Source organism: Anser anser (assembly GCF_964211835.1).
Source record: "Anser anser genome assembly, chromosome: 5".
Taxonomy (NCBI): Eukaryota; Metazoa; Chordata; class Aves; order Anseriformes; family Anatidae; genus Anser; species Anser anser.
Window position 1 is genome coordinate 23,097,126 of NC_139725.1, and position 254,354 is coordinate 23,351,479.

General features: G+C 36.1%; 1 protein-coding gene across 6 annotated transcripts; it reads left to right on the top strand.

Annotated features, from left to right (window-relative positions):
• Positions 1-110,092: 110,092 nt before the first annotated feature.
• PRKD1 (protein kinase D1) lies at positions 110,093-241,659 on the top strand. Of its 6 annotated transcripts, XM_083837128.1 has the most exons (23): positions 110,700-110,809; positions 123,156-123,201; positions 123,778-123,869; positions 125,582-125,629; positions 126,273-126,360; positions 179,349-179,487; positions 199,995-200,126; positions 201,242-201,402; positions 204,266-204,289; positions 213,511-213,721; positions 215,401-215,478; positions 218,942-219,146; positions 221,327-221,450; positions 222,249-222,326; positions 223,298-223,577; positions 226,154-226,206; positions 226,787-226,859; positions 227,838-227,944; positions 228,370-228,531; positions 229,887-229,985; positions 231,123-231,390; positions 237,815-237,900; positions 240,679-241,659. In XM_083837128.1, the coding sequence occupies exons 5-23, from the start codon at positions 126,325-126,327 to the stop codon at positions 240,895-240,897; spliced, it is 2,535 nt and encodes an 844-aa protein (XP_083693254.1). In that variant the 5' UTR covers positions 110,700-110,809; positions 123,156-123,201; positions 123,778-123,869; positions 125,582-125,629; positions 126,273-126,324; the 3' UTR covers positions 240,898-241,659. The 6 variants fall into 6 exon arrangements, with proteins under 6 accessions (XP_083693253.1, XP_083693252.1, XP_083693254.1 ...); XM_083837129.1 differs by lacking the exon at positions 123,778-123,869; XM_083837130.1 differs by lacking the exons at positions 123,778-123,869; positions 125,582-125,629.
• The last annotated feature ends 12,695 nt before the right edge of the window (positions 241,660-254,354 follow it).

Genomic DNA, 254,354 nt, shown 5'->3' on the forward strand with positions numbered 1-254,354 from the left:
CCCAACATGTCATCTTGTGTGACTATGGCTTATGAAGACAGAAAATAATTAGGTTTTTACCAGAGTTCCTAAGTATTTCATCTTGCTAATATCTGGATTTCCTGGTCTTGTGCCTTGTGTTCAGTGACAGTGCTGCAGATGGTCTTGTAACCTCACAGACAAGCTTGTAACTAAGATCTTATTCTGATTCTTCAGATTCTTTCCAAAGATGCACAATAATTGTTGTGGTTATTTATTTATTTATTTATTTATTTATTTATTTATTTATTTATTTATTTATTTATTTGTTATGAGTGTGTTTCAGTATTTCCCTGATGAAAGACAACATCACACATCAGGTTGATTGCAATAAAATACAAAATGGAGACTCATTTTACTTATTGTTTTAGTTACACTTTTTTAAGCTACAGTCCAGGAGAATTGAGGCAGAGCCACAAATGTGAAAATAAAATTGACTGAAGTGTGCTTAATCAGTCAGGAATATATTCTGAACCTGTGGCAATTCTTTTCTAGATATGTACTTAAATAACATGGCTTTGAGGTAACGTGGCCTAAATTGCTTCAGCACATTTATGTTGGAGGAAGTGGTTCATCAGTTCCAAGGAGAACCTCAAAAGCTTTTCCTTCTTTTTTCCACTCCCTGGATATTTTTTCACATGCTCCGCAGAATGAGCATGTAAAATACAAAGCATACCTCAAGGAGTCTTATAGTATCCAGCCACAGAACTCTCACTGACAAAGTTTTAGGAATGTCAACACCATCCATAAAGTTATTGTCATCCTCCTCCAAGTCAAAAAAGAATTTATATGAGAATACCACTATGTAAATCACCTCATTAGTAACATACTGGTTCTAATGACTATCCCCAAACTATACATAAATACTACATACTAAAATGAAACCTTAACTTTTCTTGGGTAATTCAGAGTCTCAGCTTGGATATCCTGTCAGTCTGACATCTACCATCAAACACAGCAGCTTTTTCTCCAACTGCGAACATATTTTGGCTTTTGTCTGCCAACCTAGCCCCACAATGTAATATTTTTATAGCCCCCTATTGAAGAACAGATTTTAAACAATGTTATCGGTGAGCCTATGCTGTACAGATGACATATCTGTCATGTGGAATGGAAACCTAGATTCCCTCAGCAACATCCTTAAAAATTCCAAATATCATTGCTTTTACCCTCGTTTCTTAGGTAAACGCACACTTGTTTTGATAGTTTTTAGGATACTTCAGCAATCTAAAATATATTCCTCAAGGGAAAAAGAACATTTCAAGAACTTATATGGAAGAAAAACCCAACTGCTGTCAAGTATCCTAGAAAATCACTAAAATCATTAAATTTGTCTTGGAAGAAGATTAAGCTTAAAAATCTTTAAAAAATCCACTCTTTCCTGTTAATAGTCAATAGAGCTCCCATGTTCCAACCTCCTATGATTAGATCTGTACTTTACCTGAGAAGTAAATGTAAAACTGGTCATCACATCAGAATTACTACAATAAATACTCTGTACAAAAGAAGCAATGAAAGAATTGGATTCTATTCTTGAGATTCCTTCCTTCATCAAATGCCCAAAATTCCCTCTGGATGATAAGTGGAAGCACACTATATTCCATAAAGAAATCACAAAGATAATCAAAGGAGAAATATTCCCAGATGCCAATGGGGGAACACTTCTTAGAAAAGTTACATGCCTTCTGTTGCCCCTCAGTTCTGATCCTCAGCAGGATCCTACAGGATCATTTCCAGGCTTGAGTTTGAAAACACAAAAACAAACAAACAAACAAACAAAAACAAAATGCCATAGACTCAACAGAAAGTATTTACTCATCAATGTACCACTGCAGTTCTCATTTTCAGCTCACTCAAGAAGCTACCTAGCTACCTGCCTAGATTTCACAGAATAAGTTACCTTTCTCTTCTAAACTATAGATATCAATCATTTCATCATTTCTCTTCCTAGCAACACCTCTGCCACACATACCAAACATATTTTTTGTATTCAACCTGTATTCACCTTAGAAACTTCAGTTTTCAAACCTGAAGAAGACCTTCTGTTTGAAAACATGTTTATATGCAAGTCTATTTCTTTCAAGAATGCTAATCTTTTCAAATAAAAGACATTTTAAAGAACATTTTATTAAAATAAATCACCTCCACATGCAGATTCTATCTTGTCTATGTAATATGTGCACTGCCACACTTCAGGTACCTGAAGTTACCTAAACTAGGTAGCCAGTCTCCATCAATCCCCTTGCGTAGTGAATGGAGAGAGCTTGGCCAGTTTTGAGAATAACAAACAGTAGGGTATTCTCTGCATAGAAATTCTTCAGTCTGGGTTATCCTCTGAAATAATCTCTCTCTACGCTCTCTATGCACAGAACATAAGGAAACTGTCCTAAAGCAGGAAGTGTGAGTGTTGTTTTTGTCATCAGATTGTATAGCCTACTTGTCCTCTTCCAGCTAAGTAAATCCCATAGCAGTATGTTGTGGAGAAATCGGGCAGTGACAATTTCTACTAATTGGCTTTTTGTCACTCTTATCTGCGACTTTATCTTGGAAAGGTGTGTTTGTCTCACAGTTACATTTCACTGAGAGGCATAGATGGAAGAATACTGCTACTATAATTGTTCTTCACGGGCTTCTTACCTCCCTGTACAAGGAAAAGCAACCTCGAGCCCAATTTGTGACCTATGCCAGACTAGCATTATCTAGACTTGAGGCTGAGGGTCTGTTTCAGAGAAAGGTTAATTTTCTATGTGATCCCTTCACATAGAAGGGATCCCTTCAGATCCTATGTTCACTGGGCTAAATAATTAGTACTTATATATCAAAATGCAGCTGTATTTGAAGATCTAGGAAACCAAGGCAAGAACTCTTCATTCTTCTGCTTTCTTTGTTAAGGTTTGAAAATTCATTCAGTATGACCTAAATTACTGTCTGGGTCAAGTTATTTTGCACAGAAGCTCTCTAGCTGTATATGGTTAATCCTTTTCAAATACAGCTGCTTTTGAAACTATTGAATCTCAATCGACTATGGCTTTGAATATGTTCCTTTTCCAAGTTACACATTCCTAATGCTTCATTTTTATTTAGAAAAGGAAATTGGTGACAATTATAGCAATAAAAGGAATTAATGGAAATTTGGACTAAAAATATCTATAACCTGGAAGAGATGCAGCCATTTTGAAATTAAGGCGAACATGAGACCTGACAAGATAATGGGGACAGATGATTCTCACCGCCTACACTACTGGAGACAGGAAAGGTGCGGTTGATAACAATACTGAAGTATGTTTTGTAGCATATTTTCTTCCCTTTCTAAGTTTGCAAAATCTCCGCCACAGAAATAGCAGAGTACTTAATTTATGAGTGGGAAAGCAGGGCAGGAGGATGACAATACTACAAATTAATAACCGGGTTCATGCTGCCCTATATGGGTCCAAAGTAGCATTAACTAACTGGTTAGGACTTTGTTTGTTTGGCCTGTATTTATCCACTGTATTAGATGATTATTATATTAATATATCAGACTACTTTGAAGGGCTGTAAAGGAGAAGCAGAAAGCAAAAAAACTTGGGAGTCTCTTGGATGACATTTGGTGGGGGGCATTGTGCAGAGACTCACAGCTGTTCAGGAAGAAAGTTACACTTTGGAAAAAATGATTTAATTAGCTTGTAGTTTGACTCATCTGAGAACTTTCCACCTAACTTGTAAAAAGCTGATTGCCTTGCCCACCTACCTACAAAAAGGACGTTAATACTTCTATTAGGGATTGGGAACCGTTCATTCAATTAACTGACACGAAGATTCCCTCTTATTCAGTCTTTTCCACTGGGAAAGCCTTCCTATGTTCCTTTTCCAGTACTGCCAACAAACCAGCTCATTTCTGCTAGTCCAGACCTGAGCAAGGTGAGTGGGTTACTGGGAGAAGCCTGTACACTCTCCTCAATTATTCAAGAACAAGCAGCACGTATCAGTTTCATTTCTGGCAGCTTCTTAAAAGGTAACTCCTTCACACTCCCAGCCTGCAGCATTAACAAGTGCACAGGGAGAAATAAGCTCAATGGAGCTTTTTTTCCTTCTTAATTTGGTGGAGGAGCACCAAACTCTGACAGTTCTGAGGAACTGTCATTAGCTCATCCCCATGGCTGCTGATCTGTAATGCTGGGACTGTACTCAATATTCTGGAACAAACATCCTCACCCCACCCCTTCTAATCTCTCAGGGTGAACAGTGTGCATCAGAAGAGATAATGGTGGACTTTAATTATCTGCAGGATATCTGTATCAAGATAGGGTAAAATAAAGTATTACCAAATAAGTAATGCCACTGGCTGATAGTAAAGTCTCAGAAATACTATTCCATACAACTGACACAAAAATATTGTTGCAGAAAATCCCCCAAACATGGAGAACTCTAGAAATCATCTCTTAGATTTAGGTAAGACCTTGATGGCAAGGATTATATACACACCAGTAAAGCCACTTTGACTAAACATTTCTGACTAGAAAATGAACCTTAGTGTTCTTCCTGCAATAACATACATTCATTTTCTTTTCCTCTTTGCTCTTTCATATCTAGAGTTTGTTCTTGGAATATTTTTCTTTCCAAATGCAACTAATATTTTGTAAAATAGATCCCCAGTTTTCTATGTATTCTGATTTTGGGATGAAGTCAGACACGTTACATTATAAACGTCAATGCTTTGACAAGAAGATGAAATCATGGTCAAATAGTTATGCCTAAATTCACACACACACACACACATATATATACATAATATTTACTACAGTACATAAACAAATTCACTTACACACTTTGAATCTGGACCTGAAGTGCAATGCAAGCAATAGATTAAAATTCCCCAGGAAAATATATAATGGAGGGTGAAAAAATGAGCACAGCCTAAAAAAAATCCTGCTACTTTAATTATTATATAAGATATAAATTAGGATTTAGATTATGCTCTACACATTGATGCATGATAATCTGAACCTAAAGTTTGTAAGATTTAATTTTCTGTTGCTATTAATGAATATTACAACAGCAGCTGCCCCCTGTGGCTTGGTATAAAAAGCAGTGTATATACCTAGCACAACATTTGCAGACCTCCTCAGTTTTGTGTTTTTAATGTGATGAAAAATTGTACGAGTAACAAAGGAAAAATGTCATGGTAACTAAAACATTTCCTATACATGTATTTTAGAGGGAAGCTAAATCAAAGGTCTTCAAAGAATTACTAGGGTTCTTTCTAGGAGGTTATTGACAAATATGTAGTTTGTCTTCTGAGTTTGTGCCTCTTTCACAGATTGGTGTATTTGTGATCCCACAGGCAGGAATAAGTGTCTGTAATTCATTTCTCCTTGTTAACTAGTGTGCTTTTGTGTGTAGGATGATTGACAGCAAACTCGGCTTAGTCCCAACGGATGAGCTTGTTAGCAAAACCCTAGCATCCTATCTCTAATAAAGCATATCAGCAGTACATTTTGTCCTATCTATTAGCCTCTCTGTTTCTTTTTTGTGAAAAGCTGAGTGTCCCTTTGAAGCAATGACAAATAAACCCCTGAACTGAAGTGCTAGGCTGCCTTATGGACAGCTGGATAGTAAATGTCACACCGTGTATAGAATGCCTATTATCAGAGTGAGCCATTTGTTCCATTCCTTTCAGTATCTTAATGTAATACAAAATTGCTAAATCAAGCCCCATGTCTGTGACAGAACATAATTAATGAGAAAGCAGGAGCCAATTCAACACTCTTTATTGGGACCTAATTGGCTCAGGCAACAGAGTTGTCACTCAACAAGAGACTTCCTTTAAAGCAATTTTGTTCTTGGTTGTATTACAGAGCCTATTAAATTGTCCCCTCCTTGATCACACAAAGAAGTATCTGCATGCAATAATTAGCTTTTCCAAGGGGATTTTTTTTAACTCTTTCAATAATAGCACATTTTCAAGCACTGCTGGAGGAAACAGACAGCACAGGGAGATGTGCAGCCTCTGGGCTGAATAATTGTAATACATGCATTTTGAGAAAGCCTATGAGGAGCATATCAAAGCTACAGCTAGTGCATAATGTAGTGGCCTGACTTCAGGGAAGGAAGGTCAAGCTGGGCATCTAATATTTGCACTCTGTGCAAATTGTTCAGTTAAAGGAGCACGGGAAAGTGTAGAGGTATGGATTGTTTACCAGAGCGCTTCCTTCCTGACATAGTATCAAGGACCATCACAAAGGATGAGAGGTCCTGCTTCCCAGTGCCAATAGCTGGAACTTTTGATACCAAGCTTAGCAGCAATGCATTTTCAGTAGGAATCAAAACCTAGCAACCCTTTTCCTGTAGATATCCATCAGAGTTTCATGGACTGTGTGTTCTTCTTAATCAGCAGATTTTTATTGCAGGGTAAACTCTGTAAACATTAAGGAAGATTTTTTTTTTTGCTGTCCAAAGAACAAATTCCCTATTTTGGAGTTAACAGTACTTAAATCATACATGAGCAAGACAGAAGTCTAGAACCTGCCTCTGTGACCTCCAAAAGCATAAATCTCTACCAGTAGGTAAAAGAAAGTTGATCAAAACCAAAACACATCACCTTCTCCCTGAAGGCCAGTAATTTAGCCACCATCAAAAAGGTTCAGATGTGTTCACATATGTCTGCAGCATAATGCACATATATAATATTAAACTTATTTTTCCAACAAATTTAAGCCTCAGCTACTAAGCCTTTTAAGAACTAACTTGTCTGAAAGCCAGGCAATGAAAATGAGAGGTTCATGAGGCAGTTGAATATCTCCATATTTAGAAAGGCTTTTCATAAGTGATCTTTACATCTTCTGTTCTGTTCTTTAGAATTAAAACCAGTCTTGTAATGGAGGACTCTTGGTGAATGGCAAATGTTTTTCTCAAAAAAAAAAAAAGTGACAAATCACTCTGTTACCATTTTATGATATTTGTGTAAGACTCACAACTCCAAGCACCTGTTGAAAATAGTTTCAGAAACACGATAGAAAACTACATTTTATTTGCTATTCTTTTTTTTAATAAATAGATGTTTAATATTGCTCTATTAGTCATTACTTTCTGAGAATCCTAAGTGAAAGAAAACAATATATTTTTTGTTCAATAATCAGTAGATTTTAGTACTTCCCTTTTATCTCTCCCAAAGACTAGAATAATGTGACCAATCATATGGGCAATAGTGTGTTATAACTTCTATTATTATTTTCTTCATGGTAGAAATTCCAGGGATTTCAAAGGGAGCAACAAAAGCACAATTACAAGAACATAGAATGCTGTGTTTTTTCAAAGAAAAACATGTTTAAGGGGTCTTGGCATATGCTATGTCTGCAGTTATATTGAGTGATTGTGATGAGCACATTTTGCTTTGTACATTTGACATAGTTTTTTTAGTGGTACCAGTTCATTGACATCTGCACTAATATGCATGCAAAATTTAGCATTTCTAACATCCACCCCTTTAAAGACTGAACTAGAACAGAATACATATTGCACATACTTTTTTTTTTTTGAGATTTAATAAAGTGCAAGACAATAACCTAAATGAAAATGTTAACCAACAATGTCCTTTCCTGGGTGACTCATGAACACTACAAAAGAGCATATACTCTCAACACAGTATTATTAGGTTATTCTAGTAACAAAAGATAATGATTACAAAACTGCCATCATCTAATTTTAATTAATCATTTGCAATCAATATTCTAGAACTAAAACTGTACGCTATGATTAACTCTATATAGGCTAGAATACTAAAAAATGCTGAAGAACTCCAGAGAATACACTGTATGCATCTACTGAGAAGGTTTTTTACAAGTCAAATTAGAACATTAAGAAAATAAACATTTAAACTGAAATATTCCACAGACTTTTACCAAATATTATGTGGAAAAATAGCCATGGAAAAGATATTTTGGGAGTATATTCAACACAGCACTCAATTTAAATGTTTTATCAGATAAAACAGTTCTCTGATATTTAATTTTCATCCAAAAAGTACTTGAGTTCCTAAGGGAATTGCCAAGCTTCTGTAGTTTTGGCCATCATAACTGTATAACATGAGCTAGATGCCATGCTGTTTGAATATAACACAAGACCAAAAGGCTGTTTCTAATGCTTCAGAAAACCTTGGACTCCATATATTATTAACAGCCATCTGACAACACATAGAAGTTACATATCCCCATACTTGAAAGGTCACTGTCACTGATGACATAAAGGTGGGGTCTAATGAAGAGCGAAATATGACATCATTTGGTTGTATGTTGCAAACAGAACTAAAATGTGTTATTCCAGGACTAGTGGTTATTAATACTTCAGTAACTGTAAAAAAGACAATCTGTATTAGTTATGGACTTTATCTGTATTTAATGTATAAGAATAATGTCTTGTCTCTACCTTAGCTGATAGCGGCTAGCGATAAGACAGGAATTAGACACCTGCCTTTGTGTACTATGCAAACAGTATTATGATGATGTACAAGGAATATTGTTTAGGTCTGTAAGTTTTTCTTTCTTACACATGCAAGGACATCACAACAGATGTCTCGGTAAGGACTGGTTTATGTAATGAATTGTTTCATTGTTTTGATAAACAAATAATGGTTAAGATTAGTAAAACTGGCAAAAAAAAAAAGTTAGGACAGAGAAACTTCCATCATTTTTCTAATAAAATCCTGTAACACCCCACAATTTTACTCTATGGAAATGATGACAAACTTTTTAGCCCTCTTTTTTCCAGAATTTTATGAAAATGTCATCTTTGTCATGTGAGTACTGCCTGCTTTTTTCATCTCATATACAAATGTAATAATACGTGCCCTAGTAGCTTGGTCCCCAGTGGCATAGTTTTACACAGGTCATTATACTGCAGAAACAAAAATATTGAATACTCTCAGCAGTCTTGGATTTCTAGGCACTAGCTCTGAGGGAGTCTGCAACCTCTGAATCTGTCATGTAACCAGACTTTTCTTCAGCACAAAGTATGATTAAAAGTAATAACACATGTCATACCACTGTGGCAATGCCAACACAGAGGATGCGTTTCTACAGAACAGATGGTACTTGCAATGCTAAGAAGTCTATTCTCTTCATTTTACCTCATTGTTGCTTGGCTTCTGTGCCTTCTCACACACGTCACACATTTGAAAGTGTGCACAATGTCCTCTTTCTAAAGGGCTTGAGCATATGAACTCATATAAACAAGATCAGAATGCAGATTAATTTATCTAGAGCATAATTCAAAATAACATTAAAAACAAACGATATCTTAGCAGAAGAATCCCACAGCTATTATTTTAGAAACTAAGGAATCTATCCTTTTGAAAAGCTGGGTAAGGTAGCATTCATATAACACATAACAGAGATCAGTTCACCTGCTAGTTACAGATACTGGTGTGAAATAGAGCAGTTTCAAGAAGTGCTGAGTAAACTACACAATAATTTTAGACCGACCAAACATTATGAAGAATAATTTAAAATACAAAAGAAGTGTGAGGCAAGCAAAATTCCAGCTGACCTTTATACAAACTTGAAGCTCTTGTAAAAAAAGTCATGGGACATTTAATTACCGTAATTTTTTGAAGTATCATTCACAAGTTGGCATGTCTAGTATTTCAGTAACTGACAGTAAGATACGAAAGCAAGAAGCTACATCTATAAAAAGCCAGAGAAAAAAGTACGATACATTATATAATCAACACAATATATTGGAGGTCTTGATTTTTTTTTTTTTTTTACAGATCTGAAAATAAATTTAAGTTTATGCAGATTCAGCAAATCACAAACTAGGGAAGAAAGGCTTCGGTATGTACAGAAGGAAGAAAAGTTCTCAGTGTTACTGTTCTGGACTATGACTCAGTAGGTTCAGGTCCTGCTTTAAGAGATACTGTTCTGCATGTTTATTTCTCAACTGCACAAGAAGCGAGGTTACGTTCATAAGCATAATACTCTCAGCTACAGTACCAAGCAAAAGGGAGAGTTACAACCACTTCAGTACACAAGCAGGAATGATCTGCTGTGAACACACCAAAATTAGTCTATCAAGGAATGAGTCCATGTATAACATAATAATAAAATTTGGTTTCTTTCATTATCGGGACAAGGATGAATAATGGCACTGCAAGCCATTTTACAGATGCCTTTGGCAGCCTGAATATGACACATACAGAATCGGCCAAAATTATCTGCCACAGACTATCCATCCATGTGTTATCTGAGAAATTCTGACAGCCTGCTCAATCCTCTTCTATGGCTGCCTGTGGGGTCCCCTATACTAAGAGAGATGCAATATTCAGCAGGAATAAAGATTTGTAAAATGCTAGCATATGTGGCGTTTATATTTTAATGTCATTTGCAACATTCTCTGTAATTTTTTCTGCAATCAGTCTTTTCTGCAATCAGTCTAGTATAAAAAGACCTGTTACAATAAATTGGTCAGCCTGTTACATCTGCCTGTCTTGGTGGCTAGACAGAGAAGATTGTTAATTGCATGATATGTGATACGGTTTGCACAATGGCTGGTACCGCATAGTGACTCCCAAATGATACAAATAATTTCCTCCATCTTTATTTCTGCTTATTAACTCTGTTTTCCTTCTACCTGATTCTTATTCTCAGGAAGAAAACTTTTTGCTAATCACTGGTCTTTTCTGGATTATGACTGAAATTGAGTTAGAACAGAGAGCGAATGGAAAATAAATGGTATGCCCTTTGTTAACACTTGTGAACTTCGCTGCCCTAGACAAGAGATACTGACAGGAAATGTAGAGATTTGTATGAATATTTCCGAGAAGAATAATAATTTTTCCTTGTTAACCAATAATTAATTCTTCAATGCTCAAGGCCTTGGAATCATTCAAAGTTTTTGTTAAAGCATCAGAAATTCTTCCGACTAACTGCAGTCTCAGCGTTGAAACTCCACATTACAAATGATGATCTAAATAGAAGGCACTTTGTTATGTCCGCTCTCCATTGTCTTTCTTACTGTGACATTTTAAACAGACTCTGATGTAACCTATAGGCAAATATAACGACTTACTGGTGAGCCCCTTTTTGTGAGAATCTTTCTGCCAGACCAGGGAACAAAAAATGATTAGGAGGACCACGAATACAACTCCTTCCAAAGCTGATACAGGCCTTGACTATGGGTTAAAATTCTTCACACGGCTCATCAATGAAGGGAGAAAAATGACTTAAGTACTGTACTTCTTTCAGACCTTAGCGTACACATTTCATTTTGGCTAGAAATTCCATGTGAAATGTACTTTATAGTCTCAGCGCAGTTTCTAAAATAACTGTGTAAACAGTTCTTCCCCAGACAACACATAAGGCTTTATTTTGGGGAGAGAATTAGTATGATAAACCTGACAGTCACTCTTTATTCGGGATACATGTAGCAAGCTGTTACTATTTCTTTTTGAACAAGAAACATGAAAAAAGTGAAAATGCTTGGAAACTGAAGAGCGAGGAACTTGTTTGGTGCTAGTAAGTGGATGTGAGTGTATCTGTGTATAATCACCTAGGAAATGGAAAATAAAGTTGGAGAAACACAATAAAAATTCCAAAGAGACATAAAAGTGTCCTCAAGGCAAAAGAAAGGGTGAAAATGTCTCTGATCAGAGGAATCCTGAGAAAAGGCTGAGAAACGTATGCAAATAAATTGTCTCCAGTTACTTGATTCCTGTATGTTCATACAAAGTATACTTTGTAAACTCTTTCTAAATGGACAAGCTCTATCAGATAATTTCTCTTCCCTAATAGAAACGGTTCAAAACATTCTGACTGCTTATGACTTAAAATCAAAATGAGGCAATTTCTGTTAGATTTTGTACCGCTATTCCAAAAAACCCAAACATGAATCTGTATAGTGGAAACAGCTTGGGGACAGAGCCTCAGCTGGGGCTAATCATGCTTACTTAAGTATTTAAAAATTTACATGATAAGACTCTGATAATTTCGAGTCCCACTATATGATATTTGTTCATGCAGATTTAATAAAGTGTATGCAAAATCCCAGGCACTAAACCAAAATAGTAACTAGGCTTCAAGGATTTAGGAGCCATTATGACAATGCTGCAAAGGAATGTTTTAGAAAAGAGTATTTCCTGTGGTTTCTGATTAGTTATGAGAAAAGTTTTCTGGTGGTATATTTTTACATAGTTTTGTCTGCCTTAGAATTTACATTGTCTTCTCACTTCTTGAGTAAAGAGAAAGCCTAAGAAGAAGATTCTTGTGTAAAAAAACAACCAAAAAAATCTTCAGTCACACTGATAATTTGCTTTATATGGAAATGTGGTGCTCCAGCCACCATTTTATATATAGGCATAAATTTCATTATTTTAAGTGCGTGATCACTGGGATTTATTGAGGTGATATATTTTTATGTTATATTTGATTTCTTTTAATAAATTATACTTTTTGACTAAAGTAAACTAGATCTACTGTGCTACTAAATATGAAAGATAATATCACGTAGCAGGACTATTTTAGTTTCATCTGATGCAGTTAATATGTAATATAACTGTGACATGGAAAAAATAGCAAGGATGAATCTTATGTTTGTAACATGATCCTGTCCACCAACCTGCAGCCCCACTGTCTATGTTGGCTGTTGTGGAAAGAAAAATATGTTCAATGTTTTGCAAAATTTAGGCTTTTTACTAAATCCTATTTAAATTATCTTTCAATTCACTTGCTTTTGAAGACTGGAAATTCCTAAACTCAAGGGACTTAACCAGAGAGGAGAACTGGAGAAACTTAGTCTAGAACTTGACAATGCTGTAACAACATATTTTAGGAATGTTTTCATCTAGAATCCAACAGGCTGTTTTGTTCGTTAGAAAGGGATTGAGAGATGTTCATAGTTTAGATAAAAAAGGACAATATAACTAGTAGAACAGTGAATCTAATGTAGATGTGGTGAGCATATTATCAATATTGAATATATGTAGTCTTACATACAATTAAGTAATTTTAGTAGCATACTTCCCAGATGCAAAGTTAAATCATTTCTAAGTATTCAAGTATTCAAGTGGCAGCAGCCAAAATGATTCTCTCTGTCTTTTTCTCTCTCTCATATTTTGTCCTCCCCATTTTTTCTACCCTAGCATTCATGATAACTGGAGTGGAAACCTGCAGATTTCTTAGTTCTTCAGAGTGTCATTATCAACACACATGACTGTGTGGTGATTAAGAAAAATTACTGTTTGCTCAGGCAAAAGAACTGTTCTAAAAGAGACATTCATATTTTAATGTTTTAAACGATACTAGATGGGCAATTCTCAAATTTCTCAACATAAATCAGGCTATTAAAGTATTTCTATAGTTTTGATATGCAGTTATACAAACAACTATTATTTAAAAGGCATTAGAAATAAAGAATTGAGAAAATAAACAAGGAATGCAAAGTATATCTATAATATATTGATGATTAAGAAAACCACAAAGCAAACAACTAAGTTTTTCACTCATTTCCGTAAACTCTGTTGCCCTCAAATACCGTGTCTCTGTTTTATATTGACCACTCCTTATACATTCCACAGTTTGTCTTTATCTTCAATTGAAGTTAAATTAATAAGTTCACAAATTTCGTTGATATGTACAACTATTAGAAAGATACTTTCAAGTCACATTCAGGGACCCTAACAGCAAACACCATTGCCCAAATTCCTATCAATGTAGCATTATAGTATTTGCCATTCCAAGCTGAATCAAGGCACATAAGCAGTCTTCCGTCTTTCTTAGTATGCAACTAGGAAGACTTAAAGTTTGCTAGTGTTCATATATATATTTATAGACCTTAACATTAAAATTTTAAAAGTATTAATTTTTGTGTCCTTCTACCTCACTTTACTGCATTGCTTTCACCGCTGTTTGAAAAAAGACAGCATCCTTTTCCAACTATTTATGCCAAATCCAGTATATGGCCACATAATTTTCAAATGAGTCTCGGGAAGACTATTTGTCAATGGCAGTTCCTGAGGCATTAGTTTACTCTTCTCCATACCATTAATTTACTCAGTCAGTATGACCTGAGACATGCAAATAATCAGCCAAAAACTAATAGAGATTAGCTGCTGAGATCACAAATAATCTCTTGAAATGACTTTTTTGGCTTAATTTTGGTTTTAGCCTCTAAAGAGACAAGATGCATTTTTTTTTTTCAAATTTCTTATAATAGTCCAAATTTTTTACTTACTGGGCACAGATAACTAAAAAAATTGTAGTTTATCCCTCATAGTCTCAGTGCACTGTGATTGGTACACTGAAGGAAGCCACAAGTTATTCTATCCTGCTCTAAGGAACCTGCTTTGGCAGGGAGGTTGGATCCGATGATCTTTAGAGGTCCCTTCCAACTCCTGCAATTCTGTGATTTTGTGATTCTACCTCTTCCTTTCTCCACTTCTGTCAGGGCTACATCCTACCCTACTGGGAGCTAGTGTTTACTGTCCTGTTTTTCCCTACTGTCCAACTTGTTTCATTTCTAAATATTTCCTATTATGTAACGTGATGGCATTTTGAAATTTTTCTAAAATAAGAATGAAATAGGAAGTCCTGCCTTTCAATTTTTACATCAGGAGCTAAATAGGCAAAATGCAAACCAAAAAGTCTTCAAATTTAAGTACCTGAAATATCCAGTTTTAGGTCATAATTTCTAAAAATCTTTCAAACATATCAATTAAAAATCTACAGTTTATGACCAGCAATACACAAATACTGAACAATTGTCACAAACAAAAATACAAATAACACTTTGATGTGAATATGTCAGTATTTAGGCTGCAATAAATCTCATCAATTATCTGTCATAATAACACAATATGGGAAGTACTTTCATTACTATTTTCACAGTGAAAGACTGAGTATCCTTGAAACACTATCTTTTCTTTGGTGCAGCGCCTTATGGGAAAACAGACTCAAAAGTGTAATATCCATGTTACGTGAACTTTGAGAAAAGTATTTAATGCATTTCTGCTAGTCTGTAATAGCACTATCACTTTCTAGATAGCCTGCTACACTGAGCTACTGGGTTGAAAATGTGCTGTTTCTTACTTGGTTCCAGTCATCAGTGTAGTCTTACATAATCACCAATTAAGAGTATTATCTTTACTTCCAAAGATCTTTTCTACAGTTAAAGCCTATGCATGTTCTGAATCTAATTCATCTTTGAATCAGTCCAGTTTCTTATTCATGTTGATTTCAAACTTTGCAAAACTGCCTTATCAAACAGAGTTTAAAGAAATGGTCTTTATTGTTTAGTGGGAAAAATGAAAGATTTAACACAATTTTATCTCAAGGATTTTTTAATTTAATGCAAAAAGAGAAAGCAGAGATTTTGAACTGGAATAATTATGTCAGGATCTTGCTCTTACAGTATTAGCATCATATTTTGTGACCACATCTTACCATTGGATGTGCAGAAATTACTGCAGTTAAAGTGAGGAAATAGTTACATAACTGCCCAAGCAGCTGTGACACCTGGATCATGTAATTTTCATGTATTTGAGAACAATGCTGTGTACATATGGGTAAAATGACATCAACAAAGTCTTTTCTAAAGTACATTGTATTTAAAGTATGAACGGAAATAAAGCTAATGTTAGTGGAAGAAGAAATCAGCAAAGAATCAGAATATTCAGAATAAAAATAAAAAGCATAGTCCATTGACTATTGCATCTACAGATACATGTATTATGAAAGTTCCATTTGAATGACTATAAGGCATGACAGATTAGATTAACCTTTGAATAAGAAACTTTCTTATAGTAGAGAGTAAGTGGAGGTAAAAGATTTTACCTTATTTCTTCCTACTGACTGGCCTAGAATGGATGCAATTAACCATCTTCTATTTATCACAATGATATTGGTGAAAAAATCAGGACATTGACTGTGTGGCATTGCTGTGGAGAAAAGAAAACATTATCATACAGGTGAGTGGGAAAAAAAAATCTGAAAAAATACTTTAATCAACAATCAGTACTTTAATCAACTTATCCTTCTGTGTGTTATCTGGAAGTAGCTGAAGAAAAAAATGTCCATGAAGTAAACTCTACTGACTGGCTACCACTTGGCAAAAACTTTTTCCACTTCTAATGGTGTGGCTTAATCAAAATTACAAGAATAAATTGGCATGCATAAACATACGGTAAGCAATTATTTATGCATATGATAAACAATTATTTTGTAATATGAAAAATGATAACTCATACTAATTTTCTAAACACAACTCTCAGCGTTATTAAACAGTTAGAATTACTGAACACTCCCAGAACTGGATGCCAACTTTCATGGAAAAAGTTTCAAATTGGTTGATATTTATTCCTTTTTTTCCTTAATATGGTGCTTTTACAGACCATGAAATTATTTTTGAACGGTTTCTTTAGATACATGATTAAAGGCTTTTTTCTCCCTTGAGAGAAAGAAGCATTACCAGAATTATCAATGAATTCTGGAACAGTCTTGTAACAACAAATTTACTGAATCTACATGATGAAGAATAATAATATACTACAGAAAATGTCAGACTTTTTACAGACTTCTACTAACTGGACAAAAACATTACAATTACTGCAACTTTCATATACTCTCAGCTATTTCAGCAAATAAAGATTAAGAAAAAGGAGTCTAGCTGCTTTGTATGACATTTCTACCACAACCCCACCTGAAAGATGCTGCACTGAAATATACAAAAAATAAATGAAATCAGAAGATGATTTACTATTATACATAGCAAAAGAGTTCTTGTCACAGTTCCCACCCCTGGGACAGGGACCTGTCATGCTTCATAATTTGGCACTTTGGCTTAAAGTTAGTCCTTCTGAAAGTTGATCAGTAGAAAGCACTGGCATACTACCTGAGCTGAAAAACTTTTTCAACAACATAAACTGGAGACTGCTTAATTAAGTGAGCTATATTTTCAAAACATGCATTTTTTTGTTGTTGTTGAAAAGATTTCATTCTATGAAGACGGAAAAGAAGGTTGAAATCAAAGTATTGCAAATTAGAAAGAGACTGCTATGGTGCAGAAGCAGACACATCTTTTTCTGCCAGGGAAATGTATCAGCTTTCACAGAGCTTCCCTATATGAAAAGTTTTACAGATACAGGTTCAAATCCTGACCTAAATTTTGATAAAACTGCAGTGAACTTCACTGTGGAGTTAATCTAGATATCTAGCTATCCCGAAGAATAATACTTGTCTACTGTATACAATATACAACCGGACTCTATGTTCTCAGAAAATGTGAATTTATAATCTGAGGCTGTTGGAAAATGAGTCATATTCCTCAAAAAAACATAGAATCCATGGTTGCAGTTTGAGAGGATGACATTAACAGCTCCTCTTGAATTTGAATGCTGTTAGGACAAAACCATAAGCAATTTTTAAAGAAAACAACAAAAAAAAATCCTTTGTACACTTTATAAATTTTTGTTTAAAATTCAAACTGTCACTTAGTTACCTTAAAATAGAATTCAGAAATGTAGGTGTCTTATAGGGAAGTGTTAGCTAAAAAGAAATAAATGGTCCAGTATAATAGAGCTGGTTTTGCTCCTACCCAACGGTAAAATGTTATCCTTATGATAACCAGTCATATACACTTATATTGTGAAGACATCTTGCTGGAAATATTAAAACAACTCTTCATTTACACAAACAGAATAAGCAGAGAACATCTCAGCCCATTTTAAAACAATTAGGCTTATACATTTTTGTTTTTCTATTAGATATATTTTCTGTGAATACATAAGTATTTAGGATTCACTAGACAAATCTTCCTTGGCAATGACTGTATCCAAACGGCAGCTCATCACAAAGTCACTAACTGAGCAATTACACAAGAAGGAAATCAGAAAAAAAATAGATCTCATCAGATTACAAGATTATAAAATCTTAAACTCAGTCAGAAGATAGGAAAAAAAAGACTGAAAATTAGGTGCACAGTAACGTAGACTTGACACAGTAATCGTAAACTAAGCGGATAATATTTCCGCTTTATAAAGTTTTTAAGTATCACCCAAATTCTGAACATGTAGATAGAATTTTAGAATTAGAAAATTACAACTAAAAATTTTATGTAAGTTTTTATTCCGTATAGACAGATTCTTATGAGACTGTTTTGCCAGAAGATGACTCCTTCTATAGGAATCATGCATGCTCTGAATTATAAGACAATTCTGGTTGGAAATGATCTCTGGAGGTCATATATCCCAATTCTCTGCTCAAAGTAGGGTCTACTTTGAAGTCAGGTCCAAAATCTAAGTTGCATATACAGCCAAATTTTTGGGCAAATCCAAGCATGGACATGCCAAAACCTCTCTGACAAACTTCCACCCATGTTCCCGTAATTCTGATGTGTGTAGACTTAATTTTTCTTATAAGTTGTTATTATTTTAGAACCCATAAGTCTATCCTAATATAGGATACAAATAAAACAGTTTCGGAAAACACAAAATAGAAGTTTTAAAGTTTTAAGATTAAAAAGAGCTATGGATTCTGCAACTTCTAAGCCACATCATGTCAAGAATATATGTCCTTTACATACGTCCTATGCCCTAAGTGTCTGTGTGGGGAATTTGAAATGAAATTACAGACACTGAAAAACACAGATTTTATTAGTTCAAAACTTGTCTTTTTTCTTTTCCTTTCTCTTCTTTTCCTTTCTCTTCTTTTTATGACTTATTATGTGAAAATCAGCATCATATCAACATCAAAAAAGCCCTTTGTCTCTTAACTATCCCATCTGTAAAAAAAACAGTATGAGCTTATCCCTCTGGATAAGACCCATCAAAAACATGTGCTACTATAACAAAAAGTTCTTCTCATGGCTTGTCCAAAAATCAAAAATTATTCAATACAAACACTTTGAAAAAGTCTACATTAAACTACATTTAAATTTTTTGCCTAAGCATTTGACATACTACAGCATCTCTTCACAATCACTTTAAAGAAAATATAGAGTAATCTGATATTGCGTTGTGCTAGTAGTGTGAATGAGGTACATGATCTTTGGTTTCAATTTAAAAAATGTTGGTGATAGACCCCGAGTCATTTCTGTATCATCACTAGAGGTAAAGCTGAAGGGAGTGAAGCAGAGTCATGAACATAAAATTCAGCAAGAGTTATAAAGAAATGGGAACTACTCTTACATATACAGCAATATTGGAATGTAAAATATCTTATTATAGCACAGGTAATTGAGTCAGAATAAACTGTGTGTTTATAACTATGGTCAAAACTTAGAATGAGATGAAAATAACTCAAAGATTGAATATGTGATTACCACTGGAGTCCAAAGGAGTAACAGAGTCCAATATCCTCCAGAGCATAACTTCTAAAGTAATAAAATTATAAAAAAGCAATTTGAAATTAATGTTTAGAGGAAAAGAAGGAAAAAGAAGGTTCTCATTACTAAAACATTCCTTAATATAAAACTGGGATTTTTTTTCTCTAAACATAGTTTTTTGAAATATGCAAACAAGATTAATCCAGAGCAAGTCTAACACATGAACAGAACTATTTACCTCCAAAACATCTCTGTAAATTTGGCCTAGATTGGTCACAGTTCAATCGAGGATGAATAAAAATTAGAACCTTCATCAAACAGCAGCTCAAAACCCAACTGTGTTCTTATTTTTATTTATTTTTCCAATAAGTGCTTGTAAAGAACTTGTAAATTTTAGAGGAAAAAAGACAAAATGTGACATATAGTTCTTCACAGTAAATAAAAAATTAAATTTGTTGATTTAATAAATACCCTATTTATATGTCATCATGATCACACTTGTTATTCTAAGGACGGGATTTTAAAATTACTAAAATATATCTCACCACTTCAAAAGAATAAAGGTGAAAAATGCTATTTTAGATTTCTGGTGGTCATCTCAGTAATCCTCTTGTTACATTTCTCCCCCAAAAGATAGGACAAAGAAACAAGCATTTTCAATTCACTTAAATATGGTGTAGCATTTGAAAATCAACAGAGTACAACTCATCCTGAATTGTGGTGATTCAGAATCAAGGCAATATACTGCTGTAGGTGGTAAGCCAAAATATGAAGCTACAGAATTATGGAAATATAGCTTCCTCAGATTCTGTTAACCATTGATAAACAGTATCTTAGTACAGTACCTGCATGATACTGTACTGAAGACCAAGACTGCATATATTTTATATAAGCCAAGAGATGGAAAAAGTATTAAAGACCATCAAGCCATCAGAATGATTCCACCTAGTGGCTGTTAGGAAGGCACAACTCAAAAAAAGGTATGCTAGGAGAGAAGCCATCTTCAAAGAGAAAAAGCTAATCAGGGTTAAGAACACAAAGCCGTGGAGAAACAGAAATCTAATACAGTAACAGAAGAGCTTAAGTGGTCATGTTTGTCATGATATTGTTGAAGGATATTAATTCAACAAAAGGAGTAGGACATTAAGCAGGTTGGACTGAGAAGCCAGGTTCCAAATACCTAGCTTTCTGGAGTGATGCCAAAGAAATGCATTTTCCATAACAACCACCAGGCTTGTCCTAGAAAAGTTTATTAGAAGGTCATGCCTGAGTGTGTGGTGATAAATGAGATTTTGCAAGGATGCAGGGGGCACTGATTCCAAAATGAGTAACGTTACCAAAGAAATAATATTAGCTGTTCTTTCTACTGACAAGTATCAGGGCTAAGGAATGCAATTGGTCTTCAGGAATGATGCCAGTTCAGTATTGAATACAATTCATTGGATCAAGGAATGCAATTAGGTTTCAGTAATGCCCTTGCTTCTAATTTCAGACGAAAGAATATCTACTAAGATATTTTCATCTTCTGTCATCTGCACTACTATTAAAACATTTCTGGCAAAGTAAAGAATTTAATTTAGCTTTCATGACTCTGGGATTAACATGCTTATGATGAATTTATACTAATAAGAATGATACTTGGAATAATGAAGGTTATGGTAGAAGACCCGAACATTATTACACAAAAGGGGAACAAGAGACAATGATGTTAAGTACCAGCTTTTCATTTTTGAAACTTAATTCAAACTCTTTCTAAGGTGAAAATGATCTCGTACTAATTTCCAACTGTTCTTATCACAAAACCACTACTCAGCTGGCATGACTTCTTGTTGACAAACCCAGGACTGACTAACAGGGATAGCACAACTAGCATTGAGATGTATTGGCAGGCTTGAGAAAGCCTGCCTGTAACTGGCTTGAGACAGTGCTTTTCTTCAGTTTAATATCACAAAATCTAGTGTGATTATCTAACCTAAAGGAAATCCCATGTATCTTTGTATTAGCACAACCCAACTGAAATGAATAAAACTGAAAATATGCCAATCTACTATTAATTACTGCCAGGCCTGAATAATTACCATTGTTAATGAAGTTTTCTCAGATTGTTTTGGGAAGGAGACAGCATGTCACCAAACTTCTTGGTAAAGCTAGTTTACAAGCTAAGCTAAATGGAAGGCTTGTTCTGTGGAAGCAATACATAATACTGTCATTATAAAAGCTTCACGTTTGGCAGAACAATCATTTTCCCCCTTGATCTTTCATTCTGGGATCTATAAGACCCTGCAATTTTCAGATAGCAATGGCACAAGATCAAGGTTATTACTATTTTTTTAAGATAGCACTTTTTAACAAAAGGAGAGAAGCACAGAAACAGCCAGGCAGCAGTTGCACATGTGGCATTCATGTTTTGTAATAATTTCAGTCTGAATCCTGCCAATATCACTTCATCTCAAGCCACTTGCTGGGACGCTGAGCACATCCATCCTCTCCTGTAGGCTTTATTTCTACCCAACAAAGAGACTATGCTTGGCTCCAGAGACTGTTAGTCTTCAGTTTCACAGGCACAAAAACAACTCGAAATCTAGTATGAATAGTGAATAGGAAAAACAAAACCCTGAGCAGTCAGTAGCAGGCACAGCATCATGGAGGGCCTCTCCATTAGTAGAGAGCAGCCTTGTAAAAATAATCCTTGGCAGAAACAAAACTTGCAGCACATTTGAGAAAGGCAACTTTCTAGAAAGATTTCATGATTTTCCATAGTTTATTCCAAGATTTTTTTGGACTAATCTCCAATCTTTTTTAAACACTTAGCATACCCTCAGGTATCATTTATACCTTACAAAATTCTGTAAGCTGTCTACCAGCAGCTTTGGTAATATAATAGTAATAGTCATTAAACATTAAGAAAATACAAGATAGCATTGTTGAATAGGAAAAGGCACTGCTTCAGATTAAAAGCACAGCTGCTCTAAAAAAAGCCAGAATATGTAAAGACATACAGATTTTTAAAAATGTGACAAAGTTATGACAAAAAAGGTATAAAAATAAAATATTTTGAAAGACATTTTAAATATACTTTTTACTTTATATGTTGTATAGCACAGAGTTCATGCCTAACACTGCTGTGACTGGTATTTCTGCATAGGACATCCAAATGTTCAGTCGTACTGATTATATCACATTTCCTTTTTCCTAAGGTCATATTAATTTGAGGGTTGTTTTCACGCTATCCTAAAGGCAGATCTCTTAATTCTTAGTGTACATAAAGACCAGCATGTGACCTGGCCCCTTCTGAACAATCACCCAGTGTAGAATAGAAAAGAAGCCTTCCTGAGCACCCTGAAGGCCAAAAAAGGCTACTTGGTACCTCCACCCACACCTTCTGCCCATGGGCTCCATTTTAAACTCAGGCCTGTGCCTTCACTACTTGCCTGACCTGTGTTGTAGGCATACAGGGCTGGGCCTGGGCCTGGGCCTCAGCTTGGGCTTGGGCCTGGGCCTGGGCCTGGGCTTGGGCTTGGGCCTGGGCTTGGGTTTGCTGAGACATTGTTGTGCTATGTCAGTTTACCTCATGATCTGGACTTGAGCCGCCCTCTTTGTTTCTGCACTGCCTGCCCTGCTTAGGTGCTGTGGGGTTTGATGCAAGCTGTTGAGGAGCCTGCCCTATATTACTGTGCTTGGCTGCCTGTTCCTGAGGGAGCAGCAGCAGCCCTTGCTGTTCCTTGATGGCCTCTGTTACGGTTGTATGTTAGAAAAATCTATGAAGACACAGCACTTAATTTTCCTCTTTGGATACTTCAGCTCTTTTTTCCTATTATTACCAGTAAAAAGACTGAAGATACAATAGCACACTTGGGGTGACAAAGAAAACTATTCCACACAGCACCTGTGACAAAAGAGAATGAAAAATAAGATGTCCTGGTCTATTCCTTTGGGGGTAACTTCTACAATGTAAGACTATCCCTAGAAGATAGCAAAGAAGCCCTTTTTTTTTTTTTTTTTTTCATTATAATGCTAAAAAGTGCAGCTTCATCATGTTGGGGATTCTTTGTTTTTAGGAACCATCACTTGCTCTTCTAATAAGCACAATGTGTTGGTCAATCCTCTGAAAGACAAAAACCTAATTTGTCTGATCTGAAACTTTAATATAAGTTCTTATGAAAGATTTCTCTTTCTCCAAATAGGAGCTTGGAGTAGGAAGTTCAGGAGAAGGCATTCTTTAGTGATAATAGAAGCTCGTGTTCAGTTTAGTTGCACTTAGACTTCCATTGTATTCCCAGAAAGAGCACCTGGAAGAAAAATATCTTAGAAGGAGTAATGTTGTGGCATGTCTAGATGATGCCTATAGTATACGGTGTGCCTCAGTTTAGGGTCAGACTGTGGTTTGAGACATTCAGAAAAACAATTGTGTCATGCCTTAACACTGCATCTTGCTTGCGCTCACCATTTCATAAGTTGAGAGTGACAAACTGGGCATCCTATCAACTACTACAACAACAGCTATCCCAAGTATGGTGCTGTCAATACCATCTACTACAAAGGACTAGGATAACTTCCATCCAAACTTTCCTTCCAAAAAGGAAAAGGTTGCACACTTACTTAAATTCACTCTCAGGTTCACCAGTAATGTATTATCAGCATACACTCCATCAATACACATTTATAGATATAGATATAGATATAGATGATATAGATATAGATAAGAAATCCTTGGAGGGACATTTTGACAACATGCCTCTTGCTGAAAGATTACTGTCAAAAACCTGATACTACTTTTATGCTCAGTGATACAGTGCCGTATGCTCAATACAGTAATGGAACATTTTCTCTTATTTTCCAAGATGCTTTGAAATGCAGATAGAAGCTTACAGCTCATTACAGCAGTTGCTATATGTAAAACAAAACAATGCTGCCTCTAGAAGAAGGTAGATTTCTCTTTAGCTTTGTATGCTTATTTATCACTCTTAAATGTGAAACACTTTTCTTTTAAACTAACGTTAGTGACATGATTGACTGATTATACTTAAGTTTCCACCAATGAAAGTGTGCATATCTTGTATGCATGTACAATGATCATGCATCCTAGTTAAATTACATTTACTCTTAGTTTTTAAGTTTCCTCCATGCTCCTCATTATTCAAGTTACTGAAAGTGAGCTGAGCTGTTTTAACAGTAATGGAGTTCTATACTTCTAGATAAAACTAGTGAAGAGAGCATATTTTAAAACAAGAGGATCTTTGAAGGAAAAGATTAATGATGAATGCATGTTAAATCCCAAATCACTCAGTGAATAGTCTTGTCGAGTACTGTTTGTTTTGGGCATTTATGGTGTTTAGTCAATTCCTTTTTGTGTGCAAAACAGGAAATCAGAATGACATGCATACATACAATATTATGTAGCTTATGAAGATCTGGCTTTTCACAGCCTGCAGAAAGTGTTTTTTTTTTTTTTTTTTTTTTTTTTTCCCGTTACTGGCATAATCATTAAGAGGCATTCTTACTCCATTTTTGTAAGAGATTACAGAGATTAGAAGGTGTAGTTATCAGATGAAGGTTACATAAAAAGACCCCGATACATTAGGTCTCCTTCTCAGTTGGCATAAGCCACTCTTGTGACTTCAGCTGGTATACAGAACGCATAAATTATAGGGAAGAAGACATATATAGCCAATCGTAGCTGTAAATACTGCATTTGATTCCTCTGTTTAGAATTCCTGAGTCACTCAAGCAGTCATATTTGATAGCAATGTGATCTAATTGTTTTGCTGCTAAACCTGAAACAGTTGCTATTAGGAGCAAATTAGCAAGAGACCTTTGGATAATTCTACCACTCAAATCAAAGTCTCAGTCAATTAGTCATCTTAATAAATAACAGTTCCCTAAAAAGAGACAGGAAAAATTGACTAAAGAAGTGTCCAAAAAAAACCCAGTAAGGTGAAAAATTTGACAATTTGCCAAAGGTTAGGAAGGAAGCCATGATGTAAATGAGATGAAAGGTGTGTTTTTTCTACTCTTTTGCTTTTGAGGCATATTAGAAAAAAAAATAGTTGTAACATGATTTTTTCATTGTGGTCAGTGGCTATATCTGTGCAAAGGATAGTCTGCAGGGTAGCGTAGAGCAAAAAGTTTGGTCAGAAGCAATTACCATGTAACCAGAGGCTTTTGGCTTTTTGCAGTCCTTTAGCTGTCTTGACAATGTCATGCATGTAAGGAGGCTCTGTGCAGTGATGGTTGACTTCTTCAAGGCATTAGTGCTTTCTTAAGCAGAGAATGCACATTACTCTATCACCTACATGCACAGGCAGTTGACCTATCTGTCCTCTGCTTTTATTTTGCCTAAGTTGTTCTGGCCATCTACTTTGTATATGTTGATACAGGTCTTGAATCCATCCCAACTGACAAGGTGGTAACAGGGCAGCAAACTCACTATACAATTTCCATTGCTCTGGACCATGTCTGTGTTCTAAACATGTCTTTTGGGAGGTGTGATAGTGTATGTATAAACTTGTATTAACTTTGTAGGAAAAGGTAAATAGAATAAATAACTTGAAGTAACACACCAGCCAATCTAGTACAGTTAAAAAAATAAAATGCAATTAGAGGTAAGCAAAAATATGCTTTGAAGTTATGTTACAGTGAAGGAGTTGACAGTACAGGATCTTATGATCTTAACTGAATCCATAGATAGCTCTGTCATAGACAGAGGAGAAACAAAGCTTAGCTTAGCGTTCCTCTGCTGTGATGAATAATGTTTTGTTGTTGCATTGTAAAAATCTACATTTAAAATACTGACCTGGCTGACAAAAAGTTCCCAGTGCAGAGTGGTACCTTTCTGCAAAAGAGAGCCTTCTAAATACAGGCTCAAGGGGGAAATCATGTCATAAATCACTGCAAATACGGTTGCTGGCTCTGGCAATATATAGGCATGGACTTCACCTGATGACCTAGTTCTTCTGTTAAAGACAACAGCAAAACTCTTACTGCCTAATGTAGAAATGAAATCTGAGGAATTGATAGCATTGTGCTAGACAAATTATAATACTGCATCTATTTCTTCTTAGCTGATCATAAGTCACACTTTAACACTGTGATTAAATAAATGAAAATAAATCCAAATATTTTCAACAAAATAATTTCTGACTTAGAATGGTCTTTGAATCTGAATATATAATTGTTTACTCTTGTTTATCAGACATTAAGTGCCCAGTCTTTGGTCATAACACTTCTGCACATGTAGGATATTATTAATAATGTATGTTTCATTCACACTACTATATAAACAAGATGTATCAAAATATTTTAAATTCTTTTAAAGTTTCAGTTAGTTTTATATATCTTTATTGCAGCTGGCTTAAATCTATAACGAGGTACTTATTAAAAAGTCTTGAATAGATTGCATGAAAAGAAGTTCAATTTATGATGTTTAGTATTACACATTATACAGTTTCTTTATTTTTTTTGCTCACTTGATCATACTGTGAAAAATTCATGAATATTTAGCTATTAAATGAAATGCAAAATTTTCATTACCATTTTATTGAAAACTTGACATCTTAAAATACCATACATACCATTAGTATTCTAGTGCATTGTCACCTTATTGAAAAATGCTGCTAAAAAACAATACCACCATTCAGAGAAAAAAAAATTGTCCGCCCAAGGCTATTAACTATAGTTCTACACATACATTAGTGACAAATAAGTGAAGCAGCCAATGCTCACAAAAGATGTCACTAAAATGCTAGGAAACAACTGTAACCATAGAAACCATCTCACACTGCAATCTGAACATCTTTTGTCAGTGTTTGACTAGAAATGAGATGCTTAAAATCATTAGGCTATCAAAAAATCTGAAGTCTCTTCATTGAAATTTACATATTTAAATATTTTGAAACCTGCAAAAACTTCAACATGATACTTTCATAAAATATTGTTTCAGCTCCTAGCCCTCAACTATCACTTTAGATACAATAACAAGGATTATACAGATGATTATTCCCTCCCCCAAAGTCTCCCCCTCCCGACCCTATCTTTAGTGTACATATACCAGAAGAAGAACCTAGGCATTAAAAAAAAGCATCGAAACCTGAGGTGAAACTGAGTAAAATGTACCCAACTCTTCTTAATCTGAAATATTCACAGATATGATATTCACCATCTCTGCTTACTGCTTTGGTTTTTGTTTGTTTGTTTTGTTTTGTTTTGTTTTTCTTTTCATTTAAATATCTTCGGGTTTAGCGATATTGTAAACCTTCATGATGTTAGGTACAAAATTGTCCACAGACAATAAGATACCTGAATACAAAATTTTCTCAACTGGCTTAAAAAAATATTTGAGAACTTCTGAGGATTATCTCTCCAACCTCTGATAATGGTTTATGGCTACCTAATAAAAATGGCCTATTAAACTTCTGGCCTATAGAATAACAGCACATCCCAGCCTTCCTACAGAGTGACGCATTTCATTCTGTAGGACTGGAGAAATATGTGGGAACACAGCCTGAGTTCTTTTTGTAGTAGGACTCTGTGTTAGAGTAAATCTGTGTCAGTCTGAGACTCTACTGTAGAAAGGCAAACCAAGAGGGTAAATGATGGAGATTAATCCTTTATACAACACATTTCAGTGCTACAGAGGATAGCTAGATGTGCTGTTGAAATTTTGGAGATACAGATCAAAGACTTTTTTAAAAGCCAAGGACTGAAATAACCTAGTTTCCTTCCATCATCTTTTCCACAGGTTCTGAACTTTTAGGTGTGTATGGGCAGTGCCACTTAAGCAAGACTCTGTTATGCTAAATTTCTCTATTTTCCGTATCTTTAAGCAACATTCAGTAGTCCTATAAGCAACAGACTGCCCAAGAATCAAAGGCTGTGAGCTTGTCCTTTAAAGCATTGTTTGTCAATGTATTGTAATATAACACTTGCAAGGGAATGTGGAGATGGTGGAAGAAGACATATTTCCATGCCATCAGTCTGAAGGTTTCATAATACTGTAATTGGTAAGAAAATCTTTCTTATGATTGACAAATCACACTTACTGTTTTTATCAACAAACTAGAATGCAAGTGAAAAAAGGCACAAGAAGCAGACATGAATATTTTTGTATTATGCAGTTTTACCAATAAGCTTCACAGAACTAAGCAGAAGAGAACTGACATATTTGAAATACCATCAAACTCATTCTGTAATTACTAATTGGCTAATTTAATATAGACTTCAATAAGGCTTTGTTTACATAAAGATCATACTGCAGAGTTAAGAAAAAATCACAGGGGCAGAAAATGCAAGATTGTTAGACTATGCATTGGAGTATAAGAAACACAAGCACAAAGGTTAAAAAATCTTTTTTTTCTTCCTTTTTTTTTTTTTTACTTTCCCTGTAATAATGGATGACTGCACAAAAATTTAAAGATGATAAATATTCTATGCAAGTACCAATCATTTCTGTCTTGTCATAGAGAATTTTAATTTCCAAATCCAGCTTTTTCCTACATTATAGCCACATGCATTTACAGTATAAGTTAATACTTATTGGTTGTGTGTAGTTCACTGGCTTCCTATTGCACAAGTTTGTTGTTGAGTAAGTTTAATCTCATACAGAAGGCAAAGCAATGTCTACAGGATAATGAACTAAGATCATAACTTTTCTTATCATTTACTGTTCTGGTAGTCTTTACTGTATTTTGTATTTTGATGCTGAAACAGCAGGTATTTGCATCGCCAAATCAGTTGTGCAAAATTGCTGCACAGACACCAAACTAATTCACTGAACACAGATTATGAAAATAGGAATGATTTCTTTGTCCTCATTAAAAAGTTTTTTATTTTAGTATTATTTATATAACTATATAGTACACACTGTAATACAGTTACATATCATTATATAAATATATAGATAATGTAAATTTATATAATTAACAAACGTAAGAACTTATTTAATGCTGACGAAAACAGGACAACTTCCCACCTTCAATTCAATAAGGATACCAGATCTTTCCAAAATACAAATGTCTATTACAAAAGAGAATTAAGTAAATAATGGTCTGTTTTCACAGACAAAGATCCCTAAACAAATCCTAATGAAAACAGGAAGGGATGTACTCTCCAGCAACCCCTAGAACAACTTCTAAAACAACTGTGGATGCTGGGGAGCCAGAAGAGGGTGGACTGTAGGACATGGCCAGGCTTACATGCTTTCAATACATATCATCTCCAGTAGCTGTCATTGGAGACAGAATAACATTCTGGATGGCCAAATTCACACGTCCGACCCCAGCAGGGCATATCTTGTGCGTGTATCTAAATGAATTGGACTCCTATCTTGGCTTATAAGGTCCACTACAAAGTCCATTTATTTATTTATTTATTTATTTATTTATTTCAGAGAGATTGAATATTAGCAAGAATTTCACAGGATTATTGGATTCTGTTATGCATTTGTAATACATTATTGACCTTGTTTCTTTGTTACTTGAATATTCAGTAAATGAAATGATAATTCGGTTCATTCAACAAACAGACCAATGATATCTTCTCATAGAGGTAAATTCTATATACCTGTAACTCTCAATGACTATATGGATTTCTGTTCAGATAAATATTTTATGTTCCAAAAATCTCCAGCAAAATTTAACAATATTTTTCTAATAAAATTGTCATAATAAATAATATATAAAATAAATATATAATATTTTAATATGGAAGAGTATTGTTTGGAGGTCATACATTCTTAAATTTCTTTTGTAGCTTTGATTTGAAAAAAAGATTTAGATTGTATTATCTCAATACTTTTGTGCTTATATTTGCAATGAGTTGATATTTCACATATTTCTTTCAGTATGAATTATATAATGAAACACTTCAAGTAAAGATTAATGCTATCTTGGCAGAGTATGTACACAGTAGAATTTCAGATATTTTGTGTAGACTCATAACTGATGCTTTGGACTTCAAACTTCATATGCCCTTGTATCATTAAAAGACAACGTTATCATACATCTGACAGCTAGGCTGACTTGAAACAATATTTTGTAACCTTTGTTGGTGGGCATGTCTTCACATTCAGAATCATGAACCACATTTGTAGACATAGTTGTTAGGAAACCAGAAGTATACACACACACATCATTTTCTGTGATAGGGAGCTCGTAGGAGCACTTTCTGGTGTATGATAAAGGTTGTTGCAATTTCTCTGCATGTCAATCTTCTTAATTGCTGTTACTGCTCTGCTCTATTCTACCAGTCACACCTTAAAAAACTTTTTTTTTTTTCTTGATTAGGACAGAGTGTCATTATCCAGACACATTTCAGACATATACTGTTACCTCCTAAAATAGAGAGAGAGGTCTTTGGGAAAAATCTCAGTCCAGTTGAGATTATTATAAAAATACCACATTCATGTTCAGCAGATTCACATCTGCCCATATCAAACTGCTTTACATCTATATTTCCTGATCACAGACATTTGAGTGATTAACTGTATATCCACCTCATACTTTGTTTTGGTTTTCATAAAATGCTTAAGCTAGAAAAAATAGTTTAAAACAATTGAATGGCTGATATTTTATCTATAACCAAACTCTAAAAGGATGCATATGACAAAGATGTAAAATGCCACCTAAGAGTTCTTTGCAATATCTGTTCATACAGAATTTTACCATCAGTCTAAGTTATTATGCAATATGTTTTGTTCAGTAAGTTAAGGACCACCACACCTTAAAAAAAAAAAAGTCAGGGGAAGTAAATATTCCCACAGTGAGTAGGTGATGCTCCTTTTTATGCAGAACAACATTGTTACTGCTAAGTCAATCCTGAAGATGTATAGGGCTCTAATTTTTGCATCCACAAATGTGAAGTACTACACCTAAATGAATTATTAACATTAGACAAAGTTCAGCATAATGTCTCTACCAATACAAAATGATCTTTAGAAAATGAAAACCAACAGAAGTGAAAACACAATGGTGAAGGCAGAAAGTGGACTGATTGTAGGTATGGACCAGGGAGCTTCATTACCCAGCTTTCAAGCCTTCTCACGTTTAATATTTTTATTGAACACCCAACCTCCCACAGCTGAGTTAAGAAAGCACAGAAATCATACTCTTACCCTTCATTTACAGAACAGATCTAGTAATTATGGTGAAAGAAGATACTGAAATGAAAGATTTACACTTTTTGCAAGCTTTTATATGTCACCATTACTGCAGTAACTCCACTAACATAGATTTTGTTTTGTTTTTAAAAAGGTCGTGCTTATTAATTTCATGTAACCAAAAATATATCCTGAGCATCTTAATAGTGGCAATATCTGATTTGACACCCAAAGTGTTTTAAATATCCATTATTTATGTCTTCGCAGTCTACTAAATAACTTTACACGCAGCTTTTGTACTCCTCAAGTAAAAGTACTGGTGTTAATGTTAAATAGGTTAAAATATTTGCATGATAATTCAGTATTAAAAATCCTTTGTCAAACCAATTGTATCAGCAGAATTCTGATACTTTTAAAAAGGCTGAACTTTCACAGGGAATGACCAGACTGTCTGCCAGGTCATCTGAGTTGCTAACATCAACAGAATCAAACTAGAGCACACAACGATGACATTCTACATCTCAGCAACAGAATGTGTTCATTATATATGGAAAATATTCATCATTTTATTCTTAATGACACGGGATTGCCTTCTGATATTAAAATTACATTCAGTATACCACTCTGTAGGCAAAGATATTTGATAGCATTTATAAATATTAATCTTGTTATTTCAGTCTCAGCTGTTGTTTACTGTCAAGCTCACAATAATGGATTCAAAGCTTGCCTACAAATATAAGCAAAAATACTGAAAAACTAATTTTTTCACTCAAAATTATTTTCACTGAATTTTTTGATCACATACAATGAGATCAAATGATTCAATGAAGAATGATTTTGATTCACAGCAGCAGATTACAATTTCTTCCTAATATCATAAAAAGCAACGTGTTCTACAATAATTATCAATATGCTTTCACTTCTGTAGTAAATCAGGAGTACTCCTACCTATAACCTCTTACATAAATGATAGCTAAATCTATACTAATTAACTAAACATTTAATGGCTTGGGTTCTGGCACTGTCATGTGATCACCCCCATCGTTCAGTATGTTTTTGGCCTAGATCAGCTAGCAACCTTTGAGACTGTGATCAGACTTATGAACAGCAAAGTGATAATTCTTTTCTCTCATGTCACAGGTCTAATACAGTTAATAGCTTTGTGAAAGTTCCGGAAAAGAGAGGGAAGGACAGAGGACACATAGAAAATGGTATTATTTCTGAGACTGTAATATCTTCTAGATCTGTGATTGCCATCATTTCCATTGTCCATGAGTGCTTCGGGGACAAATTCATACTTAAATGGAAATGACCCTTCTCATGGGTGAGGGGGTAGTCTTTAGTTTTTACTTCAGCCTTACAGTCTTATAAACACATAAACCAGAGGCATTTATAAAATATAGGTCAGAATCGTTTAAATTTGATTTTCAGTGTTTTATAGATTTTGCAGTGATGTACTTCAGAGCTTCTCATTTAGTACCATACAGTCACTTTTTTCTATGAGCCATTTTCTCTCCCTCTCTCTCTCTTTCTCTCTTAATTATTAAAGATGACTCTGTAGAAGGTAGATTTGTGTTGAAATTCTCTCCTAAATAGGGAGAGGTGAAATTAGATTCTCAATTTCTCACACATTTGGTGAAGGCTGTAACCAGTGGCCTGCTAGAAAAAAAGAACACTCTTTCCTGCTGTCTTTCATGTGCTGTGCTCTGAGTAGCTAAAAAAAAAAAAAGCCAAAAAAGCCTCATGTCCCCAAACAAAACAAAAATTCCTGATTGGTTAATCTATTTGTGAAGGTTTAGGTGTTATACTGATTGATAACCTCAAGATTTAAATGACTTCATGTATGTTCAGCAGAATTTATGAAATTTAGATTCAAGAAAGGAGGATGAAGCCATGAGTAGAGCTTCTGGGGATTTTCAGCTTAAATGTTGGACCTGCTGTTTAAGTATATTTGGGAATCCCACCCTAAATGTTTTTACTATTCACATAACTCAGATAACCTCACAGCTGGATGCCACAAAGTTCTCAAAATGGCATTTTCAAAAAGAATAAGGCATAATGACAAACAGAGCACTGCAAATATAGTCTCAGAGTCTGAGAGAGACCTTCAAATGACACTAAAAACTGTTCTTAAAATATGCTTAAATTCATTATTTTGCTATCAGTGCTCTGAATCCAACCCTAATGCCACTGGCTTAAAAAGTTTCTGAAAGTGAGATCTAATTCCATCATTAGGGGACAGATTGTTCTAAGAAGCTGGATTAGAGCAGCATCAGCATGAATTTCAAAAACTTGCATGGAGCTATAAATATAATGTGCAATATTTTGCAATATCTAATGTGTTTTGGTCTAATGTTGAACATGCCCCATTGTTAAAACCAGCTGTGTTCTTTCACTTTTCATTTCTATAAAGCTATGATAAAGGCTGTCAAAGCAAACCCTGCAGCACCAGCCTTTCTTGATAAAAGTTCTGTGTACACAGTACATAGTAATCTCAAGATGGAACTTTGTTTCAAACCAGAACAAAATCTTCAGCTAATTATAAGTGAACTATATTAAGCACAAAAGGCAATTTCAATTTATACTGAACAAAGTTGCATTTTACTCTTTCATTTCAAAATGCATTTGTCGTGGTTTCTGAAACTAATTGAAAATTCATTTTGCTTAATTTTCTAAGGTTATTTCTTTTATTGCTTTTAAGTAGTCTGTGTAATACTGTAACATCTAAATCCCCCCAAAAGAAGATTAGAGGGGCTTTTTTTTGGTGTTAATTTGTATTTAAAGCTTTAGAATAAGAAATGAATCATTCTTTTCATTCCTTACATCACATTAGTGCAGCAATCACTAAACTAACGCTCTTATTATGAACACATTCAAAGCACTTGGAGGAAAATTGCCAACAGAAGTGCTACATAAAAATAGGTCTGCTGTTGAAACAGAAGAGGATTAAAAATAAAATTGTAGTTTATAGGTGACCAGTTAAAGGGAAAAAATTGTACATTTTTATTTGTTTTGACTTTTCTGCATATGATATAAAGAAAACCGGAGGAGCATTTTTTTCTTTCTTTCTTGTTCCCCTAGTTACTTTTTCAGCTATATTTTATGGAAAAGCTGCGGGGTTGTCTCTTCTCTTTTTCCTGAAAGCTTTATGACCAGTGCATAATTTACACCTTCCTTTATAGTTAATCACAGTATTTGACTGGACCCATGTGAAGACATAAAGGTTAAAAATGTTCCAGTTGTATATTACCTTGGCTCTACATCTCTGAAAAACTTTGAGTGGCCATTTTTTGTGTCGAACAAGACAACGGTAAGTTTTATCAGCCAGAATTCAGACCAGATTTGGATCTAGTAGGAATGATCATATCAACAAGAAGACAGGTAGCAGCACAAGATATGTAAATAAGTGGGAGGCCACCATATAGGAAAGGTACTTTGTTGACTCAACACAGCAGCTGGGGTAGAAGCTGGACCCCACTATGAAGCCTGGGAATGAATCAGATGACATGCTGAAAGAGCTAGTTAATTCCTTAGAGAAGCTGCAGGGTTGGCATGGGACTTTCTCCTGGGATGCAGAAACTCACTGGTCACTTTAGCTTGAGCGTTGCTTGATGTGGCCCCAACTCCAGATGTGACTGGAGTTTTCTTCTAGACTCTTGAGACTAGGACTGGTTATTCCCCCCCCCCCCTTTTTTTTTTTTTTTTTTTTTTTTACTGTGGGTAGCAGTGTCTGCAATCCAACAGTAATTCTTCTGCAGCCCAGGTATTGGTGGCAGTGCTGGTGGGCAGTTTGAAGTTCCAGACATTTCCTTTTGGCTCTTGGGTCAAAGAAAAATTTGAGAAGAAACATTTTGAACCCAAATTAGGAAAGATGTGAACAGGCTGGAGGAGCAAAGGAAGATTATTTCAAATGAATCACATCATCATTGCAATTTCATCTTCCTTCCTACTCTGGAGTCTGTAACACTTCTGGAAAAAAAGGCTTACTGTAGTGGGGACTTGGTGAACAGAATTCAGAGAGGTTGGCAGAAGTGACTCAGAGGCTGCTCGAGACTTCTCAGCAGCGTTAACTGATTTTAGTTCCCTATTGCTAAAGATAAATCTATACATCTGAGGCTATGAGAAAGGATGAGAGACATATAGAGTAGTGATTTCTCTTTCTACCATTAAAGGACTAGAAGAGATATTTGGTTTTGATGGTTACTCAACTTCAGGGGCTGCAGGAACAGCCAATTGCCATTATCTGGATGTGCAGGCAGGACACAGAGGTTAATAAGCCATTTTGCTACTTTTGCCAAAAGAGCAGACTCTGAAACCTGTTATTTGAGCCACTCTGGTGTTCTAGGCAAATCTTAAATACCTAAACCTAGGTACATTGTTAAAAGGAAGTGTAACAATCGTGTGAAAGAATAAAGGAAACAAGTAAAAGTCATGTAGAACCCAGGACATGTAAGGTAATCTTCCACCCAGAAAAGGTAATCAGTCATTCATTTAATCATTATTGGTCTTTTTTTATTCATGATTTATATAGTTAGAAAACAGACAAAATGATGTAATCTTTATCAAGGTATCTTGGTAGCAGACTCTAGGTCTGAGATGCATGGATTTCAGACGCAGAAAGAAAATTAAACACATGAAACTGACATTAACCTTCTTACAGTCTACTGTGCACTTGCTAATAGGTAGTGTTTGTGTGCCCAGCAGGCTGTGTAAGAAGTAACATCGTACCAGATAGGACCTTCAGCTCGCACTTACAGTGCAGTAAGGTGTTAGGACCCTTAACACGCTCTCCTCCTTTGTAGAAAGTTAGCTGGCTTCAGGAATTTAGCTGGCTAAGTTCAAGGTCAGCTTGCTCTTTGATAAAAGCTGTTGTGAAGAAAGCTAGAAAAAGCTTCAGTGAAGGCCTGCTTGTCCCTCACTTAGGAGCTGCTTTAAGATGAAACTCTCCTTCTTGGTCCCCACCTGAGCAACACTGTAGCATTTTTGCAGCCATGCCAGTACTTGGTCAGGTACCACATTGATCCATACCCTGGCCCATGGATGAATTCTGAGCTTGACCTCAGATTGGCCTCACCATTAAGAACCTTCCTGGCAGTTGCTGCACTGTGTCTGGCCCTGGCTGATGTCTCTGGACCTGACTGTGACCATGAATTGCTGACTTGACTTCCCAGCTCGACCTTGGAGCAACTTTATCACTATGGATATGTCTGATGGTCTGGACTTTCAGCGGGACCTGATTACCATTACTGGACCTGTTCTGCTTGCCTTGCTCATGTGCTATGGGAGTGGGCCCTAGACAGTGAAGCCAGCTCCTTGGCCCTTGGCTCCTTTTCCCTTGGGATTAGCCAGGCCTTGGTGCTCCCTGACAGAAAGTGTTCTGCAACCTGTTGCTAAATTCAGGTGCTACTGGGCTTAGGACTCATTAGGCAGAAAGCTAAGAGGAGGTCATAATAAGAGAAGAACACCGAGCAAGCCAAAAAGAAATAGTCTGCTAAGGTATCTGGAAACAAAACCACTGTGGACTACATAAGCTGGAGAATCCTTCTAAGGAATGAATCAGTAAAAACAGATTTGTCATCCTCTCCTCTCCTCTCCTCTCCTCTCCTCTCCTCTCCTCTCCTCTCCTCTCCTCTCCTCTCCTCTCCTCTCCTCTCCTCTCCTCTCCTCTCCTCTCCTCTCCTCTCCTCTCCTCTCCTCTCCTCTCCTCTCCTCTCCTCTCCTCTCCTCTCCTCTCCTCTCCTCTCCTCTCCTCTCCTCTCCTCTCCTCTCCTCTCCTCTCCTCTCCTCTCCTCTCCCTCCCCTCCCCTCCCCTCCCCTCCCCTCCCCTCCCCTACCCTACCCTCCCCTACCCTCCCCTACCCTCCCCTACCCTACCCTACCCTACCCTACCCTCCCCTACCCTACCCTACCCTACCCTACCCTACCCTACCCTCCCTTTCCTTTCCTTTCCTTTCCTTTCCTTTCCTTTCCTTTCCTTTCCTTTCCTTTCCTTTCCTTTCCTTTCCTTTCCTTTCCTTTCCTTTCCTTTCCTTTCCTTTCCTTTCCTTTCCTTTCCTTTCCTTTCCTTTCCTTTCCTTTCCTTTCCTTTCCTTTCCTTTCCTTTCCTTTCCTTTCCTTTCCTTTCCTTTCCTTTCCTTTCCTTTCCTTTCCTTTCCTTTCCTTTCCTTTCCTTTCCTTTCCTTTCCCTTGTTTACTTTTAAGTATTTCTCAAATATTACATATTTAGCATACATATCATGTACTTATATATCATGTTACAACTGGAAGCCTGGAAACAACAAGTAGATTGGGTAGCAACCAAAAAGTGAGGACCACAGGATGGTTCTTGGTGTGTCCAGAAGTTACCAACCCAAGGTTCATGAGTCTTTTCAGAAAGAGATTGGTTTGATGTCTAAAAAGGGCCAGATAAATGTAGGCTGGTTTATCATTTTTGTTCCCCCACTGATTTGTTATTTGGCAAATGATACAATGCACAGCTCTGATACATCATTTGTTTGATTTGCTCATGACCAAGACCTGGGATGTGTGGCATATTACGTCCTGTTCCTGCCAGCTCATTCCTTCAATTTCAATGCGTTAGGTTAGAGGTTTATGGGTCAATGCTTTTCTGATTAGGTTATCCTTTTCCATTTTCATTTCACCATTTCAGTGACATAGTACAATGCTGAAAGAGGCTGAGTCTGGCAAGCTGGGAGCCACAGACAATTCATGATCTTGACAATTACCTGTTCTCAGGCAAGCTTGAGACTAGCGAGTGTGGTAGTTTCCAGCTGTATTTCTGGCCATCAGAGGTGCATTAGGAAAAGGAGTGGTTTTCTTCTTCTTCAAGAAGGAAAAAATTAAAAGCCAACTATCTAAAACTGTGTATTTCAAATTGGAGACTAGCTTGGGTGAATCCTGCCTCTGATAGAATCATATGTATTCTTAGAGCCATGACCTTGGGAGCAGAAATGACCAAGATGACCAAGTATGCATGGACATTACCGAGTAGGAAAATTTACTGAGAGGCAGATTCAATTTTCTGTTGTCCTTTGACCAACAAGAAGTTTCATGGTTCATTGTCCAATCTTACACATACTGTTTTTGGGTAGTATGACAGCACAGCAGGAGCTCTGTGCCACTTTGAGGATGACATTCTGTAGATTCTCCCACAGGCAATAAAGACTCTACCTGGGGAGGTCAGAGCTAACGAATGGAGATCAACATTTGTGACAAAGATATTGAAATTTCAAAATGTGGTATAGATAGATATCTTCACTCTTAGGGAGAGCATGCCATGTCACACATCTCAGGGGAATGGCTGTGTTCACCTCTTTGAGCTGGTTAGACCCCCCTAACTTTTAGTTGGGATTAACATGCATTTAGGACAGGTACCAGGACGGTAGTGCAAAAATTGACGGTTGAAACTGTCAAACTGAGTAGAGGAATGTACAGGTAGGCAGTTTAAAGACCCACACTGTTTAATTCAACTCTGTCAACATTCATTAAACTTCTGACAAACAGTTGAAATAAAAAACTTAATTTGTTGCATTCTTCACTTTCCGTGCTTCTGAAAGAAGGGGTGACACTTTGGTTCTATTGAGAGATGCTATAGTCTCTCCCTTAGTCAGAGAAATAATTTATTTTAAACAAAAAGTAGCCCTGCTGGTGTCAATGTTACTACTTACAAACTTAATTTTATGCAGGTGAAAATGCTTACTGGGTTCAAGTTTGCAGCAGCAAGAAACCCAACTCCACAGTCTTTGAAACCCAACTCTGTCACCACATTCATCCGACAGATAATACCTTCCTTAAAAATCAACAGAAAACTTCCTATTCATCAAGTAAAAAAGCAAGAATGATATTTAAAAAACCAAAACAGGCATGATAAGCATGTCAGGCCTTCCTAACACAGATAAGTCTTTTGGCCTTACGTTCTTTGCTTTTCATTCTTGACAAATCACAGGCAAAGCCCATAAATAGAAGACATAGCTTTGTGCATTTGTATTTTGAAGACACTTTCCAGAGTTTGCTCTCATTAAAAAGAAGGTGAAGGCAATTAATTTCTGAACTCTACTTGCATTTGTTTTTGATTTCTTTGAGAGTAGGACACCTTAATGTGTGTAATGCAAGGCTGATATGTGCTCCCTCAATCACTGTGTGCAATACATGAGACAGGCAAGAAAAATTCTGTGCACCAATCTGATAACATATTTATACAGTCATCATATATTTGTTAGTGGTACACTTTGTGATTGACTCATTTTATGCCTCTTAATTATTTTTTTTTTTGATTGCTTATTTTTAAAAGTTAGCTCAACTGAGTAGGATGTTCCTGCCCTATTATTTTGAAAGGAAAAGCGTACAGATAATTTAACGAAAAGATATCATGCAAGACTTCTGAAATCTATGGATGCCATTTATCTTTCCATAGGTACTGAAAAGCGAGTCTATCTCCCTGCAACTGTGCCAAACTAAACAATTGTAACACTATTACAGAACCTTAACAGTAAGGAGAGAGAAAACACACACACACACACACACACACACATACACATGAAATTACTATTGTGATGTTCTTGACTATACGCTAAGATCAATGATGTAGAAGTATATACTTAATTTTAAATACATGAATTGTTTAACTGATTATAATAGTATTACTCAGATGTTTATTATAAGCATTTTGCTAGATTGGCAAAGTTAATATATTGAACTATATATGTGAGATAAATGTTCCTTTGCAAATTTCCTTTTTTCTGCCTTGAATCCCCTAAGAAGTTGGGGAGCTATTTGCTTCAAGTCTTTCCAAATCTCTGGGTTTGAAAAACTGTGAGTAAAACTCTTCTAAAATAAACCTGTTCATTCTGTATAAAACCCTCATTGAAATTTATACAGGTATTTGTTTTATCTTGACAGTGGTTCTCATAACAAGTGTTATTGGTGTCCCTCAGGGGTCTGTCTTGGGACCAGTGCTTTTCAATATCTTCATAGATGACATAGATGATGGGATTGAGTGCACCCTCAGCAAGTTTGCAGATGACACCAAGCTGAGTGGCGTGGTTGATAACAAAGAAGGAAGAGATGCCATCCAAAAGGACCGGGACAGGCTGGAGAAGTAGGCCCATGTGAACAGCATTAGCATCAACGCGTCCAGGTGCAAGGCGCTGCATCTGGTTTGGGACAATCCCAGACAGGAGTACAGACTGGGAGAAGAACTCATTGAGAACAACCCTGCAGAGAAGGACTTAGGGGTTCTGATGGATGAAAGGCTCAACATGAACCAGCAGTGTGTGCTTGCAGCCCAGAAGGCCAACTGCATCCTGGGCTGCATCAACAGAGGAGTGGCCAGCAGGTCAAGGGAGGTGATTGCTCCCCTCTACACTGCCCTTGTGAGGTCCCACCTGGAGTAGAGCATTCAGGTTTGGGGCCCCCAGCACTAGAAAGATGTGGATCTCTTAGAGCAAGTCCAGAGGAGGGCTACAAAGATGATTAGAGGGCTGGAGCACCTCTCCTGTGAGGAAAGGCTGAGAGAGCTGAGGATGTTCAGACTGGAGAGAAGGCTCCAGGGAGACCTCATTGCAGCCTTTCAGTACTTAAAGGGAACTTAGAAAAATGGTGGACAAGGACTCTTTACTCGGATAGATAATGATAGGAAAAGGGGGAATGGTCTTAAACTAAAAGAGGATAGATTTAGACTAGACATTGAGAAGAAATTCTTCACTGAAAGGGTAGTGAGTCACAGGAACAGGCTGCCCAGAGAAGCTGTGGATGCCCCATCCCTGGAGGTGTTCAAGGCCAGGCTGGATGGGGCCTTGGCCAACCTGATCTAGTGGGCGGCATTATGATCTAGTGGGTTGGAGTTAGATGATCTTTAAAGTCCCTTTCAACCTGAGCCATTCAATGATTCTGTGATGATTCTATGACTCAGAAGTTCTGATGTACAAGCCATATTTATACCTTCATTTTATTTTCAATTACTTAGAGTTAACTGAATAACAGTCATTAGCTAAATTAATGTTAACATTACTTAAATTTTCTATGTAGAAGACTTAAGTCTGAACAATCAAGTCAACCTTAAATTTTCATGTACTACTCTACAGATAGTTAATGTAACTCCTGTAATTTGATATATTAAAAAGATATGTAAAAAATGCTTTTTCTTGTGCTCTGTTTTATGAGTGCTTATTTAATCCCCATTCTGTTTTGAATATATTCACCAGAAGCAAAATATTATTTTCCATTTGCAGTTATAGATTTGCTCCATGAAAACACCCTGTGATATTTACTGTGTGTGATTAGTTGTGGAAAATCAGGTAGAAGGAAACATTGATTTTTGGCATATGCTTGACTACAACAAAAACTGTTCTCCTCCTTACTTTGTGTTGTAGATAGAGGATTGGCTATTTTTCCAGTTGTATCCTAAAAAAGGTAAACATGACTATTTTCAATCACAGTTGACTGAAAATTAAGCCTTTTATGAGTAGAAACACTATAAATATCTTTCTTTTTCACTTTCGTAGCCAAATTCACAGGTAAAAAAAGAGTAACTTCACATTCCAGTGAAAAACAGAAAAAAAAAACAGAAAAAAAAAGTTCAAAAGGAGTGTTTTATTTTACTTTTTCTAGAAATTAAATATAGTCTCAAAATGTTCCAAACCAAAGTATTAACATGTTTCTTATGGTTCTTAAGTATACTGAAGTTGGGATTTTCTGTTCCAGGTTCTTTACATACTTTATGAAATTTGATTATGATGAATGTTTTCACAGCTTTCTAAGGAAATTCTATATATGAGATTGAAAATATATTCCTTTCTAACAGGAAAGATGTTCCATCTTTAACTCTGGAGGCACTAATATTGCTATATGATAGATAGACAGATGGATATATGGAAATTTCATATATTCCTGCACTTGAGAGAAAATACGCATTTCATTTTCCTCTCCAGCTGTTTCACTTCTGTTCATGTCTTCTTGGGATATATAAGGAAAATATCATAACTGTAGCTTCCCATTATATGTAATCTAATTTGAGCCTGATGACACATTTTATTAAGACTTCTAAATGATTCCTTAAATCTTAAAAGACATTTATATTTTTGTTTAATCTGTAGAAGTCATAAATGCTAATCGTCAATAATTCATATGCTGCATCTTTAGCCTTGCTGTGTAAAAAAAAAAAAAAAAAGGCTTCTTTTATATAAAACATTTCATCTTTCCAAATAGTTGTAAAAGGGATGGTAAAGCTAATATATTTTATCTAAAGTGTATTTAAACCACCTGGGGCATTTGTATGACTTCTAAATATAAAAGGTATCACATCACTGTAGGAGACAAAGCAAGATAAATAACTACTAGTAAAGTAGTTATGGTTCATGATTCAGTAACATGCAGCTTAAACCTGGAGATGAAATTGTCCATCCAGGTGAGAGATATGTTAAGAGTCACTTCACAGAACTAATACGCACAGATGAATCTTTGACAAGAAAAGAAGCACACAAAACCAATCTGGTTCACGAAGAATAGACACAACAGAAGGAAGAAAATCAGCCAGTCGTACCAATTATGGCAATAGACTTCTGCTATTAATATTTTGTTTTACCAGTTTAGATGGTGATCTATGGGATTTCCATACATATGATGAAGGGCCAGTACAAATAGGCCGAAAAGTCATACTGTGAGTTGAATATATCCTGAATAGATCAGGTCTACACCACATGCACAATAAGTGTAACTATGTGCGGATTTCTTTCCAGGATGGCTGAAACAGTAATTTTGCATATGTGCAAAACATACTTGCTTCTAGGAGTAATATTCTTGGATCCACTAATTTTGGAGAACAGATTAATAGTTTGAGCAGTCTGGTACCACAACCCTGAGTAGGAGCACAACATTGCCAGCTAGAAGTAACCCGGGTATACCCCAATTCTTCACTGCTTTCTGGTGCACCACTGAACTCCCGCACAAAAGTGAGATTCCCTCTGTCCTTTATCCTCTTTGATCTCTGTCAGTTCTAATACTTTATACATTGAGAGTATGCCTTTGGCCTCTGGCCTCTGGGACTTCCTGTGATGCCATGACACGAACACAAGCAGTGCTGGAACTTCACTGTAGGTTTAGGCTCTGTATGCCTGATGTAGCTTCTCCCAGACATTACATTCACAATATGGAAATCTGAAGAGAGTTTGTAGCACCATACAGCAGCAAAACCAAATATGTGGAAAGCAATATTTTTCCAGTTTCATCCTAGACCTTTCAGACAGTTTTCTGTTAAGCAGGTGGGGCAGGTGCACCTTCTTATAAACCAGGGTATTGCACTCTGCTACTGAGGAACACAAAAATTAAGAAGTTTTTACTTCTACAAAGTTCTAACTAGCGTAAGTACAAGATACGAAGGGCTCTTCTGACTCTTAACCCTCTTGTGAGCTAACACATGCAGGGCGTTTAGTCAGTGGAAATCTATAAACTTGAACAACTGTAGTATGCAGTCCGCAATACTGGTAGCCAAGTGTTACAAAAGGTAACTAAAGGTAGCTAGAATCAATCAGACAAAGGAAGAGAGGAAATATTTAAGCTGATTGTAAGAAAAGTCTCCTGACAAAATGATACATTATCGAGTGGAGTGATTTCCTGAGGGAAATGATGGAAATACCATCAAAAGAGAGCTAAACTGAACTTGACAAATAGAAATGTGCTTCAGGAAAAGTTCTGTATGTATCTTATGTCAAAGAAATGTGCTGAATACGTGTCTATTTCTTAGATTTCTTTGGTTCTGCATCTGTATATGCTATGTATTAGAAAACCAAATACTTACAGAAGCTGAATGTGCAAACCTGAACAAAATTGTTTTCATCATTCCTAGCTAATCTTTCTAGATCCTCCCTGGTGGCAGGAAAGAATTAAGGAATCGGTTCAAATTTCTGACAAATGTTTTCTAGGGGGTTTACCGTAGTGGTAAGATGCAGTATGTACTTGATCCTTAAATTAATCTGGTTTTCTATTCTCTTCCAAATTAGAGTTCATTATTCCTGGCTTCCTTGCTTGATTTTACATTTCTAATGGCAAAAACCCTTTCATTTCATGCACATCATTATTACATTATTACATCCAAAATCTATTCTAAATAATAACAATAACTTCGTGTAAAGTTCCTTTTCTCAGATAATATTCGGAGCCAAATGCAAGGTAGATCAAAGATATTACAGGACATGTGGCCCCCTACAGAGAGTGAATTTTCTGTGGTTTCAAATTGTGTTGAAATACCTCACCACAGAGAAGCAGAACCCAAACTGTCCTATGTGGTTGTCTTGCTCCTCTTTGCTCTTTTCCGTATATTTTCTTGTTAATTTGTGATTTAAAAATAATCTGTTTTGTCATGGAATTAAAATCCTCATTTAATTTTCAGAATTATGATGTAGGTAGTTTGGGTGGTAGTTCCCGTGGTTTTGAAATGGTGAATACTGAGAAAGGTTAATAGATTACTGTGTAGACTACTGTGCAGGTATGTTATTAATCCCTGCTTGACCAGTCCTGCTGCAGTTTCAACTGAATGTCTGTCACTGAAAAATACCTGTTCACAGAACTGTTCGTAAAAATTAAAACCTTTTCATTCTGCAACACTATTACAGAAGCAAAAAGGCAGTTTCTTTGTATTTAATAAACACGCAGCAAGTATGCTGAATAACAAACAAATCTCGAGAGCCAAGTGCAAGACTCGGGAATACATTTGAAAGAGGGCTGAGATATATATTTTTAGAAAATTGCTACACAGCTAACTAGCTAAAATAGTTTTTACAGATGCAATGATGCCTGACACTAACGGGCTTTCTTTTGTTAAGCAAAGGCAAGACTTATGTGTTCGTGTTCGTATGAGCCTGTTCTGCATTACAGTAGTTTGTGTGTTTTAAAGAGATTTTCTCCAAGGAATTGTTTTACTGTGTTAGCAGTAGAGAGAGGGTGTAAGGAAAATGGAGCAAAATAAAGGTTCTTCCCCACATGAATAATCTGTTTAGTGTGACGTGGAATTGCGTTTATCTTGCTGGATTTTAAAAGCTTTTTCATTTTTCATTTTCTGCTGTATGATAGCAAAGTATGGCATCTAAATCCAGAGTCATTCTTTGTGATTGGAGTATCAAACACAGCTGAACTCATTTGGGCTACTGGTTAACAATAAAAATGACTTAAACCTGATTTAATTAATTTAGATTGCAATTTGATTTTACATTTACTGAGTTAGAATTAAGCTTTGTCTATTTCTAAAATAAAGGTGACATATAAATAAATGAGAGAAAATATTTTTTATTGTTAAAGATGACAATAACCATGTTTTACTCCTAAGAATTATTTTTAGATATAGTATTAAGAAGACATGGGATGTGACTCAGGAGAGAAACCTCTCAGAAAAGAGGTGGGTGGCCATCTGTCTGTTAACTCTGGCCTAAATAACCTTTTTGATATTTTTCTTTGGTGACACCTCAAGGATAATAAGTCTAAACTTCATCCACTGACATGGCTGCCTAAGATAAAAATTTTGGAGAATATGTATAAAATCCTCTTCTCTTTTTATTTTTTATTTATTTTTTATTACGTTTTAAGAGAAAATATTCCACATATTTTCTGGTGTTCACAGCATCATCATTTTAAAATCAAGGCTGCAATCACGTAAAACGGTAAGTATTGAGATTTCAAGCTCCCACTAGATGTCACTACAGGACATCAGTTGGATTCAGCATCTCGGCAGGCCTCTGGAATTCTGACAGCTAGAAATGATACCTGTGGTTTTGTGTATAAAACTACTGTAACTGTTTGCACATTTAGAAAAAAATGTAACAATAAATTAAACTTAAAGAATAAGGTTCTTAGCAAATACAGTGTCAGTCTGCTTTCTGAATACCAGGTGAGAAGAATGTACACTCAGACTCGCTACTAGCCTCCCCCTCTCCCTCCCCCCCCCCCAAAAAGCAACATCAACAAAAAGCAGGAACCCAAGATTTACAATATTTTTATCGCTATTCAGGGATACTGAATAACTAAGGTTGTCTTGGGTTAATTAATATGGAATTTGTGTATCTTTCAGAGAATCAGCACTAGCACCACAATATTTATTACAGAATTAGCATCTAAGTGTCTTTTTATTTAGAATTAGCTAATTAAGACTTTGCGAACACTAAATATGATAAAAGTTCATATAAATTGTTAGTCAAAATAGTGGCAGGTAAAGGAAATATGGATCTATGTATATGGAATTTTTTGCTCTATGAAGCAGTCTCAATTTTTAAGATTAATTTTATCAGGAATAACTAAATGGAGGACTATGAATATTCATGAGTGCTTTATTTTGCATATGGTATTCAAGATTCCAAACTGGGCATTCAAATGGCACAATTTGTCTCAGTGGTCTGCAAATATGATCAAAATAGTTTTGCATTCATCAGTTGTTGCTGAATATATACATTCATTATTTAACCAGCTGTAATGTTCTTTCAGAAGTTATTTAAATAATTATTTGAGTAACACTCTGCACTTTTATTATAAATACAACATTACTGAATAGTGTTTCAATAAAAACAGTCAAATTTGGAAGTTTTCATGTTCACATAATTATTTCTGTTGTATTCTTTCACCAAGCTATGATACATTTATGTATGTGTGGGAAAGAGATGAACAAGGAATAAAAAAACACAAGCACTCCATATACATATAGAAAAGAATCAAACTGAAGCCAGCAGTATTGCATGGGATGGAGGTAAAAATTTTTTTTCCTCTGAACATCTCAGGAACAGCTAAACCTTATTTACACATCTGTGTGTCCAAATACCCAGCTGGGGTAAAAGTAACCAGTAATTCTGCAGGGCATATGTACCCATTAGGGCAGAGGGGAATACTGAAAATGTACTAGCAGCATGACAACAAATGTGTGTATATGAAAGGATATGGTAGAGTAAGGGAAAGAGCAAGATATTGAATATTGTTGTATGTGCACCTGAACAAGAGTAGCTGAGACAAGAATATCTTGGAAGACAAATATAAAGGACTGAAGTTTAGACTGAATTTAGTTCTTTATAAGGTGAAAAAGAAACACAAAGGAATTACAGTTCATAACAGGGTGAGCTATATACATTTAAGAATTAAGTAGTTCAAAAATCAGGTTTCTACAAATCTTCATTTATATAAATGAAAAACAGAAAGAGATCTTTTAAATGATGGCCTCCTAGAGACATTAAATTATGTAGAAATTCAGGTAGATAGTTTAATAGTCTTCTGTAAGGAAACCAGGCAGATACTCAGAAAATTTCTTATGGTTTCTGGCACTGTCCTGCTGTGTGATCTTGGGCATCACATGTCTGTGTGTACCTCAACTTTTCATGTCTGAAATGCTATCTTTTGGTTGAGTTCCTTGACTAAAAACATCAAGATCTGGTACAATTAACAGATTTCTGTGTTAGAACTTAACAGAAACTGTAGTAAGTGGATCTCCTATTGTTACACAAAATAATAGTAAATCAAAAAAAAAAAGCAACACACACTATTGACTCAAATTACTACTGTATCAGCATGATCATAGTACTTAGGTTTATATCACAGTAATATGAATCTTTCATTCTCAACAGAGAGTGATTTCCTTAATGTGACTTTTCCTAGGTATTTATTTTAATGGAAATGTATAAAATTTAATGAAATTTAAGTATGATCCGGTTGGACTTATTTGGAAGATAAGTAGTGGATGTTTGGTATAAGACATATCACATTTCATTCACAGGTAATTGTCATCACTTTGTCCCCTCCCCCATTATATTAATTTATACTAGAAATAGTTTTAGATTTATAAAACAATGCTAGTCTAAATAACATAAAATGACTGTCTGAAAGAAACCAGAGTTATGTGTCCATGTGTGTAAATGCAAGCAAAGATAAGGAATGCTAATGGAGGTATTAGGAGTGTTGTTAAACAATATCAGTTGTCTAATATTCTATTGATGACAACTGCACATGGCACTCTTTACAACAAATAGGAGCTGCATGTGCATACTGAAGAGAAAAAAGTAACTAGTTTTTAGAGCATTTAACTTGGCTTCTTACAGGAATTCTCTTAAGCATGAGAAAAACTTGTGTATACACTGTGGGACTAGTAGATTATATTATCACCTACAGTGGAAAGTTACCAGACTGTATTTTAGATTTAAATTACTTTTTAAATTAACTACCTCAAACTAAAGGAGTAATTTTAGTTGTCTTTACTGAGGTTTTCTAGCATCTGGGACAGTACTTCATGGTTGAATGCAGTGATGCTAAAGCATCATGTACTGAAAATACTGATAAGAGTGAGCCCTGGAGCAGACATAGACATGTCTCAAGTACCTCTAAAAAGTATGTATGCTTACTTTTAGCAACAACAAGATATGCTATGTGATGCAAAGTTTTGATTGGAACCTCCCAAAATGTGTGGTGTTCTCCATCTAAAGGATAGTGAACAAGCATTTAAAGCCAAAACATCATGGGAACTTCTACAAGTCAGTCAGTTGCTTGGCATCCAAGCTTTCTTTTTTAAGAAGCCTTCAGATGAAAGAGTTGTGAAGGAAATTGAGAAAGTGTGCTTCTATATAGAACAATGCCTTTCTGAATTACCAGAGAGGTGGAGTGATAGTTGTGAAATGTGAGTTGCCTATTTTCATTTAGTAAAGAAAATAAGCCCTGGAATTACGATAAATGACACTGACTCTCAGAAATGAGTTGCTATTCAGATTCCTGCAGCTGTCCCAGCTGATAGTTTCCAATTAGAATGAAATTATTTATAACCAAAATGTGGTCCAAAGTAAACAAAAGTTCCAGTATTATGAGAAAAAAGAGTAAAGGAAATAGACATATGGAGTCACCCTGTAGGCTACACTCAATTAACTAACTTTAAGTTCCTTACTGCTGTTATAAGAAAGAAAAGGAAGATTAACACTACATCTGACTACAGACCATATATGCCAATTTAGTAATTCCAACCCTATCCATGCTATAATGTTATGATTCTATGAAATGGCACCTTACAAGATTACAAGAAATAATGCTAAATGTAGTGTCTGCTTACTAACAGTATGCTAGGGAGGCTAGAATTTGAGATATCTCTGGATTCTGTTGAATTCCACTCATTTTAAAAAGCACAAATATTCCCAGGGTTAAGTCCAGTTAAAAACAGCATGAGCAACATTCCCTGAGAGACTTTTCCAACATGTTGTTACCATAACCGATGGCTTAAATCCATGTGAAACCGACAACATTACCATTTTGCATAGGTATGACAGAATTTTCTCCTCCTTTAGGAAAGGCCTATTAATGTTAAAATTTGCAATATAAGTTGCTGTGACTTAAAATTTTATTTCTCCTCTCAGATATCAAAACAACCTAATAACAGGGGAGAATTTTGAAGTTAACTTCAAGAATTTAAGTGCATACTTCCTACCTCTTAGTAGAGAGGATAGAAGCATCTTTAAAAACTGAGAAAAAAAAAAAAGGTACAGAGCACACTTAGAAAAAAAGCTGTTTAATCAAACACAAGAGAAACTTCCTTTGGCATCTTGTTTGTTCTCTAGAAGATGCTCTCAAGCAACTGCTGAATTTAATAATACTTGATACCAGGTATCTGACAAAATCTGCCTTATATAATATCTGTGGTGATATTATTTGAAAAAGGAGTATGTGATGCTCACATGCTCTATTTTTTGCAATGTAGGTGCAGCACCTTTGCTAGCAGAGCCTAACAAGAGACAAAACATGAGTATTCCACAACTGCTATGTGGAGATGAGAAATTCCAAAAGGTAAAAATTATTCTTTGGCAAAGGATATAGACTGCCCTTTTTATCATTGTGCTTCACCTTCTGTCTACCTAAGAAAAAGAGGAAGGAGGGAATCTATAAAATTGTTTGAGTTTGAGTCAGTAGATGTGAGCAGTCAAGGTTTTGAAAAACAGAACTTATATATGCTGTATTGATTTAAGCAGTAATACATCATCTGTTCTCCTGGCTTTACTGTAGCAAGATGTTATTTACATTTGTGATGTTGTTCTAACGAAAGCCTCCCAGAAGGCAAGTGTAATGTAAACCATAATAATAAGGAACCAAGCAAAACATTATCAAACTTATCAGTAAGCAAATAAAGCAGATTTATTTTTGCTGTTAAGAAAAAGAATCTCATCTAGTAAGTTGACTGACTGATTTTCTCTATCAACACTTCTTCCATGGTTTAGTTGATGTATGCAACACACAAGTTTCAACAGAACCTATGTATTGAATAGTCTATAAGCTTGGGCATGACATTATGCTATGTTATATACCAAAGCTATAATTCTTATTTTCTTTGGCAGCAGAACAATGTCAGTATAAGTTTCCTTCCTCACTGACAGGACACTGTGTCCATGGTACATCTTTTATCAAGTGTTGATGACCTTAAGCATGTTAACTTCCAGGAGATATGTGTCTGACTGGGTGCAATCAATATGGAAAGATACTTTCTATTATAACTTGACATGAGCTACACTTAAGCTAATTGATATACATATTTATACACACATATATATAATTCTATTGGCTCAATGAAGCAATTGTTCAAATAAGTATGGATCCACTGTCTCATAAATCCTTGGTTAGCATAAGAATGTTAACAGAAATGACAGTGACATTTCAGGAGAAACACTGTAGAAAGTGTTCTCATCCATTTTGCATTGTGATTATTTCCTACCTTACACCATTAAACTTTTGCTGTCTTTCAGAGAAATCAGCAAATATCCATGTTGACCATCTGCAGAGAGCACTTACTGAATCCATTTCTTCTGACAGTTTTACCTCCTTGGGAAACCGATTTTTGTACTCAAATAGTGTAGTCTACAGTCTCTTCTGACTGGATTTATGTCATTTCAGTGAAGAAGGATCCATTACCAGATAGACTTACAGTTAGTTGCAGACAAACTGTTCTAAAATTTAACTGCTGAAGAATTTAAGTGTAACCAGTTTCCCAGACAGCTTTCTCTAGGTTGCCTGTTTATTCCTTACTTGGTCCTACATAAATTTGCTTGAGCATCTCAGGATATTTAGCATGGACTGTAGCCTTTGCAGGTAAGTAAATAGTAGTTTACCAAGACTTTCTCACAGTCTACACAATGAATTCTTACTACTGACAGGTGGTGGTGGCACATTAAAACAAACTTAAACTGTATAAAGCTTAAACTGAGACTTGAGAAACGTTGGGTGTATTTTCATAGTTGCAGTAATTCAGGTGTAATTTGATGTGATTTTTCTTAAAAACAACAGATGCATCCAAAGTATCAATGCATTCTATCATTTACTATTCCAAGGCAAATACTTTAGGAAGAAGTAATTCCACCTGGAAAATGAAAATTCTTCCTGTTTCTGGGTGTTTGTGCAAAATCACGTGAGAAAACCACCTCTGAGGGAACATTCTAAACAGAGGTAATTAATAACAGTCAGTGATTAGAGAAAAAAATAATTCCATTATGTCCACATTGTCATATCTTGCTGTGTGTTGTCTGATAATTCACTAAGTTTACATTACTTATGAAATCCTTGTGTTCTAACACCTAATAACAGCCTTAAAAGTATGACATAACATAACCTTGTTGATTATAGTGAACCATACCAATTGAGTTGTGGGTTTATTGAACTATTCACATATGAAAAGAGTACCAGTAACATCAAAAGCTTACTAATAATATGATATTCATGTCAGATTACTTGATTTTGTTACCTTGATTTACATAGCTGAAAGGTGAGTACAACTATATAGTACAATTTTTACACAATGCAATAAAATCAGGCACCATGTATATATAATTTTCCCATGTCACGCCAAATGGTAACATAGTTTTCACTCTAGTGCAAGAAAAATTGATGCTGCATCTGCCTTATCTTTCCAGTACATCACAGAAAGAATGTATTTCATTATAGATTTACATATTTTCTAGTATATTGATTTCCAATATGAGTGTATCCAGGAAGAAACCAATCTGAATTTTATTAAGAGTGTCTACAATGACACACCTAGGATGGATAAAAATATTAAGACAATATTCATATCATTTCACAGACATCTACAAACAAAAACACATCTTACTGCTGCATGGCATCCCTTCTCTCCAGAGTGGCACCGAGTTTGGTGTCATTGGTAAACTTTCTGAGGGGGCACTCGTTCCCACTGTCCATGTCAGTGACAAAGATGTTAAACAGTGCTGGTCCCAATACCAACACCCGAGGAACACCACTCGTTACTGATCTCCACCTGGACATTAAAAACCATTGACCGCAACTCTTTGAGTGAGACCATCCAGCCAAATCCTTAAGCACTAAATGGTCCATCCATCAAATCCACATAACTCTGATTTAGAGACAAGGATATAATTGGGGACATCAATGCTTTGCATGAGATCTGAGACTGACTGGCCTGAACATGGGTGTTTAAAAATTAACTCTTGCTGCTTCTCCTATTTGTCACATTTGGAACATTTTTCTGCACTCAGGAAATAAGAATTCTTATCACATTTCATGCTTCCAGTCCCTGATGGAATTGTTACCCATAAATTTGCACAGCATACACAAAATAATGAGCCATCAACATCAGACACACATGAGAAGAGTATAACATAACAGTAGAGAAGAACACTTGTTCATAGATGAATGAGGCAAGTGATAAAATCTCCCTAAAACTTAAAAGACAGTTCTGCTAATATGGCATATTGAATTCTTGTGCTATTATACATACATTTAGACTTCCATTATATAGAGAGAGTTACTGGAATTAAGGGAAGGGCAAATTCTGAATAATGCCAATTTTTCCATTGTTATCAAAGTAGAAACAGGGTTTTTTCTCCATAACAAAACAGAAAACAGATCAGGCAGTACAAGTGCTTACATGCAAGCAGCATAATTTCAACACAAACCATATCCTGAAACTGAAGACCAAAGTCAGCTAATGTCTAATATATTAGTTGTCTTTCCTCCCTCCCTCCCTCCCTCCCTCCCTCCCTCCCTCCCTCCCTTCCTTCCTTCCTTCCTTCCTTCCTTCCTTCCTTCCTTCCTTCCTTCCTTCCTTCCTTCCTCAGATTACTTCAGAAACAATGCTACAAGCTAAATTAATCAGAGAGCAATGTCCATGTGATACGTATTTCTATGATATCTCACTAAAATTGCCATTCTAAACCTGAAGTTCTTTTCTGCTACTTCAGAGTCTTACTGCCCCAGAAGCAGTGACAATTTTAACAATGATTTCTATGGTAAGATGAATATATTTTAAATAAAGCAGTAAAAAACAACACCCAGGAGGCACATCCAGTGCATGGGACTACACAATAAGACTGGTGGTCCAAACTGGATTATTCAGCAAACCTGGCAATCCTTTTGACAAGTCATGAGATACAACAAAGGAGTTATGCTTTTGATTAGGATCCATCTCCTGCTCTCCGAAGCTCTGAGATTAAATAAATGACCATATTATTTTTCGAGAAAAATGGTAAGGACACATAGATCTGAATTTTGGCAGTGGTAAAGCATCCACTCAAAAATTTGAATTCAGTGAAATTGATCTGGCTTGCAAATTTTTTTGCATTCTATTTTGCACAAATTTCTATATATTTTTGATTGACATGGAAAAAGTTTTTTGTACTTAGTGCTTATGTCTTAAATTTGTTAATGTTCATGTTGTTCCTTATGTTATTTGTCTCCTGCCACTTAGATGTTGATGCATTTCAATGTTTCTGCTCCTGTACAGCTTGCAAACATTTTGACGAAAGCAATCCTGACGAGAGAAGCTACACACTAGTAAATGTCAAGTATTTATAAAGAACAGCTCAGTATCTCTGCTCTCTGACTTTAATTATGGTTCAGAATCAGATGCTGTTTTATAAGGACTCTGAAAAAAGCAGAATATGCCAATCTCTGTATCTGACAGAATGCTACTATTCCCACTTCCAGTGGCAGAATCCATTATCCTCTGGGCTGTATGCTTTAAACTAACTGGTTTTTGTTCATTATGCTGTTTAGAAAGATCTTAAATCTTCATGTTTTAACAGTAAAGGTATCTTCTTTTCTCTTATTTGATTTCTGTAACCTGGATAAACACACTTTTAGGCTTTGACATGAGGGTTGGTTAGCAAGGACAGCTCAGTCACATGTGGACAACTTGGTGACGTGTTGGTCCATAGCTTCAGCATTGTGATGTTCAATAGTGAGCACTCTTCCATATGCAACTTAATTATGCATCAGGAAACATATTTTCAAAAATTCCTTGAAAATCTGTACTCTGCCTTGTCATTTTTTGCAATGAAACCCTTACCTAACTAGTTATGCTGACTTAGCATGATGTTAGCAGCTCAAGGGGGATTCTTTCCACAGAATGAAAAAACATCCTTGCTAGAAATGAATACGTAAGGGATGTCTCTGAGACACAAGTGTCCCTAAACATACCCATTTGTTCTCTTTTCACTGGCACACTTTGGGATACTGGTTTTGTGCCATAGAAGTAGTTTTGAGTGGTAGTCAACCTCGTATTCTAGCAACTTTTTGCAGACCACAGAGACTGAGAGTCTCTGAATTTCATTTTTGGTTTTGGTCAGTCAGAAAATGAACATTTGGTGTCACTCAGGAGTTTCCTTGTTCGTGATATGCCTGATTTTTTAGCTTTACAGGACAGAAGACAGTATTCAGCTCATTTGAATCATCTATCTAAACTGACTTACCTGTATTTCATGTGGGCAGAAATATCTAATTTTCTCAACTAATCAACATTTTTTTCCATTTCTCAATATTATTACCACTAGAAAGTGGCATTGTTATTCTGTATTGTGCTTATTTGTTTCAGAAGATCAAGAGTAGAAATTATGTATATATATGTATATACAATATATAGCAAATATAGTATTTTGACAGTACAATTCACAAAAATTTTCTGTTGGAAGTTAATTTAAGTGCAAGTGCCTGTTTCCCATCTCTCTCAGAACTCACAATGACTCATACCATTTAGTTTAGGAGATGCTTCCTTTCTGCACTAACTGTATTTATCACTTCCACTTGAAAAATATAAAATCTTGTATTCTATTCAAAGCAGTATCATCCACATATACAAATTTAGAAATCCAGTGATCTGATAATCATTGTAAGCAATTTGGAGACAGCACTTTCATATGTGTGGGAGAAATCCAGAACATTCCCCTTCTTAGGGAATTGATCAGATAGCATAATTTCTAGGTGGAGATCGAGACACAGCCAACTTGGAATACTTCTGTAATGACACTTATGATTTCCAGGAGGACTTTCTCAATCCCCTTCTCAGGGAAAATCATGAGGTGACTAGATTGATGGGCAAGGGGAGAGCAGTCGATGTTGTTTACCTCAACTTTAGTAAAGCCTATGAAACTGTCTCCCATAGCATCATCATAGATAAGCAGACAAAATAAAGGTTAGATAAGAGGACCATGAGATTGGAAACTGGCACAACAGCAAGGCCCAGAAAGTTGTGATCAGTGACACAAAGTCCAGCTGGAAGCAATTCAGTAGTGCTGTATCTCAAGTGTTACTACTGGGTCCAGTACTGTTTAATACCTATCTTTATTAATGACCTTGATGGTCAGATCTCTGAAAAGGTTGAAGTCTGCTCTCCTAAAATCCAGCGCTGTTGTCTACATTTGCACTCCTTCCTCCTTTTAGGATCCCAAATTCCATCATTACATTGTCACTGCAGCGAAGGCTGTCTTCAGCTTTCACATCAGCTGCTCTCTCATGCCTTCACAGCCTGTCTTTCCATCCATCCATCACACCACTCGTCATATGAAGCCAACTCACCATGTCTTCATGATCACAATGAGATAATAGCCCTGTAATGGCTCCTCCTATTTGTTCCTCATGATGTGTGAATTAGTGTAGAGGCATTTCAAAAAGGTACCCAAGTGTGCTGATTCCCCAACACAGGTTTGAGAGCTTTGCTCATAAAGCTGTTCTGCAGGCACTTTTTTTCTGTGATTGTGCTCAAATGGATTCATATTTGTCCACCTAATTGCCATGTCCCTTCTGTTTCCATCACTCCATGCCTTTCGGTTGTCAATCCTGACCCCAGTTTCCTTACTTGACTGTTGAATCACTCTCCCTGCCCCATCGTTTCTAGTTTAAAGGTCTGTGAACCAAGTTGGCCAGTCTGGTTGGCAAAGATACTTTTTCATTCAGGCAAATGGATCTTGTCTGTTTCAAGCAGTTGTACACAGTCATTTCTGCATTGTGTATGTCCCCTTTCCTTTCTCCTCTCCTTCCTTCTCTCTGTATATACTATAATTTAATACATTAAGTGCAACTAGATAACAGAGCTACTTTTAAAAAACTTCTGTTATGCAAAACCTTTCCTTCTTTAGGTCTACTGCTGTCTCTCACTTCCTTAAAAGAAGGATTTTGGCAGAAGCAATGTCATAAAACTATAGAAAATATCTTGCTTGTGTTTGAAATTAATTTAAAAATGCATTTTAAATATGTTTTTACAAAGAAAATGTTATAGAAACTTAAGATTTTAAAGATGATCATTAAAATTTTTAAAATCAAAATGTTACTCTGAAAATGTTACTCTGAAAATGCCTTACAGTCATTTCTCTTCTAGAGGACTTGTTTCACAGCTGAATATCATCAAGAAGTTATTCTCTATACTCTTTTAAAAGGAAGTTACTTGTTTTCAAGCTTTGTATGGAGATATTTCCCTCCACAGATTTCAAAAAGAAACCAGAGGTAGCATTTTCACATGGAAAGCAGTCCCAATTTATGTTATTCTTTCTTCCTTAGTAGAGCATTTAAAAGTATAAATATCCTATCAGGATGAAAAACTAATTGGTCCTATCTCAACTAATCAGTCCTGTCAGGACTAAAATATCCTATTAGGACTAAAAATGTAGATAATGAATTTGCTTCCTTTATAAAATCTTTGTAGAAGCAGTTCCCAAAATATGGTACTTAACACATGAGCCACTTTTCCCAAAACAGAATGAAGAAGTGATCATGGCCAGGGATATTAATGACTACAACTACTAACGATGCCTCCTGTACATACACACACACACACAGGTACATGCCCACAGAATACCCTTCACAAACTTTGATTTTGTAAAGCAACACCTGTGAACTTGGGTAGTATCAATTTCTTTTATATGACAAACCAGTCAAGGGAAGGAAAGTAGGTCATTCATATTCAGATCTCTTATCACATGCTCATAGATTTTCTTAATCCTTAACTCAACCAGTGGAAATTTTGCATTTCTATTACCAGATCAATGGTTACTCATCTACCTTTGGAAATTGTACTGTCATGTGGTTATACCCAGGTGTAGTTATCATCTGCTTACTAGGAAATATCTTCATGAATTTACGAAGTGACTACTTGTAAGGCAGAATTCTCCTTGCCTCACATAAATATTCCAATAAGATGTAATATGTAAATACTATTTTACACAACCAAGTAACTATGAATATGTTAATCACACTACTTGATTACTTGAGTTCAAGACTCATGATAACCAGTCATAATTACAACTTTGTAGGGAAATATACAGGACTGACCTCTAAACATGCCTAAAATGGAATTTCAGTTGTTACTGAGCCCCGATGAAACCCTTGAACTTCTTCTAAAATGATTTAAGTTCTGTAAGTTAAAATTTAGAGATGTGTCCCATTTCAGAAATGTAGGCAATGAGAATTCGATGTGAGCATATACTTAGATTGACTATTCATACCAAGAATACACATGATAAACGGATTCTAAGCCCAACTCATGAATACATCTAACCAATAAAAGTGATAGGAGATGACAGTTCAAATCTAACCAAGACTCCTTTGGTAAAACTACAGAAAGGTTACTTGAGCACTGCATCACTAGGTTTTGAGCAATTGTTCCTGTAAAATAGAAATACACGACAAGTATCTGGAAATGTATAAGAAACTTTAGTGATCTATTTTTGGTCTAAGAAACTGCCCTTCTGAAATATTTCCATTCACCTGATTCACTTGAAGACAGGACAGGATCAGGGAGATCCAAGAGACCATTTTCCTAACAAAGACTGGCAAAATAAGCATAGAATACCATCTTCATGGGAAAAATAACTTACTGTTATATCTATCTCTGTTTCTTATAGAGAAACCTGTTTTGTTCTCACCGCTGAGAATAATCATTTAAATTGTTTGAACACCCTTTCATTTCCTTCTAGATAGTGGGAACCATTTGTGATTTACAGCAATTAGAAATAGCTTCTCTTGTCCTGGGTGATTGTATTTTTGATGATGCTTGCCTCCACTAGAAGGGAATAAAAAGAAAAAAAAAGAAAAAAAAAAGAAGAGAAGCAAAACCAAGAGCTTATAAATAGCTTCTTAAATTAATCTTGAGTTTCAGCAGATTTTCCTTCTTGTCCTTGGGTCTTGAGAAGGTCATGGAAAAAAATGTGGTTGACAGAACTAGAAGAACGAGTGTCATTAAATGAGTATAGACACATATGCGGGCAAAAACAATGGGCTGATTTTTTGGTAGAACGCTGAAGCGGTTTAATATTAGATGAGTACTTCAGAAAACATACAAATAGAACACGCCAGCCCCATACTGTTAGTGTCTCTGACGACCTCTGCAAAATGACAAGTGGAGTCAAAGACACTAGCAGTATTCCATGCCTGAAATGGAAAGAGGAAAAAAAGACCACATACATTTAATCCAAATGACTAAGTCTAGCTACTGCATGAGCAAATCAAGATGACAAGGTAATGTCATTTCATTATACAAAGTCATTGTTTTGGCATGTTTAATTCAACCAACAGTAATTTGATTGTCCTTCAGAGTGTAGAAAACCTGAAGCTGACTTGATTTCATCTGTTTTGGCACTTAAACTGTGTATTAATTAATGATGTGACCTCTAAACACATAAGGCAATTTTCATCATATGTTAACAACCAGCCTTATAGTGTCACCTCATCAACACTAGCTCCATTTTGTACTCCTATAACCCTCCCAAGTGTTTTGCAATGACACCCTTCATTCTTAACCCTTTTCCAACTGATTTTTTTTCACTCTCAGAGCTGTAATGAAAAAGTAATGAATAACTGGCTTTTGTTATTGTTGAAAAATTCTTAGAATTTATAATTGTATAGTAGTGTAAATCCATTTGGTTTCAAAATCAATACCATTTTTAGGAATGTAAAAGTCACACAAGTCCATTGTCTCAAAGTCCTAATGTACTAAATTTATAATGGACTTTTATTGTGGTTTACTTCAGCTTCTTTTTTTCTCATTTCCATATTGTATTGTAACTGCAAAGTTCCTCTCTGTCCTCTAACTCTGGACATGAGCACAGCTGTGAGAATGGAACTGACTTCTAACAGGGTTCTTGTTGCTGTGGCATATTGACGTGTTCAGGCCATTGAATCCACATAGGCAGGCTATCCTTCCTTCATAATTTCACATTTGTGTAAGCAGCTACATAAAAAGGTTTCAGAGTGCTCATCTTTACAACTGAAAATATAAAAACTTTTTTTTTTTTTTTCATAGAAATACTAAGGTTTCACTTGCACTTACTTAACTGGTGGAGAATACAGAGTGATATGGGAAATTAATGTCTCTTGAAGCAGGTTTGTCCAGGTTATACCCAAGAAATCTTTTCATAGTGTTTAATCTTACAATACCTGCATTCCACAGAGCTGCCAATGACAGTGTTGACAGTTGCGCCATGACAGTGAGCATGTTTTGGTAATAAATTTGCAATTCCAATTATTTTTAAAAAATATGACAAAATAGCCATCTCCTCTAGAGTCTTTAAGCCAGATGCAAAATGCATTCCTCTACATCACTCTTTTGTTTTTGAAAAGCATGGATGTGTGTGGTTAAAATCTTCCTGGATTCTTTTGCAGGGACAGTCTCCAAGCTCCTGATGTGGTCTGTGGATCCTGTGTGCTTCTAAGAACAGTGAGCCTGAGCAGCATTCAGGAGACCAAATTTGTGTACGTCTTATCAAATGCTGCCACAACTACAAAACCAATACTAGTGCAGAAACAGGCAATGTAGGCCCCGAGACTTACAAGTCTGGGAGATTACATATACTCTCTCACAGAATCTCTACATTGCAGTACTCTATGTTATTATACATTTTTATGGTTGGTGAAGTGGTTAGCTTCACACAGATAACAAATGAGCAATACAAAGCTACAGAAAAATATGAAACAATTAATTTTTTTTTTCAGTCCTCATGGAAACCTCAGGTCTCCTGTTTCCCAAAGAGTCAAGGATTCTTTTGCATATCCTCTTCTGCCACGCGCATGCCTTCAGGAGCAGGTTATCTATGCCACAGAGACATTTTAGAATCCTTCTCTCTTTACTTGTCCTACTCTTTCCAGTTTAGTTTTTGATTCGTCTGTTAACACTTTCCTGTAAAGTTCTTTGTCTGATACTGTGGATTAGCAAGACCTTGCCTTGTGGTTTCTAATAACAGTGGGGCAATGCTATTGCTCTAGATGTAGTTCCAAATGCCTTTTCAGTGTAGAAATGGGAACCCAACAGATGTATCCTCTCCCTTATAAGAGGTGAAATATATATAAGAAGGATGATCCAATGATTCAATAAAATATTTAAAGATATACTCACTCAAATACTTTTTAAAAAGGAAAGAGAAGTTTTTTTCCAAACTAATCCTAAGACTCACTGACAAAAAGAATATGTATGAATGGATGAGCAGTTAAGCAAAACAAACCAAACCAATGATTCTTTAGTCTATAGATGCCTTAAAACGTTATTCAAGGGATAGTGGTACTATATTGTTTCCTGGAATTACATAACTGAATGAGCTTAATCTGTATAAATCATTTATGGAGATGATTGAGCATTTTCAGAGAAAAAAAATGAAGGAAAAAGACATAATTTCTAGGTTACTTTCATGTCTTTGCACTCTCTTTTTAGAAGTTCTCTGAAATGAAGCAAAGTCTACCTCAGAGGATCCAAATCAGATTCATCTAGTGAAGCTATATCCTAAGGAATGATGTAGGCATGAGACAATGTATTGGAGCTTTCAGTAAATATAGAAGAAGCATATGGAATCAAAATACATTTTTTCCAGATTTCCAGTGTTTGGGGTACCAGGCATTTTCATTAGAAATTTCTAAAGGAGGCTGACAGACTGTATTTTATTTATTTTGTCGTCTTTGAAAACTGACTCAAACCTTTTTGTAAGGGAATTAGAAACTTTCAGAAATGTCAAGACTAAAACAACAGGATGCCGTCTGTATTCCCTTGACCTAGGCCACATTAGCATCAGTGATTATTTTACTGAAGAAAAGCAATGAGAAAGATCAGCCAGCTTAACATCTTTAAATAAAAATAAAGATAATACACACATCCCCAGACCAAAACTTCTTTTATTCTGATTTCTTTTTTGCTCCTTACATGAAGGACTTATTTTAGAAAAAAAAAAAATCTTTATTTCTGTGTATTATGAAGTTTCTCAAGTTATACTTTTTGTTCCATTTTTCAGATAAGACAGATAAAACACCAAGGTTTCACCAGAACAATTTTTTTTGCAGCCAAGATATAACCATCTCTTTTAAGAAGGAACTGAAGTGTTTCCATCTGCACTGAGTGCTGCACCTGAAGTCTGTGTTGGAGGTTTTATCTTGCCAACATTTATATGCTGATTACTCCTATAAAACTTGAGAGTCATTTCCCCAGCAGCACCTGGAATAATTGCAGAGTGACTGGCAAATGAATCATGAAGGTACTTTTAAGAGTGCCAGTCACTGTGTAGCTAATAATTCTCCAGAATCAACATGAAACGTCAGTGTATGACCTTTTGCTTTTCTGCAGCCCTGTTTTTGCAACCTTCTTCCTTAGAATTGTTTGTTGCTGTGTGCAATAACAACAGCAGAAGGGGGGACCATTCACATTAGATATTTTTCCAATAAAATTGGGCTTTAACAATGAGTGTAAAGGCTGTTAAATTCAAAGAGCTTGTTACAGAAATGATGGCTACTTATTAGCTGAAATTATCCTTTTTACTTAGATATGTCCTAGCTGTGATTTATTTATTTTTTTTCTGCTGAACAGCAGTTAGTTAAAAGCATAAATACACTTCTAAAAAACAGGTCAAAATACCTCATTCTATAATACAGAAATCCTAAGTTCTCAAAGAATGACAGATGTATGATGCATTCGCCATGGCTGATTTTCTGATTAACTTTTTTTTAAAGAAAAAAAAATCAACTTGAACACTACATTGCTTCTGGTTTTGTTTATTTTTCATCTAAGAAGGTTAATTTTTTCAAAGCTATCTTTATATCCGTGCAAGCCAACAAATCTCTCTTAAAAGAAAAATCAAGCTACTTGATTCAGTTTAGGATGCTAGTGTTAGTTTGTGGTATTTTGCTACTTATTTTGGGGTAATAATGTGTAATGTCCACAGTAATCACCTGATATGATGAAGTCCTAACCAAAACTGCTTTGTAATACTTTGACAAGGTGTTTCTCTACAGAAAACTGTGATCTACTGATAACAAAACTTCTAACTGAAAAACATAATCTTCAATAAAATATACATTAATTCATGATATGAAGTTCATTCAGAGAGCAAAGAATTCTGTTCCTAATGGGACTCCATGGCTTCAGAATTTGTACAATATACACTTCTATTGAAAGCACAGGATAATCATATTAGGAAAATATAAATCATGTAGAACATTTTTTTTCCTACTTTGCTAATCCTCAGTTAAAACAATGTTTAAAAGTAGTGCAGTTATCACAAACATTAATAAGTGATTTTCCTTTGGTGATAACTGCTAAAACATAAAGAAGACAATAAATGTTCTAATAAATTGGGAATCCTGGAAACTTCAATACTCATTTCCATCAGCTAATTTCAAGATGTTTTTCCAGACGACCATGTTCTGATCCTCTTCTTGTTTCCTTTTCATTCACTACTGGGTCCTTTGGAACAATCCTGTCTCATGCCACACCTGAAGTGTTCCTGATGCCTGTCATCCCCTCCTGAGCAGCAGCCACAGGAGAGCACCCACTGCTAGGCAGTCCCTAATTTCCAGATAGGGAAAGCTATCACTGATCATGCACTATAAAGGCACATCAGGAAAGCACACTACAATTCCTGGAGCTAGTTTTAAAAATATATAACTGCAATTACCCAGTTACTTATGACAGTCTCTGCTTTATTGTGCTAATGCTCCCAGCTTCCTAATCCTTGGCCCAACAGAATTAAACACATTATTAATAAGCTATGGTAATTTATGTGTGCAGACTGAGTTGAATTAATGGTGCTTGTGCTGTTTGAAGTTGCATAAAGCAATTTTCACATACTAACGGACGGATACTTTCACAATCTCATACACAGAAAAACAACTTGGGATTTTTAGCTACTGCTACTTGGGTTATGTAAATAATCAAGTTAAAAAAGTTAATGAAGTATGTTATAGTTTTGGAATTGCTTCTCTGAGACATGCTTTTTCAACTTTTTGAGAGACAAGCCATATCTTTAAGATCAATATTTATTTCCTCTTTGAATGTTTCATCGCAGGAAGAGTTGCATGTGAGAAAAGGTTCTAATTATGTATGGTGGCAAAACTTTCCTAAGCAACAAAGGCATTAAAATGAGCAAAATCTGAACTGCACTGATAAAAAAAAAAAAAAAAAAAAAAAAGAGAGAGAGAGAGAGAACAAATGGGTGGACTTTTGACAAATTTAATAAGCAGACTCCATATAAATTCTACAGTAAGGTACTTCAAAATTTCATAAATGAGAGCAAGTTAGAAAACAGAGGAGAACGTACATCCAAGAGGTGAAAGAGGTGGCAAGCATTTACAGCTCAGTAAATGTGTAAGAGTGGAGGAAAGGAAAGTGAAGATAATAACCCTCACTTTCAGCTCCTGTTCCTCTGAGTCTAAAGCACACCTCCCTGTCTGAAAACTCATTTGCAGGATGTTTGGATAGGACATGTAGGCTGTATTTGGCACATTGGTCATTGCTTGAAGAACCTTACTCTAGATGGCACTGGTGGGAATGCGACATTAAATTCATATTTTCTCCTATACTAATGCAGTATATATACTACTAACAATACTTATGTGACTAATTTACTAAACTGCTTATGAATACTACCAAATCCATAATGCTTCCATTCATAATTACATATTTAAATCTAGGACTTAACTAAAGTTTATTATTAGAAGAAATTATGATGAATAGCAAGGTGAGCATTCTCTTTCCTAGTTCATTAAGTACAATATTTATGTAGTCATGTATTCATGTAGTTGTCTGGTTTAAGAGGTTGTCATATATAAGGTAAATATGTTTGTGACAGCCGGTCATTCATAGAAGTTTTAGAAGCTCCTCCATCTTCCTAGAACAATCTCCCAATTACCTGCTTCAACATGATTATGAAATTCCTAACATGATAATCCCAAGAAGCACAACATTTGGTGAAGATATTTTGATATGAACAGAGCTGGTAGCAGTAATACAGCAATAATTGCTGGCTCATTTACGGACTATTTAGCTCGTGCAGTGAACCAGATGAGAACAGCTAATGAGCACAGCTTCTTACTGTAATTAGTAGAACAGTAGTGGCTCACAGATGATTTACAGTTTGCAAAAGTCAGTGTATTTACTGCAAAGGTTGTGTTCTCTGTGAAGTTGTATCCATACAGTGACCTCAGCATACCATGCTTTACTTACTAATAAGTCTTAAGACTGATTTATAACAACTTCAGAATTTATCTAAAAAAAACCCACCAAAACACTGAAGATTTGCATGTGCTCTTTACCTTCATCCTAGCCTATCAGAACCTATTTTTCTAGTCAACATATGTTCTTTAATTTCTAATGCTGCAGAAATACATTTGAAAAAAAAAACAACAACAAAACCTACAATATACTTCTAGCCCTATTGGCAGAATAAAGACAGTTCTTTGACAGCACTGGTAAGGACACTTTTGGCGTACTGTGTCCAGGAGACCCTGCTTGAGCAGTGGGGTTGGATCAGATGACCTCCGGTGGTCCCTTTCAACCTACACTGTCCTGTGATTCTGTGGTTATATAGGGTGTTTTATTTTTTTAAATTTTGTTGGAAACCAAGAATAATTATTTATTTATAGAGCTCTGACATTATTTTATTTTTCAACTGGTCATACAAGACAAGGCACAAAATAGTCTGAGAAAAAATAGGTAGTGTAGTCTGAGAAAAATTAGGTAGTCTAGAATTCTAAACAGTAAAAAAAAATGTTCTTCATACTTCAAACTTCTTTCTGTCTTCCACTAATTCATTTGTGTTTTCATTGAATTATATGCTGAAGGGGAATTCTGAAGCATGATATATTTTTTTAAAAATATTTCACCAGCAACTCTTCAGCAAAATGATAAGTAGGAAGTAATGACATCCAAAAGGTTCCCTCAGAGTAGGGAGGCATTATCAGTGCCCATGTATGCTGTTACAAATCTGCTCCAAACTGTTAGTACTTGCCCATTTTTAGCTGGAAAGTGTTTTCAGCAAATTTAGTAACTATTTAATGCAGAGAAGATGAATAGTTTGGCCAGTGTAAAGAAACAACTATCCATAGGAAAAGAGAGAATATTCCTGATTTTAAATTTTTTTTTTTGATTTTTCACTGGCTTCATTTTCTTTCCTATAGCCCCTTATCACCATAGTTTCTCTATCATTTTTGTGACTTTTAAAATAAGGAATGGCATATTTGTCTTTGCACAACTATTTCCCATTTCCATTTGGAAAGCTGGGTCCCTTTGTGACAAGTTGTATAATGAAAAAAGCTGTCACAGTCAAAACTCAAAAATCTCACTTTTAGCTGCTGGAAACTTCCATGTCAGTCCCAAACACTTCTGAAAATTTTGGCTACAGAGCGTGACTAGCCTTTGATGTCTAACCTAGTGTACCCAGATGCATTGATTATGTGCTTAAAGGTAAACAAGGGAGAACAGTAATTTTGTATGAAAGCTGCACAAAGGCAGATAGCTTCCTGTTTACTAGCAAAAAAATGGATCTTTTCTGGGTTTGTTTTATGGCTAGGAAAGAGATAAAGTATCAAGTAAAGTAAATCAAGATTGGAATTGTTCTGTGCCCCATTTAATTTAGAGCTAGGGCCTACCTGCTTTAACAACATATACTTTTTTTTTGGGGGGGGGGAGGGACACGGAGATGGGAAGGGTTGGCAGGGAGGGTCTCTTGCACAAGTTATTGTAAATCTCTTGGTCTCTACATTGCATATCATTGAAAGTGTCTTAGAGATAGGCACATATAGGTTCTTAACCTAATTGCCCCGTTTCTTGGAAGGAAAAACAAAGTGTAGAATTCAAAGTCAAATATAATTTCACATAAAAACAGGGTATGTGACAGTATGACATACTCCTAGTGAAGGACCACAGTTCTTGAAGGACCACAGTTCTTTAGTTATAACATGAACATAAGATAGCGCCCCAACTACAAAGATCAGTTTTTTCCTCTTGTAAACTTTCCCTAAATATCAGGAAATGCTCCACAACAGCAGGAGTTTGCCCAAGAAAGAAAGGACTGAGCAAAAACCCTTCCCACGAAGTTTTTGGTATCTTCATGTTTTCATTAGGTGAAAGTACTGCAGGTGATTTATATTTATCGGATCACTGATTATGAGTTATGGATCAAGAGCTAACACTGGAAAGAAATCTTTGAATACTGGAAGAATACTTGGAATACTCAGGCTGGCTATCAGAAAAAGGTTTTTCACCAAGAGGGTGGTCAGGCACTGGAACAGGCTCCCCAGGGAAGCGGTCATGGCACTGAGCCTGCCAGAGTTCAAGAAGCATTTGGACAATGCTCTCAGATACATGGTCTGATTTTTTATTTTTATTTTTGAATTCTATGATTTATTTCTAATTTATTTTAGAAATTATTTAGAAATGAATTTTAGAAATGAATTTTGAATTCTATTATTTATTTATATTTATTTTGTATTTTATTTCAAGAATTCTATAATTCTGTGAATATTGAACAAGAGTATTCTAGAGCGTTCCACTAGATAAATCTTAGATTGTGTCTGTGTAAATCTACACCTGCTGTAGAAGTTGATGTTGATTTAATAAATATTACAAATGTTATGGAAAAAAATATAATTCAAATTGAAAATTGATACGTTCTTTCTGAACTTCCTTAGATCACTATCATTTGGACAATACTGATATTAAGACCTTGCAGTTGGGTCTTTTTCATAAGAGAAATATAGGAGTGAATGATTATTTTTTTTTTAAATCTGTTTCCTAAGATGTGTCAAAAGATGCACTCGTTCAGATGGATATATTTTCCTCCTATAAATGTGCATGTTAAGTCCTGAATTTAAGATCTAGACAGAGACATCCAGATCTGAAATTGAGTGGCTTTGGTATTTGTTACTTGAGTTGGAAAGAAAAGCTAAGAAAGAAACTGGCAGAACTTTAAGAAGCAGCTTTCATGCCTGGAGTTGCAGAATAATGTGCATAATGATTTCACAAGCTTTGCACAGTATGCATCTGGGAGTATACATGAGTACATTCAACTTAAAGTCACATATGCACAACAAAACAAATAACGAATAATGAGATGCTGAAACTGAACTGTCACTGAGGTAGCAATTCTGTGTGTCTCATTTTTGCTTCAGTGACTCTTTCCTTTTAGCCTGAGACACAAACAGAACAAACAATTAGTGCAGTAATTGATGAGCTGTGCCTTCAAAGCTTGTGGTGACCATGGCTATGCTTTACAAGTCTAATAGTGTAAACACCTCTTCCTTGCGATTAACATGCTGCCTGTTCACTGGTTGTGCTTGGGACATATATTTTGGCAGATTTTGATCTGCCATTTTAGGTTAGTGAACCTCTAATAAACTGACCTTTCTGGTTTTAGATTCCAGTTGCACTTGTTTATGGAGCTAGTGAAATACTTACGTACTTTATTTTCAGGGAACTTAGCTTTGCCTTTTGATGGGGTTGAGTTGTAGTCGATTGTGATATGCAAAATAATGCTGTAGGTATGAAAAAACTCTCTAATTTTGTATGTCTGTTTTTGCTTTCCTTGAACTAATCAAACATGGATGTTTTTTGAGTCAGATTTTATCCAAAACTAGTCTTTTGAACTTGTGATTGAAAAAGCCCAAGCTTTTTAAATAGCCTGCAAGAATCAAAGAATTTTATTGTTCTTTTTGTAGTCACAGGATGCAGCTATCACCAGTAAGTTCTACGGTAGGATAAAACAAAGTTATACTGTGTAAAAGAAGGAGAATTAAGCTGATAAGCAGCATGCCATTTTAGAAGCTGAGCAAGAGGTTATCTTTCATAGATTCAAACAGATATTATGTCTGGATGAAGTTTTATGATGAACTGAAACAATTTCAAAATTAAACAGAAATGTAACATATTACATGCAGGGGACTATTCTCAAGTAATTTCAAACCTCTCTAGCATGTGTGCCCTTCGATAAGCTTGCTTATCAATACTTCCTATTGTTGTTTTTATATTTCAGCTAGAAGGTAAAATAAACCTTAAATATTTTCTATGTTGTCAAATAAGAAAATAAGACTTCCTTTTTTATCTTATTACCATCTTCTGGAATCTATAAAATAACAAAGCATCATATTCACATGAACCTGTTTCACATGGATAAACTTTGATTTTTTTGTGTATGAGTACTCTAAGACAAGAAACCAAGAAAAAATTTTTTACCCTTTTTTAATAATAATGGAATCTTCCCACTGAGCTCATGCAAATGTTTAAAAAATTATTTATTTATTCACATGTATTTAATTTTTCATAGTTCTGTATATTTATAAAGACAGCAGGAAACCTGAAAGAAAAAGGTTGAGATTCTGTAGTATCCCATTGTCAGACCTGCAAGATTTCATTCTAATATAAAGTGTCACAGCTTTAAAATATCCTATGTTAAGAGTGCTAACAGAGACTATTCAGACATTTAGAGCTCTCTTAGCACTTGCGTCAAAACACAGCACACAATGTTAACGAAGTCACTGGATACAAACGCTGAATAAAGTTATCTGCTGTAGGCATGGTGACTTCAGACCTGTGACTGCTGGATAAAAAGGGATGCTCACTAGAGGTTTCTTTTATTCCTTCTGTCTTCTACAGCTGAGAATGTCATCATCCTTTATCTACACGCATACCATAAATTCCATTTCTTACCACATTTGGTATGCTCGTTCAGCATCAATTAAAATATTGTTCGAAAGGTGTGTCCCTATTTGGAGGAACTAAAAGCTCATCCTAAAAATCATCCAATTACTTATCCATGAAACAACAGCTAAGATGAGATAAGATTTATAGCCATGTAATGCCAGCTCTGCCAAGAAATCCACCCACATGAATGCAGATCTGTCATGCATGGGGAACACAGCATAAAAACAGAGGATTGTTTAGAGTTACAGATACCATGGTTTTGATGTTTTTTTCTAGTGATAGGTGAAATCTTCTGTATAGGCTTAAAATACAGGCAGAAGTTGAAGTGAGGTGAAGTTTGGGAAACAATAAATTAGATATCTGTCCACCAGACTAAGTCTGAAATTACCTTTCAAATATTGTTTTTAGTGTTTGTTTTTTTTTTTTCTTTTCATCATTTATGCATGAAACAAGATTATACAAGAAAATATTTTCACTGCAATCTCTGGCACAGAACCCAAGCTTTTCCTGAGTGTTTACAGTTGCTTTAGAACTCAGTTAAGCACTTCCAATTTTATTCCTTTTATTCTTTGTATTGCCTTTACTGTGGATTAATCTATTGCCAACTTTGCAACATTTTGTCTTGTTTTGTTGTTTTCACATTACTAAACGTCTTTGTGTGCAAGTCTTTTTTCAATATTTACCCTCCTTTATAGAAGGAATATTTTAGGAAATCTTAGGAAGAATAGAAAGTATTATTTTTAAATGAAATTAGTATTTTGCAAGCATATATATATTCAAAATATGCTATTGACTCTGCCAAAACAAAACCCCTTCATTATTAATTAAAACTTACGGAAAGACTGTCCACAACTTGAAACTCTTGTAGAAAGTGAACAGGCGCAAAAAAACAGCTGCAGCGACTGGAAGGTATAATGAGGTAGACCGAGGCTTCATGTTCTGCCAAGAATCGAGTAAATTCTGAGGATTAAAAGAAAAAAAAGGTATATTTTTCCCAAATAAATGGATGCTGAAAAATTTCCATTGCTCATTTTACACAGAAAAGCAGATTATTTATGCTTTGATGCATTTCCACTCCAAACCCAGTTGTGCTCTCTCTCTCTCTCTCTCTCTCTCTTTCTCTCTCTCTCTCTTTTAATCTGCCTTTCAGTACTGTTAAAAAGAATTCTTTGTGATTCAGATCTGGAAGTTAAGTTTAAGTAGATTGAACCCAGCCAAAATCTCTAAAGATGTTCAGCTATAGATGGTGACTCAAATAAGCTATTCTCATAAATTCACCCTGAAAACACACACACACAAATTATTATTTAATCTACTAAAGATTCAAAAAAGTTTGTTCAGGATTCAAATGCAAATATGGCATATTACTGCACACCATTATGTATAATCATAGAAGGATCATATTGATTGTGATATACAGGACAGTTGGTAAAACAAAAGCTTAACAAATGTGTCAGCTTCATGGACAATGTGATGGTCAGAGGTCCTGCTTTTATCCATGACTGATAACAGTAGCAGACATGAAAAACTGACTCTAGGTGTATAGCTTCAGAGAATTCACAGTGCTTTTTCATAACAGCATACACTCATTATCAGGCTTCCAATGTGTTCAGTTTGGTCTTAAAGGTTTTGCTTTGATGGATGCACTTTGGTCTCATAATTTTCAAATCCTAGCTTGACTTTTCTGATGCTCGAACTATTCTTCCCATTGTGTATGCCTTGCACAAGAGAAAAGATAGATGTCAGGATGTGACATTTTTGAATGCAAAGAACTTTATTGAGTATAAAACTTTGAAGTTTGAAACTTCCTAATGCTTCTTCAAGGGCAAAGTGAGATTCATACTTTGCCATTGACAGGCTGAAAGTATCCCTGAAACCTATCAAAGCTAAAGCCTCTTACACTGATTGAATTTGAACCTACACTATTAACCTTTGACAAGAGCAAATATTCAGTTGAATAGAAGTAATTTTATTGTGTTTGGTGCATGGTACAGCAGAGCACTCAAAAAAATAAAAATAAAAAGAAATACCCACTAGCAAACTCCAACTGCAGTATAATAACTTTTTGCCACAAAAATTCTAACTTGCAAAGATTTTCTCATTTTTCTTAACTTTAAGAATACAATATACCAGAAGTATATTTTTTACTGCTTTGTGGAGATTTATATATATATATATATTTTCCCAGCTAAAGCAAGCACAAAATAAAAACCTGTAGAAGTTGGTTGCAGAGTGAACATAATTTACCAGACTGTGAATCTTCTGATTCACAGACACATCACATACTTATAGCACAAATCAGAACACTGCAGTTATGTAGCAAGACTTTGAACCCCTCTTTGGATGTGTACTGGGATGGAGGTAACTTTCCCTGCAGCGGCTCATATAGTGCTGAGCTCTGCACTTGTAGCTAGAACAGCATCAGTATCACACCAATGTTTTGTCTGTTGCTGAGCAATGTTGGCACAGCATCAAGACTCCCTCCAAACCTGCCAGAACCAGTAGGCTGGGAGTCGGCAAGAACTGGGGAGGGGACATCTAAACCAACCAAAGGGATATTCCATACCATATGATGTCACACTCAACAGTAAAAGGTGGGGAAGGAGAGAGGCTCTTTCGTTATGAAGACATCTCGCCTCCCAAACAATCGCTATGTGGACCAACTTCCCAGGATGTGGCCGAACATCACTCTTTGATGGGCAGTAGAGAATTAATATTTTTCCCTCTTTGCTTCCACATGACCATTGCTTCTTTTTTCCCTCTTTCTTTTCTCTTTAATTAAATTATCCTTATCTTAACCCACGAACCTTTTTCTTTCCATCATACTTTCTTCTCCCCCTCTTCTTCTGAGGGGGAGTGAGAGAGTGGTTGTGGTGGAGTTCAGATGCCCAGAAGGGTAAAACCACCTTAGGACCCTTTTCTGAAAATGTAACTCTTCTGTAATGCATGTGAAACTCTAAAAGACAACAGGTGGATGGTGTGGTGTCATCTGTTCAGCATAATGGCTAAAAGTTACAAAGCCATATGATACTGCTTGCTTACATCCCTCTAAATGACTTCATGAGTCAGCAGCTCTATTTAATGTTCCCGTCCAGTGAAACTGGAATAGGGAAAGAAGTCAAATTAGACAGAGGGACTTGAACTTTATTAATCTTCATTCTGCAGGAAAAAAAAAAAAGGAAAAAAAAAAAAAGGTAAAAAAAAAAGTACTAATGAGAACATTACTTGCAATTTTCATCCTGCAAGCTAGTAGATCTCCCTGTTAACACCAGTCTGAGAAAGGATTTTATTTGCTGTCTTCTTATTATATTGTTCTCTGCTGTGACAGTCAAGTCTTTACTAAAGTTCTTTGCTAAACTTGCAATTGCTCTGCTCTCCAGGAGAGCCTCTTTCCTGAAGGCAAGAATCAATGAACCACACAGATCTAGTCTTTGTTAGATGGAAAAAACTCACGCTCCTACCCAATAAACTTGGGGATCAGCATCTACAGACACACAAGGGTAAGCAGGGCTTTGCATAAAAGTATGTTGGTGCTTAGGGACATGGTTTAGTGGGTGATATTGGTGGTCGGGAGATAGTTGTACCAGATGATCTTGGAGGTCTTTTTCAACCTTTATGATTCTATGTAAAAAAATAAATAAATAAATAAATACAAAGTTTTAAATTAGAGCAAGTTTTGAGAAAACTAACCAGTTACGTTCACAGAGGAGGAAACTACGCAAATAGTTAGTACTGGTGCCAAAAAGGAAAAACGTATTTCATCTATTACTATTATTTACTGAAATCTGAAAGAGGTCTAAGTCACATTTAAAAATTTCTCTTTTGAAAAACAAATTAAACCAACATCATCAACAACAAAAAACAGTTACTGAACTGGGCAATCCAAAACTCACCAAGACCAAGGAAGAGCTATACCTGATTTAACAAGTTCTGAATTGGCAATTATATGCAGATGTGAGGGCTGCTGGTGTTGAAAATTTGGCAGCTACTGCTCTTCTCTTTTTAAGAAAGCCAACCGCACATTTTACTAGCTAACCCACTGTGGTTGTTACTAATTCTTAATGGTGGAATACCTTTGATTTTTACATTTCAGATTGATTTGGCAGCAGCAGATAACCTGGCTCATTTCATACTGCTCTTCTGCCAAGAACCCAAGAAATCTGTGTTTTAGATTTGTGTGTGTGTGTGTATGGTTTGTGTGATTTTGTGTTTTTTGTTGTTGTTTTTTCAGATCCCACCCAGCATGTGTCTTCTCTATTTCAAAAGCTAGTTCTAATGATCTAACAAAATGTAGTTTTACTAGACACAAATATGAACATCCTATATGCTCAATTAATGTGCTAAAGGGCTTCAGGTAAATGGATGACCAGAGTCTGTTGTCCTGTCGCAAGCTGTATGGTTGAAACTGTAAAGGTAGTATCCTCTGAAGTAAATGATTAATAAATACATAATGAATAGATAAGTTTTCATTTAAATAAAGAATAAGAAACTGTTCAGAGAACATTTGACTTATATCTACAGTTGCATGATTTAAATGTACTTTTCAAGCAGTAGATATCTATATGCTTATACATATTTTTATATATAAATTTTGGTTTAGCAAGTTCCAGGACATCTTATCAGGGAAGTGGACGGAAAGAAGAAGGGGAGACAAATGAGAAAAGGGGTCATGACATTGTCCAAATTTTTCCTTTCTGCAATAATCATTAGTATAACAATGTCTCATTTCAAGCTTATTAGTTGTTAAAGTGCACAGGCACTAGAAGCAACAGCAGAATTGAGAGATTTAGTTTGGTGTGGAACATATCTAGTAGGTCTTTACATATGCCATTTGAACTACGTTACTTGTTTATTTTTAATTTGAAAACTCATTGATACAAGTTATTTAAAATAGCTTTCAATTACGTAAAGCTAAACCAGTTTAGTGAGAAGGTGTTAGAAACAGATAAGTAATTTATCTGATTGTGCACTCTTGTTCCTGCCGTGATCCGGGGGGGGTGGCATCTTCAAAACGGCAATGATTCTAATTCATTAGAGCTTGGAAACAAGTAATGTTCAAACTGAAATTTGAAGTAAAGACTCAGATTTCTTGGTCACACCTTTATCATAATTCTGCCTCTTCAAATTTTATTTTCCTGTTTTATAAAGAGAATCTATAATGCTACTCAATAAACATAAAACCACACCAAACAGAAAAAAAGATCCCCCCCCCCACTTTTATGAAACTTTGCCCAATAAAAAAAGTACAATGAAAATTGATCATTTTACCACTGTGTTATTGAACCATGGTCTATACGCATGGTTGCCCTTAAAGCTAATACCTTGAAAATTTATTTTTGATTAGAGGACATATATATTTATATTCTTATTGGGATAAATGAACATAGTTTATTCATTTCAGAGCTATTCGCAAGGCTGGATTTAAGATTTTCAGCAGTTATTTACAGAGAGAATAGAGAATGTCTTGGGGGGAAAAAAGAACAGAAAAAATAAAAATAAAATAAAAATAAATAAAAATAAAAATAAAATAAAAATAAAAATAAAAATAAAAATAAAAATAAAAAGGAGGCAATCCCCCCTGGCTTTTTAAGCTTTCGTTAGTGCTGTTTAAAAGAAGATACATAATGTGACTGCAGGTTTCTCTAGAATATCCACTCAAGTGAGAGGAATTCCAAGATGTGACAGGTCTGTCCAGATGCACATGATAAAAGCATTTGATAAATACATCTGCCGCATCTTTCAGCATGGAAGCAATTAATAGCGTTAGTACTTAAGTAATCATAATTAGAGTTCAAAGAACACCACACTAAGATGTATGGGTGAAGCATAAGACTTCTTGCAGTGCTATTGTTTCAGACTAGGACAAGAATGTTAAACTTTTTCTAAGAGGATAGTGAGTTTCCTGTCAGCTGGGGATGAATTCAGGTTTGCTCTCAATTCTTTGTGAAAGGCTTTCTAATATCAAGGGGTGACAGACTAGTGATTAAGTAAGTTTTCAAACTCTGAGGTTTTTTGTCTTCTTTTGTTTTGTTACCTTCTTTCACTGCCTTTATGACATATTCAAGATCCATGAGAGAAAAGAGTTCATTTTACAAGTTCCAGTTTTCTCTATTTTTCTTTTCCTTCCATTATCTTTTTTTTCCCTATTGTTTCATGTTTGTTTCTGTCCTAATTCAGTCCTTCCTTCTATATTTTATTCAATGAAAAAGTCTTAATAACTTCCAACAGTTTCACTTCTTTCTGCAGTATATACACTAAAATAATTATTCCTAAGACAGTGAATATGGTTGCTAACAAAACATATCAGGCTTTAGAGCTAAATATCAAAATAAGATTAAGGACAGATGGGAAATGCTGATACACTGCATGGCTTCAGTCTGTCTGCAAACACAGTCTGCATTACTTTATGCTTTATTTTGAAGTAAACTTTCAAAATATGAACACTGGGTTTCTTTTTAAGGTTAGTGTTTCGGCCTGTGAAATCTGAATATACCACAGTGGTATATTCAGCAACAATGAATATATAATTAAGCAGGTGTGTTTCTCATCTTTCTTAGCTGGCTGCTTTAGCCAGAGACAAAGTATTTTTTTTACATTCAACAATGGCCCAAATTCCTTGGTTTACCACATTCATCTCAGATAAATAACACTCCTTTTTTTCAAAAACTCTGGCATTTTTCATTAGAGAAAGGAAGACAGACCCTCACATATGCCTGTGGCACTGTTGTACTCAAAGCCATCCGTACGGCTTGCCTGCTGTATTCTCCACACCTTGCATCAGGTCTCAAGAAAGATTTCATACCATGTGTGGACACAGAACCACACAGCGTCCCAGAACACCTTTGCATAGGTCACTTACTTTTGCATGCTCTGCAGACTGTCTCTTTGCACCCTTCTCTGCTGCCTCAGCCCATCCTAGCTTGGGTGAGGCCCTTAATCTTTGCTCTGTCTTCAGGTCTTATAATGGCAGCCAATAACACAAAATCTTATAATTTACAGTAGAATTTAGTCTTAAAACAGTCAGATATCATGTCTTTCCATTATCAGAAAATGGATTTAAAACAAGTCTGCCAAATCTTGGTAGTGTTTGGTGACACATGCTATGCCTGCTAACACATGGTAACTGCACTGCAGTTCAAAAAGCAATGTGTGGGACATGCAGCTGATGTCCCACACCCAACACCCTGAGTAAACTTCACAAATTTATAATTGACTGCCTAGGCCCCTCTTCCTTTGCAGCCTTTGAGAAGAATTACTAAAGATGTCCAAGATGACACAGTTCCTGGCAAGTGTACACAGACTTAAATTATGAGGCAGAGCCTTGAGCTCAGTGATGAGTTTTTAAAGGTAGGGTTTCTGTAGAGTTTTTCTGGACTTCAGGAGAAGAGAGTTCTAGCAAGTGGTGGTGAGATGAGGAGGGAAAGAAAGAGACAGCCTGTCTCCTAGAGAAAGCTGCTTGAAGTTCTTCCTTGCTGGGGCTGCCAGAGTTTTATTGTTATAACATCATACAGGGAATGGGTATATAGGTTTGATACTGATAAGAAGATCATAAGATCTCTACAAGAGAAGACGTGCTTTAAGGGTAGCTAGCATGTCTTGCATCCTCGCTGCATATTGGCGGGTTAAGAAACCAGCATACTCTGCCCTTTATGTCTACAGAGATCGCATGTGTAAGATTCCCCCTCAAGAGAAATATTTTGTTCCTCCCAGAATGGAGCTTGTGTGCATATTAACATCTATGTAGCATGAACAATAGTGGATTTGGACCCTGGCATTAAACAGGGAGTGTGCCAATGTGATAGTATAAACATATCTTTTGAGTCTGCAACGTTCAGTAACATTCCACAATTTCTCTTTTCCATCTTGTCCAAACGAGCTTCTCTTGGCTTGAAGCCATTTTTCCATGATAATGTCAATGGCTTTAGCAATGCTAAACAGGCTGTGCCTGTTATCTTCACATCTTTTTTTTTCAGTTTTTCATTGTTACAGCTGCTCAGCCAAACCGTCAACAATTTATTTCCCACAAACTAAATTGAGCCAATAACATTGTAATCCAGTATAAATAGAGATGCAATTGATTCCAATTAGGCAAAAGTTTCAGTGTTTCCAGGCTTGCAGCCAGTTTGTGGTTTATGAAATTTAACTAAGTTACAGCTTAATCAGCTTGCCACTAGAAAACAAATTCTAGCCAAAAATATCCTGATGATAAAGGAGGAGTGTGAAGAATGGGTAAGATCTCAGTGATGATTTCTTTTTACAACAGCCATATCCAGCTGTTGACAGGAGGGAATCACACATGCACAGAGAAGAGCTCTGTCATTCTTTAGGTGACCAGCAGGTTCATCAGCAGGTATAAAAAGTCACAAAGAGGTCTGCCTTGTTCTTTGATTCACAGTTACATTGACACAGAAAACAGCAAGACATACAAGTATGCTAAAAGGCTTGTCTTGCAGATAAGAGAATCAATAAATTATTGAAAACTATGGCAAATAACTGAAATCCTGAAAAAAAGGATGTTAGTATATTGGTGCTGGAAACCTGAGACAAGTGAAAGAATCATAGTGTGTTACAATTAACAGAATAGAAATATTTAAATATAAGTTTAGTGTTTATGAATTTAGGGAAAACTGAATGATTCTTGATGATACACTTGAAGAAACATATTGTGTACGCCAATATTCACACTATTAGGGAATACCAACAATGCTTTTCAGATTATAATACGGACTGCACTGCTGGTGTAACAGCTGGATGACAATTGAAAAGTATGGGGATTATACTCATAGAAACTTAATCATGATAACTGATAGACAGAAATTCAAATTAGGGTACTCTTCTTTTATAGCTATTTCCCCACATGGTAGTCTTGAAAATTATTTAAAAGAGCTGCTGTGAGCACAGCACTGTATCTAAGCAGCCTGCTCTGATTTCTGTTATTTCATGTCCATCAACAACACATGCACACAGATTATAAGGCATTCTGGGTAAAACTTTGGTTCAATAGCTTTATAACCATTGGATGAAAGAGAGAAAATCAGAAAGTTAAGTCTATGATCTAGTGAAGCGTTCACAGTGCCATGGAAATTCAAGTGTGAATGTACGTCTGTATAAAGGAAAACAGAGAAAAAGGGAATGACTGAGAGCTCCATCTAAGAATGCCCAGGAGCCTGACAATCTATATCCTAGCAATCATATTCAAGCTATTCCTCCAAATCAGGCTGACTGGAGATTTAAAAATAACTTGCCTACTCCTTCGTACCTTATTGCTATCACTTAACAGATGCAGTTTGTGTTTTCTCCTTAAAAAAAAAAGATTGGTCAAGTCTAATCACCTTAGACCTGACCAGAGACAAATATTTGATTTGTCTGCACATAGCAATCTCAGGAAGAATTTATAATACATCTTGGTGAGCATTTGTAGTGAATGGCTTATCTGAAAAATATAATTTTGATTGTCATAAAACTAATAATAAATTTAACAAACAGATCAGCCACAATAAAATTTCACTTGAGACACACGAGACTGATGGGGTGATGACATACTTATTTTGTTTATCAGCCTGATACAAAGGGACAAAATTCTTTGCACCTCTGAGCAGAGGATTCATGCTTGTGCTGGATGTAAGAAGGACACCATCAGTACTCTCCTTTTAGTATCAAATACCTTCTCATACCTTCACCTAGAGGAGGTGAGGCTGAAAAGCACCACCACGGTTGGGTAAGGTTATCCCCTGTTTGGACAGGAATAGCACAACCTGCAACTCCTAGATTAACACTTAAGGGATAACAAACCTTAGGTCTAATAGTTACAGATGGTAAACTCAGTTCCTCATTTAATAAGCATACAATGAGAAATGGAAAAATGAAGTAATGTCATTTTTAAGCAAGGTTAATTCTTGGAGGAGCAGCTCCAAATTGCTCTCAGCTGGCCTTGATGCAGGAAACCTTTTGACACCAAGGAAAAACAATAAACTGGGTTTTAGTCATTCAATAGACTGGGTTTTAGTCATTCCGCCATGACATTTACCTTTTCTTTTTGTTTAGTGCATGGTAAAACTTGTGGAGAACTCATAATTCCTCTCCAACATGATCTTGTTTCACCTGTATTGAACTTATTCTATTGAAGTAGTGAAGTAGTAACAGAAGAATATCATGCATGAGAGATTCAGACTTCTTTTATTCTACCTACATCAGCACATTCAATGGGAAAGAACAGGGAGTAAAAGAGACTAAATCTCTAGGCAATGCTGGGATGAATTATTATTACTTCCATCATATTCAGAGTGCCTGTTGAGGAAAGTACTGTAAAACTGACACATTCAGTGAGAAGCTGTACAGAAATCTCTGTCAACTACTGTAACATAAAATCTTATTTATCTAACTCAAACTCTGTGCCTAAGATAAGGCTTGATTAATTAAGGGCTCTCTGATTTTTCCATAAAAAACACACTATAAAAGTAAAATGGTACTAGGAGAAAGCTCGTATCTGTACTTTAAAATTTGTGTCTCTCTAATGGCTTCAACTGTGCATCAGCAATTTTGTAAATGTAATTTAAGTAAATGCTATAAACCTAGAAAGAGCAGCTGTTAAATCTCTTTACAACATCTGTAACACTTCTTTTTAACATTATCAAACCTGTTTTCTCTCATGATTAAATTTACTTCTTGTTGGGCAATATTATATAAGAAGGATACACCAACTGTTGGGGAAATTTTTGTTTTTTAGCAGTTATTTCCTTTCCACTTTAATTGAAAAGATATTTTTTGGTTTTGTGTGGCCATAACCTTAGTAGAGACAGCAGTAGCACACATTTTTCTTTCCCAGAGAAGTTAAAAGCATGCTTTAAATATATGATTAGCCTTATTTGACATTACATGTAATCATAATTATTTTACACATTCAAAAAAGATCTGGGGAACCAGTGAAAATATGTCAATAATACACAGGATGATACCAGTACATTAATATTACTTCTAGTAACACTTTAGATAAAATTACTGTTTATTTCCAAACAAAAAATTGTGTACCATAGAAAACAGAAAATCAGAGTTCTTTTTGGCACAGTAAGTCAACACCAGAGTCAATAGCTTTGTTCTTCATTTATCAAGATCTTTCTCTCAACAGTGAATCATGAGACAATATAATAACTCTGCATCAATCTATCTTTACTTTTATACAAACTGAGTTTTACTGTGTCAGTCTTGTCAACACTGCTGAATATTAATGTGAATAAAGTTAATTGCTGGGTGGATAAAGGTCTGATGCAGTCAAAGTGAAAGGAAGCACCTAACAGAAATCTGTCATTTATGACAAGCTGTAATTTATTTCCACTTCATGATATGTACTGACAGGTTTCAAACCTTACTCTAGTCTTTACCATAAATTGCAATTATTATAATTCACAGCGACATTTGACCTGGAGGTTGTGACCTAGTTCAACACATATAAAGGACTTTACATCTTGGGGAATTCATTTGCAAACTCCAGCATGGATTTCTCATTTTAAATCCAATTGTTTGCACTCAACAGTGAATATGCACGGTAAATTTTGTGACTTGCACTGCTTAAAAAAGAAATAGCACATTTCTCTAACTGAAACATGAAGTGTTTATGACAAAATATTTACAAGTTATTAAAGACTAAGAATAAATCTCTGTATGATTGTACAATTATTAGTAAGCTTTACAATACTAGGCACAGGTGACACATTAGCCTGATGAATTTTGGTGAGTACTTTTATAATGTATCATCAATTGTTTTACTAGATGTTGTTACTGGCCTCACAAACAACAGATTAAGTTAACTGAGTTTAGTTCCTGAAGTTTTGCTCATCTGTTACTTGATACAGTTTATAAGAAAATTATCAATGAGTATTCAGTTTTTGGAGCCGTGCAAAATTCCCATTCTGACTCACTTTACGGTGAAAGTCTCTAGATCTATAAATTCAATGTTGAAGTCTGAGCTTATAAAACTTGTCATTTCTGAAGCCTTATAAGTGTAACATACAGGTATAAAAATCTCTCTTTAAAATGATATCAATATAGAAAAACCACAAAGATTTTACAGAGTATCAGATGATACAGATAATAAGAAATGTGTTACCTGCAAAACATCAGACTTTTCAAGAGATTTAAAATTTTTCAGAAGCCTCTGTAATAACCACAGTAATTCTGTTGCTAAATGTAATTTTATTTTATATTAAATTAGGACCCTACCAAATTAAAAAGTTTTGTATTTAGTTTTTAAAGCTATTGATCTTTTACAGAATTTTGAAAAGCAAAGTACAAAAATAAGTGTTTACTACAGATATCTATCAGAAACATGATACTTCACTTTATTATTATTATTTATTTATTTATTTTATTTTTTCCTCCTTTTTTCTCCTTCTCCTGTTAGGAGAAGGGACTGGAGCATTCACTTGTACATGTTATGCACCGTTCACATATCAAATAAAGGAAAAGCAGTTAAGAGGTGTTTATTGTCTATCTCCCTGGTTTATTTTTTCCCTTGTATTTGATTTCTTTTACCTGATTTCTGATACAGGTAGTAGTACCTGTAACAGTCAGACTGTGATTTATGATTGCTGAGTACACTTTTAATTAACTACTCAGCTTTATTTATCTTGACTATACCTTTAGCATCTCAGGCCCTTAGTTTGTCACTAAGCAACCATCAATGTTCTCCCCTCTATTAGACCACCTTGTTTTTGCTAAGCAAAATAATCTGCATTTCTGCAAAATCTCCCAGTTCCCTGTCTTCACCAAGATCTGAGTTAATGTTCTATTCCCACTTTACATAACTGAGATAACAGTTATAGAGCCAACATTTAGAAAACTAGAAACACAGAAAAAAAAATGCCCTGATAGCATTGCTTAGAATCACAGAGATATCTGCTTCTCTCAACAGAGCACTTCTTCAGTTGCTTCTGAATGAACAACCTGCTTTTCTGAGAAATCAGTAGACTTCTGCAGCATCACACCAGGGAAATCATCCATGGAGCGCTATGTTCCGTTGAGATATTACATGGTTTCTGTCAGCAAGTCTTTGAGCTTTCTGGAGGTTCCTATCACTGTGGAGCACAGACTTGTAAACTGAAACTATTACCAACAGAGAGCATAAATTGGTGATGAATGAAGAGTACTGGTGTATGAGGAGGGTAGAGTAACAATGTCATTTTCCGAACAATGTAGACTAAATACACAGAAGTTTTGGATTAGTAGTGAGAGAGAGAAATACAGAACAGTTTACACTGCTTTAGATATAACTTCCTGATATGATAAGAATTATTCAATAATAGGGCAAAAAACCCTAGAATTATTAATGGCCTTAAACTAAAAGAAGGGAGATTTAGATTAGAGGTTAGGAGGAAATTCTTCACTCAGAGGGTGGTGAGGCGCTGGAACAGGTTGCCCAGAGAAGCTGTGGATGCCCCATCTCTGGAGGTGTTCAAGACCACATTGGAAAAGGCCCTGGGCAACCTGATCTAGTGAGTGGCGTCCCTGCCCACAGCAGGGGGGTTGCAACTAGATGATTCTGGGATGGGGAGCAGAATAACCCCCCCCATGATTCAGGTGGAAATAGTTAGAGACCTGATACTCCACCTGGACTGTCACAAGTCCATGGGGCCAGATGGGATCCACCCGAGGGTGCTGAGAAAGGTCGCAGACGTGAATTGCTGAGACACTTTCCACCATTTGTCAGTGGTCCTGGTCAACCAGAAAGGTCCCAGATGACTGGAGACTTGCTAATATGATGCCCAACTATAAGAAGGGTCATAAGAAGGATCTGGTGAACTATAGGCCTGTCAGCATGACCTCAGTGCTGGGGAATGATATGGAATAGATTATCTTGAATGCAATCCCACAACGTGTGTGGGACAACCTGGGAATCAGGCCCAGTCAGCATGGGTTCATGAAAGGTAAGTTCTGCCTAACCAACCTCATCTCCTTCAATGGCCAGGTGACCTGCCTGGTGGATGAGGGAAAGGCTGTTGACGTGTTCTACCTAGACTTGAGCAAAGCCTTTGACAGGATCTCCCACAGCATTCTCCTGGAGAAGCAGGCAGCCCATGGCTTAGACAGGTACACACTTTGCTAGGTTAAAAACTGGCTAGACAGCCAGACCCAGAGAGTGGTGGTGAATGGAGTGAAATCCAGCTGGCAACTGGTCAAGAGTGATGTTCCCCAGGGGTTGGTATTGAAGCCCACCCTCTTTACTATCTTTATTGATGATTTGGATGAGAGAACTGAGTGCACCCTCAGTAAGTTTTCAGATAACACCAAGCTGAGGGGAAGTGTTGATCTGCTGGAGGGTAGGAAGGCCCTACAGAGGGACCTGGACAGGATGTGTCAATGGGAAGAGGCCAATGGGATGAGGTTCAACATGGCTAAGTGCCAGGTCCTGCACTTTGGCCACAACCACCCCGTGCAGTGCTACAGGCTTGGGGCAGATTGGCTGGAAAGCTGTGCAGAGGAAAAGGATCTGGGGGTGTTGGTCGATGCTTGCCTGAACACGAGCCGGCAGTGTGCCCAGGTGGCCAAGAAGGCCAACGGCATCCTGGCTTGTATTAGAAATAGTGTAACCAGCAGGACCACGGAGGTGGTCATCTCCCTGTACTCTGCTCTGGTGAGGCTGCACCTTGAGTACAGTGTTCAGCTTTGGGCCCCTCACTACAAGAAAGACATCAAGGCCCTGGAATGTGTCCAGGGAAGGGCTACGAAGCTGGCGAAGGGCCTGGAACACAAGTCCTGTGAGGAGCGGCTGTGGGCACTGGGGTTGTTTAGTCTGGGGAAGAGGAGGCTCAGGGGAGACCTTATTGCTCTCTACAACTACCTGAAAGGAAGCTGTGGGGAGCTGGGGGTCAGCCTCTTCTCGCAGATAACCAGCGACAGGACTAGAAGGAATGGTCTCAAGTTGCATCAGGGAAGGTTCAGGTTGGCAATTAGGACAAACTTCTTCTCAGAAAGAGTAGTCAGGCATTGGAATGGGTTGCCCAGGGAAGTGGTGGTGTCACCATCCCTGGGGGTGTTTAAGAATAGGTTGGACATGGTTTAGTGGGCAATATTAGTGGTCGTGGGATGGTTGGACCAGATGATCTTGGAGGTCTTTTTCAACCTTAACAATGCTATGATTCTATGATCCTTAAGGTCCGTTCCAACCCAAGCCATTCTATGGTTATGATTATAAATCTAGTTATGAATCCCAGTCTTAAAAAATGATTGTTAGCCAGCACTCTTTGTCATCCATTCTTCATGTAGCTCCTTATTGATGAAAAAAAACTGAAAAAGAAATACTTTAAATGTTTAAATATATATATATATTTTTAATGTGTACAGGAGCAGGGGTTTGATTTGTTTTCTCCAGTTGCATGATAAAGAATAGTACCTTTTGACAAAGAGGTAATGGAATAACATTCTGGTGAAATTATTTTGCCTTAGTGACCATCTCTATTGTGCATTTCTCCATGAATTTGAAACACTGAAACTGTCTTGCAACAAAAGGCATGTGAATGCTTTTTCCACACATTCTTTTCCTAAGTGGTGCTAGAACTAATAAGATTGAAAAATTGCATATTGAAGATGTTCAAGGTTTACACCATTATTTGTAGATATATAGAGAACAATAAGAGGGAAGAAATACTGTAACAAAAACAGCAGGAGAAAATCCATATCTGAAAACTCAGATTCAAATATGACCTATTTAAAATAATTAGGTATTCCAGGGAGGATTCTGACTTTCATTTTAAACACCCCTATTATCTGCAGTACTACAAACCATCTACAAGTTTACCAAACGAAAAAAAAAAAAAAAAAAGTAGTGACAGGAAACAATGTGAGGACAGTAATATCTAAAAGCATTTTTTCTTTGGTCTTCACAGAATAAAAAGTAATCTACAAAACAGTCTCTGATTTCCTGAAAAATACTAAACCAGCAATTTAGAACTATATTAAACCTTCAGTGGAAGATACATTATATCCTTTTTAACATGTCATTCAAGTATCCTTTGTCACAAGCAAAAATTTAACCATGTGACTGAGCCTATATTTCCACAACCTTTACAAAGATGCTAGTATTACAGTTCCCTATGGCACACAACCAAATGCAGTACCTCACAGCATTAATACATTTCACATGCTCTCCCTTTTTGAATTACTTCACTTAAACACGCATGTACTTTCTGATATCCCAATCATGTATACTTAGAATATATGCCCCTGAAGTATTGTTCTTAGCTAAAGCTATCTGGAAAAAAAAAAAGTTTACTGTTGATTCTGGTTTAATTAGTATGACCTGAAAACATTTTGGCAGAGACTTGTTATTAAATCTCTGCATATAACAAACTTAGCTATAAGACGCACATGTATGGAATTCATCATCTTATTCCATTACCTGCAGAGCACATGGCTGAATAAAAAATGGTTATAAAATATATGTTAGTTAGAGCAAAAGTATGTCAAAGTTTGGACAGATGCAGAGTGTAACTCATCTTTTCCTTATTGTTTGGCACTTTCAACTGTTGTTATGAAATATGTTTATTATAAAAAGGTACAAGCATCACCTTTGGTCCTGAAAAGGGTAATTACTGCGAATAAATCCTATTATCAAGAACATCTTAAAATCAGAATTTTTAAACAGTTATGAAATTAAGCATAAAGCCTTCAGCACTTGTCCATGGAATCAACTCTACTATACGCAAACACCTTATAAATCTGCCAAAAGACATAAATCTGAACAGCAAGACTTGTTTTTTTTCTAGACATATGCTATGCTTTTAATAAGGACCTGGCTCGTTTTCAGGCTTATCTTTTCGTTAAGGCAGAACTGAAAGCAAAAGCCTTGAAAGTAGTTAGAAAAACAGTGTAATCACAAAGATACCATTATCCTGTCTCTTGTAGCTTTTATATTTGAGCTTCTCAAAGCTATGGACAGCAAATTACTCATTTGATACCCGAGCTGCATAAAGAAGATTGAAATCTGGGCTATTAATGATCTTTTCACTCTGTTTGGGATATTCTCGGTAAGAGCTCATGTGTAGTACAGATGCTAGCTGTCTACATTATTTCTAGGCCCCCAACAAAATACAGAGGTAGAAAGTGTCATTTATCCTGGATACACTAATGCTGAAAGAAATCTTATTACTGTATGAAAGCTGCTTGAAAGTAGGAAATGGTTTTCTAGGAGATCAGATGCAACTTGGAGAAAAATATTAGGTTTCTTTTTGATAATTTCTATAGTAAGTAACCCACATTGCTAGATGAATGCATCTTAAGTGAATAAATAAAACAAAATTAAATTAAAAATTTGAGTACCAATTAAGGTGGTGATTAATTAGAGAATAGACAAATAAAAGGTTCATTCAAAACAATATTATCCAGTCAGTATTTTTATTCCTACTCTTTTCAAAATGGTTTATACTTACACTAAATCTGTATGACAAAAGAGCACTAATTCTCATTTGGCTAAAGCCTCGAAGCAATTGTTTAATTTGCTTTGCCATTCCTACATAGAACTTACCACAAAGTTCCCCAGGAATGCCTGGGAGTCAGGAAAAATACCACCATCATGAATGGCAAAGAACTGGGGCATAAGAAATATAAAATGCCATGTTCAAAGTCACACACACAAGCATGGGAAATCTAGAAATTCAGTTTTGGTACACAGGCTTCATGCTGTAATCAAAACACAACCAGTCTTCCTTCTTCCTGCTTCTCTCCTTAAGCCCTTTTGTTAACCAGGTAAATGCAGCTGTTCCAGCATGTCATTGCTAGTTCCAAAAATAGCTTAGTGTTTCATTCATTTTCTTACATCCTTTATCATCAACTCAAGCTGGTGAAACGTGTACATGGAATTAATATTTTTTTCCCTTTTTATCATCTTACAGATTTCTTTCACATACCAGAAAACATGCAAGCCCCAGCACTAGATTGGGTGGCCTCAAAAAGGAAAAGAATGGTATATTCATTAAAGAAAAGTCTGATCATGCCCCATTGGTCCCCTCAGGAAGAAATCTTTACTTCTGGAGTCAGTCCAGAATGCTTGTTCTATAGACATAACTAACAGGCCAAAGTTTGATTTAAGATAACAATTACTTTGATCTATTTCTCACTTCTGTTGTATGCAAACTTCTCACCAATTTATGACTTTCTGACCTAATTCTTTAGGGAATACTTAAAAATCAGCATTTCCATAGTTAATTTTTCTTTTATTTTTTTAATCAAGTAAGCAGTCTTAGGTCTTCAGCTCTTCAGTCAAGGATGAGGAAACAGGTCATGCAGTGCAGGTAGCCAAGACATCAGCAGTTTGCTCTTAAGGTTCTTTCAAGCATCTCAGATTACAAAAATTGTGAGATCTTACATTCCAGCAAATGCATAGTTCCTTCTAGTAGGAAAGCTGGATGAATAAACCACACTTCTCTGAGTCCTCACAAAGATTTAATGTACATAACCCATGAAAAATACAAAACAAACAAACAAAACCAAAAACAACCACCAAAAACCAACAACAGAAGTGCATTATCACTAATTGAAATGATTAAGGGAAAGTCCTGTTTCCCTGTCCAAAATTCATTCACTTTAAGTATTCATAACATTGATTCATTAATTAGTTGCTGTTAGACAACTACCAAAATTAAAAAGAAATCTAAAAAAAAAATTCCCTCCATGATAAAAGCAACCTCAAGAAATTGTGCTTTTATTTAAAGTCAGCAACTTAGCAAATCTCATTTATACAATTACAATGTGAAAGGGAGGCAGCATACAAACAGAACGCTGATTTCTTACCGTGCATTTTTTTAATCTCTTTTATTTTTTCTAGAATCTAAATCCAAACTTACTGAAGAAGAGAACCTGAGAAAAGGAGGGAAAGGAAAGGAAAGGAAAGGAAAGGAAAGGAAAGGAAAGGAAAGGAAAGGAAAGGAAAGGAAAGGAAAGGAAAGGAAAGGAAAGGAAAGGAAAGGAAAGGAAAGGAAAGGAAAGGAAAGGAAAGGAAAGGAAAGGAAAGGAAAGGAAAGGAAAGGAAAGGAAAGGAAAGGAAAGGAAAGGAAAGGAAAGGAAAGGAAAGGAAAGGAAAGGAAAGGAAAGGAAAGGAAAGGAAAGGAAAGGGAGAGGAAGAAACTATTCACTAAATGAAATCAGACTTACATAGTTTAAGTTAGTTTAAGTTGGGAGAAATAAATCTTGCTGCTTTAAGGTAATGGATTCTCATTTTGTTTTGCATCTCTTCTGTTTTAATAAAATCTAACTGTTTAGACCCTTGTCTGCTTAGGAACATCTCACATAGTAGATTAGATGAAATCCGTGCAGAAAAAGCAACTTCAGAGGGCATAGAGATTAAAGTAACATTTGGGAAGAATCGATTAGGTAGAAAGTGGTGAGATTTTTTTCTGTCAGGTGGCAGCAGATGAACATCTGTGGAGAAGCCAATAGCACCACAGAAGACGCAGAAGTTTATCTGACGTAAAGTAAAAGAGCAATTCTGATGGGGAAATATAGAATGAGCATATGTCTGCTCCACATGGATACTAAACTTTGGATGACATTTTTCTTAAAAAAAAAAAAATCCTTTAATATTTCTTCTTTTGCTGTGGACTATCTGCTATGCTGTTTGTAATAATTTGAGAATCATCCTTCAGGCACCACTTAACCTATCTAAATGCAAAAAAAAAAAAAAAAAAAAGAATCTGGAATACTATCAAAGCACATATCAAATAAAAAGAGCCATTCTGCTTCAGCAACAACATAAGAGACCTGGTTTTTATTATGCATGTGAAGTGTTTAATTTAAACTGTTAATGGTTAACCATGTCTGGCCTAGAGCAATGCAGATCTGGGAAAAAAATCCATAAATACCCCCTTCCTCCCCCCCATCTCTTTAATTCTTTATTCTCTACAGTCAAAGAGAGAGAGAAAAAAAAAAAAGGAAAACATGTAGATTGTTTATGTGAAATATCTTTTACCAGAATGTGCAGAGAAAGAAAGTAAAAAGCTTTCAGCTCATACCAAAAGCCTAGTAGTCTACAGTCTACCTGTATTAAAATGCTTGGAAACCGGAGATACCTCACAGTGAGCTAGAGGTTGTCAGGGAAGCATGCACAAAGCATTTCTGAAAAAGGTATCTTAGATGTATAGAGTTTTTAAGATGTCTAGGTGTATATGGTTAGCTGTACACAAAGGAATCCTAACCAAAGCATGGTGCCAATTCCATCTATCATGTTAAGTGAACTTGCCATTATTCAAAAGTGTTTTTACTAAGTATTTTATTTAAAAGTACTTTATTAATAAGTGGCAGTAATAGAATCTACTTGTCATTCATAATGAATAAGTTTTTGCTTAGCAAATAACTGTTCCTATATTTAAAGTTTTCAATAAAATCTCTTGGTGAAAAGGAGTTCTTCCTCTCTCCCTTTTTTACTTTTATTTTTTATTTTTATCCTGCTTTAAAAAGTTTCCAGAAATGTTCTTGTTGACTTGACATTTGATCAGCTAGAAAGATGGGAAAATGCCAGCATAATATACCTACCATAGTAAATCAATTTTAAATTAAACTTTATAGAATCCAGACATTCTGTACCCTTCCATAATCAAACTAGCTTATATATAGTTCAAATAGAAGGCAAAAGTTCAACAGCTTCTTTGCCTAAAGCATTTATATTTTCCACAGAAAGCAACTCTTGTCCAAGGTTGTCTGTTTTTGACATACAGATTTCAAATGATTCCTATCCCAGTCTGAGAAACAAGAAATTTTGAAAAGTGAAAACAAATTTCAGTGCCGAATCACTTTTCCTCTAGTGAAGTGATAAAATGTCTTAATAGATGTTAACAAACTAATAGAAAACAGAGAAAAAAAATTGTAATGTCTTGCTTAGCAACAGTTCTAGAAGATACAGCAGTTTTAGTCATACTTTACTCAGAACATAATACTCTGAGAGTGTCTAATAATGGACACTAAAAATGATGCCAAGTGGTATCTAATAGTAAAAGGTATCCAAAATTACAATCTTGTAATTGAACTTTCCCAGGGCTGAAAAGGTTTATTTCCACAATAGTCTCCTAGGAATCCAGCAATACTTCCCTGATGACAACTGCCGACTTCCTTTGTTTTTCTTTTAGCCCTGCCTTGATTTGGTTAGCTCTAGCTTTTAAAAGGTAAATATGCATTTCTCTCTCTTCCTCTACACAGTTTGCTGTGATGAAATCTAGTTTATCAAATAATCTACATTAGCCTTTGCTGTTAATATGTCGGGAAAATACAGTTTCTCATACCAAAGTGGATTCAATTGCATTGAATGCAAACTTAGGCATTCACATCACGTACCAGCCATAACTAATCATTAATTTCTTTTCTCTCTGTTGCCAAGGACTTTTGGATTACTAAACAAAATCAAATAATACTTAAGTCAGACTGTCCCAAATCAAGTAGCAGCATAATAATGGACTTAATCTGTTTTATATCACTTTGTCTGTTTTTTAATCAGCCCAAGTTACCACGCTGCAATGAAATTACTGTGGTTTATGGGACCAGAACCAGAAGTCAATAAGAGATGAAAGTGGACCTAACACAATTTACCTGTCCCTTAAAAATGTGCCCCATTCTAAAAACAAAACAAAACAAAACTTACTTATGTAAGTTGTCTTTTTAAAAATACCATATCTGTTCTTTTTAAAGGAAGTCTATAAATTAGTTTCTGGAAACCTCTTTGTTCATATAGATTTCACACGCCACTCCAACTACAAGTTGTACAGATCCAAAAAATGTGGAATGGGGTAGACGACAAGGCAAATGTATTTCTTACACTGGATTCTTAGTACTGGTTTGAGTTTTTCTATGAAAGCTGAAGAGTTGAAAAGTTGTTGAGTTAAATTGTAAGATTTTCACTTTTAATAAAGCTATAAACGAAATAATACAGGTTAAAGTTCATTACTTTTTTTTTTTTTAATAGGAAAAAGTTAAGTAATAAAGTAGTAGGATGTTATACTAGGATGTTATACCAGGCTGAACAGTTAACACAATTTAAGTGCACTGTCCTTGTACTTCCAGTAGATGGCAGGTACAGTACTTAAAACTTTTTAAAACTCAACAAAACTCAATTTTCTTAATTTCTTTTCTTTTCTTAAAAACAATAAGATGCTATTATCTGGGAAATTTTGTTTATAATAATGTGTTATTTCGATACACATGCATTTTTACACTTAACAAATTTAAAGAAAACATACAAAGATGAAAAGAATGTTTAAGAGAAACATATTAAAAGCTAAAAGCAAATTATAAAGTAATAAGAAAAGAAAGAACACACTGAACAACACTCCCAGAGAACTGGAATGATCAGGAAAAATGTTCAAAATAAAATAGAAATCACAGATGATAAAAATAAAATACAAATTTAAAATAAGAAACTTTTTTTTTTTCCATAAATCTGGCTTTTTTCTAAGGCAAGCAATATATATTTCTTTTTCCATAAAGAAACTCAATTTTCTGTTACATTTCACTGAAAAATTAAGAACCATGTTATGACAGCTAATCATTTACAAATCCAGAGATTACAGCAGTAAAGCTATTCATGAAACTGAGCTCAAATCCCTGGGCATATTCAAGAAATTATGAACTTGTTCAGAATAGAAAATATATATATAAATTTTCATTTCAGTCATGGGTGAAAGTTTAATACAAAAACCAACAATTTCACATAGTGACAGTATCTGAGACAGATGTTTTGAAGGAAATCATTAACATCACACAGGAACTGCCATGTAAAATCACCATGTAAATACAATGATTCGGGCAGTTTTCCAGTCATCTTCTTGAAACCATGTCTTCTGTGCTTTCCATTCCATGCCTTATGCCAGCTTCTGCACAAAACAAAATAGTACCTGCTTTCTAGTTGGTGTCCCTAGACATGCACTATACAGTTGTACAGTATTGAATTAAGTAGGTACAGTCATCCCACAGGCATGTTCACTGTTCTTGTTTTTTCTACTCAAACTCACGATACGAATGCTAATTATTCCACTCATTTCCTGGCTTGCAGCTCATATCCCCCCAACGACCTCTCATTAAATTCCAGATGGTTTATCTTTGTCCTTAGGTAACATCTATGTCCTTTAACCAGTATTGGTGTTCATCAGTTTTCCTTTTTTGTTTTCTTTCGTTCCAATCTTCTCCCTGGCTTCTCATGTCAATCTACCTGGCAGACTATTTTGCTTCTTGCTCCACATTCCAGGTCAGGTCAAATCTTTCTCTGTAGCTCCTGGGCATGTACAATAGTGGAGGGTCACTGACTTTCCCTGCAAACTTGTATCCTGTTCCAATCTTCTTATGCATTCAGTTTTGTTTGTTTGTTTGTTTGTTTTACCAGCAATTCATTGTCCATCTTCAACAGCTCAGTTTAGACACCTGACTCCTTCTACCTTCATTATTTCTCCTAGGCTTGGGTGCTATGATCATAGAATCATAGAATCATAGAATCATAGAATATCCTGAGTTGGAAGGGACCCTTAAGGATCATCAAGTCCAACTCTTGATACCGCACAGGTCTACCCAAAAGTTCAGACCATGTGACTAAGTGCACAGTCCAATCTCTTCTTAAATTCAGACAGGCTCGGTGCAGTGACCACTTCCCTGGGGAGCCTGTTCCAGTGTGCAACCACCCTCTCTGTGAAGAACCCCCTCCTGATGTCGAGCCTAAATTTCCCCTGCCTCAGCTTAACCCCGTTCCCGCGGGTCCTGTCACTGGTGTTAATGGAGAAAAGGTCTCCTGCCTCTCGACACCCCCTTACGAGGAAGTTGTAGACTGTGATGAGGTCTCCCCTCAGCCTCCTCTTCTCCAGGCTGAACAGGCCCAGTGACCTCAGCCGTTCCTCGTACGTCTTCCCCTCCAGGCCTTTCACCATCTTCGTAGCCCTCCTCTGTACACTCTCCAACAGTTTCATGTCCTTTTTATACTGTGGTGCCCAGAACTGCACACAGTACTCGAGGTGAGGCCGCACCAGCGCAGAGTAGAGTGGGACAATCACCTCCCTTGACCTACTAGCGATGCCGTGCTTGATGCACCCCAGGACACGGTTGGCCCTCCTGGCCGCCAGGGCACACTGCTGGCTCATATTCAACTTGCTGTCTACCACGACCCCCAGATCCCTCTCTTCTAGGCTGCTCTCCAGCGTCTCATCGCCCAGTCTGTATGTGCAGCCAGGGTTTCCCCGTCCCAGGTGCAGGACCCGGCACTTGCTCTTATTGAACTTCATGCGGTTGGTGATCGCCCAGCTCTCCAACCTATCCAGATCCCTCTGCAAGGCCTTTCCACCCTCATTCGAGTCCACAACTCCTCCAAGTTTGGTGTCGTCAGCAAACTTGCTCAAAATACCTTCTATTCCTATGAATGATCAGTCATTCCCCAGTTCTTCACCCCCAGTTCTAAGACGCTGGCCTTGAATGAGATACTTTCCCTTTTTATGTTGTCCAGAAACCACAAAACAAAGTATTACATAACATCACAAAAAAAAAAAGACTGACAAATGATTATGAATACGTTTTACTTTTCAGTCTAGTGCCTAATATTGGCTCTCTCTCAATGGAGAAGCTCCTGTGAGGAAGCCTCACTTTTGTCACATACTCTACAGTTTGCCTGCTGTGTCCCACTGTGAAGATGGCAAAAGAGTAAACTTCTCTGAAATAAGAGGTATGAGAGATGCAAACACTGATGGAATCAACACTGAAAATTATGAAGCACCTACTGAGCATGTACAAACTGCTTTCTGAAAGTCTGTTACTTGAACAAATTTTGGCATTTTAAGGAAATGGGAAGACTTCCATATGAAAGAAAAAAGCTGCCAAACCTAATCTGTAAATATGTGATTTGTAGTTTTTTGAGGAAAACAGCAAGAAAGTTTTTTACATTATATTTCCCTCAGTTTCATTCTTAGAAGTTATAGAATTAGTTTTGGCTAAATTAAAAAATAAAAGTAAAAAATTCTCACGCAAGTGCCAAACATGAAGGATTTCAAACAAATGGATAAATTAAATAAAATAGTAAACAATAGAAAATAGAAAAATAACCTGAAAAAAAAAAACCAGGAAATTTTAATAAGAGGTAGTGATACCAGCTCTGCACTTTGATGTGTTGATACAAAGCACATGTGGTAACAATAGCCATACAGAAAAAAATGTTTTTCATACCTTTTCCAGTGTTTTGCCTGCACTCTGCCCATTTCCATTGTTAGCACATGTGATATTACCTTGCTTTGGCCACTGCACTCAGTACAGTTCGGATCATGAGAGTTGCTTTGGTCTGAGTAGGAAGAGGAATTTCTTGTGAGGCCAACTATTTCTTTAATACACTCTTATTTATTTATCAAAAGAGTAAAAAATCTCTTTTCAAACAGAGGAGGAAAATAATAGGAGATATTATCTTTGCATATGTTGCCATGCCTCAGTTAGCAACCAGAACAAAAAGCTGCTCGCAAGATTTATTTATTTATTTATTTACTTTATTTATTTACTTTATTTATTTATTCCTTGGGGATCATGTTCCCAGTGTTTTTTTTTTGTTTTGAATTCTGCAGCATTTCATTCTTTGTAGTATTTTTTGCTGTTTTCCTCTCAAACACTTGCAATACAATCTCTTAATTCACCCACCTTAAGACACATTTTTATTAAAAATGTTGAGAGGTTTCCTACAGTTATAAACCTCCTATAAAAAAACAGAGACACTAATTATAGGTAACCTGAACTATTTAAAGTCTTTTGCCTGTAGACAATTTCACTGTAGAAATAAGGACGGTGTCACTAATATTTAGGGATTTTTAACTGTGGAACTTCTTTGGACTAAAAAGTTGAGTTTGCATACGTTACATGCATGTTATGCAAGACAGGCAAATAGCACCATAAAAATGTGAAAAGGATGATTATCTTTCAGGATAATAAAGAATGGTTAATGCTGATGAATACTCATCTTTCATTACCACTGAGTAGCACTATTAACCTCAGCCATCTTCCGTATTTTTGGTCACTTCTTTTCACATGGGAAAAATAATCTTTCCCTGAGAATACAGAAAAAAGGTAAGCTATGAAAGACTAAAAGAATTCAGGAAGTAGGCCAAAATAAACAATATTCGCTACTTAGCGTTATTGCAAGACTTTGTCAGCCTGATTCAGTCCAGAGTCCTGAATCTATTCCCTGTGAATATATTCCTGTTAAAAAAAGACAGGGAAGAGAGAATGGAGTTGTAACATGGCACTCTGTAGTCAGTTTATTTCACAAGTGTTGAAGGCTGGTTGAGAAAGTTGAAAATTTTTGAAGCTCTTGTCACATGCTCCAAATATGTCAAACCGATCTAGAACTAAAACTCTGAATGTGTATTTAGGGACAACGCTACACGACAATAACTTTTTTTACACCTTTCCTGCAGCACGGTAGCAGTGACTGTATCACGAATATTCTGCCTTTATTTGCTACATTCTACTGGGGAACATTCTTGAGGAATTAATTTCCATAGCAGATTTTTATTTAGTTTTACATTGCCACTCAGCAGGACCACTACAAGAAAAAAAATTCTAGAAAGCAAATCCTAAAAATATGCCACCGATATATAAAGCAGCAAGGCTCAAAAAGGATTCATAGTAACATATGACAAAGATTAATGCAAAAGAGATGAACAGGGATATCTGAATTCAAGTAAGTTTATTGAATATCCTGTGTACTTTGTGTTCAGTGTAAATATCTTGTTATGCGGAATAATCAGTAAAAAAAAAAATCAGATGAAATTATTTGAATATCATTATACTAATACAAAGTTCCTGAAAACCAGAAAAAAAAAAAAAAAACACAAATAGAAAAGATGTTTCTTGTGTACGTTCTCAGACTGCACTGGAAAATTGTCCTGTATTATAAACAGCCTAGGCAGAAAAACAACAACAACAACAACAAAACAGATCCAAACCTCAAATCTCCGCAAATCATGGTTGTCAGGGTTTTGACTCAGTTTACTTAGAAGCTGTACAAACAGATATACTGCCTTCTTGCCTCTGGCATACTCAGTTCATTCTTGTTTCATCACCTGTTCTGTCAGCAGAGAATAGTAACTATTATCTTTTTCCTCCAGACAAGACCGGCTTTAACTGAAACGCTACGAGCTGCGGCACACGTGCATGGGGAGCGAGGCCTGGCCTGCTCAGCTTTCCTCCTCGCTCAACGACAAACACAGGCAGGGAACGCTCCCACCTCTGGGGCTCTTGAGTGGCCCAGACCTTCTTGTTTACTTGTACATGTCAGAAGCAAGTTTCCGGCTCTCTAGAGGCTTAGGCCAAAAATCTAATCACCAACACATGCATGGAAGTGGGAGCCATTAGTCTTAGGAAATTAAGTCACTGAACTATGAGGGGAAAAAAGCTTGAAGTAGAAGTTTACTGGAATTTTCAGAATCGTTTGAAATACGGCAGCTCTCTCTCACTAAACTTGAGAGTGTGGCTGGACTAGCACAATCGTTTTGAAAATACTATCAAAACTTTTTAAAAGCCTGACTACTGGCACAAATTCCTACAATAATTAAAGTTGAATATGGAACTGGAGAACTTATTTATTTCAGAGTCCCTGCATAGACAATGGAGAGAGACAAGCGGCTCCAGAGGGTGATTCAGATCATACAGCAACACAGGTGCATATCCCTCACCACTGAGTGCTTGAGGAACCTCAAATAATTCATTTACAGGAGACTCTGCTCATATAAATACTTTAGGCTTTAAGACACGTGGAACACATCTGGACCTAAAGGACAAGAGGACCTCTAGTTGCACATACACAAAAATTCAGGGAGTAGGATACAGTCCTTAAGCATTCATGTGTTCCACATAAAGGATTTTTGATGACTTTTCTATAGCCCTGCAACAGAGAAGGAACACTAAAACGAAACAAAACAAAACAAAAGACAAACTACCTTAATGTGCAAGGATATAGATACCAGGGATTTTATTAACCCAATTGTTCCTTAAGTTACTATTAATCTTTCTTACAACATAGAAAATTCTAAAAAGAAGATTAAATTTTAAATTAATTGCTTGTAAAATAAAGGAAAAAAGAGAATTTCTCTTGTTACAACCTTATTGTCTAATAGGTTGTATGTAGGTCATAGTGCTCTGACATAAACCTGGAATTCAGGTTTTGCAAATACACGTATCTATTAATTTTCCTTCACCTCATTGTGACTTATTTAATTCACATTTTTTCCAGGATAGTTATGTCCAGTTTCCATGTCTTGCTTTAAATTAAGCTAATTCTTGAAATAAAGCATTCTATCAAATTTTACTCTTTCTATTAGACTCTTGGCTGTGAGAGGCAGGCTGAGCTGTGACATAGTCAAATATTTCTAATACTATATGTGAATCAATATTTTAATGCTGATGTTTTAATTAGCTGCCAGAACTGGGCCAGATCACAGTTCATATCCTGTTTTGGTCAGGTCATATACAGAAAGAATAAAAAAGTCCCCACTCTGCTAATTAATAAAGAGCGATAAAGAACTAAGTGTGCCAATGACCTGTCCTCAAACAGATGACTGACTGGCCTTCATTATCATGTCTTCTTATTCCTAAACACCACTACTTTCCCCAAGACAAAACTATACCAGCATTATGCAGATTTTTGATGTAATGCAACCTATATATCAGACTTTAATCAGGAATCATGGTGGATCTTCCTGTTTTCCTATATCTCTAACTCACTACAAATTAAGCAGTGAATCTAAAGGAGGATAAATTGCCAGATAAATGCTACCCTGAGTAGCTTGATCTTTGCAATATATCTGAGATTGAAAAAAGATCAATTGCAACCAGAAAAAAATGTTTTAGAAGTTTTTTAGTATCAAAAGTAAAACTGTACAATGTTCATAAGTACCAGAAATTCATTAAAGAATCATCATGTTGATATAAAACCTGCCATTTTCAAATGTTAAATATTTACAAGACCTCAAAGCCCTTATTTCTTATTCATTCAGAAGGATAAACTGAAATTTATGAAATTACTTTTTGCTTTGCGGAAAGCTTTCTGTCAGTGGAAATGTCTTTAAGCAGATGACAGCTGACTCCAATCCATTCTTTAGCCAAGATCACCCAGTGATTCAAGTACTTGTTTTTACTTTTTTGTTTTTACTTGTTTTAAATGATTGCTTATCATTAACAGATACTAAAATTTGCTATCTAAACCTCTTGCTTAAGTGTTATAATTGACATAAGTCCTAATTGGATTAATTTATTGTAATTTATATTACATGAACTTCAACTGTGATTGTTGAAGTTTATTGATTTCCTGTGAAAATTTTTGTAATTAAAATACAGAGCACCGAGGGAAAAATCGGAATGTGTAAGCATTGAGTGAAAATTTATTCATTTAAAGTTTAAAGTATATTTTAGAAATATTTTTGAAATGCCTTTCAAATATTTAGGTAGAGCTTTCAAAGTTATAATACAATGAAGGCAGACTTAAAAACAGTCACCAAATGCAAAAACAAAATAATTTTGTAGACCCAGGAAGTGCTTTGAAAATACGTTTTCAAAATGTTATAAATCCCTGTCTCCCTTCTGCAAATAGCAATCTGTAGGATAATGTTCATGAATGTCCTGGGATTCCTATCCCTACAAGTACGTGTTATCGTATTCCTGAAAGGAATAAGGGAAGTAGTCTCAGACAAGGAAAGTGGGTGCAGACCTTTGCCAGGAAACACTGCAGTTACAACAGCTGAACTTTCTCCCAGGCAGAATAAACTTTTGACAAAGAGTTCTGGAGGAAATGTTGAACATCTATCTTCATGAATGGTATACAGGAGAAAAGATGTAAGTGATCTTATTTCAGGAAGCACTGTGCGAGTGTTAACTACAGAATTCAGAGCTTAATCCAGCTTCTTACCATATATTCAACATAAAGATTTAATTTAATCTAGTGTTAAGGATGAAAATTCAAATATGCCAGAGTCAGGAAATTCAAAATGCAGGTTCTCACAGTGGCTGGCATTCAGCCCCTTTTTAGAGATGTAAAATTGTATTAGAACAATGCTGTGAGAATATGCCACTGTGATTACAATGCAGTTAAGTGACAGCTGCTGTGAAAAACACAAAATTCAATTTCCCGACTTCTGCACACTGTCCACATCTCTTGATTTAACATAAATATTTGCAATGAATATAATATTTGGCATTCCATTCTGAACTGTTTTGGCTTTTGGAAAAACAGATGATTCTTCATTGGAAAGCATGTATGTAATCTAGTAACTACTGATACAGTTTAATGAAGTGCTGTATTTTAAATCTACTTCAAATCTTTAAATATACTGATAGTTGATATTTTCAGTTCATCATTTGTACGTTTTGTCTATTGCAAAATATCTAAAAAGGTAACATGCTCAAAACTTTACTTGATATCCCCTGGGGAGGAGGCATCAGTTGAAATCAGAAAAAAAGCATTTTCTGACCATTTGTTCCCCTCTTTTCCCTCCACAGTCTCTGACGTGCATCTAGTATAGTTTTCTATCAGTAAGATTTTCATTTGTTCACTTTAAGACACCGTATTTCTGGTTGAAGAATCATGTCAAAGTTATGAAACTTAACTGAAGGTATTTGACTATCCAGCCAATACCGAGAAGGAAGAATATGATGAGGACCAGCTGCAAGGATCTACAAAGTACAAAGATCGATCACCCTAATATTAAAGATGTGAGTCACTGGAGTGCTGATAAATGCAATTAACTATTTCCTAGACCACATCACCTGAGATTAGGTCAAACTAATACAGACCGGCTGTTCCATGATCCCCTGACCCCAACTGTCATTGCTGTAATTTGTATAGACCAGCCACACAAGACCACCTAGGATTTTAATAAGTCAAGCTTTACATAAATGCCTGATCTTTTCTGTATCTGTAAGGACTTTCACTTCTCAGTGTCTTAAAAGGAGAATATATCAAATTTCATAAAACTATTATTTCATCAAGTTTCTTCCAACAAATCAGATTTAGGAAAGACTTGGAACACAACTATCTGGATGTCTATAAAGAGCTCTCCATCATGACGTGTTTAAGTCTGATCTGAAAGAAGCGGCTGGATTTTTCCACCAACATTTGTGTGCACATGCACACACAGAGACATGCACAGTTTCATCCTTAGAGAAGAGCATACCTATTCTTTCTTGGCAGGAGGCAAGTGGGGGGCAAGTGGTTACTGAGCTAACTTGGTACCAGGGACACCTTAATTCAATTCCCTGCTCTATTCAATGTGTTGTGTAATTTATGAGAAACTGTCTCAACTGCAAAGCACGATGTGCTGGTATGAAACTAAACTTTAAATAAATTAATTTGTCTGTGTAGCAGGCTAACTGTGAAGTATAAAGATTATATTTGTACTATTTTAAAGCTAGGCCGCACATCTTTGTTTTCACAAAATATCGTGAATTACAATTGTGCTGCATTCTGTGACCTTTAATAGTTCTGCTCTGTTTTGCAAAGCTGTCAAAAAAAAAAAACCACTTAGAAAACAGGGAGGCATTTTCTTCATCTCTAACATCTTCTTACATAGATGTGATGAAACTATCAAGGTTTAGTGACATTAGTTATAGCCCAAAGACCATATTTTCTGACTGTCCATAGACATTCACACACCAAGTTCTAGCTCCTACAACCTGTGGAAAGGTGACTGCCTAATTCAGGGTGATACCCTCTAAAAGTAAGAATAGAGCAGCCTGGATCAGGAGCTAAAGCTTTGTCATTGCTCTTTCTGTATATAATTGCCCCGGTATCCCACAGATTCTCACTTTCTTTGCCTGATTGGATGAACCTCTAGGTGAAGATTGAAGTTGTTTCATTAACTGTTACATGAAGAACATGGAGCAAATTTGCCTTTGAGGATAGACTGCCTACTCAAAATGGTACTTTTGTCTTGATTCACTTGGCAATGTCATCTCTGTAGCTTGGAGTAAATTTTATATCCTAGCAATGGCCAGTCTTATTCTGCTTTTCTGTCTCTGTGGTGCAGAGGCCGTGGATACCCTATCAACACTGGTGCAAATATTAGGAAAAAGTGAAGGAAAGGAATGTAGGGGACTGAATACCGCATACAGCTGGAGTTGGTCACTGATGAACAACAGAGGTTTGAGGGATGTGATGGCATCAGGTACATGGCTGCGCATGACATTTTTCATCAATGCATGTTACAGCTGGTGAGTGTCACTTTAGGATTTCTCTTTCTTGAAAACATGTAGGCATCTTAAAATACTTCTTGAAATGTGGGTGATAAATGATTTAGGTGACCCTTAAAATGCACCTTTTGGAATCATAGGTTCAGATTAAGCTTTTTACTCTGTCTCAGTTTAAGATTACATTGAAAAATCTCTTTTCTCTGAGGACTCCTTTTTTGCTTCCTTCTCTCAGAGTTGTGATCCTCAAAGCATTGTCAACCCATACGATATTGTGCTATTTGTGCTCACAAAGAATCCAGTGAAACTCTTTGCTAGTCTTGCTACCCATACAAAACAAATTAGAGGACTGGGCTCAACACTTGGAATATTAAAATATATATATACACATAGTATTTAAGAAACAAAATAGGCTATGGGTGGCTAGAAATATAGACATTTCCAATACTTTGATGCAAACAAGACAATTTAAAATTGTCTATTTTTCTCTCCAAGTTAGAGGACTTCAGAAGTTAGTAGAAAATGGTTGATAAGATATAATTAAGAAATGAGAAACAAATCTGCCTTACAGACCTGTAGAAGAGAGATTTCAGAAAGAAGTATATTATCATATCTTTACAACATAGACCCAGAATGTTACCTGATACTTGTGTGCTGAACCTAATACTGTAATGCAAACGTACATCTTTGAGAAAGCCATCCACCCGAGGTTGGAAGATAGTCACATATGAAGTACTGAACTTTCTTTGAGACATTCCAAGAGACAAGATGAAAAAATGTACCTCATTTCTCTGTTTGATTTCAAGTTTCAGTTTTTTGTCATTTTGTTTTCCTAAAAATCATTTACTCTTGACATGATCAAGAGCATGTTCAAGAGCAGATTACTTATAATTATGTTCTCCTGTTTGTCTATGTGTTTTTGCCTAATCTCACATTTTTATACTCTCTTATATCCCTGAAAAACATTATTCTAATGAAGTTATTTTTAAGATTCTCTTTGCATGCTTCATTGTATCAAGATCCATTAAATGTAAGTAGAATCAAACACAGTTAATCTCTTTAAAATGTCTTCCTACTCTGTCTTACAATTTCCTTGTTTATATAACCAAGGATGACAAAGCTGCACATTGTATAGGGCTTCATGTTGAGATGTTTGTCTACTATGGCAAGGAAATATTTCAATTCTTTTTTTCTTTTTTTTTTTTGGGGTTAAGCCCAAATTGTAATTTAAATGAAAGGTATTTTCTTTTATTACTTAAAGAAATATGGAGCAATTAAGTATTTTTTTATGTGCAGGAAGTGATTGCAAATGAAAGGAAAGTACAGTTTTAATTATCTGAAAACCCAACCCGCTGAAATGATGAGTTAAGGCTAAATTTTAAGATCCAAACATTTTCAAGTAAAAAATTGTGACATGCAATTGTAGTACACCCTGCAATGAATAGGAAACCCTTTCCTTTCTTTCTTCTCCTTTCCGGTGAATCTTCCTTCTCTTTATTTTTACCTTTCTCTCTCCTGCAGGTTCCTTGGGATCCCCTGCACCATTCCCTTCCTTTACCCTCTGCCCTCTGGTATAAAATACTAGGTTCCCCCCTAATGCTATTCTTAGCTCTCACTTTTCAGTTTCATGCAGTGAAACCAAAGCAGCAGCAGTAACCAACTCCAATAAACATTAAAAGATCAATGGCAATTTAGGTAAGAAATCTATTGATCCCCTGTTCCTATGGGTAGACTCTCTTACCTCATTAAATCATTACAAGTAGGGAAACCCACACAAAAGAATAGAGGAACACTGTTTATCAACTGTTTTATAGCTTTTGTCTCAATAATTCCACCCAGATATTACCTGTACCTGGCCATAATCCTAGTAGTCATGCAGCAATCATTAGGTTAACCATAGTTTAATTTATTCAAATTACATTGTACAGTAATTTTTTTGGATAAAAACAACAAACCACATAAAATTATGATAATATTAGTTGTAGTGGGACTAACCAGTCTGACAAAGCTCAATTAGCATCTTTTTAAACACCAGAGCAGAAAGTCAGTAGTCGTTTTTGAGTTATCTAGCTCCTAGATAAATTTCTATCTCAATTTTAAATTGCCTATAAAACTGTATCCTTTCCATACTATCAGACACAGCTTAGATCATAAGTAAGATTCTGCCATCCTTACTTATCCTTGGCTACTCTACATGTCCTCTACTTTGACATGTACCGTAAGCTTTGATGAGAACTGTTGATAGACAGTTAGCAGCTTATACCTCTTCCTTTGGGCTCTATCTGTTCACAGAAATAGCATGACACCCATTCCTACAGGTCAAAATCATGCACAAATTACAATGTACATATCTGATTCTGCATGGACAGTACTTGCATTCCCAGTATCTGGATTATTTACTGAACCGCCAGTGTCAGTGGAAACGACACAAAGGCCTGGACTGCAGCCACAAAAAATATTAGTGTTAAGTAACAATATAACAGGTTCCTGATGTGTAAAAGAACAAAGTTTGGTAAATTATTTATGTTTGCATGTATTAATAAATGAACAGTACTTCAAGAACTTTGTTATAATAAAAAACACATTTAATTAAAATATGATACAACTGGTTTTAGTAACACACGTATTTTCCTAACAGAATTATCAATGTAGTTAAAAAGAAAATTATCAAAATATACCAAACATACTAGCTCCTAGCTGAAAATTATCCCCAGCTAAATTGTGAATATCATATAATCATTTTTGAAAAGGAAGCAGCTGTTATGTACTATTACAAAGTCTGACTCTCAGACCTAGAAATTTCAGGTCACTGCAGCCCAAAATGCTGTTGAACAATACACTGTAGTGACATCCAGAAGACTGCTTAGTGAAACAGTAAGTATTTTGTCGCTATTTAAGTGACAAAAAAAGCGTCCTTCACATAGAATGCACTGTTCAGAAATCATAGGAAGTAGTAATAAAAAAAATCTGAGTAAAATCTACGTTGTGTCTTCATTTAAGGTACAATGGCAGTTTCAGTGTCCTCGGAACTGGAAGCATATCTCTGAGGGAGCAGTTTTAAGCAGCAATGGCTGCCTTGTTCCAGAAGTACTGGGCTCTTAAGAACCAGAGAGTTAGTGAGGACAATTTGCACAAATATGCACAAGCAATGCCAAGATACTCATATTTATCTGAATGCATCAGTTATTCTATCATCAAGCCATAACAAACATCCTCAAGAAATACTCTGGGATAAACAGAGCCTGTCCTATCACAGAATCTTTCAAGTATAGTTAGGTCAGTTCAGATCATAGAGGAAAAAAAAAATAAATAAAACAGCAAAAAATCAGCACACTTTTTTGCTGAAGCAAAAGAAACAGGGTATGTGGAAGTTTGGCATGAGAGCTTTATACTGCAGTCTTTCAGACCCTATTTTAACATTCACTTACCTTGTATTTCCATGGTTAGTTTGCCCAGAGATAAGTTTGCATAGCCAGAAAACAGTTTTGTCAGCTGAAATCAGATTTAACTTCTGTTTCCAAGATACTCCAAAATTCAAAAATCTGATTTTTTTGATACCTTAAAAAAAAAAAAAAAGCTAAGTTGAATTGGCTTAGATCTTGAAAATTTGAGTTTTGATTTTTTAAGTATTTAAAATGTTTTTTCCTAATTATCTAAAACATTTAGCAGAAAGACATGGAGGATAGATAATACTCCAAGATTTTCCTTTTAGAAATGCTGAAGCAATTTCAACAATTGGAAACAATAAAAAAAAAAGGCAACTCAACCAAACAACCAAGTCTAAATGAAAATTAATTTGAGAGATTAACTGACAATATTCACATCAACCATACAGATCTTAAAATGTTATAATCTTCTCTTGGAAATAAATGGCTTATCAGAAAATCCCTAGTTCTACAGATAACTTCTGCTTCTTCTCATCCGATGAATACCCAGGAGCTTATTTGTAAAACCATTTTTGCCAGTATTTCAGATATCAGCTCTATTTAATTTATCAGTTCAGCCCCTAACATGATAATGATCCCAGATCCAGTGACATTTGCCTTTCCAACTCTCATGTCTTTTTACCTTCCATCACAGTCTCCACACTTTTTCCCAAATTTCATGTCATTGTATGTATCAGTCTGTTTTTCTCTCTCTTCCTTGGTTGGATAATAGCACCCAAAGAGTATGATTGTGTCAAAATGAAAGATATGGTCAATGGATTTCCACAGGAATCTGTCTTTCATACAGGTTTATTCAGTCCTTTACTTATGACCTGAATAATGAACTCCATTAAAGTTATGGATTATAAAGAAAGAAGACAGACTGCAAATGCCGCAGAAGCACTTGTGATTCAAAGTCGAATGAACTTGACAAATCATTGTAATGGCCTGGAAAAATTTGATGGGCTTCTACACAGAACGTGCAGTGTAGAATGTAGAATGCTTGTGCAGCAATAATCTACTGCAGACATGCAGAAATAGGAACAAAACTATTACTTAGCATGGACAGATGTTGAGCTTATAATGGACCATCCTCTGGATGCAAGTCAATATGTCAAGAAGCTGGACTGCTGGAAAAATATAGCATCGGGATGCCTGATCAAAGCTGTAAGCCTGGAGGTGTGCGGTCCGGGAACATGTGAGATGAGGGAAGGCCTGGCAGAATCTGAAAGTGGGATCAGCCTGATTCAGCAAAAAAAAAGTCTTTGCCCCCTTTAACATTAGATCTGTTGCTGCAGGTTGAGGAGGTAAGCTTTTGAAGATAAAAGGAGAGCTCCTGCTCTGCTTGGGACAGCTGATGGAGTACAGCAGGGGCAAACAAGTGGAAGTGACGTAAGGAACAAAGGGTTTATGCTAGCTCACTTTCTTCCTGGACAGATGGTGCCTTCCTTCTGAGGTAGAAAAGACACACTTATTTTAAGAGAGGAAGAAAGATGACTATCTCTACATCTTTGAATTCATGTGTGCTGTCACAGGAAACAAAACCTGCCTGCCTTTTTTGGATGCTATTAAGAGCATAACAGAAGGCCAAAGGCCACTATCTTCCACTCTGATCTTGTAAAACAAAAAAAGTTACCAGTGTACTGAGCCCAAAAGCTTGTGCTTGAGTAAACTCTCAGCCTGAATTTGAAAATATTAAAAAAGACTATTTGTCACTTCCTTCACATATTCATTCTAACAGTTAAAATTTGAGCTTTATTTCCCATCTCACTTTCCATCCACCATCCAGAGATTGCTTCTTTTACTTCATTTTCTGCTTTAGCTCTGCTTTTTTTCTCCTTGACAAGATGCACTATACTATTGAACATACTGTTGAGGAACATATTTTCAAAATACTGATCCCAGAACTGGATATCATATTCTACAATTTGTCTAACAATGCCAGTAGTAATCAACTGTGTAAATACATCAAGACTTAATTTTAGGTCAATTATTTTGACCTGAACAAGAACATTGTCTATGTCAAAGAAGGTGCCTTATTCTCCAGAGGCATATCCTGCATTATTTCCTAGGTGTTTGGGTTCAGATTTTTAAAAAGTTGTAAAAATTAAAACACATGCACCAAATAATTGTGTTAAAGAACAGAAAGATAAACAGATAACTCACTGTTCAAAAAGTTACAGACCAGTTACATCACAGATAAAGAAAAGCAAAAAAGGGGATGATTCTTATTCCCAGTGAATGGAACAGAATTCTGTCTATACAATGTAGTATGCTGAAAGAAAAGAAGAAAGTTTCAGAAAAGGATGTAAGTGGGGTGTCAAGTATACAGTTTATGTGGGTATACAAAGGTCACTATCCACCCTTCATACTGCAGTAATTCAGAGTAATTAGAAGTAGTATTACAACAGCTTGGAATTAAGTCCTATTTTGGTATTTGTGCGATACACACGTGCAATAAAAGCAGTCCTGTTTCAAGTACTGACATCTTGTCGAGCATATGCTACAAACAGGTAAGGCTCTGTACCTTGGGGGCAGCTGGGGAAGGTTTTCATAATTTGATTTTACAGTGACAATCTTTTCTACACCTCTTCATGTGTGTAGCTAGATGCACAAACTGTGTAGCTATGTGAGGCAAACTTTTTTTTTCCCTTATAAGTTCACATCCTGCTTACTTGACTGGTACAAGCATAGTGAAATTTAAACACCCAGAGTTTTTTCCAACCGTGCCTGTACAGATTGGCTCAACCAGGTGTGCACACAGCATCAGGTCACAGGGAAGAGAACAGACTGTTGTGGACGGTCTTTTCCCCTCCCTAGCACCAGTGCAATAATTCTCCCATCTGGAAGGCTCACTAAATAGATGACATTTCAGTCAGTACAACAGGCCAGGTTGTACTCAGGATCATGTCATGTGATTTCACTAAATCCCTTTATAAATAGTATTTGAATATGACTGGCTGACAGTGTAGAATAAGTCCTGCCCTCATCTACTCCGATTACAAAGGTGTGTACTCAATAGGGTGATACACCAATCAAGCAAGCCAGCAATCTGTAACTTTCAAAAAACACCACAGTCTTTCCTTTTGAAGAAAACCTCACAAACATGTCTGCACAGAGGACGTGGATCTGTGGGTAGTGACCAAAGAGCTATATTGCTAGATTTCACACAGATAATAAAAATATGGGTATATAATTCACAGCATTTCTACTTTGTAATGATTTTTTGATATTAGTTATGATGATGTTGACTTGCCTACTCTGGCTGCTGTTCAGCACTACACTACCTCTCCTCTGTAGTTATTTTAAGAGGTGCAGAAAAGCTGTGCACAGTAGCTAAGTGCATGTACAGCTGTCATTTTTCTACTCTTTCCTTTGAAAGCAGATGCCATCATGTGACTCACGTTGTGAAATGCTCAGTTAGGTGACCCCATAATTAAATATGGCAAGGCCAGGAGAGAGGGAGACAACTCACCACCCCTATTGCCATCAGAGAGCCATGTCTGCTTTCTCCACAGTGAGCTGTAAGGAAGAGGCACTCTGATAGTAGTTGATGACACTTATGACACTTCACTGCATTCAAGGATCACCTGGACAATGAAGCAATGCTGTGGGATCTTTGAGTATGCTGCTTTCAACAGTGGAGAAGTGGACTGAGAAGTGGGAACTAAAGTGCTCAGAAAAAATCTCACACCAGCCACCTGATATGGCTCTGGCCTTACGTTTGCATTTGAACTTCTGACAGTCATTCGGGGATAGCATTCTGACCTCACACAGTCTTCCTGCTACAGATTTACACAAGAATCTCACAGTCCTCCTGTGCTGCTCCTACATAGGATAGCTGGCTGGGACATGGGGTAATGGGTAGCTTACAGTATCAAAATGCCTCAGCAGGCTTTGACATGAGAGTATAAATGTACATACCCCAAAACATCCAAGCATGAAAATGGCCAGTATGTGGGAAACTATTAAGAAACAGCCCATCACAATGGTCACCAGCACAGCTGGGGTACAGTACTGCACTGAGACTGATCCAGTGCTACAGGAATACTGCAGGCAACAGCAACATTAAGTATGGTTTTCAACAGCAACGCCAAAGGATATGGTTGAAGATGATTGTAACTCCCGACGTGACAAGAAAAAGTCACTAAGTGGAAGTAGTAATCATCTTAATCTAGAGTGCTGACGTTTTCGTCAGGTTTGGTAGTTTGCAGAGGATACAGATTAAAATGCAACCATTTTAATAAGAAAATTTGCTAAAGGATAAATGGATTCAAAAATATTGACGGTAAGGTATTGTCTGTGCAAATGCCAGCTGGGAAAGAAGCTGACTACAGTAAAACGTGTCCTAAAAACAGCTAATCAAAATGAAACAATGTTGCAGCTGTACATTTGGTCAGAAAAGCAGTTTGCAAAGAAACAGGTGGTAAATTCCATCAACCCCTGTGACCTTCAGACCTTCGGCTGGTGCTGCCATCCTTACAGGTGCCATATGAATAGCTGTAGTTTCTCCTTCGGTACCTAAAATATTTACAGCTCACGTTCCCATCGACAACTGATTTCCAAGAGGAGATTAGGGATATTTTTTAAGATTATATGTTGTCTGATACCGGTACTACTTCTGCAAACGGACGGGACTTACTGTGAAAGCTGGGAGGAAGGACTCGTCCCGGGTTGAGGTGTCAGGGAGCCCCCTCAGCCCTGACAGCAGCTGAACCTGGGAGCGATGTCAGGGAAGAGAGGGGGCAATTTGTCCCCCCCTTCCTGCCCTGGGGGGGCTCTGCTGCCCCGATCCTGCCCCCGTCCTGCCCCCAGAGCCCCCCGTGCTCCCCCCACACCGGGTGAAGCCCGGTGGGGCGCCTCGGGCAGCTTTAAGCTTTTATCGGACGGGGCGAACGGGACAGGGGAGGCTCCCCACTGACGGGGGCGGGTGGGGAGCCGGGGCTCGGCGGGCCGAGGCGACGCCGCCCCGTCGCGGGGGCACTCGCCGGCTGCCGGCGGGGGCTGCGGAGCGGGGCCCGGCGCCTGTCGGGACGCGGCCGCCGTGTGGTGGCGGCGGGGCCGGGCCCGGCCCGTCCCGGCTCGGCTCGGCTCGGCCCGTCTCGGCGGAGGGCGCGGCCCGTCCCGCCCCCGCGCCGCGCACAGCGCCAGCAGCCGGAGCGGCGGCACCACCTCGGCGGCGGTGGCGGCGGCGGCGCTGGGCCCGGCTCCCCCCTCGCCCTGCGCGCCTCTCTCACCGCCTTTTCCTGTCTGCATCCTCCCCGGACCTCCGCCCCCCACCCCCCGCCATTTTCACCCGGGAGCGGCAGGGCGGCGGGGACTTCCCTGAAACTTCGCGGGGGAACTCGAGCGGCGCCTCCGGGGCGGCCGCCAAACTTTTCGCCGCGGCTCCCGCCTCTCTCCCCTCCTTCCCCGGGCTCCTCCGTCTCCGTCTCCTCCGGCGGGCAGTTCCCGATGAGCGCCCCTCCGCTGCTCCGGCCGCCCAGCCCGCTGCCGCCGCCGGGGGCTGCTGCTGCCGGCGGCGGCGGCGTCGCCTTCCACCTCCAGATCGGGCTGAGCCGGGAGCCGGTGCTGCTGCTGCAGGACTCCTCGGGGGACTTCAGCCTCGCCCACGTCCGGGAAATGGCTTGCTCCATCGTCGACCAGAAGGTAAGGAGAGAGCCCCGAGGGGAGCCCCCGGGCGCCGCTGGTGGCTGCGAACTTTCCTCTGCCGGCGGGGCTGGGCTCGGCTCCGGGGCACCCGCGGCAACTTCCCGGCGTCTCCTCCTCCTCCTCCTCCGCCGCCTGCCCCGGCTCCTCGCCCGGCCCCCGCTCTGCCTCCGCGGCCCCCGGTGCCGGGCGGGATGCTCGGCGCCCATCTCGGTGGCGCCGCTTGTCGCCGCGCTCAGGGCTGCGGCTCAAAACAGCCCCCCGCCGGCGGCGGGGGGGGCGGGCAGAAACCTGTCAGCCGCGAGGGCGCCTTGCGCCTCGTCCCAGCCTCCGCTGGAAGAGGAAACTTTCCACTCAAAAAAAAAAAAAAAAAGAGAGAGAAAGAAGGAAAGAGAAAACAACAACCCAACCCCAACAAGGAAAAAAACAGCCTAGCGTCCAGAGCGGCGCGAGCAGCCCCGCGCCCCGCTCCGGGCGGGGGCACCAGCGGGACGGGGCCGGGGGCTCCGGTAGAGGCCGGCGCCGCGGGGAGCCCGGTGCTGGCAGGTGGCCGCCGCGCCGCAGGAGGCCGGGGCGCGCCGCACCGCGGCGGGGTCGCTCTGGGGGAGGCGGGGAGCGGAGGCAGGCAGGCAGGGAGGGAGGGAGGCAGGGAGGCACTTGCTGCTGCTGCTCCTCTGGGGCCGGAGGCTGGCATCTGCCCCGAGCCTCCGCTGGCCTCGGCCGTTCCCCGCTTCTCTGTGTTAACAGGAGCGATGTGCGTTGAAGTTTTACTCTCCCGGTGGTTCTCGTGCGAGGGACCGAAGGGAGCGTTACAGAAGAAAACAAAACCAAAAAAACCCCAACCAACCGAAAGCCAGATATCCTGGATAGTTACAATGGAAAAAAATATTTTTTGTTTGTTTTTGTTCCTCCCCTTGTTTTCACTGATGTAAAATAACTTCAAACAGGGTATTTTATTTTTTAAAGTTTTAGGTTTGTTCGTAGAGAGCCCGTCACCTGAACTTCACTAAAAAGTCAATTTTCCCTATTTTGAAGAGCAACTAATTACATATTTTCAAAAAAGTACGCAATACATATCTTAACTTCTAAATTTTATGTCTCAGTTGCAGGTTGAGGTGCTTGGCTACCTGCTTTGCTAAATTAAATTCTGAAGAAAGACATACTTTTTTTTTTTTTTTTTTAACATCGCCATATTTGCTTTCAGAGCTAGGCCAAAACTTTGTTGCTTGGTCATATACGTCAGGCACAACTTAAATACTTTTAATATTTTGCCATTCATGTGTTATTATGATAGCAATAATGGAAACATATCAAGATTGTTGCATGCATTGTTTATGTATTTGTGCTTGAGTAGCTTATTCATTACATGAGTTTACAGTAAGCTTGAGTCTAATCTTTCATACTTCCTAACAATTTCCTAATTTCCTAACAATGTAGTATTGTCTAAAGAAAACTAAATGCGTTGGCTTTTCCTCCAAGAGTCAGGCTTATCTGAGTAAGTACTGACATAAAAATGTCGAGCGCATTAATTTGTTTACTGACAATAAAAAAGAGAAAATCATTTAGCTGCTTTTCTATAGAACACACCTGAACGAGGAACTTTCTTCTAGGCACAGTTTCTCAGAGCTCTAATTACTGCTTTTGCAAGGCTGGTGAGAAGAAAGTGACTCAAAGAAAGGGAAAATTGGAAGAAAGAGAGGGCCTTCTTAAAAAAAAAAAAAAACACAAAAAAAACCCTAACAACACCACACTTCAAGATACCACATATTTTTTATGAGGTAACTCTTTCTGTGTGTTAGAGATTCATGATTTTTTTTTCTTTCCCTGAAGTTATTTGAAGCACTGCTTGCTCGTGATCTTATGGGAAAGATCGATTTGCTTATCACAGTTAAGCAGGAGACAATACCATAAAGAATATCTCAGTGAAATCTCACACTATTTCCAAGTTTCCGTGGGTTTGTAAAGTAGGTAGGTGGTGCCTGCCGGGTACCTATTTTGTCCCAAAGTCACTGTTTGGTCTGGACTGTTTAAGCGGTGTATCAAGATGAGAAGAAGTGACTTTGTTTTTTCTCTTTAGCTTTCCTGTTAGACTGCTAATATCAGCTCTGTCTTTGTGGTTATACTGTTAAACATTCAAGCAATCCTCTTGCATGTAACTTTATTTATAGGATTGTGCCAGCTTCCCTTTAGTATCAGTGTCAGATGATCTGTTTATAGAGAGCCTCTCCCATGGTAATGTGGGTATACCTGAGTGAAGATATTTATGACCCTTAGTCTGCACAGATTTATCAGCTAAGTGAACTTAGTGCTTAGCGTGCGGAATTTATATGAAATTGAACTAAGCTTCTCAGAGCGTGCATAGTGGAGCATACGTAAGCTTGAGTGGGGTGTGAATTTGTAGGGTGTGTATGCGTATATGGGTTGATGAATGCATGTGTATGTAAATATGTAGGAAACCACCATACGTAGATACATCTATATGGTGGTTTTATATATAAATAATATATACTGTACATAGGTGTGCACAAATATAAGTTTTGCTATGTATAGTATATGTCTATATTTTGAAATAAGCATTTTTTTTGCATACATTTACACTAGTGGATTTTAAACAGCATCTGAAGTACAAAGGTTAGGCTTGCTACTTTTGGTAGAGAATATAATTGTATTTATTATCTGATACATGGTGTGAAAAATGGAATGAACAAAGAGTCTGTTTTTCTTCCGTTATCCATGAGCCACATTCCTTCAGGAAGAAATTGCATCTATCGTCCTGAGATAGTTATATAGAAATTTTCATAACAATTCTAAAGATGAAATGGTATTTGCTAGTTTCAGGCATAAATCCAAACACATTTAAATTTGTTTAAAGACAACTAAACTACAGTTGGTTCCTTTGAGTCTGTGTTTGTTTGTCTTTCTTAGAATCAGTGATGTGAAAACCTTGAGACTAGTTCATGTGGGGTTACTTGTTCTTTGGCTGAGAGGGAATTTTAACATTTAAAAATGTGGCTAACAAGAAATGAGAATAAACTGAAAAATGTGTGTCAGTGTTTGACCTCTAGGCTGACTCCCCCACAGGATCAGTAGGAGAATATTGTAAAATACAATCTTTGTTTTCTGAAGATAAATAGTTTGAATTATTGCCCTTTTTGGGTTAACTGCACACAGTAGAACCACTTATCCAGGGCAGAGCACACGATGTAGGAGCACAGCATATTTGTAGTTGTCCAGAATGGTCATGTTATCAAAGACTTTTTATTTAAAGTTATTAGCAAAAGAGAAAAGAACTTGCATAAAATTTCCTACACTATTAATACAAAGAGGAAAGTTTATATTTTCTGTTTGCTGAAATTCTTTGTCACCTTCAGTGACTCACATGCAATGTGTTGGGTTACTGTAGTGGCATTGCCAACTTTTGAAAACTTTGAGTTCTTAAGTAAATATGTGATACAAAGTTTTTTGGCAAAGTTGGGTTTTTTTTTTTTTTGAGATCTGCATGGCTGATGGTCTGTGGGTTGCTACCTTATAAGCTTTAGAAACTTGAGGCAGTTTGAATATGAACACAGCTAGGCCGGTATAAGTATTCTTCTGTTTTTTGTGTTTTCTCTTAAAACAAACATAGAGGAAACAATTTGATCCAAAATGGAAACAAAATTTGATCATTGGCTGTGCATGTTTCAGACTGTTTATAAAAGTACTGTTGTAGGTGGTTCCCTGGTTTGGTTAATTCTGAAACTTTGCAACAAATAAAAACAGTAATAATAAAAAGTAGGCCATTTCAGGAATGGGGAAGGACAAAAAGAAAAATAAAAGGATGGTTCAAGTGGTATACTGCAAGGGGAATACTGTACCCAGATTCATCTTCACATAAGGTATTCAGTGTTTAAAGTAAGAGAATAGTCAGAAGTCAAACCACAAGCTTTTTATAAAGTATTGTCCTTACGAAGAATTGAAACCAAATATATTTACATTTGGGAGCAGGTACATATCGGATTGTGCTCCTGGTTGACCTTGATAAAGGAAATCCAACTTATTCTGAAATAAATTAAACAGGAAAACAAATGTAAGCTTAGATGTATGGTTGTTGGTTTTTTTTTTGCCACATCCCTCCCCGGCCAGAATCTTTAAACCTGTGGTCTTAGTGAAGAAAGGAGCTTTTCTGAAGATTGTTTTGAAAATATTCTTAACCTTTTCTGCCAGGGTTTCAAGCAGCCATGAAAAACATATGGATATTGTTTATATGGATGAAGGTTTTTGTTGTTGTTTTTCCCCCTAAGTCTACAAACTCTCTTAAAATAAACAAGGGCCTGATAATAATAAAATAATTTCCTTTGGAGTGGGTCGGGGACTCACAATAAATAGTATACTAGAAAGAAAGAAAGAAAGATTTTTCCCTTCAGGATAGACAGAGGAACTGTGAAAGGTTTTTTCCCACTCTGACCAAAACCTGTATACTGTTGACTCAACACGCGCATGCAGACGTTTCGTATATTCACTACATATTTGGCTGTAGTCACATCCTTTGTATGTTTGGGGACAGTTAGTACAGATGTGTGTTTATCTGTTAAAGCTACATTCTCTAGGAGTTTTTGCCTGATGTACACTGATAACAAAATGTTCAACTTCTTGTGATTTCTCTAAACTGAATGCTTTCTGCCTGCAAAGAAACAAAGTTGTTCAATTTCATTTCAGGAATGTGACGTGCCTTGTCATTATGCATGTAAACATATTTCAAAGTGAAAGTACTTTTCTAATCTCACCCTTATAAACTAAAGTGAGACTTTTGATGTTTGCTGCTCAATCTTTTATTGACTTTACATTTATTATTCTCCACCCTGGAAACTGTAAGTCAGTGTACGCAATGTTAGTTTGTAGATCATTAAAATTACATTTGGAGAATGTGTGAGAAAATGCCAGGAAAAGGATAACTGATGAAAGGGAATCAGTCTGAATTTGTTTAAAGAAACTGTTTGTTTTTTTTTTAAAGAAATGCTAACTTTGTTATCTAACATGTCAGGGATTTGGATGAGGAAAGTTGGTCTAATGCCACTGAGTTATCTAGACCGTTTGAGAAATTCCTTGCCAAAGATTAAAGGCTATCAAATGAATTCTCATAGAATAAGAAATAAGATCGAGCTTTGGACAGAACACTGGCTTGTAACCAAAGCAGTTGACATTTTCATTTTTAAAGGAATTATAAAAGGAGTTCTGTGTTGCTGTTGTGGTAGTCCTAATGATGCTTCCTCCAGGAAACACATAATTTCCATAATGATTTTAAAAACTATAAGATGAGTAAGCAGATGAGATGCTTCTCATTGCTGATGAGATGAAGCTCAATTGCCAGAGAAAGAATTTATTCCTGAAGTTGCAGCATTTTCCAGACAGAGGTGCATATGCTGTATGATGTGCTTAGTGAACGTGAAGTACCAGGGGTCGGTCGGTCTGTCTGATACCAGGCTTACTGGGCACGAGCCACATGGGTGACCTGTGAATGCCCAGTACGTCCTGAAGATGCAGAGGATTTACTGTTTATATGCAGGTTATCTGTGTTGTGCAGTATGTATGGTGCATCAGTATGTGCCAAGTCCATGTGCAGACTTTGTCCATGGGTATTTTTCCATGATTTCTGGAAATGCCTCATAAATATCCAAAACTAGTTTTTCTTCTTGTCTAGGCTTTTTTTCCCTGTTGGGAGAAATCTGGCTGTATGGTTACCACGTGTGTTACACAGTGGTTACCTGCAAGGAAACGAGCAGACTTCTTGAAATCTGCATATTGTTACTTTTAGTTTCTTAATGTTTTCCTGTATATGAATCTATTTTGATTAAAAACTTTTGCCAAATTTACATTAGCTTTTTTTATTATTTTTTTTTTAGTGAATCTGCGATAGGAATTATTTTAAGGACGTCCCTGGAATTTTTAAGATAGGGCTATGTGTAATTAAAAAATATAGCTGATAAGGCAAAATTAAGTACAGCGAGACCAAGAGTTTAATCATCTGTTTCAAGCAACCTGTGATAAGTACAGCCTTATTTGTAGTTTTTTAATTACTTTTGTACATATCGTAGGTCATCATTAACTTCTTGACTTTGGTGTCTGTTGGACATCTGGCAGGTTTATGTTGACATTATGTAACGTAGCTAGAGTTACGCAGGTGCAATTTAGTATATATATTAAATCTCATCCCAAGTGTTTATCCAAAGCATAGGTGAATTCATTTTAGCTACCCTGTGCAGACTTCTAAATGCTCTGCACCTGTTGGAAAACATCTTGTTTCTGCCTTTCTGATTAATCCTCATCGTACAATGGTCTGGCTGTATTGCCTGGCATCTTCAGCGGGGTCAGTGTAGGCGTTTGACTTGTATTTGGCTCTTGCTGCTCGGAGGAGAGCTGCTCTTTCAAACTGTCTTTTGGAGCTCCTATGTGCTTCTTGCGTGATACCAGCTTATCTGTTTTGGGATGGAACTGACATCTGCCTTAGGGTGTGTTCCAGTAAACAGTACCTGTTTCATTTTCAGCGTCAGACTTGAATATCTTCTACAGAGGTTTGATCGTAGAGGTTCTGCTGGAAAAGCTACTGAGTTTAGCTATCCTGTCTCGTTAGCTCTATAAGTATTTGTGCTATATGAGAATAAAAAACACTCTCCTCTTTGAGATGCCTTTTACGTCATCTTTGACAGTGATTTGGTTTTCCGTGCCTGATACACTCAATGTACAGTGTTGTGTGAGGAGGCTTTCGATGCAGTGCCTTGCTCTGCTTGGCTGGCGGGGCCCTCACCAGGCTCAGCACGGATGCCCTGCATGAACATCACAGTGCTCTGCCTGGACCTCACCTGTGTTTGCATCCTTCTGTCTTTTGGAGTCCCTGTGAACATCCAGGATTTTGGAAACCAAAACAGGTTTCTTTCTAAGGCTTTCTTTTACCTTTCTTTTTCCTAGTAAAGAACTATTAGTAACACTGTGTGATCTCTTGCTTTTTAGGACTTTTTCCTTTCAAATATTCCTATTCATGCAACAATCTGAAATAATGACAAATTTCATGTCACTCAAAAAATAACATGTAGGATTAAAATAACTTGTACACATCTGTTCTTAAATTTTTTAAGTACAAAACCTTGAAGCGTGTGCTTCAAGTCAGCTACTTCATGAGGCACATTTTTTCTTTTAAATCCTCCTCTAGTTTTATCTGCTGGAAAAACATGTAAAAATTTAGAAAGGTAGTATAGTGTATTACGTTATAATCCAGAAATGAATCTGAACATACTACAGGGATATATGCATACTCATGAAGGTACACATACATTTCAGTGTATAACATTGTGTTTTACTTTCTCTTCCTCCATGAATATGTGGCTTCCTTTAGATTGTTCCTTGTAATTCCGTTTTCTTCTTTAACTGAGGAAAACTTAGTCAAGATGTAAACTTTCACTTCTTGCACCATGGTACATTGTATTGTCATAGTGTCTCCTTGTAGAGACAGTCAGCTGTCTGCGCCTATGCTGCAGTCAGAATCAGCTCAGAAACTGCAATGACATTAAAGCTAGAACATCGGATGTTAATTTGATCAGTACTTTTTTTTTCGTTAAAGTAGGAAACCTGAATATACTTCATCTAATCTGGATCTTGGCTGCTTCCTAAGAGGAGTAAAGAGTCTTTTTAGAGGCTTTCGTTAGCGGTTAGCATAAAAAGGTCTTTCCACTGTAATTTTAAGCACAAGGTACGTGAACTGAAGGTGCTAACCAGAACCACAGTTGCCAGTTATAAACCTTTATCTTGTATACTTCAAAAGAACCATATCTGAATGTGTCCCGTGCAGTCTGAAAGCATATTCTATTTTTTCCAAGTTTTTTTTTTTTTTAAAAAAAGGTCAACCTTGAGAATACTTTTTTCTTGAGCGTTAGAAATAGCGTTTGTTAGCATCTTGTCAGTTGCAAAAGCTGCGACAGGGAGCAACATTCTGGCTATGAGGCAATTTCTCTAAAATACATTTATCCTTAAAAACAGCAACTTCAGTGGTTCTATTGCTTTATCTTTTTCCTACCACCTATGAAATCCTGTTATGTTAGTCATTTGTTTGTATATATGTCGACCATACTGGTAAAAGCGTACGATAATCTGAGGCTCCAAAAAGTATGTAGCGTATGTCCTTATGCAATTCATGAATGGTAGGCTAGAATCTGTATTCAAACTGAAACAGTCCTGAAAACCCTGTAGAATCCGTGGGCCACAGAGGGTTGTTTATATGATCTAAACTTCTTAAATAGTGGTGTTGATCCATGGGATGACAGTGTGTGGGATGAAGGAAACTCAACTGATAAGGAAGACAGTATGGTTTATTGACACAGTTTCCAGTCTGGTAAAATCAAACAATTTGGAAAACAAATATTTGTCTCTATACCTAGAAACATATGTCTAGTCTGTCTTTAACCCATGTTTATGATCTGATCATGCGTTTTGTTTTCATGCAGACTGAATCTTACCCAGAGAATGACACAGTTTCAAACCTATCAACTAATGCCAGTGTTTAACTGATCATCCAACGTAAACCTCCTCCTCCTTCCTTCCATTTGATTTATGTTATTTGGCAAGTATCACAGTACCTTGGGGGTTCTGCGTGGTGAACAGGTTCTTGGAGGGAACTACATAAGCACTTCAAGGGGAGTTACACAGGTGATAAAGCTCAATTTTTAGCTAGTGACAGAGGGTGAAACAAAGGACAGTGACTGCAAATTAGGGTTTGAAAGAGTGGAGGACTAGAGCAGGTACCCAGAAAGAATGTGGAAACATCATCCTTCACTTTTGGACTTGGGTAAACAAAACCTTGCGTTGGAGATAGTCCTGCTGTAAGTGGGAAGTCAGACCAGGTGACTCCTGAAGGCTGCAATGTTTCTGTGGTTTTGAGAGTATGCAGCTCACCACAATCAATAATTAAACGAATATTCAAATTAAAGTGGCAGCATTCCCCCGCCACAGCTGAAGACACAGATAAAGTTTATTAAGGAGCTGGCCCAGCCTATATGTGGCTTAATAAGTCTGCTTTTTTTTTTTTCTTCTTCATGCTTTGTGCTGTATCTGTGGTCTCTTGCTTGTCTGAATGGAATATTCAAAAACTAAAAACATAAATTCTGATAGTAGTATGCTTATAAGACAGTAACAGGTAATAAGGATCTTTGAGAATATAGCTATTAAGGAGGTACATTAAGGCAGTCACCGTGCTGTTTTGTATCACCTAGTTTATTTAAAAAGGGAAGCATAGCGCAAAATGGGAAGTTGTGGCTGATAGTTAAATATACATACAAAAGACGAGGTAGAAAGCAGCTGGAAAAATATTTCTAACAGTGCTTTTGAATCTTTAAGCTTGCGTGTGTACCCTTGTTGTATTGATCCCTCATAGATGCTATGTAGCCTTATTAGATTAGTAGATTAGTATATGATAGAGCCTTATTATATGCTGTATTGTACACAGGATAAAGTTCCTGCCATCTGTACTTTGCAGTCAAGGTGTACTAGACAGCTGGTTAAAACACCACATCTTAGACCACATGGAATGATGTCTCAACATTAAAAGCCACAGCTTATCAGCAGTATCTCTGAAGACAGCCCTGAGAGAAATTCATCGTAGGCTGTCAGCGAAAGCACAGAAGTTCCTCATGGAAAACTGTGATTAGCAGAAATGGTTGGCAAAATGTCAGCCTTTTCAAAATGAAATAAAGACCTGAAATCTTACAGGTTAGAAACAACAACAAAGCCCGACAGTGTTATGTAGGGGAGGGTCCTGCTTGGGTTATCTGTCCTCATGGGGTGGTGAAGGTTGTCTGTGCAGAGATGAAAGGAAGGAATGATAGAATGAAATAATACACCCATCTGCTGCAAAGATTGTTTAAGTGGAACAATGTGTAATTTTTCAAGAATGAAAGAGATTATTCCGCTTGGAAAGTGAATGAGGACATGCTTGGTTTATCTGTCTTTGCAGGGAGGACATGTACGTGTTAGAGATGTTCCACAGGAAAAAGATGCATTATTTAGACACTACCTTGCTATTCAGGCTTAGAAGTGAAGTCAAAACTAAAGCTACTGAGTACTTTTTTTTGTGTAACTTGTTCCTTTTTCCACCTTTCTTCATATTTCCTATGCTTCGTTACGGGCTCTTATCGAATGGTCACACTAAAGTTAATATCCTGGACTGATAGACAGCTATTGAGTAAACTAAGGGCGTACAGTCTAAGCTAAAATTTGGCTGCTGATAGTTTAATGTATTTTAAGCATGCTATGCGTTCACGGATTTCACATAACGGTATGTGCAATTATATACTTAAATGTAAGAATATTAATATTTTGGTAACATTCAATGCAGCATACAGTTCATATTTCAAACTGTGGTCACGTAATTTTGTTTAATATCCTGGCTTACCCAGAAATAAGTTCTTGATGCTGTTACAAAAGAAAAAAAAATGTCACTTTTACTGAGTTGGGTAAGTTTAATTTTTGGGTATAACCTAGGTAAGAGAATAAGGATGAACCCCCTTTGAAGAGTAAACTGTGAAACAAGAATTTCTAAACTTTTTAAAGCTACTGAAAATCATTTGTTTCTTAGGTGGCCTAAGAGCAAAAAACTTCACAGATTCAGCTTAAAAAGCCTGCAAGTGTTTGTTTCTATATTTGAGAGGTAAATAAACAATATGTAAAAACTTGTTAGGATGTGCGTTTGGAGATGCCTCTCAAAAAGATTTGAGGGAAATACACCCTCAAGACTCTCCCTAAAATAGTGGGTGTGTCTCATTCTCATCCGGTGTTGATGAATGAACCTACATGTTTCCTTTAATTTAGGAAGCTTCTTTTTTTGCTATTAGAGGAAAAAAATGGTAACATTAATAATCAAAAACCTGATTTCTTATTTAGTAGTGCAAAAGGGAGGTTCTGAAAACAACAAAAATCATTATGTAACGAGAAAAGCTTTGACTTGCCCTTTGTGAAACCTAATTTCCATCTTTTAAATAGGAGTGCCTCAAAATCTTTCACTGGTGTGGCATGATCATTGCACCCTTTTTCCCCAGTGTGTTTCAGTCAAAAATGAACATTGAATGTTTGAATGTCACTTACATGAGTACCGATACACAATGGGATGAGATGAGTGTTTTTTAAAAAACAGAGTCTGAACCTCATGATAATTACAAATACACTTATGATGTCTTTGGACCTAGACAGCTTTAGTTTTCTAATTTAGAGCTTTTTAATTGATCTAAATTCGTTACTGACCATACTTTGACTAGGTGGCTTCCCAAAGTCTCTTGCAACATCAATGATTCTGCAGTTCCATGTGGTGAAAATTGAAAAAAGCTTCTTCTATTATTAAGTACAACTTACATTCTCTGCTTAGCATAGATTCACTCCTCCTTTGGGATTTCTTAGGTGGTAACAACAAGGACCACAGCTTGCAGATTCACATCAGAGTCTTTCATCTACTTTATATTGATCTTCCATTAAGCTGCAAATAGTGGCAGTCTGCCTTGTGTGCTTTATTTTATTATCTCATTTCGTTCTTCTTTCTCCTTTGGAAGGAAAATGGTATTTTTTCACTTAATCGTGGTTATTTCATTCAAATGTATGGATGCTTCTAAAATTTTATCTTCTAATTCTCAAGGGAAAAGCTAGAAATAAAATTGCTGTTAAGTAAGTTATTTGTATCTTCTTGCTTGTGTTTTAATATAACATGAGGAGGACAAAAAGTTAAACAAAAGAGTAAAAAAATAAGTAATCTTTTATTTGTGAGATAATTCCATTCCCAGAGGTTACTGTAGTGTTCTGTACTGCTTTCCATTTTTGGTATTTACAAATGCAAAAGCAAAAATTTTCCTGTTTAGTAAGTCAGAGCTTCTGTTTAACTATATGTTCTAAGAACAATCTTTTCAAGCAATCTAATTCAAGCATGATTCAGTTTCTCATTCATTTTTCTTCATTTTTTTTTTTTAATTTCACAAATAAGTGATTAGAATAATTGCTCAGTTTGTTAATGTTTGGGTGCTCAGAACATGGTTTCTCTTTTGAATGGAATGGTACACCTATAACACTTAGTATGCGTTTAACTTTTCCTGTACTTGTTATCCGATCCACTTTAGGGCACAGCTGCTCTGAAAGGTCAGTGAGGGAGGGAATGGGAACAAATGACAGGCTGACAGAGTGGGTGCTGTTGAAGGAAACTAGATCTTGGTTTTCTGTCTCTAAGACTTTACATGTTTATTCTTCTGTCACCTCTGAAATATTTTTTTTTCTATTGTCTGGATTCAGTTGCATTTGATGGAAGACTAGAAATATCAAAGAATATTGAAGTTCTTATATTTTTCAGGGACCAACATCTGGGTAGAATAAGAAGCCAAGTAACCTGACTGAAGGTAGGCTGTCTGTGAGCTCGTGTGTTATTAAATTGCAGAGAATTCATGTTGGAGAGAGATAGTTCAGCTGGTGTACAGAACAATAGAGTACTCCCACTTATTTTTAATTCTCTTATTTTATAAAGTGATAGTTTTGTATTTTGTGCAGTGTTATTTATATATGAGGACAACTGTACACATATATACATTATACACTTATACACTTGGACTATTGTGGATATTGTGGAAAAAAATCACGTATACTGAAATTCACAGGGAAACTCAGATATGTAAAATACTAACTAGGTGGATTCTTCTGTATTTCTTCTAAGAAATTAATTGAATTGTTTTTGAAATACAATGTTTAAGTGAGTATGTTTTTTTTCTTTTAGATTCCATTCTGGAATTCATTTTCTCTTATTGCTTGGAAAATGGGGTTTACATAATGGGAATGTAGGCAGATGCAGGGCTATAACACTGAAAAAGGAACCTTCCAATATTCATGCAGAAGAGTATTCATAGTGAAAGATCCAATTTCTGTTCTTGCAAATTCATGTCATTGAGATACTGTGAGAACTTTTTTTTTTAATCACACAGTAATGAGTAGATGAAGGAAAACTGCAAGCAGATGTTTTTCTGGAAACTAGGTACTGAAGGTGCCTAGTGACTTCAGAGGGGGAAGCTGGACAGTAAGTGAAGGGCAGCTAATTGAAAACATATACAAGTTATCTGTGTACAATGTATTATGGTCTGAATATACATGTATTTTGTTTTGAAATCCTTACAATAATGAAAACATGGTCTGAAGCATGTGCTGCAGTTGCTGTATTCTTTTACCTGAATGGTCATTAGTATAAAACACTTATGTTAATGAAAACAGAAAATTTAGGTTCTTAAAGATCACTGGTGCATGTTTTTTCAAAGTTAGTGTGACTTTTCAGAGTAGTCAATCAAAATGACTAATGACAGTACCCTCTAAAACATTTTGATTGAGGTAAACAATATTGCCTAAATAAAAATGGGCAATTACATTATGTCAGATTGCTAAAACAAATTGCCAATGACTTCCTACTATTTTCCTAAATTTGCATTGCATAACATTGCTTTATGCAGACTGGCTAAATGTTGTTAGGGAGAGAACAAGGGGCAGAAAATGGTTGAAGTACATGTGGAAAACATTTTGGAGTGTATTAAAAGTGTGTAACTTGCAGCTGATGTTATACGGAGATTGTAAAAGCTGTATTCACATTGGTTTCGTCTGTGCTAGACTTGTAATCCTTCCCAACTTAAGATGCAGAGGGGGTTCTCTGGCTGTCCTCCTGGAGGCCTGGTGATGTGGGCTGTGCTCTAAGAGGATCCTTGTGCACCTTGGAGCACTCCTGCCTGGCGGTATGGATTGGCCATAATGGCTGTTACCCTAAAGCAGCTCAATGAAAAAGGGACTGCTAGCATTGAGAGAATGAATTTGAGATGTCTCAGCCTGAAAAATGAAGCTGCTTTGCTGTCTTTTGCTTTTGGAACATTTGGCTTTTGGAACTTTTCACTAACATCCAAAACTGTATAGAAGACCCAGCAGAATCAATTTGTTATGGTTAGAGGAAACATTTTAAAATCCTTTCTAGAAACTTTATTTGATAAAGGAAAAATAAGCACAACTATATTTCTGTCCTTCTTGTGCTTTATTTGCTCATGGAAGTTTGTTAAAAATGCAAAAAGTAAGGACATCAGTTTTATTTTTTACATTTTTACAAGTCTGTCTACACTTCTAGATGCCAGTTTTAGCCTAATGATATAGCTGCAACAAAGTTTAGTTGTTGTTAGCAGTTCCACCTTGTTGCTTAGTTTGTTTTTAATAGTACAGTTTCATTTGTGTTGATGCCAAATACTTAAAAAAAAAAAACAAAAAACAAAAAACAAAAAACAAAACTTAAGAAAAATCCTTATACTTCTTAAGACATCACAGAATCACACTATCATGTTGAGATTGGACATGACTTAAGCTGACATATCATCTTTTGAGATGAGATTTTTTTTTATGATTGCTAGTTGAAGATATTTGCCTCTTCCATTGGCTAGATGCTCTTTCATGTAGTAAAAGATAAGACATGCCAAGAAAAATGTCCTGTATGACATAGTCTTAAACTCCAGTGGGAGGAGGACCCTCAGATGATGCTGTCCTTAAAAAAGTAAAAAAAAAAAAAAAAAAAAAGGCAAAAAGAACCAGCAAACAAACAAACTTTAACATTTAACCTGTAGGCCTAATTTGTTCCTAATACTTTAGCATTCAGAAGAAAATATGCCTGCGGGAAGAGGGTTTGGCAAGTGATGTGTTAGATATGAACTCTGAAAAATGTCATTATAAAAGAATGATATAAGCATGAATATATTTCTGTCTTCCTAGTATGTACTGATATGCACTGTAGCATCTGTCAGCTGGAACTATTCTAAGGTGAGAGAGAGAGATTTACGGTGTTGTGTGGAATTGAACTTTATTATATGATGGAAAATCAGCTTTGATTGTACAGAAAATAAAAGAAATCTAAAAAGTAAACCATGTTTTTTGGTTTCGATTTTTAAATATTAAAAGTTCTGACGAAAGTCAAAATTTCCTGGATGTTTTTTGTGTTAATGTATATCAACAAATATTTTTTACCATCAAACTAAGAGTTTTTTTTGCAGACCTCAGTAACTCAGTAGTGCAAGAGATTTGTGCCTTTTTTTTTTTTTAACAAGTCCAATGCAATGTCTTCCACTTGGACACCAAGTATTGCTTTCTCAGGTTGTAAAATCTTAAACATCTGAAATTTTCTGTGATAGCAGTGCTTTTTCTTCACAAGTCTATGCAAAGAAGTAGAGACTTCTCCAAACATCACAACTGTAAAGATTTTTTGTAGATGCAGCATTTACCATGCCAGTTTGGGTGGAATGTTCTTTTTTCCTTTTAACTTGGAAACAAATGTTCAGAGAGAGAGAGTTTGTCAGTTGGCCTATGTGTTGAATAAATCAAATAGATTACAGAGTCAGTGATAACCCTCCCTGGCTCCCCCAGCCCCACTCAATGAACTAACCAAATAACCTTTCATACTTGGCAGGTAAATGAAGCGAAGGCCAAAATTGAGATGGAATCATCTGACTTCATGAGCTATGAACTGCCAAGCGGTACTTAATAGATTTCTGGAGGTACCTGTTTCCATGCAAAAACTCTCATTTGTGTAATTTGGTTTGCCAGTCTGCCACTGAGTATGGGATTAAGAACTTTGTTTAACAAGCCTATGTGAATAAGCTAACATAATAGTTGTCCTCCAGACATGAGCTTGCATCTATTTCTTTAATGATTCTTTTAGAGGTGGCATGAGATGTCAAGAAATGTTTTTTAGAGCAGTATCAGTTTTCCTACCATTATTCCTGATCTTTTCAAACTTTGCATTCATTCATATTCAGCATGTAACCCCTGAATCCTTTTCTGAAAAGTGTTAGTTAACTGGTTGTTCTCCATGCTTACTTTTCCCAAACCATGTCTCCAGTAACACATGCCTGTAAAACTTCATCCTCTTTTCTTCAGGTTGCTTCTCTGTTTTTTTTGGAGATGTTTTTGAATTTCAGCCCTGTGTCTCATGCATGTGTTGTCTGTCTCAGTTTCATATAGTAATGAAAATTTTGTAAGATTTTTTTATTATCCAGATAATCAATGACATCATTATAAAGAAGTTGACTGAGACCAGGCTCCCCTTTGGAACGTGCCCTTCTCATCCTCCTTCCGCATGTCCATGCTTTCTGACAGTGCTAAGCCCTCCTTGGGTCTGGGTCTAGTTATCCAATCAGTTTTGTCTTCATTTTAAGACAATTTCAGCCAAGTAATACCAATTTTGCTTTGAAGAATGTCTAATAATTAATAGACAATACCTTTAGGATGAAAGTTTAGCTGACCAGTCTATAATTCCCACACTCCTTTCTTTTCCCCTGATTTTTATGTCTAATAGGCTTTCATTCAAGTCCTTCCTTTACTGCATTCATCCACGAGTTTTCAAATGCAATTTGAAAATGCCAGAATTGCTTTGAATTGTTTTAAAATACACTAGATGAAGTTTTTTAGAGTTGGTCTTTGTTGAAAACATTAGTGTGAGTACTCTGATTTCTTTTTGTCCAGTCTGGGTTAGTCATCTTTGTTCTCTGGTGGTGTTTTTAATGAAGTTTGATGAAAAAAAGCATTTGAAAGTTCAACGTGTTTCATATCATTGATCTCCGCAACATGTAGCAGGCAAACTCTTTTGTTGTGTGTCTTAAGACTACAATTGTGGTGAAATTATTACTTGTTATTGCTGACACTTTTTACTAATGCAGTCTCTTGTGCTTTAAGTTTCTGCTTCTGAAAGCTTTCATGATTGAGGTCAATCAAAAACACATGATTTGCCCAGTTCAGAATTTTTGTATTCTTTCTCTTCTGCCTGTTTTGTTACTTTTTAATGAACTGCCAGTTTGGGTTCGGAGACCTTTTGCAACTTTGAGATTACTGAGGTCTGCAGGGCCATTGCTTTCATTTTGTTCTTCTCCTTCCTGTCTTTGCTGAGGAATATGAATCTTACCATGCTGTGGTTGCTCTTAGTCAAAGAGCTTTTCACCTTCTTATTCCCAGTATTTTCCTTTGTATTGGTTGTGTTTAGAATTTGAAGAGCCTTTTACTACTTTCTTCACCTTCCAAAAATATTTACCAATGCATTCCAAGAACTTGAGGGACAATTTTGTGCCTTAGTGACTAGTATAATTCAAAAAGAAAAGGAACGGGATTTTTTGTGCAGTCTGTTACAGTTCTAGTAGTAGATGTTTACATTGCGTATTTGTCACCTGTGGGAAATTTGCACCAGGTGTCAGTCTTAGGTGTGTACCATGTCTGTGAGTTATGCAGAGCAGACTTCTGTGCAGACAGACTTGTGTGCGTGCACAGGGAGTATACGGCTCGGAGGGCATTGAGAAGATGCATTTTCTTTCTGGGGTAGATACTTCTGTCTGCCTTGCAAATGAGGTGCTCCTGTGCAGGAGTTCAGCTTTGGTTCCACTGAAGGGGAAGCTGTGCTGAATGTACCAGTGATGTATTTCAGTGTATTGTGCATCCACCCCAACAGTGGATGCAGGGCACATTTTTACCTGAAGAAATACCTTCAGTACACCAAGCAACTAATCTAGATGTGTGAGTTTGGGTCCTGCTGTACGTCTTCCACAAATCCCTATGAGATCAAAGTTCTGTGCTTTGAATTACTCTGCCGGCTATTTAAAAAAACTTATACAGCTAATTTTTAATAGTCATGTAAGCCATTTTACAAGCTAATTAAGTCTTAATTGCCCATTAAAACATCCACATCCTTTAGTTTATTCTCCGGTGTATTAACAATGTATTAAGCTGTTTCGTGAGCTCTCCAAACTTTTCCTCCTGTAATGTTACTGTGAGTAAGCCATCTCTCTGTCCTTAGGATTTTGTACATGTTGCTGTGTGTTTAATCTTTACTGTGGAGTTTTGTCAGTACCTCCTCACTTTGTTAAATGGTGATGAGCCAGCAATGTCCCCTCACTGCAAAAAAGGCTGGTAGTATCCTGGGCTGCATTAGGAGGAGTGTTGTCAACAGGTCAAGCAGGTGATCCTTCCCCTCTGTTCAGCACTGGTGAGGCCATACAAGTTCTGTGCTCCTCAATACAAGAGAGACCTGGAGCTACTGCAGAGAATCCAATGAAGAGCCACTAAGATGATTAAGGGACTGGAGCATCTTTCCCCCGAGGAAAGGTTGAGAAAGCCAGAGCTGTTTGGAATAGAATACTTCAGCTGGATGGACCTTCAAAGATCAACTAGACCAACTACCTGACTGCTTCAGGGCCAACCAAAAGTTAAATCATTGAGAGCATTATCCAAATGCCTCTTCAATGTGGGCAGGCACGGGACATCAACCACCTCTCTGAAGCCTGTTCCAGTGTTTGACCACCCTCAGCTTGCAAAACAGAAGGCTCAGGTTCATCTTATCAATGTATATAAATTGATAATAACAAATTGAACAGAAGATTAAAAGAAGAAGGAGCCTACTTTGATACGTTTTTCCACTACTAGTGTATTTGCTGTCAAATTTTGATTATTTGGGTTACATATGATGTGAAGGATTCCTGTGTGGTTTCAAAGTACTAGCCAGGTCCTGGGCTTCCAAATGCAAATGGGATCCAGCGCAGTCAGACCAGGAAGGCTGCAGGCAGCAATTGCATGGAAAAAGCTAAATGGTCATTGGAGACTTCCTTGATTAGCAGTGTTACTAAAAGTGAACAGCATGTTGGCAACTGTTGCCCATGTTCCTAGGTAATGATCAACTAATCTTTGTTAAATACAAGAAGGGAAATTCACGGAATTTACTCTACATCTTCAAGTATGTGCCAGTTTGTAGTAGAGCTAGGTAGGTGAGCTACTATTGCTAGTACAAATACTAATTTCAGCTAGAAGCTGTAGAAGCAAGAACATGATTTGGAAGGGGTTATTCAACTTTGTGAATATTTGTTATCTTTTTCTTTGGGGGGAAGAATAAATATGAATTATCTCTTTCCAACACTTTACCTGTATTTATTTTCACATTTCTGCTACCATGTGTGCAGACTGACTTATGTCCCAGAGTTTCAGAGTGTTTGTCTTCCACCCACTGCTTTCTGAAACTACAGTAACGTGCCTCAGCTGTCTCTGCTTCTGTCAAATCCATAACTAATAACAAAATGGTGCTTTAAAAAATAATCAGACTGTTTCTGGGGGGAATGAATACGTGATCTGCATGTAATGATTTTATCCAGAGAATAGAAGAATATTCAAAATGTAAGTGAATAGTATGTAAAAAAGCATAAAGCTTAGAAATGCGTGCTCTGCTGTATTTTTGTTAAAAGTTCTTAAAGTGAATCAGTTCATTCTCCAACCATTTTTAAAATGTATTGCTACAAGTGAATCACAGATCTGACGGCATCTTGGGTGTAGTTATGTTGAAGCCATCAACTATGTCTTATAAATTCAAATGATGAATTTAAATGTGTTTATAAAGTTATGTTGCAGTATAACTTCAAAAATGAAATTTTCTCGTCTTCCATTTTCCACTTTCCTGGCCCCACTTCAAGATTTAAAAGTTACAGATGTACTTTACTTTCTTACATATTAGATTGTTACTGGTAGAAAATAAATGAGCTGTTTATCGTGCATTATTTTTACTACTGAATATATGTTACAGTTTTTAAACCCTCACTGTGGCCTTGCTGACCCCTTTCTTTTTTTAAAGAAAAATAAAAAGCTATGTTTTAACCCTAATTGATCAAGAAAATATTAATCAAGAAAAAAGTCTAAAAATGTAAGAAAGATGAAGATGATGAACATTGTATGAACTTATATTTGTCCATGTAAGTTTCCACTACATTATGGATGTGAGTGAAACTATGGATCATCTAAAAGACTAGATTAGTAGATTAACTTTCCTGCTTCAAGTGGAAATCAGTTGTAGTCTGTACCAAAAATAACTAAACATAAAAATATGTGAATTTTGCTTAGTTTTTGCAATGGTAGTTTCTACAAACTGTATAAAGAGGTCTCTTTCTTTCTTTCTTTCTCTCTCGTAAACATAATTAGGACTTACTAGCAAAAATCCATAGGTAGATCTGGAAAATATATATGTATATGAAAATATTTTTTTCTCTAAGTATATATATATAAAAAGGTGACCCTTCCTAACCAAAATCAAAAAGTGTAATTTTTAGTAACCTATTGATTTCTATACCATATGAAGAAGTTTGTGTGATGACTTCTAACCCATCAATAATATTCTCTGTGTGAATTGTTAAGTAAACAAGGCAATGGTTTGGGAATAATACAACTTGACATCTACATTCTGAAATTGTCAAATGCTTCTCTTTGTGATCCTGAGTGGTCTCACTTTCCTCAATTTCTGACAAAAGTTAGAAAAGCATAGCCATGATTTTTATGGAGTTATTTATGAAGTCTCCAACTTGAGCAAGTCTTGATGGTTTAAGTTTAGCATTAAAGCAGAAAGTACAGTGATACTGCATGTTAGAAGAGATACTGCATTTCAGTTAAAAATAAAGAATTAAATTGTCAGTATTTGTGAGGTTACCTTTTCAAAGGTTGGAAAATACTTCTGGTTTAAATCAATGAGATGGAATGGTTTGCCAGAGTCTTCTGATCCAACTTGATTGGCGTGTCTAAAAATGTGCAGAAAATTGCAGTGCTTTAACAGGGCAAATTGGTTCGTGTTTCAATATATGGGACACTTACAGTTATAGTAGCGGAATGTAAATTTAAGACTGTGTCATGTTATTTGCTCTCATAATAGTAAATGTTTGAACAAAATAAACATACTCTGAAGTTGTCTTCAGCTCTAGCATTTCCTTTTTATGATATTAAGTATGCATGAATGCCTGTGAAAAAGAGCTGCAGCTGAAGAGGTGTGCTTTTGCTCATCATATACTAAACCTAATTTGGTCTGTCTTTGTCTCATGAAATGTGGAGGGAATCTGAACTAGGGTTCTAATCATTTCTGATTGCACCCTTTTTTTTTTTTTTTCTCTCTCCAATTAAAAAAAGAATTACAACTTGCCGTGACCTTCTTGGAGTAATAGTGAAGCAGAAGCTGTGCAGCCATGGAAGGAGAAATCAGTCAGTTGAGTGACTGATACAGTTGAAATAGGTAAATTACAGGAAAAAGTAGGGAGCTGGATGGGGAAAAATAGCCAGGAACGTATTAAGTTTGGGGAATTCCTTAATGTTGTAATGGAGAAGAAGGGCAATTTTTAAACTAGAGAAATACAGATCTAGTTTTGATGTAGGTTTTTGGAGCTTATTGGTTTGTTTACATTGTAATGTTTATGAAGAAGGGATTGTAGAAGAAAAATTATGGAACAAAATTAAAGGTTCACTTTATTAAATCAGTTTAGGTCAAGAAATGTTTAAAATTCAAACTGTGGAGCAGCATAGCAAAAGAATATCAGTTGCATTTTTACTCATAACTTTTAAAAAATACGTAATTGTAAATTGTAATTTTACTTTACAAGACTAAATATTGTTTGAGGGAATATACAAGATATAATTAAACTCAGAAATAATATGCTAAGAACTGTGTAAGAAAATGCTGCATGTAATTTTTAGTTCAGCATGTATATTGTATTTTAATCTTCATTGCACAGAAAGCAAATTTGGTTTAGGCTGATTTAGAAAATTCTGTACTTCTAGTTTAGTTACAGTTTGAAGCTGTAAAACAAAACCTTTCAGTGGTTTGACTGTATGTCTTAAGTACATCATTATTTTTAGAACAATTCTTTTTCTGATCATAAACAAGGTAACTTCCTTATTGCTCTATGTAACTGACGCAGATTTTCTACATTTCTGTCAGGATGAGGACGGTCTCCTGCGTTCCTTAAAATAAGTTAAGCAACAATAAAATAAATACTTGAAACCGGATGGAAGTAGTGATTTAGATCTGATCTCCAGGACTGGAGAAATAGTTGTCCATGAACTTTTTAATTTGCTACGCACTCCCAATGTTCGGCTGTCCTGTGTTTGTTTTTCCATCAGTTGTATGCTGTGCTTGCACATGCATGCTTCTTGCACAGCTCCTTGAATGTCAGCCAGCACTTGAGGGCACTTCAGCTTGTGTATCCACAAAAGGAATCTGTTTTCTGGGGAACCTGATGTTTTCCTGATGTGTTTCTTCCACCCTTAGGTTTCTTTCCAAGGAAGACCAGTGGTTCTTTCTGAGATGAAAATGGTACATAGACAAGCAGTTGTAGGCGACATAAGCAACTTGGGAGTAAGCTTTTACTAGTTGCTGCCTGTCCTCATATAGCTGCAAGACAACCATTGGAAGAAACACATTTTCAGAGTTTGGCTCCATTGCTAACAAATCATCATCTTTCCCCAGAATCTGAAGAATGACCAGGGTTTTTTTTGAAGGAAACCTCTGGAACAAGAGCATATGGAATTTACCGACTGAAATCAAGAATGAAGAAATGTAGGCTTTATTTTTTAAAGAAAAATGGCTTTTTTTTTTTTAATCTAATGCTGAGAGATTCTATTAAATGTACAAACTGAGATTGACCTTGACAAAAGTAGAAACCACAATTAGGGTGGAGCTGTAAAACTGTCTATGCAATCACTGTATCTGGAACCACCTAAATGCCATGTCTGAATTCACTTGCAATAATAGAGCAGGAAATCATGTTTGTACTGTTCACCACACATCATCACACCCTGACGTGATGCATCTAGTAGATCCGAAGCCAATGAGTCCATGCTAGCTCTTCCATGGGTAAATAAAGCGTTTCTCATTTTTTGTTTTCTAATGATTTCAATGGGTAACATGTCTTTAGAAGAAGAGTATCACATACCTCTGTACTCAACTAAACTGAAACTTAGAATGTGTCCGGGACAATACATCTGCATTTGAACTCGGGCTGTAGTTTCAGGGTGGAACTGGGTTTGAGTAGTGAAGGAGTCAGTTGCCAGCAGGAAATCTTCATTTGTTGCAAATGTTGAAGCATTATGTGATGAATGAGACAAGAAAGTGGAAAAGGAGAAGGAATAATGGTACAGTTTTAAAGTTGGATGCTATCTTGGGGGTGTGTATTCATCTGCACACCTGCTGCTAAATTGTTTTGTGGAGCAAGTCAAGTAACTTCTCACTAGTACTGCACCGTCACCGTCTGTGTATCAATCTCAGACCACTGAGACCTGGCTTGAAGTAGCGTAGGAACTTACAGCTGCAACTACACCAAGAGCTTCATCCAAAATGAACTGAACGCTGTGGAACAGATTTTTTGGGGGTGTAGGAAAGGGATAAAAGGGAGGAAACTACTCTGGCTTTATATTCTCAATTACCCTTCATCATTATAACTTGTAGCGCCGTGAAGGCCTTTTCTGATACTGTTCATTCTGTGGCTCTAGCCACAGCCCCTCTTTATATTTTGGAACATAGAGGATGTGCCACCTTCATTTCTGGCTTTGCATAATAAGTATTGGCCACGTGTAATGGGAAATACTTTGTAGAAAATAAAAAACAACAACAACATTCATGGAAGTTCAAAGTGGGCAAAGACAACAGCTTTCTGTTTAATATTCCTTTGATTAGGTTCCTGATCATTCGAACAGAGCTAATAATAATTCTTGTTTCACATGACTTTTGGAAAGATTAATGTAGTATAGCAATGAGTATCATAGAAAAATAACCGAGAAAATTTATTAAAACATTAATTAAAAAAAATATATCAGTGTATTGAAATAAGTTGCTCTGTGCTGTATCTGACCCCAGCTGGAATGCTGGGGTCAGAAGCATGACAAGTGTGCCAACTATCAGTATTATGTGCCTGCAAAGCAGATGAGGTTTTCACAGGTAGCCTTAATTTTGGCACTCCAGAATTTTAAAACATCTGCAAACTTAAAAATCTTGGTGTATGTTCAGATCTATAATACACTGTTTTAAAAACGTACAAGAAGGATGGAAATTACGTATACTGATGTTTGTGTGCTTCATTATTAGGCTTGGAAACCCTCCTTAAAAGTTTTGCCAATTGACCTAATAAAGCAGACAGGTATATTTAATGTTTCTGTTTTCATCTTGCATCTTGTCATGTCATTACATTCAATAACGACATATTTCATGTTTAGAAAATACCTGTAAACACTTCACATACTGAAATATTCTCAGATGGTGCTGTAATTAAATAGTTTTGTCAAAATGGTTTTGTATATATAGTTCAGGTGATCCAAATTCCTGTTTCTGTTTTCATGGGTCACATCTTGAAGAGTATAGCAGAAGAATCACTGCCAGAACAAAGATTTTGCTATTGAATCATAAATATTTTGTAATTTTTTTACATTTTTGTGTGAATCATTCACATTCAGGAATTGTTTTAATTTGCACGAAGATCCTCCAAGTTAAAATATATTGTATGCATTAGATTTAAGAGAACTAATATATTAAATGCATTTTATATATGGGAACTAATTGCATATGGTAACTAATGCTAATGAGCTGCCTAGTAAATTGAATTCAACCCCATAATCTCACATCAAGTCCATTCATCACTCTTCCAACCCAATGAGCTGGAATTTAATGGTGCAATTAACTTGACTTCTTCTAGGCAACTAAATGTGTTGTCCCTTCTGCAAATATGTGCAGGACTTGAAGTTTCTCTACTTTGGATCCCCTGAGGCAAGTACTTTCTGTACGGGGCAAAAAGCTTGAAAAATCACCTGCCTCATGAAGGACACACAATGTGCATGCCATTACTGACATTCTTCTACTTTAAAAAAACAAACAAACAAAAAAACAACACAAAAACCAACCACTTCTGCATTATAAATCCTATTTTTTTCGATTGTATAAAATACTATATTTTATCTCCCTCCCCTCCCCCCATTTCCATTTGCTTCAATCAGTCTCTTGGGCATAAGGACTGCAGCACATCAAAAATACTCTCATGAGCCAGACCAGTTGTTTGTCTAACCCAGTACTCCAGTCTTCAGCAGCAGTAGTTAGAACCTTTTCACCAAAACAACTCAAGCCCGGCACCTCTTGTGAACTTGTTTCCCATCCCACAACTCCAAATTAGGGCTTTTAGAGGTCACATCCATTCTGATGTGGGGGACTGTTTTGGAGGTGTTATCCATTTATTTGTTGCCTTTTTGATGTGGATACTTCTGTCTCCATCCTGCCACAAATTCCAGAAGATCGTTATATGTTACTTTAAAAAAAAGAAGTCCTTATTTTTCTTTTTTTTTTCTTTCTCTCTCTCTCTCTTTTTTTTTTTTTTTTTTTTTTTTAAATCTGCTGCTGCTTGCAATGAGCAAGTATCTCCTAACTTGATTTTTGCACGGTTAGGTCTGTAATATTTCTTATTTATCTTCCCTCCTGCCTTCACAATGTTGTAGACTTTAACCATACTCAGCTTTCTCCTCATCAAGTTTAAGAAACTAGCCTTGGAACGCAGCACTTCAACACTGTGATCCCTTTAGAAGTTCTCTGTGCCTTTTGTAACTGCTCCATTGTGCTGAAGATCTGGAGACCAAGGTGACACCCAGCACTTGGGATGTCGATGAACAGTCATCCCAAGTGAATGTCAGTGTTTTACCGTGTAGTAAAGTGATATGCCGTTCATTGATCTCAGCACCCTTTCTTATAATGGCTAACATGTTGTTGGCTTTTTTTTTCTTTTTTTCTTTTTTTTTTTTTTCTCATCAGTAGCTACTGCACTTTAAGCCAGAGGTTTCAGAAAACTGTGACTGCTATCTCTATGGTCTCTTTCTGAGATGTAGTTGACATCCCATGTTCAGTGTTATGTAGGCAGCTTGTGGTCTACCTGAAAGAGCTTGGAAACTTGGGAGTTTATTGCATGTCTTTCCTTTGGTTAGTGATTGTTTTTTTAGGTTTCAAAGAACATACAGGTATAAAGTACAAACCCAAACCATAGGTCTGATATTTTTAATGCAGAACATTAACTGGTGAACAAATCTTCTGCTGTTCGATCTTAACATGGATAGGGAAGCATCTGAGCAAAAGTAAAACAATGTAGGTTGAAACCACATAAGTTAAAGAATGCAGGTCAACTTTCTGTAAGTCTGTGTGCTCTGGGTTAAGGCACCTGAGGTGTTTCTTGCTAGAGAGCTGCTAGACTGCAGGAAAGGTTTGTCTATGCTCGCCAGTTGGAATACATTAGGAGTAGTTTTTGTAAATCTTGTTCTCATCAAGGATAGTTTTCTCTCATCTTTGGCCATCTTGAGTCTTTTATAGTGTCTGAGAATACACCAACAGGTTTGGGAACTATTGCTCTGAATAAAATAAGTGGTGGGCACAAGCAAACTGATTGTTCTGGCAGGTTGTAGTCCTGCCTTGCACCCTCTCTGAGAGCCTTGCAGCTGTTCAACAGTCATATGTATGGTTTTCCTGTGGGGGAAAAATGCAGCCATCTTCTGTGTCATGATGGACACTACTGGTAGGACAAGATGATTGTCATATGTATCTGGGTATTAGATACTTCTTACTCTAAGTCTGCCTAAGTGGATTTAGTATGAGCTAGCGGGAGCATGGACAGAAAATACAGAATGGTTAAATGTTCTCAATTACATTTGATACTGCAACTGATCCTTGAGTGTATTTTTAGTCCATCTCAATTACAAAGTGAAACATGTTGTTTAAGCTATAATGTAAACACCCATCATATGCAGACAATAAACTATGTACTGAAGTAAACATTTAATTTGGTCATCTATCAATCAAAAATTCGTCATGACTTGAGTTGTTTGGACCTGAATTAAATACTACAAGAGTAATAGTTTTTGCAGAATTCTTTTAAGGAAGCTTGAAATACTCAGTTGTTGGAATGCTTCATTTTGATAACCTCTGTAAAAGCCTCCTTTACATATACCATAACTGTTTTTTTTTTCAGAAGAACCAAGCATGAAAACTCTGTGTTTTTGGACAACTGGGGGTATCGGTCATATAGGAAAGCAACATTGCATCATGTATAACGTTTTTTTCCTGAGATTATTTCAATATATTGAACCCAGTAATGCATTTTTTCCTTTGCTTTTTATTTGCTCTAGGTGTTCGATGTAAGTGAACCATTTCTCAATATTTTGGGATTTTGTTATCCTTCTCTTGGGACATCCAAATTCAGAGGAAGTAATCGGTTCACCTGAATATAAACAGTAGAAAAAATTATTGCTTACAAGTTGTTCGTTAGTATATGTGAAGAATACAGACCAAATTGCTCAAGATGAAAAATTTTAGAATGTAACAATTTACACAGTGTTCTATATCCTACTGTATTTCAAATTTACAGCATATTGCCAACTCAGTCAATCAGGTATCGAAATGGAGAGTAACTTGGACAACTGCAGCTAGGTAAAGAAATAAGGAAAGGATATGGTTACTCTTCTGCGGGGATTTGCCTTCTTGAGGCTGGTGAGGATACCCTGTGACTGTGTGCTCACAGGGTGATAGGATGGCTGTTGCTTTAGAGTACTCCATTCAAAAGGGTACTGGGCAGGATGTCAGGAAGATTTTTATGCTTTTCTCTTTGTCCCCACTTCCAAAAAAAAGACAACCAGTAATCGTTGCGTCTGTCTTATCAAACTGAATACTTAGTGGTGCATGCCTTACAAGCATGGAACCACTGCTAAAAAGGACAAACTGGCATGTTTTGTGATTTTCAGCTGTTTAACTAATTGCTATGAATGTGAAAACCAATAAGTGGAAATAGATGGTTCTTGATATTTTTCTTGGCTTTCATATTTATTTAAAATAAGTATTTCTTTTTATTTTATATATTGTGTACTGTTACTGCTTAAGGAATTTCCTCAACTTTTCTAAAAAATTCATTTTATTGAAGAAGGAAATATGCAAATACTTGCTTTCTGTGTGCGTGGGTAAGGTATTTAGAAGTGTGTCTAAAATTTATACAAATTTTAAAACACAAGGCATTCTCCCCTATGTCTTTGATCTCTGTGTTTTGGCATACTGATATAGATAGAATCTCTTATATATGGACTGTGGTGTGAAATGCGGTATGAAAGTGATGACATTAATTTACTACTACTTACAATATTTTGTCTCTGTTGTCAAAGTTTTACTCTTTGACACTTTCACAGAAGTGATTGAGTCATTACATCATTCTATGCCTTTACTTTTTCACCTTTAAAAAGTATATTTAGCTTGTTCTAAGATTCTGTACTTTGAGATCAGTGGCTAAAACGCTCTCATAAGTAGTGGTAGTGTTGCTGGTAATAGTGGTAGCATTTGATTGTATATTTACTACTTTAAAAATTCATTTCTGTTCAGAATATGAATAGGTGATTAGTAAAGTGTATACAACAAACTATTGCCACAAGGGCAAAGCTTATTGGTGGGAAAGGCATGTTTTAAAGATACATATTTAATCATTGTTATAGGAATAAAATGAATTTCTCTTATTAAGGTGCTTATCAGGAAAAGAGAATTATTATGAATTTCAGTTCGTGTAAGTTTCCAAATAATCATAAAAGGGAAAGACTGCTTTAAACATTTCTATGCTGTAAGGAAGAAGTGAAATTTCTGTTCAGATTTTAGAATGTTAACACGTATCTGTGTGCTACTGTGTCTATTGTAGCTATAGGTTACATACCTGACACTTTGCATTCACACCTCTTTCAGTGACGCACGTTTAGTGTTTATGTAAATTCATCTGGGGGCTAGTGTCACCATTTCTGCTAGTTTCATATGGTGTATTGCTAAGCAACATGTGTACGAACGACAGTGTTTGCTTTCATTTCATCTCCCTTTCCTGTCCCCCTCCAGCCCCCCTCTTCCCTAACAAGTGACACAAGTTTGAAAGGTGAGTATTAGCTTGTCAGGCAAAACAGTATTTTTAGTTCATACCCTATGAACGATAGAAGATGCGGGAGGTAGTGGGGATTTTGGATGTTCTTCAGTTTCATTACTTAAATATTGATGACATTGCCAGCTTTTTTTTTTTTTCTTTTTTTGCAAATGCTATACATCTTTTTTTGAAACAGTGATTCATTAGTATGCTTTTACTCCTGCTGGGCTCTATTCACCTTGGAAAATTGTTTTGAAACACTGTTTTTTCTGATTTGCAAAGCTATTATATTGTAACTGTTGTAACTGTACAATAAAGCACTGGTGAATTGAGTACCCATTTCAGGTATTGCTGAAGGAAGGCCTGTCAACTCACCATTTAGATGGCTGAAGTGGAAAAGTACAATAGCACAACATTACAGAAAAGCCTATACATGATAAATATTTTTGAGATAGACAAGATTTCCTGTGACTGGAATTTATAGAATGTGTGACTTTTTTACATTCGTATGCAGCAAGCTACATTCTGTAGTAAATTTACTTGGGGGAGGAATAGTAAAGGATAAGGGACCAAGTCCCTTGGAGTCCTAGAGTCCTAGTCTCTTATTGAATTTAAGCAAAGGAATTAATGTATCAGTGCAAGAACTTGTCTATTGAGTTGCTTAAACTTAAATACATGGAATAAATGTGCAGGGTAATTTTTGTGCAGGTCTATTTTTGGAAGGCACACTAATGGGCACACCTTACCTTGGAGAGAATCTCAAAAGTCAACTGAGTCTGTGTGGAAAAATCTAAGTAAAATACACTTGTTCTGCTACGTTTGGACTAGAAACAATTGAGTATACCATTTATTGACAAGTTTCCATGTAAATATACTGCATTTTGAGTCTGTTACTCAAAATCTGACCTGATTTTTCAGCTCCTTTACGATTTTTTTCCGTGAAAATTAAAGGCATTTCACAGAATTCAAATTTTGTACTTTTTTAAATATAATGATTTGCAAATAACACAAAATTAAAGGTAATCAGTAGTAACACTTATTTTTCTTTCATTTCCTTATATTGACAGACTGATGGTAGCCTTTTTCATATGTTGTCTTTCCTTTTTTCCATTTTTGAGGAGAAAAAGAATGTCTTTCCCAGAATGTTTGATTACACAAAGGTGAACTCTATTATTTTTCTCATTTGATATTCATCAAATTTGCATATTAATGTTTTCAGTGGAAACTAAATATGCTAATTTCACAGCTTCTTAGCAGATAACCTTAATCACGAGCATATTTATATGTTTAAAAAGAAATGAAGTAAACTGCAGCTTTGGTCTGCACAATTATACTACAGGTCAACCTAAAAATCATGTCTGTTTCAGGTGCTTCATCTCCAGATGGAATATAACCAGCTGCCACTGAATTTGAAGGAAAGTTTAGTCATAAATTAAGAGATTGGTTGACTCCCTTTACCCCCTGGTTTATGTAAAATGTCAAACAAACTGTCAATCAGCATGTTGGTTAGCATGTCTTTTAATTGTTTTGTATCCTTTCTTTAAAAATGTGTTTGTACACTTAAGTATGGGTAGTCCCTCTACCTTCAATTATAATTAGATGGAGAAGGACCTTGGTGCTTTCTTTTACTGTAATATAGAATTGGTGTGATGAAAGCCAAGAACCATTGTTTTGGAATCCAAATACGTAGGAAAAGACAAAAAAGAGTTTCTAAGGGTTTCAAAGCTATAGCTGCTCTTCTGAGGCTGGTTTAATTTTATTTTTTTTCCTAACATGAAGTTAATTCCTTTCATATCTTCAGAGATCATATTGTAATGTCAAGTTGCAATAAGCTAAAATACATATAATTACAATTAACAGATTTCCTATCCCAGTGGCATAGAAATGTAGCTCTCTAAGCAGGTCAGTGGGAGGTTGTCAGTAGACTTGGAAATTGTGTGCTAGTCATTGCTGCTGTTACATCCACTGCTACAAGCTGTAGTAACATATCCTTACTTTACTTATTTCTTTGCAGTGGTTTAGGGGTTTCTCTTGCTAGTAAGATTGAAGAACGCTTTTCTTACTTCACAGAGAAGATGAAATAGAAACCAGTTAGTCTGCTTTTTTTTGCTCTTTCTGAGTAGTTCTGGAAGAAGCAAAACTAATATTTTTGATTAGTTAATGGTTCTAGCACAGACAGTGTGGCTAGCTTACAGGTTAGTACAGCCCATGAGTTGTTTATAACCAGATGATGCTACCCGTTTTACTGAAAGTGCTGATTTTTTTATCAGTCCATAAATTAACAAATAAAATGTCTCTGTCCAAGTTCTTGTTTCTATTCCAGTGAATTCAGTTGCAGTTCTGTGATGGAACTGTTAACAAATATTATAAGTGGTTCTCTGTACAGTAGCTCAGTAAGGATTCTGTTTAAGGAGAATAAGAAGACTATAAACCATGTCAAGCCCTTTGTCTGGTTTGATCATCTTTTTTCATCTTTTTCCTCTTACTTAATAAGAGTGAGGAGTTATCCAGTGAAACTTCCAAAATACTGTAGGAAGTATGTGTTATTTTTTTTCCTCCTTCTCTTTTTAAGGCAAAGACATAAATGCAGATTAATACAGATGAAAGTCTAGAAGTTATAAATTTGGCTGGTATGATTAACTTGTATATGAAAACATTAATGACACTGTATAGAACTTTGAGAATTTTCCTAGTGATTCCTTACAAGAAAAGTCATGCACAGCTTAGAGCTGAGTAGAGGGGTGGCTTTTTTTATCCATCTTCTGGGAGAAAATATAGTTAATAGGATGTATATTGTTGAATTAAGTCATCGAATAAAGTATTAAATATATTTCTTGTAATAATTGTGAGAGGAATGTTCTTTATGCACTACTTTAGCCACCTTGGTCGATGGGGGAACAAATAATGGTAATATTCATTTGAAAAAGTAAGTTGGCACAGGATTTTGTAAAACAATTTACTTTTCTGTTCTAGATATTATCACACAAGCTGCTATTTTTATTATTTTTATTTTTCAGTTAGCAAGCATCTCTTCAGAAGGGTTGTCCTCAGGATTTCAGAGTAGCCAGAACTGACAGTGTGAAAGTAAAAAGCTCTATATGAAAAACTGAAAAATTGAAAAAAATTCTTCATGTATAAGCATTACATTGGTCTGTGAAATTTTAAACTTTTATTTTAAAAAGTGGATTATGTGCTAGTGTTATAATCCACTAATATGATTTAAATCTAGAGAAGAGTATTTCTTGTTTGTTTTCTGTCTTACTTTTACTTGTATAGTTTGTATATACTTTGAGATTTGTTAAATGACTGTATAATTTACATATTAAGCAGCACCTGGGAAAAAAGGAAATATATCTTAACATTGTTTGGAAACTCGCAAAGGCAGGGAGGAGGAGGAGTATGGAGTTGGGGGGATACCAAGGACAGGTATGTAATGGCTCTTCTAGATGGGATGGGAGGGAAATAAGCTCAAGAACAGTGCAATTTAGAGTACCTAAGTTAGAGTTCACCATAATGCTCCAAATGTCCTCTAAAGTAGTCACCTTAGAGTGGTGGTGGTGGGGTTGAGTTGTATCAAGTGAGTAGGAACTCTTTTGAATGTTGAGAAATATTGCAGCAAATAGTAGACCATAAAGCAGTTCAGTCTGTAGTGTTTGCAGAACATTATTTATAGCACTTGCTGGATATCATTTGTATCACACTATCACTGTATTTAAACTTGATTAATGTATCCTCTCATGTCATTTTCTTACACTGTATGGTACATGTTGAATAATTATGTCTGAAAGTTTAGGTAATTTAGTGCTTAGTCATTACATTTCATAGTCAAATTTTGCAATTGTCATCCAAATGTCTTCATTTAAATGAGATCTGCATCTCATGAGGCTATCCCAGTGAGCACAATTTAAATAAAATGTGTCAACTTGTCATTACGAACTCTCTGAACATACTTTCTGTCCAACTGTATTCCAGTGTTAACCTAATTCTTCATAACAATTTCAGTAATGTTACACAGAAATGAATAAGACATTAAATTATACTTTTTTCCTAAAAAACAAACAAACAAACAAAAACAAAAACCCAAACCCACAAACCTTAAAACAAGCTATCTCTAATGTGTTCTTATTACAATAATAATGGTGCTTAAAACTAGTCTTGGCTATAGGCTAATACTTGGAAATTAATATTTTGGTGCTTCTCAAATGGCATCTAATTCAAGTGTTTCACAAAGACGTTACCAAGACAGACTGATATCATGCAATCTCCAGGAACTAAATTAATATTTAAAAATCACTTTTCTTAAATAGTTTCTTAACAGGAGTAATTTAAAATTTCAGTAAGTTAATTTGATGAGGTAGATAGATATCCTTTTCCAGGCCAGATTTCAATTAAGAGCAAGTAAAATCAACACTTTTTAAAAAAAACACGTTCAGCAGAAATAAGTACAATTTGGAATATATTATATATTGTTTAAAGCCATTTATGTGAACAGATATAAGACAGATTTTTATTCTCTAATCATATGTTTAGAGGATTGGCTATTAGATTTTTAGCTTTCCAGATGCTCAAACAATGCACTTTAAGTACAGTATCCATAGATTATCCCTAGAATGCTGTAGATTAGCTATTTTAAGATTTGAATTGTGAATAAAAGCTGGAGAAAAAGCAACAGCAGTTGCAAATGTCTTGTCTCAATTAGCTCATTTAAAATGTATTTACAAGTGAAAGAGACAAAGTAGGCAAGTCTGCATGTAACGCTGTTACTTCATTAATATTTTATATACATATGTGTGTGTATGTCTATAAATAAAAGCTTTATGTGAATTCTGTCAACAAAGAGCATCTAAATCAGAGGCCTTTTTTGTTTGTTTGTTTAGCTAGGAGGGCAGTACAAGTTGTTATCACCAAGGACTGATTAGCAAATTTTGGACAATAATGCACATAGTTAAATTTTAAGTAGAACTTCTTTCTGTTTGTTTAGATACTCAAAATTTTACAATTTTGGCAGATAGGTTGCTTCATTGCCAGTTGGAACAGTATTTTTAATTTGCTTTAATTTAGTAATTGTAACTTTGACAAAAAATATCTTTTTATTGAATAATTTGTAACATATAATTGTTAGTCTTTAAAAATAAAGTATGTTTATTTTAATTTTAAATTGTTCCATTAAAATGTTTTTCTTATTTTATAAACTGTACTTACATGGTCTATGTCTTGCTGTGTTACTTGATTTAGCTAACTTAAAGCATATTTATTTCTAAGCTGTGTGCTTTTCTTCTTCTAATACTTAGTTTGACGTAATAGTTACGTTTATTAAATGGCTTTTGAGATGAAAGGCATTTGCCTCCAACCAAATAAGTAAGTTACACAAGTACTTTAATGAGAAATCAAGAAAATGTTCTAATAAGTTCTAGCCACAGGTTAAAGCTAGCCAAACCCAGCTTTTTGTGGCTTGTCTAAGATGCTACTAACAGTCCAAAGTGATACAGACCTTACTCTTATTGTAGGACCTATCTGTACTGCAGGTGAGTTACAAAATAATGAAAAAAAAAAAAAAGAATGAGAGACCATTCAGTAATATTTTAATTTTCTGACTTAGTTCAGTTTAATAAAAAGTGTATTTTGGGGAACCTCGCCTCCATCATAAATAGTCAAAAGAGTCTGCATTATGTTATTACATTATTACAGCCCTGCTGAATAAGAGTAGACATTGAGAGGGGTCCTACAGAACATGATGGTTCTAGTGTGCTTCAAATTGATGGAGGATGTTGTATTTTACTGTGTGAGTTATGTCAAATAATAAGCCCAAGGTAACATTTATACAGCTCCTCTGGAAGATATCCAAGAGAAGAGGCATTCCTCTGCTCGTATTTGAAAATTGTATTCTAAAATGTAGCTTGTAAACAGAAAATACAGATATGGGGTGCATTATCTAAGATACTTAAACTTATATTCTAGGCTCTTTGTATAGTGATGGGAAGGAGCTAGCCTTAAATAGAGTGCAATTTATAGTACTTCAGTTAGGCTTTGCTCTGAATGACCTCTCAAGAAGCTACAGTCCTGGGATGATGGGTGTCTAGAAAAACAAATGGTTGTTGTGAAAATTGCCAAAGCTGTATCCCCTATACTGTCATCGAGCACACTGGACTTGACTGCATAATTCAAGAACTTATGTAGCAAACAGGATTCCTGGCAGTACAACTTGAAACTGAGCTCCTTGAAACGGAGCCTTCTAGACCCAGTGTTTAAAAATGTCTCCCTTCAGCTACGGCTGCAGGAGTTCTTCAAGCTATTCTAAGGAAGAATTGTCTGTCCTAAAGTGGACTGGACACTGCTATGTGGTCAGGTGTTAAAACTGGTTGGGTGCATTCTCATGAATCTTTTAAGGCCCTTGATCAAGATTTCCCTGGAGCACCTTCCCTCTGTGTTTGGTGGAAGTGACTTATGTTTTTCAAGAAAAATAATGGGTTCCAAAGGTGACTGTTTTTAGCAGGTTTTTTTTTTTTTTTAATTGCAATAAGAAAATTATGAAAATTAGGCCAAATTTGTTCAATTTTGTACACATTGTTCAAATGTGTACACTTACATGAACAAAAGAGAAAAGATACATGACAGAGCAAGTTCAGGATATTAATCAGTTTCATTGCCGGAGAAGAGACTTCTCTTAAGAGATTTGTCAGTCTTAACCTGGCACTGTTTTCTGCCAACACTTTTCTGCCTACCGACCTTTTTTGCTGTATGTCACAGAGCAGACTTGCAGGCAGAAAAGAGCCAGTGTATGTAAACCCAAAAGAGTCATCAGATAACAGCAATACATTAAAATTTTGTCCTGCTCTAGTGACAAAGAAAATAGCAAAAATTGCTCTATTTGCTCATTTGATTTAACTGATCATATGATTTTAAAATCACTACTGATTGTTTGCTATCATTGTTCATACAATTTTATATATATTCTTTTATATTCTGATGGCAAGATTTTAAAAGGAATATGAAACTGTAAATACTATTAAATTTTTTGTCCGTATTAATTCCTTAGGAGGGTTGTCACCTAGGTATCTGGAACACTACAAAATATTAAAAAAAAATAAAATCTCTGAACAAAAAAAAATGAAAAAAAGTGAATGTGAATTTTTTTGTGTGCACTGTATTTTAATGGCTGCATTTTAAAGCCAGCATTTTAATGGCTGCAGTTATTGGAACTGATGACACGGATATATCAAGTTTGTACAGTCAACCTATAAACCAAATGTCTTAATAACTTATAGAAGCTACAGGCTTCTGATGGCTAAAACCTCCCATCCAGCTTAGAACATGAGTTAAATTTACACGCATGGAGAAGGTGGAGGCAATGAAGTGTCAGTGGACCTCTGATAACTGTGTAAATAATATTAAAAAAAATAAATTTATTGTGTTATTTTTTCCATACCTCACATTTCCCTAATATGAAAACATTTTTTGCTCTCTATTGTTTGCTTAGAATAACACGGTAACCACCGCTGTGAATATACCACCATTCGTGTTGCAGATAACTCACTTAAAATGCACATGGATTGATTAAACTGCTGAAGTGCCTTGAGCGCTGACTTCCAACTGTGCATGTTCTGATTACTGTGTGCAGGGTACGCTGGGAAGTTTGCTTGTGGAGAACAGTGAGAAATTTGGTATTGCACCGCTCAATATTAATCCTGTAACAGAAGTATTAGGAGAGAGAAATGTGCTTAGTGTTCTCCGGTTCAAATGGCTTTTGAAGGAAGAGGAAAAAAAATGGCATTACTACATAGGTAATAGTGCAAATGTTAAATTTTCACATACTTCTAGAAAAATAACTATAACTGTAACACTAACTAGATAGTACTGAATCTTGTTGTAATGTCTTTTTTTTTTTTCCTCGCTTTTGCCTACTCAGAGTAATTTTTGTGAGATAAGGCATTACTGTATCTGGAGTGATCTTATTTGCACTCTTATTTGTTTACTGAAGGATTGTCAATGTTACAGCAGTTCTGTAGTTCTTCTAAAGGAGAAGCATCAGTTATTTTTAAAATTAATTATTTCAGTGAAACTGAAAATTTCGGAAGGAATTGCATTATTGATTATTATTTTCCTATTAAAGTGCCACTTACGTGAGTGGTATATAAGTTGGAGGACAGATATCTGTCAGGATACAATACCAGATCACACCCTTAAATTTACAGGGGTAAAAAGATGTTGCTAATAAAGCCATTCTGTTAATAGTTGAAGTTACTAAATTTGATCTTGCTGAGCTCTTCATCTTGAGTGTAATGAATACTTTGTGTAAAACAACTCTGCATTATTTATTCAAATCTTTCATCCAGAAAAGTAGATCACTTTCTGTGGTAATAGGAGCTAAATGCTGGTGGGCATAGTGTCAAAGAGGTATTGGAAATAATGAAAGAATTGGGTTCACTGAGTTGTTTTTGAGCACTGGTTCACAATTACTGATTACTAGTATCACCATTTTGTATAAATAGGGATTACTACACTGAATTGTGGGTGGAGAAGATGCATCATTCATTTATTATATGCAGTTTGTGTCTAGTTCAGAATTCCCTTCTCTTTTATAGTACATATACTACATACATATTTTGCATTTTAGATTGGAAAGAATGATTATTTGCAAGCTGAATAGGCTTTCTGGTTACAAAAATTTAGCTATTGGCTAATGTCACCATTTTGAAGTGTGATAGATTTCTTACTGTCATTTTTCATTTAAATAAGGTTTTCAATGTTGTTACAGCATGAATAGTAAACTTAGTTTAAAATATGGTAACTGTTCCATGGCCATTTTGACTTATCCATGAAATTTAATATTGAAGTTAAAATAAGTAATATTAGTTTTACATTCCATTCAAGTACTGTTTTGCCAACCCTTTTGCTAGCAAATGGATTTTAGTATAGGTAAGCCTTCTTCATAAGCTCTTAATGAAATTAAACCACAAATGAAGTTACCAATGAAAATAAAACCCCAAGTCTCTTCTCTCATATTCACACTTGCTTAAAATTTGTGTACCTAAAATGAGTTTGAGGCCAGTAGGATCTGATTAAAATTGCTTGCAATTTTATGCTTAGTAGAGCAACCTAGTGGAGGAGATTTATTATTTTTTCTAGTGGGCCTGAAGCCGCAGAATGAAAGATGGTTCTGCTTTCACTGAAGCTTTGCTATCATACCTTTCAACTTTCGAGCCTGCCAGTGTGTGTGATAGAAGCCATCAAAATGTGTGAAAAATGACCCAAAAGCAGAACTGTTATTTGCAGTTATCAATACAAACTGTTATTGTGTCATAATTGACAGATGGTTTTTCACTCTAATATCTGTTTTTAAGGATATTTTTACACTGATTTAGACAGAGTTGTGGGTTGTTGGGTGTTTTTATTGTGTGTGTTTTTTTGTGTGTATGTGTGGGGGTTGTGTCTGTTTTTGTGTGTGTGGTTTTGTTTTTGTGTTTTATTTTATTTAATACTATTATTATTTTTTAAGAGGAAACAGGCAGGAATTGTATTGTTTACTATCAAGAAGGAATTATAATGCAGAATAATTGTGGGAATATAGTAATACATTGAAATTTGTAATTTGAGTTGGGGAGCACTAGGAACAAAATACGGGCTCTTGTACTGTAGGAAAGTATGCTGAAGGGTAACTGTTGGCTGTGAAATGTATTTTTCATACTGTAAAACTGCAAGATCTTTGGTTTATTCTTTCTGAAGCAGAAGGGGAGAATATTTGAGAATTCGTAGAGCTGAATAGAGTAAAATCTGATTTCTTTCTAATTCTATTGGAGAGCTTATTTGGTTAAAGCAATGACAGAGTCCCCTGTTAAAGTGACTTCATCCAGTTCTTCCCTCCTCTCCAGTCTTTCTTTTGGAGTGAATTAATGTTGATGGTAATTGTATCTCTATCTGAACGCTGACATTAAAATTAATGCATTCTTAGACAGTTGATGTTTTCATACAGGTCACATCTGGTTTTCCTAGGTGTATAGCTTCAAGATTAGTGTCTGGTACAAATGTAGATTTACCTCTAATTTGATATCATCTCATCTGATTTTCTCAGAACATTAAACCATATATTTTTTAAATGAAATTAGATTTCCTATTCCTTGCTTGAGAATGGCAGTAGCCAAATGTTTGTGATACAGAAAATAACTGCAGTTGGTAGGGAGGTCTATGTTAAGGTAGGATGGCTCTATTGTGAAAACTGTTTTGTGTTTCAGTGATGTGGTATTGTTTGGCAACTGTTTAAAAACTGCACCCTTTGCAATTATCTTACGTTACAAAAAGGTTTGTGGCTTTTGTTAAGATCCTTAATAGACTAATCCTTAACTGTTGTGGGATAGGAGGAACACATGAGCAGTAGAACAATCTTTCTGTAATTCCATTATATTTCCACAGTTGTTTTTCTCTCATTAATTACAACAGGATTCTCCTATGAGAAGAATTTAAGTGGCTGACTAGAAGTGTTTTCAGTCTAAATATATGTGTGGCTTCCTTCTAATTATTAGTTCTGTTTAGTAGAAATACAAAAAAAATACAGAAAGTTTTGTTGCCTGTGGAAGCTGTGGTGGTGCTGCAACTCTGGTGAAATGGTGATGGGGTTCAAGAGCCTAGTAATAATATGAGGACCTACCTGCATCTGGAGCTTGGCTGTTTCATCTGCCCTAGACTTCTGTGGAAAACAGGTGAAAAAGGATCTCAAGAGACACTAAGTGAGGTAAAATGATAGGAACCGGGTCAAGGAGGGCAACAGTTTGAAAGAAATCTGAGAAGTAGAAGCAGAAAGGAAGAGAGCCATGTAGGCATGAGAATAAGATGGTAAGAAATGCTAAGCTAGTATGGAGATATCTGAAGTACAAGAAGAACTCTGACAATAGATGTTTTATTTTTATCTGAGATACAAGCTGTCTTAAGTGTTAGAAAACAAAACAGACGTAGAGGGAGATAAGAGGCATGAAGGCAAACCATTGGGAAGTACTGAATTCTCCGCCTTCCCTTTTATACCCCATGTGCTCACAACTCTCTTTTTTTCCTGAGGTGATTTTCTTGGATAATTGCTGGTCTAAAGCTTCTTATATGGTTCTCTCCTCAGGCACAGCTATGTGCCTGTCCAACCATTTCTGCAGTTAGCAAGTATAGGAAACTAATTTCTGAATACACTACATCTGTCTATGCTCTAGATCTGTAGATTTGCTTACTCCCATTTAATTCTAGGGGATTTCCTCAGCATTTGCTGAAGGTAAAAGTTAAAGGTAGGGCGTATCAATTATAAGTATGTGAAACATGTTCATAACACCCACATTTAAGCACTGACTTGAAATGGTTGCATACAACTTTCCCTGAAATTAATTAAATGTATAATACAAAACTGTCACCAAAGATGTTTGGCACTTATATATATATATACACATATTTCTTCACTTGTGTTGTTGGGTTTTTTTGTTTGTTTGTTTGGTTGGTTGGTTTTTGTTTTGCTTTCTTTTGCCTTTAGTCCATTGAAAAGGTAGGACTTTGGGCCTGTCACAGGAGATTGCATTATGTCCTGTCTATTGCTATACATATTTCTGTCCAAATCTTAACTAGAATCTGAAATGATACAAAATCTGCCAGGTTGCAAGAGTAATCTCAGAGCTTCAGCTATGGGCTAACGATATGTTTGGCATTAAAAGAAAGAATAATATGCTCCAGAATAGCTTGCTTATGATCCTGATACTGCTTCCTGCCCTTGTGTGCATGGTGCATGGAAGTTTTTATACTCCCCACCCCTGTCTGTTTTACATATCTGACAGGGAACTACTGGAGCCTTTGTACAGGCACTAAAAAAGGGATAAAAGCAAAAGTCAAATAATGTCACTGCTTTGTGTAAAACAGAGTCATAATCTGATGAGCAGCAACACCTAGCCTTTAGTCATGAATGTTCAGCTGCAGAGAACTTCAGCATCAAGTACTAATGTGGGCATTCATACCCACTACCATTTCCTGTAGTGGAGTTATTCCATATAGTTTATTTACTTTATTAAAGACACCAACTTTAATCTGACAGCATTTGCAATCTGCCAAAGTGTAAAACTGTCACAGGATACATTTACATTTATAGCAGAATCTGCATAGCTGTACAGGAGGTGAAAATAAGTCAATATAAACCTATGTCAGTGAAGATGGGATTTTGTGTACAAAATCTGGCAAAACAGTTCATGAAATTTTAGGCTGTCCTTGATGCCAGTTGAGAAATGGAATATTTTATAAGGAAACAAATGACAAAATTTTGAGTCAGTTTATTATAGGACAAAGTACAGGCAGTGAACTAGCCACTCACCCAGTGAGAGCTTACAGTAAGTTAGAAAATTTATATTAATCACTGAACTAGAACATGTTGCTAAATTGTCCGTTTCCTTCAGAGGCTTTCTTTTTTTTTTTTTTTTGTTCTTTTCATGGTGGGCCCATTTTATTTTAAAGCTTTGCTGTCTTGAGACAATAGTTGAGACACTAGAAGAAGAAGATGAAGCAAGTAAAAAATCCCAAACAACTTTATAAAATATAAATATTTATGTTTTCTTTCTTTTTTTTTTTTAATTTTTTTAATATGTGTATGTGGGTATATTTAGTTGTTTTGTATTGTTGTTTTTTTTCCCCATGGAAACCTTCACTAAAGATAAAAATTTGATTTTTTTCTTGGTTGTAATAAATGGATTATTTAAGTAATTAGCAATACATATACTTCAAAATAGAAATAAATGCAATAAGCTCTTCTTACTTCATATGTAAGAGTCTTATGTAAAATAATGTCCTGGAACAATATGTTAAGGGCATCCAAAACAAGTGTAGCATTATGCCACTTGCAATGCTGGAGTTAAAGTAAGGGCAACTTCCATTGCATGCCAGCTTACAGGCAGTTTATTATATAGCCAACTGTTTGTTGTTAGCCCCAGGTGGACCTTTGCTGGATATGGAGCCATGGTGTGGGTTTTAGTGCTTCTTCTCTATACTTGCATTTGGAAAGATGCTGCCATTTAATATTAGTCTACCTCCTCCTGAAATAATCCAATGATACTCATAATATGAGATGGGATCATAAAGATAACTCAAAATGAAACATCTGGAAACAGAAATAGAGCTTAATGGTATTTATCACATGGGCATATATTGTCTTCAGAATACAGGACAGAAACTGCCTGGTAGAACACTTGGTTGGTTGAGGAATGTAGTAGCAGTACTCTAAGATAGGATCCTGTAGGATCCCTGCAGGGAAAAGATGTGGACATCATATGATGTAAGATATGGAGATGAGGGCTGTTCTGGTGAACTGCATTACAGTGCAGCATGTGATGTTAAATTAGCCAGGAGCAGCTCTATCTAATTGTTAATGAATTGGAAGTGGACTAGTAAGAAGGAAAACATTGGGGAAGGTGGAAATAATGGCCTGATGCTGCAGCCACAGTAGGTACAGAAATGTGAAGGCAAGATACAGGTTTCTTATCACAAAATTAATGTGAACATTGTGTAATAAAATGCGTAATATATTAGAACACGGGGCATGTCTGTGACTTTTACCGTAACACTAGTAAATACAAGCTTGTACGTTGTGCTGCATGGCCATAAATCCAAACCCATTGTGGTAAACTATCCTGACTGAAGGAGTAGCACTTGGGAATTCCATAGCATGACAGCAGCTTTTTAAATGTGAACTTTGTGAATATTGCAAATAAAATAATCATCATGCGTTGTTAAAAGGTGTTTAATCCACTGGCAATTTTCTGCTACTGTGTAGCTGGGTTTGCCAGAAAGGATTGTGAGTCTTTGCAGATGGTATGCTATCAGAAGATTCAAACTTCAGAGAAGAGGAAATAAAGCATTAACCTGTAGGCTAACACAGGATGGTCAAGCCTTGAATTTACCCACAGTTAGCTTTACTTAAAAGGTTGAAATACACGTGCTGTATGTTGTAATGAGGATTTATGTAAATTTGTTCCAGACTCACTAATTAAGTACCACTTGAAATTAATGATTGTTTTATGCTGAAAGCATATTTATGTTTTTTTCTTTTTTGTTGTGGCAGGGGATTGTCCAACATGAATATTTATTAAAACTTTTCAAGTTACTTAACATTTTCCACAGTGCTTCTTCATTAATATTTTAGCAATTTGTTGCTAAAAAGGTGTTGTTTTTTTTTTCAGCTGTGATATGTAATCTATTTCATCAACATAAAACTTAAAAGGTGTAAGAAATGCATTACAGAGCTACCTATGCAAACAGAAATGTTTAATAATGGAACAATGGCTTAGAGATCGGATATTATGTAAATATGTCATTGTCTTAACAAAATGCATGTTAAAAAGATGCTAGATTTTTATGTTAAAAGCCTCTGAATGCATGGTAATAAATAGTTTTATTGCATTGGTTTTAGACCAAGGGTGGTAATTCGAGGGTGTGTCAATACCATCACGCTTTGAGCAGGAAGTTGGACTAGATGTGCTCCCAAGTTCTCTTCCAACCTGAACGATTCTGGGTTGGTGTTTTCCATGCTTCATGCTGTTGTCCTCTCTCACCCATTGTCCACACTAAAAATAGCTCCCTTAGGAGAGCAGGTGAAGAATAGTGTTAATAGGTAGAGGTAAAACTAAAATCCAGCATGGATGTGATCCTTCTTGTATCAGACGCACTCAGCATAGTCCAGCCTTCCAAAGGGGTCCCAGAAGGCCTTAGTGTGCTCATTTTATCTCAGAGGTGCAGCTAATAGATGACTCAGGTAATGGTCAAGCAGCACAAATCACTGTAGTGATTTATTTCTATATTATAGAAGGACAAGACATGCATCTGTGGACAGTATAGGCTTAGGCTATGTGCTTTTATATGGTTTTAGAGCTGGAATAGTTTTATGGATGTAATAGTATGATATAATGGTGATCTAGCTCTGTGTTTGGTATTTGTGGAAGCATAGCTTTAGTGTTTTTATGTGGGCTGTTCCTTTGGTGGGTGGGACAGGTGAAAAAGGACTGGATTTACAAGATGTATATTGGCTGATATTGTGGACTCTGGAAGCCGGTAGATGAGTCATGAGCAAAATAGTGTTCCCAGATAACAACAGTGCTTTCCCAAGAACTTTGCCTTTCTCCTTCCCACTGATCACTGATATGGCGTCAGAGATGTGGGCTGTACAATGCAGAGGATGGCTTGGTTACAAAGACGTGGCAAACAAAAGACAACAGGAAATGCCATCAGTGTGATGCTCCATTAGTGTGATCCCACAGCAGAGAGAGATCAACAGGAGATGGTCCTTTCCTCCGGTGTCCTGTGGTTGAAGGACCCTTACCCTCTCTTCCTTCTCCTCACGTCTAAGTGGCAAGTTGCAGTGGGGCTGCACAAGTCTCCTAGGCAAGACCCTGCCACTGCTCCGTCCTTCTGCTCATATGGCAACTTGTTTCAGCCTTCCTGCACAAAGTCTTTGGCATTTACATTTTCATTGAATGGAAGTTTGTTTATGTTGCAGTCCTGTGAAATAACGGACCTAGGCATCAGTCAGCATAACAGATTGCAAATTGGGTCTTGAGATGCAGCTGTCTCAGGGGGGTTGGACTGGGCAAACCCATTTCACATGCTACACACTCTAGCATGTGTATTCCGGGTTTGAAGACAGTAGTTCAAACTGATGACTTGTTCTCCTAGGACAGTTCTGGTTAGGAGACTCAATGCTGGCCTCTGCATGCCAAGACTCTAAAATGGAAACTGCTCTCTGCTGTAGAAACTTTGTGGAAGCCTTTGGACACAGTCTGGCACAGATAATGTGCTAGATAACTAAAGATATCAGTGTTAAATAGAGCATGTGCCTCATGTGTTTGTGATCAGGTTAACCTGACAGACAATTTTTTTCAAGTTGCCTGATAAGAAGGCATCATAGGGCACTACTTTTTTTTTTTTCATCAGAGACTTTTGACATTCACTTCATGTTCTTACCTTTCTCCAATTGTTTCCTCATCTGTAGAAGTAGATAATCCCTGTTTTACTTAGTTGATTTTTTCAAATCAACAGAAATGAAAACTTCCAAGAATTGCAATCTAAGAATATTAATTCTACTTCAATATTAAAATTTGAAATAAACATCAATAATGATTTTGTTTGCCAGAGTACTGCCTAACTGAAATTCACTTTCAGCTCAGTCTTGTCTGGTGTTTTTCTATAAAAAATTTAGAAACTAAATATGCCTTCCACGTGAAGAAAGTTGTTAGGACTCTTCACTGATAAGATTAGGCAAAGAAATGATGGATATAGAAATGTATGATAGAAAGCATAGTTAATATGGGACTTGGGGAAAGTAAGTGGATGAAGCTGGGAATACATGAGGAGTGTTTATGCTTTTTTTTTTTTTTTTTCCTTTCGAAAGAGAAATTTGGGTATCTATTTAGGCACAGAGTATAACATAACTACCTCAGCAAACTGATACGTACAGTCATTATTTAGTGTCCTGTATTGCTGTAGTGCTGTCCTTGTCAGTGAAACAAAACAAGGAAAAATATATTCAGGCAGTATTTTGGTACTACTGGTCAATCAGGTGAAAATATCATGTGTGATTTGTGGTTCTTAGGGTCTTCAAAGCTCCTTAGTCTCTAAATACCCTGCTTTCCCTCTTAGCATAGTGGTTCCAGCCACAGTTTGGTTGATATGTTATGGATTACTAATGAAGAAAGTTTATAGATATGTTTTCTTTTGTGTGGAAAAATGTTTGTATTTCACTTGCACTTGTCCTAATTTGGATAACAAATGTGAATTCACAGTACCACACATTTCAGGTGCAGTAATGAATTAACATTTTGTATGTGTGATGTTTTACTAAAGGAAAGTGTTAGGCCTTTAATATTGTAATCTCCTTAATTCGTCCCTCACTTTGCTTACAAATATTAAGCATTAGTTTATTTTTATTGTGTATACATGCATATAGACATAGATACATAAATACAAACACAGATGCACACTGTATATATATGCATACACTATGTATACACACATACACTTATGTTTTCTCAACCTCAAGAGAGGGCTGAAGAGAGTGATATTAAAACTTAGAGCAAATATTCTGCTGGGAATGTTTGCTGTTGAATAGCCAGGAGTAACTATGTGTGGAACACCCACTGGGTGTGTAGCTGTATAAGGGAAAGGCGGGTGGTCACTGAGCTAAAGTTCTGAATAAATGATTTTTACTTTTCCTAAAGCTCTTTGTATCTGCTGATATTTAATTTACTAGATATAATGACACCTTTCTATGACAGTATGCATGGATTGTATGAATTGCTCTGTTCACTTGTTGCTGTGCTAAGCTGGTTCTGAGGAGCAGGAAACAAGAAGACAGAGGACTTGCATGACAGTGGTTTCAGCTTGGGTTGTTTTCTCCTGGAGGTGCCAATACATACCAAGGCCAACACAAAACTAATATTTATTAAACTGTACCACTGATGTGCTAGAGATCATATTAATTTAGAAGAGAAAAGGGAAATTTGACTTCATAGAAGTTAAAGCATTGGTATTTTTTATTTTGTTAGACTTAAATGCATTACTGCTTTGCCTTTTGCTTGCTTAAAAACTGAAGTTCCCATGGGAAAGAATTTCTGGCAACAAGTGGTTGGGTATTCTGTCACAGATTTAGCAGGCAAATATACTGTTAAATTAGAAGGCAATCTAAAGCTATGTGATGCTACTGCAACCCCTAGCTTGAGGCACTTAAAAAAAGAGTGTTAACTGAATATCACATAAGAAAGTTAAAAATGGGAAAAAGATTGATACACTTTATTGTTTCTGCTCAAGGTGTGACAAAATTCCATTTGCTTCCATGCACTGGTATTATTAAGCACTTGTATTTGCATTGGTTGTGGTGTAAATGCAGGAAGTGTTAGTGCTACTGTGATCTCTTTCTAAAACTTTGGTATGACTATTTTAGAAGACAGTGACAAATACATTAATGCAGATAGCTGTATTTTTAAGAGTAAATGCTAGATCATTTTTTAACAGTGTGGCCATTTTTCAAGTAAACAAATTAAAACCTGATTCTGCAAATACTTATGACAAAGGGTGGTCAGCCTTTGGGTGGGCAAAGTCAGACCAAGTGTGGGCAGTCCTATAAGCCCTCAGTTCCAAGGAAATTGCTTTCTATTAGTTTTTTGAGTCTTTTTAGATTAAAGTTAATAAGCATACGGGAGGAGTTGCCAGAGGTACAAGATATGAAATTGTGAAAATATTTCAATATAAACAAATTAATTTAAAATGAAATAAATTATTACAATTATAAATAAAATAACGAAAAATTTTAAAAGCATATAAGCAGATGAAATCACTTCTCCTATGAAGAATGGAGAAGGAAGAAAGCATTAATCAGAAAAAAATCTTGTAGTGTTTGTACACAGGTATGGTAAATCACAATTTCCAGCCCAAGCCACACTGAAAAAGCCGTAAGACAAAGTACTGTCAGACTAGGAGGGGGTAAAAATAAAAGCAGGAGATAATGATAATTGGAAAGCTCTTTGAGGCGCTACAGAAGGTATGGAAGGCAATGATAGCAGTGAAAATTTATTGGAAAGAAATACTGAAGGCAGGTGAAGTTAGGCTCTGTTGTAAGGTGGCTTTGGGCGGAAGGGAAGAAAGTGTAATGTTCAGTGAAAAGAAGTACAATGCATGCTGAAAGATTTATGTTCAGTTTCATTAAAAATTTCAAAAACAAGACAGAACATTTTTAAAACTGTGGACTATGACTTCTGTTGCAAGAAGAGGTAACAATTTTTGCATTTTCTGATGTGTTTGGAAAATAACATGCCAGTCCTCAGTCCTTCTCTGGGGCTAACATAGAAGCGGTGGCTCAGCAGTGACTCCATAGCTAAGTACAGCTGAAAAACAGTTGTTCTGAACTTTTCTTACTTTTGTTAAAACGTGTTACAGTTTCAGTGAAAACAGATAGCCATTGCTTGTGCAGAGCTGAGGACTGTTTGTATTCTTACATTGTCACAGTGTCACAGCTGCAGTAATACTATATTTTTTCCCTTTTAGCCAGCAGCAGCTTTTTTTTTTTTTTTTTTTTTTTTTCTGGTAGGTCAGTTTAGAGTAATTCCAGGCAGTGTACCTTGAAGAACAGCAGCACCTCAGAAATAAATCATCCATGTACAGAAACACTCACTTGGACAGTTAACATCAACAGAGGTAGTGTGTTATAAAAATTTCTAAACTAAATTTTAATAATACATAGAGAGATGTTATAACAACAGAAAGCCATTATAGTAACACAGGTAGGTATGTTACATGAAGAGGTTACAAAAAATTTTTGGCTCAGTAGGAGAAAATACCTGGGATGATGAAAATAGAATTGGTGAATTTGGCTTTATATTTCTGTTAATCTTTAAGAACTTTCTGGAGGAACATCTTTGCATTATTTAAATTATATTATTTACCCTTTGTATTAAAATATTTGCACATTAGTGAAAATTAATGCTTACTACAGTATTTATAACATGATAGTAAAAACCTTGTGAAAACATCTCTGGGAAATCTCAGCTTTAATACTGACTTGGTTCAAAAGATTTTTTACATTGCTTCTGCAGCTTATTCATTATGCCTACTTGTAAGAGGATAAAACCGATTAACAGATTAGTAATAAATTAGTATTTTGGTAGCAGATTTGGTAGTAGATTAGTAGCAGAATGGACGTGGTATTTCCTTTACATTCAAATATGGTTCTAGAACTGAAAAGGATCTGTGTTGTCTGCTTTTGCAGATAGACAGGTCATTCATCTTGTGTCATAAAATTGCCAAACTTCACTTTTAAAGATTTGGCATTCTGCCCCTGGGACTTTAGTTGGAAAAACTATCCAAAAGATAAATTTCTTTGAAGCTGGAGAATCCTCTTTATGCAGCCGACTTTGTTCCTAGGCAGCTGATACACACTTCTGCAGGGCTGTGTCTTGGTTTTGATCATTCTTTTCTTTCTCTTCAGGATCATTTGGTCAGGTCAACCAAACAGTGCTTAGTCTCTTCCTATAAGATACAATACATATTTCCCTAATCATATTAGTTTTACCTTCTTTCCACCCTATTTATTTATTGACTGACTGTGGAGTGTAGGGATTGTGCACTGTACCAGTGCTTTGTACCATGGCACAAATAGATTCCTCTTCTCTGTTGAATATGACCAAATAGATTCCTCTTCTCTGTTGAATGTGCCCACATAGATTCCTCTTCTCTGTTGAATATGCCTAGAGCCTCGGGTATAGGTTTGTGGGTTTTTTTTAGGGACACACATCCATGTTATGCTTACATTTTATACTTGGTTAAGACTAAATGAGATGTACTTTTTGGTAAAAGTCTGTGAGTTAGGATATCAAAGTTGAAATCTGACCTTGTATCATTATAGGCTGTGTCTTGACGAAGTTTCTATCTGCTCTCTGCTTTGCTATAAACTAGCACAAATCTTTTGATTTCAGTAGATCATCTTTGTTGATTTACTTCTGAAATCTAGTCCAAACTTCCTATTATGATACAGATTCTGGTGAATGTGAGATCAGACAACCCATGCATAATGATATTCTGCAGGATATGATGAGGCAAAGTATCTAATTTAGTGAGTAACTGTGAGTACAAAAATTGTTTTTGAAAGAGTTTGTGGTGAATTAAAAAGAGGGTGAAAAGGGGTGCTCAACATGATGTGTCCTTCTTATCTGAGTTCCCATTCTAAATAAATTGCCATCAGTATTTTATAACTTATGATTGAGGGCTAGGAGTTGTACTGGTCACGCATGTGAAGTGTTTAGATGACAACAGACTAGTGAAACATAATTTTCCACTGCATTTTATAACAATTAAACAAAATCTTATTGGTAGAAAGAACAGTTGTAGATGGTTTCTATCAGACATCAGGATGCAGGTGCTAGAAGTCTTCGGGTTAATTCTATACATATGCCTGTCCTGTTTTTGGATTTATTCCATACATGTGCCTGTCCTGTTTTCTAGGCTATTGTTTTCTTTTCTTTTGAGCAATTCTGTGACACCTCTAGCTTTTCCACTTTTCTGTCTCACCTATTCCTGAAGGATATTTGCAACCCCTTCGCTAAAAGCCAAGATATCTTTGCCTAGTCATGTGCAGCGTGCTAGGATTTTTTCACCATATTAAAAAAAAAAAGTATTTTTGTCTTTTAATGCTGAAGGGGCATATTATCTGTTTTACTAGGTAGCAATGGATAAAAGAAGTAACTGATATGTAGAAGAGTAAGTATGACAGATGAAATGACTAAATAAAAGTAATAACTATGAAGTGTTTGAATTTGAACTGCTCTCGATGCACTATAATTGTGGATCTAAATGTGAAGTCCTTTTTTAACTCTCTGGCCCTGCAAAGAACCCTGGTTGGGAGACAGTCTAAAATGCTCCCTTCAGCTTTTTTTCTAGGAGTAGGAGAGATTAGATTAGTGCCTGGGTATGAGACTTAGATGGTCCTACACTGTAATTCTGGAAATAACGTTGAAGGAATTTTGTGCCGTTCTCTCATTTCGGTCATTCGCTGGCATTGCTTTTCTTCTTATTTAAATTCCTATATTCCCTCCTTATTCTTCTCCCTGTTAGTTGTGTGAAGAGTAAACAATTTGAATTAAATTGGTAAAAATGATCCGTATAGCAAGTTTGTTATTATTAGAGGGAAAAAAGCCCTCTGACCTGATGATTTATTCATCTCACTGTCAAAAATGCTAGTTTAAAGACATAAACTAGTATAAACTCATAAACTCAACTTTTTCAGATTTTTGTAAGTAATTGCTAAAAGAACTAGATTTTTTTAAAAGGATCATTTCATTTGAGCGATCACTTTACGCTGTTTTATTTGTTTCCAAATCTCAAGGGAAGGCATTGATATAACATAGTTCTGATGCCTGGTGAGTTATTTAGCCATTGTGGTTGGCAGGCGTGGGACTTTGTGGTTTAGTGGCTTCTTATATCTTTGTGCAGGCGCAGACCTTGGAGGAAGGAGAAAGCGGGTAGGGAGAGGGGAGGCTCTGTAGGTGCATTTGTTTCCTGATGATTATGTTTTTATTCAAAATACAGTTGATAATTTTTTTTTCACTAATTTGCTTCTTGGTATTTTGAAATTTTCTTAAAGACCATGTTTCAGAGATGACTGCTGCATTTGAAATACAGGATTGGATGTCTCTTTGAAATGCCATTCTGTTTAGAAAGAACACCTACCATTTAAGTAAAATTATAGTGCTCTGAAAGCAAAAAAAGTCTTTTGTCACTCCTGTGTATTTATGCATATTTCATTTAAACCAGAAGGATTTTTTCCAGTTTGGCAGAAGTAATCACTGGCAGAATTATTTTTTTTTATAATACCAGTATGAAGACTTTCTGTTTAAAAATTCCTTGTAACAGTACAGTTTATTCTTTTTTTCTTTCAGCTTTTTCATAAATACAACCAGTTTCATTCAGGATGAGATGATTCCATTGTTTTGGTTGTGTGGGCTTTTGGGTGAAAACAAGTGATTTCCTTGCAAACGCAGCTGTAGTTCAGTGGGAGGAGAGGAGGAGACTGATGTGGCTTGGAAGGGTTGGCGTGGACTCCTTGCTTCTCGCACCCAGTAGGCAGACCAAGGTACTGGTGATTTGTCCTCGCCCGGGCTTTTTTTCTCAGACAACCACTTCAAAGGGGTGTTTTTCTTTCACATTTTTGGTTCTAGAGACTTCAGATCAAAAAAGGAACTGGTCTGTATTTAAGAGATGAGATTTAACACAGTATAGTCCAGTTGGGGAGTTGGAATGATTTTGACTGATGTCAGGGAATGGTTATGTGTATTATCATTGCAGTAAAGAACATTAAACACTTTGTCTTATTCCCTGTACAAGAAAATAAAAAGAAACAATTGCAAAGAAATTTCCCCTCTTTAAATTATCTGTTAGGTAGTTAAAAATAGAATTCCCACCCTGGATTCCTGCATTTTGTGTTGTATTGTGAGAAATTATCACTTCTTATGGCTTTTTTGAAATGTAACTTTTTCTGAGTAGAGAGTATTGTGGCTTTCTGGAGGAGATTATCTGCACAGACTTCTGTATGCTGGTAAACAGAGGTTCTTGCTACAAACAGGTCTGCGGTTGTGGTCTAAGATGATCTGTAGTCTCTAATCAGATAGTTCCAAAGAAGAACCAGTGGGCAGGGTGGAGGGAATGGTCAGAAACCAACAAGCACAGTGCATGCTTGCACGTAATTTGAATGTGCACCTGTCTGTGGATGTGAAATCCACATCTGTGCATGCAAAATTGCTTCTGGCCCCAGTCATTTGCTCTATATTCAGATTTGACTCTCTGTGATAATACAGACATTTTTTCAACTTTATTAAGCGTTCTTTTTGCTACCTTTTGATTTTTCTTCTAATTTTACTGGATTCGGGGTTTATTGGTGAATAAAGAAAAAAATTCCTTCTCCTTTGTGTGTAGGTGACACAGTGGTGGGAATGCTGCTGCTGGTGAATGTTTTGGTCAGGAAAACACGATTGATTGTACAGAACAGAACTATTGCATGCATTATGTTAACAGACAGTTATAGATTTGATCCTTTGTATTTGACTTTTTTTTTTTTTTAGCTTTCTTATTACATTGTAGGTTTTACAGTGATACAGGTTACAAATTGTCAGCACAACAATGAGAAATGAATATGATCTGAGAAAGTCTAGTTCTTAAAACACATCTTTAACTTTTGCTTAAGAGCATTTATCAGGTGCTTTTGAAAATCACAGCCTTGGTCATTTAACTCTGTTGAAAATCCACACAAGTCAAACTGGTCTGGCAGTGCTTTATATCCTGTTTCAAGTGCTTATTTACCTTGCCAAAGCGTAACAATTAATGATCAATGTATCCTTGTACTGGAGCATTGCTTAAAGTGAATCAAGGGTGACATAACCCATGAAAAGTTCTGTGGTGATTGCTTTAGGCTTCTGAAATGTCATTAGTTATTATTGAAGCCATACATGTTGGCAGCTCAAGATAGCATGCTGGATCACCAGCATAGCGTGCCAATCAGTGCGTATTTGTCATGTTTATAACTTTTTTTTCTCACACACTCACTGGTTTTAGAAGCAAGAAATAATTGAGATGAAATCACCTGCTGGTAATACATCATTAGTTGAGTAAAAGTATTTGTTGCTGTGAGGAAAAAAGAGAAGCCCTTCAAGAAGCACAAATATATTATCTCTAAAGTATTTCTATAAACATTGCAAGGAAAAAGTTTTCTCTTTGCAGTTACACAGGATCTGATACAGTGAAAGGGCTGTGTCATTATCTTGATAATACATCTATCCATTATTTCAAGGCTTACTATTGTAAGCCATAGTAAGAATGCTGCCACTTGTAGGGAATCAACACAGTTGAACGTATCATGGGAAAATACCTATTTTTATGTTTCTAAATGATCAGTAAGTGTTTTTATGACCACAATGACCCCTTCAGTGCTTCATGAGTGGTTGAAAATGTCAGGAGCTGAGAGGAGTGAAGGCTTTTAGGTGGCTTGTGTGGAGTGAGCATGCAGCAGCAGATGTTTGTGTGTGGAGCTGCTTGAGTGTTCAACACTGGGCATGGGAAATGCCAGATATCATGCATAAAGGGTTTAGAGAAGTGCCTGGCTGTGGCTAGTTTGGTTTGGACTGAGCTCTGGCATGTTCTCTGCATACCGCACTAGCCCAGGTTCTGCTGCTTGTGCAGGGTGCTGATAGCCTGTGGCTCTGCAACACATGGAAAATGAATTTTGTCTGAGCCAAATGATTAACCACTATTTTTGAGCCAAAAAAAAATGAATTACACTTTTAGTTATTTTTCATTTTACTTGCCACTTTATTTTGCTGTGTAAGAAAAGATAGGCAAAAAATGGCAATATGAAAACTCAACCAAAAAAATATATATTTTTTTGGTCCTGCTAGAAAAGATGACTGTCTAAGGTATACACAGAAAATTCAAACAGTTTAATTGAATGAGGCTGTCCGTGTTGTTCTCTCAATTTTGCTTTCACTGGAAGTTAGTCTCCTAATATTTTTACTCCAGATTTACAGGTTCAAACAACTTATGTAACATGTTTTTCTGCCCCCTTTGATTATGAGCCTTGCGGCCTATCTTCTTGCTTCCGATCTATCATAAAAGACTGAGAAGGAATACGCAAATGTAATTCAGAGTATTCCTCTGTAATATCTTAGATCTTCGTTTAGCTGCTGGTAATAAAACCTCATCCTTCCTGCAGACCTCTGGTTGCTAGGAACTTCTTGTATTAGGTGTCTGGCTCCTCACCCCCATCTGGCTGGGTGCCACCTGGTTGAGACTTCACGTAAATGAGATTATTTTACAATGACTCGTTTGTTATTAGAACCGAGAAGGGTTTATTTACATGTTAGATGAAGGTCTGAAGAGTTTTCTTAGTTTAACGTGATGGCTGCCTTTCCCCTGGCAGGAGAAGAATTTCAACTTTGCTTGTAATGCTCTTCAAAGCATTGCGGTTTGTGCCGAAGTCTTCAGGTTCTCTAGAAAAGGCATTAAGCCATAATTTCTTTGCTGTAAGCAATATATTTTTAATACGGTATTCTGTAGGGAATTACTCTGTGAAACAGTGGCTGATTTACTTTCTGTTGTTGTTGTTGTTCTTCATGTCAGTTTTCTTTCTGCAATATTTATAAGTTAGTCTCCAACTTTAAGAAAAAAAATCATGAACTTTTGTCTTTATTTTATGGCTTTCTTTAAACCATTGTTAAGAAAATGACCCTAAAACCCCTTGTTTTTAAAAATTCCAGCATCAATTGTGGAATGTGGTTCTGTAGCTGAAGATTATAGCACTGCACAATGAAAAAAAGATTTTTTTCAAATACACCGAGTGATGCTGTTATTGCAAGAAGGCAGGAGCCAGCACTTGAAATTAAATATTCAGAGTCATGATTAAATCAAACGGTATTCACAAAAGCAATTGCAATTTTTATGTATATATATTGGGAGGGTTTAAATCCCATCAAAAAACAGTGGGAAACTTATTTAAAGTCCCCTGTCAGAGGGGCATAACCTTAAGAAAAGTTTCAGTCATTTACTGACCCCTGAGAGCAATGCAGTCAAGTATCGATCCCGTTGTATGAGAAGAAGTGGGATTTAGTGAGTGTGAAATTCTCTAATTGGAAGTATTAAATACTTAAGTATTGGAAGTTGAGAATAGCTAGCTATCAACATAGGTAAACCTGTGTAGGAATTGAGGGATGTTAGCATGTTGTTCATCTGTTAAATTGTTTCTAAGATGCATATCCCAGACATATTAAACCCTGAGGCAACTTTTGTCTTGATGTTTAAAAATATTCTTAAGGCAGATAGGTCTGACTGAAATTAAACTGTCAAATAATCTGTCTGTACTGGTTGGATGGGGGTGGACGTGTATTCACCCACACTAAGATGCAAAAACCTCCCTTGTGAAATGTGGCAACTATGTAATGTTACAGAGGAGCTGTATACAGCAGTTCAGGATAAAAAAAAGGGGGAGTATTTATCTAGTTGAATTTAGAATGGGAATTTTAGATAATCAGAAAGGAAAGTCCCAGGAAAGTGACTTAGAGAAAGGAACATAAAAATTGTAGGAATGTTGGCATTTGGTTTATTTTTCTTACTCTGAACTGAAAGTAATTTTTTTTCTTATGTCTTTCAGAAGAGTTTTAGATACATGGATAGAAAGACCCACAAGGCCTTCTGCGTGTTGTGAATGAGGGTCAGCTATATCTGCACCATTCTTGCCTGTCTAACCTGGTCTGATAACCTGCAATGACAGATTCCAGATTCCACAGCCTCCCTCAAAAGTCACTGCCGGTTATAACTATCCTTAATTCTTAATATTTAACTGAAAACCTCTTTGTGAAAACCCCTTACTATCTAACTAACAGAACACATCTTAGTTCTGTAAGTCTTTTCTTTTCTGCTACATTTTATAGGAACTGTTTTTGGTGCTGTCATCTGTCTCTAGGCACCCAGGACTAGACAGACATTAGAAGTCTTATCAATGCCAAAATGAGTGGCAGGATTGTGACAGATATCTGGTGTATTAGATATCCATTTTTTATCATCCTGATATTAAAAACAAACAAACAAAAACAACAAAAAGAAAAGTGGTTCTGAAAAGAGTCCCAAGAAAAGTGTTACCTTTCTCCAGCTAGCTTGGCTGTGACTGCTACGTAGAGAGTATGACATTATGGTAATCTGGCCTGATGCTTTGGTGTAAGAAAGACCATAGGAGTTGTCTGAATTAATTCCTTTTCAAACAGAGCATCTCTTTTAGAAACAAAGTCCAATAATGTAGAAATAAAACCACTGTATTTGTTTTCAAGCAAGCACTTGTTTTAGCTACTTAGAATAAGAAGCAAAAATAAAGAAAAAAAATGTCACCAGCAAAATAATTGTTGTGTAGTCTAATTCTACATACCATCAGCTGTCAGAAATTGGGACTTGCTGTTTCTTTGTCTGCAAGGCAGATGAATCAATAGATAATCAGATTTCACTTTCTCATACTGATGCTTATCAAAAAAGATCAAATCACATTCTAACTTTTCTTTAGAAATTAAACATTTCAAACTCCCGCTGCCACATTCAGGAGAGCATGTCTTTCAATTCCTTAATTATTTGATCATTCTTCCCCACATTCATTCTCGAGTGTCCTAGCTTTTTGAATTTTAAATGTCAGGTATGAATACAGAGTTCCAGTTGCAGTTGTATCAGTGCCAAAAGAAGAGGTAGTAAATCTGTATGCTTCTTTTGATATTCCCCAGTTCATGGCATAAGCAATTCACTGAGAGTTCATGTTCATTGGTTACCCACTCCATTAGCTAAATTTCATCATTGCTTTTCAGAATAGAGTCCATATTAGAACAGCTTGCCTGCAATGTTTTCAGAGGCCTGACACAGTATTTTGCAAAATCTGACTTTGTATTGCTGTTAATGGACTGCTTATGCAGTCTTCTCATTAAATTACAAAGTTATCTGTTTTTTCCGTAAGCCATGGTGGTACTCTAATTATAGTATTTTCCTTTATGTTTTTATTTGTTGAACTATTTATCTTTTCTTCCATTACTTTACTTCCATTACTGGTGAGGGGTCTGGAGAACAAGTCTTACAAGGAGCGGCTGAGGGAGCTGGGATTGTTCAGCCTGGAGAACAGGAGGCTCAGGGGCGACCTTATCGCTCTCTATAGGTACCTTAAAGGTACCTATAGGTAGCTATAGGTACCTTAAAGGAGGCTGTAGCGAGGTAGGGGTTGGTCTATTCTCCCACGTGCCTGGTGACAGGACGAGGGGGAATGGGCTAAAGTTGCGCCAGGGGTGGTTTAGGTTGGGTATTAGGAGGAACTTCTTTATTGAAAGGGTTGTTAGGCATTGGAATGGGCTGCCCAGGGAAGTGGTTGAGTCACCATCCCTGGAGGTCTTTAAGAGACGTTTAGATGTTGAACTTAGTGATATGGTTTAGTGGAGGACTTGTTAGTGTTAGGTCAGAGGTTGGACTAGGTGATCTTGGAGGTGTCTTCCAACCTAGACGATTCTGTGATTCTGTGATTCTGTGACTTTGAGAAGTCTACAATTCTGCAGGTTGTTTTGTTTCCCTTTTTAATAACCAGCACAACATTAGTTTTCCATCTCAGTTGTTCCGAAAGACAATCTTTGCCATTACAGCTGTTTAAATTTTTCTTTCATTTTTTTCTGGATTTGCCAATATGGGTGTGCAACTTCAGGGAGTCCTCTTCAGCATCTATATCAACAGATGTTAGAATAGGAAGTGTTTCGTCATTCTAAGATATTAACACATAATACTACATTTTCCCAAAATGTTGAATTAAAAAAGGGAAGTGATGGATATTCAGGAATGGGAGAATTAGTGTGATTCTTTTTGTTCTAAAACTGTTAGCAAAACTTTTAATGTGCCTTATGTTAGTTGACAGTGCTATTTCTGTACATCTTCTAGCTTCCCGTAGTGGTTTTGTACAACTTTTAGGTTTCTATTTATATCTATTGCTATCAACTTTCTGTTTTGAACATTATATGTCTGTATATATAAGATAGCTCCTTTTGCAGCCTGCCCATGTCTGTGTTGTTTAGTGCATTTATTTTATGAAAACCATGAAAAACTAAACTTAAGACTTATTCATGGGCTTCTGTTTGAATGATTTTCCTCTGTTTTCAGTCCTGTGAAAGTGTCCCTAGAATGACAGAAGACTTAAACGTCTTAAACACATCTTAAGACTTAAAGACGTTAAGACACAAAAATGACAGAAGACTTAAAGATTTAATCTCTGTGCCTGAGTGTCCTGAGAGATTTTCCTTTCTGTCTATACTTATTATAAAAAGGTGTATGCAAATTGGAACACAGCAGCCACGAGCATTTTTATTAAGAAACAGTATTGCTGGCAAGATGTTTGGAGAGTGCAATCTTAAACTAAGATTTTGTCTTTGCTTTCAGGGCAATTTAAAAATAAAGTCTCTTAACTGTCCGGTTTCTATTGAGTGCCCAGCACCAAGACAAACTTTGTTGTGATCTGTTTGTGATCCCATTCATCTTTCAGTAGTTTTGGTTTCCCTAGTGATCTTGTCCCTTGAATAAGATCCTGTTCTAAAGCTGTACAGTTCGACTTTGAAACTCTCAGGTAAGAAGTCCTAGAAACCTAACATGCCCCTTCCTGAGTGACTCACTATCTAGAAGTGTATATACGTATACATATACGTATATACGTATACATATGTGCGTGTGTGTGTGTGCATGTATGGTATCTTTACATAAAAGCTGTAAATTTTTTTCTTTTTAAAATATAAGACCATGCAGCTACCCATGCAGTTAAAAGGAGAGGTTTGGCAATGTAAATCCTTTTGGCTGTTGTGGACAATGAATCCCAAATGTCACATAGTATGTCGTAGTCAGATCTTCAAAGAAATTCTAAATTTGCGTAAAACAGTGTTTTAGAGACATTTCTGTCCTAGTTGTGTTTATTATCTGTTCTGGACAATTTCGTCTTTTTTTTTTTTTTTTTTTAGCTAGAAGGTTGTCTTTTGACTCCCTTCGTGGATCTGGTTCTAGGTATGTGCGCACATGCTGAACTTATGTCCACACTCAGCCTTCTTTCCCATTTAATAGAGATTATATTCATTATAGGGTTAATGATCCCAGTAAACCTATGTCTTGATTTTGTATCTTCATCCTTTATTAATAAGGATCCTAGTTATTAATAAATGGAAGCAAAATAGACAAATGACCAAGGAACAACCTAGTGATTAGTATTAAAAGTTACACCAACACAATTCTATCAAATTCACTTCAAATGCTCTTACTGGAATATAGAATTAATATTATGAGTGATGAAAGAGTATGACATTTTCAAAATCTCTCTTAAAACTAAACTTAAAATGTTAGGGAGCTCAGGAAGAAGCTCAGGAAGCTTCAGGAAGAAGCTGCATATTTGCTTTAATTGAAAGAATAGCTCTGTTTAGAGGTGGTTTGTTTAATGTTTCCTTGCAAAAAAAAAAAAAAAGTTTTAAATTCATCTTTAAGCAATTACTTGAACTGACGTAGATGTTGAAAGAAGTGAAGTGTATGTTGGAAGCCGAGTAGAGTTACAAGAAAGCGAGAATGAGCTCTAGATCTCTTACCTTTGTGAGAGCTCTTACCTCATGCACAGAAACTTTGGCTGAATGTAAGCAGTTTATTTGTTGTGCAGTTCCTAAAAAGATCAGATACCTGTTTTATGTCTGTGCAGTTTAATTAGTTATGAACCTGACTGAGTCCCCTTAATTGATGTAATGCTTGCTCAGAGATACCTAAGACACATCTGGTTGTAGACTCTTAGAGATTTATTTTTCAAAATAATATGTAGAAGTGGCTCTTGAATTGGTTTATTTTCATATTTCTTAAATTAACAGTTTGTTTTCCCAGGCTCAGTATATGGCAGAGTATTAGTAAGACTAGCTTCAGAAAGAGTGAATGGATGTGAGGGACTCTTTAGTCACTGCCTTATTTCTTTCTTGATTAAAGGAAGTGGAAAAAAATAGTTGTTTTTATTAGTTTCATCACCCATACATCACCAACAAAGAAAGTTTCTGCCTCTTCCCTAAAGGGCATGAAAGTTTCTGCTCCAGTTCTCAACCTCCTTGGTGAGAACTTCTGCAATCTGTTCATGAAGCAGCCATGTAAGTGGATGCTTGTCAACAATCTGATGCTGTTATTGTCACGTTCAGCTCCTAACCATTTCTGAGGAAACTCCACAATTTGGTACTGGGGTGGTCCATACTGGGTTGCACAGAACACATCTACAAACACAGTGTAAGGCTTTCTGCTAAGATCCCCATGTTGCCTTGGAAAGAACAATGTGGCAGTAGTGGATCAGTGTTAGTAGAACGTTGCTCATGAGCTCAAGATATGAAATAACAGAGAAGGCACAAACCATTGGTGCTTAGTGCTTGCCCTCAATGCTTTTTCCCAATGCATTTTTTTCAGGGAAACTAGGCAGCATATGCAAATGTGGTGCATGTGACAATACTTTTTGCTACAGGAGGATGCGAAGACCTGTTTTCTCTTTTCAGTTTCATTGTTTTGTTTGTTATATTACTTTTTAAAATATTCCTGTTGAATTAATTGCTTAATGTACCTGATAGTGAGGTCAGCTACATGAGCGTGTTCTCATTTGCTTGATGTGTACTTCCTATTATAATGTTTACATGACAGCATCTTGACAATTATTTGACTGTTTTCTCAATGTCTGAATTATTCTTTCATTATGCCTGCTTGACTGTGTGTTATCATCATTACTTCGGTAGCTATAATAGAATATTACAAAACACTGAGGAACTAATAGTAAAAAAAAAAAAAAGAAGCTAACTCTTGCAAAAGATCAATTATATTTAAGAGTGAGAGGCTATTTCAAAATAAGGTAGTCCATATATGGTATTAGTGAAAATCAGTTTCCAAGAAATAAACAACATATATTTTTGGTAACACATTATGTACAGTGATTCAGAAAGAAATACTTTCATGGAAGTCTCTTTGAAAAATAAATCTAGTCTTTTTAATGGAAATAGGGAAAGTGATAAGAGTGTCTTATGGTAGCACAAATAGAGTTATATTAATTATGCTAAATTTCTCTTCATTTTGGAGAGAAGTGTTATTATTTAAGACTTTCCTTGTTTAAACGCATTGAGTGTAGGGTTGTTCCTGGCCAGCAGCCACTTCCCAGATGCAGTTCAGGAGCAAAGAGAGAAAACTTTTCTTTTCCTTCAGATTTTTTAAAATCACTAAAGCAACAATGCCAAGCATCAGGACCTACAAAGTCACTGGGATTTTACTGAAGTTTTCAATTGCAACCACACAAGTAAAATTTAACAACCTTTTTGAGACATGTTTCTGATATGTCCACATAGCTTTCTGTTTGCTGTCAAGTAAAAGAATCTAGTTTTGACAAAAAATGCCCTGTTAAGAAGGCCTTATTTTGATTATCTTCTTGCCATTGGGAAAACTGGGAGTTTTTAAAGTCTGCATAGTAGTAGCTTGAGTAATGCGGTGTGTACTCTGTATTTTTGGCAGTGCACAATTTGAGTGGCGGAAGGCAAGCAGCCGTACAGCAGCAGGAGGCATAGGTAGCATTAGAGTGTGTTTGTTTGGAAATATCATGCAAAGGAAGCAACTCCTTCCTTGGATGACCGCAGGGAACAACCTGTTCTGGAAGAGACTGACCAAAAGGTCCCTCAGAGGTCAGGCTCTCTGCAAAACAGCCGTCTTTCTATGTTTCTCCAGAGCCATGTTTCATCTGTTTCACAGATATTTCCGTGAGGGAGCTCAGCTGTGTTTTTCCTCTGCGGTCATTGCTGCTGGCAATTCCACAGATGGCAGCGGGGAAAAAAGTTGGAAGTTTGGGGCCAAATCTAGTCAGTGCATGTGGGCAAAGGACTCTGGTTTTGATCTGTGAGATATGAAGAAGTCTGATTCCTGCAGCAAATTGCTGCAGCAAACAGAATTAGAGAAATATTTGTATGTGTGTGTTATTTAAAATATTGTTTATGTCAGGTAATGATACAAAGTTTACTCCTTCCTGATAGTCTACTTGGAAAAGGCTTAACTTCTATGCTGCAGGTATCTCTTTATGCTTTATAGAATGTGTAATTAGTCAAAATTTGTAGTAAAAAATAAGAAATAAAAAAATTGAAGAATAAAACTATACTGCAAATAGGGAGTGATGCTGTCCACATTAAAACATTTGGTAAAGCAGCTTAACTGATGTTAGGAAAAGTCCAAATGGCAATGACTCTCTGAAGATATATTGGTACTTCTAAATAAACCAAAATGAGAACGCTGGCTTAAGCATTGCTCCAAAATTACGTAAGCTGTTCAGTTGTTTAATTGCACGCATCTTGATATAGTTTGAACTGTGTCGAATCACACTCTTTCAGATGATGCCCAGGCAAGGTTTGCATCCCAGCATGGCCCAGGATCTGTGTCAAGTAGGCCGTGGGAATGCAGCCTCCCTGCTTCTGGGGAAGAGAGTTCAGCTTCATGGCAGCGAGCCATTTCTGTGCCACTCAGCCTCATCACCAGAGAGTGGTTCCTGCCTGGTTTAGTGGATGTAATCTTAGAAATTTATGATTCACTGGGCGATTAAATCAGAAGGAAACCTTTTTGGGGATCACAAAGGCAAAAAGGAAGCAAGGACTTAGGGTGCTGTTCCCATTCACCACTTGAACCCTTGTAAACCTGGCTCCTTGCTACTGTCCTCAAGGCTCTCTCCTAATTCTTTGTGTCATCTTTCTACACTTCCTTTATTCAAATCTTTTCTGCCTCTGGCCTAAGTGTATTTTCCTTGCTCAGGGCCTCTCCCTTCTAATGCTTCCTAAACCTTCCAAAGTTTCATGGTTTTGAGTTGGAGAAATAGAGCCTTTTAAAAATCTCTTGACTTTCTCAAGGAAGTTAACAGTGACTGCCACAATTAGGCAACATTTTAGGCAGATCTCTTGGCCAAAAGTTTTCTGCTTTTTGGTGTCATGTATTTACAGTGCTGTAACCTCTGTAGAGAAAGGAAATCCTGACTTCTAAAAATACAATACATTTTTACTTTAAGAATGCCAAAGAAGAACGTTTCAGTTTGGTTAATATGATTGTTTTAAAAATTCTATCATTAATATAATTATTTAAAAAAAATGTGTCAGGTTAAGACTTTTTATTATTGTTAGTTTCAATGTTAAGGTTAGGTCCACAAACTTGTTTTTGTTGGGTTTACCTAACTATTTTATTTTTGTTTTAGAAGTTAGGTTAGGTCAACAAACATTCAGCATGACTCAACTTTTCCACATGCTGTGAAGACATTGTTTAGTGCACAGTCCTTATGTGTTCTGGACTATTATCTTTGTGCTGTGAGAGACTTCCAGGTTTTATCAAGGTTCTTGGTGGTTTTACAGTATTCACTAAGTACTTACATAAGAGGAAGGCTTGTGAAAATCTAACTAATTTAAGAGGAGAAAAATAGCTATAGCTAAAAAAAAAAAAAAGTTTAAAAAAGAAAGTCAATGTAGACTAAAAAAAATAAAAAGAAGACTTGTTACTTCCTAGAATAAAACAACAGACGCTATCCCTTATGTGTAAATGTGCAAAACTGTAGTAAAATGATCACAGTGACCTATTTTTTCAACTATTGGATTCCATTAGTAGTTACAGTGGAAACAGCATTGATGTTTAGAGTACATTGTTTCCAGATTTTCCAGATACATTTCTTCCACCAAAAGAACTTTATTTCTCATCAGTTTTTCATTTGGGGTTTCATTTGAGCTAGTGTGCAAACCTTCAACATTTGTAATTGTTAAATGTAATTGATGAGAGAGCTCTGCTTCCATTAGACAGTCTCACCTTTCCTTTTAATTAGTTTCTATTAAAAAATGTCCTTTACTACAGCAAAAAGGAAGGCTGAATACATTCTCCATTCAAATAAATATGTAGATGTTTGATTATAAGTATTGAAAGTTTCCTAATACATGTTGGAAGTATGTTAATGTTTAGCTATAGTAGGTCTTCCAAAGTTCTGTCTTCAACAGTAAAATGATTTGATTGTCACAGCAGCTGGACAGAGTTTTAAGTCATATATTTTTTTCACAAGTTTGTTTTTGATCTTTGTGTTGAGAACAGTCATTAATAAGACAGCACATTCATGGAAGTGCATAGTTCAACCTGTGTTGGCATGTGTATGGATGTATGCCTTTGAAATTGTTGACTGATAAAATATGTAATGGATTATGTGAATTACTGAATACTTATAATGTGAGGCCTTAGTTATTGAAATTTAACGTCTGCAATTTTTTGTAGTATTACTTGAAGTCTTTTTAAATTAAAAGCTGGAATTTGGATAGTCATTTGACTTCTTATTGGTAAAGTCTTTTGGTGGATTTTCTGTAGATATTTACTGTTGCTAAGGGTAAAAACACTTCAATGATTGCTTTCACTTTGGTATGTGCTAAGGAAAGGTTGGTGTTGAGCTTCTTCTTGCACTGTGTTTTATGGATAATTGGCTGCCATAGTACACATAAGCTGTGCAACATTGAACTATTACTTAAAATGCTGACCAGAAAGTTTTTTTTTCCATCTGAAAAAAATATTTGCCTTTTTTTTGAAGTCCCACGGTTAGAGAAAAGTTAAATGATATTATCAGGAAATGAAAGAAGCACACGACTTCAGTCTGCTTATGGGTGACTTCAGATGCAAGTGTTGTTTCCTGTTTTTTACCTTAAGAGCTGCTACAATATGATATAAAACAAGTTTTATATAACTGTTTAGACAAGAGTTTTTAAGTAAGAGTTTTTAAGTACATGTATTAAAAAAAAAACAAAAAAACAAACAACAACAAACTGTTATGCTTTTCCCAAATAATACACTTTTATTGTGGTAACATTGCAGTACTTGTAAGGAGAAATTATTGGCATAATATGAGAAAAGCATCACTGAAAAGTCAAGAATGCTGAAAACTGACATTTAAGCCTTTGTTGAAAATTTTTATAAGTAAACTTTTTTAGGCTGTTTGTAGCTCATGAGGTACTATACAACTTGCATGTACATTTTATTTCTTGAGGGGATGTAATGATTAAAGTATTACTAAAGTAGCATTCACAGTCCGTGAATGATCACTGCTTCTGCATTCAGTAGGTATTAATAATCCAAAATCTAATAAACAGAATTAAAATCCCCATTATTCAATACTAAACGCTTTGTATTCAGAATTGTAATATGTTTGTGATCATTACAAGCAACAATAATGAAAAGCAACTTGTTAATATTTCATTTTCCATTTTGAATAATTTGCAGCTTAATCCAGGGACATCGTGTTCTCGGGATAGCTTAAATTTCAGTCGCCCTCTGCCATCCATGGAAGCTGATTTTTAAATTCAGATCATCTCTAAATTACAACTTCTCCTCCTCAAGCTGTCTGAAATCAGTTTGACTCTACTGTGACATAATTATTTATCTCTATGAATGCTATTTTGGACTAATGGCTGAAACCGTTTCTCCTGCGAACTTCTATGTGTGTTTTACAAATAGTTACACTGACCAGTAGTAGTCATATTAAGTCAGTTCAATGCAGCTTTAGGTCTTCCTTGAAGTCGTAAGCCCATTAAACACCTTATTTTCTATTTCTTCTTGACAGCAATTCATTTTTGACATGTCATTGGCATGATTATGGAAAAGAGTTGTTTTTTTTTTTTTACAGAAGATCATATTAACAGATTGTAATTTGCTCTGAGAAGAGTAGCTGTGTATATGCAATATTACCTTTACAACAGTTTTCCCATAGTACACATCGAACTGCTTGCCAGTAATACAGAATGAGGGAATGCATATAGTGCTTCCCCTGTAAGTCTACTGAACTGACGTAAATATATTTTTAGCAATAATGAATGACATCTGCATAGCAAGGTTGGGCAAAATTAAAAGCTCTTATAGCAAAGTGTAAATCTGATACATTTTTGAGGATAGTTTATATTTTAATTTTTCAGAATTTCTTCTTGTATCAGTTATCTTTGATTTAGTACATTAATGAACAAAGCCTGTGGATATGTAACACAGTTTCTTTTGTTAAATCTCAAATTCTGTTTTTGATTCTTAAGGAAATATTCCATTTCCACATTATAGCATTTTCTGTGACTATTTTACTCGTGGTAATTCCACTTACAGCAGCTAATATAGTGAAAAGGCTTTTTATTAGTGTTGGGAATTCAGGTCCAATACCATCATTTGTAGTTAGTTTTCAGTTAGCTTAGCTCTAGTTAGCTTTTAGGTAGCTTGACATGTATGCATTTCCTATTTTGCTCTGTATTTGGCAAAAATAAATGCTATTTATAGTGTTGTAGTACCAAGCAATGTGTCGGCTTTTTGTTTACTTTTGTTTGTGCATATCAACATTATTGTTGGCAGGAATAAGCTTAGCTGAGGGAATATTTTTGTCACTGTTGCAACAGTTGGTCCTTACACAATGTTTTATTTGGAGAATTGCACCATCAAAATGGCTTTCTTGGCGTGAGAGTAGCTCATGTGGGGAAAACTCACTTGAACCCAGCAGATAACCCTTGTATAGAATTGAAAAACAAATTGTGATCGAATTTTTTATCTCTTCAGAATGTAATGATACCTCAAAATATACATATTTATACACACATAGATAATACATGTAATATAACAAATACTTCTTATAGGTAGAAAAAATTGAAATAACATAAAAAGAGCAAATGGAGTGGGAAAATAAAGGGACAACAAGCAATTTAAGTCATAATGAATTTAGAGGGAAATTGCCTGTTTTATCTCTGCAATCCAGTGAAATGAGAAGATTCTGTCGGTGTTTGAAAGAGGACAACAATGTCCATTTTGAGAGATACTTTTAATTTTACACTGCATCCAAGTAATAAAAAAAATCCCTCAATACAAACCATCAGGCTTGTATACTGTAGCAAGGTAGGGATCTATATAACTAAATTTCCTTGGGATTACTTTCTTATGTCTGCTCTGAGGACATGAGTCTGCCTGCTGCCAGCTCACGTGCAGGTGTATGCAAAGCAGAGCTGCTCCATCCACTGAGCACCATGGCACAGGGCCTGGGCAGCTCCATCAGGCTTTTAGTTTCAGCTCAGTGCTGCCGGGTCAGGTGTTGAACAGCTTTGTAAGATGCTTGGGTGTCTCCTAGCACCCGTATCATCTGCTTTTTTATTATCTAAGCTTACCTTAACTTAGATAATAGAGTATATTGACAAAGAGAGTAATTGCAGTTCAGATTACGTCTCCCCCTGGAAAGTTTTGATTAGCTCAGCTTAATGTAAAGCAAATTTCTTTAAAAACAAGAGTAACTATTTCACATTGAAGCCATGAATTTGGCATATTATCGATCTAGAAGAATGCTTTTGGCACTATGTTGAATAATTTGTTACATTAATGAGATTTTGAAACAATCATGGCTTAAGAATTAATCTAGAATAGGACTGACCCAACTTCAGAGACTTTGATGCATTTCATTCGAAGCAGGGATATGACTATTTTGTCTCTCTTTTTCAGTGTATTCTTTAAAGCTATGAAGCATAACTTTCTTAGAGTGCTTGGATTGATTCTGAAGCTTCTAGTAATCAGTAATGAATGTATTGTTTTATTCTTTATTCTTTTCAAAGTAATTTGCCCTTCAAAACCTGTCACTTTTTCTCTCTGTCTGTGCTTATCATTGGGTTTCTTTCACTGCATGTTGGTAAAGCTCCCAGATAATACATGGAGTAGTTCAACAGTGGAAAATTGGATTGAATTTTCTGTATCATAAAAAAGGGTTTCTTGGCTATGTGTTCAAAGCAAAAGTTTGGTTCTTTTAAGCTAGGAACATGAAAAAACTCACATTCTTGTGCTGCAGCAAAAAGGAGTGAAAAAGTTTTGCTTATATAATAATCTCATGTTCAGTGTACAGCTGCAGAGTTTTTTGAAATGCTTTCTACTTTGAATAGGACTTACTCTGTTTTCCAATAGTACAGTTTCAAAGCTCCAACACCTTTGAATAGAAACAGGTTATTATGGTTAAGTTTGGAAACATAGTTTTATATTTCAGTATCTTAAAGTATACCCCAGAAAATAAAAATCCTATTATATGATATCTCGTTGCACTTGAAAATGGTCTTTTTTGACACTGTAAAAGAGATCTTACATAGGGTGTGATTTTTGTAAAGAAAGATTGTCAGTAACTTTTCATTCTTCTTCTCTAAGTGTGAAGTTGTGAATATTATGAGGGCTTTAAGTGATACACTTTAGTCTCAAGAAATAAGTATTAGCTAATGACCTATCACTTAAGAGTTGTATCTTAGGCAGAGCTGAAAAATATTTCTGCTGGCCTCCAGGCATCATTTTGCCATGAATATTGTAATCATGATAGAATCATAGAATAATGTAGGTTGGCCGGGACTTCCAGAGGTCCTCTAGGCCAACCACTTTCTCCAGAAGGATCTAATCAAGTTGCTTGGGAACTTGTCTTTGAAAAGACATCAGCAGTGAGTAAGGGATGTGCTTATTTCTCTCTCATTTACTAGTGGACACCGCATTACTTGCAAACAAAATGAAAGCAAATGAGTTTACTTGGGTTGCGGAAAAGCTATTTTTAGAATACCATGATAAATATTGCCATATATGGAAAAATATTTAGTTTGGTACTAATGTGAGCAAGTGTCTACTTTGCCCTCAAAATTAATTATATTCATTGTATTTTACAGTTATGTATTTTTACAATGTAGTAATTTCTTATGGGTTTGTATTTACAGTTTCCTGAATGTGGTTTCTATGGAATGTATGACAAAATTCTGCTCTTCCGCCATGACCCTACCTCTGAAAACATTCTCCAGTTGGTGAAATCAGCTGCAGATATCCAAGAAGGAGACCTAGTTGAAGTTGTCTTGTCAGGTAACTAAAAGAAAAAAAAAATAAAAAGGAACTAACAGCATGACAATTGCATGTGAAGACATCCACAGTTTTGTCCCAGGAAAAGGAGATTTTGTGTGTATGGACTTTCATCTATACTGGGTCAAAATCTCAGATGTATATGTGCCATACATTAATTTTTGAATTCTTTTTTTTCCTGTTGTACAGCTTACTTTTTGACAGCCTATGTCCATATTACTAGTTAAGCAACAGGTTAATTTTAATGAACAATTTGAAAAATGTGTATTCTGCATTTTTAGAGGAAAATCATCCAGATGGGCAGCACAGCCCTTTTCAAAGAAGCATATTGGAAACAAAAAGTAACAAGTAACAACAAAATACAATATCTGTATTAACATTTTAGCATTTACTTAATTAATAGAGAAGCTTAAAAATTAGAATTGGTTTTAACATATTTTGCATGACGTATCAATAGTTTAATGTTTAAATGGATAGACTATACATTTTTCTGCTAGCCTAATAAGCAGTGCTGTTTGTTCATAATTACCTGTGGAGGAATTATGAAAGCCATTCTTGCTAGTAGTGACCTGTTTCCTTTTTAAAAAAAGGATTTTTTTTTTGGCACTTCATATAAGCTAAAAGCTAAAATGTCTACTGGAAATAGAGTAATTGCTTTTTCACAGCCTTTCATAACAATGCCTGTTCAGGCTGCTCTAATTCCTTATGTGATTAAAAAAAACCCACATATTTAAAAAAGTAAGAGAAAAATTTTAATTTTAGTTGGGATAGTAAATATATATTATTTATGGATGGCAGTCCAAGAGGAGTGCTGGATACTCCTTGTAAAGGACTATATATAAATGATTGCATGGAAAAAAACAGAACAAAAGAAGATAAATATTTAGGGCCTAGGAAATACAAGGAGACAGTAAGCCGATAAAAAGCCAGAGAATAGAAGCTATAGTCTGAAGGTGTTTAGCAGGTGAAGGGTTGTAAGAAGAGATGTAGGATGAGTGAAAGGCCACATTTTGGAGACAATAAAATGACAAATGGATTTAAGGAACACGTTTGGCCAGCAAAGTGGCCATAAAGGTTGGATTACTCTAACTGAAGGAAACAGAAATTATGCGACTGGAATGTAAAGGAAGTCTGGGGGTGCTGTTAGGTGTTAACAGGACTTGTCAAAAGCCTATGTATAAGAAAAGATGAAGTATGTAAATAGGAATGACGCAAAGTTTAGAAGGATATGCAGTAGAGAAAATGCTGCAATTGTAAAGATGTAAAAGTGGCATTTGTTAAATGAAATTTAGAAGATGTCTGAAGGGCTTTATTTTTGCAGTTGGAATGCAGTTAGACCAGCTGGAAAGACAAAAATAGGGAGGTACATATGTCATGTACAGGTGAAAACTGAAGCTGTAGAAGAGTGCAGGATTAACAAATAGAAAGCCGTAGGCCTAGTGGTTGCTGAAAAGATGGGGAGGTAAGTTAGGTTAATGTCATCTTAACCAGTTGTACTTTACTGTATAGGATCCTATTTCATACTCTGATTAGTATAGGAAGTAGAGAATGATGCAAGTTATTCCTGTAAGTCATCGTTCATCTATTCCATATCAGGAAACAAATCTTTGCGTCTTGAAAAGATGCCAGAATCCCTATTTCAGATAATCCACTTAAAATAATTGCTGCAGATCAATAAATCAGATGCAGTGAAAAAAAATCAGCAAGGAATTTAGTGTTTTATTTAATGCATATTTTTTATGATTTTGAAACAGAAACCACATATCTTCCAGTTCTCCAAAATTAGGCAAGTAGCTGTTGAAATCTTCAAGAGAACTATACTATTTAAGAGCACTAGGGGATTTATGCTTTTATTTTGTGGGTGAAACATCTCCCCAAATAAGTGGTCAAGTATAAGCAAGTCTGTGGTAGTTAGAGGAAGGCTCTTAAACCAATACTGCTTGAAAGTATGGGTGGTACTTACAGGTACCTGTCTGTATGTGCTTTATAAAAATAGATCATACAGAGTGTTGTCTGAAGGCTTGAATTTTTTAATATGACAAAGTAGTGTTGTACTGTGTTCTAGTAATCAAATTTTAGTTAAAGGCAAATCCCCGAAGTATAGTATTGCACACTTCCTAATAACTCTGTTACACAGTTCTTAACAGTATTGATCAGCTGTATCATTTGATCTAGTTGTATTTTTGAGGAACTCATGAATGAAGTCTGTCTTTGCCTTTGCCTTCTTGATACTCACTTTTGTCATTTCTATGATGGCCTATTTCCATTTCGCAGTTCACTGGCTATCAAAAGTTGTGTAACTGCACCAGTGTGTCAGAAAGAGTTAGAGGAGAGTAGAGAATACAGTGGGATCCAAATCATTTTGAAGGTCATTGTAATGTAGGAAATTCAGAGATTATGGAAATTGTTGTATTTTAAATACATTTACAATGAAAATGTTTTGTAAAAACATTATGATGTATTGAAAACTAAGCATAATATATTTTTTGTATTGTTTCATAGTTTTACAGGAAATAGGGCGTAATTATAATCCTTATATGCATAGTCAAAACCTTTCTGAATCTTGAAGTCTTAATGTCATTACTGTGTTCTTTTTTTTTCCACAAAAAACAGTGATAGGCAGTTCTAACCCCCTGAGAATAATTCTTGTTTTAGGTTTATCTTCCTATTAGCAGTAGTTAATAATAGAATTTGTTTTTCTCTCTCTTTCCCTCCCTTCCTCCCTCTCTCTCTCCTTCTCCCTTAGCCTTTTTCTCTTTCTTTCCCCTACATCTAGAGCTACTTCTGGAAAATACAAAGATGCAAGTTATCGTTCTAGTATAACCATCTCTTTGACCAATCACCCATCCAGAGATTTGTTAAAAGCAGTTTCCCATGTTTTGAGAGTACCTGATTTATGGACTTTTAACCACAGCCATCAATCATGTCCTTACTAAAATAAAGTGGCTTTTTTTTTTTTTTTTCCTTATAAGTCAGGGTTGAGTAATCTCAGGACTCTTTGGCAAGGTATACTCATTTCTTAATTCCGTATAGCCCAAAGACTATGATTTTGTTTCCGTGTTTTTATTGAACAATTGCACTAGTCATTTTGCTTCTGTCCGCCAAAAGATTTAAAACTCTTCATTGACCCTTACAAAGAAAAATTTTCTCTAGTTCTTAAGAAAATAAACACATGCATTTATAATATTTCATATTAGCAAAGCTTATAAAGTATTCTTTTTAAAAGCACTTACTTTTAAACTAACTTCAGAGGCAGTAGAGCTGGAGCAGTACAGAATACATTAAAAAGTGATGCCATTAGTAATGGTATTGCTATCAAGCTCTCACAGTATTTATCCAATATGTTTGGTGGTCCATATTAGAAATGTGCTCTGACCCCATGGAAAAGATGGCAAATTACATCTTTTTAGATTATGACTTAATCAGATTATTATGTAGTTTATACTATTATAGATTTGTAAATTGTCATTTGTTTTAGTCATTTATTGCAATATTTACTTAGAACAGATAAATTGCAAGTAAATTTTAAAGATATCTTTAGATGTAAGTATTTGCAAGTTGCATTTAAATATAAACTACATTTTTTTTCAGATGTTTAAACTTTTTTTTTTCCAAATTGGGATTTAATATATTCTGCAGAGCTTTTACAATTGCAACCTAAATTAGGATGTGGCTTGGAAATTAAGTTAAACAAACAAAAGAGCCAAAACCAACACACACACAAAAAAAAAAAAAAGGCACTGAATCCTTCGCCTTCCCCTCCATTTAAAATATCCCTCCCCCAAAACCTGAGAGCAATAACTCTTTTTGCAGAATGGAAGTGAGAAGCAGTCTAAGGCAGTATATGTGCTGTGCAAGAAAGGAAACCTGTTTCGAAAGGTCTTCTGTAAGTGTTTGTTTTGGAGAAATTGGTAAAAGTTTTCAATAGGAAATTATTTGTCATGGCATTCTCAAAATCCTGGATGACTTTCATATTTTGTTTTTCATTATTCTTCCTATTACAGATGTAGGAACAAAACGGTGAGATTCTACTGGTAAAAAGAGAAACAATCTTTTCATTCACAGTTCCAGTGCTTTTATTTTTCAAAGTCTGAAAATATTTGATCTTCATTTATTTTTTAAAAAATTGTTATTTGTGCACAGATATGTTAGATAGGTATTTCAATACTAGTACATACTGTGTTGCATGAACTTAAGTTGAGTTTTATAAGACAGGGTGACAATTACTGTAGTAAAAATTGATCAGAGAACTAGGGGAAAGAAAGCACCTCAGAGAGGCCCAGGAAGCTGTTACCAAGCACAGATGTTCACTTTAGCATGTGACAGTCACCAGTTGAAAATATTTATAGTCTAGGATGCCCAAGGACTACAGTGAATTTGTCAACCTCTTGAGTGTTGCTGTTACTCACTTTGGGGCATGTAGTGTGTCCCTGTGGACAAACAAAAAGAGAGCATTTTCTGCCTCTGGGAAGTCATAGCCTGAATTTCAGCAGCAGAGAGAGCATGCGGCATCGTGTTCAAAGCTTTCTGAATAGGAAGCTTGATCCTATTTGACATACAATGGATTAAATCCATGTAAATGTATTTTAAGTTTACATTTGATGAACTGGAGCAGATCGCTCAAAGGGCTTGGCTCATTGGGTTTTTAATGTCTCTAAACACAAAGAGTATGCAACCTCTCTGGCTACTTCTTCCTACGTTTGATCATCAAAGTGTTTTCTAGCCTACATTAGAAATGTCTAAACAGAATGTACATTCCAAAGTTCTGTAAATTCAAGGTATATTTTGGCAATCATTTTTGAATAACATTTCTGAAGGAGGCAATAGAATGTTACTGCTACAGCTTTGCTGCTGAAAACAGTGCACACTGTGGGTAAACATCCCCTGAGGTATAGATATCTGATGTCAAAAGCTATACTGATCCGCTGCATTCATTTTTTATTGCACATGTCAATACTAGCCAGTGGAGAAAAAGCTGAACTATCACTCCTAATACTATGGTATTATAAATCAATTCATATCCTAATGCTATGCATTATCTAATTTTAATAATAATTTATGTAATTTCAAGGTATTTTATAAAGGCTGGACGACCTGTGATTTTTTTTTCATTTTATTTTTATTTTTTCCATATTCTATTTACGTTCTTAACAGTTTAAGGAATAATAAATAAAATCATATTCTGGTTTAGATCTTATATTACAGGTTCTTGAGAGAGATGAGAAGTTACCTAGAAAAAATTATAGTTGAGAAGAGTGCAGTTGAAGCACTTTAATCCAATTTAGGGAAGAAAATTGTACCTGCAGATGTCATATAATATAACTGAAACAGGTTGTAGAAGAGCTAGGTTTCTGGTGGAACACATGAGATTTAATCAGCTCAGAATGCAACACTTCTTGTGCTTTTATATTTAAAATGAACATTATGATCTGCACTTTGCATTGGTGCATTATGCAGTGGGATTTTAATGGAGTGTAAGAATCACGTAACTTACTGAACAACTGCTGTGTGTCTGTCTGCTGACTGGCCCACAGGAGATAAACACAGACTGTTAGGATCAGCTAGCCAAACTGCTGTTCAGTGCCAGAATAGATTCTAGCATTTTGGAGGTGAAATGTCAGACGTTATTATGAGAGTGGAAGGAAGAGGGTATACTGAGTTACAGACTGTCACCTACACATTAAAGGAAGAAAAGGGAACTTTCATTATGAATGTTAGTAGTCCTCATAAGTACAGTTTTATTTTTACCTCATATATGGTTATCTTCCTTTTGTTTTATGTATTTTAAAAATATTATCTGTTCTAATGCTTTATTTCAGTTAACAGTATGGGATTCTGACAGTGTTTGTAAAGTAGATGGGGGGCACGTCAGAAATGAATTACTTAAAACCACGAATTTGTTTGTTCAACCAAGTTAATTAGGCTACATTCATGTATGTGCATTGAACAGTATCACTAATACCATTCTATTAGTGATGTATCAGTTGCCATACTGACGTTTTCTTTGCTATGCATTTTCTATTCCATTTCTTCTTCAAAGTGTTAGAAAAGTACATCTAGTCTCCTGATGCACAAAAGAGGAAGGCCCTTTACTTACAGTGCTGGGGAAATCTCCACTGATGTGTTCACTGAACCCATTTACCTATCTGTTAAATTGCATCACAGACTGAAAAAGGAGCAGAATATTTGTAAAAAGGATTTTGTAGAGCTCTACTTGTAGGAAGGATTTCTTTTGACTAAAATACTCTAGAAAATTAGCAAGCAGACCAAATCAGGAAGGATTATATCAAAGTTATAATTGAAGGTGGCTGTAAATGAGCAGTCATTCACTCAGAAACACTGAAAGGAAGAGGAACCACAGGCTGTAACTTGTGCACTCTCTTTCTCTAAAATGCACTCTTCCTGTCTGCTCAAGAAAAGGAAGTAAGTTTCATGTTAAGGTGATTTTAGTGACTTTTTACACAGGCAGATAGTGACAGGGCAAGGGGAAATGTTTTTAAACTAAAAGAGGGGAGATTTAGATTAGATATTAAGAAGAAATTATTTACTCAGAGGGTGGTGAAGCACTTGAACAGGTTGCCCAGAGAAGCTGTGGATGCCCCATCCCCAGAGGTGTTCAAGACCAGGTTGAACAAGGCCCTGGGCAACCTGATCTGATGGGCTGCATCCCTGCTACAAGCAGGGATCAACAGAAAGGTATCATTCATGTTCCACTCATAAAATAAAGGATGTAAATGTCAGACACTAAAATAACGTAAAATATACATTAGATTTGAGTAGAATGGAATAAGCTTTCTCTGATTTCTGGCTTCTTTAAGCTTTACTCCTAACTGAAGCATTTTGCTACTCTTTTGAGTAGCCTTTAGAAGTTATATAAATTTAAGTGCCATTTATTAACGCCAATAACAAGATATTAATTATTGAGAGGTACAGACTTTCATATCCTTTCTTTCTGGAGTTGTTAAGTAGTTAAAATGTTGTATCAAGTTTTTACATTAAGTAATTAATGTAAGTTAAGATATAAGGAAATGTGGATTGTAGATGAGTAAACTTGTTTCTAAAATGGGGGTTGCAGTGCACGTATCAAAGTTATTTCAAGCTCTCTATAGATGCAACCAACACCACTTTATGTGTGTATTTGTGACCTTTTTCAGATGAGCTGTATTTGCCCTTTTTCCCTTAAATGGAAGCACAGCCTCTATAGAACAATCTGGCAAATGACAATTGCTGTATTTCTGACTCTGTTTGAGCTCTGTTTTTCAAGTCCTGCAAGGAAACTATTAGTTTAGATGCCTTTAGACTTTTCTTCTTGCCAGCGTAATTTATGTCCTATGCTATACCTTGTTCAGGAAGGTTTATTAAAAACTGCTGTGTAAATTTGCCAAGTTGTTTCATGTTATATAGAGCAAAAAACCAGTTTTGCAGTTTTAATATGAATTTGATGGTTAAAAGTCTGTCTGTTTTTACTGGGGCAAAATTACACTGGCACGTAAGAGATCTTTGCCAGCCACTGGAAGGCAGACGAAGAAACATTAGCATCTTGTGAGAATTAGCAGAATGTACTTCATCTGCTTGCTGTGAGCAGTCGTGCTCAACTTGGCAGGATTCCTGAAGCAATAAAATCAAATAGCAGCTCTTTTACGTTCCCTTGCTGAGCTGATGAGGGCAGGAATTGATCCACTACTTTTGTTAAGAAGCCATTTTTGGTTTAATATCACAGACAATATACCATCAGATCATTAGTTGCTGACATTCTGTTTGGTTTCAGTATATTTTATACTGTCTTGTATATGATAAAATATAATGAACTGAATAAAAGCTGTAGATAACTATGCAATTATAGTAAATGCCATATATCAGCGTATAACTGGATTGTAATACTAGTTTGACTGCCAAATCCTTGAGATAAATATTATGATGTTACATCTTTGACCATTATTTTGTAGTAGTTACATAATTGGTCATGGTTTGTGACTTTCGTTGTAGTTGAAAGCCACAGTTCTTTTGCTATCTCCATGGCTACTTTAAGGCCCTGGTGTCTTTGGAAAATACAAATGTCCCGTCCAAGGTCACATTTCTTACAATTCTTCCTCTGTGCCCTTTTAATGATCTCTAGCTGTCATCTTTTTTCTTAATACTGTAGGTAAGACTCAGTACTGATTAGGTTAAAGTAGGTCTGATTTTCTGTCCCTTACTGTTCAGTAGCGTGCATCATTCATAAGTCATGAATTTCACATAGATGCCTCTATTTAAAGTTCTTAGAACTAAAAGATTTTTTGCTTCTTTGTTTATTTTTTCTCATTGTCTTTTCCTCAGCTTATAAGTAGAAGGTAACAATTACAATAGATACAGACTTCAAGTTTCATACTTCTGTATCAGCTGCATCTTTCTGAATTGCCTCTCCTATCTTGCCTTACTATTCTTTTCTTTCTGCTACAGGAGAGAGTAGGTAAAAATAGGATGAAGAAATAATATCCTGTCAACATCACTTCCTTACACTAGTTACCTTATCTGGCTGCATCCTCAACAGAACACACTGAGTAAAATAATATGTGATAGGCAAACGTTAATAGGGAAGCAGTTAATGTGTGTCAGCTTTGCTTCTAGTGTTCCTACAGGCCGTGCTAGTTATTCTTCCTTAGGTCTTTCTGTACGTTTTTCATATTCAATGATTATTTCAGAAACAGAAAAAGAGTTGTGAGATTTTGATAACGTTGCTTGCAGTAAAGCAAGCAGTGCTTTCAGTTCTTCACAGGAATAAAATTAACATTACATTTTTAAGGAACCTTTTTGAATTACTAGTTTCCTATATACGTTGAGCTTTTAGATGTCATTTTAAAGCTTAATTAGTTGGTAATCATAAACAATGCATTTTTGTGTTCATTAAAAATTAAATTTTAGAAAAAACAGTGTTGGTAGAGAGGATACATTTTCCTTGCAAGAAACTACAACTACACAGAAATCCTTCTTTCAAGACAGTACCTGTTTATGAGAGGCTGCTGTTTTACTGCTAGCTAATATATCAGACATCCTACATTGTACACCTTTACATGTCAGGTTTTGAGAGATGATACATTTTGAGCTTATTTGTGTGGTGTTTAATGAAAACACCCAAGTTTTCTGTTCAGTTGAGATAGCAAATTTGGTTTGCCAGAAGCCATACAAGTGCTTTTTTAAACACTTTTTTAAGCACTTATTTAAGAATACTTCTATTTCACATTGCTATCTCTACATTTTTGAGCACATTTCCAATATAGGCATATTTATTTATTTTCACTTCATTTCCACTAGCTAAAATATGAAATTGGGAAAAACCCAATTTTATGCTCAGAAAAAAAAAAAAAAAAAGAAAAGAAAAAGATTTGATTCATCATATTTTTTATTATTATTATTTGATACATTTGTTCAACAATTACTTTGACCAGTAGATGCTTGATCAAACATTTATATCAGTGTATTTTTAATCAATTGTGCAAATCTTGAAGGGAGACTAGCTGTAAATGATTCTGAGAGGAGTCTAATAATAATTAAAAAAAAAAAAAAGGTAATCCACTTGGAATAACATGCCCATCAGAAGAGCTGTGTTGTTAACCTGTCAACAGGGCATTTTGAGCTGCTTGGATATGTCAGGAAAAAAGTGCTGTTTGGAGAATATTTCTACTTTTTCAGTTTCTGAATTCATGGTCTCAGTAGTTCATTGCTCTAGTATGTTTCAAGTTAATTATGGCTTATGTAAAAAATACATCTTTCACTATCACTATTTAACTCACTGAATTTAGTTTCCTTGGCTGACTGCTGGTTTTAGATTTTGAGAGGGCAAATGGGAATACATAATCCAATATTTATTTCCAATGAATGATATTTGCAGCCTTTCGTCGTAGTTATATGACTTCTTTCAGGAACTACCTGAGGTTTGTAGCTAAAGCAGATCTGAGCACAAACAAGCAACCCTTTTTTTCCCTTGAGGAATATGACAATTGGAAGCAGAAACTGAGAAAGAGATTCAGGATCTGCCACAGGTTGTGAACTGCTGTTTTTTATACCTGGATGGTAGCGTGACTCAAGCTTGGAGACTTTGTCACTCTGACTGTGAAATCTAGCTCACTCTAAAAGAGGCCTCAAGAATGTTTCTGTTAACCTGCTTAAGTGTGTGACTTGTTGCCTAAGAGATGTTTGGAGAGCTTTCCTGTCTCTTAGGACATGAAGAGTCACCTCAGTCTGTTTTGTTGGTGCAAAAGGTTTTTCTATGACACTACATGGGTTATGTTTGTTTCCTAGTTTTGTTGGTTTTGGCTTCCCCCTCTTCTTCAATCCGGTACACTCTTACTCATTTCCTGTCCAAATGACACAAATCCAGTCTTTTAACCTCTCCTTACATGGAAGGCTCTTCCATGCCTACAGTGTTTTTTCTCTTTCGTCAGTTCTTCTCTCTTACCATAGTTCCTTTTAGGTTGGTCTCTCAGAGACCACACACAGAACATCGAATGAGGAATATTGGTGTCACCATTTCCCAATGTTTATTTCAATCCCATTTAATTTTGTGCATGGGAGAAATCCTGGGTAAACCCAATAAGACAGTAGCAACACTTTTTAATTTTCAGTGCAGCGATGGTATATTCTCTAAACATTTTGCTTATGTTTTTGACCTCCAGATCTCCTGGCCAGGTACTGCAGATGTTTCCATGATCTGAATCAGTCTTGAATTCTGGTAAACCATTAAAAAACAAAAAACAAAAAACAAAAGAAACAACAACAAAAACTACAACAACTTATAGCAATACTTGATTTATTTTTTTTCCAGGTTATGTCATCTTGAATATTTTGTGTGCAAATTGTCTATTTACTTAGCATGGTTCAGTTTGGTTCTCCCTTTTTTAGTCTTATCCTAGAAAAGATTAAAGTAAGGATGAAAAAACACAATGGTTAATTACAGTCATGCTTCGGTTCCTTGTCTCTGGTGGTCTCAGGTCTTTGAAAGACTGTTGGTCAGGCAGACATTAGAGCATATTGACTCCTGGGGTACGCTGCTAGTTAGTGGTCTCCAACTAGGCTTCATACCCCTGATCACCATCCTCTTGGCCCATCTGTTCAGCCAGTTTTCAATCTACCACACTGTCTACTCATTCAGTCCATACATCAACAGCTTCTCTATGAGGAAATTATGGGAAACTGTTGAAAGCCTTACTGAAGTTGAATTAGACAACTGTCCTTCCTTTGTCTACCAAGCCAGTCATTTCATTACACAGTTTTATCGTGTTGGTGAAGCATGACTTCCCCTTGGTGAATCCATGTTGACTTCTCATGACTTTCCTGTCATTTATGTGCCTGGAACTGGTTTACAGGATTAACTGCTCCATCAGGGATCAAGGTCAAGCTGACTGGCCAGTAGTTTGCTGAGTCCTCCTTCTTGCCCTTCTTGAAGATAGGAGTGACATTTGCTTTCCTCCAGTTTTTCGGCATTTATCCCATTGTCCACGAGAGTTCAAAGATTATCAGAAGTGGCCTTGCAATGATATCTGCCAGCTTCCTCATCATGGGTGCATCCCATAAGGGCTCATGGACATCTGATGATACTCTGAAAAAAAAAAAAGTATATTCTTTATATAATGATATATATTTATGAATTCTTAGGGTAGTTTTTGGAGATAACTAAACTTTTGCAGATTGTTCCAATTAAAGTGAGTTTAAAATAGTTTAATGTACACAGAGTTTCCTTGGAGAGCTCAGCATAAGATTTTATTTTTGATTCCTGATATTTATACTTTTAGCCATCAGCATTTATTCACTGTATAATAAGTATTCTCTTAACCTTTTATGAAGCAAATTTGAAGGAATTACACAAGTGCTACTAACTCTTTTGGGAAGCCTCTTCTTTTTGAGATATGTAGTCCTGACAGCAGCTATGTAATCCATCACTTGATTTTTTTTTTTCATAAGCCTTGCAAAGAAAATTTAGTTTTGTAAGTCAGAGGAAATAAAGATGTAAAAGACTCATAGTGATTACTTCATGATATTAAATTAAATCAATCCAAGCACAGAAAAGGAGCAAGATGCTGTTTTGTTTTTTTTTTTTTTTTAATTTGCAGCTGTTTCTTTTTGCCAGTAGCCAGAGTTCATTTTGAGCACTGCATCAATAGGTTCAGTAAACTCGTGCAGTATTTCATTTTGTTTTCCTGTGCTAAATTAATACCTCTGCAGTATAATTATATGATTAACATGGCCTGAATACGTGAGCTAAGATATTTTTCCACTTGGGTGAAAAATGGATAAATTCATAAAGAAAGGATCCAGTGCTGAGATTTCAAATGTTAAACCTACTGTGCTGTATAGTTCGTAGGTTTAAAAATGTGGAATATTTTTCAAATAAACAAAAGCATGTTAAAATAGAACTTTTAAAATTGAGAATGTAAAGATGAATAAAGCGTGTTGACTCATAAATATTAATCTTTTTATTAAAACTCTCCATAGAAGTCTGAGCTAGCACTGGACAAATGATTCCAAATGGTTTACTAGCTCCTAGGGTTTATTGCTTATATCTCAAGTCATGGGTGAGACAGTGTAAACAACAACCCATAGTGAATCTGGCTACTAGCGTTTATTTAATAACCAAGGAGATTAGAGCTTTTACCTCACTTGGATGTCTCCCAGGCTTGCTCACTGGCTTTCCTCCCAGGATTATGTTCACTAGCTCCCCACTGCCCCTCCCAGCGGGCAGGTAGCTGCTGGCCTGGGAAGACTGGACATAAAGTTATGTTGATTCCTGCAGTACCACTGCTTGCAGCTGTCAGTCTTGGGCATCACCAGCCAGAATGCATGGACATCTCTTGGCCTTCATCTTCCTGATCTTGCCCTACTTCCAGCATCTTACCTCTAGGCAGAATACTCACTCTCTTCTTTCCAGGTCTACTTTTTCCTGAAATCAATTCTTCTTTTTGGGGACCTTCCTCTTCTACCTTCTCTTCCTGCTGGAACCCCAGCTCAGATTTTTTCCAATCTAAATAGTCCATATGCAGAAGTACAGCATGTAATCAGCCTTATATTTAGTGGCTCAGTTTCCTGTTACTTTAGATTCAGATTGTGCCACTTTCGCTTTGGCATGGTGATATAAAAATTTGCAACCAGCCCGTACCAGTTGCAGCTAGCAAGTAGCAGACTTTTGCTTGAGAGTTCAAATTCAATTCTGAACATTTATCTCCCTCTTCATCCACACCACTAGTCAAATACCTCTCAATGGTTAGCATTCATAATTCCAGCTTTTTTTTTTCTCTCTCTCATTTTTTTTTTCCTAAAACATTGGCATAAAAGCAATAGGAGGTAGGAAAAAGGAAAAAAAAAAACGCAGAATTTAAGAATTTTTCTGAATGTAAAATTTAGAATGTTGATGTACTTCTAGGAAGCATATTACACCCAAATTTTTCTTATCCAACTATCCTTATCTCTGAGCAGAAAAACTGAGTGATTCTAAATCTATGTATGTCTAGTTTTTAGGAAGTTTTAATTTCTGTTATGCATTAGAGTCCTGATAGGTTTCATTTTTAAATCAGATTTTAAGGTGGAGATCAGAGATCAAATCTTTGGCTTGTATGAACTACTATAACTCTGCTGACTGTGGTGGAGCTCTGAAAACTTACACTTGCATTGATTGCCAAAAGGGAATATCAAAAAGAATACAATGCTCTCCTGTCTCTTAGCCCAGTGAAATTCTACACAGAGCAATTACTTGTTATGGCTTAAGAAATGCTTGAGATGGAATAGTGTATAATGGCATATTATATTTGTTTTTTAAGTTGTGAATGTCAGCAGTTCTCATAGCAAAAGACTTGGTTAAGAGTACCTGTGGGAAGTCAGTGGGGTATATTACTTTGAAGGCATTCCAAATGGAAGGGGATAGCAAGGGAGTGTCTGCTTTGCATAGTGGCAAGGTATTATTGATCATGTAGTTGATGTTTGCTTATGCTATGAGAGGTGTGGTGCTAGACAACAGTTCCCGTTATGTGACACTGTTGCTTGAAACAGCAGGATCTTGCCTTTGCTAATAGTTCAAGCCCTTTTGAACTTGGAACTCAAAATGATCAGTAAATCATTTGCCTCCTTCTGAAAGCCGGACCTTGCCTCTGTGAGTTGCAGTGGCTTCTTGTTCTCATTTCCAGCTGTGCTGACTGATAGATCTGCTCCTGAGCCCAGAACAAGGAACACTAGCCATTAACAGCCGAGTCATTAACAGACTTGATGAAATAGACTTGTCAAAACTATTGTAGTTTCAATGTCTGTGTTTTGGTGATACTAGGAATGCTTAAATAGATGATGACAAGTTAGTCTGAGACTTAATAGCATAACAATATCATATTAAGAACATAATATTGCAAACTTCTCTGCAGAGTAGCTGGTCTTTCAGGATAACGATAATAATTGTATCCCGAAATATTTGGAGCCCGTTCTTTTTTTTAGTACACAGTTTTGAGTACAGCCTGAAAATTACTTTCATAATATCAGTGTTCTGTCAAAGTGAGAGAATAACCTGACATTACAGAAAGTTTCTTTTGTTAATAAGAAAGTCTCCATTTAATATGAAACATGTACATATCTTCCTCTTTGTCAGCAGGGCTTTTATTTTTTCAGTGAATAACAGGCATATTCTGAAAGTTAAAACTTTGATTGTTAGCGGTTATATGAAAGTGTTTCTAGACATGTAATTTCAAAAAGTTACAAATGGAAAGATGATGGAAGAATCTTAAAAGAATGTAATTCATATACTACTAGTCCTGCTGTTGCATGCTCTGAAAAGGTAAGTTTATAAGTTTAACCATAGAAAGTTGACTATGCCATACTGAAGCCAAGTGGCAGAACAATAAATATGAATTATGAATTATATTTATATAGATTAAGGATTTGTGTAACTTGCTAGTTAACAGTTCTTCTAGAGCAAGTTCTAAACACACACTAGTTTCAGTGAATAGTGCTCTGAAATAGCATCATTTCATGCGGCAAGAGAACTTTCTGCAGAGCCTGATGAGAATACATAAATCTGAAGCCTAGAAAAATACTAATTTTACCTTAAAAATTAAAACCCCAAATGCTCTCATTTCTTTAAACACAGTAGAACATTGCCAAAGGTTCAAATGAAGGAGAAAGAATGTTGGTGTGTTTTCTTCTCATTTCTGTATCCTGCAGTACTTGCCAAATTTAAAGCTTTCTTAGAATAATATAAATGTACTCCTTGCCTTTCATTTTTGAGAAATTTATTATTTCAATATAAAATGATATGTTAAAAAGTTCTGGTTATTCAGTCAGGACAGTTAAAATGTAGAGCAAGAATCATATTCATCACTGCTCATCTTTACCATTGATATTTTCTCATAACGCAAGAAGTATCCCAGAACTTACCGCAGTTACCTTTTCAACTTTCAAAAGACATTAATTTAAATATATATATAATTAAATTAAATATATGTATGTAATACCCTATGTGTGTTTATAATGGCCACTGCAACAACTTCAAGTTTGGTACTTTGGGATGTTTCTTTACATTGGATTTTGTCTCCCTAAAATTGCATTTACAGTACTAGTTAAAAAAGTGGTATTTATTTAGTATCACATTTATTGCTAATGTGAACTAAAAAAAAGGTATAATAAAGTTATTTCTACATTACTTTTTTTTGCCTTCGGTGTAGAAACAGTTTTTTGTTACAAGAGTATGAGCCATGATAACACATTAATTAGTTTGCAGAGAGACCAGAAGGTTTGGTTACAGGTTTAATGAAAAGGATATAAATGATTTCTTTGCCATTTGTGAGGGGAGAAAAAAAAAGAGTTGAGTACAATAAAAAATGGAGTTAAGGGAGAATAATACTCAATGACAAAACACTTTCTATCCACTTAACAGCTTCAGGTGGAACAGAATTTAGGACACAGGAAGAGAGCCAAATGATGAAATCCCTAAGGCAAAACTGCTTGTGGGAGGTTTTAATTTCAAATCAGATTCTACAGAGGTATTGACATTTACTCTTGACAGAAAGTAGCGATTTAATTATTAAAGGTAGATTAAAATATTTTAAATGCATTATCTAAATTATTAAGCTAAATTGAAGTTACTGCTTTTTCTGTTTCATTGTGTTTTTATTGCACTGGTCATCCTATTTGAAAAAACACCCAGTAAATCCATATAAAGTTTCTCTCCAATCTTCCAATATAGCAAACTTCCTTTACTCAGAATAGAATTTAAATACTTGCATAGATTTAGATAAGTATTCAAGGAAATAGGTATAAATATGTATATATACTTAGATTCCTTGCTAGATTGAGTCTTACACTATTTTAAACATAATTCCTGTTTTAATAGTGCTTTGATTGTTATATGTATGTTTTTAGAAACAAAAAGTTTGCGTCTCTGAAAATCACATATACGTTATCAAAATTCATTCATTTTCTTGGTTTTTTCTCCCTTGGGGAGAAATACATACTCATTGTCTTGTTTGAGCAAGCTTTTTATTTTTATGTTAAGTGCAAATTTAAACTAGAGAAACAAGATGAAGGAACTACACTTTGCAGTTTTATTGGAACAAAATTGGGCGTTTTGTTCGAGTTTTGGTGCTCATCTTTGAGAAAACTCACAGGTTTTCTGTGATCATTTTATTATATGAAAAAGTGGAGAAGTTGATCAGTATATTATTCCTAAAGCTGTAAGTGGGTATGCTGTGAAAAGGCTAGAATAGAAAGTCTTGAACAGAAAGGTGTGGGGTTCCAAACTTGGTGTGAAGCTCTTAAGGAAACAGGTACAGAGTGATGTGCTTTCAGTGGTCCGTATTGCTGAGGTGGTATGTTATATCGCACTGTATGGCTGGAGTTCCCAAACTGCAGAAGACCACGTCTTCGTGTGTATATCACAGTCACAGACCAGGCAAGAGGAGAAAAGAAGAAGGTGTGAACTACCGATACCCAAAATGACTCCTGGGTAGCCTCTAGGAGAACAAGAGATGACAGAAAATATCAGTCAGATGCTATATGAGTCTATATGAGACAATGAGGAGAATTCAAGCTCCTAACCTATGGGCTGAATAGTGCAAATGCTAGTGCTGTGTTTTCTTTGCAAAAAGATTTGAGCAGGTCTGTGAACTCCTGAAAAATCTCCCTTGCTCCTCTTCTCCAGTCCATCTTTTCACAGAATCACAGAATGGCTCGAGTTGGAAGGGACGTTAAAGAAATTTAACTCCAACCCCCCAGGTTCAATCTATAACTTCTCTTGGCAACCTGAGAAGTTGTAGGTTCAGTATGATTTTAATCTATAATTCGATCTCATCCGACTGCTGGACTATTGTAGCAGAACTGCCATTCATGTGTAGTAGGACCATAGAGATGCACATTGCTTGACTATGTGCCATCTTTTTCTTCTAGTGGCTGCATGCTAGTGACACAGAAGACCACAGAAATGAATCATTCTCGAACTACACACCCTACTGGGGATCCGTTGTCCTAGTTACTATGATATATCTTAGATATGAAATTAAATAGGAAAGTTCATATGCCTGTATTTTGCTTTGATGTGTACAGATAAAGAACCAACTTATATTTTATGTAATATTAGTATATTAATTATACATTAGTATATTAATTATATACTATATATAAACTTTATATGTATATATAAACTTTAAAATTATATATTATATATTATATTTAATATATTTTACATTATATATTTTACATTATATATATATCATATATTATCATTTTAAAGTTTGGGTGCTTGATCATCCAATGATCAATGATTCTGCTTTGCTTCAGTCAGAATTGTAGGAAGATCATCTGTGTATACACACAAAAGACAGTTGACTTGAAGTTCTAAACAAAATAAAATCACAAGAATTCTGATAAACATCTAAAATACCTTGTGATTACTGTGTGTTTTCTAGTATTCCAAGGACAGTATCGCCATTACAACACTCAGTCGAGCGTTGCATTAACAGTGAACTTCACAGCTTTAGTCTGGAAAAAAATAGAAAAATAACAAACAAATGTCCTTATGTGATTGGAAGCCTTTAAGGATGGAAAAAATGCCTGGCCTAACACTTTTAAATAATAGCAAAACTGTTTTATTTCTGAATCAGGGTGCTCTAACATTTTGGGCTGTTTTATGAAAACTTATTTTCATGCATTAAGTAAGCTTTTTAACAAAGCTTATTATGAAAACTAGGAATTGAATAATTCCAAAAGAAAATGAAATTCCAAATTAAAAAAAAAAAAAATCTGTGTCTAGATCCCTAGAACTGGAACATGGTTAAGATGACAAATAGCTACTCATGCTTTTCTTTGAACATTTTTGGAAAAGTTTTTTTATAAGAGAAGCAATTTTGTGCACAAATGGAACTGGGCCCAGGGCATAGTTTGGGCTTTATTTCTAGTCAGCTGTATTTAGTTTAAAACATTTTCTTGAGTGATATGCAGATTTTTGGTTTTCTTTTTATTAATACACAAAGAACAAGCCAGGGACTAAGGGTATTTGGATGTTTTAGAAATTTATTAAAACTGATTTATTAAAAAAAAAAAAAGAAATTTTTTTTTTCTTGATTTCAAATCAGGAATGCATTTCTGTTCAGAGACAAAGTATTTCTATTCAGTGACTACAGACCTGGTTCATACTGCTATCTATGAAGAGGAAGCATGCAGTTAGATCACCTGTTTAAATGGCAGCCTAAATGAAATCAAGTGTTTGAATACTTGCTTAATTTTTAACAACATTTGACAGGTAATATTTTTCATTAAACTGACTGATATATGATTAACATACCTAATAAAGAAAAGATTTCATTAAAGTGTGTTTTTAATAGCATTGTGGTGCTGGCAGCCTCCATATACTGAATAGTTCTTAAAACATTGTCATCGTTTATTTTACAGTGTATACCAGTACCCTTTATCATATATAACTTCTGCAACTGTTAAAATAGTTGCAACCTTTAAAATGATTGGTATTTCAAGAAAGCTATAGTAGTCTTCCAAACTTCTCTGCAAGGCTTTTTGTTTTTATTGATGACTGGGTGTGTAATTACATGTTTTCTTTTTAAACTGTAATGGATATTTTCAACTTGAATGATCAGTTCACAGATACCACCATAGTTTATTGAGTAAAATACACAAAATGCTCAGCTAAATGGCCCATTTTTTTTACGTTCCCCTTTCAAAAAAAAAAAAAGTTTTTTTTTAATAGATGTATTCAGTTTATCTTAAGCATGTATACCTGACTGTAGGGAGTCAAGTCTGTAAAACAGCATGTTCAAAAATTTCCAACATTTGGTTGAACTCTGCCAATTTCTGATAAATGTTTGATATCCTGTTATCCTCCTGTGTTTTTATTGGAAAAATACTCTCAGAGAAGTTTTTTTATCATAATAATTCAAAACAACCTAAGTGATAAAATTCCATTGTAAATATTTCAGTATCCAACAAAAAATAAGTCTGCGTAGATCCTTCCGGTGTGTATGGCAAGATAAGGGACAGCCATCATAAGAGCTGTTTTATCATGAGAGAGTGGAAGGGTGACTGTTAAGATGAACAATGAACCTAAAACTCTGCAGTGGGGAATCAGTCACCTATGCTGGGGGTTAATTTCGAGCCAGGGTTGGACTTGTGCCTTACCTGCCATGGTGTTCTGGGAAAACTGCCAGTCACACCAACTCATGTGCCTTAGCACAATCATCTGTTTTAGAGGTGTTCACAGCATTTCTTTCTTTTCTTTTTTTTTCTTTCCTTTTTTTTTTTTTAAAAAAAAAATCATTTTCTGTTTCCTTTAGTTTGCTGGTTGTTTTCTTCAGGCTTCATCTCATCTAATTTTAGTAGTCATCTTTTTAATAGTCATCCATGCTCTCTTTATTGAGTGGTGAAGAACAGCCCTCCCCAGAGACTTGGACTGGATGAGTATCTTTTTTCCTTTTTCTATCCATTGAAATCCTATCCTTAGTTCCCTTTCAGTTAGTCCCTTTTACTCCTTGTTCTCTGTGAATTCTTTAGAATTGGACTGTTTTTCTATCTGTGTTGCTGTATACATTTGTGTATCTTTTTATACCTTTGGTTAGGTTTTAGGTGTTATCCAATTAGTGACAGATAATGTAAACAATGACCTTGTATTAACAAAGACATCCGTTGTTCAAGTTAGAGAACATAATTCTTACAGCTTCAGCAAGTTATTAGCTTTGTTCTGAGTTTACGTAAAATAAGATCATAAAGGTTTGTTGTACATTTTTAAAAGCCATTTTATTTTCCAATGTTTTTTGTAGTGTAATGAAATATCGTCAATTCTTTTATGTTCAAAATACAGTATATTTACCTATGTATAATATACCTATAAAAAATTCAAAGTACATTACCTACTTCTACCGCTTGCTCTGCATGAGCAACAAGGAAAGGCATAGCAATAGCAACCAAAAGGTGTCTTGTTCTGTGATGAAAGACCACTTAGATGATGCATATTAGTTACATTACTAATTTTACCATGTTTTGGAATAATCTTGTTGTTACAGCTTCTGCTACATTTGAAGACTTTCAAATCCGGCCCCATGCTCTTTTTGTTCATTCTTATCGAGCACCAGCCTTTTGTGACCATTGTGGAGAAATGCTGTGGGGACTTGTGCGTCAGGGACTCAAATGTGAAGGTAAGGTGCAATGAGGTAGGCTTTTCAGACTCAGGAAGGGAGTCTTCCATTCCATTTATGCATGTTTCTGGTGCTGCTTTTAAATTTGCCAGGTATCAAAAGAATTATACAGTAGGTAGAGACAGTAAGAACAAACTGTCATAATAATAAACTAACTGATTAAGGAACTGATCTTTTTGAATCCTCTGAGGCTTCCTAGATAGTGATCTGTAAGTGGACATGCAAAAAAAAATAGTGTATAAATATTTTTAAGGAAAGGTTATCTGTATCTTTAGAATAGAATAGAATAGAATAGAATAGAATAGAATAGAATAGAATAGAATAGAATAGAATAGAATAGTTCAGTTGGAAGGGACCTTCAAAGATCATCTAGTCCAACTGCCTGATCACTTCAGGGCTAACTAAAAGTTAAAGTGTATTAATGAGGGCATTGTCCAAATGCCTCTTGAACAGGCATAGGGCATCAACCTCTAGGAAGCTTGTTCTAGTGTTTGGCTACCTTCACCATGAAGTAATTTTTTCTGATGTCCACTCTGAATGTCCTGTGACACAGCATTATGCTATTCCCTTGGGTCCTGTCATCGGTTACTAAGGAGGAGAGACTGGCACCTCCCTCCCCACTTCCCATCCTCAGGAGAGTTCAAGAGAACTCTCTTATGAGTCTGAGACTATTTCCTAATTCTATATCCCATGAATTCAGTTCACTAAAGTGAAATTACTGTCAGTCCATATGAAGTTGTAATAGCTGTCTTTTCTCATTTTACCAGAACTATTTGACCCCTGCCAGACTGTGTATGCAATGGAATATACCATGCCCAGTGAAAGACTTCCTTACTTCCCAAATAGTTGTCACAGAACTTTCCTGCGCTTTCAGACCATAGATTTTTGAAAAATGAAAGAAACAACACTGATTATAGATAAAAGCTTTCCAGAGCTTATAACTTTCTCCCTCTAAGAATTTGTAAAATATAGGAACTAAAGAAGCAGAGTAAAGGGAAAAAAGTTTAATCAAAATTAATGTGTCATTTTTATTCACCAAATAATAATAATAAAAAAGTTCTTTTCTTTTTCCAGTAATAAACTGTAATCAGATGGTTGTAAATTTCTCTTTACAGGATGTGGCCTAAATTACCATAAGAGATGTGCATTTAAAATTCCTAACAACTGCAGTGGTGTACGGAAGAGACGCCTGTCAAATGTTTCCTTAACAGGACTCAGCTCTGTTCGGACAGTTTCTGCAGAACCATCACCCAGTATGCCGGATGAAGTCCTCCTGGTATGCAATTCCTTAGCTATGGAGGGCATGGATGTTGCTGTTAAGCAGTGACATTTAGTGCTATGGGATCTGTTTTTGCTTGTTGTAGACTACAGAGAAGGGGGTGGTATTCAAATTATAAAGCTATGCTGTGGGAAAAGGCATCTTGACGTAAAAGGGAGGTCACCAGCTTAAGGTATGTGAGCTTGAGGTATGTGTCACTTCTGATACTCCCAGTAGTCTCCTCCCTTTGTGAAGAATTAGGTTATGTTGAAGGTCTGAAACTGCCACCTATACTGATGTGAGAAGCTGTATCTTGGAGGATGTTTTGCCTGGAACTAGAAGCTGAATTTCTTCTGCATCAGATGATTATGTCCGTTAATTGATTATATAGGAAAGAAGGGGCCTCAGAATACTGAGCCAAATACCACTGCATCAAACACACTATCTTTAACAGTCAAGGCAACAGTTAATTCACTTCAGCCTGTATGTTTAACGTATTTCTTAGTGTTCAGAAGAAAGGAAAATCTTCCTTATTTCCCTAAACAAGTCTTTGTGGTAAATGTAGTACGTATGGAATGTGTGCACTTATCTGTGTATATGTGTGTAGATGTAGAGGTACAAGATACACACCTGCACACATACATATACAGCATATTTGTGTATACATTAATACAGTAGTTTTCTGTCACGAAAACAAGACTTCTGAGAACTAAATGCAATGACTGGAATAAGTTAGAGTATGTATTTTTTATCTTTGCAATATTTGTTCTTTTTAACATTAATGGTCATAATATACTCTAATAGTTAAGAATTTATGCTGTGTGTAAATGACTCCACTCCTAAGTGAAAGTTTTGAAAACTTTAAGGTTTGAAAGAGAGGAGAAATTTATAAGTACACACAACAATTATCGTGTTTTCCTCTCAATTAGAATATTAAACTTATTAAACTTGACATACTAAAAGGACACTATTGCAAATGATGTAGACCTGGTGTAATATGCAGTGCCATATATGAGCCATAATTATGTACTTATGCTGCTGATTATCATTAGCCTAAAGCTACTTGGAAATTAAGGTTAACATTATGAATCTGTATTTTTAATTGAAAAGCTGCATAAATGAGTAAGGTGCTTAAGTTCTGCAAAAACTGCAGCACCAGATCTTTATAGATTATTTGTAATTCTCAGTAGGTTGTTTCAGAATGCTGACTTATTCAGACCAATACAGATGAAATTTAGAGGAAGGCTGACCCTAATTCTGAATTGTTTCTGGAATTTGGTTTTAAAATGCTGTATGGGTGAGAGTTCTAGTATATTCTCTGTATGTGCACTAAATTCAGTTACAAGATATCAAAAAAATGTAAGTTTTAAAATACTTTTAATTATATGGCTCTGTTGGTTGCTAATATACTCTTAAATGAAATACCTGTTTTGCAAATCCAGATGGTTTAAATCTGTTGAAAATATTAAAATTAAATACATTAAGTTTCATAAATACTGAAGACTACTTCTCTAGGACCTTGTAATCCTCAGGGTACCCAAGCTGATGATTCAGAACATCACACATGCATGTGCGCATGCACGTGCACACACACATGCATGCACAAAGAAAATATATTTAAAGGAAGTAGCAGGAATGGGCATAAGCCTAGGGAAATGAAATAGATAGCTTTCCAATTTCACTTTTATTTCAGGAAGTCACAGTATCATTTACCAGATTTTCAGATGATCTCACATACTTTTTTCTTTTTGCTTTGCTTTGCTTTGCTTTGCTTTTTTTTTTTCTTTTCTGCACTGAAAATGTTTCAATTTCCCCCTCTTTTTTTTTGAGTGAGCATAAGCTTTGTCAGTTTTCCTATATCAGATCTGTCCTTTGGACTCCATTCTTTTGCAGTACTCATGAGATAAGTTTTATGGCTGTTTATAATGTGGTATCAATCAAAGCATGCACTTTGGAATGTGTTTCATTCTTCTAGAGTCTGTGTGAATATTCTAAGAGACATCATCCTCATTCACAAAATTTATCATTCATTATTGTTATTAGTATTGGAATGGTACTTGAATCACTGATAGTAAAATATAGTCTCTATTTGGGACCAGTGAAATCAGAGATCTGCCAGTTACTTCAACAGGATTAAAATAAATGTTATTTTTACCCCTATTTACTATGTGGTGTGAGAGCAGTTGAGAGAGAATGAGCTTCTGGAGACCTTTCATAGGTGGAATTATTATCTGAGTCATGATTTCAGAATCTTTCTTTGTTGACACTGTATGAACCAGGAAGAAGCCAACTTTAGCTCATACTGTTAAATTTAGCTTGTAAGTCTGGCTGCTGGAAACATGCCAAATAGGAACTTAAGAAGTTTTGCCCTAACTTATGAAATTGTGGCATTTGAAAAATCTTTCAGACATGGTAATGTGGAATCTTTCAAAGGGTACTTTAATTGTCCTTTCCTAGGGAACCACCACATGCAGGCAGAGTTTCAGTTTGGGTATAGGTATGTCTTCATTAGCCAATAAAGCATTTCATTTGAGCTGAAAATTGACTGAGGACTATATTTAAATGCAACTTTAAAAATCTACTTCCAAAGAATAAAATCTGGACAATAACCTTTTCTGATTCTTAACTTCATAGTGTACAACACTTCAAATGGAAATGTTAAAATTATGTAGGACTAGGAGAATGTTTTGTAACTCATGTTTTTATCTATCATAGCTCAAATGCAATTCTTTTGCATTCCATTCTATAACACAGAATGAAAGTATAAAATAATAGCACATCCATGCTTGCTTCTAATGTAACATTATTTTCTGTCTTTTTTCCCATATTTCTTTGTTCTTTTTTTTTTTTTTTAATTCTTCTTTCCAACTTCCTGTCTCAGTCTCCTGTCAGCCCTGGCTATGAGGTATGTACTAAATATACTCTACTCCCTACCATACTATCAGGAACTTCATTGATTATCAGCATCAGTGTGAAATAATGCATGGATTTATTTGGATTATGATGGCCTTATGTGATCTTCAGAACTAAAGAGCATTTGTTTTTTCTTTTGGAAAGAGTATATCTGATACAAAACTTTAAAGTTGGGATTCCAAAGTAAAGGTCATGATTCTGCTTATATTAAACAGTAAAATTAGCTAAAACACCCTGGCATTAAAATATTTTAATATGAAAGTGACATATTGGTTGGACTACAGCCTTTCTTTACTGGTAGAAATTTTTTACATGGAAAGAAAATATTAATTTCACTTTCAGAACACTGGGAATTTGCTGGAGTAATGTAGAAAATAAACTTTTTAAGCTGAACAGACCTGACCTTTAAGTGCTCAACAGCAAACTTCTAATGCCATAATGCAGGGTGGTAGAGTTTTTTCAGAATACAGTTGCATTCAAAAAAACAATCAAAGATTCTGTATTTCCCTGGAAATAATATTGAAAAAAAAAAAAAAAAAAAAGGAAGAAGAACAAACAGTGTACAGCTAAGTTATAGCAATAAATACACATAGTATGAAGTCTACCTTAATGAGAGAACAATATTTTGATTTTTTTAATGCACTTCATGTCAAAATTTGTCCTCTTTGGCTTTCAGTATTGATTTCCCAAAGAAGCTCTTTAAATGTAGTAAGTTTCAAAAGAGTTTGGAACTATGAAATGTTGGCATCTTTCCCATGTTACATATATTTGAGATACAGCTGTAGAAGAGCAGACTGAAAATGTTTTCTTTTTTAGAATTACTACATAGTTAACCTGAGGAATAGTTTGTTGCACTGAAATGTAGATTATCATGGCCAAACATTTATCTTTTTAAAAGAAATTACTGTTTTTTTTTGTTTTTTTTTTTTCTCAAACACGAGTATTTTTATTCTGGTGTGCCTAAGTATTATAGTGTGCCCTGGAAGTGCTATTCCACAAAATACTCAAAACAATACAAACACATATAGAATGGAGTTTTAGTAATATATAACAATTTTATTTTATGTGCTATCTAAAAAATTATCCATCAATCCATATGGTGTTAGATCACCCTAAAATAACAGTAATTAAAAGTAGTAAAGAAAAAAAAGGTATTATTTGGGAAAAAAAAAGAAAATTGTTTTTCTTTTTACAAAAGGAAAAAATATGTTAACCTTCTATGTTTTTACTTTAAAGTACATTTATATGACACTAAAGCATTTTATGTCTATGTTATTTGTGTTTCCATTATTTTGGTAAGCTTTATTCATCCTTCTAGAAGTGATGAATTTTGATGTGTTAAGGTAATTTGATAGACATATTGGCCGTGATTTCTCAGAAAAAGCCTAGCTGAGTTTTGCATTTAAAATAGGAATGTTGTGTCTTATGGGGCACAGTTAAGTGGAATATTACAGAGTTACTTACATATTATCTTTGCTTTTTAATGGAAAATCAAGAAATTTTTTTTTGCAAAATAATTTACTTCATTTTAGTTAAAAAGACTATTTGTGTATCACTGACAGAATACAAAGCGCCAGGTGTTGCCTGCCTCTGTAGATTTATTATAAGCAGAGGTGGCTTGAGAAATCTGATCTGTATACAGAAGAGTGATCTTGAAGAAGTAGGACAGTAGAGTCTATGGGAGGGAATTGTCTTCAGTTGTAGATGGGCATTTTCTCTTTCTTCCCTTGTTCCTAGCTCCTAACACAGCTGTCCTTTTCTCTCGCTCCTTTAAAATAAGGAATCCAGTGAGTCAAAAATTCCCATTTTACAAAGCCTTCCTTTTCCACACTCAGGTAGAAGATGTCTCCTTTTGTCAGTTCCAGTCCCTATATGGCTCACCAACTCACTGGACTGGAAAAAAGGAGCCCTTGAGGGAAGGGTTAAAGAAGACCTAGAATGTTGCAGCTGAGAGCAGCTTTGTGCCTTAAGCCAGCTGTAATTAGTAGGAGTCCTTCTCTGATGGATAGAGTGGAGTTCATTAGACTGAAGATCCTCAGGGGCAAAATTAGTATTTCCTCTTAAAGAAAGACACTCAAGTTAACTCTGAATTAATACCACTCACAGTTATGTTCTATTCTTGTCAACCCAGGTTATTCTTCCATCCTGCAGTGATGTACTATTGTGGTTTAACCCGGCAGACAGCTAACCACCACACAGCTGTTTGCTCACTCCCTTTGCAGTGGGATGGGGAGAAAATTGAAAGGAAAAGTGCAAGAACTTGTGGGTTGAGATAAGGACAGTTTAATAAGAAAGAGGGAAAAAAAAAAAAGGAAGGAAAGCATTCAACATCAACAATAATAAAAAGAATATACAAAACAAGTGGTACACCATGCAATTGCTCACTTCCAGCCAAATGATGTGCAGCTGCTCCCTGAGCAGCAGCAGCCCCCCTGGCCAACTTCCCCAGTTTTATTGTTCCACATGAGGACGTAAGGTATGGGACATCCCTGTGGCTGATCCCAGTCTGTGTCAGCTATCCTGATTCTGTCCCCTCCCAGCTCCTGGTGCACCCCCAGCCTCCCCGCTGGCAGGGCAGTACTGGTGAGAGGCTGGAAAGTGTCTGCAACAACTAAACAATCATACGTTATCAGCATTATTCTCATCCTAAACCCAAAACACAGCACCATACCAGCTAACAGGAAGAAAATTAGCTCTATCCCAGCCCAAACCAGGACACATAGACTGCACATTTCTGTCAGTCCTATAGTAATGTAAATTTCTATATTATTATATAATTTCAGTGTGCTTGTTTGTTTAATAAAAGTCCCTATGTTATTTTGGGGAATGCTCCTGTAAGGTTGTTTTTTTTTTAATGTACGAAATCTAGATTAATTTTAAATTAATAAAAGTGCAAAATATAGCCTGCAAACTAAATAATGTTTACATCGATTTATTGCCATATTCACCACACTGTTCTAGGTTCACGCGCTGGACAGAACTGAGAATCTCAATAAATCTGACAATGAAATTTAAATATTTAAAAAGGAATTTTGTACAACTATGTAAAATAAAATAATGTATTAAATGTAAAAAATAACCCAACAAAAACTGTTAAAAACGTAGCTCCCTTTTATTTTAAAGAATTGTGTGTCTATGAAATTCAAAGTCCAATTGAACCCTGAATTAAAATGTAGGATACAGAAAGTAAATTTGGAATGACCTACCATTCCTACACTGCTGTGGAAATAATGAACAACATCAGTGTTCTAGCTACTGTGCATTAAATACTCTTAAGACTGAATTTCTTTTCGCTAATTCAGACTACATTAGAACTTTTTAAGGGCTAATTTGCCCAAATAATGGTTGTTTTTGTAGTTCATGTCAGCTAGATGAGATCTAAGTGAGGACTGAGCCAATTATTTTAAGTTAAAAGTTGTATATGTAGGGAAGTGTTATATATTGCATCATTTTTGCAGCTAGTATTTGCCATATTTTCAGGAAAATAGCTAGAAGCAAAAATAGTAAACAGCTTAAGTTATGCATGTCCCGAAATTTCATGTGTGCCATATGTTGGTGATGTTTTTGAATGCAACCTTTTGTGATCCCCCGGAAAAGTTTTATGGGATTCTTCAGCTTGGAAGAGGTTAGAGGTTCAGGTTGTTCTTGTCCTCAGAGAATTGCCACTTGTTCTTAAATCCGCTCTTTCGTTTTTAGGAAAGACATGCAAATCTTGGGACAGCTCTGAACTTTAAAAGATTTAGTGAAGCTTTGTCCATCTCCCCCTCCTCCTGTGCTGGCAGCTCACCCACCGCTGGGAGCAGACCCAGCTGCTGAGTGCAGAGTGCTTTAAGCCTGAGGACTCTGAACAGGGTCCAGAACCTACCCCTGGGAGCTTGGGCTGATAGTTGTCAGCTTGTCAGACTTCATATAAGTCTCCACAGCTTAAAGTGAGGACTTGTAAATGCTTTAGCAGTAGGAATTTGTGAGGAGCGTATGGTATGCGTAAGCAAACATACACTCAAAGCTAGTTTTTCGTAGTTTCTAAGTACTAACACAAGGGTTCACATGTATCTAAAATTAAAAATAAAAAAAAAGGCAAAAAGGCAAACCCTGCAGCACACATTTTACTTTCCTAGCATCTCTGAACTATTCCACATGTTGGCACTGGATCTTCTGAAATGGTACAAGATCCTTACATGCAGATGATAGTCTGAGTAACAGAGGCAGTCAGTGCAACCTTTTTTCTTGATTTAGCTTTCCCAAATATGTTCAATGGTGCTTTTCCTTCTAATATAAAACTTTTGTTTTCTGTATTGGTAACATCCTACTGTCCCCAAACAAACTTCACCAAGCTGGTTTGTCTAGACCTTCTCTGTCCATTGCTGAATCTTTTTCCAAACCAGTGGCTGTTCATTACACAGTCCTGCAGGTTATCCTTGATGTGTTAAGGTTGGAATGGAGTCAATGTCAAATGGGCCATGTTTACACAGACATTGAAAAAAAACTGCCAATATTCGTACATGATGGTATGAACCAGAATTGTACAAAGATTCCCTGAAGGGTTTTCTATTATATAGTTGTTGTTTTTTTTAATATTTTTTATTATTATATAGTGGTTATACCACTTTTATATCAGGGTATGAATTTTGCCTTTTTTTTTTTTAAACTCTTAGTTCTATGCTGTAAGCATGACTGAGCTGCTGAGTCTGGCTTAAAATGTGGGCATTCTAATAGTGCAAGGTAGTTTCGTTAAAATAATGTATTACTTAAAATTATTCTACTTAAAATTAAGGAGTACGTAATAGAAGATTAAACTTAATATTGTAAAAAAAATTGTTAAGATGCAGGAAAAAAGATTAGCTGCATATAAGCCCAAATAGCCCTGCAGGCACTAACAACTCCTTTGTCAACAAAGGGCTTTTGTTTTGGGAAATGCCCAACTCTGTCTGAGAAGTTAGTGTAGTCTGCTAACTACAGCTGAAACCCAATAATCTTTTTTTTGTTACTTCACAAAATAAGGCAGGTTACAGACCACTGTTTGCTGGTGTTGATGTCTGAGCAGGAGGAACAGGATACATAATAATTTCATCTGTGGATACTTTAATATTAACAGTTTGTACTGAAGTCAGTTCTTTGATGTGTTTACACATTTAATGTTGAAGTGTTTTTCAGACCATAACTATCTAACTGTGATGCTTGTAGAATTAAATCATACACTTGAGTTAAAGAGAAGAGTGCAAGAAGCCTCAAAAGACAACACAGTTGATTGCATTCTAAGTGTGGTATTTCAGTATATTTAATTGAAGATTTGTTTCCTTGAATTTACTTAATTATAGTCACATAGTTTAATTTGTTAAAGTCAACATTTGCTTTGCAGCAAAAAACATAGTTCCTGTGGTGGCATAGATAGACAGAACCTCATAAGACAGTAGTTTCCTGTGAAAAATTTGTATATGAACATATTAAGTCTTTATCTTCTGCCTTCAATACAGGAAGGAAATGCATTTTTCAGCAAGTATACTTCAACACAGAAAATGAAACTTTGTGAGGCCACTTATAATTTTGTTGGTTTTGTTATAATATACATCACTTTTCTCAGTTGTCCAAATATATAAATAAACTAGGCAATTTTTTTCTTTTGTTAAGGCAAGCACAGTATAGAAATACCTGTGTAGTTTTGGTTGGCCATCTCAGTGTTATATACAGGGATAATGTCACCATGCTTTTTAGATACTGAGCCTGCAAAAGATTAGAATTTCTTTGTGAACAGTTTTGAAAAATTTGTTTCAGGTGAAGTTTACTTATTTGAATGTCTTCCCACAAGCATAATTTAAAAAGGTGATCAAATGTCAAAAATATATAAATTTTTGGCTGCTATAGCTGGCTGCTATAGCATGTGAAGCTCTTCAGTAAAGTTTTGCCAGAATCACCGGGACATTTTTAGTAGGACTGTTGAAACTTTTTAAAATAAGTCAGGAAAACAGCAGTATCTTTTATATTTAGGCTGCTCTGCGCGGTTGGATTGCAGGGCTGTTCCTTGTCTTTGCTCCCAATAGGCCAATTCTGCAGTCAGCTTGATTGCTTCCCATTAGTCCCTTCACATCTCCCCAACATTTCTTTGATTTCTGTGCCTGAGAGGGGTGCTAGAAGTGGTTCTAGAGACAGTTGGACTCACCCAGGTAGACAACAGTGGAATGCTTTGGCAGAGAATTGGTATTTATTCCAGTTTCTTAATTGTATTTTGCAATGGATTTGGACAAGGTAAAAAGACAGGCAGGCAGGATTTCCTGCTGAGTGCTTTTTACCTTTGGGCTAGGAGATATGTGGAGAATTGTCTCCTTCCTGTGATGACGTGATTCTGCACAATGACTTTGTGCTTCTGCCTACTGTAGGCAAATAGTTGTGTTCTTCAGTAGGTTTTAACAAAGCCCAACAACTAAACCACGAGTATGTTCCAAAAATCTGAAGAAATAGAACAAGATTAAGGGGTGAGGCATCAGCTAATAAAAGTAAGGGATATGTAGAATGCCCCATGTTTGCTGGGGAACAGCTTGGCACCTCTTCTTTCTTGAAAAAGGCCTTCTTCCCCCCTCACCTAAGAGTAATAAGCAAGCACTGGATTCTATTTGATATTCTCATTATTTAAGACATAATTAAATGTAAGTCTCTGGATACGATCAGTTTCAGTGGCTTGGTTGGACATCCATACAGTTAAATATTAGCATATGTTCCTTTGTGTTTGTTGGAACTTTGAAAATAATATTCTGATCTGTTAAAATTACCTTGCTAAGATGATTGTTAGAAGGACTGTTTAGTGTTTGGAGCAGTGCAGGCTGTTAGTTTCCATGGTGTAATCCAGTTAAGCAATCATTTCCTGGGAAGTTTCCAGAGTTGCTGAGTCAGTAGTCTGGCTGGCTACCAGGAAAAACTAATTTATCTTTCTAACAAACCAGGCACACCAGCTGAAAAAGAAGGTGCTCTGTGCAAGAGATTCTTGCTTTTTTGGTGAAAATGGTGTAGTTCCTGTTTTCCTTTCTTTCTGGGGTTTTAACTTACGGTGTCTGCCTGATGCTGGGAGTGCTGTAACTTAAAGTTAAGGCATATTGACAGGAGTTTTGGAAACTAACGGGAGGAGAAGCTCATCACTGACAAATTGGAGGAGACAGTCCTCCTCCTAACTGGTCAGTCACCCCGGGGTGTAGAGTGTCCCGTGTGTTGACTGTCCCCCCAGCTTCCATTCCCTTGCTGCTGAGCAGAAGCAGAGGCTCATGTTGCCTGTGGTATGGCACTGCACTAAGACTGAAGTGGGATCAGTCTGTACCAAAACTGTCCTATTTGTCCTTCCAAATATTGAGAGGACTGAGCTCCTCTTGTGGGCTGTGCCCCATCTACAAGTTCTGAGGGCTGTCATTTGCAGGTGGTTCGCACAAGCCGAGCAATGCAGGTTGTGCTGTGCAAGTGGGCCCATTTCCTTCCTGTTGGGCTTCTTCCTCCCTCCTCCTTCCTCTCCCTCCCAAAGCCCTGTTCACGTTGCCTTCATATGACTTAATGCAATCTGCCTTGAAAGCATTAAGCAAATGGTATTACTCACTGATCAATACTAAATAGTTTTAATCCTAAACTGAGTCTATTTTTTTCGTATGCACAGCTGCTTTACAGCAAAAGGAGATCTAAAACTCTGGAAGTAAAAACATAATATCAAAGTGTGTACTTGTATTTTTCCACTTTTATTTGTAGTAAAGAAAAAGACAGATGCTTTCTTATACTTGTTTCAGACTAACTTGTTTGCAGTGATCACATGTACGTGGTTCATAGAACGTATTTTGCATATTTCTCCTTGACTTGACAGGCCTGCATTTATACACTGAATAAGCATGTGATGTTGGCATTGTTATCAATTAGCAAGGAAGCTCTAATGTTCAGTAAATCTATTGCATGTACTAGACAGGCAGTTCTGAAGCATAGCCGAAAGAAAAAAAAATGTCTTTACAGTAAGAAACCTGTCTAGTTTTTGGAAGGAAGGAACTTATGTATTTATTTATTTATTTATTTCTATGACAAATACAATGTGAAAGCAAGCCTAGAATTGCTCCTTAGGTTCTTCTACCATCAAAATGACCTTCAAATTTCTCTGTACTCCAAGATTCTCAGACAGAAGCATAAAGAAATGTATTTTTATATTTTGGTGACCAGGAAATAATATTCAATCAGTCTCTTCAGATGCAGAATTTCCTATAGCTTTCCTATAGTTATTAGTTTTAAACAAAACAGTTTTTCAAGTTAGGCCAATCTGAAGCTTCAGCTAGTACAACCTTTGAACAGTGGAGGCTCAACAGAGAATGACTCATTTTCTACCCTTCAGTTACGAGGTTATTTGCATATGGCGGCAAGAAGATACTAAGTTTTAAATGATCAAGTTGCATCTTGTCACTTTTTTTTTTCTTTTCCATGTGGGTGTAGTCTGTTTCTCAAGGACAATTCTTGGGAGAAAGTAGTTTTCTGGGTCAGTTATTTTCTTGGGTAATTGCCATATTTACATCTAAATGAATTTAGCAGAGAAAATAAGATAACTCATTTCTTTCAGGAATTCTATTGATTCCATTCATTAGACACAGTGTGTCTCAATTCATACATATCTATATAGTGACATCTAAATATCTGTTCTGATCTATTGTGCATAATTTGAATGTGGTAAGGTTAGTGATAGCAAACATTATAAATAAAGGTGATGGAAAATACTAATCTGCTTTCTATCAAAAACCTGCATGCACATAGATCAAGATAATAATTTTCTTAATGTTTGTACAAAAGTACATCCTTTCAAAGTTGGCTTTGATATAAAACAGAAAATGGGAAAAAGGGAAAGAAATGCCTCTTGCTTTTATCAGAACACAAAATGCTTTTCTGAGAATTTTTTAATGAATCTTTTTTCATTTTGATCAAAGTCAGTTTTTAAAACAAAACAAAACAAAACTGTTTCATCCACATTGTGAAATATATGGCACTAGTATGGCACTAGTGTTAGCAAAAATATTGTTTGATACCATTCCAATTTTTCAAAAGCAGTCTTAAAGAGAGGGGTATGTTGCATGTTCTATTAGTGTTTAAAAGTAATTACATTGCTTTTTATGACAGATGATGTACCATTTTTAAGGCATATGTGAGTATGATATTCTTTTAACAATTAATAAATCATGATTATTTGAAATATCCTTTTTATGTATTTCACAGCAAAAGACACCATCAGAATCATTCACCGGGAGAGAGAAGAGATCAAATTCACAGTCCTACATTGGACGACCTATTCAGCTTGACAAGATCTTACTTTCCAAGGTTAAAGTGCCTCACACTTTTGTCATTCACTCTTACACACGGCCAACAGTTTGCCAGTACTGTAAGAAGCTTCTCAAAGGGCTTTTTAGACAGGGTTTGCAGTGCAAAGGTAAGTAAACTCCCTTTAGGAACGTAAAAGCTAAGCATAATAAAATTAATAAATTAACAGTTGAGTAGTTGCTATATAGCCTTACTCAGGATTTTTTCACCAAACTGTCTAGATGTAGGCAAATGAGCAATTATATTGGATTAAGCTGGGATCAGAATTACAATAATTGTTCTACAGGAGCTGGCTGCATGCCTATTCATTGCCTATTCATTATTACCCTGTGGTATAGCTGAGGTAGCTCACATCTTTGTCATTCAGGTGTGGATTATCTTGGCAGTAGGTGAGAGTGTGCTCACAGGCAGTGACAGCTGAATAGTTAACACATAGTAGCGTATTCTCAGTCTTCATTGTTTTCAATCTGGAAGACTTTATGCTTGAATAGAAGCATGTGCATGAGTCTTAGCAGTTCAAAGTTTTGAGGGAGTTCTAAGGGAAATTAAACAAGATGAGCTTATATGAGAACTTAAGAACATGGTTTTTAATGCATTCTTACCTACATGCTCTTGAGTCTCATGTAGCTATACCTTAGCAGGTGCCAAAGTGAATGAGGCCGTTTGGAATGTAGCCTAGACTACTGGCTCACCTTAACCAACGAGAGTGCCCACAAATACAAAACATTTTGTATACTACAATGTTAAATAATGTTGATCAACAGATCCTTAAAATCACCTTCTCTCTATTAAAATAAGCAATAACTTTCATAAAATGAGTCAATGTAGTTTGTGTTGCTTCCGTGAATACCCTGCAAAAGTTCGAAGTTAAATTCATTTCACTTAAGTGATTCTGATGTGATTTAACTCAAGCAAAATCTGTATAAAGGCATCACCTGTTTCAGTTTGTTTTGAATCTCAGTGACATAAGCAAATATTAACCTGATTTAAAGATATATAACTTTGCCAACAGTTCGGCACTGCTGTACCTCAGTTGGTTTTTGAATCAATCTGAAGTTAAATAATTACAAGGATATAGACATCCCTAGTATATTCCTTCCTTCCTGACTGTGCTTTTCCAGCTGTGTTAATAAGTTATAGCTCTTAGTTTAAGTAAAATGTGTTCCATAAGCCAAAAGAAAATAGTTGAAATGACATCTAGTAAAGTGCCGTTTACAGATGTGAAAAAAAGAAAAGTAGAGTAAAGTTAAAATATCTGGAAAATGAGGGAGGTATTAAAGGAACCCTCCACTTAAAGCTGTTTAGAATTCATTTTGTGATGCAAACAAATACTTCTCGCTTATGATTGTTGCTTAGGATTCTGCTGCTTCAATTTTCAGCCTTCAGTGTTTGATACATAGTCAAACTTCTGAGCCGCAGTTGATATGCTGTAGCCTGATCTGCTTCTTGTATTGGAAAAGCAACTCTGGCTTTTGAGCCAAGCGCACAGGTCTCCAGCTTGCTCCCTGAGATGAGCGTAGCAAGCATTTGGTGCAGCGAAGGCCTCCGCCCATTGCTGTGAGTGCTGCTTTCCTTTCCCCACAGGGAAGCTGCTGGTGTGTTTATGCTGTTGGTTCCACTGGCAAATGGTGTGCGGCCAGGCTAGTGCTCTCTGGATGCATTAAGTTAACTTTATGTTAGTGAAATAATAGGGCTTGACATTTATAGGTTGGATAGCAGGAAAAAATTGTAATTGTGGCACCGAAAAAGAGAAATAATTTTGCTGTATTCTTTTTTTTTTCTTGCAAGACTGTAGGTTCAACTGTCACAAGCGCTGTGCTCCTAAAGTGCCAAATAACTGCCTGGGGGAAGTTGCCATTAATGGAGGTAAGTTGCTTTAAGAATTGTTGCTGTCATTGTTTAAGCCACCAGCAAAATAAAGAGAAGTGTAAAACTGACGTGTGCAGAGACATGTTTTTCCATTGCTTGGGAGTGGCCTTTCCTCTGCGATATTTCTGTTGTGTATTGAAGATGAAGTGTGGGAGGAACCCTATTAATGGTTCATACATCATCAACTTGGAGCATGTATCTTCAAAATATATAGCACTAAAAGGCAGGCTCATCTGTGCCACAGAGGTGGCTTCCGCAGCAAAATGTCTGGGTGATCATGGCCTGCAGAATGCCAAAGTAAACCAAAAAAAGGAACATGTATTAGACATTGGCATTTACCTGGCAGATACAAACACATTTTTTTTTTTTTTATCTGGGAAGGGAAAAAGTGTTTGTTTTAGGATAATATTCCTGAGAAGGAAATGCATACCTGGAGGAACTGGGAAGGCCCTCCGTGAAAAAAATCCACTGCTTCCTGTTGGGATAAAGCCTGTATCAGTTGCTAGAAATGAAAGCTTGATTATCTGCTGAATTTCCAATACATGTGCTGTCGGTTTTGTGTCAAGTATAGGAATGTATGGCTAGGTTTGACAGACGGTACTGGAGAAAAAAAGGGTGGTTGTAGATGAGTTGTTGATTGCCTTGGAAATGTCACTTTTCTATGTGATAAGGGAATGAGAAGTGTGGTAAAGTGTTCAGTGTCTAATGCGTATTACCCCATATTGTCAGCCTAAACTGCTTCTAAGGTTAATGAAATATTGCCTTATTAGATATCATTTTTCAAACTTTAAATCAGTTATCTAGTTTATTGAAAATATATAAAGAATTTACAAAATTAGGAGTGATAATTAATATTTTTCATAGTGCATGACAGTATTATTACAAAGTTTTTCTGTTTAATGACAATTAGCATAGGCAAAAACATTTTAGATGCCAAATATCCCAACTTGAAACATGATAAGGTGCATAATTTTCTGAAAGGTTGGTATGGCACAGCATGTTTTACACCATTTATACGTGTCCATACAAAACTGTTTCTTCAGGAGTGCAAGTGATGATGTTTATGGAAGGATGTAGACTGACTTTCAAATCCAAGAACTAAAAATATACCAAGATATGTTAAATTCATTGATAACAGTATGGACCATAGATATCTTAAGTAGGTTAAAAAAAAACATTTTAATACATTTTCCAACCCAGTCTATTTTTTGACTTTGCAAATAATTGTAAGCACAGAGATTTGCAGTCAAAGTCACTAAGTATAAATGATAAAATTTCTACTGCATACATTTGAGGTGCAGTCTGAGAGCAGTGCAAAACAGGATCGATCAAGAGTGTTAAGGTGGAAAGGCAAGACTTATTTCTGGACAGCCAAACTAAATGAACAAGATTTACATTTGTTTCTGTTTCACTCCTTAGCATTCCTACCTTTCATCTCAGGCAGCTGTACTTTATCCCTCCAACACACCCTCTTTACCCTCTCCCTGTCTTTGTCCTACAAGTGACATGCTGCTTTTGTTTGCTTGTCTCCTACCTATGAATCTGATGACGGTCTGATGAGAAGTAGTGGTTTCTTTGAGGAAGAGCTGAGTGAGGAAAGCTTGTTCAAAGCCACTTGGGGTGAGAACACTTACTCCAAGCAGTATTTTAGAAAGTGTTAAGCTAAGTGTTAAGCTTCCTTTTGTGCAGTTCTGCAGAATTAGTACTTAGGCCCTTGGAACTTTACATCTTAAAATTTATAGAATTTGGCTTTTCCTCATCAAATAATATATCTAATATGGTATCTATGGTGCTATAGTGTAACTTTTAATTGTGTGTATAAATGACTGATTTGGGGTCATCAGGATTGTCAGAGGCAATTTCATCCTGGTATCTCATTTCTATTTTCACAGAAATTCGGTTCACATTAATTTCCATCTTAATAAATAAAATAAAGTAACTGTCACTCTGTCCATCTGCTGTGTGATGCATCTTCCCCAAAATAGTAAGTGAAGGAAGAGCTGAAGCAATAAAATTCCAAGTATGGTCTCATTAATAAACACATTAAACACTAAATGTGGGCAGTTATTTTTAACTGACTGTGGGTTTATTAAAAATAGAGATAAAAACCATGCTGTAGGAATAGCAAAAAGAGAGCCCTGAACTGTAAAATGTCATTCATGACTGGATGACTGTTTCAGCTAGAAATGAAGTCTAATGTGTCTCTTAGTCACACATCAGTAACTTATATCTAAACATGTTCAGACTAAAATGTTTCAGCCATGCACTTCCAATTCTAGTGAAATACAATCAGTTCAAAACATTTTTCTGCCAACCATTTCACTGTTCTTTTTCTTTTGGGGCATCCTCAATATGGACTGTCAAGAAACCTTCCTCCACAGAATTAGGTGAAAGTTTCTCAATGAAAACATTTGGTGTCTTCCATGTAATTTCATCTTACTTTGAACTGCTATCCTGAGTGGGTCCTGAACCACTGCAAACACCCCAGAAAAATTAATGCTCTGTTACCTGTCTGACAGGACTGATGATTTTGACTTTTTCTTTTTTTGGTAATTTGGTTTTTTTTTTGGTTTGCCTTTTTTTTTTAATAGTTAAGCCCTTTGATAAGTAAATAAAGTTTTATCCTTTTCTGTCTTCTTAATCCATTCACAAGCAGCAGTAAAAAGTTACTTCTTACTTTGAATTTGGTTAGGCTTATCTGATCATGAAATTGGAAAGTTTAACATTATTTAAATATGAGCAGAAATAATTTACAGCTGAAATAACAGTTATTAATACTGTTAATACTATGTGCCATAGTCAAATAAGTTAAATCCTAAAACATCATATTTTTTCTGTGCTATCTTATATAGGACTATTCAGTATTTATTAAATATTTCCTTTTTAAAGGTGGGGAATGTTATTTCATTAGAATGGATTGCAGTGCTGTATTGTGCAGCGTTCGCAGAGAAGACTGCTACAAAGGAAATATTTTTTTCCCCAAAATAAATAATTTATATTATAAGTAATTGTCTGGGAGTTATTTCAGTAGTTCATGAGCATGTCATCATTGTATTACAAAACTTGTAGTTTGAAATTTCTGCTCTTCTAACATCAGTTTGCAGCTGTAGCCTGCCGACAGCCATCAAGTCAGTGCACAGCATACAAGCTGCACACTCATGAGTATAGAATATTTGAATAGAAATCTGTGGATAAGAAATTATGCCATGACTTTGGCAGTTTTTAACAGAAAGTTGTATTTCTGAAAATACTCCAGTTTGATGTGTTTCCATTTTTCTGCTGTGATTTTCTAAATTGCTGGTTAAAGACCATGCTTTGCCAGTACGCACTGAGTAGAGAGAGACCCAGGCAATAGAGTTCCAAAGAGAACCTGATTTTTCTGGAAGCTTGAGAAGTGTTAGATTGTTGCAATTGGAATATTGTATGTTTTCAGATATTAATTTCAGAAATAATATTCCAGATCTCCTTAGTCCTGGGGCTGAGTCTGACGTGGTCATGGAAGAAGGGAGTGATGACAATGACAGTGAAAGAAACAGCAGTTTTATAGATGACATGGAAGAATCCATGGCTCATGATTCTGAGATATCAATGACAGGATGCCATAGTGACAACGGAGAAATGCAGGATCCTGATCCAGATCATGATGAGTCTAACAGGATGATCAGGTGAACCTTCCATCTTCTTCTGTATTTATTTATATAATGTCTAGGACTCAAAGAGAAATCTAAATGGACCCTATTCTTGCTCCTTCAACATTGAGAGAGCTAGTGATATGTGATGGTTCTGAAGTTGCAATGACATTACTTTGTTGAATATATGCATTAGGATTTTAAAAGGAACTTAAGCATTATTGTCGAGTTGAAGTAGTAACTGAAAAGACGTTTAGATTTAGAGCTTAGTGATATGGTTTAGGGGAGGACTTGTTAGTATTAGGTCAGAGGTTGGACTAGGTGATCTTGGAGGTCTCTTCCAACCTAGATGATTCTGTGATTCTGTGATACGCAAGTGTTTGTTTCTCTTGTGAAAATTAAGTTGTGAAACTTCATTTGTACATGAGCAATAGAGAAAAAATTTAAAATGTTTTTATTTTCCCCAACTAGAAGTGCAATACTTGGTCATTTAAATAAAATAAAATAAAATAATTAATAACCTTTTATAAGCAACTTTTATAATTGACTCTAGGTATATTGTTTGCATTTTTAGGTATCTTCAGAAAGAAGGAAAGTTTGACAAACTGGAACTTAAGTTTAACTTAACGTAGCTAAACTCTTTTAGTTTAAAGCCCTTATCAACAGCATTGAGCTGTTATTCCTACTGTCATATTCATCTGCATAGATACTATGTATTTAGACAAATTGAATTACCTGAATATGTCTATGTTTATTTCACAAAGTCAGTGTCATATATAATTTTGAATTGTCCAAGTTATATTAAATGGACAACATTGAAGGTTCTCTGAAATATAGATACTGAATTATAAATAATTTAAAAATTGATGACCAAGGTACATTGTTTTCCTTACTTGAGGGGCATCCCTGTACTTCCAGTAATACTTTCCAAAAATTATTTGTAAGGGTAGTCTCCATGTCCATGGATTATTTTTAATATTATTTTATTTCTGTAAAAGGCAAATAAAAAAAGGAAATCTCTTGTCAGTAGAGACAAGAATAGTTATACAGCGGCTGCATTTCATTTGATCATTTTTAGGCAAAAGGTATGTTAATTAGAGTCTTAATGAAACTTTAAGACAAGACACTTTGCATTTTGTTTGGAAACTGCTGATTCATAAAATGCTTCATATTTCCAGGATTCATTACAGCAAAGGGGGGCCATCTGCAAATATTCACAATCAGAACAGTTGTGGAAGCTTAAGATATTCTTCTCCTAGGTGGTTTCTGCCCTTTTTTTGCCGGAATTGTTGCACGAGTGGCTCTGCCAGCCAGGCAGACTGCATGTGCTTTCAGTGCTCTGTTTTCACGTAGGATGCAGCATCTCAGTTTGAATTTCTGCTGGAAATGACTAAGCATTTAAGTTTAGGATTGAAGCAGATGATGAAGCAGATGATCCATTATGCAGAGTTTGCTCTTGGAATGGTTAACTCCAACATCAAGAAAAGTGGGAAGATGGGCTTGACTACTTCTTAAACCTCTCCAACTAGATATTCCACTATTTATCTGCTTTTACTATCACGCATACTGTCAAGTTCTCATGCCTTCCTGAGTTACTCTGCTGAGCACTGGAAGTTTTCAGGGTGCATACCCAAGTGCAGGGCAGTGGGACTTTGCTTTAATCCTCAACGACAACATTGTTGTCTTAAACCTCTTTCTCTGAGAGGTTCCAGCAGAGTCTCTACTATGCCCTGCCAGTATATACACAGCTAGTCAGCTGACACATTTTCTACTCTAAACTGTCGTAACTCCATTGTGTGTTTGAACCCAAGAAAGATCACAGGGTGGTAATCTGATGGACAATGTTTACTTAGGTTATGAGATATTCAAGATCAAGTGCAGGTTTGAATCACGCATAGCACAGACTTGAGCTATGTCTCCCACACCCTAGTTGAGGCCCTAGTCATTTGCCCATCATCTTAGCTCATCTTTCAGAATATTTTATGTGTGTTGTGTGTGTAAGCCTTTTCCTGTTGTGGCATTACAAGTTTTTTTCTTTGTAATCTTGAGATACTTGGAATGACAAAAAAATTTGTGTCTAGTCCAGGTCTGTTAGTGACTATAATTGTAAATGTGATTATCATATATATATATATATTCATTCTGAATTGGAAGATTTTTTTCTCTTTGTCTAAAATTGTCTTATTTTTAAAAGCCTTTATTGATTTATTCTTAAGCCCTTCAACCAGCAACAACATTCCATTAATGAGAGTGGTACAATCTGTGAAGCACACAAAAAGGAGAAGTAGCACAGTAATGAAGGAGGGTTGGATGGTTCACTATACAAGCAAGGATACACTGGTAAGAAATGTTAAGGAAGGCCTGTCTTACACTACATACTATATGATAGTACACAATCAGATCCTAACAATATTTTGATAATTTAAAGTCAATCACATAAGGCATTTTTACAGTATTTATGATTCCTGAAGTCCTAACTCCCCTAATTGAGGACTGGCAATGCTTGTAAGTCAGTCACTTCATCATACCAGGAGACAGTTAAAACACAAAAAAGCATCTGCATCTGTCAGTTGCATTATTGTCGGTCAAATGTGAAGACATTCTGAAGAAAGAACAAAATCTTAACACTGTAGAAGTCCTGGAAAGTATCTTTATCCTCCAACTGCAGTCTCCTAGGTATCTTACTGTTATATGAAATGAGGCTTTTGTAAAATAAATGTATCATTAAAAAAAACAGTTATTTTGTGCTAAAACAAGAATCAAAGTGTCAATATGTGGCCTTCTAAGGTGAGACAGGGTGTTATGACTGATAAAAAAAGAAAGTTGAATTATTTTAGCAACACACCTGTAGCAAATTGTGTGGAGTGTAACCCAGACATAAAAGTGACATGTTAAGTTTTCAAAACTTGGATGACTTGAACACAGCTACATTATTATTAAAACAACAAAAGGTGTACCTATAAATCTTAAATCTAAAGTCATCATAAAAATCATGTAACAGCAAAGGAAACTTCATCCTTTACAATTCATCCCTTCAGATGTAAATAATGTTTTGGAAGTGATTCTTTTGAGAAATTAGTATTTCTTTAATTTTCTTGAAAACTTTTAGAAAGATTTTTCCCCAATTTTTCGTTGCAGAGGAAGCGACACTACTGGAGACTGGACAGCAAATGCATTACACTTTTTCAAAATGATACTGGAAGCAAATATTACAAGGTAAGGCATGTTTTTCAATCTACTTTTCTAATGTTTAATGATTAGAGTGAATCGCTGAATTAATAAATACTAAAAGTACATTAGCAGTATAACTTAGAACTATGTTTGTTTTCTTTACTTACATACATTTTGCATTTCACAAACAAGTCTCAGATCAAAAAGGTGTCAGCTAACAATGACTGGTAAAATACATGTTATGGAAATGTAAGGTTTTTATACAGGGGCAATTCAGTGCCAGTGACAAATTCTGCCAAGAAACTCATCTGATATTCTGTCATTCATTATATAAATTCTTTCCAAACAATTAGGTGTAGTACATACTATTTTAATTCAGCCCTTTGGACATAATGTTATGATTCAAATTGTAAAAGATTATTTTAATGCTCATGTACTTTTACCTGAGGCAGTTAAACTCCTTGGATGTTACTGCAGTAGTTTTTGATAATGCCAAATATTTCTTTCATGTGGCTTCCTCTCAGAGAAATATGTTAGTAAAATGGATCCTTAAGTCTTATTCAAGATGAAACAATTAAGTTAATGCCTATGTGAAAGGTGGATTTGCAGTCTTAATGTTAAAATAGATTTTTTCTGCTTTTCTTAATAGATTTATTTGCAAATAAATTTTGTTTAGAAATTTATAATATTAAAATATATTATATTTTATATAGAAGGAAGCAGGGTTCAATTTTCTAGTGGAGTTCTGTTGGTGGTCTTTTCTGATGGCACCTCACTCCTCTCTTTGCTAAGTTTAAATAATTGAAGTTCTGTTTGGTCTTGGAAAGAAATGTTTGATATTTTGCCATCAACAGGCCTCTGTTTCAAAGAGTTTCAGGTTACAAGAGCCTTTTTGTTTGCACAAGAAGCATGTGGTTAAAAGCAATAGCTAATATCATAAATTAGTTCATTTTTTAGTTTTATGTGTTGATGACCTTTACACAGAAAATAAATATATATATATATTTTCATTTTAGGAAATTCCATTGTCTGAAATTTTCTCTCTGGAACCTGCAAAAACTTTCACTTTACTGCCTCAAGGAGCCAATCCTCATTGTTTTGAAATAAGCACAGCAAATATAGTCTATTATGTTGGAGAAAACATAGAAAACCTCTCAAGTGTTCCACTGAATAACAGTGTTCTCACAAGTGGTATTGGCATAGACGTGGCAAGAATGTGGGAGATGGCAATACAGCATGCCCTGATGCCTGTCATCCCTAAAGGGGCATCCGCTGGGTCGGGACCCAGCCTACACAGTAAGTTTATTTATTTTCTCTGTTTCAGATAAATACAGTCATATAACAAATGACATTGCTCAATCTTCTGTACGGAAATATTGCACAGCTCATCATCTGTCTGTGTATTATTTTAAAAGCCACAATTTCTCATTCATGTGTTTCCAGTTAATACTAGGTCATCTGTGTTAACATACAATGTGCAGATTTGCTAGCGAGCAAATAGTTGTTCTATTTCTATGGCATCTCATCCATATTTGTGTTGCTGACATGAATGATAGCTTCTTTGTGCAGAGGTGTGACGTTTTCTGAGCTCCAGTTAGGAATGGATAGATATTTCCCATCATGACTGTAATTTATGTTTCTAGCTATCTGCAGAAGCAGCCGTTCACTCTTTAGGTCACTGCAGCATAGATGTTATGCTCTTTTTCATTACATTTGTCTGTACAACTGCCACAAACATTGTCCATGCTGAGATGAAATGAATTTGTGTGAAGAACAGCTGTTCTAAGCACAACAAGGCATGGATAACAACCCAGGACCAAAACGACTGAATATATCTTTGTCTCCAATTTACATACCTTTGGGTAACTCTGTACCAAAGATGACAGATTATGTAAACCAAACATGATAACAAAGTAGCAGAGACCAAACAATTCACCACTACCAGGTATGTGCTGCTGTGGTTGCTTTGCTAATTGTACTGAGCCTAGTCAGCGTAAAGCAAATTTGGGTATGTCTACACAAGCTGGTTTAGATCTTTTGTTGCAGTATATATACACTTGCTTTAGCACTTGACATCTGGATGCTGTTAATGCAGTGTGAAATACTAACAAGACAGCAAGCCCTTCAGAAACACAGTAATACCACAAACTGTGGCATACTTCTCCAGGCACAACAGCTCACATCATCTCTGTCCTATGCTTTCTTGACTAGGTTCCTGCATAAAATAGTGTCAAATTCTGGATGTCATTTCAGTCAGGTTAGTTGCTTAGTACCCCTGGTTTGAGTCCATTGTAGCTAAACAAATCACCTAAAATGCTGGACCGGGACTGACAGCTGTCTCTGCCTCTTGGGAAGCTTGAAAATTTTCTTTCTGAGTTAGCAGTTATCCCCCCTGTTTGTTTGTTTGTTTGTTTGTTTTTCTATGCAAAAATTAAGGTCAGCTGCGACCTTTAGAACAAGCTTTCATGGGGACTAAGAATGGTAGCGACGTTCTGTTTCTGCTCTAAGTAACACACGTAGAATCATAGAATGGTTGGAAGGGACCTTAAAGACCACCCAGTTCCAGCCCCCCTGCTATGGGCAGGGACACCTGCCACTAGACCAGGTTGCTCAAAGCTCCATCCTACGTGGTCTTCAAAAATTCCAGGGATGGGGCAACCTGTTCCAGTGCCTCACCACCCTCATAGTAAAGAATTTCTTCCTTATATCTAATCTAAACCCACCCTCTTTTAGTTTAAAGATAACCTCTTACCCTGTCACTGCAACCCCTGATAAAGAGTCCCTCTCCAGCTTTCTTGTAAGTTTCCTTTAGGGGGGGCACATCCATGTTATTTTTCATGTAAGTGCAAAGTATCACATACATTTGAAGATAAATCAACAACAATAAAAAGACTCCATGAAACCAAAATTTCCCCTTCCAAAACCAATCTATTCCTAAGGAGAGGACAAGGGAATAAGTCACAAGGAGCAGAAGTTACTCATAAAAGATACTGATGGGTGGTAGTAAGTTTCTTCTATGTGTAATACAGGCTTTATAGAAGAGGACACTGGTTTCAAAGAGGCTGAAATCTTGGTATGGACCAAAAAATAATGAAAAGTCAGCTTGAATGGGATTCTAGGCAGAGACAGGAGATAGACGCATCAGTGCTCCAAAGAACCCCTCCCCGAAATGGCATCTTTATTTACTACAGTAACAGTAAAAATATTCTCCAGTTTTATTGAGCTTCTCAGTGGGTTTGCCATTCAAAAAGGTTCTGGTAACATCCTAAGGTTTGAATTTTTAGAAGTTGGATCTGATATTTGTTGTGTTAAAGCGCATGTGCAAATTTCTATTTCCATTACTTGTTTTAATGTCTCTTATGCCATTGAAATGTCTATTACTTTTAACAGTATACATACCAATATGATTAATTATAGGCCTTAGTCTGAATAGCATCAAATACATTGTAGGTGACACTAGAAATAAAAGATTACTTTGAAATGCACTAAATAAAAGCAATTTACGCTAGTTGCTGTTGTGTTACTTGCATAAGATATAAAGCCCCAAAATAGAACAGAATAAAGTAGTAAGTAGAAAGCTAATCAGTGGGAAATATGAGATTCTAGTATTAAAAAAAAAAAAAAAAGAAAAAAAAAGGTAATGAAATGTATAATCCTGTTCGTTCCAATATACTACGAAAGTCTGCTGTTCGAGTCACATATTTGTCGGTTGGTGTAATTTTATATTAGCTGGTAGATGAACAAGCTGACCTAATTGGTCCAATTTCTACAGCTGTCAGAAGATATTGATGTAATGTAAATGTCATTTCCTATTATTACATGTTTCAACTAAAAGCACAGCAATCTAAAGTATATTTTACTTTCTTCCCCAGGGGATATTTCCATCAGTATTTCTGTGTCAAACTGCCAAGTTCAAGAAAATGTGGTGAGTGTTCTCTGAATGCTTGTGCTAGAAATGATATGATTAAGCTTGTGAAGTCATTGATCTGTTTTGCAAAGAGGTATGTTAGAGAGGAGTTTCCATCAGCTGTTTTTTCACCTATCCTGTAGAAATTAACAATTAGCTTTGTTAGCTTTTGAGAAAAGTCATCTTTGTGGCACCTTTTCCTTGAGACACAAGAATTGCATATGTGTGATTTAGCTTAACACAGAATTTACTACTTATCCTTGCAGGATGTTAATTAGCTAAAGGAAAAGTGAGCACTAGATGTTATTAGTTCGTGGAATTTCTGTCTGTTGAATTTAGTAAGGCTTATCACAAGCCTTGATAAATATACCTTCTGTGCCATTGCTGAGATATCAGATACTCTTTGTTGTACAAAGAAGATATTACGATTGCAGTTATCGCTGCTTTTAAGAAAACTCACGTGAATGTTTCTAGCAGATAATATGTTTTGAAATGTACTGTAGTAAATGCATGCTGCTTCCCATTAGAAAAAGCAGATCAAATAAAAATTTTGTTTCTGTATCTCAATGCTTAATGTTTCTTATGTTTATATGAACAGGATATCAGTACTGTATACCAAATCTTCCCAGATGAGGTGTTGGGATCAGGACAGTTTGGAATTGTTTATGGAGGTAAGGTTTTGGTGTGTTGTACAGTTATGCTAAAGGCAGAAAAAATCTGGAAGGATGAAAGTATTTGGACTCTGAAATGCTTTCTTACAGAAATTAGCTAACAGGCGTTTAAGTAGTGTTCATTAAACAGGGACAGAATTTATTGTTGACAGTCTTTTTTTTTTTTTAATTTCAAGTTTTCTGCTAGTAGAGGTTCAGTGTATATTAAGAGTTCTAGTAGTACAAACCCTGAAGTGCAGAAACCTGTTCTCTTAAAGAACTATAATGAAAGAAGGAAAACATTATTTCTTGCTACTGTTTTTCTTGGCATGATTTCATGAGTTTTTTTCTTTCTTTTTACCAGTTTGTTTGAATTGTGTCTTTTTTTTTTATTATTTTTTAATTGTTTTTCCTCTCTTTTTTTCCCATTTTTTCGGCAGGTTTTTTTTTTATTTTTGTTGGGGGGAGGTTTAGGTACAGTTATTTGAGACAAGTGAGGTGAGAACTGATTGTACATTCTCACTGAAGAATTTCTACGGGTGCCTGATAAGCCTGGGATGTGCACTCACGTGCTTGAAGGAGATCACCTATTTTGTTATTTGCTAGTCTGGAAGGATTAAGCCTGTGAATTTAGTAAAAGTATATGAAAAGGAAAAAGTATATGAAAAAGTTAACTTTACATATATATTATTGAAAGGCAGAGCTGACTTTCTTATGTGCTTATGTGTTTCTTAGGTGTTACAACAGCTTTGTCAGGTGATAAAGAGAAAAATTCACTAGTCAAAGGGAAGAAAAAAGGGAAATAACAGAAAACTTTTATTTAAGTTACTGCATACCTGCACTGGGATTTACTTATTTGGACATAGTTGTACATAATTGATATTTAGCTGTGGTCATTGGTACCATCAAGTGAAAGTGGAACATTTTTCAGAATTAATCATGTTATTTGATGGACGCCTTCTGTTTTTGTTTTGGTTTGTTTGTTTGTTTTTAATGCAGGAAAACATCGCAAAACAGGAAGAGATGTTGCCATTAAAATAATTGACAAACTAAGGTTTCCAACCAAACAGGAAAGTCAACTTCGTAATGAGGTTGCAATTTTACAGGTATTTTTCTATTATTTTCACTGTATTCGCTCTATACATTACTATAAATACCAGATAATATAATTATTCCAGTTGATAATCACTACTGTTTTTGCAGAAAAAAATTAGTATTTTTACTGCCTAATGTGCATAAATATTCAAAACCAACTGTATTGGGAATGTTATGTTAGGAATTCTCTCTGCAGTTTAAAGCACCAAGCACAATAATGTATGTTTGTTAAAGTGATTTTAAGTGCATCCATTCTCTTATACCATCCCTAGAAATTTTGTGCCTGTTGCTTAAAAATGGAACATGTGGTTTATATTAAGAAAAACTGAAATGTTGTCTGGTTTAGGAGGGTCTGAAGATTGGCTATGTAATGAGAAAACCTTCTAATCATGTTGGGAAATCTATGTTGTTCAAGTGCTGTATTTACCCTTAATAGAATCTTCATCATCCTGGGGTTGTAAATTTGGAGTGCATGTTTGAGACACCAGAAAGAGTGTTTGTTGTTATGGAAAAACTCCATGGAGATATGCTGGAGATGATCTTATCAAGTGAAAATGGCAGATTGCCGGAGAGAATAACAAAGTTTTTAATTACTCAGGTAAGAAATTGATTATAAACCTAGAAAGAGATTTGAGGTCAATTGTTACCACTGTTTCTTATGTTTTGCTTTTGACATAATTTACCTCTCTGATTTATGAAAGCTTGGATTATATTATCAGGGATGGTACAGACATCTTTGTGTACATTACGTGATTTGTAGTAAACCATTAAGAAGACCTAGAAATAGATAAATGTGCAGTTGCCTGGCTGCTGGATGGAAGGCCATCAAGTTACAGGTTCTCTTATGCTTGAAGGATTAAGCACAAGAAGGGGTTGCAAAACACAGATAGCAAACCATCAAAGACCTGCAGAAGGAAATTTGAGCCTTCTGAATTTCCCAGTACCTAACCATTACAGTTCATGATATGCACGTCTGTGCCTCTTTTCTATGCTGAGATTGGATCTGATTAAATGAATCTGGTTTCCTGTATGACTTCTGTTAACAGTGTGATCTGTTTTGTTTTTTGATTTGTTTTTTGTTTTGTTTTATTTTGTTCTTCCTGTTGTGATATTATCATATTGTTTCTTTGGATGCCCATACTATTGGTTTAAATTTAGATACACACAATTGAGTAGCGAGCCACCTCAGAGTTATAGCAGCAGCCTGTTTTTTGTGTTAAGGCAAGAAAAAGAAAGGAGCAGAAACTCCAGTGTTACAATGGAAATTTATTATTAGAATTGGAACATAGTAGGTTCTCTAGCTTTCAGGCTTTTATGGGCAAAACTGCCATCAGCTTTAGAATTTGGTTTCTAGAATTTAGCCTCTAGCCATTGCCTGCTCTAATACAGTAGGAAAGTCAGTATCAGCCCCTGACCGGACACAAAGAATGAGTTAAAGCCACAGGGACAGGATGGATATCTGTTATACTCTCTTTGCATGTTCTTATGTGTGTAATGGCATAAAAATACATGCAAGGCTCCTTATGCTTTATCACCTCAAGGATATGCTTAAATTGGATCACAGAATATTTCTGTGAAAATTTTTGAGTGAATAATTTAGATCTGGAAGGTCACTTTGCAAATATTTCTGTGTTAAAGATTTCACAAAAAATTAAACAAGTACTTAGAATGCATTTTCTAAAAAATGTTTCGAATATGAGGTCTGGAGAAGGAACAATCGTATTCTGTACAGTGAAACATTAAGAAAACTTGAGGCACAACAAATAATAGCTGACATTTTTGCTTTTTTCCTACACTGTGGACATTGTTTTAAAAGGTACAGTCTTATTGGATTGTTTCTTTTTGCACCATTCCTCAATTCTCTGGTCACTGTTACTGTCAGAACAATGTAAAGCCAAATAAATATACAACATTTATAACTGAAATTCTTTCTGATTTTTTTTTTCTTGACAGATCCTTGTTGCTTTAAGACATCTCCATTTCAAAAATATAGTTCATTGTGACCTCAAACCAGAAAATGTATTATTGGCGTCAGCTGATCCTTTTCCACAGGCAAGTAGGAAATGCCCTTTGTTAAGATAAATTGTTCAAATTAGTAAGTGCTAGCAATGATTATTTTATGAACAAACGAGTGGTTAGTGACCCGCCTGTATCAATTCCAGGAACTACATAAAATTGTAGATACGAGTATCCAAAAAAGGGTATTTTTTTAATATCCTTGGTTTTTGTCACTTACCTAAAATATTCAACAATATTTTCAAGTATGATATAGCAACTTGTGCAGTTGTTTCTAATTTGCTCACCATTACAGCACGAATTACTTAATTGGTTAATTTGGTCCAGATGAATGACAATTTGAAAGCAGAAACAGTAACGACAATTTTATTTTTTTTAAGTTAAAGAACGGTTCATGAAGAACAACAGCTTCTTTAATGTTAGGAATTTAAATGCCAGGTAGCTTGCAGATGATGTAAACATACTTTCTAACTCATTGTACTTCTCATTAAGAGGTATATACATCAGTCAGTTCCTGTTGCCTTTGATCTGCAGAATTCATGTGTAAGCTCTTCCAACTGCTTACATTCAAAAGAACATTGTTTCTCATTTCCCTGTAATTTTATAAATAATAATTTGAAAGGAAGGGACGATATTGAGACTCTAAGCAACAATTTTAAAGCAGCGAAATCTGACCCGCTGAAGAAATCCAACAAGGAAATTTGCTGATAGGTAGGTTATAACTAGGTCCCCAACAAATTGAAAGTGGTAGTTCAAGAACTAACTTTTGACAACTTGATTGATTCAGGAGAAAGTCATAGGTAAAACCATTTTTCTTCTTGCTGTGTTCTTCTGCTATGAATGAATAAATATTATTTTGTATTACTACTTTCACCAGAAACCAAAGCTGTTAGGCCCTTCAAAAATATAACTTCTTTCATTCAAAGCAGTTCTGTGTTATTACTTTCACTACAGTTTATCTACAGCATGAAGGAATGTAATGGATTGGTAATCTAGTCTAATACTGTGGTGGAATAAGGGGATTCCTCTCAAAGAGAAGGTTAAAAAAAAAAAAGTATCCTTGAGGGAACAATAGAGATGCATTTTACAACTAAACCATGATAAAAGTACATCAACTATGTATTTGATAATAAAAACAAACCCTTATTTACTCTAGCAATTTTCTTTAAACAGGTAAAACTTTGTGATTTTGGCTTTGCTCGAATCATTGGGGAGAAATCCTTTAGGCGGTCAGTCGTAGGAACGCCAGCCTACCTTGCTCCAGAAGTGCTGAGAAACAAAGGCTATAACAGATCTCTGGATATGTGGTCTGTGGGTGTTATCATTTACGTAAGCCTTAGTGGTACCTTCCCATTCAATGAAGATGAGGACATACATGACCAAATCCAGAATGCTGCTTTCATGTATCCACCTAATCCATGGAAAGAAATTTCTCATGAAGGTAATACCTGTCTGTGGGTGTTTTATATGAATGCTAAAAAAGTGTAGTATTTTGCTTGTATACTTTGTTTTTCTCTCTACATACCAGGGGTAAATTTATTTTTTGAAATTTCAGTAATGTACCATAATGTAATGTCTTTGTTTTGTAGTATTAACTGCTGTAGACATTTCCTGCAGAGCCTGTATAGACTGTGTATGCATAATCCTCTGGTGTGAGATCTCACCAGGTGTTGAAGGATGCGTATAGCCACCTACAGATTTGATTGCTATAGAATCTTGTGGAGGACCTCAGCTGTTAGAATTCATGTTACATCTATTTACTTCTGTACTTCTTCTTTCAGCCCTAGCACTTCTTCAGTCCTTTTCATATTCTACTTTTGCCAGTAATTTGGTTTTCATTCAGTTGTATGCTGTAACCTGAGAGTCTTTCTGTGGAGAAGATAAAGAAGATACTGAGCAATTCCAAACAGATGAGATTTCAAAAACAGTGTGAGAAATGGTCAGAAGAGACTTTCTGCAAGGGTGGGGGGAAAAAAAGCTGGGAGATGAGAGCTGGGAGCTGATCCAATGAGACTTTTGAAACTAGATTTCTGTTCAGGGGCCTGAAAGATTTTCAATAGTAAAACAAACAAACAAACAAACAAAAATAATAATTTACTATGAGCGTCTTTAAAGAAGGTAAATGAAGTCTATTAAAGATGACTCTAGAAACAAGTATGGGAATCTAGATCTCTATCTAAAGTATTACAAGTGACTTTAAGAGATAAAAGTTGAGCTCAAACAATATCTCAAATCTAATTACTGTAAATAAACATTGATGAACCTATTTCTTTTTTTTTTTGTCTTGAAGGATCTACACAGATGTTTTCTTGCAAGAAGTGTTATATTATTATTTTAAAATTAAAAGAAAGTTTTTTAAGCTACTCTTACATGTAAGAATTAAAACCATTGAAGACTCAGCAGTTAGTCCTATTTATTTATTTATTGGCAAGTGCAAATATTTAGGAGAAATTTAACACATAATGAACAACCACATCCCTCACAGAAGCCTTCAACCCAAATTTTGCTTCACTGCTATTCATTAAAAAATTGAAACTTCATTTGATTAGACAAGTGTCGTTGTCACAGATAAAGGAAATACAAAATTAATACTATCTTTAATGCACGTGAGAAAGATCTTTTTAGAAATGTTATGCTGTCAGAATTTGAAAAACTAGGAGCCATTTGGCAAATGATTACCATAAGTAAAACTTAAGTAAATGTTCTTCTCCATTACTTGGTGCTTTACTCTGATACATCCAAAAGGCAGTGCTGGATCCAAGCACTCTTTAACGATGGACTCTATAAATTGTACATCACAGGTAGATTTTAAAAGTGGTAACTTATTCCAGAGACTATATTACATGTCTTAGTAATGACAAGCATAAACCGAGAATTCAGTGAACTTAAAAAGAGTTAGGCTACCATAGAATCATAATTTGGGTTGGAAGGGGGACCCTTAACGATCATCTAGTTCCAACCCCAATGCCATGGGGGCCTTCCACTAGACCAGGTTGCTCAAAGCCACATCCAACCATCTAAGAGAATAAATATTGACTCCAATTTGTGCATGCCAATTTACTTAAGAACTGTAACAGGCAGCAGTCATGGATGAACAGGCTTTATCTGTCCTTTTCAGCCATTAAAATTAGCCTGTAAAAGTTAAGGCTTTTCAACTTTTATACCCCTGACAAATGTATTTTTTTCCCCGTTTATCCATTGAAAACTCTTGCGAGCATCATTTCCCAAGCTCATCCATGAAATCCCTTCTCTAACTTCACCAAACCCAATTGCTTTTCATTTTTTTTTTTCAGAGAATGTGTCTGTCTACCTATCTGTCTACCTCTGTATCTATCTATCTGTCAATCACAGAATCCTCCTTAGAGAATTCTGATTTGCATCTGTACCAAGCAGCTGCATTTTCCCCACCTTTTTCTCTCATTTGAAAGAATACTCCCTGAAAACTGAGTATGTATTTGTATGTCAAAATAGAATTGGAAGACATTACTGGAGAGGCAATTTCTGTGGTAATCTCTGTATTAAAACAGGTTTTGTCATAGCCATTCAGCATTACATTGTCCAATTTGCTATTTCTGTTCTCTTTGGCTTCAATTATTGTCAAGCCAGTTTATATTTCTGAATTCACTGAACTGCTATGTTAGAATCTTAGCTTCGCTCAGAATTCTCTGTAGAATTTTGCTAGATATTAATACAGACAAATCTTCTTGCAAGTTTCTTACTTACAGATGTAAATTTCATATCTGTATGTATATCCATGAAAACATGGAGCCTGTTTTCAACAGTGTTACTGGTTGTTTCCAACTTTGAACTTTCTGTCCACCAAATTTGCATTATTTCAAAAAGATTATTTTGACTTAGCTGCAGGTTACAAAAAATAAATCCTGTTGAATTTAAGGACAAAATTCCCTGAAAAATGCTGTACCTCTGCTTGTTAATATATTTTACCTGATGTGTTTTTTCTGTGGTAGCTGTTCTTTTGAACTGAACGGGCCTAAAATGTGCTATGTCAAATTTTAGATTATTCATGGCATGTTTCATTCTGCTGTGGATTTTTTTGTAAATCATTGTATTCATAATTATTTTTGTTTGTTTTTATCAGCTACCAACACAGCTATTACTGCTACCCTGATAAGCTATGTGAGGTACATGCTACTGATTAGGTGCTTCATATTACTTTATATTATTAAATAATTTGGGAAGAAACAATGCAATTTCTTTCATGTATTAAATTTGATCATGGTGTGCCTTTTACATATTTTTTTTTGAGTCAGAAATAAATACTGCAGCTGTCTTTGTGTTAACATAGACTTGTTTCAGCATATGTGAATAGAAACTGTTTCATGCGTTAATGAGAAAGTCGCATGAATAAGCATTAAGTACAAGGAGGTCATATACATATTATAGCTCAAAGATGTCTCTACCTCTGTAAATGTTTAACTAGCTGTTTAAACTAAGGTCTTGGCCATACTTACATGTGTTTGCCAGAATAGAATGGTATTTTAACCTCTCTTGTGGAGGTGCAGCTTATAATTGCCAAGGATTTCTTTTGATAGTACAGCTGAATCCATTTCACAGAAAATAATAAGCTTTGCCAGCTGAAGATTATTTTTTACCAAAATAACTGCATGTGCGCATTGTCAACAAAGCTGTATTGAGCAGCAATAGGGAAGCAGTGGGTGGGTGTATGAAAAAGTTATACTACTGATAACAGAGCTATACTCAGAAGAATACAGGGTCTGGGAACTCCTACGTTTTATATTAATGTCTGCAGCTTAAATTTTCACAAGTGATGGCAGCTAGAGTAGTTGATATTATGTGTGTACTTTAAAAATTCTGGATCAAGGATAAATTTATTTTTAATTTAGCACTGCTTTTCTTGATACTCTTAAGGTGATGTGTTTCTTATAAATTAAATGAAAAGCAAAAGTCTGTATTGTAGGACTAAATGGATAGTAAGTTCCAGTAAGACAGGTTTTTCAGGTATTTTGCTAACTTATGTGTTAATGTATGTGTTACATCCTAATTGAGTTAAAACAGTCATTTCTATGAAAACTGTAATTTGTTAACTTAATACTTTGTGTGAAAATTGTTACTGTGTCTTTGCTACAACTAATTATTTGCTATACTAACAAACTGCCGTAAGTAGTTTAGAAACATGAACTTCCTGACTCAGTAAGTTCTTCCAGTAAAATGCAACTGAAAAACTATTAGTTTTTTAAAACTGTGTTTGAATATTTTCATTTGGGATTCTGATGAACGTTCAGCTATCTAAATGACGAGTAGTCATGTTGTTTGGAAGCTAAGAGGAACAGCTGGCTGGTTTATCCTGTTCAGCAAAGTCTGCAGCTCCTGAAACTTGATAAGCCCTCAGGTGGCCCTACCTTAATCAGGGGAAATAAACAGGAGCCCATAAAGGTGTTTGGAAAAGCTGTACCATAATCCTCTTAGAACTTTCATACCAATTACTTCCTTGATAATACCTGCTGGATTCCGTAAAAGATGTTCAGACCATAGGTGGTCTTTCTGAACCTTCTACATTTATTAATAACTGTGTATAATGTTGTACGATGTTTTTGCAGAGGAATATTGTCAAACTATAAAATTCTAAAAATGTCTGACAAGGATTATTTTAAAACCTATTTTTTTAAAGATTCAGTCCTTAATTCATAAAATATACTTTAAAATAGAATGTAGTTGCCCCACTTTCTTCGAAACTGCTTTTTCTTTCTAGACAGAAAATTTTGTTTCCTGAGTTATGGTGTCCCAGTTTGGTCCCCTGAGTGACTCATGTGAATCACATTTGAGTTGTATGTCTAAACTAATTGTTAATAGCTTATGCATTTTTATATCCAGTGTTTTTAAGCAGTACAATTTGTAAAGTAACCATCAAATTATTATTTATAAGCATTTTTTTTTTCAAATTCTGATATTGAGTCAACGTGTGTCTTACTGTTGGCACATTTTATATGATGTAGCCAGACCAGCTTATTTTAGGTGATGGCTATCAGGACAGCTCATGTTTTTTTGTAAGCTGAAAGAGAGTAACCAGGATCTTTCCTCATTTCCTATAAATAGTGATATAAATATCAGTGTCTGAACCTCTCTAATTTACCTAACACCAGTTAAAGTCAGAATTCTCTCAGTAACCGACTATTACAGATCCCTAAGAAAATCCTTTAATCCTTCAGTTTCAGCACTAAGAAATCTGAAGCTCTGCGTTCAGTAAAACTGGATCATTATGAAAAGCTGATGGTTCTAGTCCCTAAAACCAGTAGAAGCTTGCATCAAGTCTAAGCTGGTTCTCTATTGCAAGTGGTACTGATGTCCTCCTCTACAGAGCAGTGTCTGTTGCTTTCCTCTCTAGAGTCATGAACAGACATCTACCCTATAACGCATGAGAATGCCAAACAGAGCTGATATAACCTACTCAAATCTGTAAGACCATCATAAACTAATTATCCTCCGTAGTTATATACCTCTGCCTCTTAAAGGCCTAGTTCTCTTATTTTTGAGGCTTAGCAGTCATCTTGGCATTCATTCTAATGGCAAATGATTTTCAAAACATTTTAGGAACTGTTTTCACTAAGGACAGTAAAAACATGGCCTAAAGAATTCAGTCAGGATGGTCCACATGATATCTTTTATGAAGTTCAGGCCATAGGTGCCTTCCTTTCAAAATAGGTGAAATCTTTGAGAAGGAAATAAGCAAAATAAGCTACACTCATATTTTAGTTATAATCCAGTTGCCCATCTAAACTTGAATGCAAGACAAGATAGAAATCCCTCCCTGTTCCCTGTACCCTTTTTGGACTGTGAGATGATTGACCAACTTTTCTGTCTCTTCCTCATAGCGTGGAACTTGAGAACTTCTCTTATCAATAAAGAGGAGAAAGATTAACCCTGTTGTTTTGGAAAACAAATGAGTTTTCAGAGTGCTGCCATCTATCAGTAGTGGTCCTGTTGGCTATCCACTGGCTTTCTGATCCCACATCTGCTTCTCAGACATTTTGACAGGGAACAAAATAAACATAAGTTAGAGAATTTAGCATGAATTGTACACTAAAAGAGATGATAGCTAAAAATCTGTTTGTCCACAACAGAGAAAACAAAATTAGGACCGTCTGCTCCAAGAAGAGTGTGGCTCAGAATCTCCGGCAGTGTCTTCTTTGCCAGAATTCCTGAGATTTGTTTGATCTTATTCCCACAATTGCTTTGATTTCCAAGATAATATTCAGCACCAAGGACCCAGGGCTACTTTAATGGCAGTTGGTTATTGTTAAGAATAGCTTTATCTGTCAGGCTTACTGCACATGTCTGACAGACTGTTGTGTAAATTTCCATTTTCCTGGATATAGTACTGAGACCCACAGTCAAAGCCACAGAGTGGTTGCTTCCACACTGTATGAAAAGCATGGCAAGTCAGGTACTCAAGACTTACAAACAGTCCACCCCATCCTCTTGGGGCAGAAACATACAGAAAAGTCTACCTGGCAAAGGTACCCCTCTACCTGTTTACTGTAAACTGCTGTAGAACCTGAAGTGTACTGCAGCCCTCACTAACATGAAGTGGTTTTTTTTCACTTGAGCAGAAGCTGAGTGAGAATTTTCTTCAGTCTTTGCTACATGCCTGCAAATGAACACAAAGAGGTAGACAATACACTAGCTAGCAGGCAACTATTTAGTAAAACAGTATTTTCAGGGATATCAACATAGGGTACTTTCAGGGATATCAACATTGAATACAGTTTGAAAAAGCTTGAGCATGGAGGAAAAATTGCCCTTTTTACTACTATCCTGTCTGTCTGTCTCTGTTTGTATATACAAATATATTTCAACTGATGTGTTCTAATATTATTCCTTTTCAGCTATCGATCTCATAAATAATTTGTTGCAAGTGAAAATGAGAAAGCGCTACAGTGTGGACAAAACATTAAGCCATCCATGGTTACAGGTATTGCTGCAAACTCCATGTTTTTTTTTCCTGAGTATTTAGTCTCTAAGTATATAAAAATTTTCATCTTTAAATACAGTAGAATCTAGGCAAATCTACAAACACAAAGATGTTTTCTGATCCTGAGAACCTCATATTCCTTCACCAATTAATGTATATATACTAATTAATTTTTGAAGTATGAGATTCCAATACTAAACTCTCTCATGTTTTCAAAGTACACTAAAGAAGTATATTTAGTATGTCTGCTAAGAACATATAGATAGATAGATAGACTATAAAGTCATTCAACTTGCATTATCAAATTGGCTTGGGTCTGCCCCAACATGTCACAGAATCATATCATAGAATGGCTTGGGTTGGAAGGGACCTTAAAGATTATCTAGTTCCAACCCCCGTGCCATAGGCAGGGATGCCACCCACTAGATCAGGTTGCTCAGGGCTTCATCTAACCTGGTCTCGAACACTTCCAGGGATGGGGCATCCACAACCTCTCTGGGCAACCTGTTCTAGTGCCTCACCACCCTCTGAGTGAAGAATTTCCTCCCAATTTCTAATCTAAATCTCCCCTCTTTTAGTTTAAAACCATTCCCCTGTCATTATCTGATTGAGCAAGGAGTTGCTCTCCATCTTTTTTATATGTCCCTTTTAAGTACTGAGCCAGAGCCTTCTCTTCTGTAGGCTGAACAGCCCCAACTCTCTCAGCCTGTCTTCATAGGAGAGGTGCTCCAGCCCCTTGATCATCTTTGTGGCCCTCCTCTGGACCCGCTCTAACAGCCCCACATCGTTCTTGTGCTGGGGGCTTGAGACCTGGATGCAGGACTCCAGCTGGGGCCTCACAAGGGCAGAGTAGAGGGGGACTTTTGGATGCTCCATTTGGATGGCTTCCCTTCCTTCTATTGTATCAACCGCATCACTCAGCTTGGTGTCATCAATTCACACATGGAGCCCTGATTCACTTATTATTAAAACTAATTAATAGGCTGCCATTTCAGTCATTAGAAGAGCTAGTGAAGCTGTATTCTTTCCAGCAAAATGCATTAGCCACTTTCAGTTGAAGTCTTCTACTGGAAACTGAAATGTTATGAATTTCTGACATGCTATCATCCACTGCACTGTCTTCTGTTCCTTATATGTTGTTATCCTGGCAGCAACAAAGTCACTGCAAGTTAAAACATGTAAAACAGAATCAATGCAGTGAGCAGCCAGGGAGCAGGACAGGCCAGAGCAGCCCCAGGCATTGGGCACCTCCCTGGCAATGGGGACAGGCCAAGGCCAGGCTGGGACATCAGCCCACAGGATCCCCCAAGGGATGCATATATATGCATAGGAAACTAATCATGCACAGGCATGGCACAGATCAGATGCGTAGTCTACAGTCCCAAAGGAATCTTTATCTGAACTAAGACCTGGGTCCTATTCCTTGAACAATGTTTCTCAAAGTGGAGGGTGACCTGTTGAAACAGGAGGAAAAGGGCTGCAACCTCCCACCACACCCCTGCCTTCCCCAGGGACATTTCTCCTGGGCTGGCTTTCTTCCTTGCAGATTTCCTGTCACCCTCTAGTCTTTTCCTCCAAGACTGTGTTCTCCCTGCCAACCATTACAGAATGCATTTGTCTGGGCCTCTGGGGACCAGAGAGGTGATCTGAGCTAAGTCCTGCAGCGCAGCTGCTGGCTGTCTCATGTGATGGGACAGTGTCCTTCACCCCTCTACGTTCACTTTTGTCCCTTGTGCAATAGTGAATGGAGGTGAACTAAGGCAAGGCAGTACAGCAGCAGCTCTAGCACCATGGATGAGTCCTCCTTCCAGAAAAGCCCAAGCTTGTGGGTGAAGGAAAGATAGCAGTGGAGCAGGGGAGTGAGAGGTAGAGATGATTTCTGAGAGGAAGTCTGTTTAAGAAGTGGGCCTAAGGATGCAAGAAATGAAAAGTGAAGTCTTTTGTGCATTTACAGGGTGTGGGCTTTCTGATGCTTTGGCTAGGTGACCAGGGTTGTCTCTTAAGTAATGACAAAGTGTATGAGAAAAAAATAAAACTGGGTACAGAGTTGTGAGCAGAGGTTAGGCTGGGTGGGACTAGGGTTGGCTTTATTACTGTAGCTTCATGGATGCTTTGGGTGGGAATAAGAAAAGTAATTATTGAACTTGAGATATGCCTTGGGCAGATCAGAGGCTGCAGAGCATGTTAAAGAGAACCAAATGTGTTTGCAACCTTACTGTTGACTGTCAAAACAGAGTTCCAATGTAGCTTTGATATTTAGGTGTATGCATTTATATGAGCACACCACTACTTGCCTAAGTTTGGAAAAGCAGATTTTTTCTAGCTCAAGCTGAATTCATATCCTGCACCATTATACTGAGATGGAACAACTTTCTTGACTATCTTATACTGATCATGTGGATGTAGAAGTCTGATTTAAAGATGTTTCTTCTTCCCCTTACATCTTACAACTAGTGCAAGGAATTGTTTTACTACCCATGCCATATCACAGAAATCTGTAGACTGTTCATACATCCTGCAAAACAATCTGTAATATCTCCATACTATACTTAGAACAAAGTTTAATAAAATTAATTTAACAGACAGTGCTCTGAATATGATACCTATTTCTGTAGGCAGATTTCATATTTATTGATTATATGTTTTTTCTGTTCTGGGGCAATAGGGATGCATGATACTCAAATTGCTGACTTAGTAGCACTTTGTATATTATTGGTAGTAGAAGAGAATGTCATTTATTTTAGAAATGTTGAAACAAATGCTATTACTTTATTTCAGGACTATCAAACCTGGTTAGATTTAAGGGAACTGGAATGTAAAATGGAGGAACGTTACATTACCCATGAAAGTGATGACTCCCGATGGGTACAGTATTCAGGAGAACATGGATTGCAGTATCCAGCACACCTTATCAGTCCAAGTGCTAACCATAATGAAAACACCAAGCTAGAAGAAACAGAAATGAAAGCCCTCAGTGAGCGTGTCAGCATCCTTTAAGTTTCATCCCTTATAATCTGTCAAAACACTGTGGAATTAATAAATACATACGGTCAGGTTTAACGTTTGCCTTGCAGAACTGCCATTATTTTCTGTCAGATGGGAACAAAGCTGTTATGCTGTTACACTGTTGATGCATCTGAGTTGCCAAGACAAATCAACAGAAACATTTTTGTGTGACCAACTGTGTTGTATTTACAAAAGTTCCCAGAAACACTAAACTTGTTATTGTGAATGATTCATGTTGTATTTAATGTATTAAAACCTGTCTCCACGGTGCCTTTGCAAACTAGTGTTTTTCTTACTTGAGCCTCAATTTGGTAAGAGAGAACTTTCCCATGAAGATCTTTTTTTTTTTTTTTTGTGCATCTTTAGTATTGTAATTGTAAGCAAACTCTTGAAGAGTAGATTATTACTGCTGTTCTGTGAACAACTTCTACTATTTGGATAAGAAATATATAGTGTGATAAAAATTTAAAAAAATAACAAATTGCATAGCACTGTACAGTTTAAAATCAGATAACTTGTGTGTATGTATTTGTGTGTTTGTGTATATAGATAGACACACACACACGGTACAACCTTCTCTTAAGCCTAAATGCCTTAGTAATGTAAACTGCAGTATATGCCAGTTGTATTTCCCTTTTTCTTAAAATATTCAAATATTCTTCTCTAATATGAATATTCTCTAATATGTACATTCAGAAGCTAAATAACATGTTGACTTTGTGTATGTTTTCAATAAAAGTCTTGTTAAAATAGGTTCACTGGAGTAATCTTCCTGTTTAAAATATCCCTGGAATGGCATCAGAATTAGGTGGGGTAAGTTATATTCATAAAATCATAGAATGGTTTGGTTTGTAAGGGACCTCAAAGCTCATCTAACTCGCCACCCCTACCGCCTGTCATGAGTAGGAACACCTCCCACCAGACCAGGTTGCCCAAAGCCCCATCCAGCCTGGCCTTGAACGCCTCCAGGGATGGGGCATCCACAGCTTCTCTGGGCAAGCTGCTCCAGTGCCTCACCACCCTCATAGTGAAGAATTTCTTCCTTATATCTAATCTAAGCCTACACTCTTTTAGTTTAAACCTACTACTCCTCCTAGCCTACACTCCCTGACAAAGAGTCCCTCCCCAGCTTTCCTGTAAGCCTCCTTTAGGTACTGGAAGGCTGCTGTAAGGTCTCTCCAGTCTTCTCTCTTAGCTGAACAAACCCAACTCCCTCAGCCTGTCTTCATAGGAGGGGTGCTCCAGTCCTCTAGGTCATCCTTGTGGCCCTCCTCTGGACTCGTTTTAGTATGTCCGTGTCCTTCTTGTGCTGGGGGCCCCAGAGCTGAACGCAGTACTCCAGATGGGGTCACACAGGAGCAGAGGGGGAGAATCACCTCCCTCGACCTGCTGGCCACACTTCTTTTGATGCAGCCCAGGATATGGTTGGCTTTCTATGCTGCAAGCACACATTGCTGGCTCATGTTGAGCTTCTCATCATCCAACACCTCCAGGTTCTTCTCCTCTGGGCTGCTTTCAATAAAGTTCATCATTAAGAAACCCGTCCGGAGATAGGTAAGAAAATGCTGCCAGCTAACCTGTGTACCTGTAAAACACTTTCTAAAGAATCTGCTTGAAATGGTTTTATAATATGAATTCAGTCAGTTTTGAAACATACCTGGGTGGGGGTTGGGGAGGGAAGGGGGACAGGTGAGGACATTGATTTTTTATCAGTGAAATTTATGCAGATTTAGTTTTTAGAAGAATGTACTGCTTCTGCTTTTCCACTGGGTTCTGTTGAACTGACAGTGTACTACGGATCTCTCCTGCCCTCCTTCCTCTGATAACTGATTTCAATTTCTAACAGTTATGTATAGTCTTCTAACTGTAACCCATTTAGCCTTAACTTTGAAAAGAGATTCAGGATGTACTTTGAAACATATGCCAGAGTAACAGCGATGAGCTGAAAATTACTCTGCTACTGGCTATCTTTGGGAAACAAACGAACAAATATCACCATCACCAAAACACAGCAGGAAGAAAAAAAAAACAGAAAAAAAAAACCAGTTAATATACAGGTATTGAAGAGAGAGGCTAAAAACAGAAGGAAAATATGCATGGGATGTGAGGCAGAAGTGTACAAAGAGCTAACAACTACATCCCCTGAACCTCTACTAATCAAATCCTCATTTTATATTACAGTTGTGAGCTTTTCATCAATGGATAAATCCATTCTTTCCTCCCAGAAGAGCTTTCTGCAGAAGTTTATGCCAGATACATAACATGACTAAAGCCAGCAGATTTTTTCTTAAGTATTTTGGGCCTCAGCTGGACAGACAGTATGTACTGTAGAAGAAATGAAGAAAAATCACCTTAACTCAAACCAGAAAAAAATATATTTAACAAATTGAAATTAATGTGAAAAATGGCTTATAAATCTCTTCTCCTGCTCCAATTTTTTGCCCTAATCCTGCTGCTAGAAAAGAAAGATAACAAATCAAGTTCATAAATCCCTGACCACTTCAACGGGACCCTCAAGGAAGCTCTCTGCTAACACTAGCCCTGTAATATTTTCTGAAACAATTCTGGTTGGGCAGAGCTCAAATGTGTTGAACTTTCTGCCATACTGCAATGTCTACATTTTCATTCACAATTTTCCTAAAAGGCTAAATTTTTAGTGTCCATAGAGGAAATTTCTCAGGTGCTATCTGGGACTATTTATTTATTTATTTATTTATTTTTCTCTCTGTGACAATACAGGAAAAGCACAATACCATCTCACATGAACCATACAAATTGGCAGCGACTCCTTAAGCAGCTACCACAAGACTAACTAATTCAAATCCTACTTCTCAAGACTAATTGCTTATATGTTTTTCATTGTTTCTTATCTTTTCCTTTCCAGCAACTAGTCTTACCCTATTAGGACATCCATTTTCCATTTTACTGAAGAGGAAGGAAAAGCAAAACAAAGAAAGTTAGAGCTTTTCTTTACAGGCCCAGCTGTTCTACAGATCTTGTCTAAAATTCACTTAAGTACCCTTTTTCGTCAAGAGTAAAAATTTCAACAATGGAAAATCAATATTGGTGCAGGCCTTCCAATGCAGATTGGTATTCTTAGCCAGTTTAATCACCCTTCTGCAATTCCATCATTTTCTTTTGAGATACTTTTAGTAATTTCTGGATTTCCAACATTATCCAGTTGGCACTATTGACCAGCAGTGTACTTATGAGTTTTGCAGAAGATTGTGAAAGTCCACCTTACTGTTTATGCCTTGGCCATGCAACTGGTAAGGGTTAGAGTCCTGGTTTTGTGTAAATGTTGTATTGCTGTCCATACAAGCACTCTGGAAAGTTCAAGAGGAGGGTCTGTTCTCTTATGGGAACATCTAGACAAAGTGGCAGGAGACTGACAGAACTATATCCAGATGCAACTGTGCTTTTAGGATAGAAGTGTTTTGTAAAAGCTCATAATTATTATGGAGGGCACTCATCAGTCTGGCCAATGCCATTTCTGTATTTCACCATGCCGTAAGACAAATATGATGATAAAGGACACCCAACGACTTATGAGTGGGCATGTTTTGGGTTCTATTTCAGTCAGTCTTCAGTGTAATTATGTGTACTGACTAAACATATGTAGCTGATTCACCTCAGTGCATAACAACAAATGTAAAAAAAAAAAAAAAAGTAATTATCCAGGAAATGACCATCAGTGTCCTAGTCAGAATCAGCATAACCTGTTTGAATTAAACCAATGTAAAGACCCTGATTTTGAAACACTGTGCACCACTGGCCAGTGTGGGTTTTGGTTTTTTGTTTGTTTGTTTTTCATTCAGACTCAAGTCAACTGTAAAACAAACATAAAAATATACTCAGGTTGATTACCAATTTTCTGTCAGTAAAAGACAGAATGTGTGTATATATTTGTGTGTGTATATTTAAAAGCAAGTCCGCCTAGAGGTACAGTGGTGGATTCATGATTTTATAATAATTACATAATGTCTACATACTCTTCCTTAATAATTCCAGGAGTCAGGCCATGTTAACTAACTTTTCTAAAAGGAAATTGAGGAAAATTATCAGAATCTTACAGACTTTGTTCAGATGCTGATACCATGACAGTTCAGAAGGAATTATCACAAAGTGATTTAATTTTGTAGCCTCATTCTTCTGTGTTAAACAGTAACAAAGATTTAGATTTCTGCTTTCATGTTGATCAATTCTGGTGAGTCAGGATTTTATTAGTGGCTTATTTTTATATACTGTTAGCGCACCAACCCTTGAGCAAAGGTAATCTTGAACAACACAGTTAAATTCTCAAAAATATCAAATAGTATACCAACACTCTTGAGTATTGACACTAGACAGGAGATTAAAACAGAAGGATTGCCAATGGCATCTCTAAGAAGTTGTGTGACAAAAGTAGAAACAGTACCACTTCTCATGAAGAAAGCACATTGAGTACTTAAACTATACCCCATCACCTTCTGACTTCTGCCATAAAAATGCCTAGCATGCACAAGAGTTTGCTAAGTACAAGCCTAAGCTGATAAAAGTATACTTAATCTCACAGAGCATTTATGATAAACTGTTCACCAATAGAGCTGAGCAAGAGTACAAATAAATTACTACTCTAAGACACATTCTGGCTACCCCCTAAATATGATTTCAAAGGAACTCTTGTTTTATTACTATAGGCATATCATACTTTTTTCTTTTTTTTTTCCCTTTCCTCTTTCTTCCTCACTTTTATGGTACTTATTGTGCAAATATTTATTGCTTCTTAAAAAAAGAATCTGCCATTAGCCAATTTAATAAATTAAAATTTTCCCTGCTGTTGTTCAAAAATGTTATACTCTGAAATTTGAACTGTTTGCAGTTCAGCCAGACAGATGAATTCACTGATTCCTAGCTCAAAGCCTAAACGGAAACTTGCTCTTCCAGATACATCAGCATCAAAGTGTACTGAAGCAAATCTGGGATTGTGTTGTACTACAAGATTTTCCTCTGCTCGTCTCTCACAGGGAAAAGGAATGGTAGGCTGGTCTGCAGTCATGTTTTCATGGCCTTTAGATTTTCCATTAGTCTGACAATTCCTACTCATGCATCACAGAAGCAAAAGTCAACAATGGTTATGCTGTACATGAAGTTATGCAATCAACCTGAGGACTGATTGATGGTGTTTCAACTTTTCTGCTGTGCCACTGCATATCATAAGCATATCAAGCACGTGTACGCATCATCATACATGTGTAGATGGTTTTATTGTGTCTAAGCTTAGCTGTGGAGCACAGCAAAGTATCCAACGTGTACTTGGTAGCTAGAACTTCTGTTTTATGGTAAATTACTATTTTCACTTCTACAATCTTTATTCATTCAGATTCCCTCTTTATCCCATGCCTTGTCCAGACAGTTTAACTAGCTCAGCAAATAAGGTGAGCAAAAAGTACACACTTAAGCAACTACTACAGTTCAACTATCAAGCAGCTACTCAGTTACTTTAAGAGTGAATTAGTAGGCACCATATACCCCCATATAATATTTCAGCCCACAAAACATACAGAGAACAATCAGACTTTTGTAACTATGAATTACTGTGCAGTATTATTGAGATAGGTCTACCAAAATATTGACATCCTGGATAATCTCTGCCTAACACAGATAAACAAGAACTCTTCCCCTGGAGCTATTCAGCACCCCCAGACTTGCTCATCTCACTTTCCCAGATACACATTTTATTTTTATTTTATTTTTTCCCCATAAGGATAAATTATTATTTATTTTTGTAACTTATTCTAGGCAGCTACATACTGCACTGGCCACCTTCTGCCACATGACCATACCTGTGGCACCTGAACTGAAGCTCTCAAGTTCCTTGGTTTACTGTGCATGTGCTGTATAGGAAAGAGCTCAATCAAATCAATTATAAACTAGAGGAACTATCTTGTAAGATCAGGTTCTTTTTAGTGACAGCAAATTTGGTACCCCAATGGGATGTTTATCCAGGAGTTTTACCTTGTTTTTGCTCAGCTTATTCCTAACAACTGGAGCAAGTGAATGCTGCAAACCAGGCACATGTGCGTCTGCTGTGTGAACTGATATTTGTATTTTCTCCTTCCTAAATTTTTGCTTAGCTTAGGTGAAGAACAGGGAGCACATATATAAGAATTTTAAACTATTTTGCTACCTTACCAGGCACATCTACAAACATGGACATCAGCTGTTCGCAAATAGGAATATAAGAAAAATCTACTTACACTTCAGACTGAAAAGTTGCTATTTTGAAAGGTCCCATTAAATGAGATGTTTTCCTTGGGAATCCATACTCTATGGTCCTACACCCAAGGGTGTCTAGCTCTACTGCGAGCCTGGAAGGCCTGAGGCCCCATCCTGCAAATGTCTGCAAGGCAGAGTGCCAACCAGGGGAGCTACAAGGAAAACAGGCATGATGAAAATGTGCCTTTAAGGCAAATACCAAAATCTGCAAGCATGTGAATGCTGCCAAAGATTGACAAAAAATTGGCAGATTCTGATGCAGTATTTCTATTCCAGAAAAACTATTTTCCAATATGAATTTATGATACATTACCAAATATAACTTAAATAGTTTTAACCAATATAACTCTCAAAATGAATAGTGACTTATCAGTGATGACCCCTTACACTTTTAATGGGAACTGATTTTTCAGAAACTCCCAATAACTACCCTTTGAAAAGCAAGTATTTCAGTTTGGTTCCACTGTTGACTTAGGCATAAAAAAGCATGAGTTAATTTTGAGGCAGTTAGATCACTAAATTTAATAAGTGGAAAGTATACTGACATATTCTTAAGAAAAAATAAAAATTGACTTAAGGGACCTGGCTCACATTTACCAAGTAAACAGCTGCAGCCATTTAAGATGTTTGTGTCTTAGCCTCCAGCTGTTTGTTACTGGACTTAGAGTAAAAACAGAATGCTTCAACTTTCTTATTTCACACACAAAAGCACCTGAGCATTATTTTTGTTTTAGAGTTTAACCTAATTTGCCTGATTGTGAGTTAGAGCTGTGATGCTCCATTCTACTGACTCTGCCATAGGGAGACAACTGGAAAAGGGGCATGATGGAGAGTGAGGGCAGCAATGTACAAAACAACTGTAGATGGATGTGCCAGAAATCATCTGTCAGAGTCTTTAATTGCATTTCTCGAAAGTGTATCAGAAGCTTGCAAGCCTGAGTCTTTGGGGATTTCTAGGTGTCTCGGGCTTCCTGATTTTTTCTTTAATACAATGTAAAGGTGAGTTAGTGAGTAACTAATGTCTGCTGAGGGTTTTGGCCCTGACACTTTTGATAAGGGCATTGTACCTCTACATGTGTTCACTACACAGATGATCACAGATGATCACTACAGGTGTTATGAATGTGATCTTAATAAAAACAATAATTAAAGTGAAGCTAAAACCCTATGCTCATGTAAAATGTATCATATATCCACAGGCTTTATACTGTAATCAGTCAAAAGGATGTACAGAAACATGTACACTGAAGTATATTCATGGCATAAAGTTGTGAAAGGTCAGAGCTGGCATTCAGCTCATGGTCCCAGACCAGAAAAGCTGTAACAGGCAAAATGAGACCTACTAGTAGAAACACTATGACTGCAATCTCTCAAAAGGAAATAAGGAGCTTTTAATGAGGAGTACTCTTTATGCTCCTGGGATGAGCTCAACATTACCTTAATCCTAATGAGAAGGTTTGTACACCAAAAATCCATCCAGGAAATCAGCCAGTTCAAGATTAACTGCTGTGAGCCTGGTAATGCCTTTTTTTTGTGTGTGCGTGCGTGTCCCCACTGTGGCCTGAAACAAGCTTCTTTACCCCCCAAAATGCATATGTATGTGCATGCATACCCATGGATGGAAAGTTGGAAGAGTTGCTATTAAACAAGGAAAGCATCATCAGAAAGTATTGTATATTTAAACTTGAAATATCCCTTCTCTTTCAAGAACTTGGTAAAACAGCAAGGAAAAATTTCAGACTGTTGATTTTCAAGGTCACAACATTTCAGGAAATTCAAAGAGGAAGTTGTAGGATTAGGATGAATAATCAATGCTTAGAAACTGGAAAGAGCACAAAGCAAAACTGCTAGAAATTCAGAACTCTGCTTCCCTTTTTACAATTACTGAGATGTATAATACATTTACCTGTTTTAAAAATTTATGAATATTAGCCTATCTGTGAGTGGTTAGGCAAATTCCACTCTTCATGCTTCACAGCTGGAGTTAAACGTTTAAACACATAGACTAGCATGCCCTAAACAAGTTCACATTAGGAAAAAAAAAATCAGCCTAAAACGCAGCCTCAGAATAAGACTACCTTCACAGTCAGACATTACCCCAATTTATATCTTAGTTTTCTTATGGACTTATATCTTGGTTTTCTTACGGAACTAAAGAGACTTGGAAAATACAACATTCAAAAACATGCAGGAATGTACATTAATCTCAGTCAACCCCTCATTACATTTCTATATTTAACTCCATTTGTAGATGGCAAAATGACAAAGAAAGTAAATGAATGACTTGGGAGCAGTAATCTGGAACTCAAAGTCAAGAAGAGGTGGGCATGCTCAGTGATGTTTTCTCACCCTTGCAGGTCAACTTGGATGTGCCCAAAGAACATGCATCCTTAGATGAGGTGTTCTGTGGGAGGCACAGGCTATACTATGTGCATGAAGTGGGGATTAGAATCCATGTACAAAGAAGTCTTTTTATAAACTCTATCTATTAGACATTCAAAGAACTTGTAAACATACTGACTGCAGCCACAGCCATCTCAGAGATCAAAGTGTCCACATGCTAAATGCACAACACTTGAAGGCCTCCTAACAAGCATACAATATCCATGAGTTTTGGACCACATTCAGTACAAATCTACTAGCACATTGCTAAAAAATTACTATCACAAAGTAGGATATAATTTCATAGTATGTTAGATTAAACTGCACCTGTGTATTGCCTAACCCCATGCAAAATGCGGAGCTGCTCTCAATGAATATTGAGAAACCATCTTGCAGCCCAGTGTAATAAGGATATACACACAAATAGACTAGCATGTCACTGATGGCTCATACCACTTAAAACCTTAGGAATACTATGTGAAAAAAATCATGATTGCATAACATAATATACTCTTTGATCAAGGGGTTAGAGGAGTTAGTGACTGTACTAGGACTGACATTTCTTCTTCTTTACCAGCCTTGTAGCTATGCTGACCTTGACTGCCCCTGGAAGCACCTTGTGGATGAAGTTCCAGTGCCTGGTGCAAGGGGATGCTTCCTGTCCTCCGTTTGCCCTGCCACAGCCCCTTGCAACCACCCAGTTCCTTTTGCATCTCACGGACTTCCACCATTTCCTTTTGGACAGAAGGAGAGGACAGCCTACCAATCCTTCCACTGTGATAGCAGAGAGCCTATGAAGATAATCCCTCTTTGGCTCTGGAGAACAACACAACAGAGTGGGAAGGTTGGGTAAGGCAGAGGGTACAGAACTAGTATCACAAATACCACAGTATTTTTCATGCTTAATATTTCTGCTATCACTGATATTTAAAATCATGGACCAAATGTACCAAGTCCACTTTGTATAGTCTTAAATGTGACAGAATTATTAATTTCCATGTCATTTATTACTCTAATCCTCTCTCAATATTTCTTCTCCCTTATTGGCTAAGTTGTAGCTTTTTACCAATAAAATTATATCAGCACAGCTTCTAGAACAGACATACTTACATGGGCACAAAAGCCTGTTACAGCTATGGACGTGAAATCCCTACTCATACAGAAGGAGTTATAAAAGTATGACTAGATGCAGAAAATAATATCAGTTTAACTAAATCCATATAAGTAGCACAACTTCACTGTTCAAACAAAGCCTTAGCCTTCCTTTTCATATTGCTTTGCCAAGTAGCTGTCATCATTTTATGATGTGGACAATTGTGTGTTGGCCTGAAACCACCAAACAATCTCATCTGAGCCAAGCGAGTAACTATTACCATCCTAGATTAAACTCAAACCAGTGATCAAAGACAAAAATGTCAGGGTATTGCCAATTTTCTGAGCCATCCAGTAACCAGACCTTGTGTTGTCTGATTTGCATGATAACTGTGAAATAAGGGACTGTGTGATTTTCCTCCATTCCCCATCTCTTTTCATACTTTTTTTTTTTTTTGGTAAAAGATACTTATTAACGAGTTCATACTTCAGCGCAGACTTCATTCTGTATGTCATTTTAATCATAGAATATATATATATATTTATTCAGTAAGGAATCACCCTCAGCGAAAACTGGCAATGCCGACAACCTGCCGGGCAGCCCGGCGCCGTGCAGATGCCGGTACTGTCGCAGCCCTTGCAGGCTGAGCTGGCGTACCTTGCCACCTACCGGCCGGCAGGGATGCTGCACGCCTGAGATGGATACCGAGGCCTCAGGCTTTTCTCCAAATTAATCACTAATCACTCCAGTTTTGCAAAGCCGTAGGAATACACGGAGTATGTAACGCGCCAGTCTTCAATGACATTTTTCATATGAAAATACGATAATTTGTGGTAAGATTCATGCTAAGTCTCTTCCAGTCTGATTTCAGAATGTTTCACAGTTTTCACTGCCACTGCTAATTACCATGTGTTTTAAAACAATAAGGTTCCCCTCTGCCTTCAATTTTGATAACAAAGCAATAACATCTTTTTAAATATAGAAGCAGATGCCCAACAGCTAGGAATCAATATAGCACTTCTGGTAGCTCCTTGTCAGCAGAGTTTACAGAGCAGTGCTTACAGAACAACGCTTCCAGACAAATTTTGAAATAATGCTGCACAGAATACTGTTTGGAAGAGCGCTGAATGCCCCAAGAACATTAGTCATCAAGACAATAGTAAAACATATAACTCAAGTACATTCACTGAAATGATTAGCCCTTTAATTGACAATTAACATATCATGCAAAGAGTCTCTATGAAGTAGAAACGTTAGCTTGCACAAAAACCTTTGAAAATTTGAATATAAATAAGATCCTGAAATATTTCTTTAGAAAGCTTGGTCAAAGAGAAAATATTCTCACACAAGTAAAAATGAATCTCGTTTACTTATATCCACAGAAGTCAAATGCAATGTTATTAAGTGACTTCTCTGAAAGCTAGCAGAAGCAGCACAGGGAAAAGCAAGTTAAAAAGCACAACTGAACTGTCATGAAATACACTTGAGTACACCAAAAAAAAAAAAAAAAAGAAAAAGTAGGACATAAAACCACCTGAAAATTAATGTGAGCTGATTCTTGCTCTTAGGTTTCTTTCTGCTTACTTCTAGATAGTCCTCCTGTTCTGTCACACTGCTCTCTTGGTTTCAAGCTGTTTAGTATCTGGCCTCATATATTCTGAAAACTTTGAAGGTTTGCTTTATTATTCACCATTGTGATGGCAATCGCTTCCTAATTCTGTGTTTCTCAAGTCCATCTTCAGCACACAAAAAAATGGATACCCAACTCTACTGAATAATTCAGTGTGTAGCTCATGTATATCCACCATACAATTTGCCAAGCAAATATTCTATTTCCAGTAGATGTGCAGGTCAATCTGTGTAACTTCACCTCCTTGCAAGTATAGCTCGTTGTTTTAGTTTGAATTTTGTATAATTACAAAAGATTTTCCATTTCTGTGGAAATTTGTTTTTCTTTGTTGGCTTCTGACGAGGTAGCTGGTGTTGTAGCCCTCACATTCTTACTACATGTAGTAATATTTTCCTTGCTACTGTTTCAGTTTGTCTGCACATCCAGAATCATATGTGAACCGAAATAATCTCTTCCCCTAGAATATCTTCTTACACGATTCCTGTATGAGCTCTACCCAAACTGGCCATGGTAGGGCTCCTTTATGTATTTATTTAACAAAACCTATTTCCAACACAGCCTTTCTGCTACAAGCTCTTGAAACATGTGATGGCAAAACAGCTGCACTGGCTGAAGTGGTCAGCACTTCTAACTAACTGGATTAGTTTTGTATCTCCTTCTTCTTGTTAGCTGGGAAGACTGAGAAAATATTACATGGCAACAGGATGAGCATGGAAAAGGATGGACATAGGTTGCAAATGAAAATACAAGACCACTTTCAGCTAGCCAAAGAGACACATGTGGGAATGTATAGAGATGTACAGCTGATTAAACTTTAGGATATTATAACATTGTTCAAGTGCAGAGTAAAATAAGTTTTGTGTTGGTTCCCAAGGCTAGTAATGTGAACAAAAACAAACACTGCATCAAAATGGAATCCACAGCAACAAAATCGATAGCAGGAACAGTACATGTCCATCCCTGCTTGTAAATGAAGTATACAGTATATATACTATATACTATATAGATATACTTTGCAAACTATTTTATTGGTATTTACAGAAGTTTTATAAAGGACAATCTGCTATCACTCCTGTTATAAATCCTCTCTGTTTATAAAACAAACAAACAAACAAACAAAAAAAAGAAAAAACATTGAGATATATCTCAGTTAAGTGATTTATTCACAGTAGCAACAACGTCTGTGCAGAAGCAGAACTAGAGCTCCAGAAAATTTTGCCACAAGAGAGGCCTAATACCAAGCTACTATCTTTTTGTATCAGTGAAAGAAATTGTTAGATAAGTTCAGGAAAACATTTTTCCTCTGCGTAATTACAGGTAATTGGGCCAATTACTTGGATATTTTACTTGTTCTACTGCAATGTCTTAGTATTTCCAAATTCAACAGCACTTTATTTCTCAGATCTTCTGAAAAGTGAGCCCTTGCAGGGTTCTGACCATGGCATTCAGACATCAGTTGTCCCATTCCAAATCTGAAGACAGATTTCTTTTTGACTTAACCACACCATCCATCTCTTCCAGTGCACAGCTCCTTTTTCATTTGTCAGACATTCATGAACCCACCCTCAATTCACCTATGCTTTTTCCCTAAATTTGCTGATTTAGGATCTGTGCTGCTATGCAGATCCATCACTGTCTATGAGTGTCATCTACCCTTACCCAGTTTTGTATTGTTTGATATTTATGACAGCCAGAAGCGAAAACAATTTGAGCGGGAAAAGATGTAAACTTTTCAAAAAGCACTGGGTCTGTATGCTGCAATTTCTAAAATTCATCACTGTTTAATAAGAGCTTGTTTCTTATTTGAAAATGCCTTATTTACTACTAAAAACTAGCAGACAAAGCAATCTAAATTATTTTGTTACCTCTCTTCAGTGCTATGGTATTAAAATGAAAAGTACAAATATTTAGCAATTTTGCAGGGGCAAAGATTAGCTTGGCAAATTGCTACCAGGAGATGGCACCATTAACAAAATAATTTGAGTGCCACATACAAGTTCCTCTCAACCATCTGTACGTCTGAATGCTTTGACAATTCCAGGTGTTACCTGAACCCGATCCTGCAAATCATTTACTCAGGCAGCC

Bases quoted from the DNA above. Each gene is read 5' to 3' on its own strand.
- PRKD1 (XM_083837127.1), top strand. From the start codon at position 110,615: ATGAGCGCCCCTCCGCTGCTCCGGCCGCCCAGCCCGCTGCCGCCGCCG. The intron at 179,488-199,994 runs GTAACTAAAAGA...TTGTTGTTACAG, and splicing joins AGTTGAAGTTGTCTTGTCAG to CTTCTGCTACATTTGAAGAC. The intron at 223,578-226,153 runs GTAAGTTTATTT...TTTCTTCCCCAG, and splicing joins GTCGGGACCCAGCCTACACA to GGGATATTTCCATCAGTATT.